The 288,358-nt window shown below is 34.5% G+C and overlaps 5 protein-coding genes across 7 annotated transcripts; 2 read left to right on the forward strand and 3 right to left on the reverse strand.

Moving 5' to 3' along the window:
* The first annotated feature begins 9,926 nt into the window (after nucleotides 1-9,926).
* Nucleotides 9,927-11,249, forward strand: LOC128996271 (uncharacterized protein F54H12.2-like). Its single transcript, XM_054421479.1, has one exon. The coding sequence runs from the start codon at nucleotides 9,927-9,929 to the stop codon at nucleotides 11,247-11,249; it is 1,323 nt and encodes a 440-aa protein (XP_054277454.1).
* A 15,054-nt stretch (nucleotides 11,250-26,303) lies between these two features.
* On the forward strand, nucleotides 26,304-122,588 carry LOC128982792 (protein CNPPD1). Its single transcript, XM_054401799.1, has 6 exons — nucleotides 26,304-26,558; nucleotides 76,851-76,950; nucleotides 83,292-83,497; nucleotides 106,349-106,477; nucleotides 121,497-121,664; nucleotides 121,889-122,588. The coding sequence occupies exons 1-6, from the start codon at nucleotides 26,502-26,504 to the stop codon at nucleotides 122,279-122,281; spliced, it is 1,053 nt and encodes a 350-aa protein (XP_054257774.1). The 5' UTR covers nucleotides 26,304-26,501; the 3' UTR covers nucleotides 122,282-122,588.
* On the reverse strand, nucleotides 58,623-60,338 carry LOC128982793 (uncharacterized). The gene is made up of 2 exons (XM_054401800.1): nucleotides 59,493-60,338; nucleotides 58,623-58,905 (listed from the first exon to the last, which is right to left on the reverse strand). The coding sequence occupies exons 1-2, from the start codon at nucleotides 60,237-60,239 to the stop codon at nucleotides 58,660-58,662; spliced, it is 993 nt and encodes a 330-aa protein (XP_054257775.1). The 5' UTR covers nucleotides 60,240-60,338; the 3' UTR covers nucleotides 58,623-58,659.
* A 38,802-nt stretch (nucleotides 122,589-161,390) lies between the features above and the next one.
* Nucleotides 161,391-265,630, reverse strand: LOC128982799 (uncharacterized). Of its 3 annotated transcripts, none has more exons than XM_054401811.1 (6): nucleotides 265,029-265,630; nucleotides 256,065-256,190; nucleotides 231,414-231,455; nucleotides 228,535-228,602; nucleotides 198,434-198,637; nucleotides 161,391-170,740 (listed from the first exon to the last, which is right to left on the reverse strand). In XM_054401811.1, the coding sequence occupies exons 1-6, from the start codon at nucleotides 265,432-265,434 to the stop codon at nucleotides 170,618-170,620; spliced, it is 969 nt and encodes a 322-aa protein (XP_054257786.1). In that variant the 5' UTR covers nucleotides 265,435-265,630; the 3' UTR covers nucleotides 161,391-170,617. The 3 variants fall into 3 exon arrangements, with proteins under 3 accessions (XP_054257786.1, XP_054257785.1, XP_054257787.1); XM_054401810.1 differs by lacking the exon at nucleotides 198,434-198,637 and adding an exon at nucleotides 198,679-198,882; XM_054401812.1 differs by lacking the exon at nucleotides 198,434-198,637 and adding an exon at nucleotides 198,679-198,882 and having other exon boundaries at nucleotides 265,050-265,625.
* A 14,626-nt stretch (nucleotides 265,631-280,256) lies between these two features.
* On the reverse strand, nucleotides 280,257-280,658 carry LOC128996285 (uncharacterized). The gene has a single exon (XM_054421502.1). The coding sequence runs from the start codon at nucleotides 280,656-280,658 to the stop codon at nucleotides 280,257-280,259; it is 402 nt and encodes a 133-aa protein (XP_054277477.1).
* Between the last annotated feature and the right edge of the window lie 7,700 nt (nucleotides 280,659-288,358).

The following is a 288,358-nucleotide window of genomic DNA, read 5'->3' on the forward strand; positions in this document are numbered from 1 at the left end:
AATGTTACAAGTATTTATACTCTCAATATATTTATAAATTATTTTCTACTTTTTAGTGCGTTTAAAAACGTTTTGTTTTAAAAAAGTTTTTTATTTATAAATTATTTCGTATATATTTTGTGGTTTCACTTATATACTCACCATCACATGAAGTCCTCTTATGCAGTTCAGTTATTAGTAGTCAAAATGGTGGAATCCGAAACTGTTAAGGATTTATTTCTAGGTTATAAATAGCTAGAACTGTACCGCTCTGTTTTAGAATAAGTTCATGACCAATCCTTAGGGTTTTAAATTAAAATGTAAATTCAGGTCTCCGAAAATGTCTAAAATTACATCTCTGTGTTTTTTACTCCCCTTCATTACGAACAACGTGTATCTAATATAATTACAGCAATACCTATCTTTACACAAACGTTCTCTTCCTTCACTTAAAATTGTTGGTAAAAATAATTATGAAGCTCGGTGAAGGTCAATAACAATATACTATATGGAACCCTGATGACTCACTAGCGTCTAGACTGCCAGTGCAACTCCGAGGATCGTGGATCGTGGATCAGAGAAGCGCTGTGGCACCACGGCACCATGTCGTACGCTTCCGAATCATACCGGCGCATCAGCATAGCTTATCTAACTGTTCGCGGAAAATTGTTATCTGTATCACTGTCGCTGTCAAAACGTATAACTTGTAGGTTAAATTTAAATCAAATATAATTAAACTAGCGTAACCTAACCAAACTAACCAAACTTGCTGATAATGATAAACTCGAATGAAGGTTTACTAATCGAAAAAATAGCTCTGTTCTAAAAATCTATACTATTACTAGCTGACCCGGCGAACTTCGTATCGCCTAAGTTATAGGTTTCCCCTAAGACAGACCGATGGAAAGAAAGTACCGTTACGTTTAATTTCCAAGATGATCTCGTTCGCATCGCTCAATCACGTCCTGGTTGAAGTTCGTTCGCTACGCTCACTCACCGTTGGGTTGGAGCTCGTTCGCTACGCTCACTCACCTTTAGGTTGGAGCTCGTTCGCTGCGCTCATTTGCCTTCAGGTTAGCTCGTTCGCTACTTCGCATCGCTCAATCACGTCCTGGTTGAAGTTCGTTCGCTACGCTCACTCACCTTTGGGTTGGAGCTCGTTCGCTACGCTCACTCACCTTTGGGTGGGAGCTCGTTCGCTGCGCTCACTTGCCTTCAGGTTAGCTCGTTCGCTACTTCGCATCGCTCTATCACGTCCTGGTTGAAGTTCGTTCGCTACGCTCACTCACCTTTGGGTTGGAGCTCGTTCGCTACGCTCACTCACCTTTAGGTTGGAGCTCGTTCGCTGCGCTCACTTGCCTTCAGGTTAGCTCGTTCGCTACGCTAACTCGCCTCCAGGTTGAAGTTCGTTCGCTACGCTCACTCACCTTTTGGTTGCAAATTAGCTGTTGTCATAAATGTAAAAGAAATAATAGTGCTGCACCCTAGTAGCTGTTAATAGCCGAGTTCACACATGCCTCCCCTCCGGTAATTAGTAATTACAATGAGTAATTACAATTAGTTTTTTTTTTTTGTAATGAGTTTTTTTTTTTTTTTTTTGTAATGAGTATTTACAAAGTATTTACAATTAGTTTTTTTTTTTTGTAATGAGTATTTACAAAGTATTTACAATTAGTTTTTTTTTATGGGTAATGAGTAATTACAATTAGTTTTTTTTTATGGATAATGAGTATTTACAATTAGTTGTTTTGTTAATGAGTATTTACAATTAGTTTTTTTTTTTTTGTTATAAGTATTTACAATTTGTTCTTTTGTAATGAGTAATTACAATTAGTTTTTTTTTTATTCGACAATGTGTAATTACTAATTAATACACATGTTGTACGTGGCAGAGGGTACTTCTCCCCCTTCCTTAATTTTTTAAGTGTAATTATTCTTTACATCATGAGAAATCATTGTGATGTTGCTTCCCACACACACTAATCCCATGTCTAGACTTCATCAATCTGTTGACACATGGGGGAGGAACTAACTGGGGGAGGATATTCCTCCCCTTCCCTGTGTATGTGTGTGTGTGTGTGTGTGTGTGTGTGTGTGTGTGTGTGTGTGTGTGTGTGTGTGTGTGTGTGTGTGTGTGTGTGTGTGTGTGTGTGTGTGTGTGTGTGCGTGTGTGTGTGTCATAACACTGCCGCTTGGAGCGCTGGTGTAGGGGAGTAGCTACGGCGCTTCCACACTACAAGCATTCACAGACAACATGTTCTCCGACGAAGAACTCATCGCTGCCGCTGATGAAGCAGTGGCAAGACACCACGCCGAATTGGAGACCGCGGCGACTCAGCAGACGCATGGCGAGCGTAATTTATCCATCACGGATGATGAGGTTATCGCGAGTGCTGACGTCATCGAAGCGAGGATTGAATTGGAGGATAATAACGTCGAGCAGGAGGAGGGGGAAGACCAACAGTACGTCATCAATGTGCTGTCGATGGAGGAGTTGCTCCAAATACATTTGGAGGCAACAACCGAACTAAATGAAGGATGGTTAGCTCAACCTAGGGATGACGAGGAGGAGGCTAGGTTGAGTAACCTACTAACCCTTATCCCCATGGTGGAAGAAATAATCGCATCTATACAGCGGAGAGAAGACACGGAGGAGTAGATTTAAGTAGTAATTAAAGTAGAATTAAGTTTTGTAAATTAATAATAATAAAAAAAATATATATATATAAAAAAAACAACAAAAAAAACAACAAAAAACAACAAACAAACTAATAATTAGAACTATTCCATACAGTCTTGGCATAGCTAAGACAGTGATGCAATAGTGGCAGTCACCACAAGGAGAGAAGGGGTGTCCCCATCGTTCCTTCCCACACACACATTAATCACCCTGTCTAGACATCGTTAATCTGTTGAAACAGGTGGTGAGGGAAGGACGATGGGACACCACTTCTCTCCTAGTGAGAGATTATTTCCGCATCACTGTGGATTGTGGACCAACAGTTTATTTTGTATGTTTGTTTGTTTTTGTTTGTTTTTTTTTTATTACTATTTATTTAATATATTTTTTTATTACTATTTATTTAATATTTTATTACAAAATCTTAAACTAACTATCTATTCAACCATCTCAGAAACTCTTCATCTGTCATCTTCATTATCATGCGGTTTTCTTCACGCTCCAGCTTTCTTCTGCGCTCTAGCTCAGCACTCATATATCGAAGATTTTGCTTGATGATCTCCAGTTGCTGAGCTTCACCCTCATCTCTAGGTTGACTCGAAGTGTTTGACCATCGTATGGTCCATTCCAACGACTCGTCATCCAAATGTTTATATTCCTCCGTGGTAAATTTTTCTTCTGCGGCCTTACAAGCAGAAACTAACTGTTCGTCAGATATGTCACTAGGGAAGTGAGACATGTTACTAGCCTGATGACGGAATGTCGAATGACCGTGTCTGTAAGAGCACTATGAGCCCCCCACTCTTTCCAACTGAGAAAGTAGTGGGAGTAGTGCTGCAATATCCCCCCCCTAGTGATATTTTTCACACACACATAATTATGTATGGAAGTGCAAGAGTGGTAATAAATATATCTATGAGTAAATTACAAAAAACTAAACGAATCAATAATGATCTACGTTGGAATCTTTTTATTAAAAGTGCGATAGTACGTGCAAGAGTCACATTCTACGAGGAAAACTTTAATATCAACCAATGACAAAAATAGCGTACATATGACGAAAAATTATAAGAAAAGTGTATTTTTTTCAAGTCCAATAGTTACTATATTTTACTTTGCGGACTATGAAGACAGAAGATGCTACTCACATTTAGATAGTATTCGTTTTAAACTAAGAATAAAACAGATAGAAACATTATTACGTAAACCTATTCTGCTAAGGTTACAACATATAAGAGAGTGTCAAAATTTAAACCACGAGTCATGTTTTGAAAAATTATTAAAATATTCTGTTGGCACACCTGCAGTGGCTTGCTCACCTCAACCCTAACTCATTGCATATCACGTCAGTCACAGTGTAGCAGCCGAACAGTGTGAGTATGAATCCCTCTTGCAGCATTGACGAATACATTCAATCATTTATGCAAGAGATAGACGGTATGACGGACAACGCAGTTCAACAGACTCCAATCACAAACAGTACAAGTAGTACGAAGAAAAGGAAGAGTTCCCCGGCTAAGACCAAGATGGAAAAGTCAGGATGGGTACCCAAGCCGCCAGCGGATTGTCCCATAGTATCATGGATGGATAAAGGTAATATGTACGCAGTGCAAAATCCAGCAAACAAAGGAAGTGTTTTATTGAAAATGGAAGTGTATGAAGGTGTCGACATGAAGTTCATGTGCGGTTTATATTTGGACAAAGACAAAACAGTGCAAGAGAGTGTTAATGAAACAATTGAAAAGATCGAAAACATGTGGGTTGATAAAAAAACTGGTGCTCCAAAACTCACGGGATTAACTCAAACTGTTACACCATGCAAAAGTGACGAGCTAGATGTAAAACCAAAGAAACGTGTGGTACGTAAAAAGCAATAGACATGTTTATAGGAATTAATGAACACATGTGCCCATAAACTATCCACATATGACAACCAACTCTTTTTTCTAGACATTTGTTAGCACGTGTGTTAAAACAGCTGCGTTCATTATTAATCCCCCCCCCACTCTCCCACCAACTAAAATGGCCGCTGATCGGAATAAAAAGCCCCAGTCTGTCTGAGACAAATGCCAGTCTGCTCCAGTTCATCAACACCACACCACTAGCACCAGCACTGTCAGCTTCCACTACACACACACTATGAGCAACATTGCTGAGATGGACAACGTGATGACCACTGAGGCGGCTACACCGATGGACCTGAAGACTGCATTGAACACCTGCAAGAACAACTCGCCTACATACACCAGACTGACCGACTTGATTGATGAGCTTCCATACCTAATAACGATGATGGAGAGAGCGGTTACACCATTCGGCGAGACAATCATCGTCATCCTTGAGGCCCAGACGGGAGATGACTACTACCTGAGAGTCTATCTGCCGAGACGCTTCAATGATGTGGTGAGCAATGCCGACATCGATCGCTACAACAACGGTTTCGGAGATCGCCTTCGCTTGGTGAAACGCTCACCCAGGCCCGGCGCATCATTCACTCCGTTGGAATTTGTGTAAATATTGTAAAGCAAGAAAACATCAAGACGTAAATAAAAAAAAAATGTATGTATATATATTCTTAAAATAACCTATGTAGATTTTGATAGTTTTTGTAAGTAATAAATTTTTGATTTATTTGCAAACATAAACACATGACTAAAATGATTGACTTATACCCGAAGGTAATACTATAGTTAAAGCAATGAGTGATTGGTATCAGTAGTTAGTATGACTTTGAAGTGGTTACACCCATTCTCCGCCATTGTGGCGGGGCCTTCAGGTAGTGGTAAATCAGTGTTTGTCTCAAGGTTTATTGATAATATTTCAGAAATGTGTGACACATTATTCTCTAGCATATACTGGCATTATGGTAGTGGCGGTGGAGGAGGAGTTGGTAATTCATTAAACTCAAAAATAAAATACATTGAAGGTTTACCAAACATGGAAGACTTTGACGGTAATCAACCGATACTTGTGGTAATAGATGATATGATGCGAGAAACAAACAACATAGTGGTTGATTTATTTACAAAAGGTTGTCACCATAGGAATATTAGTGTGTTTTTTATAACTCAAAATATTTTCCACCAAGGACGTGGCCAGAGAGACATATCACTAAATGCGCATTACTTAGTATGTTTTAAGAATCCTAGAGATAGGGTGCAGATCAAGTGTTTAGCTAGACAAATCCATCCAGAAAACTCAAAGTTTATCGAGGATGCGTATACCGATGCAACAAGTAAACCACATGGCTACCTATTGATAGATCTGAAACAATCAACACCTGACGATATGCGAATACAGAGTAATATATTTCCAGATGATGATAATCATTTTGTGTATGTGCCAAAACAAAATAGGAAAACAAAATAATTTAGTTATCATCATGTCGTGCTTGAGGAAGGACAGAGCGCTTCTCAAAGTGTTAATAGATGCTACTCCAAAAGAGCGCAAAGGGCTATTAAAAGTGTGTAACTTGAGTACTATTCGTACAGTTTGTGAATGTATTTACAATGTGTTACGAGGTAACGTTCCTCTATCAGACAAGATAAAACAAAAATTGCGAAGACACAAGACTACTCTTCGTCGAATTGTAAAACGAGGTGAATGCTGGAATAAAAAACGCAAATATTTAGTACAAAAAGGAGGTGGAACTATTATCCCATTATTATTAAGTACTGTGTTGCAAGCAGTTGTACAATCAGCTTTAAATAACTAAAAGTTGTATTAATCAGGTGACTCCTACGTCTACATACATATAAAGATTTGTCATTCTATTCTGAGACACCGTGCGTGAAGTTACACAGAGTTACACGACAATGGAGCATGCACGAAAAATGGTCATTGTTCCACAAGAGTTATTTGATCGTTTAAAATCGCCGGCTAATCAACAGTCACTTTCAACTGAACGTTCATACAAAAGTTTGGATGACGAAATGGAAGAGATAATGAATAATAAAAAACTCAATGATAGTGATAAATGGAAGTTGTACAGTCAAGTGTTACATCGTTTTTTAAACGTAGCGTCAAGTAATCGTGAACCAGTTAGTATCCCCATTGTGAACACCAAACTAGGTGATCAGATTAACGAGGCTGGTGAAAGAGACAGACAGTATGGGCAGCAAGAACATAACAAGCGACGTGTTTACCCTGGACAAATAGAGGAAATTGTTGAAACATTTTCAAAGACTTATAAGGATAGCGCTCGAAACTTATTGCGCTTCATAACACGCGACGACAGTTTGATTAGCTGGAATGATAATTTTGAAGTGATTATACAGGGTAACAAAATACCAGGATCCAATTTAGTCGATGTGACACATGCAATCGTACGAGTTCGAGCGGCACATTCATTACCGCCAGGATGGAATGAAATATTGAGCGCATTGAAACTGATGAATGTGCCTAAAGAATATATACATAACAAACAAGCGTTGGACTATTTAACGTTTGATGAGGCAACAGATGAATCAGTATATGACTCGGTAGAAGAAACAATGGATGAGCCTGATGATGGGACAAGAGGGGGGGCAGCCGCGCTGTCAGTGACAGGGCGAAGGAGATATTTATTACCAGATCGTTTACAGTCTGCATATGTCAGGCGGGTGGGTCACGCTCCGTATCCACAAAGGCAGGTCGCTGATCACCGTGCAGTGAGAAGAGAGGTACTTCAAGATTCGATTGTGCAGTCACTCAACAATTGGGAACCGTACGAACCGTAAACAATGGAACAGTTGTATTATAATCCAAACGATCCTGCCTCGTATGGCGGCGTAGCTCCGTTAGTACGAGGAGCGAGGGAGAAAAATATTTCCAAACGTAAAATAGTTGATTGGTTACAAACACAAGACACTTATACTTTGCATAAACCAGTCCGTAAACGATTTAAACGCAATCCTTATATGGTGTTTCGACCATATGAACTATGGCAGGCGGATTTAAACGATATGCGAGGATTGAGCAAATACAATGATGGTTTTAACTACTTACTGTCAGTGATTGATGTGTTTAGTAAGCGTCTTTATGTTAGGCCGTTAAAGAAGAAGGAAGGTGCTGAGGTGGCTACCGCTTTTGACGATATTTTCAAAGAAGCAAATAAAACACCAACGTGCTTACAAACCGACAAAGGGAGTGAATTCACGGGTAGAAAGACCGTACGATTGTTTAAAAAATATAAAATTAAATATGTAACCACACAAAATCCTGATATCAAAGGCGGCGTGATCGAAAGAGTTAATAAGACCTTGAAGACTCGTATGTGGCGATACTTGACTCATAAAAACACTTATCGTTACATCAATGTGTTGGATGAATTGGTGAATGCGTACAACAATAGTGTGCACAGGAGTTTGGGCAATAGACTACGCCCTGTAGACGTGGACGGTGGTGACAAACATGTCGTCTACAATGTATTAAAACATATGTTTAAAAGGATACCACGACGAGTGAAACCAAAACTAAAAGTAGGTGATACAGTTCGAATAGCCAGGGAGAAAGGGAGATTTAGCAAAGGCTACGAGACAAACTGGAGTAAAGAAGTGTTTTCGATACATCGAGTGAATGTGTTTACGCCACTACCTTTGTACACACTTACCGATCTCAATGGTGAAGAATTGAATGGACAGTTTTATGAAGAGGAAATACAAAAAGTTACATTACCCGACAATCACTTGTTTAAGATTGATAAAATAATAGAGACTAAAGGTCGAGGACACAGTAAGCGATACCTAGTGAAGTGGGAAGGTTACGGAGACGAGTTTAACTCTTGGGTAGCTGCGCACGATATACAGCATGTCTAGTAGTATCAGTCAATTTTTTATGACATTGCCCAGCAATAGTTCTATGAAATATTTCCCACAAAATACAGTGACCAGTTATACCACACACTTGTCCAAACACATCCAATTAGACGGCAAGTGGGAGTTGACTTTGGTGGACATTCACTATCCTTGTTCATTTGTGGTGAATGGAAACAATGTTGATGACGAAACAATACGATTTCAGTATGATAGTTTACTAGCGAGATCGACTATCCGTGATACAGAACAGTTCGCTGTTAAAATTACAGGCGGATACTATAGGAATCTTGATGATCTATTGAATACAATAAACAAACATGAAGACATCCACGATTATATGGAATTTTCATACGACACGAGAATCAACAGAGTTAAACTCAGGATCATGAACGAAAACGTATCGAATGTGAGTCTGAGTGAAAAACTATCACAGCAGTTGGGTTTCGATTATGACGAGAAAAATATATTAAAACCCAATATTACCGAATTGATTGGTTCTAAAGCACCAAACCTCGCATTGGGTATTCCAGCGCACATTTATGTGTATTGCGACTTGATAGAGCCACAATTTATCGGCGACACTACAGCGCCATTATTGAATATAGTCAACATCAATATAGATACGTACAAGTACGGTTCGTACAATTCAGTGTCATTCACAAGTCCGCACTATGTACCCGTTATGAAATCCACATTTGAAACAGTGGAAATCGACTTGAGGGATCACACAGGGAAAAAACTGCCATTCATGTTTGGAACGTCGTACGTGAAACTTCATTTTAGGAGAGTGCAGCAGCAACAGCAGCAATAATGATAATCAATCTGAATGATCCCTATTTGGCATACTACCGACGGCAACAATTACAACAGACTGGCGGTGCTATCGATCGAGTATTTCACGGTGCACCATATCAGCGAGGACATGGAATCGGTAGTTTTCTGGGCGGTATGATTCGCACTATCGCGCCACTGATCAAGTCCGGAGCAAAATCGGTGGGACAAGAAGCGTTAAGATCCAGTGTTGGATTCCTAACCGATCTGGCAGGTGGTAAAATTACAGATCCAAAATCAGCCGCCAACTTACGACTTAGAGAGTTTACTGGATCGTTGAAACGTAAAGCTGACGAACAGATAGAACGTATTATGCTTAATGGCGGCGGAGGCGGCGACATTGGCGCGAGGAAACGACGCGTAACGCGTAAGAATAACGCGAAACGCGCAATGCGTGGCCGTGGCAGAAAGCCTGTTACACCACAGTCGTTGGCTAAACTTCTTAGGGTGCGGACGTCTACATCAAGAAGAAGAAGAAGAGTTGGAGGAGTGAAACACAAGAGACTAGTAGGGAGGATACGACGACGAGGAGGAGTAGAGCCAAGGAAGAAGGTGACTTTGCCGAAGAAACGTACTCGTCGCAGTAAAAATTTGAAGTCTATTGATATTTTTAGTTAGTTAAAGAAGGAGGAAAAAAAAAAATGTCGTTCCTACATCAAAAATCATGTGAGTGTGTCAAAACCGAGCTGGATTTATTCTCCTTACCACCTACGCAGACGAGTATTGAAAGTGGCAAATGGGTCCAGTACAAACCAATATCCACATTGACCGATGATGCGCCAATAGAGTTTGTAGTTCCGGGTAATGGTGATGAATACACTGACCTTTCACAAACAATGATACAATTGACCGCGTCTATTGTTAAATCTAACGGAACTGCGGTCACTACTGACGAAGAGGCGAAAACAGTTGGGCCGGTCAATAACTGGTTACACTCACTATTCAGTCAAGTTGATATGTTTATGAATCAAAAACTTGTTACTCCCCAAAACAACACATACGCATATCGAGCGTATGTTGAAACGTTAATGAACTATGGATACGATGCTAGAAAATCACATCTAACATGCAGTCTTTGGTACACTGACGATGGAATTGACATGAACGATTGCGCGGAAGAAAATGAAGGGCTCAAAGCGAGACGGGAACTAACTAATAAAAGCCGTGAGATTGATATGCTCGGAAATTTGCATGTGGATATTTGCAATCAGAATAAGTTCATGCTAAATGGCGTAGAGTTGAGATTTAAATTTATTCGATCAAAAGATGCATTCTCCATTATGGCCAGTGCTGGTGAATTCAAGGTACATATTGTCGATATCAGTCTCTGGATTCGAAGATGTAAAATAAGTCCCACCGCACTGTTGGCGCACAGTAAAACACTCCAGACTGGTACGGCAAAATATCCAATCACACGAGTGGAGCTGAAAACATTCACACTACCCTCTGGAATACGTAACAAGACTTTGGACAATATGTTTCTCGGCCAAGTGCCGAAACGCATCATAGTGGGAATGGTTACAAACGCCGCATACAATGGAGATTTTAAAAAGAATCCCTACAACTTCGAACATTTTAAAACAAACTTCTTTTGTCTATATGTTGACGGAGAACAAGTTCCATCAAAACCGTTACAGCCCCACTTTGAAAAATCAAAGGATAAATATGTTATGGCATATCATTCGATGTTCTCCGGTTCTGGTGTACATTTTAGCGATGCCGGCACTGTTATCAGTAGGGAAGATTTTGGTCAAGGATACTTTCTGATGGCATTCGACCTAACACCAGATTTATCTGCAAGTGACACTACACATTGGAATCTGGTGCGTAACGGTAGTGTTCGAATGGAACTCGGATTCGACGACGCGCTTACCGAAACTGTCAACTGTTTGGTTTATGCCGAGTTTGACAATGTTATCGAGATTGATCGACAGCGCAATGTAATTGTGGACTTTGGCGGTTAATCGATCAGTCTTCAATAAACATTCGTTTGAGATGGACCGTTTACGCAGAGCATTCAAGAAATTGAATATATCATCACCCATCATTGTGGACATTCAATGTTTCAAGGACAATCAAAATGAATATACACTGAAGGAAGTTTGCGTCTTGGAAGCCGACACCGGCGTACTACTTATGCATCATATTGCTAAACCACCTTACGATCGATCAGAGTTATCAGATGAAAAACTGCGTGAAAGCTACTGGCTCACAAAACACTGCCACGGACTACGATGGGAGTTCGGTGATATTGCGTACTACGAACTTTTTAACAAATTGACTGATTGTATATCAAAAAGACCGACGGTTTATGTCAAGGGATTGGAAAAGAAAGAATATTTAAAGCGTCATCATGTGATGGACTTTGTTACTACCAATGTAATCGATATCGGTGCAATTGGTTGCGAATCAATCACTTCAATCAATAATTTAATGTCAACAAACGTTTTACGATGTCGAAATCACAAGTCTACAAACAGTCGATGTGCGCTCACCAACTGTGTCGCAATACGTGGTTGGCTGCATTTGACAACAAATTTGGACGAATGTGTGGATACCAGCGGAGATGCGAGATCCTACTACTGTTCTTGTTTTAGCACCTCTACCAGTAGAACAAAAACAGCATCTACTGCTACTATTGGTTATGATACTGTAGAATGAACACGCTACAGATTGAAAAATATCTAGCCACACTTCCTGTGCGCAATGTCGGAGTCTACGCTGCTGACAGAATCCCACGACGCATCTCACCACACACTGCAATAATTGTAAACACTGATCCACACAATGAAGGTGGGACTCACTGGGTGGCTTTCTATTTGAATCGAGAAGGGATGCTTGAATATTTTGATAGTTACGGCCAACCGCCATACTTACCACTATATCAAACATTCCTGCGACACAACGCTCATCATTACCTGCACAATCCATACCGACTTCAAGGTGATACGTCTTCAGTCTGCGCCCACTACTGTTTGGTTTTCCTGTATTGCAGCACACACTTCAGTATGAAGATGATGGATTTTGTTCAACTCTTTGATGAACACACTACTGATCGTAATGATAGAATCGTCAAAAGACTCTTTACTCAAATGTATCACAAGACAAACTAATCACTGTACTGTTGTAAATTATATATATTTTTAAATATATATATTTTTTTTTATTACCAATAAACTTTTTCCTTTTGTCAAACAATATTTTCAGTTGTTATACTTTATTACCTGTGTTCATCATCATTATTATCATATTTTTAGTTTAAAGCGCATAGACTCTGATTATTTAAATGTGAAAACAAAATGATTTTTTCCCCTTTATTATTAAAATATTTCTGTTCAGAGTCTATGAATGCTGTTCAAAGTCTAATATTATACTATGAATGATAGGAAAATAATTACAATCAGAATTTGTGAAATAAATATATCTGTTTATTAACTAAAATACTATTTACAAATATATGCATACTTTTGAGGAGTCAGTGACTAGAAATATTTACACATGACTTTAAAGTGGAAAAAATTTAAGAATTTATTCATCCAAACATATTTGAATTGTATTCAAAATCTAATACTAATGAAGACTGTTCAATAAATAACTCTACCTAATATCACACTCATGCGGACCTTGGTCTACTAATCAATAATAATATATCAGTTATGATGGGGACAGAGGTTGTGGCGCAATTGGAGAGTATCGTATCCACTAAAGGGTCAGTGGCAGTAGTTAAGGTCCCTCAAGTATCTGTGGTACCCTTAATGGTGGTATTGCATAGTGTCCCCAAGGTAGCGTGTTGATACCATCTTCTGGCATTACGTATCGTTTGTCGTCAAACGGTGCCATTGAGCGCTTCTTCACCACAACAGTGTATAAAATGTGGTGACGGCTTTGAAAACGTTGATTGTCTGTACTTTTAGTAGTTTTATTGTACAGACAATTCAAATAATCTTCTATGGTGAGATCACGCTTCACTACTGCTCTATTTACCCCTTTTGCTCTCTTCACAGGCGGCGGTATACAGTTGGCACCATCTCCGTTGTCTCCTTCAGGCGCACACGTTAAGATGCTATACGTGAAACAATACAGCTTCGACATCAGACCAATGAACATTTTAATGGCCACACCGGCAGCTTCGTCCTTAAACTTCCCCAGAACTCTAGCGTTTCCTCCGTCGTAACAAATGTGGTTCCGGGGATAGTTACTGGTGTCAAAGTCGTCCAAATGTTCTAACATGTCGCGGTATACGTTCTTAGTACGTATTGAATAATGGCAGCCATCGGTGTCCATGTAAATCATCGATATTCTATCGATTCCATACCTATCTACCATGTCATAGTGGAAACCATACATCCACCTCTTACTGTGGTCCAGAATGCACATCCCCGCGTAGACGGGTTTGCTCAGTACTACCCGCACTTTTGACATATTCAGTATGGCAAGGTTCTCATTTAACCAAATACGGTCATTGAAATTAGCTTTTGCTACATACTTTGTATATGTTTTGCGGGATGATGCAATCTTTAAATCTTGATGTTTGCGCACATTCTGAAGACTCATACCGTAGACAGCGTTTACCATAAGTTTAAACATTTCTACCTCAAATTTATTTGCAGCACGCTGTCTAAGTTCGGTATTCATAGTCACGTACGGTTTCAACCATGCCGACTGTTTAAAACGAATCACTCTGTGGATTCGAGTTACACGTAATCCATTCTCTATAGCTTGTTGTAGGTAGCGATAGTGAATTACATATTCCCTCTTATCCATCAGTGTGGCCATTAGTTTCTTCGATTTTCCTGCTCCACTATTGATAATTTCCTCCAACGAGTATGGGAGTTGGTTAATCGGCGCTTTGCATATCTCGGGACAGAATGGTAAATCCCTGTGTCGATCGTGCAGTGCTGGATCTCTGGGGTATTCTAGATCTACTTCCAGCACATATCCATATTCACCATCTGTTGGAATTCTTCCAATGTCCAAGTCGTCACATTCCTGACGTGATAACCACTCAAACTCGGAATGAGGGAGCAGTTCCGACATTGCCCATCCATAAAGGTTGTTTGCGTCATAATACATTATAAATGTATCGTCATCTCTTTCATCGCAATATTTACTTGATGCTGCTGCGTTCTGACCGTCTCGGTCATTGCCAATTGTTTCCATTCTGGTAAACTTATTGTTGGCAACAACGTGTCTAGTAACGCATTGGGTCAGTCCACCTCGAATACCCTTCTCAAAAAACAGATACATATCAATATCTTGTAGGGTATCAAGGATAACATCTGTCTTGAACATCATTACGTCCCAAGCATATGATGGTAGTGTCAAATAACGCGCTGGGTCCAATCCGTAATGTGTTAGACACATCTCTCGGAATCCCTCGAACACATCTGCTAATAGCAATACGTCAGTCGCCAAATAGATATCAGCATACTGTCCGAGGGTCGTACAGTCAAATTTCTCCCATACTCGCTGCGCATGCTCGTAATCCGCATCACTCACTCCTTCTCCAAATACACACTTTGGTGGAAGGACATCTTCTTCGAGCACCTCCATCGATGAAATGTACTCATACGGAAATACCCCTTTCCTCCTAAGCAGATCAAACTGTTCTTGATTGGGGAAGCGTGATTTTGTAATTTTTAATTTATCGGCCGGCAGGATTGATGCTAATGTCCCTAATGCTTTTGACATTAATCTATAGGAATCCACAAATTGTAGTTTGAGACCACCTTGCCGACCTGCTCCCGGATATTTAAATCGTTTGGAGAATGTGATATACTTTTCCTCCGTATTTGCGAGTACATTTATATTTCCTTTATCAACGGATAGCTCTCTGATGATAAAGTGAGCATCGTAATTGGATAAATTGTGGAGATAAATGTTGATAGTGTCCTGTTCCTTGTGGCGGATATTACAGGAACGGTGAGCTGCTCCTCTGTAAGTATAGGGAGGAGAATGTTGGTGATCTTTCACACGGGGGTCGAGTATTGTGAATTCTCGCTTGCATATGTAGCATACTGTTTGCTCGCGGAAAGAATCCTCTTCCACCTGTGTTAACCGTGGAGGGTCATTCGGCAGACGTTGCCCATACACTATATCACCAATCTTCTGTACGTCATCCCGTATCGATTTGATAAAGTGCTGGGCGGCGTCTTCACCTCTGTACAGACGCAATTTGGAGAACGTCAAAGCTGTATGGTCATTGTCATCAGTGTCACCTTCACTTACATTTCTATTATCATCTCGAATGTAATAGGCGTATGCATATGGTACATGGACATTTCTGGCATTGAGCATTTCACCAGGTCGGTGTCGACGTGCTCCTCTTGCTAATGCGGGATCCCATGCTGGCGGTGGAACAGTTGGCGGAGGATCGATTGTTTGTTCAGGCTCAAGAGGTACGAGTGCGCATTCAAAGTCAGCGTATATGGTGAATCGACTTCGTTGAGTGCGTTCAAAATTTTTAAAATGTATTGTTTTGTCTTCCGCAAGATCAGTTCTTAACGGAGCATTGTTAAAACAATATCGCTGATGCTCCAAAAGACGTTCCTCTCCTCTAAGACCTAACTTCGTTGGCTGGTTATCGAAGTGTGCAAAACAGCGCTTACATATGTAAAGGCGATGTCCTCTTAGAGTCAGCTGGGATGAAACCAATCTCGTAAAGCTCTTGATCCAAACGTAGTGGGTGGTGACATCATTTGTTATAAGGAGTAGGTCAAAGTGATTGACCAACTCACGATCTGCGACACGAAGAGGGTAGACAATGTGTTTGTCCGGGTCCATGAAATGATTCTTTTTCTTCTTATCCAGACCATACACATTAACACTAACACCTGGATTATTGCGCTCAAACGTGCGGATTTGGTTAAGGCTTACAGGGAAAATTAAGTCATTAAAGTTTAAATTTGCTCTTTCTCTAATTTCTGCTGTGAACATGTTAGGTGTTAGTTGATGTTGATGATTATCAAAATATTTGGAAAGTATTGAATATTCAAAACAACGTTCATCCGCATCGTTTAGCACATTAACCGTTGCTTTTTTAATGGTGATATCATGCGGCAGTTGAATGAAAGAACTGCCTTTGAGCGGGCTATAGACATTTACACGGATTTGCATGTCCAAAACCCTGATAAAGCTCCAGCCAGATCCTTTCATTTCACATGTTTCCTTTTCTAGTAATACATTTTGAATAAACTCTTGCACTAATTCGTCAATGTGAGACGATTGAAAAAAAGGTACATTTTTAGTTTTGAAAGCTCGCCTGCATGTATCACCATGAACATTTACAAATTCACATTCTACAAATATATTACACTTAATGGCATGAGTGTGATTTAATATAGTCCGCATGAGTGTGATTACCTTATCTCGAATGTCATTGAGGAACTCCAGCAGTGATACGGTGTTTTCGGCAGGTTCGGATAAACAATAGGTTTTAAGCCGACCTTTGAACGCCGTCTCAATTTCCTCGAACCCTTGTGGAGCCAAATTGTCAGGAATCTCGACCTGGTCATTAGTATCATCCTCGTCACTAGTCGACTGAGGTGATGACAGGTTGATGGATGGTGAGGCGGGTGAGGGCTGATTGAGTGCTGTCTCAGATCTATGAATTCTGCAGCTGAAGCGGGCATGTGTTCGTAAGATATTCTTCCTGGAGAATGTTTTCCCGCAACCGTCACATGTGTAGCCTATATCAAACAAACCAACAAAAAAATTAATCCTAACAATTCGGTGTGAGTAGTTCGTAAACATAAACAAGATCATAGAAGTTTATATCAATTTATTTAATTGCATATAGTATTTTTACGTTATATAGTTGTTGTTATTTCAGCGATTGGATGTCTATTGTTTGTAATAAAATTATTTTCGTAAATTATAAAATATCTATTTTTGGTATTGTTTTGACGATTAAACCCAATTAACCACAACCGAGTATGACTCGGCCCCGCTGACGTTTCTAGTAAGCAGAAAAGAACAAGTACACTAAAACCTAATGAAAAAAATATTTTTACTTTAAACAAAAGAGTGTAATGATAAGGAATATACTATATACTATATACTATATTGTTTTGTTATTGTTCAAGGAAAGTGACAAAAGATAAATATATATTTCATATTTTTACTGTGAAATAGTAAAACGTATTGGTTTTGAAATAAAATGAAATATGATATATTGATTTGTTATAGTATGCCTACAAGGAAAGTGACAAAAGATAAATATATATTTCATATTTTTACTGTGAAATAATTGGTATTGAAATAAAATGAATGAATAAAGCATATAATTACTACTAGTATTTTAACAATAGAGTTCAAAGATAATTCAATACTCTATTGCTATCATACTAAAGGTTATGTATCGAATTATATTTAATTAAAACGATTGTACAGTTTATTGGTGATTATATTATTTAAAACGTACCTATAAGGTGAGGTACAGTGGGTTGTGCTATCATCGGACAGTCTGGGGCAGTCGATGGTCCTGGTCTTGGAATGTAGTCTGGGGCAGTCGATGGTCCAGGTCTTGGGATGAAGTCGGGAGCGCTGGATGATGGTACAAGCCGATTACTTGTGGTAGTAATAGCAATGTTCTGTCTAAATGCGGGGTTCTCCGGTTGTTGTGGCTGTTGGCGATGTGTGCTTAGCATGTGACGTTTTAAGTCATCGTTGCGCCTAAATGTTGTCCCGCAGGTAGAGCAGGCTTCAGTTGTACCACCATGAGTGACTCTAGTATGTCGCATCAAATTGTCCTTCCGCGTAAATGCCTTGTCGCAGAGGGCACAAGTGAAACTACGCCGTACGGTGTTATTATTCATGATCTGAAAACATAAATAAATACTTTTAATATACATACTAAAAACCTTTGATGCAATATTTTAATGTTTTTTTCAACCAAGAGAAATATTTTTAATTTCATACATTTTAGTTAATTGATCTTATTAGTTTTCTACGTTCACTATTTGCTACGATCAGAGCACTTCTGTTTAGTCAATTTCTTTTTGTAATATTGTTGATTTATAGTACTATTACAACTATTTATATTAATTAAAATCTAAACTTATTAATCCAAGTATAATATTAAGTTCACGATAGATTGGATTTATTTTCGTAATATTGTTACTTTATAGTATTACTACCATTATATATATATATATATATATATATATATATATATATATATATATATATATATATATATATATATATATATATATAAATTAAATCCAAACTTTTTAATCCAAGTGTGATATTAAGTTATATATTTATCTCTTTTTCTTCCTAGTAAATTTAATTACCTGGAGTAATTCTAGTCACTTCTTTTTTACATTTGTTTAAATATGAAATACATAACAATAAATATATAGTACTGTATACATAATGATATGTACTTACATTTTATGATTGAGAGGTTAATCCAAAATCTCGATGCTGCTATGCACCTATCGACTGTAGAAGTGGGTTGGTGATTAGTCCGTCCGCACTACACGAGTAATGGAAGCAGAATGATGTTTTAATATAGGGCTGGGATTTGTTATTTGGAAGGAAGGGGATGAGAGGGGGGTTGATGGGGATGAGGGGGAGGGGATGAGAGCGGAGATCTCTCATCTTGGCGTCATTTCTCGTCCTACACTCCAGCAAACATCACGATGTCCTTTGGAAGTGATATTAATGATGAACAGTTAATCGATGCTTCTATTTCGGCGGAGGCTGAAGACAATGTCATCAATGATATTGGTGAGATGACTCTAATCGAAGCCTGCATCGAGGTTGAAGTACGATGGGAGCAATCCTTAATGAAGACAATGAGTATATCACAGTTGATGTCTGCGATGACTGATGTGGCCTTTGAATGGGAATTACGGACATATTGCGACACTCACACGCAGGACACGGTAAGGATAGCGTTGCAGCGATATGTAAACCTGGACGCGGAGATAAGAAGCCGAGGACTCCAATAGCTTTAGTATTAGTAGGATTAAGTTAGATATAATATATTAAATGCTTGACTTCCTGGTTCCTCAATAATGTAAATTAATAAAAAATAAAAAAAAAAATAAAAAAAAAAACAAACAAACAAACAAACTAATAATTAGAACTATTCCATACTGTCTCAGCTTAGCTAAGACAGTGATGTAATAGTGTCTGCGATGAACCCTCTCTGTTGAGTCCAACGCACCCACGTGTCTAGACGTCATAAATCATATTGAAACATGTGGTGAGGGTGGCGAAGGGAGAGCTTGTCGAGGCTCCCTTTCTATCTTTGTGAGAAGATCACAACACTGGAGGGGATGAGTACCCCCCGCCTGGGATTAGTGTGTGGGAAGCAACATCACGATGATTTCTCAAGATGTAAAGAATAATTACACTTAAAAAATCAAGGAAGGGGTAGGAGTACCCTCTGCCACCTACAACATGTGTATTAATTGGTAATTACACATTATCGAAAAAAATAATTTTAATTACACATTATCGAAAAAAATAATTTTAATTACATATAAAAATTTTAATAACTCATAAAAAAAAAACTAATTGTAAATACTCATTACTCATAAAAAAAAACTAATTGTAAATACTCATTACTCATAAAAAAAAAACTAATTGTAAATACTCATTAAAAAAAAAAAAAAACTCATTACAAAAAAAAAAAAACTAATTGTAAATACTCATTACAAAAAAAAAAAAAAAAAAAACTCATTACAAAAAAAAAAAAAACTCATTACAAAAAAAAAAAAACTAATTGTAATTACTAATTGTAATTACTAATTACCGGAGGGGAGGCATGTGTGAACTCGGCTATTAACAGCTACTCACCCTGTTGGTAATCCTTGTAACTTTAATGCTATTGAACATCATACAACAGAACCAACTTGTTTAATTGAAACAGCTGTTAAGATTCATTAATTCCATTTCTCATAAGGTTAACATGGGAAACTCCAGAGCCACTGGGGCGGAGCCCTTTTAAGAATTTCGAAACGGGAAATAGTTTACGTCCGATTCGCATACCTACAGAATTTACACACCAAATTTCATAACGATCGGTGAAGTCGTTCCGGAGGAGTTTGCAGACAAACACTGTGACACGAGAATTTTATATATTAGAGATAAAGAAGAGGTGGTGTCTGTGTGTGTGTGTGCGTGTGTGTGTGTGTGTGTGTTTGTATGAGGTAATCTCAAAAACTACTGAACCGACTGGGCTCAAATTGCACACAAATGAAGCTACAGCTCCGAGGATACATATATAGAACTATTCCCGTTTCGATATTATCCTAGGGCTCTGCCCCGTGGGCTTTCAAAAATTTGAAGTGAGAGATTTAAACGTAAATATTGATTGATGGTATCCATGGTAACAAAGAACAAACCTACAAAGTTTAAAAATGTAAACAAGCAGAACTGTCAAATGAATTTTTTTTTTTTAACAAGTATTTATTTACAATCTATTCAATACTAGAATAATAAGTAAATTCAATAACCATTTTAACATGGGTTAGTTACACTCCATCAAGTGCACTAACATACAAAAACTTTTAAAAAGTTTAACTAACGGCTTACATGGCATTCACACATTTGGAACAAACGACTTCATTTAAATTTAAAAACAAACAAACTAAATTGGCTCATTGGTCGAAATTCAAAATTATCTGTTGAAAATAAATTACTTTTATACAAAATTATATTGAAACCTATTTGGACCTACGGTATCCAACTCTGGGGAACCACTTCCAACTCAAACATAGAAATAGTTCAAAGGTTTCAATCGAAAACACTGAGAAAAATTTTACAAGCACCTTGGTTTGTCACAAATAAAGTAATTCATCAAGATACGAAATTACCCTATGTTAAAGAAGAAATAAAGAAACGAAGTGAAAAATACCAAAGAAAATTAGAAACCCATCCAAATTTCCTGGCTGTTAACCTCCTCGACAATAGTGAAGCTACATATAGGCTCAAAAGAGTTAATCCAATAGACCTTCCAAATGAATTTTGATTTCATAATTCCACACAGCTGGTTCAAAAATATTAAATACTGCACGAATATTAGAACAGAGGGTAAGGATTATAAATTTAAAATAATGATGTCACTAGCCCGAATGTAAACATTATTTAACATTACTTAAATGGAGCTATCAAACCATAATGTTAATGTAATTTGAATTTCTTTAGTATATGATTCTTTCAGTTACTTCATTTGTTTATGTTTATGATCTATTATAGGCCTACTCTGATTCTGTTATAATATTTGTGAAATGCTGTAATAATATTTTACAGGGAAATATTCGTTGTAAAAAAATCGTCCATGGATATAGAAAATAATTAAGATTCTATAATCATTGCCGTATTAACCTAGGCTCTTATCCTGAGTTTTATAAGGTTTGTTTTTTTCATTTATTTTTGTGTAAACAGTAATAACCCCCCTGCCGCAGCAAATCTATAGACTGAGCGAATTTCCATTTGCCTGATTATAATTTCACTAAAATATGTTATAAAATTACCCTTATTTTCCATATTTATTTCTATTTTCCTATTTTTCGGTTTGGAACTATTGTAAAGCTTTTCGTTTACTGTGCAAACCATGAAATACATTCTTTTATTATACCTTAAAATCAATCCTTGGTTTTTTATCGTAGGTAGCATAAATAAGTAATCACAGTATGAGTTAACAAAAACGTGCTATTATCAAGTTAAGTAGAACAGTTAAATTTTGTTTCTAAATTTGGCATTTGGAAAACCATTTGGCATGTTTCTAAGAACCAACATTGTCTCTTTTGCATACTGACCCCGTTGCAAGGCACGGGTATAGCTGCTAGCAATTACGAATAGTAGCGCTGGTTTGCAGTAGCTGTTCAAATGGCGCTACTAATTGCACCAACGGGATTGATTTGTTTAGTATCTAATATGAATTAGAGTTAATCATGTACTACCACAAAGTATTCTTTCTACATAAATTACAATTCCATAATACCCCCACCGCAGCAAACCTGCAGCCAAAGCAAATTTCCATTTGTGTGACTTTATTTTCGATTAAATCTAATTCAATAATATTAGGTTTAACGAGTACCTAGGTTTTTGCTGCCTACAGGGAGGGTTACGAAGTGTGATTTTAAGGAAAATATCATTAGCTTACTATGAAATAAATAAATTTGCCAATTTTGATAAAAATCGATCCATAAACAAGCAATATTACAACAGTTTACTTATCCTACTAATATTATGAGTAAGAAAGTTTGGATGTACGGATGTATGGATGGATGGATGGATGTTTGTGACAAGTAAACGCGAAAAATACTAAACCAACAAGGTTGAAATTTAGTATGATGATAGCTGACATTCCCGATTAACATATAGAAATATTCTTACCTCAAAAATCCTTTCAGGCTCCACCCCAGTGGCTCAGGCTCTGCAGTTTCTCATGTAAACCTTATGAGTATTCATATTTAAAGAAATTAAAGAATTTTATCAGCCGTTTCAACTTCACAAGTTGGTTCTATGATATTAAATAGCATTAAAAAGGTATAAGGCTTACCAACAGGGTGCAACACTATTATGTTTTTGCATTTATGACCACAGCTAAGTTGTGGTACACAATGAGAACTTTACTTTTTTTCATGGTTTAGGTACAGTGGTAGAAAATTAGGGCTATGGTAGATACTGTAGGACATTAAAGGATACCGTATATAAATTAAAAGACCAAATTTTCCTAAACCGTGTCCTCTCCCATAACTACAATAAGCATTTATACTTATATGCCAACCCCGTACGAAGGACGGATACTCTGCTAGTAAAATTATAAATGTCTTAAATTCAATTTTATAATTTTTTTAGTTATAAAATTAAACTGTCATAACCTAACCAAACCAACCAAACTTGCTGATATGAAAAAAATTCTGCTCCGAATCCGAACCGAAGTCCGAAGTCACTCCTAGTGATGGGATAACCGAATAGTTTCCATGACCGAATAATCAATCAGTTATTTTTTGCGTCAATCAGTTATTGAGCGGAGCGAGCGAAGCTCTTATACGTCGACTCTTATGCATTTCGTAATACGCAAACTCCTCCTAGACGGCTGAATCAATCGTTTTCAAATTTTGCATAGTGATAAAGACCATATCGGTGAGTGCCAACATCTATATTGCGTTAAAAAAGTCTCTCAGGAATCCGCCCCACTGGGTCTCACAAAGTTTCAATGTAATCCTTATGGACGCAGTATTTGACACATAAACAAAAACAAAGACATATGATCAGCTGTTGACTTTTGAATGCAGTAGATAAAGAAATATCGGATAGCATTATTCCACAGATATTAGAACAGAAACGGTATGGATCATAAATATAATCAAATGACGACACTAGCTTGAGGTCCGTGACGTAGGAAGAGGTGAAGGAAGTAGTAAAGGTGAGCAGTCTGGAGTGTGGAAACTGTTTATGACCATTAGATTCAGGTATCTGCAATCCTAAAATGCTATGGGAAGGGAGGGAAACAGGTCCGTGACGTAGGAAGTGGCGAAAGAAGTAGTAAAGGCGAGTTGATAGGAGTGTGGGATCTGTTTATGACCAATAGATTAAGGTATTTGAAATCCAATAATGCTAAGGGGAAGGAGGAAAACGGGTCTGTGACGTAGGAAGTGGTGAAGGTAGTCAAGGCGAGCTGTTCGGAGTGTGGAAACTGTACATGACGATTAGATTAAGGTATCTGCAATCCTAAAATGATATTCGAAGGAAAGGAAACAGGTCCACGACGTAGGAAGTGGTGAAGGAAGTAGTAAAGGCGAGCTATTCGGGGTGTGAGATCTGTTTATGACCATTAGATTAAGGTATTTGCAATCCTATGAATCATAAAGCATCATCCAAAGCATCATAGTATGATGCTATGGGAAAGAAGGAAAACAGGTCCATGACGTAGGAAGTGGTGATGAAAATAGTACAGGCAAGCAGTCTGGACTGTGGAAACTGTTTATGACGATTAGATTAAGTTATCTGCAATCCTTAAATGCTTTGGAAGGGAGGAAAACAGGTCCGCGACGTAGGAAGTGGTGAAGGAAGTAGTCAAGGCGAGCTGTTCGGAGCGTGGAAAGCTTTTATGACGATTAGATTAAGGTAGGTATCTGCAATCCTAAAATGCAATGGGAAGGGAGGAAAACAGGTCTGCGATGTAGGAAGTGGTGAAGGAAATAGTCAAGGCAAGTTGTTCGGAGTGTAGGATCTGTTTATGACCAATAGATTAAGGTATTTGCAATCCAATATTGCCAAGGGAAGGGAGGGAACAGGTCCGAGACGTAGGAAGTGGTGAAGGAAGTAGGAAATGCGAGCAGTCCGGAGTGTAGGAACTGTTCATGATTATTAGATTAAGGGATCTGCAATCCTTATATGTTATGGGAAGGGAGGAAAACAGGTCTTAGACGTGGGGAGTGGTGAAGGAATTAAGTAGTAAAGGCGAGCAGGCCGCAGTGTGGGAAATGTTTATGACGATTAGATTAAATTATCTGCAATCCTAAAATGCTATGGGAATGGAGGAAAACAGGTCCGAGTCGTAGGAAGTGGTGAAGGAAGTAGTCAAGGCGAGCTGTCCGGAGTGTGGGAACTGTTTATGACGATTAGATTAAGGTATCTACAATCTTAAAATGCTATGGGAAGAGAGGGAAACAGGTCCGCGATGTAGGCAGAGGTGAGGGGAGTAGTAAGGCGAGCAGTGTGTGGAGTATGGGAACTGGAAACTGTTTGTAGCATTTAGATTAATGTATCTGCAATGCTGAAATGCTATTAGAAGGGATGGAAGCATGCCCACGACAAAGGAAATGGTGAAAGAAGTATTAAATGCTAGCAGTGCGGAGTGTGGGGAATGTTTGTGGCAATTCGATTAACGTATCTAAAATACTAAATTGCTATGGTAAGTTATGAATACAGGTCCACGACGTAGGAAGTGGCTTAGGAAGTAGTATGAGCATAGCGTGAGAACCGTCTGTGGCAGTTAGATTAATGTATATTTTCAATCCTAAAAGGCTTTGAGAAGGGAAGGAAACAGGCATCACGACGTAGGAAGGGGTGAAGGAAGTAGTAAAGGCTGACACTGCAGTTTGGTGGCACCGTTTGGGCAGTTAGATAAATGTATCTGTAATACTTAAATGCTATGAGAAGGGAAGGAAACAGGTCTGTGACGTAGGAAATGGCGGAGAAAGTAGTAAGGCTAGCAGTGTAGAAAGTGGGAACTGTCTTTGGCAATTACATTAATGTATCTGCAATCCTAAAATGCTATGGGAAGAGAGGGGAACAGGTCCACGACGTAGGGGGTGGTGAAGGAAGTAGTAAAGGTGAGCAGTGTTGAGTGTGGGAATGGATTAATGTATCTGCAATGCTAAAATGCTACGGGAAGAGACTGTAGACTGTAGGTTAAAATGATTACGAAGCACGAATCAATACATATTTTCGATACATGCAATCGTTTACAATCAAAATTTACAACTGAGTTGACAACAGCTGATTTTTACTCGACAGAGGCTAAAAACGATTTTTACTCCCTAAAGAGTAAAAATGCCACTTTACACCCGCAACGCATGCATTAAAAACGAATGTTTTTACTGCAGTATGACAAAAACAATATAATATGAACCCTTGATGACTCCGCTCAATTTTGTGAATGCCTCTGCGAACGCTACCTAGTTTTTAGTTGAATGATTCACCGAATCAATTTTAGTCATTCATTATTCACTGTCACAAAACGCAACTAATTTTTATCTTATGGGAAACGGAATGGCATTTAGTCTTATAGCGTCAATCGGTGATTTTTGTTTTTAGTCAAACGAATCGCCGAATAAATTTTAGTTTCCTGATGATGTGACAAACTAAATCAACTAAATAACTAAATCACCGAATCGCTCGGTAAGACCATAGATAAAACATACATGGTAAGACTTAAGACTAAACCGAGCCAGGATAAAATAACCGAATCAGTCTATTCAGCATCAATAACCGATTGATTCGGTTATTTTCATTTGGTGATTCCCTCCCACCACCGCGCACTCCACTCTCCCTCCACTCACTCCGACTTTCCGACACCTCACCTTCACCTTCACCTAACTAAACTTAACTAATCAGTATTCAGTAATCAGTTAAGTTTCTCTTGAATCTCTTCTAAATTAGTGTAACTTATCATTGTAAAGTCTTTTACAAAATAATAATATTATTTTGATATAATAACAGAAGAAGAAAAACATTGATTTAATATGACGGTTTGTTCTTCATCACAACGTAGGAGGAGAAAAATGACTACTAAATTGCAGGTTAGTAGGCTACATTTTACATTTTAGTAACACCATTCTTTTAAAACATCCTACATTGTTATTTAGGGGCATATTAGGGGTTTTATATTTCATTTCATATTATTTACGCCTATAAACTTTATTAAGTTACTAGATTTGAAAATATGTTCGTAACCAGATTTCAACACTTTTTCCAGGCTCGATATGTGGCTAACTTAGTTCACAATTAAATACGCTAGGCCTAGCCTAACTTACTGAGAAATAAACTAGATTCATCTCCATCCCCCAAATTAACATAGGGGGTAGAGTTTCTTAACTGGGTCATGCTAATATCGATTGAAACTATCGATTCGATTAGTAAGTTAAGCCTTCATTCTGTTTTTTCTCTCCTACCCCTACCAGCTAAATTAGGCTAGGTTATGACAATTATCATTTTATAGTTTTATACCTACCTAATTGATAGGCCCGTAAACTTAGTCAGTTTAAAATATTGGTAATTAAGTTATTGCGATTATGTTGACCAAGAGTAACTGGCTGCACTTTACTTTAGGTCTTACACTCATTCAAATGAAAATATCGATCGATATATCGATTAATCGATTGTTTCATTCGATATATCGTATGGTTAGTTAGGTAAGGTTAACCTAACCTAACTAACCAAACGATATATCGAATGAAACAATCGAATAATCAATATTTTCATTTGAATGAGTGTAGGACCTAAAGTAAAGTGCAGCCGAGTAACTTACCAGTACCCCGGCCGCCTTTGACTCCAGGCCGCGGCATTCGAAGTGGCAACGTCGCAAGTGGTGTTGTGACTTAACAGTTGTTTAGTTTGGCAGCAGCCAATGGTATTTGTGTAACTTATTTACGAAAGCTTGGTTACTGGACTTCTCGCTGCTATGTAGCCTAAGCCTTTCAGTATTATTTGCTAAATTGTTATTTGCTAAATTTTAGTACAAATTGTAATAGTATTTTTGCCATAGAGTAGGCTCTCCCAGTTAATAAGTTGGGCTAAGTTAACTGTTCTGTAAAAAGTTCCATTTTGTTATAGGTCTCACAATAAAATTAGGGCGAGTTGCTTTTTTCTTGTCGACTACACTGGGAAAGAGCAATGTATTTGCAAGAGTAATGTAAGAATGACATGATAATCCGGTAAAAGGAAGTTTAACAGCATTCACCGAAAGCAAACACTGTTTTAGGTACATGCCGTTACCATAAGTTATTGTCCAGGCAAGCAGGTCCTCGAGTAGGTTCCCAGACCGTGCATCGACAACTGACTAATTGAAGCGCATTATGTAGAAGTGAACAATTACGATCGTCCATCTATGTTAAATCTATGGTGAGGTCACCACACCATGGCTTCAATCTTAGGAGGAAATTTGACAAACACATTCCATAATCCCGCTCAAGTTTTCATAAAAACCTTCCTCAGTCCACCTGGGTCAGGAATCTTTAGTTTTACTAAATAATTATACAAAAACATGGTGTTTTCATTTTTCAATTGTAAACAACATGTAGGTACCTCCAGAAGTTTGGATTCATATTTACCTATAACTTTTAGTTTTAAATAGTTTTTATGTTTTAATTAGTTTTAGTGACTTTTGCCTTGTACATTATGTATTTTTTGGCAATAGCCTAAAGCAATTCTGGTTCTAATTTTATCACCAGAAACTAGAATCAATTTTATTTGAAAATAACAGTAAACAAATTTCTCTGCGCTCACAAATATTATCGGAACTATGCCCGTTAAGTTTTGCTTACTTTTAGCGAATTTCCCATAAGGGAATAAGCTATTACCGTAGTACTCATGGTATGACCTGGACCCGGGACCGATTTACTTTTTCGTTTTGAGGTCCTTAGAGGCCAAAAACACCATCCGTTCAAATTCATATATATATATATATTTATATATATTTATATATGTGTCCGTTAGCGCGATAACTCAAGCAAAAATCATCCGATTTTGATGAAATTTGGTACAAACGTGTAAACGTACGTTTATTCGAACGAGTTCGCGAACCAGCATGATCAGACTATGGGAACAGGGGTTTATGGGGGGTTTTATGGGGTAAAAATGGGTTTTTCCCATTTTTGAATCTAAAAACTTAAAATTTAGCAATTTCTTTTCAAACCATTTTGTAGAGCTTAAAAAAAACAAATAATTTAGTATATTGAAGCGTTATTATGCACCTAATGGTTACGGAGAAAATTCCAAAAATCGGTCAATTTAAAATTCCCATGTTATTCTTATGGAGAATAAGTCAACTGTTGCTGTTTGCTTGTTTATGAACATATTTTGATCAAATTTGGAAAATACATTAATTTCTTACTAAACCACAGTACCTTTTAATATTTTACATTAAAAAAAACTTTTTTACCCCCCCCCCCCCCCCTGTTGTAGCAAACCTAAGTGCTCATTAAACTAATTCTGTTTAAATTGGGAATAAATGTGATATTTTTAAGGAGACATTTTAGTTTAAATCCAATCAGGCAAATGGAAATTCGCTAAGTCTGCAGGTTTGCTGCGGCGGGGGTATTGTAAATCTAATGAATATTTGATAAAATACATTGTTTCATCACTAAAAATTCGATATAGGCCTACATGGTTATAAATTTTCTGTTGGTTCCAAATTATTTAATGTAAATAAGCAAAATAAGCATTTTTGAAATAGGTAGTACGGTAATTTTGTTGTGTTTAGAGTTCTTGGAGCATAGACATTCTAACTCTTTAAAGAATTAAAAAAACTACGGTACAAATAAAATTTATAATCTTAAAATGCACTACATATTTAAATTACAATCACTTTCGTATTTGAAAAAAATATTTTGAGATGGTAAATAACTCAGCTTTTGTGGCTGTATGAAATTAACAAAAGTTACTTTGCTGTTATGGCGGTGTTATGGCTGTTTGTAAAACCAAGATAAAAACTGTAAACTACAAAGACAATTTCTAATTTCACAGTGTCCCATAAATTTAAACTAGCTGTGTGCCCGTTCTACGGACAGGGATCTTGTAGTCAGTTGAAACATTCTTATATTCAGTTCAGCGGTTGGATTGAGTATTTTGTGCATTTTTCCAGACGTGCAGGCAAAACTACTAGAAGAATATTCACAACCTTCGTAAACACCATATCTGACAGTTTCAAGCCAAACCAATATGCTTTGCAATTAAATGTCACCCGGACATTAATCTTTTTTGTTCTATTAAATAGTTTAATCATTGGATATACCCATCAAATTTTGATGGGTATCCAATGATTAAACTAAAAAATAACAGCTTTATATATCTACCAGATATAGCCCAAAGGTATACACTGTAGGCCTAATTGAAAAGCTACTTTCCACACTGGTTAAAAGTAGTTAGGTAAATACTACCTCACCATTACACACTTTATTCTGGTTGACATTTTTATAAACATGGGATCTTTTCTGTGAAACACTGAGAAATAAGGGCACTACACTAATGCTTCAAAACATACATAGGCCTATACACAAAAATACCGTACAGAATAAAAGAGAGAATTAATTTAATTAGGACATTTACTATGCTATAACCTCTTGCTTTGATTTTACAGATAAAACTAGTACCGTAAAACGGGGTGACTTTTGGCCTGTGACTTGAAACCATAAACTAAAAAAAGTTTTAAACTTTTTTAATTTTGTAACTAGGCCTATTAATAAATTACTTGTACACTTAAACTTTTTTTGAAGCCTAATACCTTAGCTTCTATATGGTTTAATAATATCTTCAATTGAAACAAAATTGAATGTAAAAGAAAATAAAATTTAAAAGCAAAAAAGTTTCCCGAAAATTTTAACCCGAATAATATTATACTTTTTTTCAAAACAATAACTCTGAGAAACTTGGGCATTTTTTTCTCTTTTTCAACTTGCCAAATTACATTATCAGCATAGTTTTATCTCTTATCTATTACTAGCTGTACCCGCGGGCTTTGCCCCGTTTAACTATATAAGTGAGCTCGTTCGCATGGCTCAATCACGTCCTGGTTGAAGTTCGTTCGCTACGCTCACTCACTTTTAGGTTGGAGCTCGTTCGCTGCGCTCACTTGCCTTCAGGTTAGCTCGTTTGCTACGCTAACTCGCCTCCAGGTTGAAGTTCGTTCGCTACGCTCACTCACCTTTTGGTTGCAAATTAGCTGTTGTCATAAATGTAAAAGAAATAATAGTGCTGCACCCTGTTGGTAATCCTTGTAACTTTAATGCTATTGAACATCATAGAACAGAACCAACTTGTTTAATTGAAACAGCTGTTAAGATGTCATTAATTCCATTTAAATATTAGTACTCATAAGGTTAACATGGGAAACTCCAGAGCCACTGGGGCGGAGCCCGAGAGTCCGATCAGAATAAAAACAGCTTTGTTTTCCTATTTAATGCCTAAAGAATCAGTGTACCAAATTTCAGCCTCCTAGGTAAATGGGAAGTAAGAGTGTAATGTCTTGGATTACTCTTTGTAAATTTTATTTATCAGCTGACTTTAAAATAAGTGTGTTTACTCTTTTTGTTTTGTATTGTTTTTATGATGCTGAGCTAAATACAATGGTTTTTTATTGTTCCTGAGTTTTTATATTTTACTAGCTGTAGGCCTAACCCGCGGGCTTTGCCCCGTTTAACTTCTTAATTTTCAAGATGATCTCGTTCGCATGGCTCAATCACGTCCTGGTTGAAGTTCGTTCGCTACGCTCACTCACCTTTAGGTGGGAGCTCGTTCGCTACGCTCACTCACCTTAAGGTTGGAGCTCGTTCGCTGCGCTCACTTGCCTTCAGGTTAGCTCGTTCGCTACGCTAACTCGCCTCCAGGTTGAAGTTCGTTCGCTACGCTCACTCACCTTTTGGTTGCAAATTAGCTGTTGTCATAAATGTAAAAGAAATAATAGTGCTGCACCCTGTTGGTAATCCTTGTAACTTTAATGCTATTGAACATCATACAACAGAACCAACTTGTTTAATTGAAACAGCTGTTAAGATTCATTAATTCCATTTCTCATAAGGTTAACATGGGGAACTCCAGAGCCACTGGGGTGGAGCCGATTGGACGGATCACGAAATTGATGGTGTATAAACCTATTCCATGAAATTCTACACGTATGTAGGCCTACCAAGTTTTGTGGCAATCGGTTCAGCGGTGTCTGAGTTTATCACTGCCAAACAAATATATATATATACATATATACAAACATCCTCTTTTATACTTATAGATTAGTGATTTTACATTGTGGCGCTGAGGACATGCCACGAAAAAGGACATCCTCTTTTATACTTATAGATTAGTGATTTTACATTGTGGCGCTGAGGACATGCCACGAAAAAGGCAAAGTGACAATTTTGAATCTATAGACAATACAGAAAGTAGTTGCAATGCTGTACAAAGATTTAATTTCAACAACTTTAATCATGACGAGGAAGAATGGGAGTACTACTTCCAAAGATTTGAGATTGAGCTGTCATTACAGAACATCACGGCCAAAGAGTTGTGCAAAAACCTATTGCTATTAAAAATTGGAGCAAAACCTTTTAAAATGCTAGCAGACCATTTTAGACCTGAACTAGTTAACACCCAAACATATGAGGAGATTACACAGGTCCTGTTTTTTTACTACAGCGAAGCATATTGTACACTTGGTGAGCGAGTTGCATTTGGAAGGCGTTACAGGTAAGAAGATGAGACAGTAAGCCAATATGTGACGGCACTAAGGCACTTGCAGGTCGATGTCAATTTGGGATATCACTAGACGAACGTCTGCGTGACCAACTTCTATTAGGAATCAATGACAAGGACTGGCAGAAAGAACTCCTTAGACAGCACACTGACGTTAAATGCACGTTAAAAGAAGTCGAAACCTCAGCACTTGTTCTTGAAAGAGCTGACAAAACTCAGAAAAGTATAGCAACGACCCGTGCTCATGAGCACATATTACATGTAAAACAGAGACACCCTTCAGATGGAAGACAACAAACTTTTGATGGTTATAGACGACAAAACCAGTCTGTAATGAGGTTAGTCAGAGGACTACATTGTTTCCGATGTGGTGGAAATCAACACAAACCTGAAGAAAGATGCCCGGCTGATGGAAAATCATGTCATTTATGTAAAGGAAATAACCACATTTCTAAAGTCTGCTTTAAGTTTGGTAGAGCGAAAATTGAATACCGTCGCCGCACGAACAATGTGAGATCAGGAAATACTGGAGATGCAAGATCTATTTCATCAGGGAGTAACTACAGTGAGCCAGTGTCTGTAAGAGCTATGAACAGTGGAAACAAGGTAATGTTAGATGTAATGATCAATGGCATTGCAGTGGATATGTTATATGATCCTGGTGCAGCCGAATCGGTTATTTGCAAAGAAGTTTGGCAACAAATTGGAACCCTTGAGAGCACTTCAAACTTGGTAGCCTACACCGGAGTACATATAGAAACGTTGGGTAAGGCCATTGTTAATGTGAAAGCGTTTGGTCGAAGACTATCACTGCCGACCATAGTAGGCTAGTTGATTACGATGATGTTCCACTTTTTGGTCTAAGCTGGGTTCTGTCTTTCGATTTAGCTCTACCACCAGGTGCTCGGGTGTGCACAGTAACAACTGAGTCAAAGGGACAAAAAGACACAACGGCTGTTAAAAAGCTGCTAGGTAAATATCCAGAGATTTTCTCAGATAAACTAGGAATCTTTGCAGGGGAAAAAGCTGTAATTACTTTGGCTCCTGAGGCTATCCCAAAGGCTTTTAAACCAAGACCCATACCTTATGCTTTACGTCCTGCTGTAAAAGAAGAAATAGATAGGCTTATGCAAGAGGGTGTACTTGAAAAAATTGATCCGGCAGTGAAGAATATTTCTTGGGCCTCTCCCATCGTTGTAGTGATAAAACCCAATGGGAAAGTCAGAATCTGTGGGGACTTCAAATGTACTATAAACCCATTCATTAGTTCTGTGCAACATCCCCTTCCACGTTTTGAAGATATCATGATGAAATTACAAGATGGAAATGAGTTCACTGTACTGGACCTGAAGGACGCATATCTACAGTTAGAGGTGGCTGAGTCTTCTAGAGATTTTTTGGTTATAGCTACTCCATTCGGCTACTTTAGATACACTCGTTTACCCTTTGGGGTTAAATCCGCTCCAGGATTGTTTCAAAGTAAGATTGAACAGGTTTTGACTGGTTTAAATGGCGTTGCTGTATATTTAGACGATTGCATAATTACAGGTCGTAACCGGGTAGAGCATTTACAAAATCTTGATCGAGTCATGCAACGTTTCCAGACACTTGGAATTCACATCCAAGAGTCTAAATGCAAGTTTTTGAAAAGTTCTGTTACGTACTTGGGGCATGTGATCGACTCGACTGGCATTTATCCAACTGATAAACATCTGAAAGCAATAAAACGTATGCCAGCTCCATCAGATGTTCGGGATTTAAGAGCTTTTTTGGGAGCAATTAATTATTACCAAAGGTTTATCCCGAAATTGCAATGCATAGCTTCACCCCTCCATCGCCTGTTGAAAAAGGGTGAGACATGGAATTGGACTACTGCTGACAATGACATCTACGAGCAGCTTAAAGGAATTTTGACATCCTCGGATACCCTAGTACATTTTGATCCGAATTTACCCATCATTGTTGACTCTGATGCCAGTGACAAAGGTTTAGGCGCGGTCCTAAGTCATCAGTTTCCAGATGGATCCATTTGTCCAGTTTGTTTTGCATCACGCGTGTTACAGCCAGCGGAGAGGAAATATTCAGTAATAGACAAAGAGGCTCTGGGTACCATTTTTGCTGTTAGCAAGTTTTACAACTATATCTATGCTCGACATTTTGTTCTTCGAACAGATCATAATCCTCTTATACATATCCTGGGAGAAAAGTCAGAGCTTCCCAGAATAACCAGTGACAGATTAACAAGGTGGGCAGTGATACTGGGTGCTTTTGACTATGAAATAAAACACAATGAAGGTAGAAACATGCTCCAGCCGATGTTCTTTCAAGAATACCTGTCAAGGCTAAAGAAATCCAAGCTAGAAATGAAGAGTTTGGAAACCAAGTCCTCCAACTACGTCTTGAAGGTCTTGATATATCTGCCAAATTTTTGCGAGAGCGAACTGCAGCTGATCTTGAAATCCAGAACATATTAAAGCAAATGAAAAATGGATGGCCTGAGAAGAAAAATTTGACAACTGAGGAACACCCCTACTATGACAAGAGAGAGGAATTACACTTTGAAGAAGGACTGATGCTCTGGAAAGGTCGAATTGTCATTCCCAGAAAATTACGTCACGTGGTTCTAAAAATATTACATGAAGGACATCCAGGAATTGTAAGTATGCGTTCATATGCTAGTTTCCATGTATGGTCGCCCAGAATGGACTCTGAAATTATTGAACAATTCGTCCACAGTTGCAGAGATTGTCAAAAACGTAAAAACAAAGAACCAGAACTTCTGTTGTTTTCTTGGACCGTGCCACAAAACCCATGGTCTCGAATACACATAGACTATGCTGGACCTTATGATGGACACTATTGGTTGGTTGTTGTGGATGCTACCACAAAGTGGCTGGAGGTTTGTCCGACAGCAAAAATGACATCGGATAAAACTATTGCAATTTTAGAAGATATATTTTCAAGACTGGGTTTACCAAAGATGATTGTAAGCGACAACGGTCCTCAGTTCACGGCCTCGACATTCAAACAGTTTTGCTCACATAACAACATTCGACACATAACTACAGCTCCGTACCACCCAAGATCAAACGGATTAGCTGAAAGATATGTTCAGACATTCAAAAGACGTTTTGGAGCATCAAAAGCAGATGGACTCACTTTATCCAAGCGACTTCAAACTTTCCTTTTTAAATACCGAACCACACCACACCAAACTACTGCCAAAACACCAGCTGAAATGTTGTATGGTAGACAACTGAGGTGCAAACTCAGTACTCTTAAAGCAGATATGATGGCAAACATCGATGAAGCTTTGGTAAAACAGAAAAAGAACCACGACTTACATGCAAAATGGAGAGAGTTTCAACCAGGCGATCCAGTGTGGGTAAAACAACAAAACAATCCGTGTGAAGAAGGAGTAATTTTGAAAAGGACTGGTCCCGTGTCATATATTGTAATTCAAGAAGGAAGGAAATACCGGCGGCACGCCGATCAACTGAGAAGCAGACATAACTAAGAAACAGACGTATTTTTAGGAAAGAAGAGCATGTGATTTTTTTTAAAGGGGAAGATGTGTAATGTCTTGGATTACTCTTTGTAAATTTTATTTATCAGCTGACTTTAAAATAAGTGTGTTTACTATTTTTGTTTTGTATTGTTTTTATGATGCTGACCTAAATACAATGGTTTTTTAATGTTCCTGAGTTTTTATATTTTATTAGTGATTTTACAAAGATATTTAATGATGAGTGAGTGAGTCAGTCAGTGAGGTCTTTGCCTTTTATATATATAGATAGGATTGTCATAAACCTCGTCTTATCAAAACTCAACATAATTTTCATGTCGTCGGGTGACTTGATATCACATTGGCTGTACATGATAGATGCCCTTCTTACAATAATTTTAGTTTCTGGGGAGGACTACAAAATAACTTCAATGTCAATGAGTGGCCCAAACCATTTTAAATGGACTACCAATCCAGATGTATGCTGGTATAACAAATGTGATATGAAAGAACTATTACACCTCCATTACCCATTAACGCGAGGGGAATGTTCGCAGTCCCCGGAGATGAAGAAATTGAGGCTGAAGGACAAAATCAATGAATAAATGTGTTTAAAAAGCCCTGTAAATAGTGTATATAATGGACAATTTAATTAAGTTACTTTAAACTTGACAGTTCTTGAGTTTTTGAGAGAAAAATTTTTAAATTTAAACCACTTTTTCAAGAAGTTTAACTGCGGCGACGTGTAAAATTGCAACATTTCACTAAGAAGGAAAAAATTTAAAATAAGTAATTAAAATTTTGGTTATTATTTTGTTTGAACACACCACTCTTCTAGTTTATGTTAAGGTAAGTAATACTGTGTTTTGGTCTAATATTATTTTCTACAGATTTTTTTTATATTTTACCAACAAACCCCGCGTTTTGGTTTATAACTTTATTCATAACTTCAGTAATAATTATGCTAAAAATATATGTAAAAAATATCAAAAGATTCAGAACAAAAAGATGGACTCAAATCACCCCTTAAATAAGCCTAATATTGTATTACATTGAAATCATATGCAATCATATAGGCTGGTATCAAGTGACCCCACTTACAGGGGTGACTTGAACCGGCAATATTTATTTTTTTTTCTTTTACTTGTAACCATGGTAAAAATATATTACTTTGTAAATAGTTAGGATAAGCTAAGACTCTAATAAGTATATAAAAATATTAGTTCTAATGTGCTTAGTTACAAACATACAATGGTGTAAACTTCAAAAGTGGTATCAAGTCACCCCGTTTTACGGTATTTGACATCTTTCTTAGCGTCATCAAATTGTATTAGGCCTATATCGTGCTTTAACACTTATCAAGCAGTGTGTATGCCGTTTATTATCATAATTTATACTTACTTAATTCCAAATATGACCCAAAATGGTGTTAAAATGACTGCATACTTTATAAAATTAAGTAGGCCTACTAATGGCGATTTCAATAACAATTTGAGATAATTTGCAATACACAGGCTACGAACTATTGATAGGTAGGTAAATAACGTAAAGCGTAAACAATTATTCATGATGGTTTGTTCAAAAATGTTTCACTAAAATGTGGTAAAATTTTCATAGCATAAACTAACATTTAACCCAGACAGAAAACACGAATCTTACTAAGATATCAATTAAATTTAATATGACTTTGAGAAAGGTGTAACATCCAACGATAAATAAGTTGTAAATAGTGATGTGTTGATACCTAAAAATGATTCTCGCTATCACCGGTTCTAGGAAAAATATTGATACGTACTTGTCCAAGACATTCTTTCTCTAGGTGACTTATGAGAATAAACTTTTAAATTAATGAGAAACAAATATATTAAAGAAAGGAATCAACACTTTTATTTAGATCACACAAACATAAATACTAACACAGCTTAATATAAAAAGAAAAAAAAAAATTATATTGAAACAATGTGCATTCAAACAGTTCAGAGGCAAAATTGTCAATATTCCAATACTCCCTTCACAATTTTGAAACTAAATATCACAAAGTCCAATGTTTACTTTAAGCTGTGTAAACCTTACTCGATTGAGAGGTTTAGTAAGTATGTCGGCAAGTTGATATGTTGTAGGGCCTATGTATACTTGTTCAACATCAACAAGTCCTTCCAAGAATTTTTCTCTGAGGAAGTAATACTTAACTTCGATATGCTTTGTTCTGCGATGAAACTTTCTTGATCTGCAATCCTAAATAACTGTCAAGTTCACCAGATTTGATTTTAAAAACTTTAGATAAACTTTTCCAGTTATCAATAATGCTATTGTCGGTCCCAGCTACTAATCCATCATCTACATAAATAAGTACAAGTAGCTTCTTCCCTTGATCTGTTTTATAAAAGAGACAGGGATCCGATTTACTTCTCTTAAGACCTTGAGATTCAAGAAACTTTGTAAGTTTCAAGCTCCAACAACGAGGAGATTGTTTCAGACCATATAATGACTTTTGTAGGTTACACACACGTCCAGTTCCATCAGAATAACCTTCAGGTTGCTCCATGTAAACTTCCTCTAAAAGATCACCATATAAAAAAGGCAGTCTTCATGTCAAACTGACGCAATTCCAGATTTTCAACGGAAGCAGTACTTAGCACAGGTCTAATGGTGTCATAACGTGCCACAGGACTAAACAGTTCACTATAGTCAATATCTTCACGTTGTGCATATCCCTTGGCTACTAGTCGAGCTTTGTATTTTTCATGAGAACCATCAGAATTAGGTTTGGTTCGAAGTACCCAACGACATCCCAGGACACGAGCTCCTTCTGGTTTATCCACCAAAATCCAAGTTTTATTTTCATGAATAGATTTTATTTCATCGTCCATAGCAGCCTTCCAGTCAGATGCATCATCCAACACCATTGCTTCCTTGTAAGACCTTGGAAACATCTGTGTTTCTGGTTGAACCAGCATCAGATAAAAATTTCCACTGCTCATCCAACTTGGTACATTTTTCACTTGTTTTCCTTGTCGCAACAAGTCTTTTGTGGTTTCATTTTTATACAATACCACACACTCGTCTTGCTCACCTCCCTCCAAAACAATAGGAGGTGCCGCTTTGTCAGTTTCCACTTCTGTTGTTTTTGAAGTGATGTCAAAATGAACTTCATCGCTCGAAGATGGCTCATTATCAGGAACAGTACTTCCTTGGGATATCTCAGGTTGGAATATAACATCATGGCTTATAACAGTTTGCCGTTTGCTTGGTACATACACTCTGTATCCATCTCTCAAACCATGATACCCAACAAAGATTCCGTCAATGCCTTTAGCATCCCACTTTTTCCGCTTTTGCTTCGGATGATGTACAAAAGATTTGTGAATATTGATGTGTTGGAGGAATCAAAAAATAAAAAATTGTTGTTTAATGTTTTAAACTCTAACCATATAAAAGCATTGGTGAATTTCCCAACTAGAATTTGCAAAACAAAGAAGAGTGCAATTGATAATGTTTTTACTAATATAGCCAAGAGCAAAATAAAAGTTTCAGGAATAATTACTGAATTGTCTGACCATGATGCTCAGCTGTGTGTAATTACTGATAACAGTATAGAAATTTCAAAAATCCAAAAAACAATTGTAACATACCGTAGGAAATTTACTGATGATAGCATTGCTCAGTTTTGTAAACTATTAGAAAGTGAAAACTGGATTAATGTGTTTAATGCACCTGTTAATAATAAGTTTGACGTTTTCTTTGATATAATTAAGTATGATTTTGATGTTTCTGTTTGTTTTCCTAAGGTTAAAAGTAGATTAACCAGAGGAAATAGTAATTGGATTACAGATGAAATTATAAATAAAAGAATAGATATTTTAGATTTGAGTAATACTGCTAGGAATGTTAAAGATAAATCATTTCAAAATATTCTGATAAAAAAAAAGAAAGAACTAAAAAAAGAAGTCATTGAAACTAAATGTAATTATTATCATAGCTTATTGGAAAAATCACGAAATGTTAGTAAAACTACATGGGATATTGTAAATAGGGAAGTTGGAGCAAATCAAAAATCAAGGCATGGTGAAAGTTTAAGTTTACCATATATTAAAGCCAATAACTGCACGGACGTTGAAGAAGTCTGTCATCTCTTTAATGATTACTATACAATGATGGTTGAAAATGACATATTGCCCAAACTAATATCTTCTACTGGTTCGAAAAATATTATTTCACCCTCCCAAAAATTGATATCAAAATTCAGTCTTTCACCAATTACTTATGAAGAGCTGGATAACATTATAACTTCTTTTGATAATAAATTTTCCACTGGCTGGGATGAAATACCAATGCCAATAATTAAACAGGCTCGTCTATATATATTATTACCATTACTACATGTTATAAACTCTTCTTTTATCTCTGGAATTTTCCCCGAAAAATTAAAAAAATTAAAAATTAAACCTTGTTATAAAAATGGTAACCCAGAAGAAGTGTGTAATTACAGGCCTATCTCATTGTTATGCTCATTTTCAAAAATTTTTGAGCGAGTTGTGCATATACAACTTTTAAAATACTTAGAGGAAAATAATTTATTAGATAAGGACCAATATGGTTTTAGAGAAGGAAGGTCCGTGATTGACGCAGGAGTCGATTTCTGTGAATCTATAATTAATTCAATTGATTCAAAGGAAAAAGTAGTGGGAATATTCTTAGACTTAACAAAAGCCTTTGATAGTGTCTCACATGATTTACTTCTTGAAAAACTTAAATATAACGGTGTAAAAGGGAGAGCTTGGCGTTGGTTTGAATCTTATCTTACAGGCAGGCAGCAGTATGTCACAATTGATCACATAAATAGCCATAATCAATTGATTACTTACACTTCCTCAACGAAAATTGTTAAGTATGGTGTCCCTCAAGGATCAATATTGGGACCCTTATTATTCTTAATTTACTTAAGTGACTTCCCCTCATTGATAGAATCTCCCAATCGTGTTTGTTTATTTGCTGATGACATCAATATAAAAATATCCGGAAATTCAAATGCTGATGTGGAAGTCTCTTCTTTTGTTGAGCTTACCAAATGTAACCAATATTTAAATGAAATCAATTTATTACCGAATACAATAAAAACTAATTATATAAATTTTTCTTCAACGAGCAAAAATTCACCTGAGTTTAATATTTTTATGGATACAATTTTACTAAATGAAGTTAAAACAATAAAATTTCTTGGATTGCATATAGATGATAAATTCAACTGGGACAGTCATGTTGAAAACGTTTGTAATAAAGTCAACTCAGGCATACATGCATTAAGACAGATGTCAAAATTTAGTAGTTTAAAAACCTTAAAAATAGTATATCATTCCTTAATTGAATCACATATTTCTTTTGGGTTGTGTCTTTATGGGGGCACATCAAATTTTAACCTAAATAGCATTCTAGAACTTCAAAAAAAAGCAATTCGCATTATGTTAAAACTAAAGTCAAAAACATCCGCAAAAGAGCAGTTTAAAGAAATAGGAATTATGACTGTTTTTAGCTTATACATTTATCAAATAGCCCTTTATATTAAATCAAACCATGAAAGATTGCCAAAATTGAACTCTTTTCATACATATTCTACCAGAAAAGGTAATGAATTGGCGTTCAACAGACATAATTTATCGGTTTATGAAAAAATTCCATCTTATAGTGGTGTTAAATATTTCAATAGCTTACCTGACAATATAAAAAATATAAGTAATTTTAATTCATTTAAAAAACTTTTGAAATTATTTCTCACCAACAGACCCTTGTATAAATTAGAAGATTTTTTCCAACTTCCTGAAATTAGATTTTTTTTATAATAACAATGTTCTTTGTAAGTAGTCTTAAGTTTAATATTGTGTTTTTATAACTGACTCCATTCTGTACAAAATGTGCAATATGAATAAAGTTATTTTGATTGATTGATTGATTGATTGACAAAGCAGTTACTTCCAAATACTCTGAGGTATTGCAGACCTGGAACACTCTTACCCGACCACAATTCCAGTGGTGATCTGCCTTCTACGAACTTGGTCCTGTAAGATTAATTGGAGGTAAACTGCAGTATTACAAGCCTCAGCCCAAAGAAACTTCGGCAAGACTTTCCTCTGAAGCATAGAGCGAGCAGACTCCACAATCGTTTGATTGTCCCTCTTAATAGAACCATTCTGTTCAGGGCAGTAGGGAGAAGTTGTACGTATCTTAATACCATACTCCTGAATGATTTTCGTAGTTTCCTTTGATAGGAATTCAGACCCGTTATCAAACAACATTTCTTTTATGATCTTTCCACCTTGTTTTGCTTCTGTGAGAAAGATGCGCATACAATCAGCTACTTCACTTTTATTCTTTATGAAAAATACTTGGCGATATTTACTGTAGTAGTCTTTAAACAATACAAAACAGCGGTTACCTCCAAGAGAAGTGACCTCCATAGGTCCGCAGACATCTGTACTGATCAGTTCACCAACCACCTCAGGACAAGTTGGACGAGAATGAAATGGACCACAATGAGATTTACCAAGAACACATCCATTACACAGACCCATGTGTCCAGTCACATTAATTCCATTCATCTTCAAAACTTGTTTAACTTGTTGATGCTGATGACCTGGCCGTTCGTGCCATAGCTGTAAAGAATCTTTCTTAGATGCAAGTTCAGTGGGTTGTATAGGACAAATAGCATGCATGTTAAGAAAATATAAATCCCCATGCAAATGTCCAGTCAATGTAACAATACCATTGAGGGTAAATTTACATCCAAGATTGTCAGCAGAAAAAACATGGTTCTTCTTCGCTGCCTTGCTGACTGACAACAGATGAGCTCTAGAATTAGGTACATACAAACCGTTTTCTACAGTTGTTTGCATTAGCTCCTTACCAACTTTAGTTTCAACAACAATGATCCCAGATCCCTCGGCATAACACTTTTTATCAGAAGCATTATCACTGAAGCCAGACATAACTTGTGGTTCTGAAAATTGTGAATACTCTGTAAAATAATCGTTACACCAGATTACATGATGAGTAGCACCACAATCCGCAATCCAAACGTCCCGATTTGCAAAAGTTAACTCATTCCCGCTCATAAAACTATGTTTTGTAGACACCCTTCTTGTTATCAAATGTAGATACCGTAGACTTCTTTTTAAGTGGACAATCAGGAACCTTATTCCCTTTTTGTTAACACTTAAAACAAAATATCTTAGTAACCAGCTTTTGATTCTGATTACTCCAGCCCTTGTTTTTCTGTTTTAACCCTTGTACCCGCGGGTTTTGAAACATATAAAGCAGTTTTAAGCAACTCCACGTTATCACGCTGATCTGTAGTGTGAAGCTTTTCAACTAGTGTTTTAATTGTTCTATCCTTAGATGGCATAGCTTCCCATACATTTCTGAATTCACGAAAGCTTGGCCCCAAAGTAGATAAAATTCTTGCAATTAAAACTCTATCACTAAGCTTTGATTCCTTTTGTTTCTCAAGTGCATCATTTAATTCGGCAAAATGTTTTTGTAGCTTTGCAACATGGGTAGCTATGTCCTCATTAGGATCCCGATCCCACCTAAAGAACTCTTCTAGCAAACAATCTTGTTGGTATTGCTATAACCAGCTGATCTCTAGTTGTTGATTTTTATGTTATGTTATGAATTTGGATAATAAACACCATCTTGTTTAGAAATGATTATTTAATTAAAATAGTTTAATTAATAGATAAAAGAACATGGTGTCAGTAGTACCGAATCCACTGGACTTAAGTGACCCAACGCGAGTAAGAGAAAACTGGGAAGTGTTCAAGAAACAATGGAAGAACTATTTGATCTTAGCTGAAGCAGGAGCATTAGGTGGTACAAGGTTAAGTACACCTAAACTGAAGATGGCCATGTTTTCAACTGTAATTGGCCGCGATGGACTATGTTTGATTGAAAAAATACTTGGCTCCAATGAATCAACCCTGGTTCAGGTAATTGAAGCTTTGGAAAAGTATTTTTTAGGGACAAACAATCCTTTGTATGAGAGATTAATTTTTAATGGAATCGTTCAAAAGACTGATGAAACAATTAAAGACTTTATAGGTCGTTTAAAAGAGCAAATACGATTGTGTGATATTGATTCTTTAGCAAATCTGGGCAAGATAGGCCTTGAAGATACTCTAATTTGTGACCAACTTGTAGGCATAACCAATACTGAATTAAAAAGGACGCTTTTGCGTAGAAAAGACCTAAAACTTGATGAAGCTATAGAAATATGTATGCATCATGAAACAACTGAAAGGTTTGTTACAAAAATGACAGTAAAATCAGAAGAGGCGGCATTTCAAACAAAGAGTAGACACTTAAATAACAAATGGACCTGTTGTTTTTTGTGGTAAAAACCATATCAAGGGAGCAAAAAACTGCCCTGCGTTTGGTAAAGTTTGCAGCAATTGTAGAAGGAAGAACCATTTCAGCAGCGTGTGCCGAAGTTCCGGTAAAGTTAATTTGGTCCAAGATAATGACAGTGAAGCTAATCAAGATAGCCAAAGTGAAGAGGAAGTAATGGAACTCAACGATATCCAGTACAAAAAACGACTTTTTGTAAAAATGATGGTCAACAAAAAGCTCAGAAAGTTCCAGCTTGACTCAGGTGCAACTTGTAACGTTATGGGGCTACGAGATCTAAAAACTATTCTAGACGATGAAAATCCTAAACTTAACAGTAGTTCCACTACTTTGTGTTTCTATGGCGGGTCATCCCAAAACTCACTAGGCAGCATTGTGCTTAAAACAAAATTCAAAAAGAATATTTTTGATTTAAAATTTGAAATTCTGAATTCTGAGAGAAATCCTCTTATAGGAGCAGCAGATTGTCTTCGACTAACCTTGATTTCAACAGATGAAGAGGTTTTCCAGGCTCTCACAGCATCTAACCAAACGGCCACACATCAACATACGATATTTGATAAATTTCCTACTGTATTTGAAGGATTAGGTAGTTTTGAAGGTCTTTGCAGCATAAGAACTGACCCGTCAGTACCACCTTCAATAGCAGCACCCAGGCGACCACCTCTAGCATTGAAAAAAGAAATATGTGCTGAATTAGATAGACTTGAACAGCTCGGAGTCATCGTCAAGGTAACAGAGCCTACTGATTGGGTTAGTAGTTTAGTAGTAGTGAAGAAACCTAACAAGATACGGCTTTGTATAGATCCTTTTCACCTTAATAAAGCCATTAAAAGGTCTCATTATCAAGCACCAACTATCGAGGAAATCTCTGTAAAGCTAAACGAGGAATCTAGCAGGCTAACCACGTTTTGGACCCCCAAAGGCAGATTTCGTTGGACTAGACTACCTTTTGGTGTTGCTAATGCTCCTGAAGAGTTTCAACGAAGAGTTCACGAAAACCTTGAAGGTCTTGAAGGGGTTGTGGCAATAGCTGATGATGTTATGGTATTTGGAAAAGGAAACACCGTTGAAGAAGCTAAAATTGACCATGACAAGAAGCTGAATGCCCTTCTGCAACAAGCTCAGCTTAAAGGGTTAAAGTTCAACAAGAATAAGTGCAAAATAGGTGTACAAAAAAATTCCATACATGGGACATCTTATTACAGCAGACGGGTTGTGTCCTGATCCTAGCAAAGTAGAAGCTATAAGCAAACTTTCAGCTCCTACTTCAAAAGAAGAAGTCAAGAGATTCTTAGGATAGTTGTGTACCTATCAAAGTTTCTACCAAGACTATCAGAAGTAGCAACACCGATTAGAAATTTGCTGAAAGATGATAGTGAGTGGGTATGGGACAGCCCACAGAAAGATGCTTTTCAAAAGTTACTCAAGATGGTTCAAGAAGCTCCAACATTAAAGTACTTTGACCAGACACAGAGTTGTGTTGTGCAATGTGACGCTAGTCAATATGGCCTAGGGGCTTGTCTCATGCAGCAAGGTAAGCCCGTTGCCTATGCTTCAAGAACATTAACTAAGACTGAAGTTGCCTACGCACAAATTGAAAAAGAGTGTCTAGCTATTGTGTTTGGACTTGAACGCTTTGAACAGTATTTGATGGGACATAGAGATGTTATAGTTGAATCCGATCACAAGCCCTTGGAGGCAATATTCAAGAAGCCCTTGATCTCAGCTCCTAAGAGACTGCAAAGGATGCTTTTACGACTTCAAAAATACAGCTTTTGTTTACAATACAAGCTCAATGCATGTCGCAGATTTTCTGTCCAGATCGCCTCTTAAAGTAGCCGGAAGAGAAACAGTTGACGACTTAATCTTCCAAGCAGAGTTAGAGAACATTAACGATTTAGACAACATTAATATTACCGATGAGAGGATCAAGGAGATAAAAGAAGAGTCAAGCAGATGCCCTGTTATGAATAATCTTGTGGACACAATTAAAAAAGGGTGGCCTGATAAACGTACTCATGTTCCTCAAGACCTACAGGAATACTGGAGTGTTAGAGATGAACTATCAGCGATAGATGGAATCGTAATAAGAGGACCGTATAGTAGTTCCACGTTCTTTGAGACCTGCCATGCTTAAAATTTTACATTCTTCTCACCAAGGAGTTGAGTCTTGTTTAAGAAGAGCAAGAGAGGTGTTATTTTGGCCGGGAATGGCTGTAGATGTTCAAAGAACTGTTGAAATATGTTGGCCTTGCCAAAAGTATGCTCCAGCTCAGAAATCCGAACCCTTACAGCCTCATAATACTCCAACTAGAGCATGGCAAAGAGTTGGAATTGACTTCTTCCAGCTGGGCAGTGACCACTTTCTTATAATGACAGATTTTTTTTCATCATTTTTTGAACTAAAGAAAGTGAATTCACTGAAAACAGAAGGCCTGATTCAGTTTTGTAAAGAACAGTTTGCTCGCTACGGAATACCAGACGTTGTTGTTTCTGACAGTAGTACCCAACTTGTTAGCCATAACTTCAAGCTTTTTGCCCAGACTTGGATGTTCAAAATTGTTGTTTCTTCACCTCATAATCACCAATCCAATGGTAAGGCAGAATCAGCGGTTAAAATTGCTAAGAGAATGTTAAAGAAAGTAAAAGAAAGTAAAGAAGACTTTCAAGCAGCTCTATTAGAGTGGAGAAATACACCACTGGCTGATTTGGGTGCAAGTCCTGTGCAGTTATTAATGTCTAGATCGACAAAGACTCGTTTGCCAGTAACAGAGATGAAACTAAATCCAAAGATACACATAGGAGTCACAGACAAGTTGAAGGAAAAACAAGAAAAATACAAGAAGCACTATGATAAAGGCACTCATGCATTGGACCCACTTAAAGTTGGGCAAAAGGTATTAATACAGAAGAGACCAGACATGAAAGCAGAACCGTGGACGCCTGGCGTAATAGTAACTGTGGATGGGTTGAGAACTTACATTGTAGCAATTGAAGGAAGACTATTTAGGCGCAATAGAAGATTCATTTGTCCATTTAAAAGTTAAAGAGGGAGATGTTGGTATTGCTATAACCAGCTGATCTCTAGTTGTTGATTTTTATATTATGTTATGAATTTGGATAATAAACACTATCTTGTTTAGGAATGATTATTAATTAAAATAGTTTAATTAATAGATAAAAGAACAGATCTAGCCTTTGTTCACTTTGATTCACTTGGTTTCACCTGTTAAATAGTGTTTTGTTATAATATTTTATTGTAAGCTGAATGCATATTTAGTATGCATTGGAACAATGATATTCAGTCTAATCTATTATATTATTAAAGTGGTACAATCAAATTTTATGTAAACGGTTAAGGTCATTTACCAAATAAAAATATAGGCATATGGCACATCAAAATGAAGCTTAGAGTGTGTAGATATGCCGAAAAGTATTGATATGGACGAATTTCTTAAGGGCTCTGCCCCACAGGCTGATTTCCAAAGGGCTACGCCTGGCATGCTTCCAATGTTTAAATGATTTAATTTAATTTTGTTAATGAAACAGCTGGTCAGTACAATGAACTGGTGTTTGTTTATTTACTCAAATAAGATGTTTGTTTTGCTTTATGTAGATTGAGGAGGGTTATGTTTGGTTTTAAAGTGAGGTTGTATATGTTTTGTAAAGTATTGCTCAAAGTTTCATTTTTTAATTGATATATTAAAGTACATGTGAAGAGGCTGGACTAAAATTAAAGAAAATGGTAAAACATGTCATTCATGAAGCATCTATATGAAGCAATAATTGATGCTATTACAACACTGAGGTATGTTGTCATATTCTTTGTGATCTATTAACATCAAAAGTAGGGGTTTGAAAGTAAGTAGGTTTACGCTTTTTAAATCAGTTTTATTTTCAAACTAAATCATAGAGTTGCTGTATTTTAAAACACACATCAGCACCACTTTAATAGCTCTCTAGGTCACATTTTCTTCCCGTTGCAAAGCACGGGTATAGCAGCTTGTTTATTATTAATATTGGTCAGCTGGTTTATTGGTGTTATAAATAAATGTTATAAAGATAGCAGTAATCATTCATTCATCAGATTTCATTAAAATTACCCAACATTTTGGTGCCAAAAACCCGTTGAATCATGTCAATTAAAGAACCATTATCTCGTATGACTACAAGATCCTGTACAAAAAGAGAAGAGAAAAAGGACAGTGCAGAAGTTGAAAAAGTTGGCCTTCATGTCTCTGCAAAAAGTGCACTATCCTTTCCTTCTTCTGATAGAAGATCCAATAAAAGTAAAAGTAGCAGCAGGAGGAACAGAGAAGTCGCTGATTTTATTAATGAGATAATTAGGATTCAGGAAGAGGAAACCGCTATCAAAATAGCATGTGCAGAAGCTAATGCAGAGGCAAAAAGAGAAGAAGCTAGAGTAAAGGAAGAAGCTAAAAGAAAGGAGTTAGAATTGAAAAAAAAGACTGATGGAAGAAAGACTATCACTAATCAATTCTAGATTGTCCTCAAGAGGTAGTAGCACTTCTAGGCGTTCTCTCGTGTCAATTGATCAACATATACCAACGAAAGAAGCTGTTACTTTTTGGATGCAAGGTATTGAAAATGAAATGATTCCTGATGATCAAGCACAGAGGTACAACACTGTGAGGGTAAGGGATAAGCCGGCTGATGACCACCTAGATGATCAGCCAAAGCCTAGGGTCAACAAGTCGGTGAGTACATCCAAAATACCTAATACGAACGCTCAAGATGAACAGTTTAGGCCTTGGGCAAATCAACCAGGAAGTTTGGGGATAAAGGATGAGCCGGCTAATGACCATCTAGATGATCAGCCAAAGCCTAGGGTCAACAAGTTGGTGAGTACATCCAAAATACCTAATATGAACGCCCAAGATGAACAGTTTAGGCCTTGGGCAAATCAACCAGCAAGTTTGGGGATAAAGGATTAGCCGGCTAATGACCATCTAGATGATCAGTCAAAGCCTAGGGTCAACAAGTCGGTGAGTACATTCAAAATTCAAAATAGTAACGCCCAAGATGAACAGTTTACACCTTGGGAAAATCAACCAGCAAGTAATCCCAAAATAAAACTGTTTCAAAACCCCTTTCCAGACTTATTTGAGCGGTTTGGTGTAAGGCCTCGAGATGTTAGATATGAAGAGCTTCGAGATGAAAATACCTTAACAAATCAGCTCAATACGGATGAGAAAGAGACGAATTCTAGGGTTTTGTGTGTTCTCCCAGATTTCAGTGGAGATCTTAGTCAATTGTCAGCTTGGATTGCTGAGTTTAAACGCTCTACTGATATTAACCTCTTCACTGATCTTGAAAATCTTCAAAAGATACAAAGAACATTGAATGGTAAGGCAAAAGAAATTGTTTCAGTACTTTTGATTTACTCAGGAAACGTGCCTGAGATCATAAGTTTGTTAGAGCATCGCTTTGGAAGCCAAGAGGTTGTAACTAAGAGCCTAACTGAAGAAATGTTTTTGAGATTTGAAGTAAGGCACGAAGATCAATTTGCTTTAAGATTTCTGTGGTGGGGAAAAGAAAGTGGAAGAGTAGAAGAGTGGTGCTTGGCATTATTGAATTTCGGAGCTGTCTGCTCATCAACTTGTTCAATTTATGTCCATCTAACCAATTCTGAGAAGAAAAAGAAGAAACTGGAGAATAGTACAGGGTGAGGCAGTGAAACGGCACGATTTTGAAAAATCACAAATAATTCATTTTGAAAAGAAGGATAGTTGTATTAACATAAATCCTAAGTAAATGAGTGGAAATTAATGTTTCACCTTAAAAATAATTACATTTTTTAATACAGTGTCAGTAAAATGGCGTATTTGATTTTGCACACATTGTTGAATTATGAATTGAAATCAGCCCATGACGTTCTTTAGCGTTTGCATAACGTCTACAATCATTTTTTAGCGTTTTGTCGTGCTAGCAGTGGCTTCAAAGTTATTCACCCAATGGAGGATAGCTTTCCTTGATGGCACGGGAGCCTGGGACGATTGACTGAACTCGCAACGGAAAGTGCGCTAACACAAACCATAATATCCTTATTTTTGTAATATGCTTTTACAGCAAACGTGAGCTGTGCACTCATGCAATGCTCCATGGCTACTGAAATTTCCACTTGTCTAGATGCCTATGGTCATTTCCCCTGTACTCTAATAGCCCCCAATTCCTTGTCAGCTGGTATCGGAATCGTGCCGGTTCACTGCCTCACCCTGTATAAGGGAGGTTTACGATACAGCTCAGAGCCTGGTTGGTACAGGCAAGTGCTGCACTGCGCTAAGGGTGTGTTTATGTCGGAGCTGCGACTAGCGATAAGAGCAGCGATGCAAGCTGTGATTATTTCTCTGCTCTCATACTGTGTTTATGTTGGAGCTGAGATAGTAGCGTTGTGTCAAGTGGTTGAAGATGAGTGACTCTGAAGAAGAAAATTTAGTTTTTTCTTCTTTTTCCATATAGGCCCTACTTTGTATAGAGGGAGAAAGTAATAGACCTTAGACGTTATTGGCTTTTACAATTCAAGGATTAACCAATCATTTTTGTTATAATTTTTCAAAAACCACATTTTATAATGGGTTTTGAATATTGATATGGTCTTATTTGTTAAGTTCTTTCATCTAATATTTTTTCTTTAGCCTTTTTAGAATTAATTGGAACAGCTGATGATTTTAAAATGATTCATATTGTACAAATAAAACATTCCTTTCTGTTCTTCTTGTAAACATGGTTTACTATTTTTTTCTCTCTAGGTGAAAAAAACGAACCTCTATCACAACGAACCTGTTGTGATGGTTTTTGTACGATTTCGTAAATATTTCCGCCACTAAACTTTCAATATCCATCTTTGCACGACCAACGACACTAGCTGAGAAAAAGGACTGAAGCATTGTCACAGCTACTATCGCTGGTCGGGACCCAAGAGAGATTTAAAGCGCAGCTCCAAAGTAAACAGACCCATTGAAATACACGCACCAATTGTCTAGGCTCTAATGGCATCGCTGCTCTTATCGCTAGTCGCAGCTCCGACATAAACGCACCCTAAGTCAGCCAGTGATAAAGTGGATCTTTGGTCAAGTGTCTGTGTGTGACCAGATGTCTACTGCCACCAAGATTACATACCACAACTGTATCAGGGAGAAATGTATCACTTTGGACAGAGACCTCGCTGAACCTGGCGGAATGTTATCTGAAGATGCACCTAAAAGAGGAGGATCAGTGTTTATGAAAATTGTATAGTTCACAGAGAGTCAGAAGGCTTTGTCCCAGCTTGAGACAGAATATGGAAACATCGACCAGAAGATCTGGACAATTCATAAGGACGCTGACAAGCACTACTCCCTGAAGCAAAGGCTTGAGATCAGACAAGCAGACTTAGAAATGGTGAAGACCAGGATACAATTGTTCATGAGAGTCAGTGAGTGCAAGAAAAAAGAAAGGGAGTTTTAAAAAAAAATTAAGCAGCTGGAAACTAAAGTAAAAGATGCAAAAAACCCAAGAGAAAAAGAATTAAAATCTGCAGAACAAGAAAATAAACGATTACAGAAAAAGGCAGAGGAAAGCAGAAATAAGTGGAAGGAAAGAGAGCAGGAGTTTGTAACGTCAAGGTCAGAAATTGAAGAATTGATAAAGAGCATTGAAAATGAACAGCAAAAAATCGAAAAATGTGTAGCTACTAATGAACAACTGAATAATAAAGAGCTTGAAGAACATACCGGGCAAGCAAATCAAGCTCATACAGATGATAAGACGCTCCATAAGCAAGTAATGGATCAGAAAGATATTTTGTCAAAAGTGAACAATGAGATTACAGTAACACAGAAATACAAAGCAGCATTAGAGAAGGAAAATGAAATGCAGCGGAAAATGATAGAGTTGCAGCACAAGATCACTAAACTGAAGTCAGACTCTGACAGTGCTAAGAATACGCTGAACGACTTCTTGAAAGCTTACAAATGGATTGAGACGGACAGCCAGTTCTTTGATCAGCTGGGCGGAAAGTACGATTTCAAGACTAGTGACCTTCACCAAGTTCAGAAGCAACTGTCTATACTCAAGGAGACGAGGAACAAAGATTCAAGAGGCATGTTGTCAAAAGGTGTTTATAGAAGCTACCTATCCTGGCAAAGGTGGAAAAGTCAAGGTTGTCGACGTCTAAACTAAATACGGGAATTTCAGAAGACCTACCAGCAAATATGTAAAACTTAATGTTTAAAATGTTGTGGCCTGGAGAAATGTTAAATAGTGTTTTGTTATAATACGTTATTGTAAGCTGAATGCATATTTAGTATGCATTGGAACAATGATATTCAGTCTAATTTATTATTAATATTGGTCAGCTGGTTTATTGGTGTTAAAAATAAATGTTATAAAGATAACAGTAATAATTCATTGATCAGATTTCATTAAAGTTACCTTACATCACCTTTGTTCATACACAGATATTAAACAATCCCAAACTTCTTTAGAAGTCGAGCAAGTCAAAACCAGTGTAGATGGTTCATTACCTAGAGATGACATCAGGTATAACATAGCAGAAGCATCTTTTCTGTCCCAATCTGCAATAGCATTTTACTCAGATCCAGAGATGTTAGTAATAGCATAGATAAAAGGAGTAGACACAGATACCCCACACAATGCTAATATGTGTTAACAATTTTTGGCCGAAAAACCGACTAGATCCTAGGCGGCGCTAGTCTCGAAACCGACTAAGCGCGGTTGCGATGTCGTGCAACTCAGTCGGTCGACCGGCCAACTCAGCCGGCTGGGAGAGATTCCTTCGCCTCGCACCCGCAACGTACATACAGTGCACGAGCACTCCACTCTCATCTGCTGCTCTGTCCAGTGTTGGGCTTCAATGAAATACGTTTTCTTCTGAAAATTTTAAAGACTTTGTGTGATAAACATAACAATAATTGGTTGAAAATTGTTGTACGTTTACCATAAACTAAAAAGTTGTATATACTTATTTTAAAATGTAATATAGATTTGTTTTCAATGTAAAAAATTAACTTTAAGACTGAGAACACATATATTCAAATTATTGTTTTTTTAGTTTTTATATGCAGGAGTCTAAGCAATATGTAACCTATGCATTAAAACGTGGAGGGTATTTATTTTTATTTTAAACATTTCAAACAGAGAATAAGTGCTATTCAGGGTGTCTTGTACACATATGAACAAACTTTTTCACCTTATTCAGCTGTTAAAAGAAACAAAAAATGTAATACATTCCTAACTCACCGTTTGAGCTACAGCGTTGAAATTCTGTAATTTTGGTTATCTTATTGACTTCAATCTTAATACATGCGCAAAGTATGAATAAAAACTCTTGAACTATATTTAAAACCAAGGATAACGTTATCTATAATTGAGACGGTATATATGTATAAAACAACAACCAAAGCCAATAGAGATACGTTTTATACAAAGATAAAATGGTGTACAAAGATATCCATCTTGAAAATAAAAAAATGTAATTCTTAGTTTTCTTTTAGATATTACAATAAGTTGTTTTACATTTTGAGCTTTTAAGGGACATATGTCCCTACTAGTTATTCATTAAACTAGTTAAAACATAAATAAATATCCACTATACCCATGATTTTCAATGGGGAGGGGATACAAAATTTAAAAATACCCCCTAAATCAATGTAAAAATAATATAAAAATAATATACAAATAATTTTAACACAGTTTGAGAAAATAAACCTACTACATGGCTGTGGGCTGTACACAGCCATGAGGTAAGCCAAATAAATAATTAAGCAAATCAGAGTTTAGATATGGTTTACAAACTCAAAGCATACAATTATTAGGTATCAATTGTCTTTGTCCTACATGTTCTTTTTGATGCCTTCTGTATATTGTTTCATATCTTGATGATAAAGTTTGGAAAGCTATTTCACAAAATGAGAGTATTAGTTTTTGGCTTTTTAAAGGTAGTTCAATATTTTTGTTTTTTGAATATTAATTAAAATTGTCCGTAAACAAGTGTGAGTATATGTAATAAGAGATTTATCTACTTTCAATTAAGATAGTATAGTTTGTATATTGGCAATTAATGTTCTTTTCATTACTCTACAGACGAAAGTACACTTTTTTAAAACGTAAAATGAGCTAAGAAAATAGGTTTTTCGCTACACTACTGTAAAATGACATGTTTTTCGTTGTATGTTTATCACCTGCAAAAATCTTTTATTACATTGTTTACTACGACAATAGTATATTTTGTACCTAGGGCCAAAAATGAGGTTTTGCCGGCTCGGGGTTTTTAAGTTCTTGACTTCGTCTCGAACTTAAAACGACCGAGAGCTGTAAAACCATTTTTGGTCCATGGTACAAATACTATTTTTCACCACACTACTACTACTTACAAACTCAACTTTAAGGTTATGTGAAGAAGTAATTTAAGGAATCAGCAAAAATAATAATAAACCGTTGCTAGGCATCGGCGAAAATAAGACAATTCTATTGCAATGCTATGGATACTGTTTGTGTATTTGATATGCAAGCGGGCAGCTAATTTTGCGGCCCTAGGGATGTAAAAACCTGCTCGGTCCCCAAATGACGATGACAGCTGGCATGGTCAGCAAAACGTAACTTTCAGCCTTTAATTAACGTATGTAAAACAGATAGCCTAATAACATCATAGTGTGGTGAAAAAGATTTTTTACTATGCGAAAGTATATTTACTATTTTTTTTTTTTTTTGCCGATGTAAACAAACAATAATATTTGTTATTGTTTATCAACTGTTTCAAATTTCAACAACTAAAAGTTAACTTTAAATTAACTTTAAACTTAAAATTAACTTTAAATTGAAGGCATAACCTAAAAAAATCTATGAGTTTTGTAGTGAAGATATACAGGATGAGGCAGTGAGAGCACCCCAATTTTCTTTTGTTGTCACACTATAAGTAAAGCCACAATTAATGAACAGCTGTGCTTATAATATCAATTAAACTATGCCATTTTAGTAAACATTATGCTTGAGGCTATTAAGACTGAGATTTTGATGTGGAAACCCATTATTAAAATAGGGATTCTTGTGCAAAAACCCAGGGATTGTTTGGACCACATTCCATCCTTGGTCAATATGGTGCTGTTCCAAATAGGAAAACAACGGTGAATTGGGTAAAATTATTTAGTATAACAGCTTAAAACAAAAAAATAATCGGCTGGTGCCACGAAACCCTTTGTACACCAGCAAATTTTGTAAGAGTGTGAGCCACAGTAACTCGAAGTCCGAAGAGATTTGCCAGGAAGCTTTTGTTGTTGAAAGCTTTACGTTGGCTCTTTTTTTTGGGGGGGGGGTTATTCTGATAAGCTACTTCAGTTCGAGGTTTTTCTAAAAAGTCGCCCCACAGATTTGCTTAAACCGAAGCTAAGAATTGTCCAAAACTAAAGTGATTCCTGAAGAAATGCTGGAGGAGTATTTGATGGAGTTTTTAAGTGACTAAAAATGAATGTCAAGTAGGACAAGGACTTACTATCAAGATTTCTATTTCAAGGAATTCTATCTTGCAGGATTTTGTTTTCAAGAAATGAAAAATGACTTTGTTAAGATCAATTGGCAAAATATAAGCTTTGTTTTTATGTGCTATTTATATCTATTGGGTGAATATGTTGAATTTATAATATAATGGAGTTAGTACAATTTATAAATTGGGCCCCTTTCATTGCCTCACCCTGTAGTATTTTTGGAGTAGAAATTGGGTCTACATATTCTCGACCATTTAAAGTGCTCGATAAATCTCACACTTCAAACGTGATCTAAAATATGCAATTTTTTGCAGACTTGCTACTCTTGTTTTGAAATATACTAATTGACCGATCAGCTGTTGCATTCGACACAAGCACGGAAATTGTTGTAAATTTAACGTGGACAGTAAATCTAATATTCAAAATTGTAATTGTAATGTGTACAGTTCATAAAATGTAAATTGTACTTAAAATTACATACAAAACTAGACCAAACCACGCACGATTTATGTTCGTTGAAATATACAGAGTGTTTGATATAACTGTGCCAGCTATTCTATTCAAAAGTTTTAAGAGATATGACAAAACTTTTAATCGTAACTACCTTGGATTTGTTATGAAAAAAATAGTTCAAGTTGAAAAAATAATTTTAGCCACCATTTTCCAATATGGTTGCCAACTTTGATTTTTCTTTTGGAAGACCCATATTTTATGATTGTTTTAGAAAGTGAGTGCAATTTAAAAACGTTTTCATTCCTGGCATTTTTTCTCTAAAGCTATTCATTTAGGAGTTACAGCGTGTTACAACTAAGAAAATGACTTGCGAGGAGTTGCGGTGTACATTTTGCATCATGTAGCGCCTAAACAAAAACGTTTGGAGCGAAAATGCAAAGAGTAAATAGTCTTAGAATTAATTGCATCTGTATTCTAAAAAGACTATAACATACACCGTTTTCCTGTTTTCAAATTTCCCTGCCATTTTTGAAACTGGATTCAATATTTGTTATGCATGTTATGGTATTTTTAGAATCTAGATGCAATTTTAAGAATTGTTTACTTCTTGCATTTTTGCTCTAAACGTAGTCGTTTAGGAGATACATGATGCAGAATGAACACCGCAAGTCATTTTTTCTTAGTTGTAGCACGTTGTAACTCCTAAACGAGTAAGTAGCTTTAGAGAAAAAATGCCAAGAATAAAAACATTTTATAATTGCATTTACTTACCAAACCAATCCTAAAATATAGGGTCTTCCATAAGAAAAATCAAAGTTGGCGGTCATATTGGAAACATGGCGGCTAAAATTATTTTTTCAACTTGACCATAAAAAAAATAAATCCTAGACATTTACAGTTTAACATTTTGTTATATCCCTTATAACTTTCGAATAAAATAGCTGGCACACTTATATCAATCACCCTGTATATAAAAAAGGGCTTAGAGTATTCCCGAAAATATGACCTCATTTAAGCATAGATAAAAGGAGTATGTCTACTCCTTTTTAGCGAATTTCCCCTATAGGGAATAAGCTATTACCGTAGTACTCATGGTAAGACTTAAACTCGGGCCGATTTACTTTTTCGTTTTGAGGTCCCTAGAGACCAAAAACACCATCCGTTCAAATTCATATACTGTATATATATGTGTCCGTTAGCGCGATAACTCGAGCAAAAATCATCCGATTTTGATGAAATTTGGTACAAACGTGTAAACCTACATTTATTCGAACGAGTTCACGAACCAGCATGATCGGACTATGGAAACAGGGGTTTATGGGGGGTTTTTTGGAGTAAAAATAGGGTTTTCCCATTTTTGACCCTAAAAACTTAAAATTTAGCATTTTCTTTCTAAATCATTTTGTAGAGCTTAAAAAAACAAATAATTTAGTATATTGAAGCAATATTATGCGCTTAATGGTTACGAAGAAAATTCAAAAAACTTTAAATTAAAAATTCCCATGTTATTCTTATGGAGAATAAGTAAACTGTTGTAGTTTGTTTGTTTATGTTCATATTTTGATCACATTTGGAAAATGCATTCATTTCATACCAAACTATTACATTTAAAAAAAAAACAAACACCTTTTTACCCTCCCTGTTTCAGCAAACCTAAGTACTCGTTAAACTAATGTTATTTAAGGCTAAACATCCCTGAAAAAGTTGTGTTTCTGGCCCGATAGATAGCAGCACCTCTGCGGAAAATTTGTGCCACTTGTAATTTCCGTATTTATTATCCGATTTTTGTTTTGTAAACGGTTTTGTAAATGATACGAATAAGACATTCACGCTATTTTGCAAATTCTTTTTTACATTTATTAACAAAAAAGTTTAATTAAGAATTTTTTTTGCTATGATTATTTTTAGAAATCGCAGGTAGTCATTTTGTAAAGAAAATTTTTTTAAGAATTTTTCCGTTTTCAGATATTAATTCGGTCAAATGGTCGTTTCGGAATCGTTTTTTAAAGAAATTATTATTATTTCTCTCGCGCTCCGGTCCCCTCCCCCCCTCCCCCACGGAGCGCAGCCGCTCTGCCCGGCCCTCCAACGCGACTGTAGCTTCGTCATCTCACACACACCTTGCATTCATACTCTGACCGGACATACTTACTAGACTGGACTACTGATTTCGACAGATGCTAGTTGATGATTTTAAAACAAGTATTTTCTGGTCAGTTGGAAAGATACATCTACAACAAATATATAAAAATATAAAGTAGTTCAAATTAAAGGATGTATAAAAGTAGGCACATACAGGTTTATTAGGCCATACATTATTCAATAACACCAGAGTATGAATAATATAACCCTATACTAACCTGTAACGTTAAATTATTACATAGTTAGTTATTTGTTTGAAATAAAACTTATAGTTACATGAAAACGAGAAAAAAATATACAGTGGTGGAAAAATACATTGATACAAGTGGCAGTCATAAAATGGGCAGCTTCATCAATATACAATACGTACAATATACGACAATATACAATTTTTTCAAGGATATACACGGTGCATATTTTGATCTACTATTTGGCCATTTAATGTTCATCAAGTTTGAATTCAGGAAGAGAAATGTTCGGTTCTCGTATCGGCATACTCCGGCAGGTTCTGGGGTCGACTATTTCTGGAAGAAGAGCGCATTTGTAGAAGAAACATAAAGGCTTCTCCATTTTTTCCTTCCAAAACTTATCGTCCCGCTCAATTGCTTCTATGTGGATGTCCTTTTTAGTCCAAACAACAAAGTAGCACCTTCTTTTATTGGAAATATGCAATTGCCCTTGAACCTAAAAACAAAAAAGGTGAAAATAAAAAAAATATGGTTATAATATTTAATATTTTTTTTCAGTAAGCTGTTGACCTTGAACCTAAAGAATTATAACGATTGTCATTTGTACTATCGTGATATTGTATTATCGTTACAATATACTGAGCATTACCTTACTATCTATTATATCGTGATATTGTATATAAACGTAACTGAGAATTATCCGACTCATACAGTTATGATTATGGGTTGATAAAGGATTAGGATACTTTAAATTTGTTAGTACAACAGTTACAATCTGCTTAGTCCTTTTATGTTACTCAATTTTAAATTACAACCAGGTAAAGTTTTAGTGTTACTGTACTGGTAATCACGGGTGGTTCCTAAAAACATTCATGGGTCGAATTGTGGTTAGTTAGTAGTTTTTATTGTTTTAATCACCCTTAATAAACATATTATTTTATGTACGAATTATATGTTAGTTATGTGTGTTTTTATCCAAACAATTAACTTTTAGTGTTCGAGTCTACCTTGGTCCAAATTACCGTGCTTATTTTTTATTATTACTATTATTATTAGTCCGGACTTTGTAAGGAAGTCATTTACCTGATAATAGTAATTGTGGTTTCTTTTCAATTTAATATCATTAGACGATTTACAAGGTGCCAAACAAAAGCTCTTGATTTGCTTTACTGCTTCAGGTATGGTCAACAGTTCCGCAGACTTAGGGCACTTAACTTCAACGATGTCTTCTTCTCCCACCACACCATCTGGAGAAGCTGCTAGGAAGTCGATCGCTTTATCAACAAATAAACCGCAAGGAAGTACTTTTGTGTTGAGTTTGTCTTCAAAGCACTGTATAGCAGCAGATTCATTGAGTTCTCCATACATCATAGCATCTGTTGAAATTTTATTGTAGAGCAATTGTTTTACAACAGGTGCCCACAATGATTTAGATCTTCGCTTGCAGATTAACCCGAAATTTGAAGCAGTCAGTCGAACTTTCCTCTCTTCTAGCCAACGACTATTTTCTCGTTGTCCACGGGTCGCAACTTCAACCAAAGCTTTTTCCTCGTCGTTTAAGGCTAAAGATTTCAAGAGATCTGATTTTTCTGCCTCAAACTCATCATCATCTAAGTCAAGTCTTTGGCAGAAGCTTCCATAATCTTTGGCACCTGACATTTCCTTCTCATCTTTTCGTGATACTGTGCTTTTGTGTCTAACCTCCTTCCTTTTCCTCATCAATGCCCTCCTACATGTGATCAGCCGTTTCGTTCGCCTCAATCCAATTTTCTTCACCAGAAGCGCGGGACTCCTTTTTAAATGTGATTTCATGCTTCTGTAATGCCACATTGGACCGTACTGGAAATCTAATGCGGCAGCCCTCGCTCTGAAAGTAAAAGAGCCCCTCTTGCATCGATTAACTTGCTTCCCACCAGTAAACTTTGCCACTAATGACATATAGTTTTCAGCTAGGTTGCTAGTCTGGTTCTCCCATAGCAAGTTAGCCCTTAGAAGTACAGGCGTTAGGGCTTCCAACACCTTATTAGCCACCAGAAGGCTAGTACCTTCAAGTTCTTTCCCAGTACCAACAGCCTTACAAAAATAAGGCTTGCATCTAACATGGTTTCCTAGGACATGGAAAGGGCTGTTCCTGAGGTCTGCTTTCAACTCTTCGATATTTTTTTCGCTGGAGTGGTGAATAATCGCCCCTCGTGCTGCTGCCTTCAGTCGCTTTATAATGTTAACACTCAGGATTCTTTTCTCTGTGTTGCCATTCTCTCGCAGTTTGTATAGCCTCTTTGTGTAGTTCTTGATTATGTGGTTTGTACATTCAACTTTTTCTACGAAACGACCGTAGGGCACCATCTCTCTAACTTTCTGGTGCACACTAGAATTGCCATCTCCTATCATTTTTCTGTACTGAACACCATGGATCTTTTGACTGGAATTAAAAGCCTCCACTAACATGTCTGACTCCATTGAAGCGCTAGGTCCACTCCAGTTTTTAAAACATTTTTCATGTTCAGTAGTGGCTCCTTTCTTTTCTAAGTGTGCACACATTGAGCAGTACTTGTTTCTCACATCTATGTGAAGTAACTTCTTGGTGCGGAGTCCAATGACACAAGCGACTCCAGAATTAGCTGAGTATCTGTGACCATGGCTACGATGAGACCATCCTCCATCCACTATTACCGTTATGAACGGAATATTATTCTTCGTCACATCACCGTTCTCTATAGCCAATTTCTTTTCCTCAATGCCAGCTTCAATCATTGAATCGTACAAGACATCTTGCCATACCTTTAAAAAAAAAATATTACTGTAAAATCAACTTATAGAATTCATTAAAAAAAATACATTAAAATAAGTAAATAGTTTGACTGCTAAGATTGCCGGGAGTTTATATTTATCAAACTTTTGCCCGCCAAACCCACTTTCGACCTGACCTCGGCCTACTAGGAGGGGATTTGGCATACGAAAGTATGTATCATCTGGTGTCGTTTGATTCATAACGAAACGACAAAAGTCCTCCAAGTAAAAAAAAAATCATACTGGCTCATATCATGAACTGTTAGGCCTACTAAGTGATAAATGTTTCGTACAATGTATCGTGTTTTGTGTATTTATTTAAATGTTTTTTGACGAGTCTACAATAGACGAAACGTTCTTGAAGGACCACTTGACAATGCCTATGTATAGGCGAAACATGTGGGTTTAACCATACATCTATGAACTGTGTACGGGAAGGTATGTACCTTAAATTTTAGTCTAATCAACAGTTCAGGGGCTACACAATGAATTTTAATTCATGAACTGGCTCTTTCAGTTCATCAGCCCGGCACTCTATCCACTATACCACCGAGGCCGATGGCATCATGCCGTAGCGTTGCGGTAATGGTGTTCCCTCAGCCAATCAGAAGCCTCCAAATTACAACTGGCGAGCTGGGCTGGAGGGAGGGTAGAAGTTTAGCTCCCGAGCTGATTTGGTGGGCAGGGACTAGCCGCTAGTGCCACAGCGCGCTGTGGCCTCCGGATAATACCTAAGTACCCAGTACCCTTTTCGTAACTAAATTCATTAAAAACAACTAAAATAACCCCCATAATATAATTTAAAGAACCATACCTGTCCTAGGCGTTCTTCTGCTGTTCTAAAGGCCTTTTCACTGATTGGTGAAATGTCAATCGAAGATAAAACTTCTTCCATGTTTCTGTGCCCAGAACCGATTGATGAAAATCCCCATACTATTTGGTCTACAAGAGGCAATTTTGATAGTGATTCTGGCAGGGAACTGTTACTGTCACTCGATGCAATTAGTTGCTTTGGTTCACTGTTAATTATCCTTTCTTTAAGGCAATAAGGACACCGAAACTTAAGACTCCATTCCAGTAATTTACTACTGGATGCAACTAATGCCATGTATCCGTTACAGTTTTTTTCACATTCAAACCTATGGTAATCCAGTGACCTTATTTCTTTGATAAAGTGTCTGCCATCAACAATATATCGTCCAGAAATCATTTCCACATCATCCCTCGGAGGCCTTTGATCAGGTTCTACGACCAACTCGTCAAATTGTCTGCAATAAATGTCAACACGATAAATATTGTCCACACCTATGTTTGGTTTATAACACTTGTTAAACATTAAACTTAAACACGATACATTTAATAATATGCGAAAATTACACCACATAACAATACAAGTAAATAAAATTACCTTTCAGAAATTTCCCCCAAAATCTCGCTTTGTACATCCGGAATTTGTTCCACATCGGGGGTTTTGGCACAAACGGTAAAAGTATCCGGATCGCTGGAGATAGACGTAATGCTACTTGTAATGGAACTTATTGCCAATTCATTTGCATTATTTCCCATCCGTTTCCTGTAAAGTTGTAATACACATTAGTAATGGTAATTAATTAATGTATACTGTATTCAAATACTGGAACACTTGTTAAACATTTAACTTGATCACTGTACATTTAATAATATGCAAAAATTACATCATATAACAATACAAGTTTATGTAATTACCTTTCTGACTTTCCCTCCATAATTTCGCTTTGTACATCCGGAATTTGTTCTACATCGGGGGTTTTGGCACAAACAGTAAAAGTGTCAGGATTGTTGGAGATAGGCGTAATGCTACTTGTAATTGAACTTACTGCCAATTCATTTGCAGTAGTTTCCATCCGTTTCCTGTAAAGTAGTAATAAACATTACTAATGGTAATTAATTAATCTAAATTAAAATACTGGTATTCTCTCAAAACGTATTGGGTAACTCACAAAAACCAATTCAATAACTTGATGCCTAAACAGACAGTTGTATCAAATATTTCTATTATTGCGGCCGTTGCCATATTCATTTCCTGTTAGACCGCTTGAAAACTTACAACAACCAGGATCACGGTTAGCTCAGAGGTAGGGTACAGTTGTCGCAGCGAGTCTGGGCGCGCGGACCCTTGTGTACTAACCGTCCTCCACGCCAAAGCCATGAAGACAGCAGTGAGGCGCTGAACAACCCCAGAGAGCCGTGTGGGCCAGATGTTTTTGGAAATGAGCAATAAACACTCCCCTCTACACCCCGCACCCTAGCGCGGCCGCGCGCCCAGACTACCTGCGACAACTGTACCCTACCTCTGAGCTAACCGTGATCCTGGAACATGCGACTACTGTACGAGATTCGTAATGCAAAGGTATGGGGTTCGAGACCCATCTGGGGAGAATATTTTTTAACCATTTTTCCCCCAAAAAATAGTTTTATGAACTAGACCTACCTATTTCAACGACATACTCAACTCATAATAATATATTAATGAATTAATAAAATATGTTATTAAATATAATAATAATTTATGAAATAATGGCTTGTTTTGCGCAAGTAAATGTTTTATAAGACTGTTACTTGTATTTTATTTTTCTAAAAAGTTCATGGGTACTTTAGGGTTTTATAAATGGATAGGCCTAACTGTTTTAAAGAGTGTTTATGTAGTTAGCTCTTCCAGTTATTCAACAGTTACTTTTGCAACAGCACTTACTTTTTAGCAAGCCTCCACTTCATCAGTTGTAAAGGAACCCTTCTCCTTTTCCTATAACTTCTTTTCTTCCCTTCTTTATTAGGGGTGGAGGTCATTCTGAAAAAAAAATCAAAATGTCTAATTGTGAATATTTCCTAAAGTATTTTTTTAAAGCTGTATTTTTCAAGCCTATGGCAGCAAATCTATACTACGTTCTCTGTTACTCTCCAAAAATATTTTTATGTTTACTAAAACCTTTGACTTGTAGAAATTAAACAAATGAAACTAATATTTTACATAATTTTTAAGCAAATGAAACTCTATTCTTAACATAAGTTATTTACACTACAAAAAAAACTTACTGAGGAATGAATTCATTGGAAGATGTAGCTGTAGTAACTGCCACGACCTCAGAGGATGTTGGATTTATCTGAACCACTGGTTCTGTTCGTGTAGATGTTGTCAGTTCTTCACTGAAAGAAGTAAATGCGGAAGGATTAGGATTCGTCATAATTCTCATACATAAAGTAACAGTTGTTATCATGTTAAACGTAATTTGTCTTAATATTCCTTCCCGTATAAAAATATACCTTACTTATTAAGACTCAAATTACTGTTCAATATTTATATACAAAACTGTACTTTTTTGTAATCAGTTATCACGAATGCAGTAACTATTTTTTTCATCTCATATAATAAATTTATTACTGTCATTGGAATTAACTAAATTAGACACAATGTATTAAATATAAATGTATAAGGAGATCAAATCGGATGTATAACTGTTTGTTTGTTTGTATGTATATTTCACCTACCCACTTAGTAGTAGCTAGCCTACATTGCTTGTTATCACTGAAATTATTATATAAATTAAAACTACTTTACCCCAAATCGTGTTGAAGGTAAATCAGGAACAATAATTAATTATTTTCTTATATTCGCTAACATTTGTTAAAAGTTATTATATTACATCTATACGGAGCGATTATCCAAGTTATGTATGAATAACCAAATTATGTTTTTTTTTATATAGTTTAGCTAATACGGAGTATGTTTTATCTGTGCTAATACTAACCTTCGAGATTTTATAGCAGTGAGCAGAGCTAGAGGCAGTCTGCGCTTTTTCCTCTTCGTTGAGAGCCTAAGCTGCTTTTTAGATTTCGTTGTTCCTCGGCGATCCATTGAGAAAACAAATGTCACACGAAAAAACGTTCTCAATAACACCAATTACAAGGCGACGCAATGGTACAATAAAGAAGATTCGCTGCAGAGCACGTGGATGGAAGCGCGGGAAACCACCATCCACCTGTGTACCGTAGTGTAGTGGGGTCTTGTGTGTACACCCATGCCGTCTTGTGGTGGGGAGGGGTAGCGAATGTGAGTGTGACCTTGGAATGAGTCACAGCGGCCGTGCCCTGCACCGCTTCATGTCTCTCTCTCGCGTTTGTTATAATTACTGCAAATATTTAAACAACGATACCGACTGAACCAGCCAAGCGATTTTAAAGATTTAAAAAGTAAAATTAACTAAAAATTATTGTCTTCAAAATGACTACCTGCAATTTTCATTTTTCATTTTGTAACACAATTATTTTACTATAATTTTTTTAACCAGCAACTTAATTCAAATTTATCTTTAATGGCGTGAATTGTTATCTTATCCCGTTCACAAATCAGTTTTCAAAATGAAAATCGGATGAAAATTCCACCAATAAACACCAACACAAAATGACTCCATTTTGGTGCTGCGACGTGGTGGCAGAATTTTGAACTAAACCTGGGATGTTTAGCCTTAAATAGGGAATAGGCCAAAATGTGATATTTTTAAGGAGACATTTTAGTGCAAATCCAATCAGGCAAATGGAAATTCGCTTAGTTTGCAGGTTTTCTGCGGCGGGGGTATATCTATGCTTGAAGGTTTTCAAGACACAGGACGTTTAAATCGTGGGCCAGAAATAGCAAAACAGGCAGCTGTTTTTATGGTTCGAGGACTATACTATCAATGGAAATTACCCATAGTGCAGTTTCCAATTAATTTAATATTTATTTTCTTTGTTGTCAATAACTATTAACGAATATCCTGTAAATAAGTTTTTTACAAATTAGTAAGCTGTTTCATTGCGTGTACAGATTCTAATCTATATTTTAAAGTAAAATTCATAGTTAATTTGAAAGGACCCGTTGTTAAGACTGAAACAACTACTCGTATGTTTAATTTTTTATTGTTTACTTTATATTGTATTTGTATATAAATTGTTACAAAGGTTTGGTTTTAGCGAATTTCCCATATTAGGGAATAAGCTATTACCGTAGTACTCATGGTAAGACTTGGACCCAGGACCGATTTATTTTTTTGTTTTGAGGTCCCTAGAGGCCAAAAACACCATCCGTTCAAATTCATATATATATATATATATGTGTCCGTTAGCACGATAACTCAAGCAAAAATCATCCGATTTTGATGAAATTTGGTACAAACGTGTAAACCTACATTTATTCTAACGAGTTCGCGAACCAGCATGATCGGACTATGGGAACGGGGGTTTATGGGGGGTTATATGGGGTAAAAATAGGATTTTCCCATTTTTGACCCTAAAAACACAAAATTTTACAATTTCTTTTCACACCATTTTGTAGAGCATAAAAAAAACAAATAATTTAGTATATTGAAGCGTTATTGCGCGCCTAATGGTTACGGAGAAAATTCCAAAAAACTGTAAATTTAAAATCCCCATGTTATTCTTATGGAGAAAAAGTCAACTGTTGTAGTTTGCTTGTTTATGAACATATTTTGACCGAATTTGGAAAATACATTAATTTCTTACTAACCTACTAACATAAAAAACCACCTTTTTACCCTCCCTGTTGCAGCAAACCTAAGTAGGCCTACTCGTTTAACTAATTCTATTTAAATAGTAAGGGAATAAATATGATATTTTTAAGGAGACATTTTAGTGTAAATCCTATCAGGCTAATGGAAATTCACTTAGTCTGCAGGTTTGCTGCAGCGGGGGTATTTAATTATTTGTTTGTTGTTTGTCTGTCTATTCTTGTAGTTTGACGTGATTTTTTTCTTAAATACTCCTCTTTTATTGTTCATCATAAATATTCTGTAAATAAGTAGGCCTAGTAACTTATACAGTCGTTCCAATAGTGGTAGCCTACAGTTTAAAGTTTGATTGAACATAAATTGAAAACTTTGTATTTCGTTTGTTGTCTATAACAAATTGTTTTGATATTGCAAGTAAAATTACAAATATTCATGATTTAGCCCTGGTTTTTAATGCCCAAATTCTCAAATGGTTGAAATTTTATAAACATTTTTTATGTTTCATAAAATCATGATACAGTTTGATTTACGAATATAAAAATAGTTAGTTGTTAAAAACGTGAGTTTCCTTTATATTGCTTTTACAATCTAAATCGAGACATATTTCTCGTATGCAGGTTGAAATATAAATTAAACAATGGACTTAATCTATTTCATATTTATATTCAGAGTGAGTAGCTCAAATGCTATGGGCACAAGCCGTATCAGGTGTAGTGTCAACTGTAGAGAGGGCCGCTACGATGCATACTACTGCTACCGCTACTCGCCACTGCCATTCATTCTATCTCTCTCACTCCGAGGGAAACTGGGAATTTCCGTCCCTGCGCTGCACGACTTGGCAACGCTGCGGGCCTAAAACGCCAAAACAGCGACTGTACTTGCTCAAATACGGCGTTTGCGACTTCCCTATCTCGTGGGGTATCTGTGTCTATACTCCTTTTATCTATGGTAATAGGTCTTACTTCAGATCCCATTATGAAATTTAACAAGCCTTGTTGTCTTAACAACTGGATAAGCATCTTCCATTTAGTCCAATTACTTGCACCCAAAAGTTTCTCTATACATATCTTTTCATTAGCATTTGCCATAATGTCTAACCAATTTTATACTTCCTCCAAGAAAAAAAATCAACAGTTACAATGGCAAAACAATGAAGAAAATATTATACAGCTTTTTTTAAAGTAATTAAAAAAAAACCTTGTTTATATAATAGCCCATAACTTATTGATACGTACTTGTCCAAGGCATTCTTTCTCTAGGTGACTTATGAGAATAAACTTTTAAATTAATGAGAAACAAATATATTGAAGAAAGGAATCCAGATCACACAAACATAAATACGATCACAGCTTAATATAAAAAGTAAAACATATGATATTGAAGAAGAAAGAAAGAAAAGAAAGAAAGAAAAAAGTGCTTTATTCTTCACAACTTATTTACATCTTTTACAATAAAAAACAAAACACACAAAACAATGGTTTATTTAAACCGTCTGTTTGGTTGGCCCCTTGCTGTAAAATAACATATTTTAAAACTTTAACATGTAAGTAACTATTTAACTAGGTATACTTATATAAAAAAGTACATTTATAATTATTTTTAAATTTATGTAATACAGCTCGTAAAAACATAAAATAAAAGCAACATTAATTCGTTTAAAAATATGGTTCCAAGAGTCTCATGATTTTTAATTATAATTGAAGAGAAATAAATAAAGAAAGAAATTTTAGCTATAAATTGAACTCATTAATTATGTCCCACCTATATTTCCATGCCTTACTTAAATACTGGGCTAAAGCTCGCCAATTCCACCCATTTAAAAAACACTCATATTCTGTTTCGTTTAAAGTATTTTTTCCAAGCCAAAGACGTCTGATATGTTTTAAAATAGGGCAAATTGCAATAAAATGATATGCAGTTTCATTTTGTTGAAGATTACAGAGAGTGCAAAGATAATTTTGTTCAGACCACGGCTTGTAGTTTAGATTTATCAGTTCTGCTCTAGCTTTAATAGCCCAAGAAGCGATATGCGTATTGTTGAGCATTATTGGGCTCCTATCGCCAAGTTCAAGGTCGAGCGTCAGTAATTGCCTGTGGTGGACAGAGGTCCGCGCTCGGCCTACACACTCCTCCCTCCACCTGCCACGCAACACTTCCGCCACCGTCCTCAGCTGGAGGCCCAACCCCTCTGGATCGAGATCTTGGAAACTAAACTCAATATTGCATTTTTGTCCCAAATACTCCCATTCTCTACACCAAGATGTTTTTTTCTCGATTATTTGTTTTGCTAAAAAGTTTGGCAATCTTTTTGGTGGCAAAGTTAAACATCTCAAAATATAGTTAATATTTAAATTCATAGTGTAAAAATAAAGTTTATCGAAGTATGTTTCAAGGTACAATACATATTTTGGCGTATTATAAGGCAGTGCAAATATTCTTTTTAGAAAAAAAGTTTGTACTGATTCTATTATTTCACTTTCTATGAAACCCCAGGTCTGTGCTCCATAACAGATTGTCGATCGCACAACAGCCTCGAAACACGATATTTTGGAAATCATTGGCACTTTATTGTTTTTAAATAAAGAATTCCATACAGAATTGATAACAAATTTTCCTACTCTGGCTTTTTCCTTAAAATGGCTGTTCCATGACAGGTTGCTTGTAAATGTAACCCCTAAATACTTATACTGATTTACCACCTCGATAACGTTTCCTTTATACCTCCACTTATCACCTGCCTTTAGTCTTCCACCCTTTCTGAACACCATTATCTTAGATTTATTTAGATTGACAGTTAGATTCCAAGTGTCACAATAGTTTTCTAATTTTTTAATCATATGCTGCAGCCCAGTGCTCGTTGGGGAAAGGAGAATAATATCGTCTGCATAAAGTAGCACATTTATTTTAACCCCATTGATGTTACACCCCCCTTCCACCACTTCTGGCAGATCATTTATAAATAGGCTGAATAAAGTCGGTGACAGATTACATCCTTGTCTTAAACCTGTATTAGTTTGAAAATAACTAGTTATTCCGCCTCCACACCACACACTAGAACTTGTTTCACTGTAATAACTCTTTAAAACATTCCGCATTCGCGTGGAGACACCTAAATTTGCCAATTTGAAAATCAATGCTCTCCGATCAATTGTGTCGAAAGCCGAGCTAAAATCTACAAAGAATGCATAAAGCTTTTGTCCCTTTTGTAATAGACGTAAATTAATTATACATGTCAGATTAAATATGTTATCGATGGTGGCGTATCCTCTTCTGAAACCTGCCTGAAATTCTGTTAGTACTTCATTCTCGCACATCCACGTTTGTAATCTAATATTTATAAGGCTCGTGAATATTTTCGTAATGCTATTAATAAAAGACAAACCTCGGTAGTTATCAGCTAAATTAACATCGCCTTTTTTGTGTAAAGGAAAAATAATCGATTCTTTAAATGTTTTTGGTACTGTTTCACTAATAAAAATGTTATTGTATACCGTTAGTAACATATTTAAAAATTCATCTGAGGCATTTTTGAAAAATTCATAAGGTATTCTGTCTGGTCCAGGTGCTTTATCGGATTTCACTGATTTCAAAACATTCCTCAATTCACCGAAAGTGAAAGGATTATCCAGCTGGTCGTTATCTATTAGCGGTTCTGCATAACTTATCGACCCTGTCAGAAGTGGTGGATTCAATAAATTCTTAAAATGATTTAACCAATTAGTTGCAGATATATCTCCCACAATATTGTCATTTTTCCTTTTGAAGGTGTTAATGGCCCGCCAGAATGACTTGCTATCACTTTTGCTATCATTTAGATCTGATATAATTTTATCGTAGTAAGATTTCTTTTTACAAGTACACAGTTTTTTATAGTTATTGAATTGTGTGAGATAGCTTTTCTTTACTTCCTCTGAATTGGTTTTCCTGTATAAATTTAAAAGCCTAAACATTTTTTTTCCTTTCAGCTAAACATTGAAAGTCAAACCAAGGATTTCTGTTTATTATTTTATTACCTTTAGCAACACTGTTTGGTTTCTGTTCAGCAGATTCGTAAACACACTTAATTACCTGATTAATATTTTCTTGGTTATCATCAGAAATTGTAACTAACTCTAAATTTAAATTAGTACGTTTATGATAGTTTAAAGTGTCACTGGCGGTCCATTTTAGCTTAGGAAGTAAAGGTAAGATTTTACCACACTCCCCTCCAGCGACCCTAGGACTTGCAACATTTAACCTAATTTCACATGGAAGATGATCTGAGCCTGGGTACGGCAATACTTTGAAATCATTGATTAGATGTAAAGAATTTACTGACAACGCCGCGTAATCAATGACTGATGAACCCAATGACCCTATAAAAGTAAATTCCCCTTCCTTATCGCTCTCAGATCTCCCATTCAAAATAATAAGACCTGTGTTGTCAAAACACTCTAAAATTTTGCGCCCTCTACTGTTAATGATTTTGTCTTTTGATTTCCGAAAATCGCTGAGTTTTTTTGTTATATTGCTAACTTCTCCGTCTAAAAATCCCTGTTCATCCCCTGTCCTACAATTTAAATCCCCTAATAAAACCCAATTTTCTTTCTCACTGCTATTAAGTAATGTAACTAGATTTTCGAAGTCTTGTTCCCAGTTGTTACAATTTAAATAAAGAGGCAAAAAATAAAGAAAGCTTTGTGTATTCATGAAACTCACTTTTACAATGTTAAAATTATGTTCTTCGACACAAGTCAAGCTGTCAATAAAAGGAGATGATTTATTAATTGCTATAATCTCTCCACCACTATACCTCCCTACATTTCCGGTCCTGACGGCTAACTTAAAAAACAAATTGAAATTCTTCAGCTGAGCTGAAATAAAAACTACATCACTCTCTGATATAAAGGTTTCCAAAAAAAATATACAATCATAACTTTTTAAAACATTTAAAAAATTGGTATCACTAACCTTGCTTTTGAGCCCACAAACATTATAAACCAAAGCCCTAAAAAGTCCCTGATAAAGATCAATTTCTTGCCTTTGGTCTTGTGGAGGATTGGCGTAGCCCTCTCACACCTCGGCCTGAGGTGGGGGTTTGATGATGTCGTCTGCTTGGGATGGACCCGAGGAAGCTGAGGAAGATTTCTTGTTCTCTGCCATCCGCGAAGGCTCCTTGGAAGCTGCCCCTGCGTAGGTCTGAGATGGCGTCGGTGTCTGTCTCACAGTTGAAGTTTCATTGCGCCTGTTTGCCTTCTCGCTCGGTAGTTTGGCAATAAAGTCGGAAAAATCGTGTCGAAAAAGCTCTTTAAGGATGTTTGCGCCATTGGTTGGACCAGATCTTAGACAGCCCTCTTCCCACGTAAACTTGTGTCCCTTCACATACAGATGATCATGAACTAGCTGCATCTTCACCTTGTCGTCACCCACCACTCGTTGTATTTCAGCCCGCACTGATACAAGGTAAGACCGTTTGTCCCTAATCTCACGAGGAAAGTCCCTATGTATAATGTACCCAGTTCCACTCAGTCTCCTAGTCTGGCTAATGATGTATGTAATGTCGGAATCTTCAGGAATATGTGCTATGAGTGCCTTGCTATCTTTTCCCAGAGGGTGGGCCCTGTTGACCCACACCCTATCTATCCCCAAAACATCTTTACAAAAATCTCTGATTATCTCCCGAAAGTCCGGATTTTTGCCTCTCCACTGCAATCCCTTGAATATAAGGTTATTTCGCCTTGATCGTGCTTCAAGGTCTGTAAGCTTGTCATTTGCAATTTTTCCCTGGCGCTTTAGGTTAGCTACTTCTTCCCTCAAATTTTCATTTTCATAAACTAATTCCTGAACTTTATTGTTAATACCGGCAATGTCCTCTTTAGTTGCTAACCATTTAAGCTTCTCGTCCAACTTACATTCTAGAAGATTACTCATACCTTCCATAAGCTGTGTAAGGCTCATGTTTCCCACTTTTTCCTCGTCCATGGCTTGGTTACCTTCGTTTCCCGGGCTCTCTGGAGAGATGTGTAAACGATTCCGTTTACTACTCCTTGACTGCACCGGCGTGAAATAGTCTCCTATCCTTGTATTTGGCATCAAACAGCGATGACACAGTCACTTTAATTACACTGTTCTTCACAAACCACGGCACTAGTACGACGACTGGGACACATACACGTGTCTATACTCGACCGTACGGACCACGTTGAGCGGACGAGGTAACTCACGATACTGACGTAAACCGGTATGGTTACTGATAAAATGGAGTTAATATTTACCGTCCTTAAACTTAGTCCTGAGTCCTTATCACCACTAAGATAACCACCATTCGCTAGAAAACTCGCGAAATTTAATTAAATCTCGGAGCTGATGCAAACCCCTACTGTCTGCAACCGTACCAGTGGTGCCAACCATGATATTGAAACAATGTACATTTAAACAGTTCAGAAGCAAAATTGTCAATGTTCCAATATAAAAGTACCGGTACCGAGAACCAACGCCAAACTGTGGTTACGGACAATTGGGTAGCCTTGAGTACCGTTAGGAGTTGGGCCATAGGCCTATTGGTGGTACGGTCCAGCGATGGCAGCCCAAAAGCGGTGGTGATCTGAAACAAAAGTGACACAATGGAAAAGCGAGTTTGGCAGCATCCTTTGTTACGATTACAACAAAATCGCAAAGATCTTCCGAGATCGCAGCAACATCCGTGATAGCCCACTGTAGTAGTGATTTTTTACTTGACCCAACAGCCTTTGAAACGCTGTTAATGAGTGGAAACCTTGATTGTAGGCTATTAGCGATGATAAAAAAAGTAAGGTTTCCCACTCCTGTACAACACAGATTCCTAAGGTTTTCCAACCATATCGACAAAATTCTCCTGTTATCAAGGCAGACGCATCCTTCTGACATCTTATTACGGTCATGTTTACCCTTTTCTTACATATTGTGTGCCCGTTTGGGCTAACGACAAACTTCAAACTAAGAAAATATTCAAACTGCAAAAAAGAGCACTTAAAATATAGAGTCTTGTAGATCCATTTTTGTAGAAATTATATGCTGACCTTCCCAATTTTAATTTTTCATTTTCATTTTCATTTTCATTTCTGTATTCTTGTCCTTCATAAGCAGGAATTTAACAATGTTTCTTATCACGAGTCATCTCACCACAGCTTCAATCTTAGAAGGAACAACTAAGAAACCTACCTATTCCAATATCTCGTACCACTTTTCATAAAAAAACAGTCATTCTCTATGTGTATCCGTCTTTACAAAACTCTTACCAATGCAATCAAGGGCAAAATGATAAAAAAAAATTAAGCATGGTTTGAGGGAATATTTAGTTGATAAGGAATTTTCCAGTGTTTCTTCGTTTTTAAAATGTAAATAGTATGTACCTCTTGAAGTTTATATCTTTATTGTTATGGGTCTGATTTTATCTGTTTAGTTTTAGTGACTTTTGCCCTGTACAATTTTGTATTATTATGGCAATAAAAAATTCTGATTCTGATTATAGTAGAACCCCACTCAACCGAAATAAAGGGGGAATATCCGTTTCGGATAACTAATCTTTTGTTTAACCTGTCATATGGTAAAAATAGCCTATGTACGAGGGTCGTCTCAAAAGTAAGTTACACATTTGTTTTAAATCAAAGCGTCGAGCGCTAGAAAGCGGGGAGTCGCGGGGAATTTTCGTCTGGATGTAGTGGCAACACTGTAAACGTCGCGGCCGCCTACGGCACTCGCCCTTCCAGTTCCAGTATCGCTCCGGCCATCATGGAGACACCACTTGTTCCCACCGCCGATTGTGAAATCTGTGCAGTAATTAGATTTTTGACTGCAAAGAATAAAAATGCAAGTGAAATTCATCGAGAATTGTGCAGTGTTTATGGTGAAAATGTGATGTCTAGGCCAATGGTTTCACGCTGGCGTCAATCGTTTATTGATGGGCGAAATCGTTACACGATGAACAACGAAGTGGCCGCCCGTCCACTTCCCGCGCTTTGACTGTTGTTGAAGATGTCCGCAAGGTCATTGACACCGACCGGCGCTTGACATTGGATGAAATCATTACACAGCTTCCTCCAAATGTTTAAATTAGTCGTGCGTCGCTTCACAGAATCATTTCGGACGATCTCAGTTTGTCAAAAGTCTGTGCAAGATGGGTGCCACGCCTTCTTTCAGAAAGGCATAAGGAGCAGAGGGTTGATGCTGCTCTCCAGTTCCAAAAAATTTTTGATGATGAGGGAGATGGCCTATTCAACAGGATAGTAACCGGGGACGAGACTTGGGTGCACATTTGGACGCCCCAAAGCAAGCGGCAGAGCATGGTGTGGAAGGGAAAGGACGAGCCTACTCCAAAAAAGGCAAAAGTCGTCGAATCAGCTGGCAAGGTCATGGCAATGATCTTTTGGGACTCTAAGGGAGTATTGTTGATTGATTACCTGCCAAGGGGGGAAACAATTACAGCTGAACGTTATTGTGAAGTGCTACGTAAGCTGAGAAGGGCGATACAGAACAAAAGGAGGGGAAAGTTGACCAAAACAGTGGTTTTGTTTCACGACAATGCTCGCCCACACACCGCCCGTCAAACACAAGACCTTCTGGAATCCTTCCGATGGGATGTTTTCGGCCATCCACCTTACTCTCCTGACTTGGCGACGAGTGATTTTCATCTCTTCCCGGAGTTGAAGCGGCATTTAGGCGGGAAGCGCGCTTCGAAAACGAAGACGAACTGAAACGGGAGGTGGAACAATGGCTAACCAAAATGGCGGCATAGTGGTATGATGCTGGACCAAAAAAAGTGTTGCCACGTTATCAAAAATGCCTTGAAAAAGATGGCGACTATGTAGAAAAATAGTCTATGTATGTATCTTTTAAAATATACCCTTTTCAAATCAAATTTGTAACTTACTTTTGAGACGACCCTCGTATTACCACGGTGTGTAGGAAAAATGAATTTAAAACAATGTCTATATTAATACAGTATTTTATTTCAGCTACAGAAATGTTACACTGGGTTGTAAAATACTTTAAACTAAACAACTGAAGTTACTAAAGCATTTTACATTACGTATTACTTATATTTTAGCCCTGTATTATTTTATTGAACCGTTTCAGTTAACCTGGGTTTCGGTTAACCCAAATTCGTTTAACCGGGACTCAACTGTATAATCACTTGGGTGTTTGAAAAAACATTTTTGGTTGTTAGCATAATTAACTCTTTAGCAGCGGTTTGAAATTATCCAAGATGGCCACTAGCCTCCAAGGACTCTTAAGCCTTTTAAACTTATGTGTAGGCCTAATTTAAATTATGAACTCGGTTCTCTATAACCTACACTTTACCTTGCTAACCTAACCTAACCTAACTTCAAAACACATATTACAGCTAGGAATCCTCATAAAGCCCGATTTGCCTTCCACACATGCCTAGCTTAAATAAAATCTGATAGACTATTAAGTTTTTTCTGAAAATATTCATTGTGTTTTAGTTTTTAGTATTTTTGTAACCCAACTCATGTAGGCCTACTTTGAATGCATTTTCATTAACTTAGCCTATTTATTATATTCCTTCTCTTCTCCTCATCAGTTTACGTATTATCATTTCGGTTTTAGTTTGCCGTAATGGTGCAAGCACACCAGAATGTAAGCAAAAGAATTCGATAAATCAAAACTTCAACTATCGTGGTTCAGATAATATTCTTGCCCTTGGAAAAGTTTTGCACCGTTGTTTTCAGATAAATAGTGAGTCTGCTATTTACTTTAAATCACTTGTAATTAACATAAATTTGATCAATCTTAACAAATAGGCTACGATAGTAAATTTACAAAAGTAAATTAATCTTACACGGCTGTAGTTCCGTTAATATTCGTGAGCATGGAAAAATTGTTGCACCGCTATTTCCAGCTAGGCTAAATATTTAGTTGCTGATGATAAATTAATTTATAGGCCTATAGGTTTCCATGGTCACTTAATCACAATAAATACCGTTCATTAAGTCAGTATACTTAAATGTAATTTGGTAATCCTTGCTTTGTATTGTGGATTTCTAGATGTTAAACCAATATTATAGCAGGGTTTTCTTATTATTAGTAATACAACATTGTTTTAATAATATAGCCTAGGATTTCATTACAGGGAATTGGCGACCACGATAAATTCTTGTCTCGAATAACAAAAACTCTCTACTGTGGAAGAAAAAACCCATACCCTGATCATTTCAGTCTTCCAGTTACAGGTTTGTCTATCCTTAGGCCTAAATATTATTTTTATTTTCTCAAGTATGTCTACAGACTGACCACCTAATTCAATGCAAGCCTAATTCAAAACCATAGGGTCTAGGCATAACATTCTTCTTTTCTGTTTGGTCTGTTCTGGGCTGAAATAAACTAGCCTTACTGAATTTATACATAGGCCTTTGTGCAACAGTTTTGAGGTACAGCTGTCTTTTTCAGTAAGAGATCTTGACCTCGCAAATTATTAGGTACGGTAGCAGGGTTTTAGTCTAATATTATTTAGTATCCAAGTAAGTGGCATTAACACAAGCACTTTAAAGAAGCTGTCCAAACATTTTTGTTGATATATCAGGGTTTGAACCTGCTCCTATCTATAATCCAATATGCTATCCTCTGGGCTAGCAACATACATATTTTAGGTTTTATTACAGCCATTTGTTACACAAAAACCCTCTTGCAAAATCCATGAACGTTTAATAAATAGGTAATTATAAAAAATATGGGCTCTTTTTGCATTGAGTAACATCTTTTGTTTGGCTTCACCTCCAGTTGTTCCAAGCTTATTGTATTAGCAGTACACATTACCAAGCAAGAAAGCAGAGAATGTGCTAAGATAAGGTCAGTGTTGTGTTATAAAGCTATACAGTTATTTTAAGCACGGAATTATATAGCTGGCATAACTTAGTCAATTTGAATTTTATATGAATTTTGGGCAAATGTTCCATATACTTTCTACAGATTAAACATTTTACTTGTATGTTTTATTTTTTTCACACTGAATGCAAAAATACAATCAGTTTTTGTAGTAAAGACTCCTAAGTGTCTGTAAAACTAAATTTAAAATTACATATTCAACTCCATGCGCAATGGAATCGATTTATTCAGACTTAAAGAGTTCTTATTTAGGCATGTGGGGAAGAAAGGTTGAATTTATGCGGAAAACAGTCTGGAGGTAACATTGTAATAATCTATGCCTGCCTTCTTTCGTATGTTAAAACTACCTTCTTTGAACTAACATATGTTTTATTTTATTATTATGATTTTTGTAAACATTATCCAATTTAAATACACATCTTTTGTCAAGTCCTATTAATTTTTGTCTTGTCTGTCTTTAATATTTTTAACATTGGTGCCGAAACCCGACTTATAAATTATGTCAAGAAATATGTCAATCCGAAAGTCAGGGAGAGAGAAACACCCTCCAAATAGATATTTCCCAGAAAATGTAAATGACAAGAATGAGGAACCCATAGAAAGAGATGGTCAACCTCCAAAACCCCCTTCTAAGTCAAAAACCACATCTTCAACTTCCAGCAAGCGCCAGTTAGTTCAACTGCAACTAGAAGAAATAGAAGAAATGAACAAGCTTGAGAAAATACACGAAGAAAGGGAGTTGCAACGACTGAAAGAATTTGAAGAAAAGGAGATGGCGCAACAGAGACAAGAGATGGAGCGTCAAATGCAGGAACAACAGAGGCGAAGAGAGGAGAGGGAAATGGAACGACAACGTCAAGCTGAAGCAAGAGAACTAGAACGCCAGAAGCGTCTGCTGAGAGTAAGGACCGAACTTGAGTCTTCTTTGGTCTTGGGCAGTCGTCATTTGGAAGCTAATGAAGACCCTGACAAGGTAAGCTTCAATATTGCTACAGTTGAGGAGGACTCTAATGTCAAAGTCAAGAGGTGGCTGAATGAGGAACCATCAGTTCCTTTGACATCGTCAGCCATCGTGTCCACGGCTATTGATAAACTAGCAGACTCCTTTTCAAAAGCTATAAATTCATCCAACCCCAACCAACCTGTCTCATGCCGACAGCGTCTTCCATCCTTCAGCGGGAAACCAGACGAATGGCCCATGTTCTATTCCTGTTACAATAAGACTAAACACCTTTTTAATGACGATGAAAACCTTGACAGAATAAGAAATTGTCTGGAGGGAGATGCCTTTAAAATGGTAAAACCTCTATTTATATCAGGTAAAAATTTGAGTACAGTAATGAAAACTTTACAAATGCGTTTTGGACGTCCAGAGTTTATAGTTGAGTCAATGTTGAAGAAGGCGCGCATGCTCCAACCAGTCAAGGAGGATGACGCTGTCAGCCTTATTGAGTTTTCAACAACTCTTTTAAACCTGACCTCTACCGCAGAGTCGTTGGATTTGGAAATGTACTTAATAAATCCTCTCTTGCTGAATGAACTTTTAAGTAAGCTCCCCTATACTCTGAAGTACAGGTGGGCTGAACATGTAAATAGCATGCATTTGGAAAAACCTATTGACCTGAAAGTATTCTGTAACTGGCTTGAAAATCAGTGTTCCATTATGAGTATTTATTTTCGTCCACCTGAGGAGACAGCGCGGAAGAGAAGTGACCCTAAACCAGTTTTGACTAATTCACCCAATGAAAACGTTTGCATGTTTTGCTCGGAGAGTCATGAAACCGATAAATGTAAGCTTTTCAGAAAAGCAGAAGTCGCGCAGCGGTGGAAGATGATAATTGAGAAAGAACTGTGTTTCTTTTGCTTCCGTCGTCACCACATCAAATTTTGCAATTTAAAGAAACCTTGTGGAATCAATGGGTGCAAACTATCCCACCATCGCCTTCTGCATACTGGCAGTGCCACTAAAAATGCCCAAGAGATCAGCTGGGACAGAGTACAGAACACTTTCAGCCAGGAAGGTAAATCAAAAGAAGAAATTATAAGCAATCACTCGGTAAATAACCATGTTTTACTAAGAGTATGTCCAGTTACATTGTATGGTCCAAGCTGTCAGATCGACACATATGCACTTTTAGATGACGGTTCAACCATATCTCTACTAGATTCAACTACAGCCGATAAATTAGGCATCAGTGGTAGCATTGAACCCCTTACCACTTGTTGGTCAAATGCAACTAAAAATTTTGACCCAACGTCCAGACGAGTTGAACTTAAAATAAAAGGGCTCTACGAAGACGAAGTTTTCACATTGACTAATGTAAGAACTCAATTTCCCCTAGATTAACCCCAACAGTCGGATCGATTCAGTAAAGCTTCGTGAGACATGGTCTCATTTAAATTCAATTGACCAACCTCTACCAACATCTCATGCCAAACCTACCATCTTGATTGGTCAAGATAATTGCAACCTAATATTGACAAGGAAAGTTGTGGAAGGGCCTCCTAACTCGCCAGTTTTACCCTGGAGTTACTTAGGCTGGTCGTTGCATGGAAAATGTTCAGAATACAGTGGTGGACGTATCAATGACAACTTTGCTCTGACATGTTTTAAATATGATAAATTGTACAAAACAGCAAAGGAATCATTTGAGATTGACAAATACGGTGCAGAAAACATCTCACAAGAAGAAAGGACTCGAAACAAAGATATGAAAATCAAAACAGCACATTTAGACAGGGATCCAATAAAAGAAAAAGCGTTAGAGAAGGAATGCCAACCCTTGGAGGCTAAGGATATGGTTCAAGACTCTGAGAAACATTCTGATATTCTCACCAGTGTCCAGACAGTACGAGTGGTTGGAGAGCATACGGAAGAGCCTGATAAAGAAAATGAGATAGGTCTGGTTGACAATGAGCCGATAGAAAATTCAAAAATACTTGAAGTCTTGAAGGAAGCCATGCTGGAATCTAGTGTCAAAATCAAGAACAAGATCTTTGCGATAACTGACAAAAGGAAGAAAGTGAAAACAAAAGAAAAACAAATTAAAGCCAAACCTCTATGGAATGTGAAGAAAACGGAGAACGACTCAGAGTTGATAATTTGTAACGGATGTGACATACAGTTTGACAATAACCCATTCTACAGACACAAGAAGAAATATGTGTACTGGAAAGAACACAAGAATAACAATGACAAGCAAACAAACAAGTGTGCTCAGTGTGGCTGTGTGTTCCCATGCCTGATGGCCTTGTTTGAACACAACTGTTGTTGCTTAGAGGAACCTGCAATGCCACAATTGTGTCTTGAGAAGCCGGTGGCGGAGCCGCTAGGAGACTTAAAAGGAGACTTAGATCACCTGTGGAAATCTCCAGAGACGAGACTGTGAGGAGAATTAACGATGGCAAGCAAACAAACAAGTGTGCTCAGTGTGTTTGCGTGTTCCCATGCCTGATGTCCTTTGTTTAAACACAACTGTAGTTGCTTAGAGGAACCTGCAATGCCACAATTGTGTCTTGAGAAGCTGGTGGCGGAGCCGCTAGGAGACAGCGTGAAGGACATACCCAAATTGTCACCTGTGGAAATCTCCAGAGACGAGACTGTGAGGAGAATTAACGATGGCAAGCAAACAAACAAGTGTGCTCAGTGTGTTTGCGTGTTCCCATGCCTGATGGCCTTGTTTAAACACAACTGTAGTTGCTTAGAGGAACCTGCAATGCCACAATTGTGTCTTGAGAAGCTGGTGGCGGAGCCGCTAGGAGACAGAGTGAAGGACATACCCAACTTGTCACCTGTGGAAATCTCCAGAGACGAGACTGTGAGGAGAATTAACGATGGCAAGCAAACAAACAAGTGTGCTCAGTGTGTTTGCGTGTTCCCATGCCTGATGTCCTTTGTTTAAACACAACTGTAGTTGCTTAGAGGAACCTGCAATGCCACAATTGTGTCTTGAGAAGCTGGTGGCGGAGCCGCTAGGAGACAGCGTGAAGGACATACCCAAATTGTCACCTGTGGAAATCTCCAGAGACGAGACTGTGAGGAGAATTAACGATGGCAAGCAAACAAACAAGTGTGCTCAGTGTGTTTGCGTGTTCCCATGCCTGATGGCCTTGTTTAAACACAACCGTAGTTGCTTAGAGGAACCTGCAATGCCACAATTGTGTCTTGAGAAGCTGGTGGCGGAGCCGCTAGGAGACAGCGTGAAGGACATACCCAACTTGTGACCTGTGGAAATCTCCAGAGACGAGACTGTGAGGAGAATTAACGATGGCAAGCAAACAAACAAGTGTGCTCAGTGTGTTTTCGTGTTCCCATGCCTGATGTCCTTTGTTTAAACACAACTGTAGTAGCGCAGAGGAACCTACGACGCCACCATGGTGTCTTGAAGAGCCGATGGCGGAGGTGCTAGGAGACAGCGTGGAGGACATACCCATCTTGTCACCTGTGGAAATCTCCAGAGACGACACTGTGAGAAGAATGTCACAAGTGGACGGTTCAATTAACCTGGTCAGTGACGAGAGCTTTGACATCTCACAGTACCACAACAAGTCCAGCAGTGATAACCAGAGGAATAAGAAGTATTCTGAAATATTCAAAGAAATCAAACAACAAAGAAGTAAACGTATGCTCAAAGTGAAAATCACTAAAGAACTGGTGAGTGCCAAAGTTAGCCTTCGCAAGCCTCGGCTAAAAATTACTATTGCTCCAAAGAAAAAACTAATGAAAAGGAAAAAGAAACTAATTTTCGAATGGTTAGTTCTTGGGGGGGAGAGAATGTAATAATCTATGCCTGCCTTCTTTCTTATGTTAAAACCTTCTTTGAACTAACATATGTTTTATTTTATTATTATGATTTTTGTAAACATTATCCAATTTAAATATACATCTTTTGTCAAGTCCGATTAATTTTTGTCTTGTCTGTCTTTAATATTTTTAACAAACATCAATTTATAAGTCGTTTCATTATAACCTAAATTTGAACTTCAAAGGACTTAAGTAATACAGTCATGAATCCACAGAAAGTCTGATCTTTTTTCCACACATGTCTTTTCTGACATCAAACAGGATTTTGAAATGTTCCAGAAGTTTGGTGTGGTTAAGTTTGGTTGGAATAGTTTCACTTTATACTTATTCTTTTTAACTATATATGCTTTATTTGTAAATCAGTACTAGGAAAGTTTTGTTTACATCTCGTCATCTTGCAGTTGTGTGCGATTCTCATAGAACACCAACAGCTGTTTCCACTCCACAAACCTTCCTCCCCTTTCAAGTGTTAGTCGCCACTTTAACTAGGCCCATACCACCATCCGAATTACTCAATGAAACCATAATTTGTTTTGTGATATTTAACTTTACGGTCACATAGGAATCTTTCCGACAAAAACTGATTGCATTTTTGGATTTAGCATGCAAAAAGCTCTAAGTAGACATAATCTAAACAACAAATTTAATCTGTAGAAGTATACAGAACATTTACCGAATTTAGAAAAAAAAAATTTTTTGAGGCCTACAAAGTGCAAGTTATTATGATGGTAATTTTAACACTATGTTGTTTACTTATTTTGAGAAGTCATAGGAATACAGATAAAAACACATAAACTCATAGCCCATTTTGAGTTTTTCTAGCCTAGTGTAGTTCTTCTAAAAGTCTATGAATTTTCCTATTATTATTATTATTGCGTTTGCCAGAGCTGACAGCTGAGCTATTCTCGGAAGTGAAGCACGGCTGTTCTCTTGACCGTCTGCATGTAGACCAAGCCACAGAGATTTCCCGCAACACTTGCGCCTCCCCTGCATCTCTTGTATTAGCATTACTTTACCTCGAGCGACTCAAGACTTGCAACTCTGAATATATTGAAAAAGTGCCCCCCTCTGAACTCTTCCTGGTCTCAATGGTGAGTTTATGTTTCCTTTTAAAACGAAGATTTGGTATATTGAGATTAGTTGTATATACTTTAAAACATAAAAAAAACATTAGAACATAGGCTAATTAAAAAAATTCTGGAACAAATAATATGTATTAACAAGAATATGGAATCTAGAGAATGAACTAGAGAATGTCAGCTGATACAGTAAGCACCCTCTTAACATGTTCGCTGCGGCCCACCAAATGGCAGGCGTAGCCCTGGTGCGGTGCAGCGTCGAGAGATGACATAGTTTGCTGAACACTTACAGATAGCAGCACTGTCTGGAACCAGCCTGTCCCATTGTATTGCCAATAGGAGGGAGAAAAAAGTGGACGAGTTGATTTCCAAGCTTGCCAGAAGGGGATTTCACGGGGAAATTTACTACCAACCTACACCATAATAAAGCACCTATTCTTAACTAAGGCCCCTTTTATTCACCCCGCCGCGGGCGACCGCTGCACCAATGTGTCACCTGCGATCGACCGCTGTCACGTGGATAGTGTAACAGTACTGCCAACCCAACCAACCAGTGCTGCCGAATAACTAGACCACGAGTAGTAAGTGACACTGGTGACTTGGGTTGGCAGCAATGCTAGAGCGACGGCGGGCTCCTGCGTTGAATAAACGATCCCATATAACACAATGCATATACGAACCGCTACCCGCCGGCGGTTTCTAAGTGCAAGCGGGTGAATTTACAAACCGCCGCGATACCCGCAACTTCTGAGACCGCTCCTATTTCAATAAAAGCACCCATTTACGGCAATGCATTTATAAAACCGCAGCGGGCGCCCGCTGGTGGGCAACCGCGGTGAATAAAAGGGGCCTAAACTCAGACAAAAAAATACCCATTCTTCCTGGTGTCTCCTGTGAAGGAATTGAGACATAGGAATTGGCTAACTCAGGAACTTGCTAACTCGGTCGTGTGTCGGAACTGGCCAACTCTGGAACTGGCTAACCGTCTAAGTCAGGAATTGGCTAACTCCGGAACCCGCTAACTCGATTTTGTCTCGCGGCGGAATTCGCTAACTCTGGAAGTCGCTAACCCGGCTGCGCCCACTGCACGGAGCGTTGCCAACCTTGTATGACGAAATAATCGTACACTGCCGTATTTCAAAATGTCAGTGTCAATGAAGATACAGTAAATGTTATTGTTATTTGTTATCAATTCTACTTTTAACAGATAACTAGCCCAAAGTAATTAAAAAACAATAAAGAAAATCAACAAAAAGTGATTTTTTAAATTTAACATTACAATGGCCAATTAAATGTTTATGATTTCGATCTTAAATATAGATGCCATCAATATAAAAGAAAATAATAGAATATGAAAAATATTAAAAATTCAGTTAATAGGTACTAAATAATTAAACCTCTACGAAATTAAGCTAAAATACACGCAAGTTCTCAAACACGGAAAGCAAATTTAATCGTAATGTGGTAATAAACCAAAACTATTAATTAATATAGTCATCAACCATCGTAACTTTCATAACTAATTCATAGATTTAAAATTAAATGTTCGTCGTTGAATCGTCCAACGTGTACAAATATGACATAGACCAAGTTCATATCAATTTATAGAATAGCTGTAGAGGCCTAAATCTATTCCTAATATTTTAAACCAAAGCATTGTACGCCTGCTAGTAAATAGTTGCCTAATTCTAAAATGTTTTGAATTTTTTAGTAATAATGTTGCATGTTTTAAAACAGTTTTTAGATTGTACACCTAAGCATCACTAGTAAATAATAGAAGATATAATATTCATATACTAAAACGTGACAGGCTTATTTTAATTCACGATTCTTAATCAACGACTTGACGGATTTTCCTGAATTGAGTGTTGGATTTTCTTTATATTGCTTTCACAATCGAAATAAACTATACCAAGCCATTGCTCAATTCCCCGTTCCCCGGTACTGAGCTACTCAATAGACAATAGCTTTGTTTTTGGATAAGATCAAGTAATTTTAGCTATGGCCACCATTCATAAAAATGATAACAAACAAGAACGACTGGGTCCATTTAGAACCATAAAAACTCCAGACTTTTAAAAAGTAGGCCTACTGAAAGACGTAAAATTAATATTAATTAAACAAAATTAAGAGGATGACCCGAGTTCTAACTAATAGCCTACGATTTCAGAAATTTACAAGTTGTATTTATGCATAGACAAATTTGTAATGTAATCCATGAATACATCAGGCCTACCACTTTATAATGTATTGATCAATATTTATTAAAATTCAATAGCTCTATTTTTGAAAAAAAACATTACCACTCCATTGTATTTCTGTAATAACGTTTAACGTGTAAATTTTATCATGATTTATGATTCAAGGTTACAAGCCCAGTATATAAAATACGAACTTAATAATTTTATTTGCAGAAGTTCACATAATGGTATTTATTTGAATAAAAGAAACAAATGGCGGGCTACGAAAATAGCTATTTCATTACATGTAAAAGATCCAAATTAAATGTACAATATTATCTTTTTGCATCCCATGCAACTATTTAAGTAAGAAACCCCCTTATATTAAAAGTACATTTTTCATCCTTATGGATCAGCTGAAGTCAGTTTTATTGTTAGATCTGTCCGGTGCACTGTCTTTAGAGGTCGTGTTTTGTTTACAATTGTTTATTGTTTCAGTCATTTAAAACCTCGTTTAACCAAATAAAACGTTCTAATCACAACTAATAACACGTCCCCTAGTTATATAACCAAACAGTAAAGAACAAATCATAAAGTTAACTATAAAATAATAGAAACACAATTTCGTCAACACTAGTGATCGGTGTGACCGGACATGAACTAGACACGAACAACGAGCCTCAAAGCATGCTCAAAGTTAAAATGAGATGTAAAGTTTACTTGTGTTGGTTAGTCTATGGTAAGACTATAATGCATTTTCTACCCTAATAATCATAAGAATCATATTAAACATACTTCTGAATATATATTTATTTTATCGACTACGTCGCTCTTAATCCTAATTATTCGTAGGATTCGACATTATGGTACTGATATAGGTACTACACTTTCGGCAACACTGGCTAAAAATCTTCGTGCTTGGCTCCCTTTTTTTTTTTTTTTTTATAGAGGTTGGCGGCCTCTTTTAACCTTGCATTTGCCCGTCCACATAGACTACAGATCTGTGCGTGGAACGTATCCAGCAAAGCAAGGGGTGAGCCGGTACAGTACAAAGGTGAACTGTACTGATAAAAGTTAGTGGCAGTGACCAGGATCCGAACCCACGACACTACTGCCTTGGGCCCGAAGTCCGAGACGCTACCGACTGAGCCACCGACTCACCAAATGTCATTGGACGGCCCGCAAGGCTTCTGATTGGGAGTTAGCGAGTTCCGCCGAGGGACCGAGTTAGCGACTTCCGTACGAGGACGGAATTCGCTAACCCGGCTTTAGATCGGGTTAGCGGGTTCCGGAGTTAGCCAATTCCGAAACCGAACAAGTTAGTGAGTTCCTCTCATCGACCAAATTTGAAGATAGGGCGTTTAACATGGGGTTAGCGAGTCCAGAGTCCAAGCTATGACAATGCTCTGAAAAGATAAATCTATCTATATCTATAAAAGAGGAACTATGTATGTATGTGTGTGTGTGTGTGTATATACGTTATGGACTCTGAAACTGCTTGACAGATTGTAATGAAACTTTCAGGCATTATTTAACATCTTTCAAGGATGGTTCGAGTGAAGTTTGGTGCAGATCCGTCAAAAGGGCTCTGCCCCAGAGGGTTTTAAGTGGGCCAATGTCAGACTTTTTGATCTACAATGTTTACAAATAAAATATAATTTAAAAGCAGATGTTTACTTTCACCAACTGTTTTGTGGTATTTACTCAGGGGAGGTATAGAAGAGGCTACGATGACAGCTGTGGACTTCTTATTAGCTGAAGGAACGCCATTACCGTAACAATACGGTCAGTGGCCATCGGCCTCGTTGGTCTAGTGGTCAGCGTGCTGGGCTGATATGCTGAAGGTCCCGGGTTCGAATCCCGCTGGTAGCACTAACTTTTTGTCCAAGATTTTTTCATTATCAGCAAGTTTGGTTGGTTTGGTTCGGTTATGACAGTTTAATTTTATTATAAGTTATAAGTCATTATAAAATTTTAATTTAGCAATTTCTAGTTTTATTTAATAAACAGAATTATTTTTTCATTACTAAACATTTTTTAGCCTACTGTATATTATTTCATTATCAGCAAGTTTGGTTAGTTCGGTTAGGTTATGATAGTTTAATTTTATATTTAAAAAATTATAAAATTGAATTTGAGGCATTTATAATTTTATTTTATGAACAGAACTATTTTTGCGATTAGTATTAGTAAACCTTCATTGCCAAAGTGCTCTCTACTACAGCGCTGTTCATGGAGGAATTTTGAACTAATGCCTCATTTGTACCTCCCCTAAGTCAGACCCCTGTTTTGTAGGTTTGAATAATCACAACATTCTGTATTAATTGAAATAGTGCCACAGTGTTTCTACAGAGTACAGCACAGGAAACTATTTTACTTTTGAATAAGTCCAATTGTATTAAACCCCAATCGCAGCACACCTGTGCACTCAACAACGTTTAAAATCTCCAATGTTAAATATTAAAAACATAAAAACCTTTCTCAAAGTAGGCCTATTATAAACAATAAAAGGGATGACAATGTCTTAATATTTTTATCTTTCGTTCTATACCCACACAATATAACATAAATTATTAAGTGAATAATAATCGTGCGTGCTATCTCGGATATTCAAATGCCTCTCAATTTTTAATTAATCCACCACATTACTGTCATTAAAAGAAGGAACTCCAATAAAACTAATGCGAAACTTAAATCCACCGAAGCAGTGCGACGTTACCAGACTAACGATTAAAAAAATGACGTCAAAATTGATTGAAGCAAAAATTATCATTGGTAGGTTTAAGGGAGAAATAGTCTTAATCCCAAGAATACTGATGATATCATCCGAATTACCCTCTGAATTTAATCAACTACAATTTCCTTAGTGTCTTATTTTTGCAATCACCATTATAAGGCACTAGGGCAATCCCTGACTATCAACTGATTAGATGTAGAAAAAAAACATGCTTTTCACATAGACAGATGTATTTTGTTAGCGCAGCAACGCGCGCCGGGTAACTGCTAGTACTCATGAAAAGAAAATGGAAAATGATCTGGAATTTAAAGAGGCTTATACAACCAAGATTGACAAATATATGGAAAAAGTATATATTATAAAATTCAGCCCTGAAAAAGCTGCTATCATAACAGGTCGAACATTCTATCTATCCCACTTTGGAGTATCGAACCCGATCAAACCTAACAAAATAAGATTGGTTTTTGATGCTGCTGCTAAATCTCACGGAGTCTCGTTCAATGATGCACTACTCAGTGGCCCTGACTATTTGAATCCATTTCCATCTGTGCTGTTGAAATTCCGGTTAGGAAAATTTGCTATCGTGAGGGATATAAAGGAGATGTTTCACCAGGTGAATAAGAGATGAAGACGTTGACTCGCAAAGATTTCTGTGGCGAAAAGACAAAACTAAATCCCCAGATACCTACATCATGAAAGCAATGAACCTTTGGAGCAACATGTTCACCAAGCTCTGCACTGTTTGTTGTAAACCACAATGCAAGACAGTTTCAATCTTTGTATCCTGATGCTAGTAATTCTATACTGACTAAAGAATATATGGACGACCTGCTAGATTCGACCGACACAGAAGAGGAAGCTAAACGACTTGTTCAAGAAATAATTGAGATAGATAGAGCTGGAGGGTTCCAAATTTGTAACTGGATGTCTAATTCAAAACAAGTATTTCGAAAATTCCTGAAAACCAGAAAACCAGCCAAGCCAAACACTTGATGCCCGATACTCGACTTCCTATAAAACGAGTACTTGGATTATGGTGAATCTATACTTGAATTTCTCGAATCTGAGTATCCGACAAAACGAGAGATTCTTAAAGCAGCTATGTCAATCTTCGATCAGACCACCGAGAAAAGTAACACCATCGATGTATACAAGTCAAGGCTCTGTACACGAGTCTTAAAAAAAGGATATGCAAATTATTATACTGCTAAACTTTTTTAGGAAAGGGTAGGAAAATCCATTTTTTACACGTTTTAATTCATCTTGGTTTGTTTACAATCATTTTTTTTGAATGATTAAACTTTGTTTGAATAGGCCCGGAAATATTGATGTCATAAAGAAGGAGATCAAGAATCCTCAGGAATACAATTTTAAATTACCACCACAACTCAGACGGGTTTTATCCAAAGATATACAGATATGAATGACATAGATTGAGCACAACGTCATCATTGACCTAGAAAATTAGACTAACCATCCTTTTATGAAATCTAAAAAGTTGTTTGGCGTGTGTTTAGTTGTGGTTATGTTTGGAGGCGCTGAATATTTTATAGTTTAAATAAATGAATATGGGGAATTACGGTGTATATTAATTCAATGAGGGTGGTTTAATTATTAAGGATATTAGACAAATAACGGAATGGATAATAAACATAGACAATTAATTACGTCACTAGCTTTACTAGCGTGTTTTACGTTTTAAATTCCTTCAACATGTGACCAGTTCTTTTGTTTAAATTAATATTATTTTATTTTTGACTCAGCTGTTTACCAAAACAAACTATATGTTGTTGTTCTTACTTTTCTTTGTTTACACTTATTTATTTAGCAATTGATGCAGTGAAATTGATATAAAGGATATGTGTAGACGATTCGTTTAATGATGTCAGGACACCAACGTTATAATTATGTGTACTGTGAATTTTATTGGATGTTTTTGTTTTATTTTAGGGAGTTTCTATTCAGACCTACTGGAAATTGTGTATATGTAGTATGAGTAATTGTATTGTGGTGATATTGATTATGGAAGAGGCAGGTATGCGATGGAATTGGAAGGTGATATCGTTGACTAGGCCTATACACATCTCAATTGATAATTACTCTTTCTACTGTAGGCTGCTATAAAATAAATACATTTGCTAAGTTTGATCAAATTATATTCATAAACAAGCGAACTATAACATTACTAGCTGTTGTACCCGTACTTTTCAACGGGAAGAGGACACAAAATATAAACATTTTGATCTTTTTATAATTTTACATCTGTTGTATAAAGTATTTACACACCAGCCAACGCTTGTAGAAACAAAATTCAACATTTATGGCCTTTAAAGACACGTTTGGTCTGGTAAGTAGTGGAAACCGCCATTTTGATTAATTTTAAATCTTGTGTAGGCTGAATGGGAAAAAATTAGTACACATTTCCACATACATTATTTACCTTATTTACTTATCTTTTAGCGAATTTCCCTATAGGGAAGTAGCTATTACCGTAGGTGGCATGGTAAGACCTAGGCCCGGGACCGATTTACTTTTCCATTTTGATATCCCCAGAGGCCAAAAACACCATTCGTTCAAATTTATATATAAATATAATGTATGTGTGTGTGTGTGTCCAACAACGCGATATCTTGAGTAATTTTTGTCCAATTTTGATGAAATTTGGTTCAAAGGTATAAGGTAGGATAAACTGGAATGAGTTCGCGAACCAGCATGATCGGACCATGGGAACTTGGTTTTACGGGGGGTTTTATGGTTTAAAAATTGGTTTTTCTCATTTATAACCCTCATACACAAAATTTCCCAATTTCTCTCTAGACCTTTTTAACCCTTTGAGTGCTATGCGACGATATATAGGCGTTTAGTAAAATCTTTATGGGATATAGAGAGGAAGGTCATTTTAACAAAAAGTGGCAAAACGGCCATTGGTGACCTTCATGTGCATAGGATACACAACAACCACTTAGCTAAAAGATTCGTCCAATCCGATGAGTCGAGGTGTTTGTCTAAACTAAACCAAGGATTATGAACACCTTACTATAGGTGGTTGTAGTATATCGCTAAAAACACACAGGTCACCAATTATTTGCCACCCAGGACGGGAATCGAACCCCAGCAGACAAATACCACTGGCCAAGTGACACACGCCCTAGCCTTCCCGGCTATCTGTGCTTGGAGACAGGTGTCAAAACCTGGTATTTAAGCTGACGCCAACAATTGCGAACAGATAGCGCTATAGCAGGTTGTTCAATGCGTTAAAGGTAGCAGCTCTAGTTAGTAACAGACTTTGGATGATATTTTTCAGTTAAACCACAACAGTGATCATAAATTGTGTTACTGAGGCTTTGCTGTAAAACATTTTTCTTCCTAAAATGGCTATATTATAATAACCTTATCAAACTACACATCAAGGTTAAATTCAATATTACATTGTAAACTAGATGTCTTTAGATTTTATGAGATTTTGGTTTCTAATAATGCTATCAGAACATTACAATTTATAAGAAAACTTGAAAATTTACAACAAAAACAAAATTTTATTTAATGTTTACTACAAAAACCCGGACTATTCTGTGTTATATTTGTTATTTTCTTATTATTCAAAATTAGTCTAATTAATAAAATAGTGACAACCATACAGTTAAAATTCAACAAAAGGTAATGGAATTAAAAGGCAAACAAAAAAGTCTTACGAAATACGGATTAACGGCCTAGCACAGAAAGGGTTACAGAGCTTAAAAAAACAAACAATTTAGTATATCAAAGTGTTTTTGTACGGTTATTATTGGTAACGGAGAAAATTCAAAAAATTTTAAATTTAAAATTCCCATGCTATTCTTATGGAGAATATTCTAAAATGTTGTCGTTTCTTGTTTATGGATATATTTTGATCAAACTTGGCAAATTTCTTTATTTTATACTAAGCTATTGATATTTTACTAAAAACACACTTTTTTAGTTTCCTTGTAGCAGCAAACCTAGGTACTCGTTAAACCTAATGTTATTTAAATAGATTTAATTGAAAATCAGTCTGACAAATGGAAATTCGCTTAGTCAGCAGGTTTGCTGCGGTGGGGGTATTTTCTTTATTTTGGAAATTTTAAATTTCAATCAAGAAGTTTCAAAAGTACTAATTATTAAATTTAAATGAACAATTTTTTAAAGCCAATCTTCTTTAAATTAAATCATAAATCCTTCTATCTTCACTCAGAATTTTAGCAACACTCACATTAGCTGTTATAAACTTTAGAAATATTGTTGTGCCTTGTTGTCCTACTATAAAACATAAATTATTAATTTAGCTCGTAGAGGTAGTAATGCCAATAAGGATTTATTTTTAATAAAATAATAAATAAAACTTTATTTTTATATATTGAGCATTAAAGTGGGTAGACAAAACTAATATGATTATTAAATCACCAAGGATTAAAAAATGTAACGGTAAATACAGTTTATGTTTGAAATTGGTGTAAATACCTGCTTCGTAGTAATTCTAATTGTTGCAAGTGTCGCAACTACTGTCGGGGAAAAAAGTTTAGACACTCGAGTTTGGAGCTCTACAGAAAAGTAACCAACTAACTTAGAAAACACGTAGTATATATAAATTTTCGTTGTTTTATTCTACGTATTTCTGTGAAAACAAAAAATTTTTAGCTCTTTTAGGAAATTTTTTATGACAGTCGGAAGGTAAAAACTGCCTGTTTTTAGAGTACCAAAAACCATCTTATGACTTTGAAAATTTGCACAATGTAAACTAAACGGCAGAACTTTATCAAACTTTAATACAATATGGACACATATATAATGAATAAATTTGTGTAGTTTCAGAATTTTTATTCTTCCCAAAAAGTTTTTGTTGTAACTTTTGTAAATCAACTTTTTCTCAAAAACGGCAAACGCTAGAAAAAAAATTAAAAGCTTGTTTTGGAGGTGATTGGTTTTGTATTTGAAATATTGATACTGCTCAACCAAACTGTTACGCATCTTATTTATATAAATTAACAAAAAACTGGATGATCTCGCGCCTGCAAGGGGTGCAGATGCCATCACCCGCTCAGGAATCCAGTGCAGTGTTGCCACGATGGACCTTGACCGAGCGTAAGGTGATTCACGCAGTGTGTGTCACTGAGTGACTCACATGAAATATCATGTTTTACATTCTTCCAAAGGGTCGAAAGTATTACCACCCCAAATATAGGTGCTAAATCTAAATTGTAAGATTCGGAATATGCAATGATTGTCAGTGCTATATGTTTTTTTTTTAGAAGTGTGGGAGTGACGATGGAGGTTCAAAGCCCTTATTAGAAAAGGTGGTGGGAAATGGTTAATAATTAATAACTGCTGTTCAGTTTTGACCCAACAGTTCGCAGCCCATCGCTGCTCAGTGTCCAGGTGTTCAATTTGGCAACACTGTACGGAGTATGCGCCCAGTCAGAGCCGGTGACGGTCTGGAAGTGCCGTATTCGGCCTCTGCACTATCGAAATTAAATGTTAACTTATTAAAATAATATGCGTAACAATTTGGTTGAGCAGTATCAATATTTCTAATACAAAACCAATCACCTCCAAAACAAGCTTTTAAATTTGTTTCTAGCGTTTTCCGTTTTTGAGAAAAAGTAAATTTACAAAAGTTACAACAAAAACTTTTTGGGTAGAGTAAAAATTTTGAAACTACACAAATTTATTCATTATATATGTGCCCATATTGTATTAAAGTTTGATAAAGTTCTGCCGTTTAGTTTACATTGTGCGAATTTTCAAAGTCATAAGATGGTTTTTGGTACTCTAAAAACAGGCAGTTTTTACCTTCCGACTGTCATAAAAAATTTCTTAAAAGAGCTAAAAAATTTTTGTTTTCACAGGAATGCGTAGAATAAAACAACGAAAATTTATATATACTACGTGTTTTTCTAAGTTAGTTGGTTACTTTTCTGTAGAGCTCCAAACTCGAGTGTCTAAACTTTTTTCCCCGACAGTAGTTTCGACTTTCTACAAAGTCACCTTCAGGCGTCAAGGATGTCAAAAGGGTGGTCACTTAATATGATGATCGTCATTGCACGCAAAGTACATACATAACACGAACACGGACATTTAAATGGTAAAAACGGCACATTTAACACATTTTATAAAACTTTCTAGGTATTATTCTTGGACAATGAGGTTATGTTAGTGGAAGCCTATTGTGTCGGCGAACAGTTAGTCTCAGATAATCATATAACTATACAAATATTGACAACAACATGACAGTACTGCATCTATCTAATACAGTAGTATCTCACTAATCCGACCTCGGATGGTCCGGCTCCTCGCTTGGTACGACCGTGCCGCCGACACAATAGGCTTCCACTAACATAACCTCATTGTCCAAGAAAAATACCTAGAAAGTTTTATTAAATGTGTTTTTTTTTTAGTCTAATGACTTGAAATTTGTTGTATATTTAACTATGTCTGCCCATTATTTATATGCTGTAGGCTCCCACATTATTGTTTTTGAAAAATCACAGTTCATTTGACAAAAATAAAATGTAAGCAAAACAAAGAAATGTTGAACAAAGCTTCAAGGTCAAGCTATCCTTTTGTACTGACAATCGTCTGCTTCTTAGACCTACACATCTGTCTGCTGTGCGCTTGTTTTGTCACAACATTTTGTGATTGGTTATTTGGTAACTATGACAACTTTAGTAGTCTGTAATTGGGTGATTAGTAACCATGGCAACTTGTTGAATGGGTGGATGAAGAGAAACTCAAGAAAGAATAGAAGAACAAAGAGAACAAAAGAGCGATGTTTTTATGTCATTGTTATCTTTATCGGTGTATTTTACGACTGAAACAGCGTAGCAGTAGCCTACACAGCAGAATTATCATGATTGCGCAATAGCCTACTAATTGTATTTTGATGATGTAGTATGCAAATTATCACATTTAAGTCCATTTATACAATATTAAGCATTGTTTATGAGTTCGAAATGTCAGGTGGAGTACGGGTATTGGTTTCGGAGATAATTCAAAGAATTGTAAATTTAAAGTTGCCATGTTATTCTTACGGAGAATACATAAAGTGTTTTAGTTTGCTTGTTTGGAGATATATTTTAATTTGTTTGTTCACTATTAAAATCATAAAACTATTATACAATATGGTATTTTATTGTAGGTAATATTATGGCGAAGAATTTAAGACTAACTACACTTTTGTAGATGGAATGGTTTGGCAACAATAAGTTTTTAAGTGGAACCTTGCAGTGTTCTATAGATTGTCCGCCATTTTCCAAGATGGCGGATTTTGCTACAGTGGGAAAAGTTGGGAATTTTCACAAAATGTTAAGGGATGGATGCCTAACACATTCCAGTTGGTTTTGCTTTGTTATTAATTTTGCCCAGGTAAAAGTCTAAGAGGCCTAGCCGCGTGATATAACTTTAAAACAAACAAACAAGCCAACAAACAAACACACATACTTTCACATTTATAATATTAGTAAGATTAGTGAGATATTTGGCCTCTGGAGACATCAAAACAAATCAGTAAGCCGGTCCTGGGTTTTATTATCCAAGATTTTGGTTATCCACAATCACTAAGCCACTTTTATGTAGCATTTTGTATGACTCGTTTGTAGAGAAATCCGACCAGGTGATCAATAGGAATGTGTACTTTGGATAGTCATCGATATCACAACACCTGTCCTATCCACAAAGTGCTCACGCTGGGAGAGCCTCAGTACCTCAGTGAGAGGCTTAAGTACAGGGGGGGAGATCTGCCTGCGTGGTACTCGTTCCGACCGCAGGCTTCACTTTCCTAAAGTGAGGCTTGAGGTTGGAAGAAGGTCATTTTCTTATTTTGGCCCGCAGTTGTATAATGGCCTCCCTCAGGTCATAAAGAGCTCCAAATCGTATGGCTCATTCAGGGCCGCAATGCAGAAAAACAAATGCAAATTGTAAATGTTTTTTCTTTGTAGTTATTTTGTATATTATATTTCTGTATATATTAGGTTAGTTTAGTTTTAGTTTGACTTGAGTAAGTTTGAAAATCATTTATATGAAACTCGCTTGTAAATAAAGGCCTTTTTATTTATTTATTTATTTATTATCACAATGGTTGTTTTTTAAATCTACACTGCACTTTTTTTTTTTAATTCTCAGCTGTTTTGTAGACATATTTGACATATTTATATATACAAATATTATTTACTCTTTGTGATGTTCAAAAGTTGCTTCAAAAATATGGTCTGATTATTTTGAGAAATATTGATTGTGAATTGTAAAGAAAAAAACTCAGACTTTGACTCTCATATATTTAAATATTATATTTAAATATATTTACTCCTTGCAATGCTCTTTAATGAATTCTTTACAAATGTTGGTTGCCCCTAGGTTGGAAGAACTCTAGAAAATAAAAATATCAGACAGAGCTTTTTGGCAGTGGAAGCTTGATGTTAATGAAAAATATGAGTGGACCCTGCAAAATATAGATATTCCCCAAAGGTCCTTAGGGGACGCCCCTGGCACTGTTTGTAGTTCTTCCAATAAAGTAATACCTTTAATGAGATCAATTTACCAGTCTTAATTCTACACTGAATTTACTTGCTCACTACTACACTAGTGACTAGTGTTGCACTTAAAAGGTGAATTTTTTGTAGTGGCTTATGATTTACTGAATTACCTTTTGTTTATCAATTAAATACTATTTCATATACTAGAATACCAAGGTTATTGAGAACTAAAAGTGAGTAACAAGTGGAGTTTATTGCACAGAATTTAATAATACACTTATTTCAGTTTACAGTCGTTGTTGTGTTCTTTCAAGTAAAAATGACCTTGAGATACACAATCAGTTGGAAATTTATTGAAACTGTTGAATGGATTTATCAAAGGGGAGGTACGGTGCGGTTTCACACCGATCTCGAAAGTATCAATGGAAGAGTGGTATTTAATCTAATGGTTGAGATGACCTGTACCAAGCAAATCCTTTCGTTGGCCAACGATTAAAAACGAAGGTCGTCTCGCAGTCCAACTGATTGAACAATATTGTATTCAATCGTAGTAATGTTTATCAGAATGTTGCTTTATTATTTTATAGCTAATTTGGCACTTTGGTGGTTCATCTATGTTCAAACTGGCACAACTTCCAACAACACTTCCGTATCAATCGAACCAGCTACCTGCTCCCTTCTCTGATAATAATTTATTTCCCCCAAAAGATACTGACTGTGACACTCTTTAAAATAATTGTACCATTTGCTCAACAATGAAAATTAACAATGACTCTGTGTAAAAATTCCAACACTATAAAAATCTTATTAAATAACTCTGAATTGCCCTATAAAAACATTTTTACCTATTTATTCTTAATACTATAGGGTTGTTACAGTCTAATTAATAAAGCGGATTGCTACAATATGAATGGATATGAAAATCAGTGATTTGAATTCGAACCTGTGAACATGTGCTTATTCTACATGAAATGACAAAACAAGACAGGAAAAATTTACAAAAGTGCGACTCACTGAAATCTTAAATTAACAAATAAATAACACAAATTACTTACAGTTTGGACGTCCACAAATATAACACAAATAAAGGGGAAGGGATTGGGAAATGTAACTAGCCGGTATTCTACAAGACGCGATCAATTGAACTCGTGAAACGAACGTGTAATTTTCAAATGGCGGAACTGCGTTGGCCGGTAACGAACTTTTTCACTTTCTGACAATGACACTGATACTAATTTCCAATCGCGGGGCAATTATATCCCTTAGGGATATAGGCTGTACGATTTTAAGGAAAAATAAGATTGCCCGACCAAACGCCGCGAAATGAATTTAATTTCCACGAACGAAAAACAATTTTACCGAACTAGCTACGATGAGATTTGGATAGGAACTGGGCCTGCTGGAAGCAAGTGACCATCCGGCTAGACCTTATTCCCCCTCCTACTTTAGTGCGTGGTGCATTCTGGTCTATACTGATCTATTGTTTAAACCAGCTGACTGTTCTTCGCGTTACCCTGTATTGATTTGTTGCCTTTTTACAACAAAATCGGTACAAAATGCCCCCTAGCAGAAAAAAATGATCCGTGATCGGCCTAGGACAGTCCAACCTATCGTACTACCTCGGAGCATTTTGGTCTAGCCGGTGGACCACGACGATACACATGAACACAATTACAATTTACAATCAACAATAACGACAACAATTCAAATTATGGTAACGATAACACTAAACTATAACAATGATCTATTTTGTAACAAGGACACCAACTGATCATTTCCCTCATTGAACACACAAAGGCATCCCGCGCACAGAATAACATTTTGGTGTATCACCAAGGTGACCACCCGCAGAGTGTGTTGTCAGAAGTGGTGAACAGCTGGGCTCGTACATTGTTGTTGGTCGGCAGCGTAGTAGTCCATTGTAGTGGTGAGTCAGCGGCGCAGCGGGGAGGGGTGGGCCAGCGCTCAACAATGGTCCGATAGCAGTGTTGTCAGTGATGCGATAAGCAGGCGATAACCTTCTCGTGACAGGTGAACAATGTCCCTTTTTCCATTAGGATATCTACGTTTATAATATTTCTTCGTCCGTGTACTATTTAAAGGGTGGAATAGCTTGTGGGATTGTAAAATTCTTACTCTGGGCGGATTGTGTAAGGATTGAATGAAAATATTGATTTCTTTGATTTGAGTTTGATGTTGAGGATTATTGTTGAGGGTGGGGGGGAGGGTTGAAATGATGATATTTCTGCTGCTGGCTTTAATGAGTTTTGTGATGGTTTTGATATTTGATTTGATATGATTTGGGGGGACTCGTTTAAATATGTCGTTGATAGAAATGATTAGAAAGCATGTTTTACGGAGATGTGGCATTATGGATTTTAGGGATGATAATAGGTTTGTAGTTGTCCATCCGCCTCGAGTCCCACTGGTGTCGATGTTGACACTGGGGTCGTCCATAGTCCATGTTTCGCACATCCGTCTGGCCTGCGAGTCACCCAGCACACTTACACCGTTGCACATCATTGATTTTTCACTGTCAGGGAAATCACTCACTATTACCATTTCACAACAATATTTTTTTTTTTTTTTTTTTTACAATTACAATTTTTTTTTTACGTTACCACATTTAAACATTTAAACACATACAAAACAATACGATACGATTCGCCTACCGCTGGTAATATTTTTTCAATTGGCATACATGAACTACTCGATTTATACTGGGATCCTCGACTAATTCAATTCTGACATTTACTGGACTTAACACATTGGTTACGACGTATGGACCTTTCCATGTTTGAGTCAATTTGTGCGATACTTCGTTGGCTTTATTACTTGGTATGTACCTTTTATATAATACCAAATCGTTTTCTTTGAACGGCGATGGATTCCTATTTTTATTATATCTGACGCTACTTTTGCGATGGGCTGATTTAATATTATCGACGATTTTCGCGATACAATCCTCTGTGACTTCGGTATCGTTTTCCTGATCGATATCCCACTGCAATTGTAATGGATGTTTGATTTCTCGTCCTAAGAAAATTCGCGCAGGCGTCGCTTTGGTTGTTTCGTGGACGGCTGAATTTAAACCCATATTTAAATATGCGATATTTTCATCCCAGCGTTTTTGTGTTTGTGAATGGAATATTTTTAACGCTATTTTCAGGTTTCGATTTACTCTTTCTGACTGATTTGAGTTTGGCCTAGCTACAGAAGTATTGATGTGTTTTATTCCTAAGCCGAATAGAAAACTTTTAAACATTTCAGACTTAAAAATGGATGCGTTGTCAGATACAATTATTTCTGGGAAGCCATGTTGGGTGAAAATTTTTTCTTTTAGCGCAGCAATGATTGTTTTGGAATTCGCCTTTTTTAATGGAATAATCCAACTGAACTTCGAAAATGTATCAACACACACTAATGCATACATATTTCCATTTGCGGTTCGTATTAATGGTCCAAAGGTATCGATGTGCAGCCTCTCAAAGCATCTTTCGGGAGGTTTAGAATTCATCAGGCCAATATTTAGCGCTTGAGCTGGTTTAGACAGCTGACAAAGGCTACATGACCTGACAAATTGCTTAACCTCGTCGAAGATTTTCTCCCAAGTGAATTCGCGTGTGATTCGCCCGATAGTCTTTTTTATTCCCAAGTGAGCGGATATTGAAATGTCGTGAAAATATTTCATTAGCATTTTCCTCATTTGAGTCGGAACGACGATTTTAGACGGATTTCTGGGGTTTTTTTGATAACGTAGTATACCCTTTTTTATGAAATAATTTGGTACGTCGATTCCATCTTCGATGTTATTTATAATATTGAGGAGCTGTGGATCTTCGCGTTGTTTCGAACTCAGTGACTCAAAAGTTTCAGGGAAGTGTTGTAGAAAGAAAACTTGTTCGGGGACAACATCATTTTGTGATGTGGGAGTTTTAGTCTGCTTTTGTTTGTTGACTTTGACTCGTTCGGGGCCAACGTCGCTTTGTGGCGCTGGGGTTTTAGTCTGTTGTGGTTCATTGACTTCAAACATCCGGCTTAGAGCGTCGCTTACTATGTTTTGTGTGCCCCTACAATGCTCGATTTTTTCGCATGGAAATTGTGAAAATCGTAGCTTCCAACGCGCTAACATACCAGTAGTCTTGTCCGAACCCATAACATATGTTACAGCCATACAATCTGTTTTGAGGATGAATGGGTTATCAGTAAGGTAATCTTTGAATTTTTCTAGGCCGTACAATACAGCGGCAAATTCCTTCAAATACATGCTGTATTTCAATTGAGCACCTGAGAACGTTTTGCTGGCAAAAGCAATTGGAACATTATTGCCGTTAATTTCCTGTTCCAAGACAATTCCTACGGCGTTTTCACTTGCGTCACACGACACAATAAATTTTTTCGACCAGTCTGGCAAATGAAGTACGACGGGCGAGGACAATGTTTGCTTTATTTTGTCGAAACTAGATTGTTGATCGGGACCCCACCTGAATCTTACGCCTTTCTTTTTCAAGTAGTTCAATGGTCTACTGATTTCGGAGAAATTAGGTATGAACTTGGCATAAAAAGCAGCCATGCCGATAAATCGTTGTACACCCTTTAAATTGCGTGGTCGAGGAAAATTACTAATAACCTCAGCTTTAGTATCGTCCACATACAGTTTACCATCCTTTACTATGTGTGACAGGAAACGCATGCCCCTCTTTGCCAAGGTGACCTTGCTAGGTTTGATCGTAAGTCCGGCGGCTCTTAGACGTTCCAAAACCATTTTCAAGTCATTGTAATGGTCCTGTGGGTTTGCGCTATAAATGCAGAGGTCGTCGACAAAGTTTATTACACATTTAAATTTTAAGTCTCCTAGCATTTCGTCGACTATGCGTCCTAACACCTGGCTGCCGATTTTTATTCCTTGGGGACAAGTACGAGGCTGATATAAGGCATATCCTACATTGAAAGCGGCGTATTTCCTACTATCAGGGTGTAAGAGGCATTGGTAATAGCTATTGTTCAAATCAAGTGTAGTGAAATAACGAGCATCTTTAAAATAAGGAAAAACTTTATCTACTTCTGGTTGTGGGAAACTGTCCATTTCAATAAACTTATTTAATTCTTTATAATTGACTACCAATCTAAATTTCCCGGGTTCCTTTTTTGGTCTTAGGAAGGCGCTAGAACTGAACTCTGAAACACTTTTTTCTATTACCCCTTCATCTAGTAATTGTTGCACAGTATTTCTCATTATTACCATCTTATCTGGCTGGACGTGGTAAGGTCTTTGTCGGAATGGCACAATATCCTTACTAAAACGAATTTTGTAAGGCTCAGTCTTAGCTAAGCCGATTTTGTCTGTGACAACGTCGCTAAACTGTCGAAGCAGGTTTTCGAAGCTATTTCGTTCGACTTCCGTGAGCGGTGAGTCACCCAGATCGGGTTTATCACACGTTGGGATCTCTCCTTCTCCTATCAAACAATATGATTTAATACTCTCCCTAAACTTAAACTCCGCTGTTGAATCACCTAAATTCACGGACATTCGCGCAAACTTCATAAAATTGTACCCCAATATTAACTGTAACGGAAGTTGATTAACTACCCAGAAATTGTAGTCCCATGACAGATTATCTATCTTAAAATGAACTTTGACTTCCGTCCGTACAGTTATCTTCTGACGGTTCGCGACTTCTACTGATTGATTAATTTTACTTGACTGTTTGATCAAATTCGCACTTTTCAACTTATTAAAAAGTGTTTTACTAATCAATGACCTACTACTGCCAGTGTCTATCAGCGATAGGCAATCTATATTGTTTCCAAACAATACCTTAATCAGCGGCAGTTTCGCGGATACATCTGTTGCTTGCATGCTTTTGTTGGGCGATAACTTTACAGTTCGACGTTGTGTGCCCTTGACAACGTCGGAATCTAGTTTAAAGAAACCCTACAGTTCCTAGCGATATGACCTTCACCTTGACAACGATAACATTTTACGATCCTTTCCCTGGGTCTATTACGTAGATCGTTTGACGACGTAGTTGGATTATGACGAGTTTGGTTTACAACCCTAGGCGACGAATTAATCAAAGGGCGTCGATTTGCATTACCAAAATATCTCTCTTCGGCACGCATTGAACTAGTGATTCTATTTGCGAATGATTTTAGCTCAAATAAGCTTTGCGGCATTTGACCGAACGAAAAATGACTTCGAACAGTTGGATTACATTTTGTCAAAGCAATCTCAATCACCTCGCCTTCTGACATTGACGATTTTAAAGCGAATGCGATAGATATGATGTGATCGACGTATTCTGAAAAAGTTTCATTCGGTTGTTGTGGTCGATCTAACTCAAACGATGCAATCTCTCGTCGCCTAATTGACGGAATAAATCGGTGTAATATCTCGTCGTGTAAGACATTCCAGCGTGCGTTACTTGATACTGCTTCTAAGAACAATTGGAACATTTGACCTTTGACCTTAGGGATAATAAGTTTAATGATCTCTGTATGACAATTCGGAGAAATATCAAATATTGGTTTGATGTTTTTGAGAAATGAAATTAATTCAAGTTCATCTGTGCCGTCGACTATGTTCAATTTATTAATTAATTCAATTACCACGATTTGATCAGTTTTGGAAAGTGATTGACTGACATTGTATGCGTGAGCGTGTACGTGTGTGTCATGGTGAGTGTATGTGAGAGGTCGAGTGTGTGGGTGTGGGTGTTGGGTATGGTCAGTGAGGGTGTGTTGCGACTGTACAGTGGCACTGGCCGGGGCAACAGTAGTCAGAGAACCAGTCGCTACAGGAAATGACGCGCGTTGTTGTGCATTCGCTATCTCTCTCTCTCTCACACACTCGTTCGAAGGTTGAATATCCACATACGATGAGCTATTGGCATGACTGTTGTTTTGATTTATATTCGACGTACTTGATAGTATTTCAGTCAATTCGTGGTTGTTTAGGTCCATTAAACAACTATTAGAATTTTGTCTAATTGGCGATGGTTGGTCATCGTTTACGATCGGTAAACGACAATCGGAATTTTGTCTACTTGGCGACGGTTCGTCATCGTTCACGATCGGTAAACGACAATCGGAATTTTGTCTACCTAAATTAGCTCCATTGTCATTTGGTGGAACTATTTCATTGTTATGGTTGATCGTTGCATTTAAATCGATTAATTCCCCTAAATTTCTCCTTAACATACGGTCACGTCGGTCATTCGCAGTTGTATTATACCCAGGCCCAAATTGTTGGTGCATTTTTTTTCGCTAGGAAAATAATTCGATTTACGGTGATATATCTGACTTTAACAAAATGAATATTCCACGATGACAAAAACTAATTGACAATTAATTACAGCACAATACACAATGACGATGGCAATAACAATAGAATTTCTTATAATCTAAACAATTTCAGTGAATCGCACAGACACAAACAGTACCAAGAGATCACGCGATGATATCATTTATTTGTAAAGAAAAAAACTCAGACTTTGACTCTCATATATTTAAATATTATATTTAAATATATTTACTCCTTGCAATGCTCTTTAATGAATTCTTTACAAATGTTGGTTGCCCCTAGGTTGGAAGAACTCTAGAAAATAAAAATATCAGACAGAGCTTTTTGGCAGTGGAAGCTTGATGTTAATGAAAAATATGAGTGGACCCTGCAAAATATAGATATTCCCCAAAGGTCCTTAGGGGACGCCCCTGGCACTGTTTGTAGTTCTTCCAATAAAGTAATACCTTTAATGAGATCAATTTACCAGTCTTAATTCTACACTGAATTTACTTGCTCACTACTACACTAGTGACTAGTGTTGCACTTAAAAGGTGAATTTTTTGTAGTGGCTTATGATTTACTGAATTACCTTTTGTTTATCAATTAAATACTATTTCATATACTAGAATACCAAGGTTATTGAGAACTAAAAGTGAGTAACAAGTGGAGTTTATTGCACAGAATTTAATAATACACTTATTTCAGTTTACAGTCGTTGTTGTGTTCTTTCAAGTAAAAATGACCTTGAGATACACAATCAGTTGGAAATTTATTGAAACTGTTGAATGGATTTATCAAAGGGGAGGTACGGTGCGGTTTCACACCGATCTCGAAAGTATCAATGGAAGAGTGGTATTTAATCTAATGGTTGAGATGACCTGTACCAAGCAAATCCTTTCGTTGGCCAACGATTAAAAACGAAGGTCGTCTCGCAGTCCAACTGATTGAACAATATTGTATTCAATCGTAGTAATGTTTATCAGAATGTTGCTTTATTATTTTATAGCTAATTTGGCACTTTGGTGGTTCATCTATGTTCAAACTGGCACAACTTCCAACAACACTTCCGTATCAATCGAACCAGCTACCTGCTCCCTTCTCTGATAATAATTTATTTCCCCCAAAAGATACTGACTGTGACACTCTTTAAAATAATTGTACCATTTGCTCAACAATGAAAATTAACAATGACTCTGTGTAAAAATTCCAACACTATAAAAATCTTATTAAATAACTCTGAATTGCCCTATAAAAACATTTTTACCTATTTATTCTTAATACTATAGGGTTGTTACAGTCTAATTAATAAAGCGGATTGCTACAATATGAATGGATATGAAAATCAGTGATTTGAATTCGAACCTGTGAACATGTGCTTATTCTACATGAAATGACAAAACAAGACAGGAAAAATTTACAAAAGTGCGACTCACTGAAATCTTAAATTAACAAATAAATAACACAAATTACTTACAGTTTGGACGTCCACAAATATAACACAAATAAAGGGGAAGGGATTGGGAAATGTAACTAGCCGGTATTCTACAAGACGCGATCAATTGAACTCGTGAAACGAACGTGTAATTTTCAAATGGCGGAACTGCGTTGGCCGGTAACGAACTTTTTCACTTTCTGACAATGACACTGATACTAATTTCCAATCGCGGGGCAATTATATCCCTTAGGGATATAGGCTGTACGATTTTAAGGAAAAATAAGATTGCCCGACCAAACGCCGCGAAATGAATTTAATTTCCACGAACGAAAAACAATTTTACCGAACTAGCTACGATGAGATTTGGATAGGAACTGGCCTGCTGGAAGCAAGTGACCATCCGGCTAGACCTTATTCCCCCTCCTACTTTAGTGCGTGGTGCATTCTGGTCTATACTGATCTATTGTTTAAACCAGCTGACTGTTCTTCGCGTTACCCTGTATTGATTTGTTGCCTTTTTACAACAAAATCGGTACAGAATTAACAATAACCATATGAGGATTTTTAAACCAATCAAACACGAGCTTTTGTAAAAAAAATTTTGATGTTTAAAATCTTGAAAACAAGTATGCTGTTAAAATTTCTGTCAAGTGTCATGAGTTGTATTTCTCCTAATTCATAGTATTGTATTATTTACGTTTTGGGCATTAATAGTTCTAAACATCATTGTTGAATGCTCCCAGATGGTTGCAAGCAAATTTCTTCATGACGACGGAGAAGAAGATGAAGTTTTCAATGCTGAATGGGCGTACTCAGGAGGTCTCAAATTGAAGGAAATGAACCAATTAGAAAGAGAATTCCTTAATGCAATTGTGAGTAACTTAGTCTAGTGGCTTTAATAAAAAAAAACTTGTTTGAAAAATGAGACATTTCTGTGTAGTTTTCTATAGAATTATAAACTTCATAACAGTATATCTAAAAGTGGAGTTTAAATTAATGTTTAAACATAATTGGAGGTACGCATTGTTTACTATAATTTGCATATAAGATAATTTTCACTACCACTCAGCGTATTCACTGATAAAGAAACTTCTTTTGCTGTAGTTAGGGAGTAGGCCTGGTCATCCGTTCGGTAATAGAATGATTCAGTTATAACTCTTAGGCAGTGAAGGGTTATTTTGGGATTGCTAGAATATTATCCCCTGGGCAAAGTTGACGTCACTATGATGTAGTAACCTGAGCGCTCTGAAGTTTGTTTGTGGGCGGAGTTTTACCCCCGCGGATTTGGGAGTCTAATAATAAATTAGATTAGGTAGCATTACAAACCGGAATTTTACCCACTGTCCGTATAGCTAGCGTTTAGGCAACTGTAGATGTACGACCCAGATTTTTACCCTTAGATTTTTACCCCCCGGGATTTTACTCCCGGAATTTTACCCTCTGTGCAGATATAAAAATTAGTGAGGTTAATTAATTTTATGATTTCAGTTTTGATTGAATAGTAAATATTTTATTATTAATTAAAGTAGCTTATCTTAATTTTAGGGGTGTGCGAATATTCAAAAGTTTGAATAGTTGAACGAATACTTTAGTATTCGAGCCCGACTCGATCTTAATGAGTATATTCGAACATTTGAATAGTAGGCCTAAACAAACCTAGAAATAATCTCTAATTTCAACCAAATAAACCATGGTATTGTGTTGTTGCCCTGGAAAAAGAAAACTGCACAGGTCTACCTGAAGATAAAGCAGAAACCGCAGCAAGAAAAAAGGACTATGACCTTGTAACGAGCCAATTTTTTCAAAACACTTTTTTCCTTCCTCCTTAAACCTTACGACTCCTTTCCGCCGTCCCCAGTCAACTTCCGCCGCGCCACACCACCTTCCGCCACCCCATATATCCTTTCGCCACGACCTCCGCCCATTTCCTTACCTTACATCTCCTTTCCGCCGCCCCTAGTTGACTTCCGCCACCCCACATCGTCTTCCGCTGCCCTACCTATCCTTCCGCCACGACCTCCGCCCATCTCCCTACCTTACGTCTCCTCTCCGCCACCCCACATCTTCTTCCGCTGCCCTACCTATCCTTCCGCCATGACCTCCGCCCATCTCCTTACCTTACGTCTCCTTTCCTCCGCCCCTAGTCGACTTCCACCGCCTCACATCGTCTTCCGCTGCCCTACCTATCCTTCCGCCACGATCTCTGCCCATCTCCCTACCTCACGTCTCCTTTCCGCCGCCCCCAGTCAACGTCCGCCACCCCACATCGCCTTCCGCTGTCCTACCGATCCTTCCGCCACGACTTCCGCCAATCTCCCTACCTCAAGTCTCCTTTCCGCCGCCCCTAGTCGACTTCCGCCGCCTCCCATTGCCTTCCGCTGCCCTACCGATCCTTCCGCCACGACTTCCGCCCATCTCCCTACCTTACGTCTCCTTTCCGCCGCCCCCAGTCAACTTCCGCCACCTCACATCGCCTTCTGCTGCCCTACACCGATCCTTCCGCTGCCCTACCGATCCTTCCGCCACGACTTCCGCCCATCTCCCTACCTTACATCTCCTTTCCGCCGCCCCCAGTCAACGTCCGCCACCCCACATCGTCCTTCCGTCCCTATTGCTGGAGCAATCCAAGCAATCCGTTCCTGTTGCTAGAGAAATCCGAGCAATCCGTCCCTATTGCTAGAGAAATCCAAGCAATCCGTTCCTATTGCTAGAGAAATCCGAGCGATCCGTCCCTATTGCTAGAGAAATCCGAGGAATCCGTCCCTATTGCTAGAGCAATCCCAGCAATCCGTTCCTATTGCTAGAGCAATCCGAGCAATCCGTCCCTATTGCTAGAGAAATCCAAGCAATCCATTCCTATTGCTAGAGCAATCCGAGCAATCCGTCCCTATTGCTAGGGAAATCCAAGCAATTTCATTTCATTTCATTTCATTTCATATAACTTTATTCATTAAAGTACAATACATAGATACAGGAATGGCGTCAAGAGTAATTTAATAAAACTAACTAACTAAAATACTCATCATTATCATGCATGGCATAATAACATACCATCAATATTAATAGCTTTTCAGATCAAATAAATTAAAACAAGCAGTGCAATATGAAAGTTTATACATGAAAATATCAAAATTAAAAATATAGATAAAATTATTTTAAAACCAAAAGTTTCAATTGATATTAAACAGAGCAATTAATAACTTAAAGAACTAAAACTCTTCAAAGGAGTACATAGCCTTGTTGATAAGAAACTTTTTCAATTTTGATTTAAATTTATTTTTGGAAGTTTCTAATTTGATTTCTTTAGGAAGTTTATTATAAAATTTGGAACCGGAATATTTAGGTGTCTTCGTAAAAAGTTGCAGAGTATGTGAGCTTGTGGCCAGGTTTTCTCGATTTCTAGTGAAGTAATTGTGATAGTCTCCAATAAGTTGTAATTCATTAAATCTGTCCTTTACTGATAATACTGTTTCATAGACATACATTCCATAAACAGTCATAATATTCTCAGTTTTAAAATATTCTTTGACTGAAGTTCTGCGTTTTAAATTGCACAAAATTCTAATAGCTTTCTTTTGCTTTTTTAGAATTGATTTTAATTTTTTCTTTTTTGCTGCACCATAAAGTGAAACTCCAAATGATATGATTGAATGTATGTACGAAAAATATATAATTTTTAAAGTTTCCTTTTCACATAGGGGTTTTAATCTTGTTAGCGCATAAAGGCCAGATGAAATTTTAGAAAGTAACTGATCAATATGATGATTCCACTTCAAATTTTCATCAATTTCTAATCCCAAGAATTTAATGTGGTCTTTATTTTGAATTATGTTGTTATTAACTACAATTTTTGGCAGATTTTGCGGTTTAGTTTTTCCTGCTTGGAAACACATAAAATTAGTTTTATGTGTTTTATGTGTTAGCAATCAATCCTTATTGCTAGAGAAATCCAAGCAATCCGTCCGTATTGCTAGAGAAATCCAAGCAATCCGTCCTTATTGCTAGAGCAATCCAAGCAATCCGTTCCTATTGCTAGAGCAATCCGAGCGTTCCGTGACTAATATTGACTAATATTGACTAATATTGACCAATACTAATATTGACTAATATTGACCCTAGCCATTTTAGAGTAACGGGTATAGTAACTCATATATCTGATCATGATGGCCAAATCATGGAGTTTAAGAATATTAAAGCAATAAAAAATAATTTGATCAGAAAAAAATTAAGAAAGTTTGATTGTAATAATATACATTCTTTTTGTAAAAGTTTAAGTTCTGAGTCTTGGTCTGCTGTTTTCCAATCTACTGTCTTTACTAAGTATTATAGTTTTTATAATATTTTTAAATACCATTTTGATGTTCACTTTCCAAAGCAATATGTTACTGAAAAACAATATAAAGCTAATAAATGGATTGATGAAGTGTTGAGAACAAAGCAATCTGAAATTGTTAAGCTAGAAGCACAGTTAAGAACACATAAAGATATAATCTTAGTAATCAAAAAATAAGAAAAACAAAAAGGATCTCAAACATCTGATTATAAACAATAAAAAGAGATATTTTGAGAGAAAAGTCATGAGCTCAAAAAATAAAATTAAAACTACTTGAAATCTGTTAAATGCAGAAACATGCAAACCTTCTAAGATAAATAAAAACCTTAAAATATTTTATCAAAATAAATATATTACAGAACCAGTTATGATTTGTGAAACATTTAATAACTTCTTTGTGAATGCTGTTAAAGAATTAATTATAACCAACATAAAATCAAATCACTTAACAACCACCTGCAATCCGACCAATGTGTTTTCCAAAATCACATTTAAATTTAAAACAGTAACAGAAAATGATGCAGGAAAAATATTATCACCACTGCAAAATAAGCTTTCCACCGGGAATGATGATATTCATTCACAATAGTTAAGGCATCATGGCAATTCATATCCATTCCTTTGACTCATATTATTAATCACTCATTAATGTCAGGTATTTTTCCAGACCAGTTTAAAGTGGCAAAAGTGATCCCCATTTTTAAAAAGGGAGATCCCGAGGAGTCAGATGCTATAGGCCTGTATCATTGCTTCCTGTATTTTCAAAAATTTTAGAAAAAATTGTGTACAACCAACTTTTAGATCACCTTGAAATAAATTTCCTCTTAGATGAGCAGCAGCATGGTTTCAGACGAAAGAAGTCCACCATAACAGCAGGTGTGGAATTTGTTGAGTCAATCATAAATTCAATTGATAAAGGTGAAAAAGTCATTGGTATCTTTTTGGACCTGTCTAGAGCCTTTGACACTGTAGACCACAGTACTCTCATAAATACACTAAGCTCTCTTGGAGTTAAAGGTACAGAATTGGCATGGTTTAAATCTTACATTTCAGATAGGAAACAGTTTGTAGAAATAAGTCATTATTTTAATAATTCAAACCCTATATATAAGGAGACATATAGTTCGAGCTTGCTAAACATACAATATGAAGTCCCCCAGGGATCAATTCTAGGTCCCTTGTTATTCCTCTGTTACCTGAAGGGTCTACCAGGGGTGATATGGGACAAGAACAGTAAAATTTGTCTCTATGCCGATGACACTAACATGATTGTAACTGCCAATAGTAAAGAAAACCTAGAAATTGCATCTCATATTAACTTATCAATGATTAAAGACTTTTTTGATAGTAAAAACCTTCTGCTGAATTCACAAAAATCTAATTTTGTAACATTTATAACCAAACAGACTAAGCAAAAATTAAATCCCACAATATTCATTGAAGAAAACTTAATATATCAATTAGAGAAAACAACTTTTTTGGGCTTAGTTATTGATGAAAACCTAACGTGGAACGACCATGTAAATCTTGTAGTTAAAAAAACAACAAGTGGTTTGTATGCTCTTCGGAAAATGGCAACCTCTTGCAATATTGAAACTTTAAAAACAATATATTTTGCCTTAATCCATTCACATGTGTCTGTCTTATGGTATCTGCATCTATGGGTCAACCTCTAAATTAAACATGGATATAATATTACTCCAACAGAAAAAGGCATTAAAGGTAATTTTGAATCTAAAAAAAAATCTGATGTAGTTAAAAATTTTTTTTCCAAATTGAAAATATTTACAGTTTACAGCCTCTTTATTTTTGAAACAATAAAATTTGTAGTATATAACAATAAACTAACATTTGGTAATACTGTCTATAGCTATAATACAAGACCCCATCGATTGGTTGAACATCATAAATTAGAGCTTTAAAAAAAAAAAATCACCTATAAAGGAAACAAATATTTTGATCTTTTGCCACAAAATGTGAAAAAAGAAATAAATAATACAAACAGATTTTTAAATTTGTCAAAAGCATTTCTAATCCAATCAGCTTTCTTTTCTGGGTCGCCGGAAGACTGCCCCCCGGAAAACTACCCCCCCCCCAAACAGGTCCCTACGTCATATCCTAACCTAACCAACCAAACTTGCTGTAACATTTCTAAATTCTGTTTTATATTCACCACATGACTTTTCTATTATTATCCAATGGAATTACTCAAATTCAAATTAAAATTAAATAGCATGATTTGTCTAGGGGGGGTAGTATTCCAGTCGCGGACACGGCTTCCATATTGGTTAGTTGGCAGATTTTGTGACGTCACGTTTCACCTGGGGGGGGGTAGTTTTCCGGGGCATAGTATTCCGCATCCCCTCTTTTCTATCAGGGAGTTTTGTTCTTGACTCTTTTGATTTTGACTCTTTCCCTTAATAGTTTAGAATGCAATTTAACCTTATGTATTTTTTGAATAACCAACTCACTTAGTTTTAGTTCCCATGACTCTATTTCATGTAACTATATGTTTGCATATTATGAAATAAAGATATTTTGATTGATTTATTGATTGAACCCACTAACAGCACTCATAAATAAGTATCTCAAACAAGGGGTCTTACCAACACAGCTGAAAACTGCCAAGGTATACCCTAAATAGTCCAGGACCTGACTAGGGTTCTGTGTGCATGTCGTGTATAGAGAATTTTGCTTTTGCATTTCAATATAGGTGTCTTAGGAAGTGTTTTCCACTCGGGTGTCAAGTTCGCACCTGGTACGTTTTCGAGCTATGACGTCATCAAAATGGCGGCCATTGATTTTTTTAAATCGTATATTTCGCAAACTATTTGTCGGATCCGAATGAATTATTTTTTGTTTGAAAGATAATTTTAAATGCTACCTGTTTTACATTTACACATTTGTTGTATGATTAGTACATTCTTCGTAATTTTGCAAAAACCTGTATTTTTAAATATTTTTGAGTTATTTTTGTTTGTAACGTTTTATTGATACAATTTATCAAAAGTCACCAATGAAAAAAGTTGTAGAACGTTTAAAAATCTTTACAAAAATACCAAATTCGATATGTTTTACTCAAAAGATTACGTCAAGAAACTAGATAAATCTCATAAAAACACAAATTTTGGCGCAAAAACGCCTATTAGTCCGGCATCTAGGGCAGTTCGCAAGTCTTATAAAGACAGCTTCGCCATTCAATGTTGATGTATGTGTCTAAATGAGTGTTTTCAACTCGGGTGTCACGTCTGCACCCACTGCAGTTTCCGGTTATGACGTCATTAAAATGGCGGAAAGGGCTATATTAAAAATAACGATATTTTACATACCATGTATCAGATCGGAATAAACTTTTTTTTGTTTGAAAGATAAGTTTACATGCAATCTTTCTTACATTTGCACTTTTGTTTTATGTTTAGTACATTTTTTGTAATTTTGCAAAAACCTATATTTTAAAACATTTTTGTGTTATTTTTGTCGATAACGTTTTATTGATACAATATATCAGAAATAACTTAAAGACAAAGTTGTAGCACGTTAAAAGAGCTTTACAAAAATACCAAATTCGATATGCTTTACTCAAAAGATCACGTCAAGAAACTAGAAAATCGTACAAAACAACCTAATTTTGCGCAAAAACGCATATAAATCCGACATCGATGGCTGTGTACGAGTCATATATAGACAGTTTTACCATTCAATGTTGATGTATGTGTCTAAAGAAGTGTTTTTAACTCGGGTGTCACGTCTGGACCCACTGCAGTTTCCGGTTATGATGTCTTTAAAATTGCTACATGTTAAGATTTCACCAGCTTTTTTACTTAAAATAAGACCATTACCCTCTTTTATGCAAATAAAAGCACAACAAATCAATGTAATTAGTCCATAGGAATGTTTCCACTATATAAATACCCCCGGTGCAGCAATCCTGTCGACTAAGCGAATTTCCATTTGCCTGGATTGATTTTCAATTAATCTATTAAATTAACATTGTTTGAGTTGTTAATCTATAATATTAAAACGAAAGTGTGTTTTTTTATTTCACGATTCTGAATCAACCACTCGACGGATTTTCATGATTTTTGTGTTGAAAGAAAGATAATTTTGAGAACTAGGGAATGTCGAAGCCATAATTTTAGTTTAGGGTCCCAGTTTTTTAGAAATTGTGTTTTAATTTTTAAAAAGTCTAGCAGCCGACGCTAAGATTTTAAACTAGCTTTTGGCATAAAATAATTTGTTTAACATAACAGCTGTAAACATTCAGCTTTTGTGTCACAATTTCGGCATTTGGATAAAAATGTAAAGACATACTTAGGGTTGACTTATTTATACTATGTGTAATGCTAATCATTGATACGTTTAATTCTTCTGTAAGAGGATAACAGATTAATTAAATATACATAGTAGGATGTTCGAATTATTTTTAAAGCAATCTTTGTAATCTTCGATTTGTTTTAGAGCAATATAATTTGTTTTAACTAACAGCTGATTAAATTATAAACTATGGAACTATGAGGTAATTTTATTTACTCTTATTTTGTCATTGATTATAGTAAATAAGTAAGATTAGTAAAGATAATTAGACCACAGTTTAAAATAGTTTACACCAAAATTAATTAAACCACAGTACACATCGAGGCTTACACGAGTCTTAAATAAAAAAGGATAAATGCAAATTATTTTACTGCTCCACTTTTCAAGGAAAGATTAGAAAAATAACAATGTTTACATGTTTTAATTCTTCATGGTAGTTTTTTGTTTACAATTATGTTTGTCTGCTTAACATTGTTTGGATTAGGCCCGCAAATATTGATGTCACAAAAAGAAGATCAAGAATAATCAGGAATCACGATTTTAAATTACCACCTCAACCTTAGCCGGGTTTTATACAAAGATAAACAGATGGATGACATAGATTGAACACAACGTCAACATTGACCTAGGATACTGCAATTAGACAAACCATCCTTTTATGAAATCGTGAAATCGTTCAGTTGTGGTTACGTTTGGGGGTGCCTATATCAGCGCCCCCAAACGTGAAAATATCGCTTTTATTTTAACTATGATTATATTGTAGTTTAAATTAACTAATATGGGAAAGTACGATGTACATTTATTCAATGAGGGTGGGTAATTATCAATGATAGAACTGATATGGATAATAAACATTGACAATTACATCATTAGCTTTACTAGCGTGTTTACTTTTTATATTACAGATACATGTGACCAGTTTTTATTCAAATGAATGTTATTTGAACCAAACAGCTGTCCAAAACAAACTGTTATTGTTTTTACTTTTATTTGTTTACACTTATTTATTTAGCAATTAATGCAGTGAAATTGAGGATAGGTGTGACGATTAGTTTTGATGTTAGGACACCAAAGTTAAATTATGTGTACTGTGAATTTTATTGGATATTATCGTTTTATTTTAGGTCGTTTATATTCAGACCTACTGGAAATTGTGTATAGTAGTTGTATTGTGGTGATAATAATTAATGAAGAGGCAGGTATGCTATGGAAGGTAGTATGGTAGTATCGTTGACTAGGTCTATAGACTTCTCAATTGACTATTACCATAGATCAAACATATTACCCTATTACTCTCTCTACTGTAGCACAGAAAACATACTACTATTCTGTGACTAGACTAGGCTACTTATAATCAGTGTGCGTTTGTGCGAATCGGCTGCCTCACTTAAATGCTTTTCACATCGTAAAAATTGCAGAATTGCTGTTTTATTGTAAAATTATCGGATTTAAAATGTATATCGTATAGGCCGTATCAGGTATATATTGTGATGGAATAAAAACATATTTGGTCACACAACATTTGTTTACAAGATGATTTTTCACATTAAAACTGCAAGAAACTTTGTCTTTATGTGTAAACTAGCTGATCTGAATTGTACACGGTTTTAACTGACTACTGAATTCCCGTACGTAGGACGGGCTAACACCTCGTTTAATGTTAATTTAATAGATTAATTGAAAATCAATCCAGGCAAATGGAAATTCGCTTAGTCGACAGGATTGCTGCACCGGGGGTATTTATATAGTGGAAACATTCCTATGGACTAATTACATTGATTTGTTGTGCTTTTATTTGCATAAAAGAGGGTAATGGTCTTATTTTAAGTAAAAAAGCTGGTGAAATCTTAACATGTAGCAATTTTAAAGACATCATAACCGGAAACTGCAGTGGGTCCAGACGTGACACCCGAGTTAAAAACACTTCTTTAGACACATACATCAACATTGAATGGTAAAACTGTCTATATATGACTCGTACACAGCCATCGATGTCGGATTTATATGCGTTTTTGCGCAAAATTAGGTTGTTTTGTACGATTTTCTAGTTTCTTGACGTGATCTTTTGAGTAAAGCATATCGAATTTGGTATTTTTGTAAAGCTCTTTTAACGTGCTACAACTTTGTCTTTAAGTTATTTCTGATATATTGTATCAATAAAACGTTATCGACAAAAATAACACAAAAATGTTTAAAAATATAGGTTTTTGCAAAATTACAAAAAATGTACTAAACATAAAACAAAAGTGCAAATGTAAGAAAGATTGCATGTAAACTTATCTTTCAAACAAAAAAAAGTTTATTCCGATCCGATACATGGTATGTAAAATATCATTATTTTTAATATAGCCCTTTCCGCCATTTTAATGACGTCATAACCGGAAACTGCAGTGGGTGCAGACGTGACACCCGAGTTGAAAACACTTATTTAGACACATACATCAACATTGAATGGCGAAACTGTCTTTATAAGACTTGCGAACTGCCCTAGATGCCGGACTAATAGGCGTTTTTGCGCCAAAATTGGTGTTTTTATGAGATTTATCTAGTTTCTTGACGTAATCTTTTGAGTAAAACATATCGAATTTGGTATTTTTGTAAAGATTTTTAAACGTTCTACAACTTTTTTCATTGGTGACTTTTGATAAATTGTATCAATAAAACGTTACAAACAAAAATAACTCAAAAATATTTAAAAATACAGGTTTTTGCAAAATTACGAAGAATGTACTTATCATACAACAAATGTGTAAATGTAAAACAGGTAGCATTTAAAATTATCTTTCAAACAAAAAAAAATTCATTCGGATCCGACAAATAGTTTGCGAAATATACGATTTAAAAAAATCAATGGCCGCCATTTTGATGACGTCATAGCTCGAAAACGTACCAGGTTCGAACTTGACACCCGAGTGGAAAACACTTCCTAAGACACCTATATTGAAATGCAAAAGCAAAATTCTCTATACACGACATGCACACAGAACCCTCGTCAGGTCCTGGACTAAAATATAAAAGTGGACCAAACACAGATGCTAAAAGTTACAGACCAATTTAACTTATACCGACCTTCTCTAAAATCTTTGAAAAAATCGTCCTTAACAGACTAATATCATCTAGACCAAAATCTGCTCCTCACCAGCCAGCAACATGGCTTCCTTAAAGGAAGATCCACTTCCACTGCCTTGATACAGCTCACCAAGCACATAATAGAACAACTAGAAGACGGCTCCTCAGTCACAAGTCTGTTTCTGGACTTTAGCAAGACCTTTGACTGCCTTAACCACAAGACACTTCTTAGAAAATTGGGAGCTCTCGGTATTGAGGGAAAGTCTAAACAATGGTTCCACAGCTATCTTAATGGCAGACAGCAACTAGTTGAGATTCAGCATGTAGAAATAAACACTTGCCATAAAATAATTGTTGTTAGAAAACCATAAATGTAGGAAATTAATCATTTTTTATAGTAATATCAATTACATTAAATTATAAAAATACTGGAAGCCCTGTGCCTACCTATTTTGTACCAAGAACAAATAAAATAGGTAAGGGCAAAAATCAATTATTTTAAAATTTTGCATTGGTTAAAATCTGAATTATTAACCTTAGTAGAGTTCCAAAGCTGTGATTTGAAAACTCTTTGGAGTCTATAATAATAACATAAATATTCGCTCGGTAATATTCGATATTCGAAAATATTATGAAGTATTAGATTCGATTCGAACCCAGAAATCACTATTCGCACACCCCTACTTAATTTATTTGTAACCTCAACTAAGTAAACAGGTTTTGCTGTTTAATTTTGATATTCGAGTTTCGGGTTTCGACTTTTGGGGCCAACTGTTAGTTAATATGAGTTAATATGTGTTTAAACAAACTGAGTAGCCCATTTAGATGATAATTGGATGAACATTTCTAAAAGGTTTTATCATACAACCGTGGAAAAACAATTTATTTTGTTCTGTTGAACAATAACACAATAATATGCCTATTAGTTTCTTCAGGCACAGACCATGGGTTTCCTTACAGTAGTCAACACAACAATTGGTCGAATACCTGATGCCTACAACTTCATTTTACAATAGGTCTTTCGATGACCTTTTTTAGTACCAACTATCAATAGCTCATGGTTTGTGCCTGAAGAAACAATAAGGCATATTTTGTTATTGTTACAATACAAACGAGGGAAATTATATTTCCACGACCGTATGGTAAATCGTTAAACAAATGTTTGAATATGAGCTACTCTGTTTGATCTCATACAGTTTAACCAACAGTTGTCCCCAAAAATTGAATCCCGAAGCTCGAATCTCAAAATTAAAATGCAAACCCTGTTTTATTAGTTGAGGTTACAAATCAATAAAGATAGGCTACTTAATAATAACATGTTTACTATAAAATTAAAACTCAAAGAAGTAAACTATTTACAGTAGACTCTCAGTAATCCGGCAGATATAGGGTTGTGATACTGCCGGATTAGTGTAAATGCCGGATTACTTGAATGTTATCAATATACACTGCAACAAGTGCATTTTAGCACTTAAAACACAACTCCGAGGATCGCATGAACGGAAACCACAATTGCCGCGATCGTGCAAAACGACAATGACGTTTCCGTGACCGCGGGAGTGGATGATGATGCCTACTCGGCTGTGGGACATAGTCAGAATTTCGCATTGATCGCGGAAGACCCCACCCGTCAAAAGACGCCGGATTACTGGAGTGCCGAAGTGCCGTATTAGAGAGGGTCTACTGTATTCTCTTAATTTCTATATCTGGCCAGGGGGTAAAAATCTGGGCCTTACATTTTGCGCTGACCTCATGAAGGGGGTAAAAGTCGGGGGGTAAAATTCCGGTCCGTACACTCAAGTTTTTATAATTTGATGTGTTCTGATTAAATTAATTCACAACCGTGAAAATATAAGTTTAATTCCACCTTTAATTTATTGTGTATTAATTTATTTAATTTGTTGTGCAACTCAAAAGTTCGCAGCCGGAATTTTACCCCCTGGTTTGTGAGAGGCAGTTTTGCTCAGGGGATAAAATTCCGCTACCCCTTATTTTGTACTTCTATTTAGTTGACATAGTCAGTTTTGAATTATTGTTTGAGATAAACAGTAAGTAGATAAACATTGCTTGTGTTTACTCCTATAAGTCGACTTAGAAGACTGAGTTGTTGAATAAAAGCTAACAAAGACAATACAGTGAAGAAAAGTCAAGTTTAAATATTACAAGATGTCTTTTACGATATTCTATGTTAAAAAGCTATCTTAAAGTGATTCATAATGAGATCTGCTTGTTAAAAATAATGATATTCTAATGTGTCAGTTCTTAATAGGAAACAACTTAAATCTGTACTAACTTTACTTAAAACTTAAATCTGCTGATTTCTAAGGTCCACAACTATCTCCTGGTTCTGTTTCCACAAAGTCATCTGTCGTTACACTCCTCCCCGGAGTAATATTTACTTTCTTCCTCCTTTTCTTATCATTTACACCCTCTCCATACCTAGTGCTTTGCAGTAAGTGAAGTACAGAGTCGCTTAGCATAACAGATACATCAGCATCCACAATTAGCTCTTCCACTGTGTTCTGTTGGTTATCTTGCTAAAACCTATTTTCTGTCAAGAGGATATTTATGCCTGCTTTCCAAAACCCATATTGATGTTTTCTGTCTGTGGTTGTTTTGTGTGTGTCTAAGTGCCACTTAAGCAATTTAAGCAATTCAGTTTTTGGCACCGTTAAGCAGTTTGCTAGTAATTTAAAATCTAAATGAATCTTACGCCAACATCATTTCATAGGTCTGTGTTATCAAGGTCGATTGATTGAGTGAGATGGCTGGAGTTTGGGGGAAGACCCGGAAGATAGATATAAACTTGATGCTATTTGCTCGGCACTCTTTGATAATGTCTTAATTAAGTGGCTTGATAAATTGTCCCCCATTAAAACCTCTGTATTCTCTATTTTTTTTTAGTTCTTGGTAATACCAAAGTACATAACCAATCATCAAATGAGCTTCCATCGAACCACCCTGACAAGGTTCTTTTGTACCTGCATCCCGGGGCTTTCCAATAATCCATGTGTTCTGTAGCTCTTTAGATTAATATAGACTACATGGAGGTAGTAGGTAGTAGGTAGCCAGCAGCAATAGACACAGATGACTTGGAGGAATTAAAAAACCTTTCTTGGGTACTTTACGTCCCTCTGTGTGATGCCTTTCTTCTGGCTGGGGTCATCAGATTTGGAAGGAATCCCATGTTTATTAAGATGTGCTTTTACAAGACACTTGTTATCTAAACCATCAAGGAGAACACCAAAAGAAGAACAAGTCTTAACATACTCATCAAGTTCGTTTTCTGTTACTGCGTTCCTTTTCTGTCATCCTGACGACTTGGAATGTAGTCCTTTTAATTTTCTGGCTAGAGTTTCACGAGGTATGTGATATTGTTCAGCAACTTTCCTTTGGGTCAGTTTGCCATTATGTATGTAATGTCGTACAGTAATGCTTTATTCATTGTCTCTTCGGAATAGCATAGGAACAAGCACCAGATATTCTTACATATCCGTGGCATTTTAACACTATGTCTTTCTATGCTTCAACACACAAATGACTGAAACATACACCAGTAACAGATAAATTTATATGTACCAGGCCAAGATGCACATACACGAAAAAAGAGAAAAATAATTTAAAAAAGAACATCCATCTCGTACAGCTACTGTGGTATCAAGTCACACCAAAGCAGGACTATGCTGATAATGTAATTTAAGAAGTAGAAAGAGAGGAAAAAATGCCACACGTTTCACAAGGTCATTGTTCTGCAAAAAAGTAGAACATTATTCAAGTTTAATGCGCAATTCTTTTGCTTTAAATTTTTATATTATCAAAGTTTACGTTTTTGTCCAATTTGTTTGCCTTTTTTTAATTCAATTTTGTCTCAATTGAAGATATTATTGAAGTAAAGGTATTGGGGTGGGCTTCAAAAAAGGTAAAGTAGACTAGTAATTTATTAGCAGTTAAACATTTGAAAAGTTTAAAACATTAAAAAGCTTTTGTTGTTCAAAGGTTTATTGCGGACATTTTCCATCACTATGGTAAAAAACAATACACAATGTTTCACCACAACATTAACTCACCATCACCAACAATGAACTTTAAACAAAGAAAAGGCTTTTGGGTTTAAGTCACCCCACAGGCCTCAAGTCAACCTGTTTTAGGGTACTTAAATTTTTCCTCCTTTACAGAATTGGGAAGTGTATGTGAGCGAGTCAATGTTCTGGGAAAGGCTGCGATCGTTGGAATCAATGTTGGCTGTAAGAGAGGGCCGCAGCAGGGGATGGTTCTCTTACACAGAGTTGGCAACGTTAATACATGCTTCGGAACTGGTGAACCTTGCTCATACCCTCATCACAGTAAGTCAATTAACAATGTACATAATTATGTAACTATTTATTTTTAATGAGTCTTTGTAAACATTTTAGGAACATCACATGTGATCCCTTTTTTGCAATAACAATTACTCCTTAGTGTAGTAACATGAAAAAAACTAATTTATCATGTCCAAAAATAATAAATTTGTTAAAACAAATAAATTGAATTTAGGTGTTTAACTTGAGTGGTTATGTTGTGTACATAGGTATCAGCAGTCTGCTTGACCAGTTACACAGCAAGTGTGTTAGTGATGGTTGGATCAACCATTGCTACCAACCAGATGTCTTGTATTGCCACCAGTCTGATGTCAGCTTCCACCACTACTTCCCACACCACCTATCATCTACCGAGCCTCACAGACTTCAACTGTGCGCCTGCGCCTACCACTCTGACAAACCAATCAGTGGACCTTCCTACAAATCTAGACCTTGAAAATCTAACGCTTCCCCAAGAAACTGTGTATGCCCGTAATCCTGAGAGCCACTTTGTAAGAAATAGAAATGTATGGACCGAACAGAAGGACTGGCTCACGGCTATTTCTAACATCATAGCTTCTCATCCGAGTACCATAATACCGGTAGAGATCGTCTCTTACTGATGATTGATTAAAGCGAAGAAAGTACTAATCACTTCCATTGACTAAAGGCTGTTAACATTTTTAAAGGTCAGCTTATTTTTGTAATCAAGAATAATTTGTGTTTTTACCCAGGGTATATTGTAGTTTTGTATATATATTGGCAAGAATTACACTATGTATACTAAAAGTATATTTTACTCAACAGAATTTATAAACATAGCAAATTTATATTATTATTTATCTTTTTAACTATTTTTTTGCAAGTATTAAATGTATCATCATGTTTGCACAGATGCTATTTTGAATAATATATTTTTTTAAGTAATGATTGAAGTGGTTATTATTTTGTTCTCACCTTTAAAATATGTTTTTAACAGGGTTAAAATTAAATGAGAAGTCAATAGACATGATTTAGCCCCTGAGCTGAATTGATGACTATAATATAATTGTACAGTTACCTTGTCACAGCTCTTTAGTTTCCGTATATATTACGGCTGTTTCAATATCAAAATGCCATCCATCCTCAGATACATACATCCACCGGATTTGGCGTCGTCAAACTTGTTACACACACGTAACTTGATAACAAACACTTAAAACATATAAAACGAGAGACAGGCCTGTCGCGCATATTTAATTTACTCATCATGTGCGGGACAGGCCTGTCTCTCGTTTTATACTTTTGAATTATGCAGCAAATTTATGGGAATTTAAGCTTTTGAATCAAACTTTTAACGGGCAATTTTGCTTTTAAAAGTGCCAAATAATAGAAAAAACTAATTATAGGTGGATTTTATAAATAATTCACAATTGCATTCAGTAATGAAATGTACAATATATACCATTTGACTTTCGTGCACTTTTTCATAAAGTCAAACTCTCAATAAAATTTACTGAATTAGTGTAATGAAAGTAAAACCCCAGATTAAATGCAAACAGAATAAAGGGTTTCAATTAGGGGTCTGTGGGTACCCGACCCGGACTCAAAAATCGGGTAATTTTGCACTACCCGAAGTGTCAGGCGGGTAGAAGAAATACCCGAATTTATTTCAAGCAGGTAATCTGGTAACCTATTATTAAAAATTGTAGTGTTTAATTATAAAATTTTCAGCTTTATATAAAGATATTTTAATAATGAAATAAGTAAAACCTAAATTGTGTGCTACAAATGTTCCTAACCCTATATTTAAACACTATCAAATGACTGCCAACTACTGACTAAATCAGTCAAATAAATGATTTTCCATTCGTAATTTTTGGCTACATCAATATCGTCGGCGTCTGCTTGCTGGCACACCGTCTGCATTACGTACTATAGCATAATTAATTATTATAGTATATAAAACTCAACTGGACAGTCACTGTCAAGAATGTTGGTATGGGACAAGAATATCTTTTTATATTAGGCCTATTCCTGGTGTTGGAAAGTTAAGTTTAAATATTTTATATTCTATATTTCTTGATTTTTTTTAATGAGTCAGAATAAATTGTCAAATATGTTATCAAATGAATAAATACATTATAAAGTATTAAGTCACTATTTTAACTTAGCAAGAAATGCATCATCTGTGTGTGAATAATTACAAAAATTAATAATATCTCTCTTGTCAGAGCAGACACTACAATAAGTATTATCACAACTGTGAGGCTGCATGGTTGACAAGCAAGACTAACTTTTAAAAGATTTATACTTCAGAATTGGCGTTAGGGCTCAGGGTCCCTGTCAGATTTGGGCTTTGGGAGTTACAGAGTAGTTTTATCTGTCCGTGACAAATTAATTATGGGCTAGAGTTACCTGTAAGGGAATTAGTACACTATTTGCAAAAAGTCTCTGAAGTGCTTAGTCTATATTGGGGATACATATAATAGAGGGTGGTTGACAGTCTAAAGATGCAACAATATCAAATTTAAGTAGGCCTAGCCTAACTTAGACTAAGGACACAGAGGTTTTATTTTGCCTCTATGTAAAGTAGTAAAGTAAAGTAAAGTAAGGGTCTACTAACTTGCAATAGGCTATGTCAAAATATTATGTTTGTGTTTAATCTTGTGTTGAAATGTTTAATCTTTATATTATTGATACTGGTAAATATTATATTTCTAAGATCAGGCATGAAACATTAATTTGTTTGCTGAAATATCAATAAAAACCCGAAAAATACTCTGAAATTTAATTTTGGTCATTTTGAGCTCGACCCGAAAATTACCCGGACTACCGCCACTCTTGCAGTGATGTATGAATGTTCTAAAAGCCTTACATTTACAATGCAATACCCAAGAATTTGAGAGCTAAGTGAAGTGGATGCCATTGAAACTCTACCAGAACAAGGCAAAGTCTAATATTATGTTTAGAAACAAATGCATCACTTAAAAAAGATTCTGAACTTCCTGTATCTATTAATGCATCGGCTTGAAGATTATCTACAGTGACTGGCACCACAGCTCGTTTTAAACAAGAAGGTGAAGCTGCTGTCACAGTAGCAACGACATTTGGATCAGTCGTAACGGCGTTAGAAGCTTTATTGTTACTCTTTTTGAGATTAGACCTACAGACTTTTGAATAATAATAATGGCCTGTTTTAGAGTAGTTCTTGCAGACTGCATCTTTAGCTGGACATGATGCACTTGGATGTCTACCGTATCCACAGAAGTAGCATTTAGAGGTTTTTGCTGAAAGCTGCGACACATCATTTTCAGAAACAGAATTTACAGATGAAGTAGCATTTACAACAGGATCGACATTAGAATAGTAGATTGATAATGAGCAGCTTCCAAAGCTAGAGCTTGATTAGAAGCTTGTTCCAGAGATAGAGTATTATTTTCTAAAAGTCTTTGTCGTATTGAGGAAGATAAAATTCCACTAAGAAACACATCTCGAATAAAGTTGTTTTTATGTTCTTCAGCAGTGACTGCCAAAATTTACATTCCTTACTTAGAACGTTTAGGGATAGTAGGTATTCACTGATAGTCTCACCTGATTTTTGCTTACGTGATGCTAACTGGTACCTTGCGAAGATTTCACTTGTTGGTTTTATAAATATACTGTTCAGAATCTTGATGGCTTCATCATAGGTATTACATTCAGTTATGAATTCAAAGATAGGTTGGGGAACATGATTAATTAAAAGGTTTAGTTTGTCATCTGAAGTTACTCTTTCTTCATTTGTTCCAATTTTGTTTACAAAACTTTCAAATGTTTTTATAATGTTTGTGTCGTTTATTTCTGGTTTGTTTGTTTACCTTTTCAAAAGGTATGTTTTGTCTTACTTTCAATTTAAATGTCAATATTTTATTTACTCTGTTTATATTTAATACTTAATTTCATTAAGCTACAGATCTTGTGGGCTGTTCTACAAATAAAATAAACGTTCACTTGTTTATAACAAATTAATTTATTAATACAAAAAGGAAAAGTTCAATTGGTTAGAGAGTATTAAACATTCATTTGGGCGAATCTTAAATCTTCAAGATAGTTCTTTAGATCAACTAGCCTAACTTATAATAAGTTATGTAATATGGCCTAATTAATTTTTAAATCTTATCTGATGTAGTAGTGTAGTAATGAGATGAACGTAGCCGGACGAGGTCTATTCCTGGATTCGGTTGTCAGCACTCCTGCGACTGCGTAGGTTAGGTTTAGCCACGGCGTCGTCTCCGTTCGTTGACAAGGATCTGCCATCGCCATTTTCCCACCATGATGCGAAGACCGGCATTTTGCTATTCACAGTCACCCGCTTCACCAACTTGACTTTAAGTCTGTTTCGTTCTGATAAGTTAACGGTTATAGATATCCGGGTCACTTCACTTTAACATTAAGGAAGTTATGACACGGTGGTAGGAACAAATGATGTCTTTATGTTTTAAGAAATATGGACTAAAACCAAAACACATCCTTCCGCTACGGTATCTCCTCGCTGAAACTCTCTAGCCTCGTACCCGGAGCCCGGAGCATCTGCTTTCTGATTGGTTCCGAAGTCAAGCGCGCACGCGTATTGATTTTCCGAATACTGACGGATTCACACGAAGTTGTCCTACCATTGAATCCATTCTATAATGTTTAGCTTTAATATACAAATTTTAATTATTTATTTACTAACCGATATAATCGACCCGTCACAGATACCCCCTAGATTTTTTGTCTACGAATATTTAAAAAAAAAATCCACTTCCTCCAAAGGCTGTTCATCTCATTTTTACAATTTTTTTATTATTTTTTTTTATCACTACCTATCTTAAAAATGTATCAAACTCTAACATATATTTCAATTACCATTTCAAAATAAACTTACAACTCATTTCATTCATTACGAAGAGCTTTCAATTACCTTAAACAATTACCATATTAACATTATCAAAACAAAGAAAACTTCTTACCTATATTGGCAAAACAACACAACATATTTATCAAACCTGAAATTATTCAATACAATACACACAATAATTGCAATTTATTAAATGCAATGAACACAAAGTCTGAATTTTATGAGTTAAATTGCAATTTACTTAATGAAATTGTTCCATTTTTCTAAATAAATTGTGATTGGCATTTGATTCGATTATAATGTCCAATTACTCTAATTTAAAACACCCTCTAAATATATGATTAAACACCACTCAATATTATCATGCTAGTGTCCATTGGAGTCCTTTCTCACTTTCACTTTGATAACAGCAGTGCATCATATTTAATGTCCTATGTTCTATTGCACCTTATGAGTCACAAACATATCCTAAATACGATAGAGGCCCTAGGATTCGTGTGGTATACTCCTACCTATTACTAAATATTATTCAAAACCTTTTTGCTATTATGGTTTAACAAAACCAAAACAATTTTAACACACCAACAATGAATTAACATACAAAATCCTAAGATTATGTGACCAAGTGGTAAAACATTTTTTTTTTTTTTTTTTTTTTTTATAAGACATATAATTACCAAATCTGTCAAAAAATGAAATTCATCATCAAGTACCATTGCTCAGTTCCTAAACCATTACTTCTGTTATTTTGACTCAAATCTCCCATTTCTACTACTAAATTATTCCTCCCAAGATACTCCAATCCGCAATGTCCCACTATTATCCATTCTATTAAACTGTCCACGCATGTTTAATTTATTCTCAGATAAATACTTCAAACTTTTACTGGGAATCCTGTCTTATAATTTTCCTATATCACTCATCACTGGATAGACAAATATGATATCTTCCTGACAACTAATGCGGCTTTAACTTGCCTACTATTTTTCAATAAATCTTAAAATCGCATTACATTATAAGTACCAATAATTTGTTGGATAGGAAATCTCTCAGTATCTTACAATCTTAAAATAAAAAAAATCTTCAAAACAGAATAGTATCATCACATCACCTATACAATTTTCATATTTTGCTGAAATACACTACTTAAAACTAACATCAATTACCATAAATGAAATCATCATTCGTGAAAACAATACTTAATATTATCGTTTAAATAGCAATATGGATTAACTACTTTATATCAACAAATTCCTAAATCTCAGCTTGTTGTCAAAGACCCATGAGTTGACTTAGTAATGATAACCGTTGCTTATTCCATACCACTATTGTAATCTAATGAATCATCCATATGGTCAGTCTACTCCCATAGGCTCGTGCACCTTGTTCCGTTTTGTTTAAGGGTACAAACAGACAGTAACTCACAAACAAAAACCCATTTTGATCTAATTACACTTAACTTCACTCCATGAACTTCTTTAATTGCCTTATATTATATGTTCCCTTAATTTGATTTGATTCAATATCTTTCAAAACATATGCATTTTCAAATTTTATTTGAACAACCTCATATGGGCCTTCATATAATTGAAAGAACTTTTTAATCTTTTTCCCCAACTTATCAGATAAACAATGTGTTTTAATCAATACCTTTTGCCCAATTTCATATTTCATTCCTACTACTTTTTTATCAAACTTAACTTTTCGTTGCAGTAACTTTTTCTTTGTTTTATCTCTGACTATCCTTACCAGCTTTTCATAATTTAGCTGACTATTAGGGAAATTCACTAATCGCTTGAACATGTTTTCAGGCCTTACTCCATACATTAGTGTATAAGGAGTTTGCTCGGTTATGCTACTAACTGACACGTTTAGACAATCTTCAACATATTGTAAATACTCAGTCCATTTTGTATGTTTTTCATAACAATAGGCCCTACACATCCGATTTATTTCTTTATTGTATCTTTCTACTGGGTTACTTTGTGGATTATAAACAGATGAATGAATGTATTTTATTTTCAATTTATCTAGGCCCTCATACCATTTGTTTGATGTAAATTGACTACCGTTATCACTCAATATACATTCAATTTTTCCTACTGTGTTACTAAAATGTTCAACCTTTTTAATTATGGTTACTGCATTAGCTGACCTTATTGCATAAAGCTTTACAAATTTACTAAAAATATCAACCATTGACAAAATGTATTTTGCCCCGAACTTCCCAGCCGGTAATTCGCCTATTAAATCAACGCTTACTAGTTGAAGTAATCGATCAACCGATATTGACTGTATACTACCTTCATTGTGTCTATTGCTGTGTTTTGTCTTTTGGCACAAAACACATTTTTTCAACTGTTCTTTGATTACTTTTTCCATATTATTAAACACACAAAACTCTCTTTGTTTGTTTTGTTGTGAACTGATATTCTTGAAATGATTATTTGATAGAAAAAATGTAGATTAAATTAAAAACACTGTGATGTGAACAAAAGAATGTGTATTATTATTGAAAACTGTTTACAAAAATTAATAATGATTAATAACATGTGTTAATAACAAAAGTACAAGAGAAAAATGTGTATACAGACCAAGGGATAAAATTAAATGATTTTAACATAACTCCCTCGCAAAAAAGTGATTTAGTGGGAACTTTTTAACAACTTGTTGATTGGTCCAACAAAACTTGTTCCATTGTCATCTAAAAATAGATTTAAACTTGAAAGTTTACTGTTGGGTTTCACACATTTCTTCTTCTGCAAACATAATATTTCTTCAGCAAAATGAATTTTTTGAATTTGTTTGACAATACATAGAAGAGCATTGACTAATTCATTTGGGGTAATTGGTCCATTTTGTAAAGGCTGTTTGAGATTGTTTATACATCTTTGGCAATAAGCAGTAACTCTGATGGCTTTGGTGTATGAACTAAATTTTAAATACCACTCATCAGAACTCTCTTCCATAAGTAAAGCACATTTGACGGATCTTCTTTCAGGTACATATGGATTTTCATTATGAATAGGTTCACTCATTTTCATGTTCTTATCCAACAGACATGAAGGTCCAAACCACCACAAATCCTGATTGATAAAATTGTTTCCTAAGACACCTGTAGATGCTAGGTCAGCAGGATTATCTTCTGAACAAATGTGATTCCAATCTGATGTGTTGGTGAGGGATTGAATTTGTGACACTCTGCTGCTTACAAATGTTTTCCATGTGTTTGGGGGTTTTGAAATCCATGCCAGCACAACTGTAGAGTCAGTAAATAAATGTTTGAGGTAGGTAAAATTGGTTTTACTTTGTCAACTAGTTGAGCTAATAGCACTGCGCCACATAACTCCAGCCTGGGGATTGAAACTTTCTTAAGTGGACATACTCTTGACTTAGCACAGATCAATTGAACTTGTACATTTGATGTTGAAACACTTCTGAGGTATAAGACTGCAGCGTATGCCTTTTCTGAAGCATCGCAAAAACCAAATAATTCATAGATAACTTCAGACCCAAATAAAACTAATGGTCTGGGTGTCTGAAGATTCTTGAGGTGTGACAAATTGTTACAATATTGAACAAATTCATTAGATAATTCATCAGAAACTGTCTCATCCCAACCATTATTGCATAACCAGGTTTTTTGCATGATGAGTTTTGCTTTGGTTATTACTGGACACAAAAGACCTAATGGATCGAATAGACGGGCAATTTCAGATAAAATTTTACGTTTAGTTATTTTGCTTGGTAAGTCAGGTAAATTAATTGAATACTGATAAGTATCACTTTCGGGATTCCACAGAAGTCCTAATAGTTGGACTGAAGAGTCTTCTGATTGAAATTGAAAAATGGTTTGACTTGGTGTTATTTCATCTAGAACTTCTTTGGCGTTAGATGACCACTTGCGCAATGGAAACCCTGCTTGATTTAGTGTTCGAACTAGTTCATTTTTTATGGATAAAGCTTGATCTACAGTATTGGCTCCACTTACAAGATCGTCAACATAAAAGTCTTCTTTCAATATCCTAGCCACTTCGGGAGAATAATCCTTAATGTGGTCAGATAGTTGATGTAAACAACGTATGGATAAGAATGGTGCGCATGATGTTCCATAAGTACCTGTGTTAAGGTCATAAGACTTAATCGGTTCTTCTGGTGATGATCTCCAAAGTATTCTTTGATAGCATTGATCAGATTTGCTCACTAAAATTTGCCTGTAAAACTTCTCAATGTCTGCCGTAAATACAATTTTATGCAATCGAAATCTAATTAGCAAATTCATTAGGTCAGTTTGAAGTTTAGGACCAGTATACAGATGATCATTCAATGATGTACCTGATGTTGTTTTGCATGATGCATCAAAAACAACTCTGGTTTTAGTTGTTGAACTCGAATCTCTATATACTGCATGATGAGGTAGATAGTAGTGTTTGTTACTGTCAATGGACGATAATTCTGTGGGTGTTTGATGCATGTGACCTAAATCACTGTATTCTTTCATGAAAGACTGATAACTTTCATGTTTGTCAGAAGTGAGTGTCGATTCTAGTCTTTTAAATCTGCTTAATGCTGTTGAATAAGAATCACCAAGCTCAGTAATTGATGGTTTAAAAGGAAGACAAACACAAAATCTTCCGGATTCATCTCGAGAATGTGTGGTCAGAAAATGATTTTCACAATTGTCATTATCTTGCAATTGAGAAGTAGGTTCATGATTGACCTCTTCTATCTTCCAAAAACGCTCTACTGCAGTGTTTATGTCATTGCTTTGAATAGATAATCTGAATGAATGAATACCTTCAGATGATGGATCTGATAATCTTCCTGACAACAAGTAACCTAGTTTGGAATTGATAGCTGATGGAGTGTTTTCTGGACCTCTAACTATACCATCTATCAATAGATCTACGTAAATATCAGCTCCTAGAATGATATCTATTTGACCTGATTGGTAGAAGTATGGATCAGCAAGTTCAAGGTTTTGAATGTGAAACCAATGATCAATGGATGTGTTGAGTGAGGAAACGTTAGTTAGCTTGTTCAAGATGTATGCTGTAACTTGAATGTCTGTATCTTGCTTGGTTTGAATGAAAAGTGATGTTAATCCTCGTGTATAACCAGCATGGCTGTTACCTACTCCGTGGACTGAAACGTTGAATGGTTGTCGTGATAATCCTAACTTTTGAAAACAGGTTTGAGAAATGAAACTTCCCTCACTCCCGGGATCTATCAAAGCCCTACAGTATTGATACTCACCCCAGCAGTTCTTTACCTTGATCCTGGCTGTGGACAGCATCACTCTTGTAGGAGAACCAATGCCTGCTGATAATAGTTTTGTACTATTACTACATTTTGGATTATTCTTTTCTTCTGATTTGCTGGAACCACTGTTGTGTGAGCTAACTTCAGGTTTGGGCTTAGCTTGAAATCCTGTGTCAAGTTTATGCTTAGAACTAACTTTAGGGTCTAATTCTGGCATACACTCTTTAGAGATATGTAATAAGGTATTGTGAGCTCTGGAGCAGACCTTGCATTTGGATGCTTTGCAAGTGTCAACCATGTGAGTAGCTGATAAGCAATTGAAACATCTATGAAGCTGTTTGACCTTTTGAATTCTATCATAGGGTTTGAGACTTAAAAACTCTGTACATTTAAACAAGGGATGATCTTGTACACATAAAGGACAACTCTGTGTAGTACCTTTAGATATTTCAGTTGAATTTGTCCTAATGTGTCTAAATACATTAGTACCTTTGCTGGTATCTTGACTTGTTTCTAAAGCTTGAATATACTGATTAAGAAATTGTTCCAATTGTGTGAAAGTGCCTACTTCTTTGGTTGTATTACTCAATTCCCATTTGGTTCTTAAATTTTGATCTAATTTTGATGTTAGCAAATGAACTAGTAATACATCCCACTCCTCAGTCTTGTACCCAAGGTTGTTCAATGCCCTCACATTTACATTGGTGATGTCTAATAAAGATTTCAAATCTGATAGTGAGTTTACATTGGGCAGTGAAAACAAAGCTTTAAGGTGAGTGTTAACAATTATTTTCTTGTTGCAATACCTCTCTTTTAAGAGTTCAATCGCAACTAAGTAGTTGGACTGAGTCAGGGGCAAAGTTGAAAGGAGATTTAAAGGTTCCCCTTTCAAACATGACTTGAGGTAGAAAAACCTTTGCACATCTGATAAACATTGATTTGCATGAATCGTTGATTGGAATAGGTCGTAAAATGAAACCCAATTTTCATATTTTCCATCAAATGGTTGTAAATTGAATTTAGGAAGTTTTAAAAAATTGGATTCTTGTGACACATTGCCAATTGAACTACCAGAACTTGAATGATTCAAATCAGGCCTTGAAAGATTCTTATTTGTATTCAAAATTTCCTTGAAAGCTACTTTTACCATGTAGTAATTTTCTTCGAATTCATCAAAACTGTTGTCAGTTTCATCTAAAGTGATTGCAACTATTTTGCTGTGAATGTCTGTGAATTCACTGTACAACTGTTCTAACTTTTCATTTCTAATTTCAATATCTAATAAATTACCTGTATTGATGTCAAAATTGTTCACAAAGGTCTTCATTTTTGAGAGAGAGCCTTTGATTGAAGCTCTCTTGTTTTGTAGAAGCCTAAGTTCTGCCATGATTGTTTGAAATAAAAATTAAAACTTACTGTGATGATTCAATGAACTGTAGAAAAATAAATCCGTTGGCTCGAAGGACCATGTTTGTTTTGTTGTGAACTGATATTCTTGAAATGATTATTTGATAGAAAAAATGTAGATTAAATTAAAAACACTGTGATGTGAACAAAAGAATGTGTATTATTATTGAAAACTGTTTACAAAAATTAATAATGATTAATAACATGTGTTAATAACAAAAGTACAAGAGAAAAATGTGTATACAGACCAAGGGATAAAATTAAATGATTTTAACACTCTTAATGTTAAATAAATCTTATGACCACCGAAATGACCGTACTTTCTATGAGCAAAATCGATTATGCTATTTACCTTACTTTGCGGAATGCAAATTCTCCATAGTTCATCGTCATCCTTAGAGTTTTTGAACAATAAACCATTGTAAAGTTTGAATACCCTATTCAACTTATCTTTCTCTATTTCGTCGTTATCAGATTCTAGTATTTCAATGATTTTACCATATTTGTCATCACTCATTTGACTTTCCTTCAGATTACATATGATTTTCTTTACTTCACTCTCTTTAAAACCCAAGTTTAATTTACCTTTTAGTATCTTTACCACATTCTTATCTTTGTCTTCTAAACCATCTTCTTTTACTCGAGAGAGAATATCACACACTACATTTTCCTTACCGGGTATGTATTGAATTTCTAAATTGAATTCTTGCAATACTAATACCCATCGTAACAGCCTACCATGAGTTAATTTACAGTTGGACAAAAATGTTAAGGCCTTATGATCAGTTCTTACGACAATTCTATAATGTCCTATTAGATATGCCCTAAACTTGTTGCACGCAAAAATTAAAGCTAACAATTCCTTCTCGGTGATCGAATAAGCCTTTTCAGTTTCCAATAATTTCCGACTTGCAAACATTATTACTTTATCATTACCCTGATCATCCTGCTGGTATAATACACATGCAATCGCACTGTCAGATGCATCCGTCCCTATGAAATATTCTTTCTGAAAATCTGGGTGATTTAACATAACTGACTTAAGAAATTCTTTTTTCAAAACATCAAAGTTTTCAGACTCTACTTTACCCCATTTCCACCTATTTTTTCCGTTCAGCAAATGACTAAATTTGTTGGTTAACTCAGAATATTTATAATGAAAGCACCTGTAATAATTCATAAGTCCTAGTACTGACTGTAATTCTTTTACATTCCGAGGATCTTTTAATTCCAAAATTTTACTTATTTTCTCCGGATCCATAGTTATACCTTCTGATGAAATGATGTATCCTAGAAAGTTGATTTCAGACTGAAAAAACTTACATTTATTTAACTTTACTGTGGCTCCGAATTCTGCTAATCTACCAAGGACGAATTTAATGTGTTCTATGTGTTCGTCTAGTATTTTGGAAAAAATCAATATATCATCAACGTATGTAGTCATAAAAGAAACAAAATCACCTTTAAATATGTGCGACATTGCTTTGATAAAAGTAGCAGACGAGGTTTTCAAACCAAAAGGTAAGCGCTGATAACAGTAATTAGCCCCATTAAAGGTAAATGCCACATATTTTCTAGATTCTTTATTTAAAGCCACCTGCAAAAATCCCTGTGTCAAATCAATTGAGCTTAAGTATTTAGTTCCCGAAAATCTTTGTAAAATGGTCTCAATTTTCTCAGTTCTTTCACAGTCATTAATTATGTACTTATTTATTCTACGGCTGTCTAAACAAACTCGAGTCGAACCATCTTTCTTTGTTACTGCAACCAAACTATTGCTATAGGGACTATTTGTTCTTTCAATTATTTGATTTTCTAGTAAACTCTCTATTTCCTTTTGTACATCTTGTCTTTTATGATATGGAATCGGATATGACTTCCCTACAAACGGATTATCTTGTGTTAAATTAATCTTAGCTTCAAATCCTTTAATTAAACCCGGCTTATCTGAAAATACTTTACTATTATTATTCAAAACCTCAGCCAACTTTCTTATACTCTCACTAGACATTTGAGGATTGCTCATCTGTACATCAGTAATAATTTCACTGATTCCATTATTGGTATCGACGCCTACTTTTAGTATTTTCGTTTCATTATCGAGATTCTTACTGTTATTTTGAGAATCAATTACTCTATTCATTGCCAGTTCGATTTGTTCATTGCTATTTACTGTATTCAAGAAATTTGAATATATCACTTTAATCCCACAAATACATCCATTCTCTTTACCCCTACTTAACTTTACTTTTGTTTTTTCATTGCCATTATTTAAAATCATACAGTTACTTTCAAAATCAATGATCGCCTTGAACTTTTCAAAAAAATCACAGCCCATAATTAATATGGTAGGTATGCCCCTGACAATAAAGCATGGAATGTCAAAGACTGAGTCATTTAATCTACAGGGTAAGTATATTTGTTTATTTACTTTCTTTGATTTAACTCCCGTTATCCCTTGTACGGAAACATTTGTCACTGGTAACTCCGGTATTTCTATATGACTATTTGTTTTTAACATGTCATACATATCTTCTGACATAATAGTTGCTTGTGAACCAGAATCCACTATACTTTTTACCCTAACCTCGCCTATCATTATTTCTAGTTCCAGCAAGGCTGTGCCAACCTGATTTGATACAGGGTTATTATAACTGTTTTCATCTAAGTGTACACCCTATGTATGAACCAATTGGTCTACAGAATAAAATAATTTATAATATTATAGCTTTGTAGTAAGGTCTTTTAATTTGAGAGTCATGTGGTCATAGGAAATAATTAAATACTCCCAAATCAATATAGATGTAGCTTTATAATCAGAATATAACAAAATCACAGTTTCCCAACAAAATAAAAATCCTTCTAAAATATAATAAATAAATGGGTAGATCTTACTTTAATGCGGTAGTCTACTTGGGGCTGAATTGGCACAGCTAAATAAGGTTAGGTTTCCTTCAACAACTGGAACTCGTCTGAAAAATTTACCAAAAGGATATAATTCTAAGCTAACAATACTAAACTAAGATTTTATATGATTTAGGCTACAGTTGGAACATACAAATTAATAGTCAAATGAATACATATTGATCGAGATTCTTGAAAACTACATATTTCTGAAGTGAAAACAAATAATTTAAGTTCACAAATTATATTTAATTAAATCTACTTACATTATCACGAGTTATAAAATTGTCAATGTGCCAACCCCTTTCCTGACTGATACAGATTCAATGCAGTACCACAATTTTCCGGCTAGAACATCTACAATCAATGATACCACTACAACCAAAACAAAGTACTTCCATCTTAACTATAGGTATATATATAAAACATATATATTTTTTTTACAAACAAAATAATCGGTACAAATTCTCCCGCTACTTCCGGTAAAAAAAATATATATTTTCATTTAAAAGTTACACTACAATTCAAGGAACCAAACAATTTATTGTCTTTAAATATGATATTTATAGTTGTTATTTTAATTGATTTCATTTTCATATTTACAGTGAATTAAATCAATTTCATGTACTACAAAATATTTCTAGGAAAGGAACCGTTTCATGTTTGCAAATCCAGTTTGTTATCTACAAAACGAGTTTTAAGCCGCTTATCAAAGAATGGCCCGGAAATTCCTGCATACCTTACTAGCCTCCGTGAAACACCTGTCTCGGATATATTCAGTTGTAATATTCAGTTGTAGTTTGTACACGTAATGAGTCAGTCAAGTCAGTGTGTGTGTCATGTGTCCAGTGTTTCGTGTCAACGTTGTCGTCTAAGTGTGAGTGTGTTGTGTCAAATTGGCGTTTTAAGTGTCTAGTGAAGTGTCAAGTGTAAAAAAAGGAATAACTCTTTCACACATTCGTATACACATTTTCTCAATCATACTACTATCATTTGGGCCCATAAATCCACAGATTCATACACAATCACTCAATCACATACAATCATTTTCTTTCGCTAATATATTTGAGACATATAATAATCACTAAATCTAAAAACAAATTCTTAATTACAAAAAGTTTATTTAACTCTAAATTTCGTACTCGTTTTGTTGATAAGAAACTCAACCGATCTTTTAATAATATTTACAACTAATATTCCAATAAACATTTCAAATGACGTTACTACAACCTACAACAAACAAATAATTCCTTAAACTTTTGTGAAATAAACAAAAATTTTATCTTGACTTTTTACATAAAATAATTAATGTTTACATCTCAATATCCCAACTTTACTGTTTGTACAGTTTTAGATCAATAATATGAACCTTTTTAATGTCTGAAGGATTATGTACATGTTGGATAAGGACACTGACGTCTGTAATGAACCATATAATCTTGTATGGACCAAAATATTTTCTTGCTAGTTTCTTGGAAAATTTCTTCGCCTTGTCGCTCAAGTAATGCGTCTTCCAAAACACTAGTGAGTTTATCTTGAAAGGATGTTGACGTCTCGTAGCTGAATACCTATCACGTTCCCGGTTTTTTGCAACACTTCTCTTTATGTTCTTCACAGCTCGTTCAAGTTGTTCTTGTTTTTCTTCCTTGCTCAAATCATACGATAGTAAGTCATGTAGGTTCCAAGTATTTGACAAAGCATTATTTGCATGGTGATTAAACATAAGTTGAAATGCTGTGTATCCCGTTGAACTGTTCTTCGCTGTATTCAAAGACATCTGTACAGCATCTAAGTCCTGGTCCCAGTTTGTCTGCTTATCATGGTAGAAACATCTTAATAGAGTGGAGACATCTCTTATCATTCTTTCACTTCTGTTTCCAGCGGCGCGATAGATAGAAATTTTTTGACCTTGAATACAATTTTTGAATAAATATGCTTTGAATTCATTTGAAGTGAAGCATTTTGCGTTGTCCGATACTAGGATCCTAGGAATAGAGAAATTTGAAAAGGTCAACTTCAATTTATTTATTATTTGTTTTGAGGTCGCTTCTCTCAGGGCGTGTAACCATACAAACCTACTGAATCCATCTACCATGACCAATATATATTTGTTGCCGGTTTTTGAGGTGGGCAATGGTCCAAGTATGTCAATAAATACTGTGTTCAAATTTGTTTCTATTGGTAAAGATATTAATTTTCCTTCATATTTTCTTTGCGCTGTTTTAGACATGGCGCAAATATGGCAATCCTTAATTTTTTGTTTAATTTTATTTTCCAAGTCCGGGTGATAGAAATGCTCGTTTATTTTTGCTAAGGTGCGAGCAATGCCTGGATGACCACCTATTAAACTGTTGTGATAAAATGCAAATACAACATTTGTTAGATGAGACGGCAAATAAACTCTTGGTTTACCGTGATGGGTTTGATAGAGTAGAATGTCGTTTTTTAGGGTAAAACATTCTTGATTTGTTTTGTTTACTATGCTGTTCACAATATCGATACATTCTTTATCTTGTTTTTGTTGATATTTGATATCATCAATACCTAATGGAATGTCTAGCATGATATTAAAACTATTTTGTTCCTCGTTTGCATTTACTGTACAATTATTTACATTTGTTTTCCTAGATCTGTCTTGGCGTTTCATTAGATTAATCCTAGTCTCGCCTAATTGTTTATTTAGATTGGTAATTTCCATATCTTCCTTTTCTTTTGGTCTTTCAACATCAAAAAGCCTAGATAATGTGTCAGCTACTAAGTTTTCGCTGCCTTTTTTATGGATTACAGTGAATGGTAAATTTAGTAGCCTTTCTACCCATCTGGTAAGACGTCCTAGTTTTCGTTTGGAATTTAAAACATAGCTGAGGGCCTGGTTATCCGTTACAAGCGTAAATGGTTGAACCTCTAAAAACTGATGCCACTTTTCAATTGCTAAAATTGCACTGTACGCCTCCTTTTCATAAATACTATATTTTAGTTCAGCATCCGTAAATTTCTTTGAGTAGAATGCGATCGGCAGTAAATCACCTCTCTCGTTTTCCTGGAGTAAGGTTGCCCCACATCCGTATTCAGAGGCGTCAGTTTGCACAACAAAAGGTTTTTTGAAATTAGCAAGCTGGAGGACTGGAGGATTAGCTATTTTAGCCTTAAGTGTATCGAAAGCAGCCTGACATTCGGGAGTCCATTTAAACTTAGCACCTTTTTTCTTGAGAGCGTGAAGGGGTCTACAAATGTCAGCGTAGTTAGATATATATTTGGACCAGTAACCACACATTCCAGTGAACTGTCTAACTTGCTTTACAGTTCTGGGTTCAGGGAATTTCATCACACTCGCAGTTCTCTCGGGATCTATTGTAATGCAGTTTTTCTTTATTAGGTGGCCTAAAAAACTTATTTCTCTACAGAAAAACTTAGCTTTTTGTACATTGACAGTTAATTTCTTCTGGGCTAGTCGATTTATAACTTCTTTCAGATGTTGTAAGTGGGATTTCTTGTCAGGGCTGTAGATGACAATATCGTCACAGAAGTTAATCACATACTTGAATTTTATGTCGTGAAAAATATTGTCCAAATAGCTAGACAATACAGAACTGCCAACTTGTAGTCCGAAGCAAACCCTCTTCATACGGTATTTCCCAAATATCGTGCTGAAGGATGTAATGTCTCTTGATTCGGGCGCTAATTTGCATTGTAAAAAGGCTTTATTCAGATCGATGACAGAATAATAGGAGGCTCCTTGTAGATGCTGGTGCATATTTTGTAGATCGCCGATAGGGTAGTCCATTTTCACCAGTTTCTTGTTTAGCTCGGAGTAATTGACGACTAGACGATCTTTGGCTATCAAAAATGCTGGACTCGAATAAGGGCTAGTAGATGGCTCAATAATATCCTGTTCTAACCACTCGTCTATGATCTTCTTCATTTTGGTCACGCTAGGAGGACTTAGATAGTATGGTCGAATGCAAACTGGAGTATGGTCGTTTAACTCCAACTTCACTTCTAAATCAATTGCTTCACCTATTTTATCGGTAAATACCTCAGAATATTGATTAACTAGTTTGTTGATCTCTTCTGTCATATCTGGGCTATCAGTTTGGATCTCACTCATTGATAACAGATTGTAGCTATCATTTTCCAATAGTTTTATGGTTTTATTTGGACAAAATTTAAAATAACATGTTTTACTTCCGAAGTCGATAGTTAAACTCTTGTTGTGTAGAAATGGTATTCCTAGTATCATATCAAAAGCTCTCTCTTTTATGACTAGAAATTTTTCGGTCCATGAAAAGGTATCTATTTTTATAGGCACTTTGCATTCACAGAATATCTTTATCTCGCCTTCATTTGCTGCCTTAATTATGCCTTCCCATTTATTTGCCCCTTTAATCATTTTAAGTTTCTTTAGTTTTCTGTACAAATGTAAGCTTATGAAATTTTGAGACGCCCCTGTGTCAATCAAAGATTCTACGAATATATCATCACGTAGTTTGACTTTTAGGCAGGGTAAGGTTCGCTGAGTTTTGGCCTTTATTTTCATCAGATTTGGTTTGTTTAATTTATTCCATTGTCTTGTAATTTTTCTAAATTCTTTTTTGAAGTGTGAACTATGATTTTTACCAAATTTGTCTTTGTTTCGGGTTTGGTTAGGTTTAGCTAAAGTCATTATTTTATCGGGAGTATGAGAATGGGATTTTTCGGGCCTCATTACTCCCGAGCTTCCTAGTTTTTTGGTTTCCTATAACATTTGCTTGCTAAATGTCCTACTCGGTTGCAGTTATAGCAGCGTTTTTCATAATAACTGTTCTCCCTGTGTGCCGTGTGATTTTGTGTATTTGAACCATGGGTTAGGTTAGGTCTGTTCGTTGATCCAGGTCCTGAATACATAGTTGATCTTAGGTAGTCATTGTAGCAAACATTATTTACACTTATACACAGTTGTTCTAGATCTTGGAAAGTCGAAGGATTTTGTTCGAAGATGAGCTTGTTGCGAACTTCGGGACTTATGCCGTTTTTAATAAAGGCTACCAGTTCCTTTTCACTTAAATTAGTTTGTAAAATCTCGTGGTGTAGTCGAATTTCATTTAAATAAATAGATAAAGGCTCATGTGGTTTTTGTGGTCTGTATACTAGGTCTTGCTTTAGCTTTTCACGCAGGGTGATTGGAACAAATGTTGTGAGAATCTCTGTGTGTAACTCTTGTAAACTTCTTGAAGCAGTCTTGAATTCTAAAATCTTGTTGAGAAGTGGAGGTGTGGTGTAGTTTGGCAAAATGTCATAAAGGTCTGCAGTGCTTAAGTTAGTTTCGGTTTTTATTCTTATTAAGTTCTTCAGAAATCTCAGTAGCAAATTTATTTCCAGACCATTGCAGATTGTGAATTGCTCAAGATATTTCTCCAGCGGATTGTTTAGTTTGTTAAAAATACTAATTGTGGTAGGTACAGATACAGGTAATCGTGATGCAGCTTCTAATTGAGGAGATATCCTCTCTTGCTCTTGTTGCTTGTCTTCATTTTGTTCTTGAGTTCTGTTTACTTGTTCCCTGAATGGAGTTGAGGTAGCTACTACTTGTACATTTTTAAGCCTAGTTTCAGTTCTTACATTCTCCTCTTCTTCTTCAATTAACGTGTCGTTTAGTTTTGACTCAAATTCTTCAAGATCTTCGTTCCTGATTTTAGCTTTTACAGTGTCAAATTCGGTTTTTAACTTTGTAAAATGTTCAGTTATCCCCACTAAAATTTTCTTATTTGTTTCGTTCATTTTGCATTCACTAAGCATATCAATTCTCAATTTAATATGAGTAAGCTTTGCTCTAATCTTGGCAAACAGTAAGTTGTTTGTAGACTCTTTACTCTCTTCAATTCTTAATTGAAGTAAGTCTAGTTTTTGCTTCAAGGTCTCAAATTCGGTATGAAACTTTACCTGGCCTATTAAGTTTGTCACTTCAGGACTAGCTAGGTAGCATACTCTCAATTTCTTTCTCAAAGCATCAACATTGTCATTTGCAATTGTTTGACCTCTACATTTTAATTCGTAAATTAACTCATCTTTTACTAAATAATTGATATTAAAATTTGCCATATTTGTGAATGGTAGGACTTTAGTATGCTTAGGTTTTGTCACCTACAGAACAAACTAAGTTTAAAGAACAAACTAAGTTAAAGTTCTTATTCCTTTAAATAATAATTATATCTGGCTTTACTGTGATATTCCAGGGCTTATCTATACATGACCACATGATATTGTTGTACTAGGCTAACTGATAACATTAAACTGTTATCATACATCTGGCCTAGATTTGACTCATTTGTCCTTTGCTAAAAGCTATTAGCAGAGTCGCGCAAATATCTGTACACCCTATGTATGAACCAATTGGTCTACAGAATAAAATAATTTATAATATTATAGCTTTGTAGTAAGGTCTTTTAATTTGAGAGTCATGTGGTCATAGGAAATAATTAAATACTCCCAAATCAATATAGATGTAGCTTTATAATCAGAATATAACAAAATCACAGTTTCCCAACAAAATAAAAATCCTTCTAAAATATAATAAATAAATGGGTAGATCTTACTTTAATGCGGTAGTCTACTTGGGGCTGAATTGGCACAGCTAAATAAGGTTAGGTTTCCTTCAACAACTGGAACTCGTCTGAAAAATTTACCAAAAGGATATAATTCTAAGCTAACAATACTAAACTAAGATTTTATATGATTTAGGCTACAGTTGGAACATACAAATTGTTTCATGTTGAAACGAAAGTAGTTAGGTACACATATTTAAGTTCAAACAGTTTACATAGTCAAATGAATACATATTGATCGAGATTCTTGAAAACTACATATTTCTGAAGTGAAAACCAATAATTTAAGTTCACAAATTATATTTAATTAAATCTACTTACATTATCACGAGTTATAAAATTGTCAATGTGCCAACCCCTTTCCTGACTGATACAGATTCAATGCAGTACCACAATTTTCCGGCTAGAACATCTACAATCAATGATACCACTACAACCAAAACAAAGTACTTCCATCTTAACTATAGGTATATATATAAAACATATATATTTTTTTTACAAACAAAATAATCGGTACATAAGAGCTCTTCTCTTAGCTCAGGACCCCCCACTAATTGATTTTGTTCACTAGGCTTTTTTATTTGACATGTAAAAGAACTACTAGCCATTATTTTCCTCTGTGTTTCAATAAATTTTGTACAACGGTCATATATTAGTTTTAAGCCCTTTTCATTTAAGTGAACCATATCAGGGTATATTTTATTCTTAATTTTAATTTCCTTCTAATATAAATCCATGCATATCTCATTATTTGTCATAAGTAGGTCATTAATTGGAAGGAATTTTGTCTTCATTTTTCTATCAAAAGATTTTAAGTGTTCATTAATCTCATTAACCTGACGGATATGATCCCTACCTTGATTTATAAGCCTAGGCACAACTGGTACTTCTATAACTAACACATTTTTCTTTAGTTCATATAGCTTACCCAATAATACGTCATATAATGAACAAATGGTCTTAACATCATCCCCATTTAATAAATTATTCACACCTATCCAGGTGATTACATTGCTGTTAAGTTCATTAGGATTTTCTTCAATTAGCTTAATGAGGTCTTGTATTTTATTCCCCCCAACACAAAAATTAATACAATTCTTATCATTATGCGAGCGCATAACACGGTTATTTAAGATTTGGTGACCTAACCTAACCCCATAACTATCTGATAATAATTGAAATCCTATAACATTTGGATCAAAACTGTTATTCCCTGATTTTACTATACCAGTGTTAACTTTTCTCGTGTTTAACTTTTCTCGTGTTATCCAAAGCGCTCGCCTTAAATTGTCATTGGTTATTTTGTGGGCCTAACCTCCTAGAATTATCATTGGGGTATCTGTTATGTTGTTCGCGTCGATCCTGGAATTTGTGCCCATATTTTTCTGTAGGTCCTACTTCGCTACGCCTACTGTTACTGTCTGCTGGTCTATTGTCATTTCCCTTCGACCTATTTTCCACCCCTTGCCTGAATGTTTCACTGTTATGATCTACCTGTCTATTACTACCATTGTTGTTATTAGGCCTATAGTACGGCTTATCGTATTGTCTACGCGGCGTATCTGCGCATTCATATTGCATACTTACTGGGATTTCTGAAATTCGTTTCAAGTATGCCATCAATTCATCCCTTGATGTGATATCCCTGGCCGCTAATAAAATTCTACCTATGTCCCTAGGCAGATGGTGTGATATTTTCACAATGAAATTATCCATCGTCAATGGCCTATCCAAATACTGATTTTTGTCAAAATACTTTCCTACGTAGGTTATCAAATCAGTTTTACCATACACAAAATTACCTCGACCATGCAACTCGTCTTCAAACTTATATTGAATGTTTTCTGACCAGTACCTAGCTTTGAACGCATTTTCAAACCCCTCGAATGTACTAACATCCGCAACAATTTCCCTAAACCAAATATTGGCTTCGCTTTTCAGATACTTCAATAAGGTAAGCTTGTTTATTTCCCATCCGCTATCCGATAGGTCACAGAATTTCTTTGCAAAATTCAAAAAATAAATTGGGTGAGTTAATTTGTCATTTTCACCATGAAATTCAATCAGATATAGCTCAGCTTGACTAATTGTCGCTTTTTCCCTTTGTTTGTTTGTTGAATATCTATTTCTCCCGACTTAGCGCTAGTCGCTTTATGTAGGCCTACCGGTACCTTATTATTATTGTTAACACTTAAGCCTACCTCAGCTTTATTGCCTCTTAATAACTGTATTTCCTTATTTAACTCTTCTCTAACCTCGTATATTTTAACACTTAAATTATCCTGACATTGAGAGATTTCCTCCGTTAACTTTGAACTTCAGCTTGAAATTCACCCTGCCACTTTATATAATCCGAGGTGAATGTATCATATTTCCCTTTCAGTGTATTGAGTGATTCACTTTGCCTTGAAGTTACACCGTTTACTACCTCAAATTTATTGGACACATCTGTAGACAAGTTACTCATCGCATTCATTATTTCAATTTTATTTACCTCACAGGCGTTAGCATTTTCATTACACCTATTATCTATTTCTACTACTGATTTTTGTACTTGACTAACTTCTCCCGCTACTAATATAACCTTATTATTCAAACCCTCTACTACTACCCTCATTTCCGCTTTGTGTGTATCAAACATTTCCCTAATTGTACGGAATTCAGTTCTAATTTCGTCTTTGAACCCTTGACTTTCAGACTTAAGGTCAACAAACATTTTCGTAATCAACTTAACTAAATCATCTTTATCATCATCTCTACTCTCTACCGGTTTGTTCAATATTGCAACTCCACCCCCTCCTCCAAAATTACTGTTCAATGGTACTGATTTTGATTGTTCTGGTTCACACTTAAAATCAGTTTCATGGTCTTTATTTACCTTTAACAAGTTATCCATATTCTCTAAACTTACATCATCACAATGTTCTATGTTTGCAATATTTACCTCTTGGCTTACATTAAAGGAATCCAAACTTTCTTTACTATTGTCAATCATATTTTCATTAGATATAGGTCTAGTCAATAGGCCTATTTGACTCAAAGGAACACCATCCTCTGATTCCGAACTACTCATTTTTTACCACAGAATCCTTAACAAATAGCCTAACCTAATTAACTTATTTTAAAACTATATTTTACAATTAAAGTTAGGCCTAAAAATGACATAGCCTATCCCAGGTTGTAAGTTCTTTTTATTAATTTAATCAATTAAATTAACAGCCCCACGTTGGGCGCCATTTTGTGTCGTTTATTTCTGGTTTGTTTGTTTACCTTTTCAAAAGGTATGTTTTGTCTTACTTTCAATTTAAATGTCAATATTTTATTTACTCTGTTTATATTTAATACTTAATTTCATTAAGCTACAGATCTTGTGGGCTGTTCTACAAATAAAATAAACGTTCACTTGTTTATAACAAATTAATTTATTAATACAAAAAGGAAAAGTTCAATTGGTTAGAGAGTATTAAACATTCATTTGGGCGAATCTTAAATCTTCAAGATAGTTCTTTAGATCAACTAGCCTAACTTATAATAAGTTATGTAATATGGCCTAATTAATTTTTAAATCTTATCTGATGTAGTAGTGTAGTAATGAGATGAACGTAGCCGGACGAGGTCTATTCCTGGATTCGGTTGTCAGCACTCCTGCGACTGCGTAGGTTAGGTTTAGCCACGGCGTCGTCTCCGTTCGTTGACAAGGATCTGCCATCGCCATTTTCCCACCATGATGCGAAGACCGGCATTTTGCTATTCACAGTCACCCGCTTCACCAACTTGACTTTAAGTCTGTTTCGTTCTGATAAGTTAACGGTTATAGATATCCGGGTCACTTCACTTTAACATTAAGGAAGTTATGACACGGTGGTAGGAACAAATGATGTCTTTATGTTTTAAGAAATATGGACTAAAACCAAAACACATCCTTCCGCTACGGTATCTCCTCGCTGAAACTCTCTAGCCTCGTACCCGGAGCCCGGAGCATCTGCTTTCTGATTGGTTCCGAAGTCAAGCGCGCACGCGTATTGATTTTCCGAATACTGACGGATTCACACGAAGTTGTCCTACCATTGAATCCATTCTACAGGGTGTCCCGTAACTCTCTGGACATATGTATATAGCGTTATTCCTTAGGTCAAGACAAACACATTTCACCATAGGAACATGGGTCTGTGGGGTCTAGTTTACCGACTGTCGGTATTTATGTGTTTTTTACAAAAAAACTAATAACTCCTAAACGGTTTGAGATACAGCTTTGATACTTTACAAAAATGTTTATCTTATTAAGACCTTTTATCGTTAGAAATTATACTAAAAAATCATTAACCGTTTCAAAATGGCGGCCATTTAAAATATTTGATGCCAAATTTCACGAAAACCGTTAACTTTACAAAAAAAGTGCAAGAGACAAAAAAGTTTGTAAATTTTATGTAGTTTTCAATGATACCTTATTTGTTAAGATTGGATAAATAATAACAGAGAAATGTCTTCTTTTCCAAATGCCTGACCACTTTTCTCCATTTAAACAATGCTAATACTCCTTTAACGTTGTTTAGCATTGTTTAAACGGAAAAAGGTGGTCATACATTACGAAAACAACTAGTTTCTCTGTTATTATTTATCCAATCTTATTAAATAAGGTATCATTGAAAACTACATAAAATTTACAAACTTTTTTGTCTCTTGCACTTTTTTGTAAAGTTAACGGTTTTCGTGAAATTTGGCATCAAATATTTTAAATGGCCGCCATTTTGAAACGGTTAATGATTTTTTAGTATAATTTCTAACGATAAAAGGTCTTAATAAGATAAACATTTTTGTAAAATATCAAAGCTGTATCTCAAACCGTTTAGGAGTTATTAGTTTTTTTGTAAAAAACACATAAATACCGACAGTCGGTGAACTAGACCCCACAGACCCATGTTCCTATGGTGAAATGTGTTTGTCTTGACCTAAGGAATAACGCTATATACATATGTCCAGAGAGTTACGGGACACCCTGTATAATGTTTAGCTTTAATATACAAATTTTAATTATTTATTTATTAACCGATATAATCGACCCGTCACATGTTTCCAAAGTTTAGCACAGTTGGGAGAACTTGGATCAGTGTCAAACCTATCTGGTTTAAGAAATCTTTCCATAGTAGCCTACAAGTTTGAGGTAAGGAAAAAACAATTATAAATAGTCTAACATTTGAATAGATAAGATGAATGAATTGTATGGAAGTAAAACCCCAGATTAATTGCAAACAGAATAAAGGGTTTTTTATTCATCTTAAAACTGAACTATGAACAAGGAATTGCATTATCTTATCTTACTAATAAATATTATAAATTTGAAAGTTTGTGTTTGTTTGAAGTTCAATCACGTATTAACTACTGGACGGATTGGGCTGAAATTTGGCATGATGATAGCTTATATTCCTGATTAACATATTGGCATATTCTTATCTCAAAATTCCTTTCGGGCTCCGCCCCAGTGGCTCTGTAGTTCCCCATGATAACCTTATGAGTATTCATATTTTAAAGGGAATTGAAGAATTTTGGTCAGCTGTTTCAACTGAAAAAGTTGGTTCTATGATTTGCAAAACCATTAAAAAGTTATAAGATTTACCAACAGGGTGCAGCACTATTATTTGTTTTCATTTATGAAAACAGCTAATGAACTAAACAGCAACAAAAACTGTGATACCCAATGAGAACTGTCAAAGTAGGATTGTTTACAGTTAAGTTATTTTTATGTTTTTAATTTCTTGAATAATTTATGATATTTTTTCGAATTTTTATAATTTATTTTTCTCTATTGTTTAGGTGAAGTGGTAGAACATTGTGGCTATGGTAGATGTGTAATTCTATATTAAACCGTAAATTTAAAGGAACAAGTTTTATCAAACTGTGTCCTCCCCCATTGCAAATGCAAAGCTTGAGTATAACGGCAATAAGCATTTTATACTTATATGCCAACCCCGTACGAAGGACAAGTACTCTGCTAGTAATGGAATATAAACAAAGCTGAGTATTTACTAATAATATATGACAATTAACATTAAACAATTAAGTCATCTTAGGTAAGTTTAGTTATATTTTATTCACTACCATGAGGAATCCTTTAATTATCTAAAACATGTTATTAAAGGCTAAAAGTAGCCTAGTCAATAAAGGGATTGTATCGGAAGTAATTAGATTAGAGTTTAGAGTGTCCAATCGAAATCGATGTTTTTAAATATATGTTTTAAGTGTGATAAGACGTTTCTTTTATTTACTTTCCGTTTATTATAATAAACTTTGCCTATTAGATACAGTAACAATAAACTTAAATTTATGATATAAATAATAAGTAACTTAGATGGATTAATAATGTTGTCCATATAAATTATTTTGAATGATTTTACATGATCCTTTTAACACTTTTATGACCATTTCATTTCTTAATTTTGATGGAAGATCATGTTTTTTTTCAATTTAATTGAATGGAGCTCATGAACATTTCAAAACATACGTCAACATAACAGTTTATTGCCTTTTGCTTCTGTTCAACTAAGAAAGTAACTTATATAGGCTTACCTCCGTCAGTAGTCCAAAATTGTGTCTTTTTCAACTAATGTTGTTCAAAGCTTACATGTTTCGTTGCACTGCAACATCGTCAGAGCTTTTTGTCAAATACATCAAATAATTTACACATAGAACAAAACACGAACACGAAACATTTAAACACGTAATAACACGATAGCGCTATCGACACGGCACGGCAGCGGTTGTAGGTAGACTGGACACGGGTTAAGTAACTTCGTCCCGTCCTTCTCTGTTATCAGCTCGGTGGTCAGCTGTTCCAGATGAGATAATCTGCGTTTGCTCAACATCTTGTAGATTGTAATCACTCAATGAGTGATATTAAGAACGGCTTGGAAGTTCTACATTTTTGCGGGAAAGGTAACAAGTTGGACACACTTGAGGAGTATGAGATATATAAAATGAACATAAACGAAGAACACAAGGAATACATCCTCAATGATAAACTACAATTCAAGTCCCACTCCCTCTTCAACACCGTTATCTCATCTGGAACAGCTGACCACCGAGCTGATAACAGAGAAGGACGGGACGAAGTTACTTAACCCGTGTCCAGTCTACCTACAACCGCTGCCGTGCCGTGTCGATAGCGCTATCGTGTTATTACGTGTTTAAATGTTTCGTGTTCCGTGTTTTGTTCTATGTGTAAATTATTTGATGTTTTTGACAAAAAGCTCTGACGATGTTGCAGTGCAACGAAACATGTAAGCTTTGAACAACATTAGTTGAAAAAGACACAATTTTGGACTACTGACCTAGGTAAGCCTATATAAGTCATTATTCGTAGTCCAGGGGCTATCAGAATGAATAATATAAGAAAGTAACTCAGAAAATGGACTCTATTGTTTTGAAACTCAAGGGAAATCAACCGATTTTACTTAAGATTAAATCAGGCATTCTGGTAGTTTTAATTTTGGGATAGGTACCTGTATTAAATCTTCGTTCAAACTTATGGTATTTGACATGACAAAGTTAATGGAACTAGTCTCGCAACTATATGAGATGAGTGGTTTTTCAGGAAACGAGTGAAGAACTCAAAATAAGTAAACTTTGAGTAAACTAATTTTTAAGACGTTTTGTCTGCAATACCTTGGGATTTTTAACCAATAAACAATAATTATCAATGTGTTTTTTTTTAGCAAAATTTCTTATGGGAAAGTAGTACTACCTTAGGTGACACGGTAAGACCTAGACCCGGGTCCGATTTGCTTCTAAATTTGATGTCCTCAGAGATAAAAAATACGATTTCGTAAAATGAAATATAAAAACACACACACACTCATAGTAATACTTGTTTTATATACATCCACATATACAGGGTGATTGACAAGTGTGCCAGCTGTTTTACAGGAAAAATATAAGAGATATACACAAATGTTGTAGCCTATTGTAACTGCCTTGGATTTTACAAAATATTGGTTAAGTTGAAAAAATCATTTTAGGCGCATTTTTCCAATATGACCACCAACTTTGATTTTTCTTATTGAAAACCCTGTATTTTATGATTGTTTTAGAAAGTAAATAAAATTTTAAAATCTAGATGATAAGCTTCCACGGTCACTGCAGATTGTCAAATCTTTGTCTTCGGGTGTTGACCGCGTCGTTGAATTAGTTAAACTAGAGACGATGACGTTTCCGTGACCGCGGGAGACGACGATGACGTTTCCGTGACCACGGGAGACAACGATGATATTTCCGTGACCGCGGGAAACGACAATGACGTTTTCGTGACTTCGGGAGATGACGATGACGTTTCCGTGATCGTGCATGCGGACGAAGACGTTTCCGTGACCGCGTGAAACGATGATGATGTCCAACTGCCGCGGGATATGTTAGTGATTTTGTCGCGATCGCGCATGCGGACGATGACGTTTCCGTGACCGCGGGAGACGACGATGACGTTTCTGTGACAGCGGGAGACCATGTCGACGTTACCGTGACCGCGAAAGACGACGATGACATTTCCGTGACCACGGGAGACGACGATGGCGTTTCCGTGACCACAGGAGACAACGATGGCGTTTCCGTGACCACAGGAGACAACGATGAAATCTCTGTGACCGCGGGAGACGACGATGACGTTTTCGTGACCGCGGGAGACGACGATGATGTCCAAAAATATTGCTTGAAATAATGACTGTGGGAAATTATTTGAATTAAGCTACGATTGAGGAAGATTATGATAACTTTACTGTGATCGCGGGAGACAGTTATAATGTTTCTGTTACCACTGAACAATATCAGGATTTTTTCACGACCACAGAAACAGTGGTGATGTTTCTGTTACTGAGTGAGATATTCAGGATTTTTCAGTTATCGCAGAAAACAATGATGGTGTCTACGACTGTGTTAGATGATTACAATATAACCTCGAGTTTGGCTTGACCAAACATTTCAAAATGGCACTCTTCTAGAAAGATTTTTTATATTTTTTTTGTAATATCTTCATTTACTTTTAACGTGGGATTTATTGAATGGAAATGTGTTTAGAACATAAATGGGCTACGTGCAATTTTTGTAATTTCTGCATTATTATTTCTCTAGGCCACTTGGAAAACAACCCATTACTCCAAAATTATACAATATGAAAGTACATAAAGCCAGGGGTTGGTGTAGTAATCCTGAAGAAAATTTGGTAAAATTGAAATTATCAGTATTAAGAATCTATTTTTCAGGTGTCTGTACAGAGATTCGATAAATTTTGGTATTGACATATCACTATTTTTAGGAAGTTATTAATAAATTGCAGGTTTAAGGATTAGTTTTTAATTATTGGATTATTTAATCGGTAATATATAAAAATTGAATACTTGTGTCAGGCAATATTACAGCAATCATATTTTTTCCCCCTTAACTGAGAATGCTCTTTTCGATAACTAAAATAGCGAGCTGTGTTAGAGCGCTAAAACAGCATTGCGGGAGTTGGCGCAAAACACATTGGAAATTTTAGTATGAAAAGTACGACCTGAACTACCTGGAGTTTTTTTTTACTCATGAATTATTTCTGGTTGGCCTGGTGGACAAACTAGGCGACAATATAAACTAGGACGACACACACGACCTTCTTCAGTTGAATAGTAGTTGCCCCGAAGATGGATAGCTGCTACGCATCCGAAATTTAACTAATTCAACGACGCGGTCAACACCCGCGAGATTTTAAAATGTTCTTATTCTTGACATTTTTTCTGTTAAGCTTTTTGTTTAGATGTTAGAGCGTGTTAAAACTAAATAATGACTTGTCGTATACATTTTGCTTGACGTAGCTCCAAAATGAGTAAGTTTAGTGTCAACATAAAAAAGTTATTGTTGATTTTCTCTCTATTTTGACCCATAAAACCATTTCCCGGAGCTTGCAGTGTGGACTTACGGAACACCTTGTTAATTACTAGCACTTATGCAAATATTATTGACTGACAGATGAACACCATTACAGTAGCTCACAAAATATACGACCTATAGTTATTAAATTTAACAATCAATTCTGGTTAGTAGCTGTTCGTGTTCCGGGTTTCTCTAAAGTGGGCGTGTTCCTTATTAGCTTTCTTAGACTAGCTGCTCTGCCAGTGCTTCGCAACGGCATGAAGATGCAGAGGATATGAAGATGCAGAGGATAATAATGTGGCTCTTCAAATCTGTAAAACCCTATACACAAAGATGTTAAGGAGACAAATCCCAATTGTACAGTCAGCCTCAGTCCAGTGGGGTTTCGGCTCCCTGGACTGAAACATAACAAAACTAACTAACCACAAAATCGCCACGCTCGCTCTGCTCAATAAAAAAAAAATTAACAACTGACGCAAATTCAATATTTTTAAATGCAATTAAATACCATCCTAGACTAACCAACAGGTATGTTATATCGATGGTACCACTGAGCTAGAGATAAAACTGGAGGTAGCAATGAATTAGAGAATTGTAATACGTTGGCCGGACTCTGGTTTGAGCTTACAATATGTAAATATCTCTGAGATGAATTATCTGTTATTTTAAAACAAAAATAAGATTGAAGCTAGTTTAGTTAAATGCATACTAAGTAATAACAATAAAACATTCTTTAATCAAAATATTTTTTATAACTTCAATACGGAAAAAGGTGTTTTCAAGAAGCTCCCCATATTGAAATTTACCATTTAATAAAAGAAACACTTAACTAAAAGAAGAAGAAGAGTTTCTGAAATTTCTAGGTTTATTTTTATAGTTTTCATGTAGTTCCAAAATTTAACTTTTAAAATTTTTTATTTTACTGTTAATTTTAAACACTTGCGCTAAAACATAATTTTCATAATGAACAAATTCATTCATTAGTCGAGGCGCTGAGGGGGTTTGAGCATGCATAAAAGTGTAACAAAATTTGACTTTTGATTGTTGTAGATGAAGAACCCCACCTAGTAGATGAAGAAAATCGATGTTGTCCCATTTCTAGGTGGTTAATAACATGGGGGTGAGGGGGTGAAGTTGGGGGGGCCGTCGTGCACAAAATAGGTTCTATCTTGAGAACCAAAAGTCATATGAATACGTTGGACATCTCAAACTGTGCAGAAAAATGCATTCTACAAAGAGATTATGTAGTTGTTTCACGGAAATTGACAAGAAGTTACTAAAAATTAAATTTTTTAAATTTACAATAAGTCTAATCTATTCTATACATAATTCAGTTTTAAAAATCGTTGTACAACTAAATCTAGAATTCTGCTGGACCGATTTTATTAATTAATGGTTCATTGGAAAGCTTAATTCGTCTAGATTTGCAAATAATTATGAAAGTTTGTTTTTCTTATGATTTATGAAAAAAAAAAAAAAAAAATCTTTTCCATAAGAAATACGTTAAAAACGGTGTTTTTTACACTTTTTATTTGGGTGCGACTTTTGGCTGCTTATTTTGAGTATTTCCAAAAGGTGCATGGTATCAATTTGGAGGAAATTTTATTCTTTTTCAGAATATCACCTTCCACTTTGGTTGATTTCCTCACCATTTAAAAGTTATTTGCAAAAAAGCTAAGCAACCTCTGAATTTATAGTAATGAGAAAATACTGAGTTAGGGATATTTTAGCTAAACTTTGTACAACTAAATCTAGACTTCTACTGGACCAATTTTTTTAATTACCGTAATGGGTAATTTGAAAGCCCAACTCACGTAGATGTGTAAATAATTATGGAAGTGTGATTTTATTAAGTACTTGTTGTTAAAAACGTAAAAATAACAAAAATACATTAAAAACTGCTTTTTCAAGTATCTGTTTTCAAGTTTCTATTTGTAACCAGCTTTTGGTTGCCTTTAATAAGTATTTTCAAAAAATTCATATTAGTTATTTGCAGTAAGTTTTATTCTCTTTCAGAATATCACATCCACTTTGATCGATTTTCCCTCCATTTAAAAGTTATTGGCAATAAGCTAAGTTTAATTAATTAAATAAATTTAATTAATCAATTAAATTGTTATTTAATTGATTTTCTTTGATTAAATGGTATTTTTAACATTTTGCATTTGTGTAAAGTGTGTTCCTGTAAAGTGTGTTCCTTATGTTAAGTGTGTGATTCTAATGTTATGTGCTTAATCTGTACCAATAATATTAGTGAGTAAAGTGGTGTATGGATTTCATAATCATTATTTTACTAGAGATAGTTGTATTTGACCACACCGGGCTCTGTTGCTAGTCAGGAATATAATGATTTTTGTTGTTGTTTAGAACCACTGACTTTTTAATTGACAATTTTGGAGAGTAGTACACAATAGGTAAATAGTATTTCTGTATAATGAAACTATTTCGGTAAATAATTTAACAGCTATACAATCCTCAGATCCAATAAACATAAAAAAAGCAAAGGCGTTACACGCGCGGTCATTGTTCCTGCTGACAGTAACTATTAATGGCGAAGACCAGTTCAAGCTGAAGACAATTAGTGCAACAGCTGTTTCGGCGATCAACAATTAATTGTGTAGAATACTAATACATTTTCTGAAAATACAATAAATTCACTACAATTTATATATCTCCGAATCTGAGGTTGATTAAAGTAATTTTATGTAGTTTTGAAAAGGTCATAAAGTTTTCGTAAAAAAAATGTAAACATTTTTTATTCTAAAGTAAATACTCAGAAAATTTCGAATTCAACTATATTTAACTATATATTTTTAGAAGGAACTTTTATAGTATCATATTTATTTACTGTTGATGCAATAAATGTATTTCTTATATATAAAATAAAATTTGGTAATTAAAATAATAAGTTTGTAGATTTGTCATTATTTTATTTTTATGGGTATTTAAAAAAACAATGATATTTCTACGTAGGGAACCATATTTTACACAACCTTAACATTTGGATAATATGGGTAAAAACATTATTAGGATTTCTTGTGGGTTGATTTTGAAATTTCTAATTCGCTTAGTCTGAAAATTTGCAAACTTTTTGCTAATACTACGCATTGCTGAAAAAATATTTTTATATTCTACATTTTTTATATAGCGTGTTACACCTTTGCTTTTATTATGTTTATTGGATCTGAGGATTGTATACCTGTTAAATTATTTACGGAAATAGTTTCATTATACAGAAATACTATTTAGGCTACCTATTGTGTACTACTTTCCAAAGATGTCAATTAAAAAGTCAGTGGTTTTAAACAACAACAACAATCATTATATTCCTGATTAGACTAATCGTAAATTAAAAAAATGTAATTTTTAGTAACTTCTGGTCAATTTCCGTGAAAATACTACATAATCTCTTTGTAGAATGCATTTTTCTGCACAGTTTGACATGTCTAGCGTATTCATATGACTTTTGGTTCTCAAGATATAAGCTATTTTGTGCGCTGCGGCCCCCCAACTTCACCCCCTCAGCCTCATGTTATTAACCACCTAGAAATGCGACAACATCGATTTTCTTCATCTACTAGGTACCCATAGCAACAATCAAAAGTCAAATTTCGTTCGACTTTTACGCATGCTCAAACCCCCTCAGCGCCTGGACTACATGAAAAATATAGACTGGTAATACCAAAACATGTTTTATAAATAATATGAATGTACTGGTGATGGTATATTCATACTTTTCTTGTCCTTAGAACTGTAAAGATCAATCCATATGGCCGGTGTGTCATACAATATAGTTTCTTTCCATGAAATGAAATATTACTTTATCATCACAAAACATTTCACAGTGATATTGTCAGAAATCTTAAACACTACATAATAAAACTAAAATCCACATAGCTTAAACTAAAATACATTTGCTTATCATTTAAATAATCGGAAATCTTATAATAATTTTTCTGTAAGGTATTGATTGAAATCATTTTTAAATACTGATAATTTCTTTGAAATTAGTGGGTAGGCTGTTGTAAAGCCTTAATCCCATATAATAAGGAGCTCTTTCATATAAACACAGGTGATATGTCTTGTATATTGAAAATCTTTTGAGCGTGTAGGATACGGATGACTGATTTGTTTATCATTGTACATTTGATAATTAATTTTAAAATTCACCATCATTTTAAATAAAGTGAAGGCAAAGTTATCTCATATTTAGCAAATAAAGCTCTGCATGAGGTTCTTTTAGGCATAAATGATAAAATCCTTATGTCTTCTGAATTTTGACATCTGCTTTGGAATAAGAAGTTGCTCCCCATAATTCAATCCCGTATTGCAAAACAGAAAAGAACATTGCTTAGTATGTGGTGAGTTTAGTTTTTAAATCTATTACATTTCTCAAAACATGCATTTGAAAGCAAGCCGTATTTAATTTACCAAACTACCATTTTTATGTGTGTTTTCCATTTTCTTATCGATATCTAAGCCCAAAAAAATTGCATTTTCAGTAAAGGATATAATATTATTATGAGACGTAGGAATTGGCTAACTCAGGAACTCGCTAACTCGGTCGTGTGTCGGAACTGGCTAACTCTGGAACTGGCTAACCGTCTCAGTCAGGAATTGGCTAACTCCAGAACCCGCTAACTCGATTTTGTCTCGCGGCGGAATTCGCTAACTCTGGAAGTCGCTAACCCGGCCGCGCCCACTGCACGGAGCGTTGCCAACCTTGTACGACAAAATAATCGTACACTGCCGTATTTCAAAATGTCAGTGTCAATGAAGATACAGTAAATGTTATTGTTTTTTGTTATCAATTCCACTTTTAACAGATAACTAGCCCAAAGTAATTCAAATACAATAAAAAATCAAGAAAAAGTGTTTTTCTTTATTTAACTGTACAATGGCCAGTTAAATGTTTATGATTTCGATCTTAAATATAAATGCCATCAAGAAAATAATAGAATATGAAAAATATTGAAAATTCAGTTTAATTGGTACTCAATAATTAAACCTCTACGAAATTAAGCTAAAATACACGCAAGTTCTCAAACACGGAAAACAGCTTTAATCGTAATGGCGTAATAAACCAAAACCATTAATTAATACAGTCATCAACCATCGTAACTTTCATAACTAATTCATAGATTTAAAATTAAATGTTCGTCGTTGAACCGTCCAACTTACGTGTACAAATATGATGACATAGACTAAGTTTTTATCCAGGCCTAATAGTTTCAACCAAAGCATTGTTTGCCTACTAGTAAATAGTTGCCTAGTTCTAAAATGTGTTGAATTTTTTTAGCAATAATGTTACATGTTTCAACCCCGTTTTTAGATTGTACACCTAAGCACCACTAGTAAAAAATAGGAGAAGATATAATATTTATATAATAAAACGTGACAGGGTTATTTTAATTCACGATTCTTAATAAACGAATTGACGGATTTTCCAGATTTGAGTGTTGGGTTTCCTTTATATTGCTTTCACAATCGATATAAACTACAGTATACCAAGCCATTGCTCGGTTCACCGTTCCCCGGTACTAAGCCTCACAATAGACAATAGCTTTGTTTTGGATAAGATCAAATATTTTAACTATAGCCACCATTCATAAGAATTGTAACAAACAAGAACGCCTGGGTCCATTTAGAACCATCCTGGAGAAAAACTCCAGACTTTAAAAAAGTAGGCCTACTGAAAGACGTAAAATTAATATTAATTCAAAACAATTAAGAGGATGACCCGGGTTCTACACTAATAGCCTACGATAAAAGAAATTTACAAGTTGTATTTATGCATGGACTAATTTTTAATGCAATCCATGAATACATTAGGCCTACTACTTTATAATGTATCGATACATTTTATTTAAATTCAATAGCTCTATTTAAAAATACATTACCACTACAATGTAATTCTGTTATGACGTTTAGCGTGTAAATTGTATTATGATTTATGATTCAAGGTTACAAGCCCAGTATATAAAATACGAACTCAATAATTTTATTTGCAGAAGTTCACAAAATGGTATTTATTCGAATAAAAGAAACAAATGGCGGACTACGAAAATAGACATTTCATAACATGTAATAGATCCATATTAAATGTGCATTTTTATCTTTTTGCATACCAATAAGCTACAATCATGTTTTATCTATGCTACAATTTAAGTAAGAAACCCACGTATAAAACATACTCCCTTATATTAGTACATTTTTCATCCTTATGGATCAGCTGAAGACAGTTTTATTGTTAGTTCTGTCCGGTGCACTGTCTTTAGAGGTCGTGTTTTGTTTACAATTGTTTCTTGTTTTCAGTAATTTAAAACCTCGTTTAGCCAAATAAAACGTTCTAATCACAACTAATAACACGTCCCCTAGTTATATAACCAAACAGTAAAGAACAAATCATGAAGTTAACTATAAAATAAATGAAACACAATTTTGTTGACACTAGCGATCAGTGTCACCGGACATGAACTAGACACGAAAAACGAGCTTCAAAGTTTACAATGGGATGTAAAGTTTACTTGTGTTGGTTAGTCTATGGTAAGACTATAATGCATTTTCCACCCTAATAATCATAAGAACAATGTTAAACATACTTATAAATATATTGATTTTATTGTGTACGTTGCTCTTACTCCTAATTAATCGTAGGATACGACATTATAGTACCGATACGATATAGGTACTACACTTTCGGCAACACTGGCCAAAAATATTCGTGCTTGGCTCCCATTGGACGGCCCGCGAGGCTTCTGATTGGGAGTTAGCGAGTTCCGCCTAGGGACCGAGTTAGCGACTTCCGTACGAGGACGGAATTCGCTAACCCGGCTCTAGAGCGGGTTAGCGGTTTCCGGAGTTAGCCAATTCCGAAACCGAACAAGTTAGCGAGTTCCTCTCATCGACCAAATTTGAAGATAGGGCGTTTAACATGGGGTTAGCGAGTTCCAGAGTTAGCCAATTCCGCGGACCCATTATTATCATAAGATAGTTCAACAGTGGAGTTTTGCCTGTTTTGAATTGTTTGAAATAACATCACCTGTGTTTTAGAATTATTAAGTTTTAGCCCATTGGCTGTAAACCAATTGGATAAATTAAGAATAGAAAGACTGATTTGTTTTTTTAAGTCAGCATATAAGATATGGTTAGATGATACATTTCGAGGTGTCATTAATAAATATTAAAAATAGCAAGGGGCCTAGTATTGACCCTTGCGGAACCCCACATTTAGTGTTAAGCCACTGTGAAATACATTTTTTACGATTATTGTTCTTTGACGTCTGTTAGTCAAATATGTATGCATCCAAGACAGAGCCATATCAGAAAATTCATAATATTTAAGTTTACTCATTAATATATTGTAATCTGCACAATCGAATGCCTTGGTTCGATCACAGAACACCGCAGCTGTGCTCTGAGACCCATCCAAGCCATCAGAAACCTGATTTATGAAATCTGAGACAGCAGACATAGTGACCCAGATCTAAAATCATATTGTTTATTGGTAAATAAATCATTATTCTCAAAATATGAATAGATTAGGTTGTAAGCAATTTTTTCAAAGATTTTAGACAAAGATGGGAGTATTGAAATAGGACGATAGTTAACTGGGTCCAACCATACATTGCAAAATGCTTAATTTCCCTTCATCTTCAACCCAAGTTATGTACTGAACCACTGATTCTAAACATAGAAAATATATATATATATATATATATACTAGCTGTTCCCGCGGGCTTTGCCCCGTTTAACTTCATAAGTATTCGCATAGCTCAATCACGTCCTGATTGAAGTTCGTTCGCTACGCTCACTCACCTTTAGGTTAAAGCTCGTTCGCTGCGCTCACTTGCTTTCAGGTTAGCTCGTTCGCTACCCTAACTCACCTCCAGGTTGAAGTTCGTTCACTACGCTCACTCACCTTTTGGTTGCAAATTAGCTGTTATCATAAATACAAAAAAATAATAGTGCTGCACCTTGTTGGTAATCCCTGTAACTTTAATGCTGTTGAACATCATAGAACAGAACCAACTTGTTTAATTGAAACAGATGTTAAGATTCATTAATTCCTTTTAAATATGAAAAATCATAAGGTTAACATGGGAAACTCCAGAGCCACTGGGGCGGAGCCCGAAAGCCCGATCAGAATAAAAACTACTTAGTTTTCCTATTTAATGCCCAAAGAATCGGTGTACCGAATTTCAGACTCCTAGGTAAATGGGAAGTGGGAGAATTAGTGATGAGTGAGTGAGGGCTTTGCCTTTTATGTATATAGATTTTACACATCTAACTATTGGCTACAACTTTGCCACAGACAAAACCTCTCTAACAAAAAAAAATCCTCGAATGCTAACTTTTGCATGTTACAAATCACGATTTAAAACTATTTCACCATACATACAACATACAGTTTTACATACAACTTTTATTACGACTTAAAGGTCGATAATTAGATTTAAATTCCAACCAAACAGTCATAAAGTAGTACTAACCAAGAAGCTCTGTGCCAATTTTCAAAACTTTAGCACAACTTAAAGTACGCCAAAACACAAAGTTATTGAAGTCATGCGTCAAGAGGACTATTGTTGTTTTGAACAGAATTTGAACCTAGCGGTATTGTTGACTCATTGAAACAGCGAAATAGATCGTTTGATCAAATATTCGTCATCGTAGGAGCTGTTCACTAGGTCAAAATCTCATTAGGTCAAACTCATGTATACTAAGGCTACAGCAAAATATATTGTTTTTTATCTAATGGTACAAGAATAAATTATTTGACCTTCCGACGCTGTTGACTTTCTGCAACACATCCATTAAAAACAGGGATTATTAATGAAAACAGTGTTGATTACATTTATTGATTGATGTAAGCTAGTTTGAAACAAAGGTAAAATTCATAGTCATAAAGTATATATTAAGTACATAAAAAATCCTGTTTAAAAGCTTTATAACAATTTCTAAGACTAATTAACAAAGAACAAATATAACATCACAATCAATAACACTATTACACATCTAAAAAAAAAACAAAAAAACAAAGTAATCAGCATCGTTATGTGCAATTTGACTTTCCCTTCAAGAAGCACCATAAAAACGGCACCATTCTTGGAAAACATTACAAGATATTAAGAAAATACATGAAGAATGTATTTGCTCTATTAGTACTAAGAATGGCTATAAATCTATAATACAGGGTGTTTTTCAAACACGACCAAATTAAAAGTACTGTAGGACACTAGGACGTTACAAGCTCATATGTTGGTATCCCTGTTTTCATTAGGTACTTTATTGCCAATCAGCTGTGTATTATTACATAGTAGTGTTATTGGTAATTCATTGTTTATGTTAATAAGACACTGGTGGGAGTTTCACAAGCTCAAAGAGTATGTTTGAAATTAACTTTCCAGTACGTCAGATATCAACTTTTATAGAATTACTAGCTGTAACCCGCGGGCTTTGCCCCGTTTAACTTCTTAATTTTCAAGATTATCTCGTTCGCATGGCTCAATCACGTCCTGGTTGAAGTTTGTTCGCTACGCTCACTCACCTTTTGGTTGCAAATTAGCTGTTGTCATAAATGTAAAAGAAATAATAGTGCTGCACCCTGTTGGTAATCCTTGTAACTTTAATGCTATTGAACATCATAGAACAGAACCAACTTGTTTAATTGAAACAGCTGTTAAGATTCAATAATTCCATTTCTCATAAGGTTAACATGGTAAACTCCAGAGCCACTGGGGCGGAGCCCGAAAGGATTTTTGAAATAAGAATATGCCTATATGTTAATCGGGAATGTGAGCTATCATCATGCCAAATTTCAGCCCAATCCGACCAGTATTTTTCGAGTTTACTTTTCCCATACACACATACAGCAACCACCTCTTTTTTATAATAGTATAGATAGATAAAAAATTAAAGGAAATCTGATCTTTAGAAAACCAAAACAGCCCCGCTGCAGCAAACTTGAAGTCTAAGAGAATTTCCATTTGCCTGATTATGTTTTCAATAAATTATCTCCTCAAATGGGAAGGTAATAAATAGTGTTTTTTTAGTGAAATGTTAATAAATGAATATGAAATGAACAAATTTTCTGTATTTGATCAACATAATGTTCATAAACAAGCAAACTACAACAGTTTACTTATATAGGCTACCATAAGAATAACATTGGAATTATAAGTTAACAAATTTTTTCCATAACCATTAAGCGCATAAGAACGCTACTAAATTATTTGACTTTTAAGCTCTACAAAAATGGTTTGGAAATAAATTACAAAATTATTTGTTTTTAGAGTAAAAAAATTGAAAAACCAAATAATTTTTACCCCATAAAACCCTATATTTAAATCCCTGTTCCCATAGTCCGATCATGTTGGTTCGCAAAATCGTTTGAATTAACGTAGGTTTACTTGTTAGTACAAAATTTCATAAAAATGTTATCATTTTTATTAAAGGACACACTAATGTATGAATATTGAATAGGGTGTCCCACGTAAGGTGTCTCAAATTGATTACGGAAGAACGGCTTAATGTACAAGGATGGAATAAAAATTTCCCACTAAATCAACCCCAGGGAATAACGTAAAAATATTTTAACTTTTCCCGATAGAGGGTGTTCCAAAAATTGTTCCAATGCACTTAGGCCTTCTCCGGTTGAACTTTCTTACTTGTTATGAAATTAGCTTTACTTTGATATGCTACAAGTAACGTTTTTTTTAATTTATAAAAATTCCCCAAAAAAATGATTTTTGAACATTTGTAAATTCTCATTGTTCAAAATTTTCAACCGGAGAAGGGCTAAGTGCATTGGTATAGGAAACACTGAATATTAAAAACATAATGATTTTTTCAAAATAAACTACCGCCATTTCAAAATGGAAAAAGATAATTCATTTCTGTTTTCGCCAAAATATTTGCCTATTAAATACCTTTAAAATGATTCATAACATGACATATGTTGACATTTGAAAATTCAAACTAGTGACCCTCAGTTTTTGGAACACCCTGTATCGGGGAAAAAATATTTTTACGTTATTCCTTGGGGTTGATTTAGCGGGAAATAGTTTTATTTCATCCTTGTACGCTAAGCCGTTCTTCCGTAATCAATTTGAGACACCTTCCATGGGAGTTAATATACTCAGTTAATACATATTCAGTTAAATATACTGAGCGTGTTAACTTCGCTAGTAGGTTCTTCTCACTAAAAGGAACCAAAAAGTTCCTGTAAACCCATGTCTAATTTTTTTCCGATTGGCTGTAATACGGAGGTTTGTGTTTTTCTTATTTTATTAGACTTTGCCCCACAATTTATACAATAAAAGAAAAACCAATTACTTTAGAGAGTTATAGTTAAAACAATTGGAAAGAATATTAAATTATTAATCAAAGGTTTCATGTACAATTATACCATTAAATAGTCCGCTTCTTATCCAAAATAAAGTAAAAATTATATTAAATTAGTTAACTACGTAAACTTTTATGATCCCACTTTAATACATAAACCTACATCCATGCAATGTTCAAATGCATGAAAAACTTGGCCATTTAATAATCTTTCAAATTATATGCTATTCAATACTATTATTGATAGAAACCACTGAGAAATTACTAACGAACTGCAATAAAACACGGTCCAAAGATTTTTTTTTCAGAGTTTTTACTGTTAATAATATTTACTGTATACTCCATATTGTATTTCATTGACCAATCTGATACAATTTGTACATTATTTGAATAAAAAAAATATTATGATTAATTAAATTCATAAAATGTATAAACTCAAGTTATGTTGCATTTATAAAGACTAGTGTACCTGTTGCTCGAATTCGAGCAATTGCAAAGCATTACAGGTGACTCAAAGATTATGGAAATACTCACGATCTACACAACAGTTAGATATAATCAAAATCTTTTGTAAATATCTTATCTTTTTTCAAAAAGCTGATCTAGTTTTTTCTAGTGATTTTAGTGTAAAAAACATTATTTCTATTTCTTCTACTTGGTTGTGTTCTATGACTTTTTCTATGTTTCCATTGTTTGCAAATCGGTTATTTCAATGATTGCTCAAAAAATGTATCACAGTGTTAATTCAGTTTTATTTTTAGCCTATATCAAATTGTCCAGGATTTCTCGCTCTTTTCCATTGTAATAATTACACCAACCCAAGTTTTGTCTACAGATGCAATATGCCAAAGAATATCACCTACGTACAATCTCCAAGAAGTGGTAAAAACGGCAGAAACCAACCAATACAATAGATATAAGTTAACTCCATAAGAAATAATTTCAAAAGTTACTGTGATATTCCACTGATTTGGTAATAGAACATTATATTGCAAAACATGACACGATGCAGAAGAAAATCAATTTTAAAATAAAAATCCATTGCAAATACTGTACTTCATTTTGACAAATTCAATAAATCACAACTTAAATATTAACAGTTGTTGCATTAGAAAGTAGTGTAGAATTATACATATGGTCGTAATGTAAACAAATCTGAAGAGGCAACTTTAAAGGCTTCTGGGGCAGAGCCCCAAGGGTATTTACCTCTTTCCTCTTTTGATGGCTCATCTACAGACCAAGACCTTTCTTTAGAGACCCCTACCAAGTTTCTACGCTCAACCGTTCTTTCAAATTAGCTGTGACAAAAACCCCGTTTTCCTCCATAAGAATAACATGGGATGGGAATTTAAAGGCCACGGGGGCAGAGCCCCAAGGGTATTCACCATGTTTCTCTTTTGATGGCTCATCTACAGACCAAGACCTTTCTTTAGACACCCCTACCGAGTTTCTACGCCCAGCCGTTCTCTCAAAATTGCTGTGACAAAGAAAAACAGTTTCAAATTAATATATAGATGTAGTTTGTTTGATTCATAAATGCTGTTTAATTATATTTCCTTTTACTTGTTTTAAGTCAGCAGTTATTGATTTGTCATTTACCAGCTAAATAACTCAGCTGTTTGAACATACATTGTTGAGTAATTTGTTTTCATTTTGTGTTTCCAAGTCAATTAGGAGTTTTTAAACATTGATTATAATATGGAACCTTTTACCAATCAAGAGTACGCTGATATACACTTTGTATATGGTTACTGTTCCGGCAATGTGGCGGAAAGCCGTTGTGAGCATAGTAGACGGTTTCCTAACAGACGATTACCCAATGCAAGTACTTTTATCGTGTTCATCGATGTTTGACCGAAAAGGGAATCTTTCCTAGCAAATTTATATTGACTGTTAATAAAACAATAGATATAAAACATGCTAGTTTCATACATTTTTAAGGTATTTACATTTTTTTATCTTTCTTTTTTAAATTCTATATTTAAATTTTTTAATAACAACACTGTACCTAGTACATATTTTGATTTTAAATACTGTTATTTTAGGAGTATTAAATTAGGGTATAGGAGTTTTGTTAGGGTTTTATTAACCTTACATCAATCGAGACTAGTTTTATTATAGATAATGGCCTACGGTATTGAAATATTTTATGTATTGCTTTTATTTATTTTCATTACAACATGGAATTTAAACTATTCAATTACAACAAATAATTTATGAATAATTAGATTAATTGCAAATAAGTTTAACAAAAATTAATTTAAACTACTTTTATTGTTATGGAATTCATATAAGCTATTTTAGAAAATATGACATCTGTAAATTCTTTAGTAAGAACGCTGCCAAAGCTAAATATGTAGACCGTGTTTTATTGCAGTCTACTAGTAATTTCTCATTGGTTACTACTATCAATAATAGTATTGAATAGCATATCATTTGAAAGGATTATTAAATGGCCCAAGTTTTTTATGCATTTAAACATTGCATAGATGTAGGTTTATGTATTAAAGTGGGGTCATATAAATTTACATAATTAATTAATTTAGTGTAATTTTACTTTATTTTGGATACAAAGCGGACTATGTAATGGTATAATTGTTGCATGAAACCTTTGATTTATAGCAAATTTAAAATTCTTTCCAATGGTTTTAACTATAACTCTCTTAAGTATTTTGTTTTGTTTTTATTGCATAAATTGTGGAGCAAAGTCTAATGAAATAAGAAAAACACAAAACTCCCTATTACGAGCCAAACGGAAAAAAATCTGACATGGGTTTATAGGAACTTTTTTGTTCCTTTTAGTGAGTAGAACCTACTAGCGAAGTAAACACGCTCAGTAGAAACTCACCCTATGACATATGAATCATATGAATCATATCATGTCACATATGTGACATATGAATTTGAATGGGTCTGTTTTTGGCCCCTGGGGACCTCAAAAACAAAAAAGTAAATTGGTCCAGAGTCTAAGTCTTACCAATATGAGACCTACGGTAATAGCTTATTCCCTATATGGGAAATTTGCTAAATTGAGATAGTGTGTGTGTCTGCTACTCAATAACACAAGAACCACCGATCCGATTTAAATAAAACTTTGTATGAAGGTATCTTATATACCTGGTTAACATATAGGCCTATTCCTGTTCTTATATTGGCTACTTCCAAAGTAAAAACAATAATGTGGGAGCCTACTGCATATAAATAATGGGCAGAAATAGTTAAATATAAAACAAAATTTCAACACATTAGACTAATACCCCCGCAGCAGCAAACCTGCAGACTAAGCGAATTTCCATTTGCCTGATTGGATTTACACTAAAATGTCTACTTAAAAATATAACATTTATTCCCTATTTGAATAGAATTAGTTTAACAAGTACTTAGGTTTGCAGCATCAGGGAGGGTAAAACTGTTTTTTTTTTGTAAAATGTTAATAGTTAAGTACCTAATAAAAACATTTTGCAAATTGATCAAAATATGTTCACTTCAAACAAGCAAACTACAACAGTTTACTTATCTTAATAATATTATAAATGTGAAAGTTTGTGTGTTTGTTTGTTTGAAGTTCTATCACGCATTAACTACTGGGCGGATTTGGCTGAAATTTGGCATGATAATAGCTCACATTACCGATTAACATATAGGTATATTCTTATCACAAAAATCCTTTCAGGCTCCGCCCCAGTGGCTCTGTAGTTCCCCATGTTAACCTTATGAGTATTCATATTTAAAGGTAATTAAAGGATTTGTCAGCTGTTTCAACTAAAAAAGTTGGTTCTATGATCTGCAAAAACATTAATAAGTTATAAGATTTACCAACAGGGTGCAGCACTATTATTTTTTTCATTTATGAAAACAGCTAATTTGATCTTAAGAGTACCAAAAAACTGTGAGATGCAATGAGAACTGTAAAAGTAGGATTTTTGGTACTTTCCTGTTATCTGGTACCTGCGAAAAAATTCTTTAACTTTAACCACAAGTACAACTTCGTCGATCCAGAGTCCGGAGCACATACTACCGTTTAGGTTAGGTTAGGTTTGTTTACTTACAATACTCATGTTATTGATAAACTAACCTAACCAAAGTACAACCAGGTACCAGATAACAGGCAAGAATTTTTTCGCAGGTACCAGATAACAGGAAAGTACCGTACAGTTATGTTTATATTTTTAATTTCATGAATCATTTGTGATATTTTGCAAATTTTTAATAATTAATAAAAATAAATTTATTTTTCTCCATTGTTTAGGTGATTGTTTAGGTTTGTTAAATTAAGTTACGGCTATGGTAGATGTGTAATACTATAGTATACAGTAAATTTAAAGAATACAATTTTATCAAACTGTGTCCTCCCTTATTGCAAACGCAAAGCTTGAGTACAACTGCAATAAGTATTTTATACTTATATACCAACCCCGTACGAAGGACGGGTACTCTGCTAGTTCTTCATAAGAATAACATGGGAATTTTAATGGTCCCCCCCTTAAAGTTTTGTGCGTAGCATCTGGTCGACGTGTCGCCTCCAAGTTTGACCATCATCCATTCTAACGTAATAATGAAGATTACCATCTTTAATTTCAACTGTTCCCAAGGCCCACTTGTCTCTTCCTGAATAATTTCTGACTTGTACATTTACAATTTTTTGGTATTTTCTCCGCAACCATTAGCACAGAAAACATACTACTATAACCCAGGATGCCAACCGCATAGTAAAAAGCGTACTTTGAGAGAGCTTTGCCTGTCAATTCGTAGGCAGCGCCACTAGCGTTGCTATGCTGAGTGCATAGTTCATATGAGTATATATATGAATTTGAACGGATGGTGTTTTTGGCCTCTAGGGACCTCAAAATGAAAAAAAAAAAAAATCGGTCCCGCGTCCAGGTCTTACCATGAGTACTACGGTAATAGCTTATTCCCTATATAGAAAATTCGCTAAAAAAAACACAATTTATAATTTTTTTTAGGTATTTTTCTTGCACAATGAAGTTATGTTAGCGGAAGCCTATTGTGTAGGCGGCACGGTCGGACTAAGCGTGGAGTCGGACCATCGGAGATCGGATTATCAAGGTTCTACTGTAGCTTATTTCCTATATGGGAATTTTGCATAAAGGTACATATACTCTATTTGAGCTTGTGAAAATATCACATTGAGTCTTATTTACAATAAATTACCAATAACACTAAACGTCATAGATATCTGTGCAATAATGCAGATCGGCATTGAAGTAACGTAAACAGGAATACAAACATATAATCTGGTTTTTTGGTTAAAATGTGTCTCAAAACAGTAACTATTTGAGTTGTATAAAAAAAAAACACCCTGTACAGTATAAAGCATGATAACATTTTATATTATTACAATATAATTACATTGCTCATACCTAATTGACCCAGTCATAGCCAAATTATACAAGTTTTAGAGCTGAAATAAAATATGTAGTGGGCTTAAAATAAAAGAACAGATTTATATGGCATTGGATAGAGATAGAGCAAAGCATGAAGTTTCATTAACGTATCGGCTGATTGCCTGTTATTATTTTCAAAATTTGATATGTTTACTGTAATGAAATGTAATTAACACTAATTTATTTTTCATAACACCAACAGTATTGTCTTGAATTGCTAGTTTGATAAATTGAGTGTCTAAAACTAATTACAATAATGTACAAAGAAAAAAACACAATTTATAAATACAATTTACAGAAAAACACTTTTACAGCAAATAACAAGAAGAGGCAATAAGAGAAAACATGACTAGCCAACTTGGAGAACTGTAATATTGGTGTTTGTATCATGAGTTCAAAAATTTGATGCATACAACTCTTCACCTACACTTTGTTATGGTAGAAGTACAAACCACTTCCTTACTTGAGTAGTATTTTTAATACCAAAATTACAAATAAAACAGACCTAACTCATTTGGAAGACAGACAACAGTACATAATTAATATTGTGATTCAGAGTTGTCCTCCAAAAATCTTGAAAAAAAAAACAATACATATTTTCAATTTTATTAAATATTTTTAATAAAGATTAAGCTTGTAAGTTGGCATCCAGTTGTCACTAAAACAAGTCTATTAAATTAAATAAACTATTGCCACAACGATAAGTTGCTGCAACTTACATAAACAGTAAGTAAATAATAAAAAACAAAGTTTACTTGACTTAATCTAGAGTTTCAGTACAAACTTTTCAATTGAATTAAGTCTCACTCAAATGTAAATGTGATGTATCTATGTTAAAGATTGGTCCTGTTTTATAACTATGCAATTTAAAACAATATCTCCAAACATTAAATTTAACTAAAAATCTATTTGACAGTTAATTTCTTTAAGAAATCACAACACTGATTTATGTATATGATATTCAGTTTCATCCCGTCTGTACCGTGGTAAATATCATTATCGCCTACTACGGTATATCAAAAGTGAACTCATAATTATTGTGCTAACTCTAACTGCTGTTTGGAAATTTCAATAAAGCACTTTCAGCTATAAGTCTTCTATTCTACATCGCATATTTTAAACTTCAAAGGCAATACCAACACAGCAGGCAGTACATGGACAGACTGTTAAATGTTGTATAATAATATGGAACTAATGTGCATAGAATAATGACACCTAAATACTGTACTGCATGTTTGTAAACAATATGGCGAGACTTAAATAACATTAAATAAATATTGAAACAAGTATTTTGTACAATTTGATTTACTCTTCTGTGTTAGGAGTTTCTTTATCCTTATTTTTTTTATCTTTGTCGTCTTTGTTGTTCATAAATAGCAAAGGTATCATCCCTAACAAACATCCAATTGTCACTCCAATTCCGCGTCCCTGTAAAAAGAAAAAAATATCATGAACATATTTGCAAATGGAATTGTTGACTCAACTCATAAAAGAGAGATAACAGATAACCTCATTTGGAATATGAGTAGCTTAGCCATCAACAATGGATTTGGGAGGAATAATGCGGAAAACAATTTAAAATCTCGTGTCATTGTTGATAGCTTAGAGTAGTTTTAGTGGGCACAACTCCCACACAATTTGGTAAACAGCGCAATGAAATCGTAACTATCTCCTATGATCATCATCGCTTGATGTAATAGTGTGACATCTCGCACGATCACGGCGAAAGTGTAAACATCTACCATGGTCATGTAGACATCCCCATTGATTCCTGTGTTTGCAGAACCATCTCCCACAATCAAGGAGATGTCATCTTTGTTTCGCACAACGGGTTATCTAGTCAACATTAATGTGCTTAAATTGGACTGTGGCACTTCTCGTCTACATGATGCACTTTAAGTGGCTGGCTGTCGCTGTACAGTTTGTACAGGTTTAGCTTGCCTGATCTAGCCAACAACATGTTCAATGAAGATGTGCTTAGATTACCCCTATCAGATCATGATGTGACAATTAAATATCTTTGGCGGTGGTGAAACTAATCTTAAAAAATCTGATTAGACTAATTTAATTGTAAGACCAATAACCTACAGTAAAATGGTACTTTTTAAAGAACAGTTAGTCCTTGTAAATTGGGAACAACATCTACTGGGTAAGTAAGCTAGCTACATGCCATATATATTTTTTAACATCATACTAAACTAGTGTACCTGTTGCTCGAATTCGAGCAATTGCATTAGAGGCGACTCAAAGATTATGGAAATACTCACAATCTACACAACAGTTAGATATAATCAAAATCTTTTGTAAATATATTTTTTTTCAAAAAGCTGATCTTGTTTTTTTTAGTGGTTTCTACAAATTTTTCCCTCTCATAGCCGCTTTAGGTTGTCTATGATAACGATTATAAATTAAAAGAAAACTTTATTTCTATTTCTTCTACTTGGTTGTGTTCTATGACTTTTTCTATGTTTCCATTGTTTGCAAATCGGTTATTTCAATGATTGCTCAAGAAATGTAGAACAGTCTTAATTCAGTTTTATGCCTATATCAAATTGTCCAGGATTTCTCACTCTTTTCCATTCCATACACCAACCCAAGTTTCGTCTACAGATGCAATATGCCAACGAATTATCACCTATGTACAATTTCCAAGAAGTGGTAAAAAAGGCAGAAACCAACCCATACAATAGATATAAGTTAACTCCATAAAAGAAAAGAGTTACTGTGATAATAGGATTTTCCACTGATTTGGTAATAGAAAATTATAATGCAAAACATGACACGATGCAGAAGAAAGTCCATTTTAAAATCAGAAAAACCCATTGAAAATACTGTACTTCATTTTGACAAATTCAATAAATCATAATTTAAATATTAACAGCTGTCTCATTAAAAAGTAGAATTATGCATATGGTCGTAATGTAAACAAATCTGAAGAGGCAACTTTAAAGGCTTCTGGGGCAGAGTCCCAAGGGAATTGACCTAGTTCCTCTTTTAATGGCTCATCTACAGACCTAGACCTTTCTTTAGAGACCCCTACCAAGTTTCTATGCCCAGCCGTTCTCTCAAATTAGCTGTGACAAAAACCCCGTTTTCCTCCATAAGAATAACATGGGATGGGAATTCAAAGGCCACTGGGGCAGAGCCCCAAGGGAATTCACCATGTTTCTCTTTTGATGGCTTATCTACAGACCAAGACCTTTCTTTAGACACCTCTACCGAGTTTCTACGCCTAGCCGTTCTCTCAAAATAGCTGTGACAAAGAAAAACAGTTTCAAATTAATATATAGATATTAATCACACCAAAACCCCTTTAAGACAAACTAGCCTATGGTACTGCAAGAAATAAATACAAGCAAGCTATCCTGGATGCAAGTTGTCTCAATTTAAAATAATAAAATATGTTAAAATGCACGTCTTCTTGAAGTAGCCTATCTTATTTTCCTTGGCTAAGCTAATATAAGTAACCTTAATCAATAGCAATGCAGTTTTTTTATTATATAAAGATTAAATAAAAATAACATGCTCCTTTATTTATAAGGATAGCGATAAGCACACATAAGTTATATGTGTTATTAAATGAATTTTTAACAGGTATCAGTGTCGAGTGCGGAATCGAGAATCAAAACCAAAGTGGTAGAATCGGAATCGGTATCAGAATCGACCAATTCAGGAATCAGCTCATCACTACTTTTAACACTTGCTCGCTCTCATTTCCACCTAATTTGGACATGCCAAATCCAATAAAATTATTTTCAATTTTGAAAAATGCACCAAAAGGGCCCAATTTGGGGGGTTGGGGTGTTTTTTGAGAAATTTTCAAATGTAAACATGGGTTGTGTGATACATCAAATTATAGGTCTAATAACCCCTATCATTCTGGTGCAAAAATTAATTATCTTTAATCGTATTTACTGAGTGGGTCAAAACGTTTTAAAAAAGGACTTTGAAGTTAGTTAACGCATTACCCTAACTACTGAACGGAACAGCGCCAAATTTTTTTTCAACCTTATTCTTGAGCTACTCTTTAAAATAACTTGTAGTAAGGGCATTTTCCGTGTTATTTACCAATTTAAAAAAAATCTCAAATTTGAAGAATAAAAGAAAGCTGAAAACTCAAAATTCTTAAATAGCAAGGTATAACAAATTTCATATAATTTGAAAGGTCCTTTTTAAACAAACATTTTATGTGTTAAAGTTTTCTTTCTATCTCTTACTGTTTAAACATTGCAGTAGAAAAACACAGTTTTCTATGTTAAAATAATAACAAGTTAAAAAAAAAAAAAAAAACAGCCAAAAACTTGTCTCTATACACATTTGCTGGTGCTTTAAAGGAAGGGAATAATTCATAATTATTGATACACAGATAGACAAACAAGTTATCACGTTTTACTTTGTGAAAAGAAAGTCTTATAGCTGATGAGAAAACCCCAAACGTGGGCTGCGTTCTGTAGTACCATTGACTAGTCAATGGTAGTACTAATTTCAAAATCACTACTTTCTGTAGTACCTAATCGAATATGGTGTAAGCTAAAAAAATAGACTTTATTTTTATTCATAGGGCACAGCATAAGTGTTCCAGGATAACTGCAAATGTGTTTAACAATGAATATCCAGGTAAGAACTTAAGTCATACGGCTGTAAATCAGGGGTGCCCACAAGGGAAGGCTGTGACGCAGACTGTGTCATTGAAATTCTTGGGGGGGGGGGGGGGGGGGATGCAAAAAATTCAGGATGGCTTAAGTTGTCGCAACAGTGTTTGTTGGTGAAATTAAAGTTAATGAAAGAATAAATTGTTATAAACTCTTTTATTTTCTTACAAACACAACACAACACTGAATTATATTTTACATATGCAGTTCTTTACTAAATATAATTCAGTGTTGTGTTGTGTTTGTAAGGAAATAAAAGAGTGTATAACAATTTATTCTTTCATTAACTTTAATTTCACCAACAATGATTTAAAAATAAAAGTAATTGAGGAGAGTGAAGCTAGGTCAAAAGACACTTGAACGAATAATGAAGATACATTGTATTGCAAAACAAAGCAGTTCAACTCCAAGAAAGGTATTCACAACACTTATAGTCATAAGAAACAAGATGAGAACAACACTACAAAAGTAGGTTTCAAAGTTAAATGTTTTAGATGTGGAAAAATAGGACACAAAGCCAACAACTGTAGATCCAAACAAATGGGAAATAGTTTTAAAGCTGAGGCTGAATGTTTCTATTCAAATTTGAACATTTTAGGTTCTACTTCATCTGATTGGTGTATTGATAGTGGATGTACATCGCACATGTGTAGAGAGAAATCACAGTTCAGAGATATAAAAAATTCAAACGGAATTTTGAAACTTGCTTCTAAAGGAAAGACATCTGATGTTTCTGGAACAGGAACGGTTTCGCTGGAATTAAAAAATTCTGAAATCATACATTTGAATAACACTCTGTTTGTACCAGACTTGGCAACAAATCTAATGAGTGTCAGTAAAATAACAGATAAAGGATTTTAAGTGATTTTTGAAAAAGAGAAAGCTGTCGTCCAAAACAAAAGAGGAAATGTAATTGTGGCAGCAGAACGTCAGGGTGGTCTTTATTATGTCAAAAGTACAAAATCTATAATGGTAAATGAAATATCAAACTATACAAAAGAACCTGAGATCATAGATTGGCATAAGAAGTTAGGTCATCTAAACGAGGTTGACTTAAAAACAGCTTTAAAAAATGAATCTTTGAATGGATTAACCTTCAACATGAAAGACAAAATTGGAGAATGTGAAACGTGTATTATTAAAGGAAAATTGACACAAACACCATTTCAATCAAGAAAGATTGCAAATAATGTACGCTTGTTAGAAGTCATACATTCTGACATTGTAGGTCCTATGAAAGTAACTACACCTGGACGAAATAAGTATTTTGGAACATTCATTGATGAACATTCAAGATACTGCTATGTATATTTTTTGAAAAGTAATGACAAAATTTTTGAACGTTTCAAAGAATATAATAAATATGAGGTGGAAAATCAAACATGAAATAAAATCAAGTTTCTGCAAACAGATAACGGCAAAGAATATTGTAATGGTGAATTTGACAAGTTCTTGAAAGAAAGTGGTATAAGGCGAAGACTAACAGTTCCATACACGCCGCAACAAAATGGTTTGGCTGAAAGAAAAAATAGAACATTATTGGATATGGCAAGATGTTTATTGATAGAATCAAATCTACCAGGATGTATGTGGGCTGTTAAAGCTATTAACACATCTAACCAGGGGTGCCCATCCCCCCAAAGCTCACGTCGCAGAATCCCCCCCAAATTCGTTGTTTAACCCATGCCGGAAGGTCTGGGGAGTGGGGGCTAACCCATAGTTATGTTTATAATGCGGGGAGGGAAGGGGTGCCCCCGACACTTCTTTAAATTTATGGGAATTTAAGCGTTTGAATCAAACTTTTAACCCAATTTAAATGGACAATTTTGCTTTAAAACTCTAGTAGCAAACTATTTGTTTGTTTAGTTTTAATTTAAATGAGTTGGATTTTTAACATGCACACAATTTGAATCAAAATTGGCCGTGTAGTTTTTTTTTAAATCCGATTTTTCATGAATTAATAGGTTTTAAAAGGGAAAATCACAAAAGTTGCAATAACTTTTGAACCATAATTTTTACGGCATAGAGGGCAATTTTTGTCATAGTCAAAGAGTATAACATGTTAATTTTTAATCAAAATCGTTCGGGCCAATTCTGAGAAAATTTTATTCATCCATTATTTTACAGGGTTTTATGGAATAATCACTATTAAAAATCCAAAATGAAAAAAAATATCTGGAGAGACCATGGATTGGTACCTAAAATATCAAATTTCATCAAAATCGGACTCGGACCACAGGCGTGGTCTGTAGCTCTGTACCATACATACACATATACACACATACAGACAGACAAACACATCACTTCGAAAACCACTTTTTTGGGATCAGGGTTTTTACATAAACAATTCTTTTACCATATTAAATTGTAGGGGAGAAAGTACTTTAAGTTATGTCAAAAAGTTTGAGATATTTTCTAAATTGCCCTTTAATCCACTTCTGAGTTTGGTCCTTTTTAAATAAGTGTAAAATTTTCAGTCTCAAAAATATTACTAGGCCTAAACTTAATAGTATATTTCGTGCCTAGGGCCAAAAATGAGGTTTTGCTGGTTCGAGATAGTTTTTAAGTTCGATACGAAGTCGAGGACTTAAAACGATCGAGAACTGCAAAACCATTTCAGTCCGTGGTACAAACGCTATTATTCACCACACTATACCCTATTACCACTAATTCACCTCAATGATAATGCACTGCACACTGATATAGTCAACACAACTACAACTTTAAGGTCATGTGGATAAATTACTTGAGGAATCAGCAAAAATAATAATAAATAGTTGCTAGGCAGCGGTGACAATAAAACAACTCTATTGCAATGTTATGGATACTGATTGTGTATTTAATATGCATTAATGTTTTAAGAAAGTAAGCGGTCAGCTGATTTTGCGGCCCTAGGGATGTAAAAACCTGCTCGATCCCCGAATGACGATGACAGCTGGCATGGCCTGAAAAACGTAACTTTCAGCCACCAATTAATGTACCTATATGTAAAACAGTTAAAACATCATAATGTGGTAAAATAGTATATTACGTTAATAGTCCTAAATCCCGTGCGAGACGAAGTCGAGTAGTGGTTTTTTTATACGAGTCCGGCCAACACATTTTGGACGAGTGACATACGATAGTTTACGCCATACTACTAAATCCGTTCCAATCCCTATATATTACCACCAACTAAAGGACTAAAAATCACTAGTCATAACCTCTAAGAGAGGTTATGTTTTTGTTATAACCACTCATTGCCACCCAAATACGGTATAATCAGCTGATTGGTGTCCGGCAAAACTCATTACAGTACAGTAGTAGGCCTACTGTATGAAACCCCATTTGATTACGCTGGCGACAAACAGCTGTTTTCTGGACTAAATCCTTGCATGTGAAGTTCGTCAAAATAGTGTAGTGTGGCGTAAAAAATAATTATATATCTATTTCTATATTCAAGAAAAGACAATAACAAATACAATTTAATTAATCCAGAATCATGTGTTTCAATTCTTGAGGTTAACGTAAACACATAGCCTATCAAAAACCTTAATTAAATTGTCACAGTACTGTATGTCAATTTCTTCCAATGAATAAATGACCCAGGCATAATTATTTGGGAGAGCCAAATATTATCACAAGCTTTCATGTTGTTGTTCATGTTGTAAAAATAGCAAAATGATTATCATTATCATAATACTGGTTTTTTATGAATCAAGTATATATTATAATAAAAAAACCTAAAAAACCATCAATAGGTCCTCAAGGCAATGAGACTATTTGAGAATGAGGTTATAATAAATGGTAAAAACAAACTCAAATTGCAGATACAATTTAATAAGCCAACCATAATACTTTGACAGCAGTTGGCATGGAGTTGTTCTCACTGTCAAACATGATACGAGTCAGAAAGTGGAAATTCACATAAAAGTATCTATATATTTTATAGCAATTATAAAATGATTTATTAATCAAGATAAAATGTTAAACGGGATTTTGATTGCATATAATTACCCCAGTAATAAATTAAGGAGGTCGTAAAAATTATCTGATTAATCTTTTAACCAACCACTGGCTTGAATCCCCCCCCCCCCAAAATCATAAAATCCCCCCCCAAATAAATTTCTGATGTCGCATTTTGCGACATCAAACCTCCCTGTGGACACCCCTGCTTCTAACTATATAAGAAATTGATGCCCTTCAAAAGCTACTGAACACTTAACGCCATATGAAAAATGGACTGGAAGAAAGCCTTCAGTAAGACACTTGAAAGTATTTGGATCAAAAGTATTTGTATTAAACAAAGCTTCAAGAAAAGGAAAATTTTATCCAAAAGCGGAGCAAGGAATATTTGTGGGGTATGCAAGCAATTCAAAAGCATACAGAATTTGGATGCCACAACAAAAGCAGGTTAAAATTGCAAGAGATGTAAAAGTTCTTTCAAAAATGTACTATGAAAGAAATGAAGATGTAAATGATTACAATCTTCTTGAGCAAAATAAAATAAAAGATAATGATAAAAAAGATCAAGATTTTTGAATTATTCCGATCAAACAGAGCGAAAATAATGATGACCAGTCTGATTTTGACACTATATTTGAAGAAGAAAATGACAGTGAAATGGAAAATGATATTATTTTCGAAGATGATATTGAAAATCAACCTGATGATTCACCAAGCTCAAATGATATTGAAAATCAACCTGATGACTCACTAAGCTCAAATGAACATTTAGACACTGATGAAATAAGGGTATCACAGAAAAGGCAAAGAAAACCTCCTCTGTCAACAAAAGATTATCAAATGTCAGCTACCTGCAATGAAGATTCAACTTTAGAATCTTCAGAGGAATGGAATGAAGCAATAAAAGAGGAAATAAAAGCTCATTTAACCCTAGCAGTGGCCAACCGTCGTCTGGTTACGGTATGACGTTGATGCTTAGAATGGCCAAAGTCGTCTGGTTACGGTATGGGCCGAAATTTTTTTAACGGTAAACAAAACACTTACAATCAACTCAGATTAGAATAATATATATACCATTCGAAAGATCACATTCTGAACTTTCATTTGATTACATAAACAAACCCTGTAGCAGGTATATAACAATGTCACGACGATTAGAAATCAAATGAAATTTTGGCGCGGTACGACTTTTGCAGCCGACACTTGGGAACTGGCAAAACACGTCTTGTTTGGCATTACCCTGCTCGGGTAATTTTCGTCTTGGGATGTTGCGGGTGATACCACTGGATAGCCATTGATTTTATCTTCATTGTGGTAGTGATATTTATAACTAAATATTGATTGCACAATCGGTACGATTTTATGAAAACAGCTGTTTTCGAAATTTCTAACAAATGGCCAACAGTCGTCTGGTGACAGTATGGAAAATACGAATTATATACAGTGAAAGTTATTATTACTAGTCATATAGTATATCATTTTGAAGAGGAAGAAATTTAGATTCAGAGAGTGGCAGCCCTGCACTCAGGGTTATTTCTGTATGTTCGCATGTAGACAGTGATGTAGACGACGGAAGTGAGTCATTACTGCCACAGTCTGTCAGCTGTCTTGTATTGCCATTGTTTGTTTGTGTTGTTGCCGTAATAGTTTTATCCGCGATTTATTACTAAATATGTTATTAGTTCGTAGTGTTAGTGTAAGTGAAGTGTTGTGTGTGTGTATAACAGTTATCTTCATGCATAAATATTACTGAATTGTGTGGAATAGTGTTCATAAAAGGTTGTGTTTTGTTAGCATCATGTCCTAAAATGACGATTCTGACATTCAGAGATTGTTGTACCTATATAATGATATACCCAAGGTGTTATACATTTTTATAAAGGTAAATGAATACACTACAACATGTTTATAATGGTTCGGGGGTAAACAATTTTGTAAAAAAGTTATAGCCTATACTAAATAGGCCTACTACTGTAGGCTATTTTGTTAGCATCATGTCCAAAAATGACGATTCTGACATTCAGAGGGGTTATAATGATTTACCCAAGGTGTTATACATTTTTATAAAGGTAAATGAATACACTACAACATGTTTATATTGGTTTGGGTGTAAAAAATTTGGTAAAAAATTATATAGGCTACTAAATACTGTACACTCCATTTTCTCGAAATGCGCAAAAAATTCAAAACGTTCTCAAATTGATAGGCCTACATAATCATAGGTGAAAATAACTTTTTACCATCATACTTATGACTTTTTTGGGTTCCTTACTTCATTGGCTTTACAAATATGTAGGCTACATATCATCAGCCTACATAATGTTTCACAACACAAGCAAACACTGTAGGCTATAGTTTACACTTATTTGCGGTTTTGCGGTTCTTGTATTATTATGTCCCTATTACGTACCTACAAAAAAAATATTTCTAACATGTTATACATTTTTATGTTGGTAATTGAATACACTACAAGATTATTATGTTGGTTTGAAGTAAAAAAATTTGGTACAAAAGTTGTATACTAAGTACTGTGAATTTTGTTTTTCGAGAAATCGCTAAAATATATAAACATTATTTTATATACGTATGTTTTTAGGTAAAAAATTATTTTTACCATAAACTTTATGACTTTTTTTGATTCCTTACTTCATTAGCTTTACAAACATGTATATATCATTATTAGTATACACATGTGTTATAGAACTTTTTACAACATAAACTAACACTGTACGGTTCTCAATTTTTTCGGTTCTCCGTTTGTCATTATATTTCGCCCCATAAACTTATAAAAAAAAAATATTTTCCTAACATGTTATATATTTCTATGTAGGGAATTAGATTTTCTACAAAATGTATATAATGAATTTCCCATAAAGAAATCCGTAGAAAAAAAATACCAAGGCCGCTTTTGAAATTTCAAAAAAAAAAATTCAAATTTTTTTATTTTTTTCACTTTATCGATAAAATACACTGTCTAAATCATTATGATATTACTATTTCTAGATTCTCCTGTTCTTTCCGAACAAAATGAATATGAGGTTGGCTAGGTTTACTTGTACGGTTGAATTTTTACGAATTTTCAAAAAAAGGTCTGCAAAATCGCCAAAATGGGTTGGCCATTCCCCACTTCTAACATTGGCCACTGCTAGGGTTAAAAAATGAAACTTGGGTGCTCGAGAATAGAAACAAAGAAATTAATGTAATTGGTTGTAAAATGGTATTAAAGAAGAAACTAAAACCAAATGGAGAGCTAGAAAGAAGAAAACGCGATTGGTAGCAAAAGGATTTGCACAAAAACCAGGCATTGACTACGATGAAACTTTTGCTCCGGTAGCAAAGCTAAGTTCAATAAGACTAATGCTTGGACTTGCTGTTGAAGATGATCTAAGTATTGATCAAATGGACGTTTCAACTGCTTTTCTAAATGGAGAAATAAAAGAAAAAGTTTACATGGAACTTCCTAACAACTTTGAGAGATACCTCCAAGAAATAATGGTGGATGAGAGTGAAAATGAAGATAAAAAACTATTCAACAAAACAAAGAAAATGATTACTGACTTAAAAAATTTTTAAAACAAAAAGGTTTGTCTACTAAAAAAGGCAGTTTATGGTTTAAAACAATCAGGAAGACAGTGGTATATGAAGCTTGATGAAAAACTAAAGGAACTGAAATTCACACCATCTCAAGCTGATCCTTGTATATACATTTCAACAGTAGGTAGATGCAAATCAATAATCTCTGTATATGTAGATGACATTTTAATTACTACAAAGAACCAAAAATAGCGCAATTACATCAAAGCCCAGCTCATGAAAACTTTTGAAATGAGAGATTTAGGTGAACTAAGCTATTGTCTGGGGGTAGAGTTTACAAGAAAGAATGGAAGGAAATCAATGTCACAAACGAAATACATAAATGAAGTCATGAAAAAATTCAATATGACTGACTGCAAACCAGCTGTAACTCCACTAACACCAGGTCTAAAATTGGTTAAAGGACATGAAAAAGATTGTAACTACCCATACCAAAATTTAATCGGTTCATTGATATATTTGTCAATAGCCACAAGACCTGACATAACACATGCTGTGAGTTACCTGAGCCAATATAACTCTTGTTTTGGAAAAGAACACTGGATTGCTGCAAAGAGGGTTCTCAGATATTTGCAAGGCTCAAAGAACTTGTGTCTTGAATTTTTCAAAACAGCAGCAGATGCAGATTGGGCCTGCAGTGAAGACAGGAGATCATACACCGGCTACTGTTTTAAATTTGGCGGTGCTGTAATCTCCTGGGAATCAAAAAAGCAGAGGACTGTAGCTCTGTCTACGGGTGAAGCGGAATACATGTCATTGACTGAAGCAGTAAAAGAAGCCATTCATTTAAAACAATTGATTAATGATATGGGAAGACCTCAAGAAGTCATTGAAATATTTTGTGATAACCAATCAGCTATTACAATGGCTAAAAACTCCATTATAGGAAGTAAATCTAAGCATATCAGTATCAGAGAACATTTTATACGGGAAAAAGTACAAAATGGAGAAATAAAATTGAACTACAAACCCACAGAATACATGGTTGCTGATATTTTTACTAAAGGACTAAGCGAACCAAAACATCACAAATTCCAAAAGTGCCTAGGACTTTTACCTAGCTAAGTTGGGTGAGGGGGGATGTTGAATATTGCAACCCAACTCATCAAGTCTGGATTAGTGATGGACCATCATATGTTTTTACATTTTACATATGCAGTTGTTTACTAAATATAATTCAGTGTTGTGTTGTGTTTGTAAGAAAATAAAATAGTTTATAACAATTTATTCTTTCTGGTTAGACTTTACCATAATTTCTTTATTTAAGTCATATGTTTTCTAATTATTAAAATGTTAGTGTTTACTTTCAAAAATGTAAATAAATATTGAGTTGAGTGAGTAAATGAATGAGAAAACCATGTCCACTTTTCTGAGTAAATATCTATAATTTCTTTATGGTCCTTCTATGCCACGCGATATGAGCCAGCAAAGAGTAACAACATTATTAAAACAGAGGAGTACAGTGAAATCATCCCTTACCAGAATCAATACCTACCTAGAAAATGTGAGTATTACCAGTACAGATAGGGCAAACCTGATTGTAAGGCAAGAAAAGCTTGATAAACTATTTGATCAGTATCTTCAAATTCATGAAGAAATTAGCAGTATAGATGAGGAACAAGCTAATGATGACATTTTAGGAGCTTTCGAAAATGATTATTTTGCAACTAAAGCTAAATTATTAAATTTACTAAGTGAATATCAAACTAATGTCCCTAATCTAGTTCCTGTTCCTTCGGTTAATTCTATTCAACAAAGTGTTTCAGTTGACCCTATTTCTCAAGTCAAATTACCTAATTTACATCTACCATCATTTAATGGGAATATTGAGGAATGGCCTTCATTCAGCGAGTTATTTATATCTATTGTCCATGACAACCAGTCGCTTCCAAACATCCAAAAGCTATTTTATCTAAAATCTTGTCTAAAAGGGGAGGCACACCAACTATTGCAGTCACTTCCGTCTACAGATCAAAACTATTTTGAGGCCTGGGACATTCTAAAGCTCAGGTATGACAACAAAAGGCTGATTGTAAATTCTCACCTAAAAGGATTATTCAGTCAAGTACCTTTACAAAATGAGTCTTCACAAGGACTTAGAAAATTAGTTGATGAATCTGAAACCCATATTAGGGCTCTAAAGTCGTTAGGTGAAAATGTAGGTGAATGGAATAGCATACTTGTGTACATTCTAACTAGCAAATTAGATAGTGAGACTAGAAAACAATGGGAAATGTCCTTAACTACACAGGATAGTCCTAATTTTGAGCAGCTAAAATCGTTTCTTATCCAAAGAACTAATGCCTTGGCATCCTCAAGCATATCTAAGACATCTGCATCTAACATTAGTCATTCTAATAATAGAGGTATTCAAAGTAAAGGGTCGTTTAACCAAGCAAGGGGAAAGTCTTCTTTTACTCATGTTTGAGTAATCTGTGAAAAACCTAATCATGCAATTTATCAGTGTGACGAATTTAGTAGCATGAGTGTATCTGACAGAATAGATCTTGTCAAAAAGCGTAAATTATGTTTTAATTGTTTAAAACCCAATCATTCTGCTACTGATTGCAATGGTTCTACTTGCAAACTGTGTAACCGAAACCATCACACAATGATTCATATTGAATTGAAAAAGGAAAACGGCAAAGCATGTGACAAGAATAAAGTAACATCTAACTCTGCTAGTCATAATGCGTCTGAACAAGGGTTTGCATCTAAATCTGTTGATCTAAGTAATGCAGAGGAACCAATGTCATCATCACAAGTTTTACTGTCGACTGCTATAGTCCTAATCGAGAATAATAAAGGAGAACATGTAAGAGTGCGTGCACTACTTGATTCAGGTGCACAATCTAACTTTATAACTAAGTCATGCGCTGATCGACTTGGCTTAAAACTATTAAACTCTTCAATAACTATTAATGGTATAGGGCAATCGAAAACAAGAGCATCAAAACGAGTATCATTAAATCTTTTTTCAAGAGTTAGCGAGTATTTTACCAACATTTCAGCAGTAGTTTTGCCAACCATCTCCACTAAACTACCTGCTGAGACTATTAACCACACCAACTGGTCTCATCACATCTCTACACTTGTCCTGGCAGACCCGGAGTTCTACAACCCAAGTGAAGTCGATATGCTATTGGGAGCAGAAGTTTACTTCGACCTTATCATTGAAGGAAAGATATCAGGTACCAAACAAACACCTACTCTTCACAATAGTGTTTTGGGCTGGATTGTTGCTGGTAGGTGTGGGCAGTGCCCAAATGAGACTGAGTCAACTTGCAATTTGACTATTGAGAGTCAACTTAAGCGATTCTGGGAAATCGAGCAAGTTGTTACTGATCCTGTTCTCACTAAAGAGGAACAATATTGTGAGCAACATTTCAAGGAAAATGTCAAACGAGATGAATCTGGACGCTTTGTTGTAAAACTACCATTCAATGAACGTCTAAATGAGTTAGGAAAATCACAACACATAGCTTTGGGTAGTTTCAAAAAAGTTGAACAAAGATTGTCATTAAATTCCGAGAGAAAACAGCAGTATAATAGTTTCTTACAGGAGTATCTGAAACTAGGACACATGGAACTAACAGGGAAGCTAAATTTCAGTGAATCAGTAACCACCACAGGTAACGTAACAATTTGTTTCTTACCTCATCACGAAGTAATAAAGGAGTCAAGCTCTTCAACCAAACTGAGAGTGGTTTTTAATGCATCCTGTCCTACAAGCACAAGGGTATCTTTGAATGATACACTTATGGTAGGTCCAAACGTCCAGCAGGACTTGTTTTCCATCCTAACACGTTTCCGACTACATGAAATAGTTATGGTTGCTGACTGTGAGAAAATGTATCGCCAGGTGTTAGTTGATGAAAATGATTGTAAGTTTCAACAAATATTGTGGAGGACAAACAGTTATGAGCCTGTCAAAATATATAAACTGAAAACAGTAACATATGGCACCTCTAGTGCTCCCTTCTTAGCTACTAGGTGTTTGAAACAGTTATCAGAAGACGAGAAGACACGATTCCCTACAGCTTGCGCTGCTGCAGGAACGGATTTCTATGTGGACGACTTACTAACCGGGTGTCATGATGAGAAGACTGCTCTACAGTTACAGGTAGAACTTGATCAACTTTTACGTTCAGGAGGTTTCAAACTACGTAAGTGGTGTTCCAATAGTTCTGCTGTACTAGACAGGATACCAAAAGAGGACAAAGAGGTTGGTGCTATGAACTTAGATTTAGAAGAGAGTAAACCTATTAAAACTTTAGGAGTTGCGTGGGAACCCAAATCAGACATGTTTCAAATAAACATCAATGTCACAACTCAAAATAAATCTAGTTTAAACAAACGAGAAATTCTGAGGGCTATTTCAAGTGTATTTGATCCACTGGGACTAATAAGTCCTTTAGTAATAGTTTCAAAAATCATGCTACAACAACTGTGGTTAACTGGACTAACTTGGGATGAGCCGGTGAGTAAAGACATAGCAAAACAATGGGATCAAATCAAAGGTGAGCTGTTAACTATCAATAAATTGTGCATTCCAAGACAAGTCACAACTCACAATTACTTACGTGAAATTATTGAAATTATTGGATTTTGTGATGCATCCGAGAAAGCTTATGCTAGCTGCGTGTATGTGCGATCTATTTCAACCAATCGTGAAGTAAATGTTAATTTGCTTTGTTCCAAAACAAGAGTTGCCCCAACCAAACAAATTTCCTTACCACGATTAGAACTTTGTGGTGCCATGCTTCTTTCTCAATTATTAAGTAAGGTAGCATTTTCTCTGAATATTGATGTAAATAAGTGTTGTGCTTGGACTGATTCCACAATTGTTTTGTGTTGGTTGTCTCAGTTGCCAAATAAATGGAAGACGTTTGTTGCTAACAGGGTGTCAGAAATACAAGACACTATTCCGCCTTCAAATTGGAATCATGTTAGTTCGTTTGAAAACCCAGCTGATTTGGCTACTAGAGGCATTTCTGGTTCTCATCTGAAACAATCTAGTCTTTGGTGGCATGGGCCGGAATGGCTAAAGGAAGAGAAATCAAGTTGGCCTCGAAATAACATGAATGTTAACTTAAAAGAAATCCCAGAGTTACGAAAAACATCCACTCAAATTTTGTTTTCCCAAGAAAAGTCAACTTTGCTTAAGAAATTGATGAACTTCTCAAGCTATTTTAAGATCATATGTATTGTTGCTTATATCTTGAGATTTACAAATAACACAAGAAAACCTGAAGAAGAAAGAGAAAAGGAGTCTTTAAACAGCAGTGAAATTGAGAAGTCTACAAAAACAATTGTCAAACTTATCCAGGAAGAATGTTTTCAGGATGAAATAAAGCAACTGAAAAAACATGGACATGTCAAAAACAAGAGTAAACTGAAAAATCGATTCCCATTTTTGGACGAGGAGGGTCTCTTGCGAGTTGGAGGCAGATTGGCAAATGCAAATATACCGTTTGACATGAAACATCAATTGTTATTGCCAGGAAAGCATCATTTTTCAAAACTTCTGATTAGAAATGAACATATAAGACATCTACATGCTGGCACTCAATTGGTTCAGAATGTAATACGACAAAAATATTGGATTATTAACATCAAGAATGAAATAAAGTCAGTTATTCGGAGTTGTACAACATGTATCAGGTACAAATCGTCAACAGCTTCCAATATAATGGGTAATTTACCAATCTCCAGAGTCAATGTTGGAAGAGCCTTTAGTAAAACAGGAATAGACTTTGCCGGTCCTATTACTACAAAAAGGATGGGAGGAAGAGTAAAAGTATTCTTAAAGAGTTATGTTGCACTATTTGTTTGTTTGATTACCAAAGCTGTCCACATTGAATTAGTTTCCGATTTAACTTCAGATGCCTTTTTGAGCGCTTTCAAAAGATTTGTTGGTCAAAGAGGATTTCCTAACGACATGTATTCTGACAACGCAACCAATTTTAAAGGTGCCTATAACCAACTACACCGTGAAATTGTCAAGTCCGATTCAATTTCGAGATTTTCTCAAGAACGAAGTATCAACTGGCACTTCATTCCTCCATCATCACCACACTTTGGTGGATTGTGGGAGTCAGCAATTAAATCTATGAAGATTCACCTAACTCGAGTAATGGGCGATCAAGTGTTAAACTTCGAAGAACTCTCCACTTTACTGGTTGAAATCGAAGCTTGCCTTAATTCAAGACCATTATCCCCTATGTCTAATGACCCAAGAGACTTAAATGTTATTACACCTGGGCATTTTCTTATTTTTGCTCCTTTAACTTCAGTTCCTAACCGAGATTTGACTGGTGATAAAATTAATCACGTAAAAAGATGGACACTTGTAACACAAATGAATCAACATTTCTGGAAGAGGTGGTCTCTAGAATATTTAAATAACTTACAACAAAGAAGCAAATGGACGGAGGTAACAAAGAATTTAAAGGTCGGAGATCTAGTCATCATCAAGGAAGAAAATATTCCTCTATGTAAGTGGCACACTGCCAGAGTAGAAGAAGTACATCCAGGAACTGATGGAATAGTACGTGTGGTCACCTTAAAAACGACAAGTGGAATAATCAAACGATCCATCTCAAAACTGATTGTCATTCCAACGGACTGATCTTGAGATACAGGGTATCTCAAGGGGCGGAGAATGGTTAGACTTTACCATAATTTCTTTATTTAAGTCATATGTTTTCTAATTATTAAAATGTTAGTGTTTACTTTCAAAAATGTAAATAAATATTGAGTTGAGTGAGTAAATGAATGAGAAAACCATGTCCACTTTTCTGAGTAAATATCTATAATTTCTTTACTTTCATTAACTTTAATTTCACCAACAGTGTTCAACATGACGACAATCAAAAATATATAACGAAGTCACAAGATAGAAATTTGTTTAATTAATGACAATATATTATTGAATTTCAATTGGATAAAATAGCTATGTTTAGGATTCGTGTAGGAAGTTATTATTCAAGATTAGCAAGACGTGAGATCTAAGAGGGAGGGCACGGAATGGCTCAACTACTGAGATAGATAAAGATCGGACACTGTTGGACCGATTGCTGCACTATTATTTTTTTTAAATTTATGACAACAGCTAATTTGCAACCAAAATGTGAGTGAGCGTAGCGAACGAACTTTAAACCCGGAGGTGAGTTAGCGTAGCGAACGAGCTAAACTTGATGGCAAGTGAGCGTAGCGAAAAAGCTCCGACCTAAAGGTGAGTAAGCATAGCAAACGAACTTCAACCAGGATGTGACTGAGCGATGCAAACGAGTTTTGACGTAAAACCACATTAGGACAGGACGACGTCTGTCGGGCCAGCTAATATAGTATAAAAACAGACCACAAACCCATTAAAACGCTGTAAACAACCATTAACGTCACAATTTGCATTTTTATCAACAAAATTATATATTGCACAATCATTAAAAATTATTGTGCAATAATGACATTTCAAATCATTTATCTTGGTTCAGTTGTACAAACTGCAACGTTTAAAATTATAGCTCACTCAAACTCAACCAATAACCAGCCAAACACTGCATTGCTATAAATAAAACATTAGAAAGTTGTGTAAGCTGCTGCTCATCATAGACAGATAGGCTAGGTATGCTGTAAAAAAAACAAAAAAACATAGGAATTGTTAGATAAGTCATAAAAAAGTGTAAAATTATATTTAGAGATAGTAAAAACACTCTTAAAAAGAATGTAACAAGAAAAATCTTGTTATTTTTTTCTTTGTTCTTCTGTTCTTTCTTAGGTTTCTCTTCAATTCATACACAAATTCAACAAGTATCCATATTTACTTATTGCCCAATCACAGCCTACTAAAGTTACCATGGTTACTAATCACTCTATCACAGTTTACTAAGCATTATCGTCATCATTCCCCAGGTGTTGTATCTGGAATCTGTTGTAACATAGCGCACAGCAGACAGAAGTGTAAAACGGAGCAGACGATTGTTGGTGCAAGCATTGAAGTCATTTTTCCATTTCATTTTCACCAAAGGAGCTGTGATGTTTCCAAAACGATTATGTGGGAGAGGGGGTCGTTATATCAAGAGAAAGACGCTGACAATTCGTTAAGCAGAGGCTAGGCTACGAATGCTATGTAGATATTCTGGCAATACAAGTTTCCTTAAATTGAGGTGACTTATAAAACTCTAATTTCATTTATACAGAAAGATAAGTTTCCCTGTCCTGTACAACACTGATTCACGGTCTTTTCCCTGGTAATCAAAACTCAAGTACAACTTTTAAAACTATTTAATTTAATTTACAGTTACATATTAGTATCTGTGATAAATCAAACCCGTTATGTAAGCCACACGGTTATTAATCTCACTTGGTTTTGGATTTGCTTACAAACGTGATCGGAAATGGTTAGAGCCTACAAAGCATTTGTAAACAAAATTTATGTAAATATATCAGTGACAGCTAGAAAAAGGGAATATTTTTATGGTAACTTTGAAGAATACCATTAGTTGTATCACGTAACGTTACTATATCTGATTTCCCTACACTACCAGATATTATAATGTTTTCTCCATTGCATTCCACAAGCTTTATCTTCATGTAGGCCAACTTACAATCATAAGCACAGCTCTGTCCACCCTGAAGATATTCTCAACAATGCAAACAGCTGTTATCTCATATATGACGTATTCTCTTAACAGATGATTAGTATTTCATGAATGACGTATGTAGTAAACACGGAGAAAAAAAACATGAAAAAATTGCACAAAATAGGGTTTTTGATTGCCCGTTGTTTTATTTCCAAAATAGTGAGGCCATATTTTAATGGCTAAGGACACTCTCGCTAATCCTGTCAATACAATTAAACTATTAGGGGCGGTTCACGAGCTCGGGACTATCGTAGTCCGAGCCCAGAATCCGGAAATAACCGGTATTTGGGCCGCGACTTTAAAAATCGGGTTCACGAGCTCGAGACTATATAAGCCGTGGACCAAACTGATAGGCTGCACACAATTAGTGCAGGGATAAAACCCGGTTTTAAAAGTTGGGTTCACGAGTCCAATTGCAGATAGTCCCGGCTCTGATCATTAGTCTCGGTGGGTTCACGAGTCAAGTCCGAGCTCAGATGAGAGAGTTCGGGCCCAAAAGAACAATGGTGTTTGGTCTCCAACTCAGACCTGGTAGGAGGCAGGTTTAAGGTGACATCATGCGGGTTTTATCTAATTAGCTCCTTTATTTTTATTAATTTTTAAAAACTGATGTTTAAATATGGTTCCTCATTAAATTCCGAACAATTTCATTACCCACAACGCCATATTAAAAAAATATGTAAAAATGGTAAAAAGGCTCATAAAACATGAAAAAAATCATAATACATAAAACGACGGATAAATTATGCACGGAACAAAGTATTATCATAACAGAGATATTTTTACTGATAAACCCCATGTTATTACGATTTTAACGATACTGTACAATTATGCGTAGAATATAAATATAACTAATCAGCCACATTTAAACCACCGTCATCTAACATAATTAGAAATAGTTTTTTTGCCGTGGGCAACATCAAGCAAACCGTCAGTCGTTGAGTACGATTCGCGATGATATCACCGTCTTGTGTTTGTGTTGTACCGCCGTGTGTATTGAATATGACTATGAAATATCTATACTGTATTACGTTAACAATTATGTACCATCACTCCACTACCTCGCATAGGACCAGCTCGTTATCATGACTAAAACCCTTTTATGACTTGATCAATTTAAAGATAGATTTAGATTGTCCAAAGATGCAGTCAATGAGCCATTTGAGGCGTTAACTCCAAGGCACGGATTTCCCGACAGCAAAATCATTACAATATTCTAAATTGAAAAAAAAAATAGTAGCACTAATATTTTTGGCTGATGGCACTTTTCATCGAGAAACTGGTGATTTATTGGATGTTAGTAAAGCTTGGGTGGTAGCTATTTGTTTGGTAATGAAAGCAGATCAAATCAAATTTTCAGTTCGAAACTATGCTGAAAGAAAAAAATACAATGTTTTCTTAAATATTAACTCATTGTAATACCTATGAAACTGATATAAAAATCACAACACAAAATGTAAATAAAAAACCATAGCTGTTTACATAAATAATATTACGAGCGAACCACAGAATATTATTTCAACATTTTACAGCTAGATTATTAAAGAGTGTAAGAATAACGGAAAGAATATTCTTAGATTACAACCACGATTAAAGACCAGCACACACATACGATTTTTATATCTAAATAGTCAGTACCTCTAAATACATTTTAGTTTCAATAATTGTACAATTTAAAAGAGTTTAGTTAAAATTAGCCTATCCAAAAATCTCCATCCTAAATGATCGGGCATTTATGCAAAATAGGCATTCATCCGGTTATAAATACCCGGTTATTTTATGCCATGCATCTTAATTGAATTACTGTACAATAATGTACACAGAAAAATATATTTCGCTAAAGACTTCCATTATCTGATTTCGTACAAATGTGGCTTGTTGTGTTTATAAATCAATAAACTTTGATATATTATTATAGGCGAGCTTTGAGACAATAAAATACGTGAAAAAACAGTTTTGGACGTTTTGGTTCAGCCTTTTGTCACGATCATCTTATTGTACGGAAGAATGAAAGTGCGTTGTCAGCAGCAGTGGCTTGACAAGTGTTTCCAGGCTGTTTTACCAACGTCTCAACAAAAATTCCCTGTGAATCCCTGTCATTAGGCTCCGCTACGGATTTGGTCTCGACCTACACTGGGCCCGGCTTTCACATCATTAGGCTCTGACTCGTGAACCCATTTTTTGGTCGTCGCTTATATAGTCCGGGACCAACGTCTGGTCGCGGACTATGAAGTCCCGAGCTCGTGAACCGCCCCTTAGAATCATAATCGGTGCTCTACTTTTCTTTAGAATAGGCTGTGTAAAATGCCTTCTGGGCTGTGATAGACGGACAGAAATTGAGATAAGACAGGTTTCAACTTCTTTAATGTATAAAACGTAAAAATAACCAAAAATATTAATAGTTCTGAGCAATGTATACAGACAAAACTCTTATTTTATTTTAGGTTTTAATTTTCAAAATCTTAAAAAATCTATAAATCTATAAGAATCTTCTTTTAGTTTTACAAATAATGGTGGGCGGGGGAATAATGTTTCATATTTGTTGTGGGGGGCTGGTGCTCAATTGGGGGGGGGGGAGCTTCATGAGTCTAGGGGGGATGGGCACACATGTGTAAATGATTTAGTTAGGAGTTTTCTGAAACTGGGTCAGTTACCAATAAGAAAATAACAGGATGAAGGGTCTAAGATGAACTGACACAAGTAAATGTAATTGATCAATTTCTAATGAATCTTACTACTGTAGGCGAGAGTTAAGAAGTCCTCTGAGCCAGAGCGAATGCAGCAATGTTGGAATGTTGCCGCACAGTATTTGCAGGTGCACCACCCTCTCTGAGCACGGGAGAGTGACATTTCACAGAGTGAATCATGTTGAATACTTGTCACATCGACAACAGATGAGAAATACAGTGACAATCCCTTCCATTGCTTCAGGCACCAAAAGTATTCTTACAGTGCGGGTATTATGCAGTTTACTACTGTATTATGGAAGACGTTAGGAAACGTGGGGCAACAATTCACAGTGTGCGGAGAGAAACTTAATTCGTAGAGTGGTTGAAGTTTGTGATTGGTTTTAACGCTGTGGATGTGAGCCCTGACTGACTGCCGCGTGGAACATGAGCATGCGTCGAGCCATCGAGTAGCAAGCGCCTGCATTTTTAGAATAGGCCAGGGCTCAGGGGACTTCTTAACTCTCGCCTACAGAACATCGTTGATTGAAAAGTATGTGTTTTATTAGAAAACTAGTTATAATTTTACCATAGAAAATTATGTTTTTTTACTGTAATTTTTAAACGGTAAGAGGTAGAAATAAAACTTAAAACATAAAATGTTTGTTTAAAAAAGACCTTCCACGTGATATGAAATTTGTTATACCTTGCTATTTAAGAATTTAGAGTTTTCAGCTTTCTTTTATTCTTAAATTTGAGAAAATTGGAAAACAACACGGAAAATGCCCTTACTACAAGTTATTTTAAAGAGTAGCTCAAGAATAAGCTTGAAAAAAAAAATTGGCGCTGTTCCGTTCAGTAGTTAAGGTAATATGGTACTTAACTTCAAAGTCCTTTTTTAAAACGTTTTGACCCACCCTGTAAATACGGTTAAAGATAATAAAATGATTTTGCATCAAAACGATTGGGGTGAGTAGAACTTTAAATTGATGTATCACACAACCCATGTTTACATTTGAAAATTTCTCAAAAACAAAAAGTACCCCTTGTTTGGTTAAAAGTATTCCTTTATCTGTGTATAATCATATGTCATATTATGTTATTATTGTTATTGTTTACATTTGAAGTTGTACACAGATTGAGTTCAGTAATAAAGATACTTTTGTCTATTAAACATGGCGCAGTCAAGAATAATAAAGTAAATAAGGGAATTCAAAAAGAAAAGAAAGATCAAAATGGATTTTAATAAACCTGAAGAGTTGAATGTTGTTAATGGTAATATTGCCACCAATTATAAGAAGTTTAAAGAAGAAATATTAATATACTTTGAAGCAACTGAAACAGACAAAAAGTCAAACAAAGTACAAGTTGCAAGATTGAAGAACCTTTTAGGGGCTGAAGCTTTAAAGCTTTACAACACACTGAAGAGAGATGCAGAAAATGAGGATGAAACAGTCTTAAGTATCTTAAACACTTTGGAAAAACACTGTATTCCTAAAAAGAATGAGACTATGGCAATACATCGTTTCTTAACTCGTAAACAGAGAGATGGGGAAAGTTTTGATAAATATTTGATTGATTTAAAGTCACTTGTAAGCCCTTGCGAATTTAAGGATCAAGAAGATAAACTCCTACGGTCCCAAATCATATTTGGAATTTCCTCTGCAAGCGTTAAAGAACGCCTTCTAAGAGACAATGTTCCTCTAGAAAAAGTAATTGATTACTGCAGATGCGTAGAAACAACAGAAGAAAACTTGAAGCAATTGATGAAAAATGATCAGCCAACCTATATTGATGACGTTACTAACAAGACTCAAAAACCACAGACGAATAAGCAAAATTACAGCCAAGCTACAAATGGTTATTCCTCAATGATCAGGCCTAGAGCTTATGATAATGAGGGTGCAAGATGTTCAAGATGTGGATATTTTCACAAAGGCCAACCTTGCCCTGCACAAAATAAAGTATGCTTAAAATGTCTAAAACCCAATCACTTTGCTAAAGTATGCAAGACAAAAATTTTCAATGGCCATGAATTAGAATCAACTGCTCGAATTGATGAAACACAGTCAAAGTGGAAGCTTAACGATGAAGTGGGGGCTATAGTCAATGTTAACAGGATCAAAGCAAGTCACTGGACAGTAACATTAATTGTAAATGCAAAGAAGATCGTATTTAAGATTGACACTGGTGCAGATGTTAATATTCTTTCCACCAAAGATCTTGATAGCTTATCTCTACCTAAGTGCTTTGAGGTTCAACAACCAAGCTTAAGGCTTTTTGTGGGTTCAAGATAATCACAGTGGGGGAAGTAACACTGCCAGTTACAGTGGCTTCTAAATTGTACAACATCACATTTATTGTGGTTGATTCTGAAAAGGCGACACCAATAATAGGACTTAATTCATCTATTGCAATGGGCCTCATCAAGAGAATATCTATTGATGCAGTAAGCAAAATACCCGACGTACAAACGCTGGTTGAAGAGAATAAAGATGTATTTGTAAACCAAGGTTGTTTTCCTGAAGTACTGAAACTGAAACTTAAGGAAGGGGCTGTTCCAAGAAGTTCACCTGCCCGTAGAATACCTAACAAATTAATGGATCGTCTTAAGCAGAAGCTGGATTCTTTGGTATCAAGAAACATAATTACAATGGATCAGTACATAAAATCTACAAATGAAGACGAATCCTTATACAAAGTTATGCAGTTTTATCAAGAAGGATGGCCCAGCAAAGTTTTGCCGAATAACCATGAACTAATGCATTATTTTAGAATACGAAATGACCTAACAGTTCAAGATGGACTAGTGTATTTTAACGAAAGGTTGATAGTGCCACCATCTATGCGAAGATATACTTTACAGACACTCCATGAAACTCACTTGGGATTCAACAAGTTAAAGAAGAAAGCTCAAGAACTTGTTTACTGGCCTGGATTAGTTTCAGATTTGAAAAATCTTATTGACAGCTGTGCTACTTGCGCTAAGTTTATGCGAGCAAAATTGAAAGAGTCACTTCAACCTCATGAAGTTTTTGACATGCCTTTTTACAAGGTAGCTGCAGACATAGCCGATTTCGACGATCAAAGTTATTTAGTGTTAATAGATTATTACTCAAGATGGATTGAAGTTGAGCGTATTCGAGATAAAAAAGCAACTACTGTCATTACTGCATTGAAGCCAATTATTGCTCGTTTTGGAATACCAAGTATTTTTGTAAGTGACAATGTCCCATTTAACTCTCAAGAATTCATTGACTTCAGTAAATTGTGGAAGTTTGAAGTAAAGTTTACTAGTCCCCATTATCCTCGCAGTAATGGACTCGCGGAAAAAGCAGTAGGCATAGTTAAGTCAATGTTGCAAAAGTCAAAGCATGAGAAAACAGACTTCAGTTTATATCTTCTAAATTATCGGTCATCTCCAGTTGCGAATCTGAGGTATTCTCCTTCGCAACTACTTCAAAGTAGAGTTCTGAACACTAAGCTACCTGTAATACCATCAAAACTTAAACCACGGATTATTGATGATAAAGAAGTGACAAGCAAACTTGGCCAGGGTATGCAGTATAATAAAACAGCACTAAATAAAGCCAGTGTTTTCATGAAGGGACAAAAAATATTAATCAGGAATGTTTCCAACCTTCAGTGGGAAGAAGGTATAATAGTTGATGTGCTGGGAAACAGATCATACATTGTTGAAGTAAATGGGAGAAAGTTGCGTCGTAATTCGTGGTATATTCGACCCTTCATTGAACGTACCAGAACCAGGATAGTCAAAGCTCCAAAAAAATTAGATTTGTGAAAAGGGGCATGTTTGGTTAAAAGTATTCCTTTATCTGTGTATAATCATATGTCATATTATGTTATTATTGTTATTGTTTACATTTGAAGTTGTACACAGATTGAGTTCAGTAATAAAGATAGGCTACTTTTGTCTATTAAACACCCCTACCCTCCAAATTGGGACATTTTTCAAAATTGAAAATAATTTTATTGGATTCGGCTTGTCCAAATTAGGGGGAAATGAGAACGAATAAGTGTTAAAAGCCTTATCTTTGTACACAACAGATATGGAAAGTTTTCAAATGAACACCCTGTATATAAATATATATAAATATAAATATATATAAATATATATATATATATATATATGTGTATATATATATATATATAAAAGGCAAAGCCCTCACTGACTCACTGACTGACTCACTCACTCATCACTAATTCTCCCACTTCCTATTTACCTAGGAGGCTGAAATTCGGTACACTGATTCTTTGGGCATTAAATAGGAAAACTAAGTAGTTTTTATTCTGATCGGACTCTCGGGCTCCGCTTCAGTGGCTCTGGAGTTTCTCATGTTAACCTTATGATTTTTCATATTTAAAAGGAATTAATGAATCTTAACAGCTGTTTCAATTAAACAAGTTGGTTCTGTTCTATGATGTTCAATAGCTTTAAAGTTACAAGGATTACAAACAGGGTGCAGCACTATATATTTTTTTAAAATTTATAACAACAGCTAATTTGCAAACAAAAGGTGAGTGAGCGTAGCGAACAAACTTTAATCTGAAGGCAAGTGAGCGCAGCGAACGAGCTCCAACCGAAAGGTGAGTGAGCGTAGCGAACGAACTTCAACCAGGACGTGATTGAGGCATGCAAATACGAATATGATGTTAAACGGGGCAAAGCCCGCGGGTACAGCTAGTATATATATAAAATTATAGTAGTAAATAAAGTACAACTGAGCACCCTGAATACTATATATATATATTTTTATATATTCAGGGTGCTTATAATTTAATATATCAGTAGCCCTATTACGTGAACACCTAAATTAAAATATATATATACCATATATGAATTTGAACGGAGGGAATTTTTGGCCTCTAGGGACCTCAAAACGAAATATAAATCGGCTGGGGTCTAGGTCTTACCATACCTGTAATATGTAATAACTTATTCCCTAAATGGGAAATTCACTAAAAGTTAGAGTTAAAAAATAATCCTAGATTTATTTGAGAAATTGAGGAATTATGGGCTTTTGGTACAACGATTTTAGAAAAGCAGAACTTTCTAATTCACCCCTGTATGCTCTAGTCTATTATATATAACATCTATTCTACAGTTATATTCTTGTTATTTTAAGTTACAGTGAAACAACATTTATGAATAAAACATATTGATAAACACTAATGAAGTTTCCTACTTTCCAGCTATAAAATTGTAAGTGTTTTAAAACAAGTTCATGCAAATGTCCAACATAAATGTTTTGGCACCTTCAAGTGATTCTTCAGATGACTAGTCCAATGAAATGGTGTTAAATCAATATAAGGAACATACATAAAGGAATGAGAATCCTGAACAGTCCAAAAATAGGTGAGAGGGCTTTATTAATGTTTTTGGAGAGAAATCGATCACTAAACATCTAGGGTTATGAGGGGAGCGAAGGGGATCTAGCACTAATCTATTGCTAATACATGTATTTGCATGGGTAGCAAAAGGTTTAACAGTGCAAAACTTAACTAAACTACTCAACAATCTACTCGGTCCCGCAAAGCACATCAACAGACACTAGACAGCACTTGAGAAAGCATTAACAGCATTAGTTTCCAACTTACAACATTAGATACTAGCCGAGAAGATTTCATATTCAGCTGGATAGGGGAAAGTTGTGGAGCTTTGACACCAATTTTGGTAGCAAGTGACTCGACTGTTCCAGCACAACATAGGCCTAAAACATCCCCCATGGTGTTACCTAGTGCCGCAGCAGCCATGGTAGAAATGACCATGAACGATCCGAGCATCAGTTCGATGTAGTCCCCCTGAGTAAAACATCCAAACATTACAATACATCTTTACTTACAATATTGGCACAATACCGGGAAGACTTCATGTCCAGCTGAATGGGATTAAGGGAAGGTGCTTGAACTCCTATTTTAGCTGCCACAGCCTCAACATAACTGGCACAACCGAGGCCCAACACATCAGAGAAGGTGTTTCCCAGAGCAGCTGCAGCCATCGTGGACAAAGTCATTATTGAACCCAGAGTCAGCTCAATGTAATCTCCCTGCAATCATCAGGTTACAATCATCACAACAATTAATGATTCTCCATCATTGATGAAAGAATAAAGAAACTTAAAAAAATATTATTTATAAAATCATTGGACTCTCAAGTAAATTAGACAATATCTATTCTCTAACCTTATCTTTTATTGAAATAAATATGTTACGCCGGATGATCTCCTATTTTTCAATATTTGTGCTGGTAATAAAATATTTGTTGTTTGTAGGTAATACTGTGGTTCAATAGTTTTTACTTAAAATATTAATGTTTGTTTAAGGTGATTTCATTGTACTAATATTAAGAAGTCCATTTTCCTTCCTAATGCTGTTTTCAAAAGTGCTTGGCACAAACCGCCATAAAAGTAATCAGTATATATATATATATATATATATATATATATATACGAGAGTAGATATATTCATGTCACTTCTGGGCCAAAAAAGGAGCCACTCAAAAATTAAATGAATTTTCCTATTTTTTATACAATATGCTATATTTTTTACCCTTTTAGGTCAATTTCTAACATATTCATATTTTTCTAGAAAAAGTATATAATTTTGATGAAATTTTCATGAATATGTCTATATTTTACATAAAATTGACTACAAAACAAAATGTTTTTAAAAACAAGTAAAATTTTAAAAATTTTTATTCAAATATTCTAAATATTTTATTTAAATTATTGTTTTTTGTAAATAATATTTTTCCTATTTGAGTTAGTTAAAATCTATCAAAAGTATTGAATTTCTCTGAAAATTCTAATGATATTTGATGTATTACAAGTCCATATTTTATTTTAAATAATTTTAAACTTAAAAGAAATGTTATCAAAAATGATAATCTTAAGATAAAAAGATAAGTATTGATTTAAATTGAAAATAAATATCACCAATGAAAAGCTTGTTAAAAATTAATGCTATTTCATATATTATACATTTCTGTACGATTAAAGATAATGTAAAAATCAACAAAAACAAATTGCGTTGTAAATATAATGTTATTGAAGGAATATTAGTCTATGGCCTAATTTGTTTGGTTGATCTTTTTATGAAAATAAGTGATTGAATAAAATAATAACCAGTTGAATGTTAGTAAATTGCAGTGTGGATTAAAATAATTATTTTGATTTATCTAAACTAATCGAAAAGTATTTTATAATTAATGCTTAAAATGTATAATCAATGGTTAAATAGTTAGCTAATGAAACTAGCCGATTGAACCAAAAAAAGTGTCAAGTTAGCAAAAATCTCGTCATTAGCTATCATAATGGGTGTGGCTCTGTCGACTGGCTGATTTTCTATGTATATTCTCATTTTGTTTTATGAAGAAATATTTAAAATAAGAGTTTATTGATGGTAAAAGTTTATTATTTATTGATTGAAGATGAAGTATAAAGAAGATTAACTATGAAAATTGTGAAACTATCGTGTTGTGAAGTGAAATGTGTTTGAAGTGTTCATCACCATATTTGGATTGTTCAAGTGTTTTTAACTAATATTTTAATAAGTAAAAGTGATTTATTGAACTATTTATAGACTATTTTTATTGTTTGTAATCATAACTTGTTTATAAAACAATCAGAATTTTCAAGGTCAAGTGATTGCTGCTTTGTTTGATAGTTTTTTGCCAAACCATATGATATTCAAGGACAGTGTGCTTCTAAAGCACGCTTTGATAAATCTGAATTGTACAGTAAATATTTTGTGTAGAAAAATTTAAGTGACTGTGCTGTTTTATTTGGTAGTTTTTTTTTTGCCAAACCAAATGATGTTCAACGAAAGCGTGCATTGAATGCACGCTTTGATAAATCTGAAATGTTCAGTAAATATTATTTGTTTATGTTTGTGTGAGTTATTTTTGAATTCCTATTCAGTAATTTAACTGCTAATATCGAATGTTTCAACTTATTATTCGATTGTTAGTATCGAATGAAATTATTTGAAATATATTGTATGTTATAACTTGAGTGTTTTTAAACCAATCTTAACCAAATTTGAAACATACACTCATTGAATATTAAAGAATGTTTTTGACTTATGTTAAGGGTAGTTTCATCCCTTATTTTGTATTTTATTTATAAAAATGTAAAAAATTATTGAATAATTCTAAGACTTAAAAATTATGAAAAATTATGTTTAAAATCAATGTTTTTACTAAAATTTTCCAATTTAGGGTGAACTACCCTTAAACTAAAAACCTTAATAACTTCTTTGTTTTTAAAGATATTTTCATGAAATTTGGTATGATATATCTATAAGGTAAGTACAAATTTATTAAATAATAAAATTTAAAATATTTATTTCTTGTGACCTTGAAAATCAAAAATTTTTATTTATTAATATTTTTTTATGAAACAAATTTTAAATTAACAATAGTAGTCTCATTATTCATAAAATATAATAATATTTTGAAAAATATGTCAAAAAGTAGTAAATAAATGATGATTCTATAATAATTTTATTTTATTTCAGTAATATCATTTTTAATCACATTATACTCTAATAGTTTTTCAGATACAACAACTACATAGCAATTAGTTTTACTAGCAACAGTTATATCATAATCAAAATCCATATTTATTATTATATCATTTTTCGATCCTGAAATATTTACAGTAGTTTTTGTAGTATCAATCACATACAATGGTCTATTTTCAATGAATTCTGTTGGATCATAATACATTTCACTATTGTTATAATAAACCTTTTTATAATCTTGATACATTTGATATACAATTCTAAATTTTCCATTATTTATATCTAGATTTATTAATTCATCAGGATAATAGTGACCATTTAATTTTACTCTAATATTTTTAATATACATACTATCAAATTTTGAAGTGTCATATAATTGATCATTAGTTCTACCTTTTTGAAAACCAATTATTATAAATTTTGGATTATAGATGTTTCGATAAATATTTGTTATATCAAAACCTAACTGTTTTTCCAGTTATTGTCTTTTGTTCAATACATTGCCAATGATTAAAGTGAAATAGTATTTTTTCTTTTTTAGTTATTTCATTAATATATTGAATTTTACTTGTAGTTTTATACTCAATTATTGGAACTCTAATAAAAAAGTCATCAATAATTACTTTTCCAGCACCTGGTAATGTAGTATCATCAAAAGTTCCATCAACTTTTTTAGTTTTCCATCTAAAAATAGCATCATTATCTTCAGATCTAACAAAACATATATTGAATCCTCCTTTGTATATTGGAACATTAACATTTTCAAAGAAACCTAATCCAAAATGTGATAGATTACCCACAGCTTCAAATGTTTTTTTGAAATCTGATTGAAATCCATTACAAATGTTGGATACTGCTTCTGTTTTTGAATAAGTAACAGTACCTTTTATTGTACTCAATTGTCCAGGATATTCAATTTCCCCAATTAATTTATTATGTTTTCTAATTTCAATTTTTGAAAATAAGAATGGTATAAAATTATTAATCAACTTTACATTATCTGTAGCACTATAGTCTTTATCATCAGATTTTTTTAATGATCCTGAAATATAAAATTGAAACTTAGATGAACAAAATCCATCACCAAAATCAATATTAAATTCAGTTTTTTTGTTTGGTTCATTCAAATGTAGTTTAGATAAAGGATAAAAATTTTTATATTCAGCTCTTTCAATTTCATAAGTATTAGCCATTTATTAAGGAAAAATTTATGAAAAAATATGGAAAGAAAAAGGTTTTTTAAAACAAGTAAAATTTTATTAATTTTGAATTTTAATCAACTGAAATCTATTTAATCAACTGAAAAATGTTTAATCAACAGTATCATAATCATTTTTATCTTTAAAATATTGAATTTCTTTAACATTATCAACAATAAATTTAGCAGATAAGTTTTGGTTTTCAATAAGTAATTCCCAATCCAACATATATTTGTATTCTTCAATAAAGTTTTGAGATAATGTTTGGTATTTACAAATCAAATCAATATGATCTTTTAACTGATAATTTATGTATTCAGTAATAATCTTTTCATTCAAAATTTGATATTTAGCAATTTTTTCCCAATTCAATTTATTTTGAAACAATCTAATCATCTCATCATTCAATTCATATTTTTCTGAAATAATATTCCAATCTTCATTGGTTAATAGAAATTGGTTTCTGATAATGAAATAATCAAATGAATTATATAGAGCCATTTATTAGGAGGAAATTTTTGTAAAACTACTTTTCTTTGAATTACATATACAACATTTTGCTTTAACCATATTTTTATTTTTTAATTTTATTGTTTGAATGTCTTTAGAATTGGTTTTTTGTTTACATTTAAGACAGTAAATAAACTCCATTTATATAGTAAAAATTATTGATCTTCTTGGTTTTCTGTATTAAGTTTATCTTCTAATATTTGTGCTAATCCAGCAGTTACTAATCTTATTTTTCAGCAAGTTTATCTTCAAGTTGTTTTTCTAAATCTTCAACATACATTTTTAGATTAAATAATGAATTAACCAATTCATTTAAATCCTGTTTAGTTTTTGAATGATCATTACCAACCTTAATAATAGAATTTAAAACTTCATTTAACTCAGATTTTATGACAACATCATAGTCGTTAATGCTTGGTTTTACATTAACAATCCTTCTAGAATTAATACTTAAATAATTTTTGGATAGACTAATAGCATTAACCAAATTATTAGTTTTCTTAATATGGTTTTTTAAATCCTTATTAATATCATTAAAAATGGAATTTAATTTTGAATTAATATAATCATTTTTTACTTCAATTAAATCTTTTTTCTGTCTACCAAATAGATCAAATATATTTAATGAATCCATATTTATTAAGAATTAATTTATTGATTATGTTATCAAATCTTATATTTTTATTCAACTCATTTAATACAAAAACACACAAATGACCACATATAGGTGGATCATTATAATTTTGAATTTGTGAATCATTAAAAAATATATTGTCTTTTCCTAAATATTTAACAATTTCCTTAAAAGGTTTATTAACAATTTTTCCATAAGAATCAAAGTAATATTTAATTTTATCTTTTTTATAATAACATATCCAATGAGTTCCATTACCAGAAAAAGAATCTAAATTGACTACACCACATTCAAATTTATTAACAGTTTTTGGAAGCATATCTCTCATAAAAACACCTCTAAAATTCTTAATATTTTGACATAATTTTTCTAAATCAGCTAAAGTCAATGGGTTGAAATTTCTTTCTTAACATATTTTAATGTTTTTTCATCTAATCCAGATCCTTTTACATTAGCTAATTCTTGATCTAACCAATTTCTCTAAATTTTGGAATAACATTGTCTTTTACTACTTTAGCTCCTCTTCTAACTTTTGGTGTTAAACTATTTATGCCAGGAATATAATCACCAACATTTAATATTTCATTTAATAAACCACCATCTTTTATTTGTTTAAGTTGATTATAAGAAAATTCAAGTCTTAATCCAGTATTTAATTTTTTATGTTTTTCTAATTTATTCAATTGTCTTTTAGTTAATAATAATACATCCATTTTTAAATTGATCTATTTCAAATTGTATAGTCAAATTTTTATTTTTCTTAAAAGCAGATTTAATTTTAGATTTTTGATAATCAGTTAAATTTACCTTAACTTTCTCCATTTATATAGGGTAAAATTTTAATCCTATTTCTAATCCCATTCCAAATTTTCTTTTTAACCACATAGCACCTGATGTTGGTAAAGCAACTAATCTTTCACCTATATCATGATCACTAGATGTTGCTATATCCCATGCTTTATCTTGTAATATTTTATCAGCAATATCATTTCTAGATTCTGTATCTTTATGATCTCTATAAAATATATCATGTTCTTTAGCAGCTTTATCTAAATCATTTATTCCAGGATCACCTCTTTTTAATCTTTTTTGTAGCTTAGTTCCAGGTCCTAGATATTGAAAACCAGGTACATGCAATTCAAATGGTAAATTATTTATAAAATCATTTAATAATCCTGAAACTATAATTGGTGATGTTATAGTTGGTAATATTCTTTTTAAATATTTTATACCATCAGGTTTTTCAATTAATTCATCTAATTTGTTTGAAATAAAATCTTTAATAGCCCTTTTTTCATTGATAAAGTTATTATTTCCAGCTTTTTCTTGAGCATATATATAATTGATTATACTTTCTAATTTGTTTAAATCATCAATATATCTGTATTCAATTTTATTTTCTGAATATTTTCTTATACCAGATCCTTCAATATTTCCTTTAGAATCCCAAATAAATTTAATCAAATTCATATATTTATTACCTTTACTTGATTTTGGTTTTCTAGTACTTGGATCATTATTTTTATAAATTGAATCTGTTTCCCATAAAATTTTTGAGTAATTATTTAAATCATCTTGACTATATAAATTATCATCTGGTTTGTCTTTATATGTCAATAATCTCCATAAACCTTGAGTGCCAGTATATGTTTTACCATTAACAAGTAAATCATCATTATCAATTACTGTTATTTTATCACCAATCATAAATGATTTTTTATGTTTATCCCAATACAAACCAAATTTATCATCTTTTGCTCTAGGTAAATATTTTTGTGCAATTGGACCAATGATTTTATTTAATATTTGAGGTGAAACAATATTTGGATCTATAAATGTTGATTCTTCTTCAATAATTTGTTCTCTTATTGGTCTAAATGGAGTACTTGAAGGTAACATAAATTCTTCTTCAGATTGTGGTATTGACATATTAGCAAATTGATTAACAATAGGTACTAAATCCATTAAATTTTTATTTTCATTTAAAACATCACCAATTTTATTTTCTACTTTACCAATTGCAGATGTTATTGGTTCATATGCTTTTTGTTTAATTTGTTCATAATTTTCATCAATTTTAATTTGATTTTTAAATTCTTTTATTAATTTTTTTTCAATTTCATCTAACTTCTTAGCCTTGTCGACAGTTATGTTATCCATTTATTAAAAGAAAAAATATGTTAACATAAACATAAAATATGTTAACATAAACATAAATGATGTTAACATAAACATAAACCATGTTAACATAAACATAAACTATGTCGATTAAGCACAATCAACACTACACTAATGATTAATATAAATAAAACAATAATAATAAGTAAATCTAAAATTAAACACAAACACATCATTTTTTATTTTCTGTAAATTTAATAAGAAAAATAAACACTAAAGATAAGGCAAATATTATTATAACAAATACTTTATCAACAATTAAATCAAGCATACACCACATTTATTTAGAAGAAAATTTTATATTAGAAAACTTATTCATATATTTTCCTTCATTTGTTTTTAATATCAAATTCATAGTTAAAAATCCATAATTTTCTTTCCAACAATCATTACAAATATCCTTAAATTCATTAAATGACATATCAGAACCTACAAAATGATCAAAAATTTGTTTTACATAATGATTATTTTGCTTAAAAATACATAACATATTTAAATTATTCCTTATTAATTTAATGTCAACTTTTGAATAACATTGTGAAAGATAAATACATGATATGTTTTTATGTCTACCCATTACAAAATACTCTTTTATTTTATCTTGATTTTCTAAAATACAATCATCAAAAACAATTAATGAATTTGGTTTACAATCATTTAATGAAATTATATCTTCACATGAACCAAAGAAATTTGCAACTTTTTTGTTAATGTTCATTTCAATATTTTTAAATCTATGTTGTAGTTTTATATATGCAGGCTGCTCTAATGATTTACTAAAAATATATAAATTTGTGTATGGTATCAATCTTTTATAGATAAAATTTAATAGTAATGTTGTTTTACCAGAACCACTTGATCCTATTATTAACAATCTAATTGGTTGATTATTCTTGATTTTTTCATCATATGTATCAAATTTTATCTTATTTTTTTCCTTTAAAAATTTTTCCATTTAAATAAGATGAAATTATTTAAAATTATAGGCAATTCTTCAAAGATTGAACTAAGATTAGAACATCCAATTCATTTAGATGGAAATTATAGTATTGGTCTTTGTGGATTTTATTCAGATAATTTTATATTAAATGTACCAAATGATTATAAAAATATATATGGTTTTAGTATTATTGATCAAAACAAAACAATTGATCAATATTTTAATATAAAGAAAGGATATTACACCTTAGAAGACATAAAAAAATTATTTACAAAAAGTTTAACAGAATTTAAAAATAAATATGATAAATTTAATGAAAATAAATTTTTATTAGAAAACAATGGTCCTTTTATTGTAATAAAATCACCTGTTAAAATTATAGTCACAGCTTTCATAATTGATCTATTAGGGTTAAAAGATGAAATGATTGAACCAAATGTATTAATAAAAGGAATAAAATTACCAAAATTAAGACCTTTTGATGTTATTGAAATCCATTGTAATTTAGTTGAACCTAGCATTGAAAATCATAAAGATCATTTACATTTACATAGAGAATCTGAAATTTTATATTCTTTCTTTCCAAATATTGAATATGGTTTAAAGATTAGTGAAAAGCCAAATGAAATTAATTATGTTCCTTTAAAAAATATAAATAAAATTCAAAATATTAAAATTACTATTCAAGATAATGAAGGAAATTTATTGAATAATGAAAATGTAAGATCGATTGTGTATTTAAAATTAAAAAAAGAATCTTCTATATAAAATTAGATTTAAATGATTAAAAATATAAGTTTATAAAGGTTTAATTATCAAATAAACTATTGAATTTATGGAATTTATTAAGATGTAAGTCACTAAAATTGCAACCAGTTTAATTGATTAAAAAAACAAGTTTGTAAAGGTTTATTTAAGGTTTAATTATCAAATAAATTATTAAATTTATGGAATTTATTAAATATTTGACGCGTCGCAAAAATCGCGACGCGTTAATAAATGATTAAAAATGAGTTTATAAAGGTTTAATTATTAAATAAACTATTAAAAAATATGAAATTTATCAAAATTATTAAAGTTTTTTATATCATAAAAATCTTGAAGTAGATTAATTGATTAAAAACACAAGTTTGTAAAGGTTTATTTAAGGTTTAATTATTAAATAAACTAATAGATTTTATAGAATTTATTAAGAAATAATCAAGTCACTAATATTGTGACTTGTTTAAATAATTAAAAATATAAGTTTATACAAGTTTTAAAACTAAATAATATAGAGTTTGAAGAAATAAATTATAAAAATGATAAATGTAAATTATATAGTTCTATTAAAAATGATATAAAACAACTTAATAAAAGAGAAAGAATTTAATAAATTGGAAAAAAGTAATATACCTATAAATTGTAATAATTCAACTATAAATATTACATATTAATTATATTTTGATCATTTTCTTTAAAACTATCTTTAACATATTTTAAAACTATATGTAAAAATGGCATAATACAAAAATTAAATGTTAAGTGATAAACATAATATTGGTTGTACTTAAAAAGATAAACTAAATGTTTATTTGATATTTTTGTTTTATATAAATATAATTTTTGATCATTTTTACTATTTATTAATTCTTTTGGTATAATTATTATTTCCATTTATTAAAAATATTTTTTAATAAATTCTTTAATTTTAGTTCTATATGGTTTTAAATTTTTATCTTCTTTATTCTGATATATATTATAATTTTTATATCTAAATAAAAATATTTTACCATAAGTCATATTTGGATATAAATATATTATTTGGTTATCATTTATATTTAAAACTTCTTTTGGTATAATTAATGCATGTGGTTGATCGCTCATTTAGTAATATTTTTATGTCCCCAAGGTAATGTATCTACTCTATTTTCACATACAAATCTTTTATTATCTTTATTACTTAAAGCTAATTTGTTAATTCTCACTGTGTATAATTCATGTTTAAAACTTCTAATACATGTCATCTCTCTATATTGTTCCACATCATCAAACAAACATTTCTTAAAATCATTCATATTAATTGACTTATTTACAACACTTTTCTTGATTCCTTTACATTTAACTGGATTTTTCTTATCAAACTCATAACTGTATAGCTTTGATCTTAATCCACAATATTCTTCTAAAATTTCACCATTTATTTCATCTTTAAATTTTCCAATTACTTTTTTATTCTTTTCATTAAAACATTCATGATCTTTCTTATAATCACTTGTATCGAAATCATTTATATTTTCTTTAATAATTTTATAAGGATCTTTCTTTAATTCCACAAAGTAACTATCAGTGTCCATATATAATAGTTTTATATTTGGATCAAATTTCTTCAATTTTTCATAATAAAATTCATACATCAATAGCTTTGATAATTCTAAAACTGAAAATCCTATATAAATTGGTTTATCAAATTTTACTTTTTCTTTAATCATGTGAGAAGCAATACAATCGGTATCAAATATCTTAAATGTTTTAAAGTTTGGTTTTTTAGCTAGTTTTAATGAATATTCTTCATTACCTAATTTTATATCACATCTATTTCTAACATTTTCCATTGTCTTACCAAATACGGAATTATTCATTAATTTGAAGAAGTCTTTTTCAAAATCTGACTTTGATTGAGCTCTTAATTTTGTATTCAATTGAATATATTTTTTCATATAATTGTCTTGATCAAATGCAATCACTCTATTGACTCTTTTTAATTTTAATCCTTTTTTTAAGTAATATTTTAAGTTACTTGAATGAACCACATAGTCTTTTTTATTAAATAATGTAGTACAAAGCTTATTATTATAATGTTCAGGAGCTAATGGTAAATCCTTGTGATTATCATGTAATTCCTTTGGATATTCTAAATCAACATCTAAAATATAACCATAATCAGCATTTTCATCTAATTCTAATATAGTTTCTTTCCATTCATCAGTTGTATATACATTTGGATTCATCCATTCAGGGCCGGATTTAGCATTTTGGCGCCCCTAGGCCCAAATAATTTTTCCGCCCCCTGTTCTGGTCACAGTTTCTTTCCTACAAACCTTTATTAAAAACTATATCATGCCTAAAGGCCTATGTTAATTGCTTGAACACCACTCCTCGTCGGAATTTTATCATTGCAAGTTTTTTTTAAGAATTATCTTGTTTAGCCTCAACAAAATGCCGTCTTAAACACTTTTGGCAATTTTATGCTTTTAGCAAATGCTCGCTCACGCTTGTGGGACTGAAACAAAACAATCCAACCCACAGAGCATTTCTGCAAAAAAAGCATGTCCACTAATTCCAATTTCAGGCCCCAAAACATGAACTCCATAACAGTACGTGATACCATAGATTAAACATAGGCCTTTAGTAGATTTGTCATCCTTAGGGATTAGCTGAAAACAATTCTTTTTATATAAGTTATATGTTATTTAAACCTAGTTTGTCCAAAATAAAACGATCTAATCATAAACAATAGGTCGTCCCCTGGTTATATTACAAGAAACTAAACCCCTCGCAACGACAACATAGAATAATAGAAACAAAATTACGTCAAAACTAACTTCCAGTGTGACCAACATATATAAACTAGACATAAAAACCAAATTTAGGATTGACAATATGATAACAAGTCGACTTGAGTTTATGGTTAATCTATGGTGGTACTGCATTCTGATTATATTTGCAAAGCAATAGTCCGGCCAACCATAATTATTCTCAGATCTGAGCTGAGAAGGAAATTACATCAAATGGTGCTTTGGAGGGGATTTAATTTTTCTAAAACCTGTTGCAAACTCAGATATTTTTTTCGTTATTCAATTTTAATGATAAACTTGTCGTATTTTTAATATTCAAAACGCATTATATATTTTAACTCGACCCTGCAGTGCAGGTTGCTGTAAACTGATCAAAAGATTAGTTAATACATTTTCTTTTTGTTAATTAAGGGTGGTAACGGTGTCTAACACGCATACGCCCCCAATCACTCAGATCAGTGGCGCCGAGCCAGCAAATAGTGGCAGTGCAAAGAGTACAGTGGCAACTGGCAATACGATGCGGGATGCGTACCGCTCGGGCGCTCGACAACATCCCTACAGCCTACTCCCGTATAACCAATGTTCGTTATCAATGTTGTAAAAAAATTGATGTACAGTATAATGTTGAAAAACTGTTTATATTTTCTAACGGTTATTTCTTTTAATTAATTTAAAAATTATAATGCTTTATTGGCAAGAGTTTTTTTTTTTTTACTCACAAAATATGTTAAGCTATGGCTATTTATTTTACTTTTAGACATTTAAAAAATATTTTTCCTCTCGGCCGTGCGCCCTCTGGGAGCTTGCGCCCATAGGCCCGGGCCTACCGGGCCTATTGGGAAATCCGGCCCTGCATCCATTTAATATCTTTATATGGTAGTTTTTGACTTAAGGCCCATCCATATAAATTGTTTGCATCTACATATAACATGTAATTTTCAGGTTTATTAGGATCATAATTTTTGGTATATTTGTTATTTGCTTTACAATACCTTGTAACACATTGAGAAATTCCACCTCTTATACCTTTTTCAATCATCAAATACATATCATAATCACTTATTAATTCTAATTCTATTTTTGTTAATTTTAACATAGAGTCCCATGCTAATGATGGTGATGTTAAATAATGTGCAGGATCTAATTGATAGTTCTTTAAACAAACTGATCTAAAATTTTCAAATATATCAGCTAATAGCATCACATCTTGAATATTGTATAAATCAGAATAATTTCCTAATGTTTTAACTTTTAATTTATTCCAAACTTTTAGCTAGTATTTATAATCATCATCACTAATATTTTCATCAGTTAAAGAACTATAAAACTGTGCTTTATCTAATATTTTATCATAATTTAATTTTTTAATATCATCTATAAACTCATAAGGAAATATACCTTTAGAAGATAATATTTCAAATGTTTCATCATCTTTTTCAATTATATCAATGTTTTTTATAAATTTAGTCAAGTGTTTAAATTCTTTCAGATTTTTAGCTAACTTATCAATTGATGAGGTCATAAATCTAAACGTATCTACAAATGAGAATTTTACAAATTTTCTAGGTTTATCATCTTCAAATTCATAACCATATCCTGAATTTACTGAATAATTTATATATTTTTCATCAGTATTTGCTATTAAATCAATTTTACCATATTTTTTAGCTAATTCTTTGATAAACAAATGTGTATCATAGTTTGAACTATTATGACAAAACACAGGTATATTTTGTGGAAATTTTAGATTTAAATTACAACTTGAATGTGCTGCACCTCTAAATTTTCCTGTTAAATGACAGTGATCTCTTACCTTTCGTCTTGTGTCATTATCAAAACCACTAGTTTCACAAATATGACAAACACTTGCTTTATGATATTCAATTTCTTCATTTTTAGTTAAACTCATAGGCTTTTTGTTTTTCGAATTAAATTTTTTAGCTATATACTTTGAAATCTCATCTAAGTATTCAAATAATTTATTTGGTACATTTTTCATTTCTTCATCTGTTTTTGCTCTATAACGAATTGGTTTATATATTTTATTAGTCACTCTAGAAACTAAATAAATTGTGAATCCATAAGGTATATGTTTCTGAATTGTATTTGTATATGAGTTGTTTGGATTATTTTCACAAGTATTAATCTTTTTCAGAATGCTTTCAAAATCCATATAAATTACAAAAGGATGTTCAAGTTTTTTATAATAATTTTCAAATTTAACAGTTTCACCAGAAAATGGCATAATTGGTCGACAAGGTTCAAGAGATTTACAAATTATTAAATGTTCACTTAAATCTTTGTTTTTGTAAAAATGTGTTAAACATCTTCTACAAATGAATTTCTTATGTCTATTACTTTTTGTTAATTGAGTAGAAACAAATTTACTTAAATCTGTTATCAAAACATAATGTGAATTATTATCATTTTTTATATACAATAGATCAATATCTAATCTCGCATTGTAATTTTCAGATATTTGTAATGGAACAATCTTTTTATCTTCATCAAATCTGTATACATTAATTGACATGGATGGATAATTATATTTAGAATCAAATGATCTTTTTTCAAATAATTTTATATCTTTTAAACTCATTGGATAATCAAATTCTTTAAAAATTTCATCATTCAAGTAATTTTTATATTGTTTTACTCTATGTGGACGATCAAACTTTTTATCTTCATATTTATCAATAGCACATCTAATTGCATAAATAAAACAATATTCATCTTTATTTTTGAAATTTATACAACACTTTTTATTTTTTATTTCAATTGGTAATTCAACATATGAACCACCATTTAATGAATTATGTTTACTTAGTTTTAAATTTAAATCTAAACATCTTTTCAATGACCAACCAGATCCTTTTGATGGTTGATTTAAATTTTCTCTTAATATTAATTTATTGAATTGATCATCAATAAATTCATCAGTGTTTAATATATCTGAACTTCTTAAAGGATAATACATTTGGGTTTTTTGACTATCACCATTTACTAATTGTCTTTCATATTCACAAGATAATGATAACTGACCTCTTTTATTTTTAAATTCTTGTTTTTCAATCAATTTTTTAATTTCATTTCTTTGTGATTCTAAATATTCAGATATATCTAAATCATCATTTGAATTTGTTAAATAATACTCTTGAAAATAACCTTTTAATGATGACACTTCCTGAATATTTATTACATTTTCCTTTGGAATAGGTTTATTTTTTAAATGATCAGTTAATAATCCAATCAATTCTTTTCTAGTTTTATCTTTTATTTTAATACCATTTTTAATTGATAGATTTTGAATAAATTGTAATGATCTATATTTTAGATCATTAGGATTTTGTTTGATATTATTTAATCTTTTAATTAGTTCATCTCTATTTAAATTGTCAACATTTCTAACAGATAATTTGTAAGCAATTTCTTTTAATTTTTCACTGTTAAATAGTGAATAATTTGTTGGATCATATGACTTCTTTAATTCTTTTAATTGATCTAAATTTTCGTTTTGATAATCAACTATTTTATTTTGTTTACACCAAAGTTTTAAGTTATTAACTTCAGTTTCATATTTAGTTTTATTTTCAAAATGTTTCTTTGAATTATAATGTCTATTATAATTTTTAGATAATATATTCTTATTACAATAAGGGCATAATATATTTTTATTTGTACGCTCCATTTATTAGGAGAAAAATTTGCACGATTTATTAAGAATAATTTTATTTGAAAATAATTATTGTTGTAAAATATGAATATTAAAATAAATATTTATGTGTTAATTCAAAAATTATAAAGTATTTTAAATAAAACTTAAACTTATTTAAACCAGTAATTTTTTTAAATAATACTTTCAAAAATTAATATTATTTTTATAAATTTTCTAATTTATTTATGTTTTTATTATGAATTTTAGTTTGTAAATGTTTTTGAAGATAACTAAGCCATTTTAAATCTCTACCACATTCACAATGGGTTGTGACTCTCATCATTTTTCTAACACGTTCAATACAAATTGCAAATTTTTTATCTTTACTATAATAATGTTTATGAAAATTTTCCATATCTTTTGTTTCCTTACAATTCAAACATACTTTTTCACTTTTTTCTTCTACTATAATATTATCATATAACTTTTTTCTATAAATTAAATCACATTCTTTACAATATGAAAGTAATCCATCTTTATATTTTTTATTTTTATAAAAATTATTAATATTTTTTAATTGTTTACACTTTGAACATTCCTTCTCCATTTATATAGTATAAAATTTTACAAATTAGTTTTCTTCAATTCGTAATCATAAAAACTACCAAGTATATCTTCATCATTCAAGTCTTTAATACTATATGTAACAGGATTTGTATTATTAATTCTGGAAACAACAAATATTTCTCTTGACCAATTGTTTTTATATTTATTTGAAAAAGTTGATTTTTTGTTTCCTATTCTAACTCTATCATTTATTTTAAATTTAGATTTTGTAATTATTTTTGGTGGGATATATTTAAAAACTGTATTTAATAAATCATTTTCATTTTCTTTATTTACCTCAATTGGTTTCATTTTAATTGTTGAATGATATGAATTATTATATTCTTTAACTATTTCTTTAAGAATATCAATCCATCTAAAATTTTTATTAATTTCAAATAAAACTTTCATTTTTTCATTTTGAGTCCTATTATATCTTTCAATAATACTTGATTTTTCTTCATTTTCTGTATGATACATTTTAATATTATATTTCTTTAAAATTCCATTAAATTCTTTATTTACAAATTCTAATCCTTTGTCTGTATGTAATAAGTTTGGTGGTTTATGGCCAATTTTTATTGCATCTTTAATTATTTGTTCAAATGCTATAGATACATGTTTTCCATCTTTTTTCTTTAAAGGTTTTGACCAAACATATTTAGAAAATGTATCAATAACATTCAACATGTATTTATAACCATCATTTTCTTTTTCATAATTTTTCATAATGATTAAATCAGCTGCCCATAAATCATCAATACCTAATGTAACTATCTTTCTTTTTGGAAATTTTTTTCTTATTAGAGCATGAATTTCTTTAGCTTCAATTATTTGATCTTTTTTATTTAATTCCTTTTTTATTATTGGTTTAATTTCCTTTTTAATTATTTTACTTTTATTTGTTTTACAAATTGAACATTTAGTAGCAATTCTAAACAAACCATTCTTCATTTCAACAATTTCTGGATTAATATTTTTAGTTTTCTTCTTACATTTATGACACTGAATAAGTTCTTCCATTTAGATATAAACATTTTATATATAAATGGATATATGTTATAAATGTCGTAATTTTAATAACTTTACAATTACTAAAAATTATATAGGATGTAATATATGTAAAAAAATTATTTTTGAAAAAAAGATTAATAAACGAAAAAATAAAAACAAACATCTTATAAATATTTTAAGAGAATTTAATCATTTTCAACCATATCGCACACAACAATTAATCAATGAAATCTATACGTTATGTATTTTAGACAATAGTTTTGAAATAACACCTAAAAATATAAAATTATTCTTAAAACAAAGAAATTATACAAACTGGATATTTTACTATCAATTCTTAAACAAAATATTCAATATTGATTTTGAATTAAATTTTGAAGATAAAAGAAATATTACAGTAATTTTTAATGCATATTTCAGTTTTACAAAAAGAAATATATCATTTAAAAAACTATTACCAATGATTTTTAAACTTTTAGAATTAAATTTTTATATAAAACCAGAATTTGATGATATTTTTTTAAAATTCTTAAAACATCTATCAACTTTAAATGATCCATGCATAATAAATTAACATAATGGTTTTTCTGATAACATAAGTGATACATCAGATATTATTTAAAAAAATAGAATTTTAAATATCACACAACAGTTCTAACAAACTGTTGTGTGATATTTAAAATTCTTTTCATATATTTCAATTATTAACTGTTTAAAATTTCTATAATTATTTTTTGTAATAAATGGATCTATTAGAAGAGATTAATAATATTGGAGAATGTAAATTCAAAGAATATAAACCAATAAAAAGTTTAGAATTGAATACAAAATATAAAATAGAAAAATTTGAAAAAGTTAAAGATAAATATGGACCAACAATTATTGTTGAATTAGAAAAATGTAAAGTTCATTTACCTCATAGATTTATTAATATATTTGATGAAAAAACAATTAAAGAATTAAATAAAAAAGATTTAAACTTAATTATTACTGAAATTAAAACATTCAAAGATAAAGAAACTGTTTTAGTTAAATTTGTATAAAAACTACTCATTAAATTTTAAAATTTTACTTGTTTTTAAAAACATTTCAGTTTGTAGTCAATTTTATGTAAAATATAGACATATTCATGAAAATTTCATCAAAATTATATACTTTTTCTAGAAAAATATGAATATGTTAGAAATTGACCTAAAAGGGTAAAAAATATAGCATATTGTATAAAAAAATAGGAAAATTCATTTAATTTTTGAGTGGCTCCTTTTTTGGCCCAGAAGTGACATGAATATATCTACTTACGAGTATATATATACAAATATGTACTTATAAAAGTGAAATTATTTCTCTAATTTTCTTAAGTAGGGTATCAATTAGACCTCATCCAAAAATTTCTAAACTTTGCCAGTGAGGCAAAGTCACTGATGTACTATGAATGAATATATTTGAACTTGTATTTCATTCAATTGACTTTTATGCTAATGAGTTTTTAGTTATTATATTTGTTTCTCCTCTTGGCTTAATACCACACTAATTTCAGTAAATGTTGCCTTAAAAAAATAAAAGGACATGATATTTATGTTTAACTCAATTACTTCCTTTATAAGGCTTGTATGTAGGCCTACTTATACAGGGTGGGGCAATGAAAGCACCCCAACTTAGAAGTAGTACACACTCAATAATATTCACCCTATGGATAAAAATAGCACATCAAAACACAGCTTATCTTTTGCCATTTTAACTTAACAAAGTCATTTTTCCATTTCTTGTAAACAAAATCCTGCAATTGATGTTCTTGTCCTACTCCTACTTGACTTTCCTTTTTGGTCACTCGAAAACTCCATCAAATACTCCTCCAGTATTTCTTCAGGAATCACTTTAGTTTTTGGACAATTCTTAGCTTCGGTTCAAGCAAATCTGTGGGGTGACTTTGAAAAGCCTCGAACTTCAAGTAGCTTATTACAATAACCCCCTCCCCCCCCCAAAAAAAAAGGAGCCAACATCAAGATTTCAACAACAAAAGCGTCCTGGCAAATCTCTTTGGACTTTGAGTTACTGCGACTCGCACTCTTTTGCTGGTGTACAAAGAGTTTTGCGGTACCCACCAATTATTTTTAAGGTTTAATTGTTTATCCAAAATAATTTTATCCAGTTCACCATTGTTTTCCAATCTGGAACAGCGCCATGTTGCCCAAGGATGGAATGTGGTCCAAACAATCTCTGGGTTTTTGCACAAGAATCAGTATTTCAAAAATAGGTTTCTACATCAAAATCTCTGTAATAATAGCCTCAGGCATAATATTTACTAAAATGGCATAGTTTAATTGATGTTATAAGCACAGCTGTTCATTCATTGTTGTATTACTTATAGTGTGACAACGAAAGAAAATTGGGGTGCTCTCCCTGCCTCACCCTGTACAATTATAATAATATTTAACTCTGCATCATCACATTAACCCTTTGCGGTCAAATAGCCAGTAGGTCGACGTACACCATTTTCCCGAACCATCAAAAATGGCGACCTATACTAAAAAAAAATCTACCTTTACAGTCAAAAGGAGAGTATGTCGCCGCACGCTATTTTCCTGAATGCTCAACTAACAACCTATACTCGCAGAAAAAAAATCGACCTCAAAGGGTTACTTAAAATGCATTTTGATTTGATGAAAACAACTTTAGACACATTATTCGACTTATTATTCTTGACAGTTCTTTTACAGAGGCCTATTTCGACATTTGCCCATTTTCTCTCACTTCCCACTTTTTTTAAAACACTGCACTTCAACTGTGATAATATTTTGCTTGGTTTTCTTTCCTAGCTACAGCTGCTGACTTGATAAAAAGTTTAAGCTTCTTGAAATCAGATCACTTTATACGGGATTTAGATTAACCATAACGAGGCATCTAAACCTCACTACATACATAACATTCTGAAATACAACAGTGCCATCACCTCTCATCTCATTTGCAAAGTTTGTTGCCAACAAAGCCGGACTGGGCTTTGAATGTGATCCCTAACTATTCAAGATTAGTGGTAAAATTCACTACAATTAATTATGATCCAACAATGGACCCTCGCATGTCAGTAAATTTTAAGTTTGACTGCAACCTCATGGCACGATTTCACAAAATTATGTCAGAAGTCAATCAATTAGCGAGTGTAGGAGCGCTGGCAACCCGGCTTATCGAACTCGTAAATTAAGGGGTCATTAGAGTGTCGAGGCGAGTGGAGAAGACTACCTGACATAAGCCTATTCTCCCCAACAGTACTATACCGGGTATTTCGCTGGGAGAAAGGGGTGGTCGAGTAAAGAGGGGTGGAAGAAGGAGAGAGAGGGTGAATGTGAGCTGTGGCGAGAGGAGAACAACACGAGAGCGTGGCCGTGTGTTGTATGCACTACAAGTAGATGCAAAGTAGTTTCTAAACAGAAAACAGAGCTTCCAAGAAAGTATCAATTGATTGGCGTTTGAAAGTTAATACTAATGCTAAAATTATAGATATTTTTTTGTTATATAATTTTAAAAATATATGTGTAGCCTATGAAGCGTATATATACAAAAATATTCTTACCTACAGTTGGATTTTTTAGCTAGAAGCAGTTAAGGTGTGGTGGAATATCTTTGAAGATGAACCTATTTAGCTGTAGTACGATAATATGTGTTTATATGTGTCAAATTTTGAGGTTAAATCAAAACAAACAAACTGGCATGTTGGCAATTAATAATTAAGCATTTAGAGGCCGTTTTGTATTACTTACGAAAGAATTGCCATTTAAGATCAAATGAAATTATTTAGTATATTTCATTGTTTAATTTATGCTTGCTTCCTTGGCCTATTGTATAATGTTATCCTGTTTGTATGAGGTGAACTTATTTGATTAGTGATTGCATTAATGAATTATCAGCAATACAATTAGCTGTTAATTATAATTTAAATGGGTCAAAACGTGAGTCTATAAAGGTTCATCTCGTCATCTCTAGAGTATTTAATTCTGATCTCTAGCATGAAACCCAAAAGGCGAGTCTATGTTTAGATGTTAAGATATTTCAAAACTAGACGTAAATCATCATTACTGTATGTCCCAACGGTTATTTTATGTGTATCCCAGTCACAGCAACCATATTATTCTATTAAGGGGACTGTGACTGCCTATCTTATATAATGTTATCTATATGTTACATATCTAGAGAACTATGACAGGTAGAGCCTTAATTTTTTTTTTATTTTAAAGGCCATATGTTTATCTAGTTCCTCCTAGAAGATTTAAAAAATATATTTACACCAAGTGTTTTTTTTTTAATTTTCAAAAAATTACAATTTTTTTCCTAGAAATTTAGTACAAAAATTTTTTTTTTACGACTCGTGGGTGTAATAAATCAAAATCCTTCTGGGAGGAACTAGTATATTAAGTATAAAATATGTGGTAAAAATTTGGATACTCTAGTCCTACAGATAGCTGAGAAAAGTGACATCAAAGTTATAAAAAGCTAACTTACGGGAATCGCAGAAAACGTAGGCCCATGTGTAAGATAACTCAACAATGTTTTGTTGCTATGAGACCGGGTAAAAACATTTTCTTTTATTTTTTTTTCTAACTTCCAGTCAAGCTAGGAAAAAAATAATTATACCGTTGTAATCAGAAGATTTTAATTAATAATAAAAGACCAAAAAATAAAAATGTCAATTGTTGATAAATTTTACGGTCACAGTCCCCTTAATATAATGATCGAAATTAATAAACTTATGCAAGAAGATTCAATATTTTAATACTAACTCATATAATTAACTATTATCAAAGCAACCATCACCTATAATTTGGCGGAAATAATTAAGTATCAACTTATTCATTAGCTGATTTGGAATTAGGAATCACGTCTCTATTTCACAGTAGGCCTTAATATTCTATACTGTATATTGCCAAGTAGTTATATAAAAGTAGGCTAGAGTAAGTTTAAAGTATATTTAACTATTGTCAATTCCAAGAATTATTGTGTCAGTTTGTTTGTTTTTATTTAACCTCAAAATTTGACAGGTCTGAACACATGATCACACTACTGCCAAATAGGTTCATCTTCAAAGATATTCCACCACACCTTAACTGCTTCTAGCTAAAAAAATCCAACTGTACTTGTTATAGGACTTTATTAAAGAACCTGGGCAGCATTAGTAAATTGGCAATCGAAACATCATTATATACCGTACTGATATTATAAAGCTGTAAGTGTGTGTGTTCGTTATTTGTTTAGGACTCAATCAAGAAATGACTCGAATTGGGTTTGAAATTTCGCATGATGATAGATCATTTTATAGGCTTATTATTATTCCTATTTGTGTAACTAGTGGGCGAAGTGGCGCATTGTTGCACACGAGAGAAATGTTTACGCGTGTTCCGTGGGCGAGTGTTGAAAGTTTATCGAGTGCGGCAGAGGTAGTTTGCACTCGTGTTACACATTATATTTTCCCTACAAATCATATAAATAGTTAGTCCTTTAAACATTTTTTTAGGTTAAGTTAAATCCAAACATCGAACGAAATGGGAAACACTGCACCTTCTGATCGTAGTCGTAAGGCTGTGGTTTCCTAGACGCGTAATAGATGTGCCGCAGGGCTTTTGTCCAGGTCCCAAAACGCAGACGTCGTGAGTGGTTTCCTAGACTGCGTACAATACACATGGTCGGTGCGTAAAATAAGTTCACGGGAGAGATAACTAGTGGCTACTATGATGTTATACGATGATTTAGATAATGAAATGTATACTTTGGTCAGTTTCGAAGAAGCGTAAGCAGTGAAAAGTACATGATTAGGAAATGTACGTGGCCCTCGCGGAAGTTTAAACCGTAATATTAAAGCAAACATGTCAATTTAAAATGTAAAAAATAAATTATAATTTAACCTCTCCAACTTTGCTTTAACTGTTATTATATTTAGGCCTACCTATTCGGAATTTACCGAATTTACGAAATACTGTAGTATATTATTTACGAGTATAACTGCAATAAGCATTTCATACCTACGCCAGCCCCGTAAGAAGGACGGGTACTCTGCTAGTAATTAATATACTGTAGGATTATTACTAAGATGTTCAGGGGTTCTTAAAATAATTATGGGGGCTCTTATATTTGGGAGTTGGTGTTGTGCTGGCTTGAAAAGAATATTTGTCAACATTAGGTTTATTTACAAATTACAAATATGTGAGGACAAATTAAGTGTAGGGAACATTTAATAAGGGAATTAAATATTAAAATTACACATAATGGGGAAATTAACACTACCTAACGAATGATAAGAATGTAATACTATAAAAATTTTAATTGTATGAACAACGTACTTCCATAATATGTCATTTCAACAGACAAATTCAATCTTATAATAAAATAACGTACTCCCGCCGCAGTAAACCTGCAGACTATAAGCTAAATAAGCTAATTTTCGCTTACCTAGCAAGATTTACACAAAAATATTCCCTTAAAACTGTCTAATGATAGTGATTTAATGATTACCTAAGTTTGCTGCTAAAGTGATAGTAAAGAGGTGTGTTTGCTGTTTAAAATGTCGATAGCTTGGTATGAAATAAACAAATTTCCCCGATTAGTATCCGTCAATAAACAAGCAAACTACAACAGTTGATTAAAAAAAAAAAAATAACAAAGAGTAATATTTACTTTACCATTTTTATTGAATTTTATCTCCCCGTTAGGCGTACAACCAACGCTTTGTGGTACTAAATGATTTTTTTTATAAGCCCTACAAAATGGTTTAGAAAGAAATAGAAAAACTGTATGTTTTAGGGTCAAAAATGGGAAATGCCTATTTTATTATTTAACGAAAGTTTACACGTTTATACCACATTTCATCAACATCAGATTATATATGCTTGAGTTATCGTGCTGACGGACATATATCTAAAAATGTGGACGGGTGGTGTTTTTGGCTGTTATGACCCTTCAAAACGAAAAAGTAAATCGGTCCTGGGAGTCTTACAACGAGATCTCCAGTAATAGCTAATAGCCTATACCTTTGAATAGAAAATTCGCTTAACAAACTGATCAATCTGTACGGAAACAATAGAAACAAATCAATAGGCATCATTAAACTATTCATCCAAACCCGCGTGATCTTCCAGAGACCGCTCATATATAACTAATTTTTGTTTCAAGGCAAAGCACAAGAAAATTCACAACCGAATGTTGTATATGCAACACTAGTTACTAGGCCTGCGTTATTGTTTTAAATTTAATCATCATTATTTAAATACTTTAATTATTAAAGATACTTTTATTGTGAACTCAACAAGGTATATAAAACTATTTATTGTTCTTATGAATTTGATTGACTAAATAGATGATAAATTATATAAAACAATATTCACAATAACAAATATACAATAATAATGAAGTGATAATAAAATTCCCAAAAAAACACAGCTAAGTTTTTGGTTTTTATTGTAAAATAAAACAGTGCACTAAGGGAGTAGAAAATATAAAGGCTAGAAACAACTATGTATTAGAAACTGTTTGGCAATTTCCTGAGCCGTCCATATATTACTCATGCTTAAGTTTGATTTAAGACGGAAATAGCTAGCTCATTTCCTGAATCGTCTTTATGCTATTACTCTAGTGATTCAAAGAATTGGCTGCAATACATTTTGTTTAACTTAATATCTCAACAATAAGAATTCAATTCTAGGAAGGTCACTATCCCATCAGTTGCCCTCTCAGTAACGGAAGTGTTTCCTCCCCAAAGCCATTGCCCTTTGCACCCCTCCCCCCACCGGGGCACCAAAGTCATCCTCTTCTCTTACCCACGGGTTAGGTACTTTTTGGGGAGAGAGGTATTCTTGGGGGGAAAGCTAGTTGGTGTGCGAACTGAAGCCTAATGAAGCGTAAAAGGGTTCGACCCCGGATTAGGGCCAGAGCTCGCCAGGCTTCCGTTTCCCTCAATTAGCAAAGTACAGGATTATTGCCGATGTGGAATGAGAAAGAATACAAAATTCCACAGTGTGAAAGTAGCGTGTAAGTAAGCATAATACTGTTTTCTGTAAAAACTGATATTTTTACCAAGTACAAAAAATAGATTTAATCTGTCTCCAGGGCCCTGTTTCATAAAAATACTAGTCTAGTAATTACTAGTCCCGTATTTACCTGCCCTACTAATTTGTGTTTCATAAACGTTTTTATACCGCTTGTTGGATATTTTAAGTTTCATGATTTTAAAATCAAACAATTTCTTATTTATATTTTTACGTTTAAACAAAACCTAGCCCAAGTAATTTTGCGCTATTCAGCCGCTCTACGCGATAACGAAGGTATGCGGCCTTTGCCCTCAACGCTGATATCCTTCCAAACGACTCAGTCCACTGTCGTCCGCCGCTGAATTATCACCATATTTTCTATCGTATATCCGCATCATCTTTTCAACATCCCGCAATTTTTACCTTTTTACTTTTTAAATTAATCAGTCTGTACAGTTCTAATAGAAGTGACAATAGTTTTGTTTTTATCCTTTATTTTTGCCTTTTGGGTGAGTTTTGCAAATTTTTCTGAAAATTAGGTTAGGTCACATGTTGCACTAGGTTTGGAACCTAGTTGAAGGGTCGTGGAAGTTTTTTGGTAGTTAGTTTCCCTTTTCTCTGTTGTTTGGTAGAATTCAGGGCTTTCCCCGAGATGCTAGGCCTAGAATTTGACTGAGAAATGTTTGTTGGAAGGCCGCTATTTGGGAGAAACTGCCAAGTCAGTTTTTGTCCTTCTGACTGTTTGTGGTATGCCTAGGCCTACAATTTCACTCATTAAATGTAAATGTCTTAGGCTACTACTTCTGGTAGTCTTTTGTTTTGTGTCCCGTAAAATTTTTAGTGTTGTTTTGTCTTGTAAAATGTTCAGTTTGTGTTACCCAGTCAAGTACTGTTAAAGTCTTTTATTTTGCTTTGTTCTTGCCAAACTAGTTAAATTAAGTTGATTTAACTGCTCTTTAAGCTCCCCAGAAAGTTTGAGTCATTTTAATCAAGTTTTAAGAAAGATACAGTAGTTTTTAGTTTGGCAATTCTCCATTCAGGTCTTAACTGGGTAACCTGGAAGGCCACTGGTTTCAGCCTTTGAGTTATGGTTTGCAATGGTCTGGAAAGTTGCTGGAACATTTCCCCCAGCTTTTAAGACCATTCCAAACAAATTCGGACCACAACTTTTGGATAAATTAACAAGAATACATGAGTTGTAGCGTTAGGCCTAAATTAATTATTATTTTTTCTGTGTTTTAGTGTCATTGTTTATGGTTAACTTGTTCTTCTGGCCACTTTGGACCAGGCAATTTACATTTTTCCTCTCTATTGGTGAAATTTATCAATGCCACATACCCATCTGGCCTGCTGGCATTTTTACCGCAATTATTTAATGTTACCGATCTTGTACTGTTTTACCTGTTAGTTGTTTTGTTTAAATTATTGTTACTGTTTAAAATGTTTTATATTTCTAAAGAGCTGTTAAAGAGAGACAAACCTTGAAAATTTATTATCTTTTGAAAAATGTTATGATAGGCCTAATTAGTGAAACTTTTGGAACTCAGTGAAAAGCGGTTTAAGTGTGGCAGTGAAAAGTGTAGGAACTTTGGATTGGAACTGTTACTATTGTGTTTTCTGGGTTTTGTTACTCAGGGCCCGTGAGGAGGAAAATGATTGACCAACTTCAGCCTTGGCGGAGAGGAATGTTTCGACTAGGCTGGCGCTGGGTAATGGCCCCCTCTCCGCCCTGCTTCTTCTCCCCTCCGGTGCTGTCCGCCCAGCTTCATGGCCCTCCGGTGTCACACACTTGAGGACTGTTACCGCAAGTTACCGCCTATTTGTTATTTATTATTGCTGTTGCCTAATGGACTTGGAGATTGTAATATTTGTTGACTATTTATAAGCACAGCATTCTATTTGTTATTTGTTTAAAATTTTATTCAACAGTTTTTGCCTAATCATCCAATTTTTAAAATTTTTTTCTACAGTATTTATTTTTGGGGCCCCTAGATAATTGTTAACTATTCAGATGTTTATTAAAAGAGTCATTATATATATTATTGTTGTAATTTGTTAATTCTTTTTTAATTTCTTGAAAGGTAAAGGATAGTAATTGTCTTATTTTAAAGTTAGCATATTTTGATGATTAAAAGAAATAACTGTAAGTTGGTAGGCCAGACTGGTAGCTAAATTTATTTTAAAGTTTAATTGAGAGTTTCATGTATTGTTGTTAATTATTGTTGTTGTGTTTTTAAATGGTTTATTACAGCTCGTTTCTCTCAAATGGCGTGTTGTTCTTGAGCCTCCATCCATGGTTCTCATTTTGTTAAGTAAAGTTTTGTGAGCCGCTCCTCGGGCCTGCGCATGGATCACGCTTCCATTTCGTTAGTCTGGGTGCAGGCACGAGGGCATGGTTCACAGTTAATAAGTAAACAAATAATATAATTGATATTATTTTCAATTATTTAATGTGCACTGGATATTAATATGAGAAATATGTGAATATTTTTCTGATGATAGATTATTACGACAAGTAAGTTATACTGCACATATACTTGGAAATATTTCTTAAACTATTTAAGCCACAAAATAGTTTGGATTATTGGTATAAATAGTTAACCTATTTTGCTAAGAAAGCATCTCTTATTAATAATGCATTTGATTGCACACCATTAAGTTATACTACCTATGCAGTGTTGCTTTTGTCTGTGCTACCCATAGCCTAAGCATAGACTATAGGCCTAACTTGTGCATTTGAGAATTTGATTAAATTGAGGAAAGTAAAATAATATTTTATTGTCTTATCATTACTGCAGATTTGTTTAATGCTGAATATTTCTTATGTTTAATTTTCTTTCAACATGAGGTTTTCTTCCTTCACCAAACAGAGTGAGCTTATTCAAGCTAGCCTTGAATCAATAAATAAACAAATCAATGCATTGAAAGAAATTCAGGATGTGACTGCTTTAAACGAGCAGCAGATTGCTAAACTTAAACTCTTGTCTCAAAGTGCAATAAACAAGCACTCAGAATTTGAGAGAATAGTAAACATCTCGTCAGCTTCACTAAGGTCTGTGACAGTAATTCAACATTGTTTAGCACTTTAAAAATTAGCCCAATTAAGACTGATTAATTTCATTCTAAGTACATATATTCTTCTTATTATACCAAACACCGCTAGTAAATACTAGTGAATTTTACTAGTCACATGACCGAAACTACTAGTCACGTGACCAACTTTACAAGGTGAACTCTCAAAACAAATTTCTAACCTCAATCACGGGTTTTCTGACGCTTCATAAAGCGTTTTAATTTTGTTTTAATTTGATACAAAAAGTAAATAGTTGTAGAAACGCAGTGTTTTGTTTTAATTAATAACTATATAGACACATAAGTAAAACAATCACATATTATTTATCAAAACGCTATTATTTATGTTCATCAATGAGCCCGCCGACGCGCCGACGCGGCGTCACCGCAAACAATCACGGTCATTGTAGTAGTAGCCGGTTGTAGGCCTTGTTGAGGCGCTCAACAGTAACAGTTGGGTGGAAATTGATCTGTTGCTGCCGCATTCGCTGTGATTTGTATAGTTTTTGTTTTATTCTGACATATAAAATTAAGCTTGCTATGAGTAAAGAAAAGAAGGCTCAAATTTTGAATGTAATTAAATCGTCTAAGGACATTTTGTTTGGAACGTTTTCAAGTACCGTACCCTAACCTATGATTTCAAATATTCGAATGCATAAGAAACCATTCGGTGATATTTTTATTTTGAGTCTACAAACCATGAATAATAAGCCTAAACGTTTATTGATGTAACAAAAAATTGAAACGCCATTACAAGCAATGGAGAAGTAGGTTTTCAAGTATAGTAAAACATGGCATTGGCGCTATGGCTGGGCGTAGTTCAAAGGGAGAGTTTTCGCTTCTCATGTGGCGGGTCCCTGGTTCAAATCCGCACCACTCACTATACTTTTTATTCCATTAATTAAACTTTTACATGTTTTTACATTAAAATAACAGCTCTAATCAACATGAAACGAGTAATCTATATATATAAAATCCAATGTATGTTTGTTTGTATGTTTGTCCTTTATGGACTCCGAAACCGCTCGACAGATTGTAATGAAACTTTTAGGCATTATTAAGCATTATTCAAGGATGGTTTGTGTGAAGTTTGATGCAGATCCGTCAATAGGGCTCTGCCCCAGTGGCTCTTGAGTTTCCCATGTAAACCTTATGAGTACTCATATTTAAATGGAATTAAAGAATCTTAACAGCTGGTGCAGCTAAACAATTTGATTCTGTGATGTTCAATAGCATTAAAAAGTTAATAGGTTTACCAACAGGGTGCAGCACTATATTTTTTTTTAATTTATGAGAACAGCTAATTTGCAACCAAAAGGTGAGTGAGCGTAGCGAACGAACTTCAACCTGGAGGCGAGTTAGCGTAGCGAACGAGCTAACCTGAAGGCAAGTGAGCGCAGCGAACGAAAAAAATGAATAAAATGTCTACAAGGCTGCGGTGTTTGTGTGTGGCAACATCACAACGTCATGCCTATTGCCATGGTAATAACAGAAATAACAAAAGTGTAAACATACATATTTCCTATACTGTCCATTATAAATTATTGCAACAGATGTTTCGGTTTGACTGGACAGCGGTGAAGCCAGTTTTGTCTCGCTGCGGCCTTGTATTAGATGGCGGCTATGATTCTACTTACACTACATTAAACAAAATAGGATATAATTAAATACTTAGGTAATGGATAAGAAAAATGTTAAAGTTTAAAACACTTCTTTAATTACTTATTTACTTAAAATGCTTCCAACCACAATTTAAGTAAATCCCTATGGAAGTAAACAAAAGTTAATTAAAAACAACTCACACAAATGATCATCAGGAAGTTGTCCAAAAATCCAAACCCAATGAAAGGAACAGCATTGTGAATAGCAACTAAAACCAACAAATATACGTAATTAGATCAAAAGATTGACAAGTACAATTTGTTCTATGACAGTATAAAGCCAAGGAATATTGGTACTGCATGGTCATAAAAAGTAGGAAAGGTCATTGGCTACATCCTACAGGTCAAACGAAAATCATCAACACTCACCAGTACATCTGGCACAAGTCCAATTAGTTTGGATGAAAAATGTTTTCCTAATTAGGCTAGTGTTAATGTACTAACATCATGATGCTTGATATTTTCTAAATGTGATACAGAATTGAAAGGATCGCTTGGTTAAATTTGTTTGACAAAGATTATATTTATTACTGCATTAAATGTGTCAACATTCTTAACTGTAATAATATTTTATTGTAACTATAATGGTTATAACTTATCCTCCAATTACACAAAAAGACGCTAGGCACGAGACTGGGATTGTTTTTCACATTACTTCAGGCTAGACCTAGGGGTTGCGGAATTATCACTTTAAGCTATGGTTCCACAGAATGCGGTTTTTTCCGCTGCGGAATTAAAACGACACTGGTTTAATGGAGTTCCCATGTGTGCGGTTCCACTGACGTAAGTTTCCGCATCCCGAATTTTCGGTTCCACATGGCAGACAAATCATACTGGTCTGAGAGCAGTGGCAGTGCGAGCCATCAATTAATTATTGTGAACTATCCTATAAGTTATTGTGATAATTTAGTTTCCTAATATTATTTCAATAACCTTATTCTTTTCGGGGCTTGTATTTTTTATTCGTGTATCAATGAAACTACAATTTAAGTTCAAATTGTAATTTTATTAATGTTTACTATCACCATCCTCATAAAAAAATTAATAAGGTGATTTTTAAGAACTTTTTTTTGTCCTAAGGACGCTAGGCACGAGCCTGGGATTGTTTTTCACATTACTTCAAGCTAGACCTAGGGGTTGCGGCATTATCACTTAGATAAAATCCATTGGTGACTTGGCGGGGATCGAACCCGGGAACTCAGGGACTGAAGTCCTGCGCTCTAACCACTACGCCAGCTCGCTCCCCCGATTTTTAAGAACTAGGTCTAACATCAGTTGACAATAAAAGTAACCACAATTAAAAATAATTAAGTCTGAATATTACCTAATATTATTTTATGGTATTTATGGTATTATATTTGTGTTCCATACTCCTCGCTAGTTTGGACAGAACTGAATTTCCGCAACGTTATTTCCGCAGTCAGGGGAACCACCCCTCCAGATTTACGCTACGTAATTTTCCGCAGCGGAAAATTACGCACCGCACAGCGGAAGTTCCGCAGTCTATGGAACCATAGCTTTAGATAAAATCCATTGGTGATTTGGCGGGATTTGAATCAAGGACCTCAGGGCACTCTCTACCACTAGACCAGCCTGCCCCCCCCCCCCCCCAAACATGAGATTGATAAAATCATTTGGTTTTATGATTCATATTCAATAATCTGTGATTTTTAAAATAACAATGTTAGTAAAAATACCCCCGCTGCAGCAAACCTGGAGACTAAGCGAATTTCCATTTGATTTACACTGAAATGTCTACTTAAAAATATAACATTTATTCCCGATTTAAATAGAATTAGTTTAACAAGTACTTAGGTTTGCTGCATCAGGGAGGTAAAACTGTTTTTTTTTTATGTTAATAGTTAGTAAGAAATAAAAACATTTTTCAAATTTGATCAAAATATGTTCATAAACAAGCAAACTACAACAGTTTACTTATTCTCCATAAGAATAACATGGGAATTTTAAATTTACAATTTTTTGGAATTTTCTCCGTAACCATTAGGCGCATAATAACGCTTCAATATACTAAATTATTTGTTTTTTTAAGCTCTACAAAATGGTTTGGAAAGAAATTGTTAAATTTTATGTTTTTTGGGTCAAAAATGTGAAAAACCTATTTTTACCCCATAAAACCCCGTTCCCATGGTCCGATCATGCTGGATCGCGAACTCGTTCGAATAAACGTAGGTTTACACGTTTGTACCGAATTTCATCAAAATCGGATCATTTTTGCTCGAGTTATCGTGCTAACGGATATATATATATATAAATATATAAATATATAAATATATAAATATTAAATATATATATATATATATGAATTTGAACGGATGGTGTTTTTGGTCTCTAGGGACCTCGAAAAAAAAAAAAAAAAATCGGTCCCGCGTCCAGGTCTTACCATGAGTACTACGGTAATAGCTTATTCCCTATATGGGAAATTCGCTAAAAGGGGGGGAAATGATACAATTTCCTCACAGTATTAACGTTAAAAGAGAAACTATATCACAAACCATAAAAGTGTGATCAATCGGCCGATTTGACTATGACTTTGGATAATATTCGTAAGAAATTTGCAACAAACACAAAAATTCTCCAAATTGTAGATAAAGTTATGTTTAATTGCTTTAAAACATACTAGCCTACATTTTTATCTTGTAAAACACAGAAAAGCATAGCAAGAAGTTAGAACCATTAGACCTAAGTTAACAAAAAACTTTGCAAATAGTGTACAATTTGAGTAAAATTAATTAGGTTTTAAAGAAATACCAGTTGCAAATGCAGAATGGAAACTTTTTATACCAAAGCACAGGTACCTTTTACTTTTTACTTGAAACTTTTATGTTGAAGACAACAAAAAATATAATTGGGAATAAGACCTCACAAAACGTGAGATGCCATGTTTAATCATATTGGGAAATGATACAATCTTAAAATGTTTTTTTTTTTATTAGTCCTCATATAAGAATTACATTACAAAATTAAACCAAATGCAGATGTTTTGGCATTCCACTACTCACCAACAACCAACTGAGGTCCTGTAGGCTTTGGCACAGTTTCCGCTGAAAAAGTCAAACAGCACAATGTTTATAACCAGCTTTAGCTATCATCACAAGAGTTACTAATTTGTACATGAAATTAAATATAACAAAACTGCTTTGTCAGTGGATTGCCCAACAGTTAGGTTTTTAGTGCTTGCTTGGTATTTTGACCGTGCACACTCCTCTTCTATACTTTACTTTTATATCTATACTTTTTGTCATTATTGTGGGCGTCCCAATATTTTGCCAAACAATGTTGTGCCGCAAGCTCGTGCAATGGGAAATAAAGTCCTGCTTTCAAGTAAACAAATTAAAGAGAGCCATGCAATTCACTCATTGCTGGTTGAATATGGTAACATTTTAAACTAGGGTACAGTGAACAGTTGATGAATCTTAAATTACAATTATTGCACATTAAAAAGTTAAGAAAATGTTAAACGATATGAAAATGAATCATGAACATCAATGTAAACATAGTTGTAAAAAGTCAACAATGCACTATTTTGTAACATGAGTTTTCAGAAAAAAATACGGTAATGTTTAATGCATGATGGTCTTATTTTTAAAGAAAGAGATTTAAAGAATATTAAGCTTACTATAGTAGAGGCAAATTAAAAAATCTTACGTTTTTGCTCTATGCAGGAAGAGGCAGCATGCAACAAAATGTAATATAAATAAATAGGCTACTGGTAATGATAGGCAAATTTTAATACATTCACTTTAAAAACTACTTCCATTCAAATCTTCCATTATAGCTTTTATGAATCGAGACTCTAAACACATCAAACCGTTTAATAAATGAGTTTAGATTACATAACAGGTATAAACAAATTTTCCTCAAAGATCTCTAGTGTAAGCGTAAACGTTTTTTCAAAGTCTCTTTCTACGTATACGATGTAAAAAAATTGTTGTCGTCATATTATTGAGTTTGAGTTTTTGGTATAAAAATTTCTTTTGTTGCTCCCCAGACCTAAAATAGTTATTTGTGTAACCAGTGAGCAAAGTGGCACTTTGCTGCACACAAGAGCAATGTTTACGAATGAATCTCGAGTGCAGCAAAGGCCTTTTGCACTCGTGTTACACATTATATTTTTCCTACAGTCACTATAAAGCATATAAATAATTAATCATTCAAACGCTATACAACACGTTTTTAGGTTAGGTTAAACCCAAGCCATGAACGGAATGGGAAATACTGCACCAGCTGATTGTAGTCGTAGTATCTTTAAGTGTTACTTATTTTCAAGAGTAGGTACAGGTATAAACAGTAATAATCAGTATAAACACATAATAAACAAGTAGATTGTTCTTTTAAAATATACCAATAAAACATTTTCTGACAGTTTTGTAACTTTCTTACTTACGTGCCAAGAGGAAAACAGTTTGTATGATCGTTCATACTTCATTCTTGATTTTTCAGGTAACAGGTTTAATGAAACATGTTTTCAGTTCCTGCTATTTCTGCTCTACCATTGTATTCACAATCACGTTCACCGAGTTCATTATTTTTAAACATGTTAGGCTCACTTATAATTCATCTTTCAAATACTACACTTCAGGCTATGTTTAAAGCAAGCGTTGAATGAAAATATAATATAAACTATAAACACGAAATGACAGGTTAAATCGTAGTTATAATAGTCATTCAGCTGATCATAGTATTATTATATTCAAGTGTTGCCAACCTAATTACAAGAGTACACAGATTACGTGCATAATAAAACAACACTGTTTTGTGTTGTTTGGTTGTAATCCTGATGTGCGCCAAAGTATAAACCGTATGACAAAGTATAAATATGCAGCAATTAGCAGCTTTCTGACTAGAAACAGTGCAAGGAAGCCTACTTTGTCGAGTGACTGTAGGAAAAATAGTTTGAATGATTTCTGAGTACGTATATGAACATTTACAAGTAGTTTTACCCTCGAGGAGGCACTTAACCAGTAAAACGGGAGCGGGCGCATGCAGAGTTTTTTCCGCAACACTAAATAGCATAAATTAAACTCATTTTACTTGTTGTTATATCGAAATATATGTAAATGTTGAATAACCTAATCAGAAACCTAATTTCTTTGTTAATAACATTATTTGTTTTACTTTATATGAGTAATATTTCAAATAATCATATTGAGCAATTTTCTAGTATAAAGGTATGTTACGAGAGGCGTGCAGAGTTTCGTTCCGCAATAATGCACTTATTGGACAAAACATATACACGCAAACGAAATATATTTGATAATAATAATAGATGAAATAATACATTTAAACATGTTTATAATTTTTTATGTATAAAATATACACACAATTTGACTATAGCGCATGAGGAAATAAACTCTGCGCTAAGGACTTACGTGATAGGGTACACGCGGAGTAAACCTCAAACTGCAGCAAACTGACACCGCGTCACTGAATTGCAGCTGACAGCAAAATGAAGAGGAATTCGGGGGTAAAAATATCTTAGGGGCATTCCCAGGATGAGGTGCGTGAAGTGTAGAGCCGGACACGACTGCCAACCCCCATTTATGTTAACAAAAACTACAAGTGCGGAGAAAAACTCCTCAAGCGCCCGCTTGAGGGTTAATTGAGTTTTAAATACATAATTGATACAAATATAGCAAGGCAGCATTACCATACCTTACAGTATTCAACTAAACAATTATCACATTGTACATCTGCCTGTGTGTGATTTGAGTTTTCTTTGGTTGCTTAAGTGATAAAAGTTCTCTATCAGCTGTTATTTTAAACACCTACCTGCAGACTAAGTGAGTTTTGATTTGCCTGAATTGATTTGAAATCAAATCTATTTAAATAACATTAGGTTTAACGAGTACCTATGTTTGCTGCTACAGGGAGGGTAATAAAGTGTGTTTTTTTAGTAAATTATTAATGGCTTAAGTATAAAGTACCTGGGGACCTAGCTTTGCTCGTGGGAAAATGTTTTGGAGTATTTTTAACTTGTGTAACTTCTTAAAATAATAATATTGTAGTTACTTTGTTTTGTAAGCAAAATTTATATAATTCTCTCTCATGTAAAATGGTAAACAATTGTTTTTTTTTTAACCAACACAATCAAAAACATTAAATAGAAAAAGAAGAAGTGAAAAATGAAGAAAGGTCGCATTTCCTTTATAACTAACACCAAATAAGCAGTTGTAGTAACTTTTAACAGGCACTTTTGTTTTACCTAGTTGCTCAAACATAAATCTTTAACAAACCTAAAAATAATGGGTGTTGATTTTCTTTTTTAAAATTATTCTGAAGTGTTTTTGGTAGACGCCCGCGTTTAATCTTTACCACGCAATATACAGGCCTTAACTCAATTGGTGATTCATTTTTGACAAAGTGTACACAACAATTAATAGAACAAAAAAATTGACATTTAAGTAGGGATAAGCTAATTCAAATGCACAGAAATAGGCTCCTAGGGGGAAAGTCATGCAAAAACTAAATCAATATACGTAGCCTACATAATTTAATTTAAAAATTTGTTTGGAACCTCTAAACTATAAAAAATATCCAGTTTTAAGACTATCTGTTTAGGTTGTAAAAAGTCAGTAGAAAGAAAATCTTCACATCATACCTTCCTTCCCTTGAAATATTAGTGACCGCAAGACAGCAAATTTATTATACAAATTAATTTTTTTTCGACATACTACAAATTTAGACACACAATTAGCAGTATACCACGCTTATTTTTCTTCCATTATGAATTACGGTTTAACGGTATGGGGTTCTTCTAGTCATGCCGAACAAATTTGTATCCTCCAAAAAAGAGCAGTTAGAGTCTTAGCGAAAGTGTCTCGAATTACTCACAGTAAAGAAAGAGTTTTTCATTCAGTTTAAAATTCTTACCTTGTATAGTTCTTATATCTTTAAACTAGCTTTAATGGTTAAAAGTGATTTTGACACATTCATGGAAGAACAACATGCCCATCCCCACAACACTAGATTTTAAAACAATATAAAACCAGTTCAACACAGACTTAGAGGCGGTTCACCAGTCACGGGTTATCCTTAGTTCGAGCGCAAAATCCAGTTATAGCCAATTAAACTTCACCCAATTATGACAGGGATAAACCCGAGCGCAAAAAGTCGGCTTCACGGGTTCAATTAGAGAAAACCCCGGGCCAAATGTCGGGTTCACGAGTCATGGTCTAGCGCAAACTGGATAATCTCGGGCGTAAATAACAATGGTTTTGGACTTCAACTTAACCCTGCTAGGGGGCAGGGTTAAGGTGACATCATGTCGGGATTATCTCATTTGCTCGTTTATTGTTTTTTTGTTAGCAAAAAGAATGTTATATTCGGATTCGCCATTAAATTTCGAACAATTTCATTACCCTCAACATGATATTTATTTTTTTAATTTTTTTACTACTGATTGCCGAAAACACGCAAAACATCGTAAAAAGTAACTGTTGAGACAGTTTAATTAATTATTACTAAGTAAAAATATAACTAATAGCTTAACATATTCATATAAATTAAAATTGCAATCAAATCTTATTGCGTAAATGTTTTATATTTATTTGAGCAATTTTGAATCCTTTTATTTCAGCTGAATAATATCAAAATAAAAATGGTTCCATCAAACACTGTTAGGCTTGTCTAAGAATTTTTATTGTATAAAATTAGTACAATTTTTGTTCCTCCATAAAATTCATATAAAACATAGGTCATTTTATTTAAGTATCCAAATTTTATTTTGTATGTTTTAAATTATATGTTTATATTATTATGTTTATGATTTAACATTTGTTAAAGAAAGACCTTTTCATCTCATAATGTCTTAATATTTGTCATATTGGGATTTACAATAAATTGCTTCAATTTGCTGAGGTAAAAGATAAATTCTATAGTTAAATATACATAACGTTGTATTACAACAAAATATTTGTTTAAATTATAACCTGTTTTCTCATGCTTAGGGCTGCGCTCTACCCGTCTGGCGCGCGCAAATGTTCTTACGGGTTTAGTTCTTAGGCCTGCTGTTTGTAGCCCCAATGGTGAACCGATTTGAAAGATCTTGGTGTCATAAAATATAAATGTTATCGTAGGTTTGCCATTTTATGTTTACGTTTATTACTGTTTACGTATGAAGACATCTCGGCTCCTATAATAGCCAGTTGTTGCTCCAAATTTATTTTTTATACAAATTACTGATACATAAAAGATATTCATAAATCTTTGAAAAAAACAGTCATTTTATTAAACTAGGTGAAACCCGTCGAAATCGAAGGTTACTTTCAAGGCTTACGTTAATTCATCTTACTGCGATAAATTGGGTGAAATATACATATTTTGAGCATTTAGCATTGTTTAAAGAGTAATAAGTGTAAAAAATAACGATATTAATTGCGTTAGTTGCCAAATTTGGTTGATCATTCGATGAATGAAATATTCCCCATACCGTACGTCATCGGAGTTATTATTAGTATGTTATCTGGTATCTCTTCCTTTGGAAGAACCTTTAAATAGTATTAAAATCGTATTGGTGGATCTTTTGTAGTTAAACACTTCCGTGATTTCATCAGTGTAATATTATTTTATTTGAAAAGAAAATATTTTTTGGGAAGACATATTCTAATTTCAAAGGGAGGTATGTCCGTTACAGTAAGTTTGATTTTCCTTCGTCACGTCGCGTCAGTTCATATCGTACTTCAGTGCCAATGAATGAACCCTCTAGCATAGTTTTGAGAAATTGATTGTGGGGTTACTGTTAAGGCTGGAATTCCTTGACATGGGGGATGTTAGTTAGTTGTCTCAGCCTTATCAATAACATAAAGTTGTCAATGGGCAGAGTGAATAAAAACAAGTAAAAGAGTTTACTTGTCTTGAATTTTCATAATTTGAGTATTTACTTGGGCAGAAGTGAATAAACACGAGTATTTACTTGTACTTGTAAGTAAAGCCTTGTAAGTAAGGAAGTATACCCTCAGAAACCTATCAATTTGGTGTGAATAACCACGAGTAAATACTTTTCTAAAGAGTAAATACTTGTTTTTTAACAAGTTATAAGTAACCCATGCTTGTTTGAGTTTACTTGTTGAAAATGCATGTAATACATTCAATACATTTATTTATAGTGATGTATGACTCAAGTGTTTTTGCAAAATAAATACTTGGGGAAAAGTTGTAACCCTTAATGCAAGAGTCCAAAAATATTAATTAAATAAAAAAAGTTTTTTTTTATATTTTAAACTAAATGTACTGTATTGTATTTTTTGCGGTATTCATTCGTTGTTCAAGCAACAAGTTAATGAAAAACCACAAGTCTCAATAAGTCACAAAAAAGCACACTTACAGCTTGTTGAAGGGGCAAGACCTATTTTTGTGAAGGCTCGTCCAGTCCCATATGCACTAACTGAAAAAGTAGAACTCGAGTTGAATCGTCTGGAAGAAGCTGGAATCATTTCCAAAACAGACAAGTCCGATTGGGGTACTCCAATTGTACCTGTAGTAAAGCCTAATGGTAACATACAAATATGCGCTGATTACAAGGTTACAGTAAATAAACAAATCAAAGAAGAACATCATCCAATACCTCGGATCGAAGACATTTTTGCTCAAATGAATGGAGGACAGTTGTTCTGTACTTTGGATTTAAGTAACGCTTATCTCCACTTGGAAATGGATGCTGAGAGTGCAGAAATTCAAACTTTGAGCACTCATAAAGGACAATACATAGTTAACAGACTGATGTTTGGTGTAAAAGTTGCTCCAGGAGTTTGGCAAAAGGTGATGGACGGAATCCTTCAAGACCTTCAAGGTGTGCAGTGCTTCTTCGACGATATAATAATTCAAGGAACGTCATCAAAAGAACTACTAGAAAGACTAAAGCAAGTGTTTGAGCGTTTAAGGAGTCAAAATTTGAAGTTGAACCGTGACAAGTGCAAATTTTTTCAAAAGAAAATTGAATACTTAGGACATGTTATTGACGCCACTGGAATCCACAAAAGTAAGGATAAAATCACAGCAATTACAAATGCACGAAGACCTCAAAACATACAGGAACTCCGATCTTTCCTAGGGCTTGTTAATTACTACAACCGGTTTGTAAAGAATTTGTCCACTGTTTTAAATCCTTTACATAGACTTCTAAAAAAAGGGCAGTCATTCATATGGGACAGTAAGTGTGAAGAAAGTTTCCAAAACATCAAGAAAAGAATAACAAGTGACACAGTTCTTTGTCACTTTAACCCAGACCTGCCATTGATCCTTGCAACTGACGCTTCACCAGTGGGACTTGGAGCAGTGATATCACATCGTTTCCCAGATGGAAGTGAAAAGCCTATAGCTTTTGCTTCAAGATCATTGACCAATGCTGAAAAACATTACAGCCAAATCGATAAAGAAGCCACAGGTATATACTGGGGGTTAAAGAAATTTTTTTCTTATTGCTACGGACGTCATTTCACACTCATCACGGACCATAAACCATTAGTGTCAATCTTCAATCCCAACAAGAGCCTACCGTCAATGTCAGCTACACGACTATTCAACTACTCCCATTTTTTATCAGGATTTAACTACACAATTGAATTCAAGAGAACTGGTGACCATGGGAATGCAGATTTCCTCTCAAGATTTCCTGTGGAAGATTCAAAATTTACAAGTATTGACCAGTTTGGACATTTTCAAACAAACCAATTGAACACCATAACTATCAATCCCAAAGAACTAGCCGAAGAAACTAAGAAGGACGCATATCTAAAACAAATTCTTGAGGCTCTTGAGGAGGGTCAATCATTAGAGCCATTGGGATTTCACGATAATGAAGTTACATTACATGAAGGATGCCTCTTCAAAGGGTGGAAAGTAATCATCCCAAATTCCCTCAAGAAAAGAATTCTCAATGAACTACACTACGGGCACATTGGTATAGTAAAAACCAAAGCTTTGGCAAGAAGTTACTGCTTTTGGAGAGGAATGGATAAAGACATTGAAAACATGATTGCTGTTTGCAAGCCTTGTCGTGAGAAACAAAATTCTCCAACGAAAGAGATCAACCATCCTTGGGAACCAGCAACTCAGCCATGGGAGAGAATACATATAGATTTCATGGGCCCAACAAATGGACAACAATTTTTCATTGTTGTTGATGCCTTCTCCAAATGGGTAGAGGTAATACCCACAAAAACAGCAACTACCGATTGGACTATTAAGGAGTTGAAGAAACTTTTTAGTACTTTTGGTCTTCCAAGCCTCCTAATTTCAGACAATGGACAAAGTTTCACTTCTCTTACTTTTCAAGAGTTTCTTAAGTCATGTGGAACTCAACACAAAACGACTGCTCCGTTCCACCCATCATCTAATGGACAAGCTGAACGCTTTGTACAAACAGTGAAGAAGATGTTGAAGTCGATATTAGATGAACCAGGAACACTTGACAGTAAAATTCACAAGGCGTTAATTCAACTCCGTCAAGTACCAAACTCAACAGGAAACTCGGCATACTATCTCATGTTCAACAGACAAGTAAGAACATACCTCAGTGTTATGATACCTTCTAGAATCGAGGACTCAAAAGACAAACCTAAAGGTATAACACGCATATTTAAGGTGGGAGACCGTGTTCAAGTGAGAAACTACTACAAGGGTCAGACAAAATGGAGTTTCGGAAAAGTTACATCAAGAGATGGAAATCTACATTACAACGTTGAACTGGAGAACGGAGTAACATGCAGACGACATGTAGATCAAATGCTGCGATCAAGACTTTAAAGGGGGAAAATTGATGTGTCTTTTCTAACATACTGTATGTTTAACAAAATACCATATGATATGTTTAATAAGTTAACATTGTTTTTGTTTACAATCATTGTTATTTAGGATTCAATTCAGAATACACCTATTTTATTTTACACATCTTTTATTTAATATGTAACACTATTATATCGGGGTTTATTTCATCAAGAACAATTTGTAAGGACTCTAATTTTGAGGCTAAGCCTTGGATATTTTGATGGAAAATTGTTGTATCCTTGAATTTTAAAGTTTTAGCTATGTGACTTGAGTTATCTTTGGAGAGCAGTTTAAAGAGGGCACGGGTAGACTAATCCCATCATTACTACTTTGGGACTCACTAGAATGACCATTAGCACTTTCACTGGACACTACAGAAGCTGATGTTGGTGAAGCTGATGTAGGACTGCTCCCTCCCTCAATGGTGACTACAGTTGACTGGGTTGGAGTTGCCTGGGGGCTGGACAATTTCTCAGTTGTCGACACCGGGGATGCAGCAGGTGGGGCTCTAACCACTGTGGTTGAGTCAGGTGGCTGTGTTTTTGAAGCAGGTACAAGTTGGTATTGTCAGGGACTCATCACCAATATTTTCTAGTGCCGCTATGCTCACTAGTTGTGTCTTCATGTGCAATAAATTTGTCATTTTGTGGAGAAATTCTGTATGAGACAAGCCGTTTCTCAATTCTCTGTGGGAGTCTTGATGATAGGACACAATAGTAACATCTGCCTCGGTTTCACGTTGAAAGTCGACAATGTTTGAAGTAAATTTTTCCAGTTTAATTTTATCTCGCACACATCCGATTGGTGAGCATATTAGATGGTAAAACCCTCTTCTTTTGAAGTCTTTTTTCAGTTGGTGAAAGGCCGTGTCATAGTCGCAGTTGTTAGGTTTGCCATAATAACGGTTCTTTGTTATAAGGCTGTAGATTGAGGCCCCTTGGGTGTTTTGTAGGGCTAAGTGGTGACTAAGGCATTGGGAGGGACTTGGTTTGCCAAAATAGTCTTTGAAAACAACTGCCACACCAGCAGACATATGGCGGGAATCACAGAAGTCAGCCGAGATGCTATGTGCAAAAGCTACGGTCCGATCACTCCTATACTCTTCTATTATCTTTGACATGTGCCTGTCCGTTACATAGATTCTAGGTTTTTCAAGATGATTTTCTTTATCAATATCAGCCTGACAGTTCATTATTTTTTTAATTTTGTTAGTAATAAGGCGAACCAGTACGTTTTTTCCTGTATTGTTTAAATGGAGGCCATGATTCGTAAAGTGGTATCTCCTGAGGTTATCAAGGTCCACCACATGTACCGATTCCAGTCGAGCTCCTAATTCTCTGATATAGTGGTTAGCCAAAACTATATCATTATGCATCGGATGTGTGTTTGATAGGTCATGTCTGTGGGGTATAGAGGTTATTATAACTGGTTTAGTTAGACTTAATTTTTTTAATCTTTCTTCTAAGGAGGAAAATATTCCGGATAGATCATGCCGTGGGGTGTCATTTGTTCCTCCAATGATGGTAATGATTTCTTCTTTACAATGCAATGCAGTTTCAGCGACTTGTATAAGCCCTGCATTTGGCATTACTGATCCTACCACCCGACATTTTTCAGGGTTACTTTGTTCAATCTTAGGACCAATATTTCTTCCTTGGCTATCCGAATACACAGATATTTTTATTTTACTATTGTCTTGATTTTGATGATTTAGCAATTGAGGTTTTAATTCAGGTGAGTTATTCTGCGCTGTTATGTTGTGATTCGTCTTCTTTTTACTTTCTCCCCCTATACCATAGTATATGGAGAAAGTATTGTTTTCGTCAAAATTTTTGAGTTTGAGTTTTGAGTGGATATATTCGTTTTGGGTCCCCCTGGACCCAAAAAAGTGGTTTTCGAAGTGATGTCTGTGTGTGTGTGTGTGTGTGTCTGTGTGTCTGGATGTGTACAGAGCTAGAGACCACACCTGTGGTCCGATTTCGATGAAATTTGGTATGTAGGTTCTAATCGATGGTATCTCCAGATGATTTTTTCATTTTTTTGAAATTTTGATTTTTAATGGGAATTTTCCCATAAAAACCCATAAAAAACCGGAAAAAACAGATTTTCTCGAAAATGGCCCGAACGATTTTGATAAAAATTTAGTATGTTGTAGCCCTTTAAATTCTGAATAAAATGGTACAAATCCCATATCTGTAAAAATTACGGTTCAAGTTATGGTCAAATATGTTATTTCCTCATAAAATAACAAAAAATAGGATTTTAGAAAAAAATCCGGTTTTGATTTAACATAGTATGTTATAGTCCTTACAGTTTTGATAGTTTTTTTTTAATTTTTTAAAAATTTTTATTTTTAATGGGGATTTTCCCATAAAACCCCATAAAATAACGAAAAAATATGATTTTCCCAAAAATGGCCCGAACGATTTTGATAAAAATTTAGTATGTAATAGTCCTTTATATTCTGAACAAAATGGTACAAATCACATTTCTGTAAAAATTACGGTTCAAAAGTTATTGTAAATTATGTCCTTTTACCATAAAACCCCCTTAAAATAACAGAAAAATCGGATTTTCCCAAAAATTGCCCGAACGATTTTGATAAAAATTTAGCATGTTATAATCCTTTAAATTCTGAACAAAATTGTACAAATCTCATTTGCGTATGTACAGTGTTATTTACTCTCACCACTTACACATGATAAAGGTTTTTGCCAAACTTAAGGGAGAAAGTATGTGTCAGAATGCTGATACCGTTTATTTTTATTGTTATTGAAATTCTTTGTTAGTTGAGCTTTGGGTAGTTTAGTCTTCTTTGAATCCGTATTACCATTATGTGAACTTGATGTACCTATTTTCTTTATTTTTTGTACCTAACCCATCAAACAAAAGATTGAGTAATGTGTTTTTGTTTAGATGCATAAATGAATTATTATGGGTAATTAATGCCAGTTTTGCTCTTTCACATAAAATTTGTGATTCAGAAAATACTTTAGGTAGGGTCTGTTCAAGTACTGTTAGAGATAATGAAGTTGGCTCATTCTGGAGTCTGTTGGCTATGAGCTCCGCAGACAGTAGCATGTGGATTCCACAATCTGCTAAGTTTGATTGCTGCGGCGATGTGACGTTTGTGACCGTTGCGCTCATTGAAGGGTGATAGACTTTCATTATCTTATCAGCTATTGTCATTGCATGTGGAAGGTTAGCATTTTTTAGTGAGTCAAAATAATAGAAAACCTTCTGGAGCACATCCCACAGCAGAAGGCTCCAATGTGTTCCTGATCCTCCTATTGGTTGAATGTTGGATGAGTCATTTACTGCTATAAACATAAATCGCTTCTTATCAAGGTTTTGTGGCTTGAGGATGTCTTCATAATCATTAAGGGTTTTAATGGCCAAAGCTATGACAGGATTAACAAAAAATGTTTCCTTGTGAAATAAATCGTTCAAAATGTCAAAGATAATTCTAATTGTGTCATCCGTAAGCCATTTAGACTCTAGTAGTGACAGAGTTATATTTCCTTTATCTTCGATTTCATTTATTGTATTATTATATTTATTTTGAGGTACTTCTTTTGGAGTCGATGTGATTGTATGTAGGTTGGGTTCTGTGGGACTATTTATGGTACATGATGTGTCGGAAATTTCAAAGGTCGAATGTAACATACTTGTATCACTTTGGTGTGTGTCGTTAGTAGATCTGGACTTTGTATTATTTTTCCTAAGTTTCATGTTTGAATTAAAACTTTGTTCAGCTTCCTTCAAAGCATTATTAAATTTGACGTTTTTTTGCTAAAGAACACCATACTTAGATTTGTTTTCTTGAAACAAACAGATATCAATTTCCTTGATAAAGCCTACTTCGTTACTGCCATAGAAAATAACTTTATATTTCTTGACCTTGTCGTTGGATGCATCAATCCCCTCAATCACAGCAGGCCAATAAGGATGACCTTTTACTTTAGCAAAAACCCTATCACCCTTTTTAAATTTATACTTATTGTCCATAACAGTTAAAATTGAATTTGTTTATGTTTACTAATGTCCACTATTTTTAGGCTTAAAATGAAAGTACTATTATCTTTGACAGACATGTAAAGACAAAATATTTTTTAACTTCTAAAAATGTTTTAACTTCAAATTTGCATAAAAATATTAGTTCCGGCAAAATCACTAAGTAAATAAACCAAACAGATAGGTCAGCAATGCTATGCACAGTTATCTCACTGATAACAGCCCTTTGACCTACACCTAGGTTGAGGCCAAGGTGTGCTGGGCCAATTAGTTGCTGGATAGCCTTTGCAGAGTAGGTACTGGTTTGAGTAGTTTATATTAGTGTTTCAGTGATTTCAAGGCTAATACCTTAAACTGCTGTTAAAATCTACTTCCACCGTTTCAACAAATTATATGGTGTGTATTCTATTGATATAGGCTAGTAATCAATTACATATTCACACAAAGTTTTTGAAATAAATTTTCAACAAAAGTTTTTCAGTAGATATATAAATAAAAATAAACTCACAAATTAAAATAGTTTTCCTTCTGAAACTGTATTTTCACAAAATAAAAATTTTGTCATGGTTTACAAAACCTGAATATAGGTTAACTTGGTCCAGTACTTGTATAAGCTGATTTGAAGATTACTATACTATAAATCTTTAAAACTTACTTTATCAAAATATTTTCCTCTCTTATTTCTTTCATACTTATGATTTTTACAAAATTTAGAGTAGTTAAAACTATTAAAATTCACTTAAACTATTGAGCTTAGAAAACACTGTTACTTATTCTTGTTTGTGCTTGTGCTATTATTGAAAGTGATGTATGTTTTGATATTTTGTAATGCTTGAACATATTAATGTAGACTTAACGCTTCTTTTAACGTATGCTCTTTACTCTTAGGTCCGTTATATTCTCTTTGATCTGGATAATATCCACACTCTTAAACCTTACATAAACTCAAAATGTATTTTAGGATGTTACGATATAAGATAGGTAGTTCGATAAGAAATAATTTAAGAATTGCTGTGATAAATGGATTTTCCACTGATTTCGTAATGGAGCGTTATATTGCAAAACATGAATCAAGAAAAATAAATTTTGCAAATCAATTTTAAAATCAGAAAATAACATAGCAAATACTTATTTGGTAAAATTCAGTAACTGTGTGTTGTTTGAAATACAATTTAAAAATGAACAGCTGTTTCATTAAAAAGTATTATTCACATGGCAAAAATGTAAACAACTCTGTGGAGGGATCTTTAAAGGGTTCTGGGGCAGAGTCCTAAGGGATTTTGCTTAGTTTTTCTTTTGATAACTCATTTACAGACCAAGACCTTTCTTTGGAGACCTCTACCAAGTTTCTACGCCCAGCCGTTCTCTCAAATTAGTGGGGACAAAGTTTCCAATTAAATATTTAGATTTCCCCATGTTAATCTTATGGGAGAAACTCTAACTTTGATGGCCTGTGGGGCAAAGCCCGAGGATTTTTATTGCAGGAATTGGAGAAAGGGGGCGTCTACACAAAAAATACTTTATTTTGACACGTCGTTTGTACAAATCCGTCCATTATTAACGGAGGAGTAGTGTTTTGTAGAAATCGCCTTCACGTATTATATATAAGGATAATTTGAACGTTTGGATAAAACTGCAAACCTGATAAAGTATGTCTTATTTTTGAACATAATTGGTAATCGGATTTTATTGCAAACATTACCAAGATTTGTTTAAACTTTTTTAAAAACATAATTGCATTTTCCCGATTCAATGTATTCAGTAAAAGTGTATTATTCATAATTCAATGATAAATTGAGTAACCTTAAACTTTAGTATAAAATGAATTCAAGTGCAAGTCCACACCCTTTTATACGATATCAGTAAATACCCTGTTTAACTTTAATAATTTATGAACCAATCATTATGACGCAACGTCATCCTATTGTTTTGGGTCTCGTCGAACGCGAGCAGCGGCGCAGCGGCCCGGTAGGTGGCTGTTGCCTACCTCCCAACGAAAATTCCCAGTTAATCCCTGCTCTTGAGCGACGGCCAGCGTTGGTCTCGGCTAAGCTTGATCTCGGCTAACGCTCTATGTCGTGAACCCATTTTTTGACCGTCGGTTAAAATTGGTCGAGATCAACGATAACCGCGGGCCACGAAACCCCGTACTCGTGAACCGCCTCTTAAAGTATTCCATTTATCTCCTCAGTACATGGGCCCGAAAATATATAACAAATTACCTTCTTCAATTAGGGACACTGATTCATTCCCTAAATTCAAAAAGAAGTTAAAAAACTTTCTTTTGGAGAAGGCCTTCTTCTCATTGGAGGAATATATTATGGAAGCTATGTAGATGTTAAGGCTCATCATATGAAATTTATTTTAGTAATAATTTGAGTATAATAGAGACTATAAAATATTGTAACAATGACGAATCACCTGTCTGAATATGATGTTATGTGATTATTGGAAAATAAATAAATAAAGAACTAAGGCTCACTCCGAAACTACAAATGGGACGGTTGTTGGTTTTTTGGTCAATGTTGCATTAAATCTTAGTTTTCCTAACTTTAATACCATTTTACGGAAACTCAGGACTTTTTCCGACAGCAAACTATTGCACTTTAGGTTTTAGCATAAAAAATACAGTAAGCAGACACATTATAGTGCAACTTTTATTAGAGTGGGTTATATTTAACTTTTACAATCAACTATAGATTAGCTACTTTTTACAAAACTTGTTTAATGAAACATTTTCTTATAACCTTTTGGCAAGTTGTAAACAACTCCAACTGTAGGTTGGAGACTCTGGTGTTGATGTGCTCTTCAGTTTTTGCAAAGTTTTAGTGTTTTTTTTTTTTTTACTGTAAAAGTAGTGTTTCATACCAAATTATAGTGTTTTTTTACCTCGCTTAAATGTATACAAGCCACTTGAAAAGTTTTGATTCCCACATTAAAACATAAAGGATTTTAGCAAAAGTATTCCCTGGAATTACAGGTATTTTCAGGTGGACACAGATAAGGGGGGATCAGAGATAAGCAGGTTTGACCTCTGGACTGTAGATAACAAATTGGGATTTGCTCAACCTTATCACTGATGTCAGTGGCACTGGTGTTTACAAACAAACTCCACATTAATTAAGTTGACTAAATAGTCATTATAGGCCAGTCAAATTGGACAATAAAATAAAATTGCAAAGCGTGATGTATTGCTGCATTTTTAATATGTTGTTGGGACCAGTTAGGGTAACTCAAAACCAAGTTTGCAGCTTCGAGATCCCTGTGCTCCCTGTGAAAGGCGAGCACGCTTATCTTCCTTCCAATTCTTATGCCATATTCTGTATTCTTCAGCTCTTTAAGTGCTCCCTCAAGAACTATATTTAAGAGTGAAATAATATCTCCCTGCCTAACTCCTGTTTTTATGCCAAAGGTTGTTGAGTAGTCATTTTCTATTTTAACCTTGCTCTTAGAGCCATTAACACTTAAAGTAGCCAATTTTATTAGTTTACTAGCAGTTACCCGGCGCACTTTGCTGGCGCTAACAAAATACATCTGTCCGTGTGAAAAGCATGTTTTTTCTAAATTTAAACCGACGACAGTCAGGGATTGCCCTAGTGCCTTATAATGGTGATTGCGAAAGCAAGACACTAAGGAAATTGTAGTTGCTTAAATTCAGAGAGTAATTCGGATGATATCATCAGTATTCTTGGGATTAAGACTATTTCTCCCTTAAACCTACCACTGATAATTTTTGCTTTAATCAATTTTGACGTCTTTTTTTTAATCGTTAGGCTGGTAACGTTGCATAGCTTCGGTGGATTTAAGTTTCGTATTAGTATTATTGGAGTTCCTTCTTTTAATGACAGTAATGTGGTGGGTTAATAAAAAATTGAGAGGCATTTGAATATCCGAGATAGCACGCACGATTATTATTCACTTAATAATTTATGTTAGATTGTGTGGGTATAGAACGAAATATAAAAATATTAAGGCATTGTCATCCCTTTTATTGTTTACAATACTTTGATAAAGGTTTTTATGTTTTTAATATTTAACATTGGAGAATTTAAACGGTGTTGAGTGCACAGGTGTGCTGCGATTGGGGTTTAATACATTTGGACTTATTCAAAAGTAAAATAGTTTTCTGTGCTGCACTCTGTAGAAACACTGTGGCACTATTTCAAATCATGACTAATGCTAATACAGTACAGAATGTTGTGATTATTCAAACCTACAAAACAGTTGGTGAAAGTAAACATCTGCTTTTAAATTATACTAGTGAACCTGTGCGGCTCAATGCCCCGCAAAATAACATATTAATTTAGAAAACAAATTCATCCTGTTATTAATATTGACTCGACGTCGAAAATTAAATACAGTAATAATAAAGCCTTAGAAGGGAAGCAGTCCAGTCATTTTCTAGCTGTATGTGTATTATATTTAGTATATTAATAAGTGTTCAAGTTCAAGTGTGTTCCTAGTTATTTGTTAAAGATTTTAAAACACATTTAACAAAACATTTTATCATATCAACCAAAAGGCCTATGAAGCATATTTTGAGGGTCTTACAATGCTGTTTGAAGAATATACTTTTAAAAATAAACACTAAAAAACAATATTTTTATCACAAAAGCACTTCCACGAATACTACGATTTTAGTCTTAAAGTTACCTTCAGGAAGATTACCCTGGTCAGAATTTTCCGTAATGAATATGCGTATCCTATTAAAAGATGTAGCCTTACTTAAAACAACATACAATATAGTTGCTCATGACTGAAATTGATCTGGGTAAGAACAGTGCTGATCTTTAAATAAAGGGTTTGTGCTGCAAATGCCAAAGATAACATAAATTAGCATCTTTCCATTTTAAAAGGTAACTTAAGTTTGTTTCAGACGGGCACATTTTTATCCTCGAAATCAACATATTGACTTCCGGGACTTACTTGTCCCGGTTAAGACTTTACATTCTATTCTGTTAACCATTCTGATCACATGAAGCCTTGTGCCATTAATGAGGCCCTTTTGATGTATTAATATTCCACATCAATAAAACCACTGCCCCCTTTTATTAGTCTAATCTGAGTCTTGGCAATACACTGACCTCTATATTTAAAAACTCAGTTGGATTTTCTGATGGATGTCTCCGCCTTTGTCTGTTTTCGAGGACCCACTCTTCTTCCCCTTGCCATACTGACAGTTAATTACCTAACTTGTCAAGTTCATGTACTAATTCATTAATACTGTTAGTTTATAAAGAAAATTAGATAAAAGTTACTTGGCTCGGTGCTTTCATAACTGCAAACTCAAAATACACCCAGAAGTAAAAAGACTCAAGTTATTGGTAAAAAAAAAAAACTATGTTTGTGTAACAACATTATTCACATGAAGTAGATGATTTGTTTGATTTGTCAATCAGCTGTTTTATTTACATAAAACGATTTAATAATGTCAAAGATTTGTGAGTTTAAATACATAAACTATTATAGTAAAGTTTTCTAAATCATGGTAACTTATTCTCAACTAAATTTTACTATTCCCAACATTAAAATAAAGTAGGGCCTATTAAGATCCATTATGGGTAAACTTTAAGGTACACAATCCTTGATTGAAATGTAGTATACATTAACAGTCATAACACACAGCAATAAATTATTATGTAGTAGACTTTGACTATTTTCAAGTAACAAACATATGTTTCTGTAAATAAAAATCATCTCCCATGTTATCCTTATGGAGAAATGTGAAACTTTAAAGGGCCTCAGGGCCTCACTCTCTAATTATTTCCTTAAAAAGAAAGTTTCCTGCACAACTTCACGTTACGCTCTTTCCAATGACACCAAAAACATGACAATCGGTTCAGTAGTTTCGGAGGAGTAATTGTCACAAAATATCTGCTTGCGTATTAAATAAGTATAGATTTATTTGTAAACATTGTAGATCAAAAAGTCTGACTTTGGCCCACTTAAAACCATCTGGGGCAGAGCCCTTTTGACGGATCTGCACCAAACCACAGAAAACGTACTACTATAACCCAGAATGCCAACCGCATGGTAAAAAGCATTAAGCGGTTTGAGAAAGCTTTGCCTGTCAATCCGTAGGCAGCGCCACCAGCGTTGCCATGCAATATCATAGCAACGCTGGTGGCGCTGCCTACGGATTGACAGGCAAAGCTCTCTCAAACCGCTTAATGCTTTTTACCATGCGGTTGGCATTCTGGGTTATAGTAGTACGTTTTCTGTGACCAAACTGCACTCGAACCATCCCTGAAAGATGCTTAATAATGCCTGAAAGTTTCATTACAATCCGTCAAGCGGTTTCGGAGTCCAAAACTTTCCATTCTATAAAAAATTTTTCCCCTATGAATGCTATCATACGCTTTGCTAAAATCGATAAATAACCCATAGAAAGATTTACCAAAGTCCCAATATTTAGCTATTGCTTCCTTAAGAATGTATATTTGATCTGTATAAATCGTACATAAAAAGAGGCTAAAATCGCAAAGCATGATGTATTGCTGCATTTTTAATATGTTGTTGGGACCAGTTAGGGTAACTCAAAACCAAGTTTGCAGCTTTGAGATCCCTGCGTAGTAAGTAAAATATTACAAAATTAATGTATTTTTTTTAGTTTTTGGTCTATAACTTAACAGTGCATTTTTCTTAATACTACTCAAATGTAATAATTAAAGTACATAAAATTTCCAACAATTTAAGCATAGTTTAATTTTTGTGTGTCAAATAGTTTTTGAGCAATGATTTTTCAAATATTACACATTTTTTTAATTTATTACTATAATTTACATTTTTCCTGGGTTGGACCCACAAAAATTGTGTAATACAAAGGTAGGCCCTAATACCCATATTATGGCAGAATTCTTAAAAACTGCTTTTGTAGTAAATTTTATTGGCTTTCATTTTATCACAAAGCCAAGTCTGTACCTTCAACACTTTTCTGAAAACTATACAAATAATAATTTATAAATATCACGATTTTTTTTATTTAATGAATTGAAATAATGTCCCCCAACCATTAAGTGATAAAAACGAAATAAGTAAAAAACATTTTTAAGGTTGAAAGTTAAATTTAAAGATAAATTATGACAAAACATTCTTATAATTAGTATTTTGGCTTTTTGGACACTGAAGGCAAGGCATTAGAAATGATTCCTGATTCAAACTCATCGGGTAAAGACATATTATCGTCAGGGTCATCTTCATCCTCTCCAATTAATGGTAATGTGACATTTTGGCAGTTCTTAGCAGAGCAAGGAGTACATAATGGTGAACACTTTACCCCGGCCTTCCGACATGTGCAAGCACCTGTGCATCCCTTTTTGCTAGAGGTGTGCGGATATCCAAAAAATCGGGTCGGATTCGGTTCGGTTCGGATATCCTTATCCGAACCGGGCCCAAATTCGATATCCGAAACTATCCGTTATATATCCCACTTTTTCGGATAGACAATATAATTTGACGTTTTGGACAGAAAACTAAATCTCCATAGCCACCATTAGTTTCCCAGGACAAAATTACAGCAATACGTTTCCAACGACCTAACAGCAAACGGCAAAGAAGCCGTATGATGCAATACTGATAACTAGATTAGTTGTTATCGACTGTTTTGCTTTACGATTAGATTCGTCTGGAACGAACTAACATAAAGCAGAAAAGAACTACCATGGTCAAATGAAAGTCAACTCGTGCTTGTCTCGCTCCTGATACTAGGGGCGCTGCGTAATAGTTTTTTTTTACAGTACTGTTTCAAAGTAGAAAAATCTAGCCTACTACTGTGAAGTTACATAAACAATAGATTTAATGTTTCCCGAAAAAAAGTCAGAATAGAAACAATAGAAAGGCAACACAAAAGAAGGGTGGGAGGGGTTGGGCAATGACCTCGAAAGGAGCGCGGGTAGTGAGTCAAGTAGGACCGGAGGGGGAAGGGGTGGGTAAGACCTTGAAGCTATATATAGACTTGCACTACTTCCCTAAACCTAAAGGACTGGCCGGCGAGTGGTATTCCAATCACAGGACAAGATACGTTGTTTTTTTGGGTATTCATTGCCCGGTTTGACTTTGGATTGTCTTACTGTGTAGAAACTTTGAATAATAAAAAATAAAGTTAGAACTAACCACGATTATTTAGCATCGATTGTGTACATATAAAATGATTAAACTATAGGGACCATGGATATATACAAACTTTTGTCATGATTTTAATTTCAACATCAAAATACAATATTGCACAACCGTGATATTTTAGGTCATTGACCTTTATTATGCATCCGGTATTGCTGTTTCAGAAGAGAAGCACGTTAATAAATTATAAATTGATATTCCCGTAGTTAAAAAGAATTATTTTATAAACCTATAAAACAAAATCATAAAATCTTACATAAAGATAACAATAACAGAAATTGTAAAAAGGGTATAAAGATAACAATGTCGTTATTCTTTCTCTTTGTTCTTCTATTTCTTGGGTTTCCCTTCATCACACATTCAACAAGTTGCCATGGTTACTAATCACCCATGTCGTTATCAGCTTTTGTGACATAGCGCACAGCAGGGGGGTAAAACTTGACGAAAATCGGTTATTTTTTACCTATTATTTAATTACCAATGAATGTACTACTTTATTGGTATTTGGTACTGTATTAATAATCAGTCAAAATAGCCGATTTTTGTCAAATTTTACACCAAATTTATTGAAATTTCAAGGTGAATATTAATAAAACAATTATTACCAAATATTTGTATTCATTTAAAAGATTGATTTGTGGTATTGGGTTCCCCACTGAGTGCAGCCGAGCGGCACTAATGAGGGTCGGACCTTCTTGGGGGTGAACAATAGACGGCTTATCAGACCCTCCCCTCCCCCGTGCTCTGGAGAAAGCATGTAAACAAACTATTGCACATGCGTGACTTGACATTGGGCTGCTTCAACTATAATTTTGTCAAATGAACTGTGATGTTTCAAAATCAAAAACAATAATTTGGGACCATACTGCTTAACAATAATGGACTGCAATTATTGTTGAACATACAATCCATTTTTAACAAACTAAGATTATACGATTCAAATACAATTATAAAAATTATCTTGGTATTTTACTTTGGGTAATGAAGTTATGTAGGCTAGTGTAATTCTCGGTTCATCAAGGTTCTACTGAATTATGTTTGGCAGTGAATAAATTATAAGTGTAGAATGCAATTTATAAATTCAGGGATACACACCTTTTACACAGTTATAAAGTCTAATTTAATTGCCCAAGATCAAATCGTGAGCTAGAGCCCAGCTTAGTAGGCCTACGTTAGTGATGTTTTCTAAACTTGGCAAACCCGCAAAATGCCACTTAAATCCAATAATCCGTTCCGAAAACGTAAGGAAATACAATGTGAAAATAAACTTGAGATCAACTCCTTGTCTTGTGAGAACCAGGAAACAACATAAAACATAACCTCAAGTAAACAAGCCCAAACGTTTGACATCAGTCCTGCTGAGCTAAGGTGTTGTGTCAAGATTTCGGCTGCTAGTGTACTTAATTCAAGCAACCAACTTTTGAAAATAAATGTTGTGAATTGTGATTTTCAAGAGAGAGAAAACTGTGGACTTGGCTAATTTGGAATTCTATAGTTCAAAATCGTCATTTAAGTTTATTTACACAGCTTTACATTGTTTTATATGTTAAAAATACATATGCAGCTTATTATTAACCGCGCCGAACTATCCGAATCCGAAAATATCCGAATCCGAACCTCCCAATATCCGATCCGATCCGAACCGAGCCTCAACTATCCGATCCGAATCCGATCCGAAATGAAATTTCACTATCCGCACACCTCTACTTTTTGCACCTACATGAAATTAGTTTCAGAAGGTTAAATGGAGCTGGACTGCATGTTGTTGTCACTGGAACCAATCCTGCTGTGCTATTTGACCAACCCCACTCTCTGGGATCCTTTTCAATCCCTAACCATTTTGTACTTGGTGGTATGCTCGAAATGAGTGGAAGGAAGCTGCATCTTGGGTGGGGGCAAGCGTGATAAGTTTACCTTAGCGCTGGCTGCTGCCTTTACAAACAGGCGGAACCGAAGGTTTTCTAATTCATCGTGGAATGTGTTGCCACCATACAAAGCAATTAGGTACTTTTCTCCAGCTTCCTAGGAGGAATTTTTAGTGTGAGAATGGGGAAACCTATTTTAATCCCATAAAACCCTGTTCCCTTTAGTACGATCATACTGGTTCGCGAACTCGTTCGGACGTAACAATATCATTTGCTTCTAATTTAATCAAAATCACATGAGTTTTACTCTAGTTAATGTTTTGATGGACATACACCCACATTGAAATAAACTTGAACGGAAGGCGTTTTTGACCTCTGGGAATTTGAAGTTGAAAAAGTAAATCAGTCCCGGCTGTGTATAAATAATGATATTTTTTGGATATCTAAATAAACAAAATTATAAGGTTTTAGCAAATTTCCTCTAAAGGGAATGAGCTTTTACCGTAGTTCTTATGGTAAGACCTGAACTCGGGACCGATTTCAATACAGTACAAAATCAATAATATTCACACTATAGAATGATATAAATAGCAGATCAAAACACAGCTTATCTTTTGCCATTTTAACTTATTTTTCCATTTGTTTAAAACGAAATTCTGCAAGTGATGTCATTGTCCTTTTAACCAGTGAACAAGGTTGACACAACAACACGAGGTCGTCTTTCAGGCTCTTGGAAAAGATGGTGCGGGAAAAAGTACATCAGCATTTAGCACAAGTCTTATTGATGTAGAACCTGGACTATTGTAGTTAAAATGCATCATATAAATATTTGAAACAGCAAAAAATGATATACAGTAGTAGTTTACGCAATGATTGTGTTCAAATCAAATCAAATCGTCTTTATTTCGTATTGTACATAAATCAGTGCATGGAATGGCGTCAAAAACTACATCTAAAACTTAACAAAAAGAAAACAAGTCTAATAGAAATAAAACACTAATTTAACACATATTCTTCTCTTTTACTTACTGGTCGGAAGTAGCTATTACCATAGGTGGTACGGTAAGGCTTAGTGCCGAGACCGATATATTTGATAATTTTCTGCGGTGGGGATATTTACTGTAAGTTGTTTTACACAAATTTATATTATATATTTTTTAAATTAGCTATAGCATAGATTTTTTTTATAAAACTCTAAATAACTTACACATGTTGTAAAACCAATTAAACTCGTTAAATGAAAAAATCATGATATTAATAAATTATTATTTGTATATTTTTCAGAAAAGTGTTGGAGGTAGAGACTTAGCTTTGTGATCAAACGAAAGCCAATAAAATTTACTACAAAAGCAGTTTTTAAGAATTCTGCCATAATATGGGGTAGGGTCTATTACACAAATTTTGTGGGTCGAACCCAGGAAAAATGTAAATTATGGTAATTACTTTAAAAAAATACATTGAAAGGGTAGATTATTATAAATATTTGGGTGTTTATTTTGACTACCGAATAAAGTGGACAGAGCATGTAGATTTCTTGAAGGAAAAGATTTGTAAATATTCGTGAAATTTTAGACGAGGATGACGTTAAGCGAGCTTGTCGTCAATGGGTTAATAGATCGGTGTATCAAAAGGTCAATGATCAATTACAGCTGGAACCAGTTTTCCTATCTATCCTAAACAAACCTACGTAGACATCATCTTACATAAAAATCCGACGTTTCATCTATTTATATTCACGATTAAATTTGCTTAGCTGTATCCTTATCGACCCTATCTCAAACAGTGAAATTATTTTACACCTTTAACTGATCTAGAAACACAACTAGGCCTACTGAATTTTAGATGTGTTTGGACAAAAGATTTTTTGGAATCAAACTGATTGAAACATACCATATTTTTTCAGAAGCCAATCTTCAGGTACAGGACAGTAGGACCCAGTAGGATCTACATCTCCTAGCCCAGGAACTTTACTTGGACGTCCCAATTTTGTTCGCCATCGGAAAGCTGCTAGCTGCCCTGCAACAGATGAATTAATGTTCTGAGGAACCATATAGCCTACTAACCATGTTTTCTGATAACACTGAACTTGAACCAACACACCTAAATTTATAAGGAGTGGAGGTAGAGGTAGTTGAGGTAGAGTGTATAATAGCTGTAGTGTTGTCAAAACTGCTCCATAAATACTTACTTACTTTCCGTGTCCGCACTGACTGATTAAATCATCTTCTTCCAAAATCTAGCAGCTTGAATAGCCTTGTCATTGCTCTAAAAATATCGTCCTCCAGATAAATTGTGCCTATGTCTCTGCACAGTAGAAGATGCTTCGGGGTTTGGGTGAGACCACAATCACACTTGTCTTCATCTACATATCCTACTTCTTCAGGTTACTCTTGCACCTTGAGACGCCCGTCTTTAATCTGTTGAGAGCCCGCCCTTCATCATACGGAAGGCAGTGCCCAGGTGCCAGTTCTTCCTTTGCCATAAACTTCGATATTAGGGGGATTTCCTCCTCCCATAAGGAGAGTCACCTGGTTTCTGCATTGGTCTCCAATGGCCTGCATCTTTTTAGGAAGCTCCTTCGAGAACTTAGATGTTGTGGCACTATTACTTGGTTGAACATTGGGTGCCTTGGATCTGTTTCCTGCTTCAGTTTTTCTTTTTCAGATGCCACTTGTCTTCTAATATGGGGAGGTGCTATATCCGCCATTGCATATACTTTGTGAATGGGGGTTGGTTTCAAACAGCCTGTTACAAGTCTGACCGTCTCATTGAGAGAGACGTCAACCTCCTTAGCATGATTCGAAGCTCCCCAAACCGGAGCGCAATACTCACCAGCTGAAAAACATAGGCCCATAGCTGTTGTTCTTAATACCTCAGGACAGGCACCCCATGTTGACCCAGTCAGTTTACGAAGGATGTTAATCCTGGCACCAACCTTACCCTTCAGCTCTTTGCAGTGGTTTCTGAACGTTAGTGTCCTATCCAGTTTGACTCCCAAGTACCTAGGCTGCTCTGAGTGTTCCAAGGTTACGCCACCCCAAACGATCTTTAGCTTCCTCCTTGCTTGTCTACTTTTCAAATGAAAAGCACAAACTTGTGTTTTTTGAGGGTTTGGTCTTAACAGATTTTGCTCATAGTAGGTACTCAGGGCTTCCAGAGATTCAGTGATCTTCTTTTCTACATCTTCAAAACTTTTTCCTTGGGCTGTGATTACTGTGTCATCAGTGTAAATAAAACTTCTAGTCCCATTAGGTTTTGGCTGATCATTTGTATATACATTGTAGAGTAGTGGGGAAAGTACGCTACCTTGTGGTAAACCATTTCCCTGCTCTCTCCACCGACTTTTCCTTCCTTGAAGTGTCACGTAGAACCTTCTGTTCTAAAGAATCATTCTGATTGCGCTTGTCAGGTGGAAGTCTTTTGTAAGGGAGTATAGCTTTGTCAACAGTTTCTGGTGGTTAACTCTAACTGTATCATATGCTGCCGAGAGGTCAATAAACGCTGCTCCAGTTATGAGTTTCTTTTCAAAGCCATTTTCTATATGCTGTGTAAGGTTGAGGACCTAGTTACCGCATGCTTTTCCTGGTCTGAAGCCTGTCTGTTCCGGAATAAGCTTAGAATCGATGATCACACTGATTCTTTCTAGGATCTACGCTCAAAGGCCTTATACAGATGGCAGAGAAGGGAAATCGGGCGGAAGTTTTTGGCTTCAGTTGGTTTTTTTCCTGGTTTTAGGAGTGCGACTACGTGAGACCTCCTCCAGATTTTCGGAACCTTCACTGTTGCCATACATGTGTTCATCATTTTCAATATCCAGTTGAGGGTTTCTGGCCCGAAACGTTTTATTTGCTCTGTTCTTATATCATCCGGTCCTGCAGCTTTATTTTCTTTCATTAGGCTAAGAGCTGTTCTCAGTTCCTCAATAGTAAAAGACCTCTCTAAAGAGCTTTCCGTTTCCTCATTCTTCAATCGCTCCAATTTGTGTTTTTTGACCCTTCGTTTTGGTTTTCCATTTTTGGGGTCACTTGGCTATAGTCTGGTTTTGCTTGTGTTGGGTTGTTACTAAGGTTTTTTATCAACTTCCAGGCTCTCCTACTGTTTAATTTCATATCCAGGTCAGAGAGAAGCCTGGACCACTTCTCCTTCCTTCCCTCGCTCAAGCAGCGCAGAAGTTCTTCACCCTGTTCAATAGTTTCAGCTGAGAAAGCATCTTTATCAAAGTTGTTATTGTAATTTTGAAGGAGATCTTTCGCATGGGGGTTGAGGCCACTGACATACTGGGTTCGGCATCCCCTAGGAATGAATTTTCTTGAGGCATTTTTTACCAGTACAACAAATTTTTCATAGTTTTCAGGACAAGGGTTCAACCGTTTTACATCTGAATCGAGTTCTTGAGAGAAACTTTGCCACTTTGCCTTTTTAAAATTAAATCTTCTCTTGAATTGGACAATCTCTGGTTGAACGACTTTAGTGATGGTGCATATTACAGGTCTGTGCTGTGTCTTAAGTATCGGGGGGCCCACTGATTTAACTGTGTTCTTTGTCACGTTTTCACTTACAAAAATGTTATCTGGGTTGTAGCCTTTTTGCCACCGACCGCTATTGAAAGACGCAGGTAACTTTGGGTCATGAATGAGTGCGAGTCCTTCACTATCCGTCCATCTCCCCAGTAACTCCCCATTTTCGTCAGTTGCATTATATCCCCAATTTGTACTGTGACAGTTAAAGTCTCCAAGTACAACTATCACATTTGTATTTCTGTAGTTACATGGGGGGTCAAAACTATAAGCAGCTCCTGGTGGTTTATACACAAATGATACGGTACATGACGATAGTTCAATGGTTAAAATCTCTATATTCATTCGAATCTGTCAGGTTCATTGACTTGATAGTGATGTCCGGAGAAGCGAAGATAGCGCTTCCGTATTGTGCATGAGGTCTTTCAATGACAAGTTTCATTCCTTCAATACTAGGTCTTTTGTCTGTAATCCCTCGATGGGTCTCTTGCATGACTAAAACATCGCATTTGCTTTTCTTACAAAAGTCAGCAAATAAGATATCTTTATTTTTGCTTAGTCCTTCAATGTTGATCAAAGTCATTACAAATGGCCTTGAAAAGGGCCGTTTTGGATTTCCACCATCTAACTTGACGATTCTTTTATTCAGTCCGGCGGTAGAAGGATTAGCCGCTAAAAGCGTTGCCCAGGGTACGCCCGATCGGTTCTTTCTCAATGAGAATCTTCCTGCTGTCTTTGAACTCGATCTTCGGGGAGGCTCCTTCTGTGTACCCCGCTCTATAAATTTAAACATCACCCACACACACTACAACATAATTTCAGCATTCATCTATGTTTTTTTAATTAATGTATTGTGATATTCTAAAAGGAGTTCTTCAAATTATATTACCGTACCTATTTAATTAGCCTATATCATTTTTTTCCAAATATAGGTTTAACTTAATACAGGGCTGTAAGTTAGGCCTATTTAGCATTAGGGTGCCCATAGGGGGCCCAGTTATTGCTCAGCGATCTTTGTTTACAATGGAAGGACTGGAAAGTAACAGTGCGTAGGATCGGGATGCAATTATAAACTTAGGCTAATTGAACTGTTCTGTGGAAAACGGGCGTTGTGGTCATAGGGTCAATGTGGGTAATTGTGAACACCATTGACGAATTTTACAGATAAACGCAATTTACAAGAAAATAGTAAGCAATTTTAAAAATGTGATTAGTGTTATAGCATTATACATATTTTGGGCTTAATATTTCATATCGCCTAAGCCGATTTCATCCCTTATTTAGTTAAGGAGTTATTCGGCATTCACAATTGCCCAGACTGCATTCACAATTGCCTACTTTGAAATAGTCAGAAAATCAGGTAGGCCTAGATGTAAAAATAATAAATACCCCCGCCGCAGCAAACCTGCAGACTAAGCGAATTTCCATTTGACTGATTGGATTTACACTGAAATGTCTACTTAAAAATATAGCATTTATTCCCGATTTAAATAGAATTAGTTTAACAAGTACTTAGGTTTGCTGCATCAGGGAGGGTAAAACTGTTTTTTTTTGTAAAACGTTCATAGTTAGTAAGAAATAAAAACATTTTCCAAATTTGATCAAAATATGTTCATAAACAAGCAAACTACAACAGTTTACTCATTCTCCATAAGAATAACATGGGAATTTTAAATTTACAATTTTTTGGAATTTTCTCCGTAACCATTAGGCGCATAACAACGCTTCAATATACTAAATTATTTGTTTTTTTAAGCTCTACAAAATGGTTTGGAAATAAATTGCTAAATTTTATGTTTTTTGGGTCAAAAATGGGAAAAACCTATTTTTACCCCATAAAACCCCCCGTAAACACCCGTTCCCATGGTCCGATCATGCTGGATCGCGAACTCGTTCGAATAAACGTAGGTTTACACGTTTGTACCAAATTTCATCAAAATCGGATCATTTTTGCTCGAGTTATCGTGCTGACGGACACACATATATATATATATATAGCCTATATATAAATATATATATATATATATGAATTTGAACGGATGGTGTTTTTGGCCTCTAGGGACCTCAAAACGGAAAAAAAAATCGGTCCCGCGTCCAGGTCTTACCATGAGTACTACGGTAATAGCTTATTCCCTATATGGGAAATTCGCTAAAAATGGTCAGAATAGGCTAATTCAAATTAAGTTTAATGAATTTAGGCCTAAGTTAATGGGTAAAATAGTATTCTTATACAAGAGAAAATAATATAGGGAGTGTTACGGTAGTTATTTGATAGGCCTACAGTAAAGGAAAAATTTAAAGGATATAACAAAATAATCTCACTTTAATCAACAAAAAAGCACAAATTTGTTTCTTAAAATTATTGAAATCCTACGGTAATAACAATCAACCATAAGAAAAGAAAACTAAATTAACTTATTTTGGTTAGATAAAATAATTAAACACTTTCTTTTAGGCTGTACAGAATATTAGTTGTACTAAAAATGGTTTTTTTATCTTGAAAAACCTTATAAACTAGCCTATTTAGAAATCAAATCACTAACAGATGTGCCTACTAACTAACTGTCTTGTCCGCCTACATCTCAAAAACTGGAACACAACCTGGAAAATTTTAAGTAGGCCTAATCTGTGTTTCTTTTACAGGCGGGGGTAAAGTGAACAGCATTCACAATTGCCCCAAGATTAGGTCTTTGTTTACAATGGAAGGACTGGAAAGTGACAGTGCGTAGGATCGGGATGCAATTATAAACTTAGGCTAATTGAACTGTTCTGTGGAAAACGGGCGTTGTGGTCATAGGGTCAATGTGGGTAATTGTGAACACCATTGACGAATTTTACAGATAAACGCAATTTACAAGAAAATAGTAAGCAATTTTAAAAATGTGATTAGTGTTATAGCATTAGGCCTATGCCTTAATTACCTAAATTACCCCCACATAGTGAAATATTGAGGGCAATTGTGAATTTGATGACATAAAAAGAAAAATGCTTAAGTTACATGAAGGGTATGAGGATATGCATTAGGCCTATACATTTGAAATTCTTTCATAACCCTCCGAGTGTCCATAGTTTAGGCCTTAATGTCCGCCTATTTTTGGTGCATTGGCAAGGTTTTATTAAAACGGATCTGAGAAGCTTAAAACAATGTTAATTCTACTGTTCTATATACCATTTTGTTTGGAAAATCATGGGCTTCAATATTATACATAAAACATAAGGAACATTTGTTTCAAAAAAAATTTTTAGGTAAAAAAAAATATTTTGGAAAATTTTCAAAAAAAAAAAAATAAGTTCGCGCTCAATGAAATTGTATAATTATAGACCTATAAATATTTGAAAATAGCCACTTTGTTCTAAATTTTATGAGGATTACAAATATATAATAATATAAGGAAGTAGATTTGCAAATAAATAAGTTATGGGCAAAAAACAGATTTCAGTACATAGCGTTTAGCTAAGAATGCATAGCCTAACCATAGCTAGGAATATGGCTGATAATTTACATCAATATCACTACCTACTTCTTCAGGATCATCAACCAGCCCTTCAAAATCACTTAAATCTTCTTATAATGCACCACGTATATCACTACTTTTGATTTTTAACACTAAAACAATGAAAAACGTAATAAAACACATCAGTCATCGGTCTGAGGGTAACCTAGCGTTTTACAAATACGCACGTCAGCTGTCTGCTACAATTACGATCGGCTCGGAGAACATAAAGCGCTTAGAGACAGACCTCTGGAGAAAGCTTAGAATCTAAGGAAAAGAACGATACCTAACTCGATCCAGTTCAATCCGATTCAGTCAGTCATAGAGCCTTCGCCGTAAACGATGTTCGTGCGTCGAAAAATCGACGCGTGACACTACACAAAGTGTGTCGTGCGTAGATTTTTCGACGAGTGACGCTCGGAGGGTTAATGACTAGTTTTCATGTCAATCTGACTTTTACTTTTTTCACACAAAAAAAAAACAACAAAAATAACAAGGGTCGACGCAACTTGTTTCTCAACGAAAAACGCAACTTTTTTTATTCAACCTAAAAAAAATTTTAAGTAAGCGGCTCCTAACTTTCTAGAATGTTTATCCTGTATAGAAAACAAACCAAATATACATAAAACATTGATTTCTACTCAAATCAACAATACACTAAGAAATTACAGCCCTAATTCAAAATTCCCCCAGTTGACAATTACCCACATTCACCCTACGAAAGTCTTTTTTGAAGCCTCCATCGCCTTATTTCCATTTTAATTATGGATCGTCATCATTAAGGTCCCGTAATAAATCTGCTACACTGTACGTATTTCTCAAAGCAAGAAGCAGTCAAACCTAAAACTTGCTAAAACCTTCGCTTCCGCCTCTGACTTCCTAAGATCATCGTGATAGCTGACACGAACAGTGTCTCTTCGGCGCGACATTTCGATACGGAATGCGAATGAGGTTGAGGTACACAAATCCGTTGGCACAAAGAACCGAATGAGTAATATCGATAGTGATGTGGGCCGGGTAAATACCCAGTGGGTAGGTAAATATAAATTGGGGTTTTACCCGGGTATTTACCACAGGCCCGGGTAAATAGGCTACCCAAAAACTGGGTATTTATAATTTTTATTAAAGAGAAGATTGAGATGTTTTTTTGCAATTATTACCCTGTAAGGATAGTAAAATGATGATAAAATGTGTTTAAAAAAGTTGTATATGGTCACTACTAGCATTTTACTTCTGGGTATAATCGCCATAAATACCCAGGTCTGAGCATAAAGCATAATCGGCATAAATACCCTGGTTGCATGGTTGCACTGGTGCTGACTACTTATGATTTTTCTACTTATGAATTTCTATGATAGATAGATGAATTTATTTTATTGAAAGTGAAGAAAAATAATTTTTAAAGTACCTAATAAATTATTATTATTTAGAAAGACAGGTAAATTTAACCTAGTAGTGACCTATGGGTTTAAACAACTTAAGAAAATAAGGGTACACTTCCATATCTGTTGGCACAAACAACCAAATGAGTAATAATGATTATTCAATTGTTTAAGTCGATATATCGATCGATATTTTCATTCGGTTGTTTGTGCCAACAGATATGGAAGTGTACCCGAAATAATTAAAATTCAATCTGTAGGATGGCAGGATTTAATGATATTTTTGTTCTAGATCTTTTGTTGGTATCAATGGTATCAAAATAAAAAAAATAGGCTAATTTCATAAACTTGTGATACAGTACAAAACGTTTGAATCTATAGCACAATAAATCTTTCAAAATTATATTAAGTTCGACCAAAAAAACAGGAGATAATTTTTTTAGTAGGTTTATCCAAATATATTATTGTTTCCAACCAAGCGGTAACACAGAAAAGTTTAATTACTTTTAGTATTCTGCCATTCTGCCTATGTCAATCAGGCCTTAGGTCTGTCTAGTCTTCCAAGCCATTTAATAAAATAAAAATTTTAACCATCATAATTTAATAACATTTGGATATTTATAAATTAAAATAATTTTGTTCGTGTTATTTAATTGAAAAAAATCATGAAAAATTTAATTTATTGAAAAAATGTATGAAATGATAAAAATTGAAATAGCCACAGCCTTTTTTAATATAGGCTACTATTTTTTAGTAGGCCTAAGTTAAATTTAACTGACGTTACTCGATTTAAGACACGAAACCCCATGCTTTTTAGAAACTTTATGTATTATTTTTTTTAAAGTGCTTCAGTAAATCATTAAATAAAAGGTACTAGCAAAGCTTCAAGTTGCTGTAAAAGGTGTTTTAGACTATCCTAATTTATCATGTACATAATGATAACAATAACATATCTAGGGGTGAATATAGGCCCAAATGAATTTCAATCGATTTCATAAATACCCAAAATACCCGGGTAGGCCTATTTATGGATTTTGGGTATTTACCCGGGAAAATACCCAGGGTATTTACCCCGAGTTTTAAATACCCAGGTACTTTACATCACTAAATATCGATCGAACCTAACTAACCAAACGATAACTTATATCAAATTAAACAATAGAATAATCAATATTACTCATTCGGTTGTTTGTGCCAACAGATATGGAAGTGTACCCTGAGGTTGTGCTAAACTTACATATAGCAAATAGCACGAGCACTGGAATCACTAAAATTGTCTAATGTTTTTGTAAGCCTATAGGCCTAGCAAAAGTTAAAAAGCAATGTTAACTTACTTATATAGCAAAAGTTATATAACATTGTTATATAGCTGGTTTTGCTACATAGTGTAAGCCCAGCTTAATATTAACTTAATTATTAGCCTTAATTACTTAGAATATGGACTATAGGTTTGTACCCTACTTGGTTTGTACTGTAGCCTACCCTTATAATTGGCTTTCAACTGTTCGGATTCAAATTGCTGCAATGTATTCAATAAAGTTGTCCTCTCTTCATCAGTCAATTTCATAACTAAGGAGTTCGCAGTCTCCTTGGTCAATTTGGGAGCCGATGCCTCATTTAGGCCTACTTCTTCACTAGTAGCAGCAGTATTGTAAAATTTAGTTTTACTGGTCAAATATTTACCTCTGACAACACTTTCTCCTAAAACTACCAAACGTTTATTTAAATTTGCACTTGCATTTAAAAATGTTGAAAAGTTCAAAAATAGAGCTGATGAAAGTGCATTACTCATACTACACAAACCTAGACCGCTTAATCTTAATCCACCTAATTTTAATGCAGTAGCTACATTTAGATTGTAGCACATGACTTAATGACGGTAAAATAATAACCAAGCCAAATAAATGAATTCAAAACAAAACTTTAGACATAAAGTTAAGCTCAATTTCTCTTGCAAGGTTATAGGTACACTTAGCCTAGAGCAGAACCAAACCAAAACAACAAAACAGAAAACAAACACTAGGCCTATAATATAAATTATAAAATGAAATTGACATTTCCATTTCAATTCAACCAAAAAATGACAAAAAGAATGCATTCATTACAGCTGGCCAACAGCTGATTTGGAAGATACTCAAATATCCCACCTTGATTATTATTTTGGAAACAAAACCACTGTAAGCAGTTTTCTGATTGCAATATTGAGCGGAGCAAGCATACTAATCCAATACTTTTGTTTTGAGAAAAGTAGCGACAGATTTATTGTTCCCAATGGGCTCAGGCACGGCCGCCCTTAACTACAGGCCGCGGCCTTCGAAGTGGCAACGTCGCAAGTGGTGTTGTAACAGCTGCTTAGTTTGGCAGCAGCTAATGGTATTTTTTGTGTATTTAAGAAAGCTTGGTTTTTAATTTGGACTCTGACAATATTGGTTCCACTTTTTAAAGCAAAAAAAATTGATTTGTCCTACAGTTACCTAACAATGTACATGTTCTCTCACTGATTTGAGAAAGCAATAACATTGTCTCACTCTAATTACTTTGTCTCACTCCTGATTTGCAACGTGAAGGCACGAAATAGTGAGCGCGTAACATGCAGACAAGGTCGTATGCGCGCGAAATACGTTGACAGCACTGGCTGTAAATCAGCTGGTCAGCTGTTGTACTGTTATATCATTAAATGTCATATTAAAAGTTCACTTCTGAGTAAAAATATGTTACGTTTCTTTACAATTTATTTGTTTTATGGTAACTGTAGGAAAAATATAATGTGCAACTCGGATGTAAAGTGCAATTTGCCTCACTCGAGAAACCATTCCTTGAGTAAGTATTTCTCTCGAGTGAATCAATTGCTCACTTTGCTCACTAGTTGCACAAATTACTATTCTGTTTAAATCATAGACTAACCAACACAAGTAGACTTCTCATCCCATTGTAAATTTTGAAGCACGTTTTTCGTGTCTAGTTCATGTACGTGACACAAAGGCGCTAGTGTCGATGAAACTTTGTTTCTATTATTTTAGGGTTAATTTCTTGATTTGTGCTTTACTGTTTGGTTATATAGCTAGGGGACAAGTTATTGTATATGATTAGATCGTATATTATTTGGTTACACGGAAGTTTTAAATGGCTGTAATAACGGGAAACAAATTGTAAACAAAACACGACCTCTACATAAACCGTACAGAACTAACAATAAAATTGTCTTCAGCTGTTCCATAAGGATGAGAAATCTACTAAGGGAGTATGTTTTATCTATGGTTTAAATATTGTTTTTTTTATTTTTTTCCCTTGCCTTAAGGAATTGGACAGGTCAGGGTTAATACAAAGAATAACTCTACTAGATATTTTTTTAAATTCTGATTTGAATTTTGTTAAGCTCTAAATTTCAAGTAATTTTTTTCGGTAGGGCCTGGTACAATTTCATTCCCATGTAATCTGGTTTGTGTTCAAATTTTGTGAGTTTATGTCAGACTGCATGTGTGCCCTTTAATTGTTCGTGTGTTGTAAGTGTGGTTTGTAAAAGTTGGTTTAATGTTCTGTGATTTTATATAGCAAGCTGATTCATAGATATAAAGTGAAGGGACTGTGAAAAAGCCAAGTTCTCTATAGACATTTTTGCAGCTGGTCCGAGGCGGCATGCCCAAGATTGCTCTTACACTGCCATGTTCTGCCAAACAAAGATCTGGTCAATATTCTTCTTCACAGCTCCCCATAGGATGATTGAATACAAAATGTGCTGTTCTATTAGGCCAAAATACACAAGTTTAGAGAGAGTCAGGTTTCCGAAGGTCCTTATTCTTCGAAGTACAAAGACCCCTCGAGCCATTGTTTTTTTTTTTAATTCTTTATGTCTTATTTTCAATCTTTCAATAAATTTATGTTCATAAATTTTAATTTTAATGAATAATACGCGAAATAATGAGCTGGTGTCCCTGTCTGCAAGAGGTAAAGTCTCAGCGAGGAATAATATCATCAGGAAGCTCACCAGCAGATGCTGGGGTGCTAACCCTAATGCCCTCAGAACCTCAGCTTTAGCGCTCAGTGTGTCGGCTGCGGAGTACGCTGCACCAGTATGGAAATGGAATGCATCGTCACATGCAAAAAAGGTTGACATTGCAGTCAATGACATGGCTCGGATTGTAACTGGGTGTTTGAAACCAACCCCAGTACACAGACTCTATCCTATCATAGGGATCGCTCCTCCATCAATCCGACGTTATATCGCTGCCGACGCAGAAAGGGCTAAGCAAGAGACAGACCCTCGTCACCCATTACACGGCCACCAACCTGCAGAGCGACGGCTTCTGTCCAGAAAGAGCTTTTTATCACGGACACGAGTCCTGGATGGATCACTCTCAAGCGATCGGGTGGCAAGGTGGGAGGCCACGTTGACTAACCCTCCAATACCAGCCAGGGAGGAACTGGCTCCTGGTGGAGGCCTTCCATTACACGGTGTGGAAGACCCTAAATCGAATTAGGGTCGAGGTATCAAAATGCAAGACAAACATGCAGAAATGGGGTCTCTTATCAGACGAAGAAAACACCTTGTGCACGTGTGGTACTGTTCAGGATCCTGACCGTCTGATCCTGCCCACGCCTAGACCAGTCTTGCACATTAGATGATATTTTACATGCGAATGACAAAGCCATATCGGTAGCTAATTTTTGGAAAAGCGAAGTCTGATTTCCGGACACTTAAAGTAAGTAAGTACCTGTCTGCCATATTATCTTATGGGACGTCTGGCGCTAGACAACACCACTTGCGACGTTGCCAATTCTACCAGGCCGCGGCCTGTAGTTAAAGGCGGCCGTGGCTCAGGTTGACGGGTTTACTGAAATAGAATGTCTACTTCACGTATCAAGTCAAGTGCCAATGGTATGGTATTATCTGGTTTGCTTGGCAAACCACAGCCAAGAACTTAAGTTATTTATCACTCATCAAAAGATAGATGTATGCCTCATTTCTGAAACCCACTTCACTGATAGAAGTTTCTTCAAAATTCCTGGTTATATGGTCTACTTTACTAACCATCCAAATACAGAGCTCATGGAGGAACTGCTGTACTAGTGCACAACAAACTAAAACACTATTAGCTTCCTAACATGCAAAATGATTTCTTACAAGCCACGAGTATTGTTGTAAAATGTGTCAATAACGCCTATCTTACACTGTCGTCTGTCTACTATCCTTCACCTCATGCAATAACTAGAGATCAATTTAGAGACTTTTTCTCAACACTTGGTCCAAAATGTATTGCGGGTGGGGACTGCTAAACACACACACAGGGGCTCGAGACTATAACTCCAAGAGGTAGAACTCTTTACAGAACTATAACAGAAATGAATTGGGATTGTGTATCTTCAGGTTTACCTACTTACTGGCCAACTGACCGAAATAAAATACCGGACCTACTGGACATTTTTTTGTAGTTTAAGGTACATATACAATTGAACTACACGAATATCGAATCATCCCTTGATCTTTCTTCAGACCAGGGGAATCATAACTTACAGTACTAGTATATGCTTGAAGGAAAAATCCCCGTCGTTGTGGAATAAGAATACGACTGGGACTACTTTAGGACCCTTGTAAATAACAGTATTGATCTTTAAATCCCGTTACGGAATGAACATGATGTGGAAGAATCAATAAATTACTTCAACACTACCATACAGAGTCAGCCTGGGAAGCAACTCCAAAATCTAAAATCTGTGTCTCAAAATCAAATAAATATCCAATTTATATTAAGAGGAAAGTAGCAGAAAAACTTAGACTACGGAGAATTTGGCCAAATTCACGCGACCCTCTTGACAAAACTCGTCTTAATCGTGCAGCTCAGAAAATAAAACGATGTTTAGTGGAACTGAAAAATACATGGTTTGACGATTTTACGAAAAATCTAACCCCAACTGAAGCAACCGAGTATTCTCTTTGGAAGTCTACTAAATATATTAAACGTCCAGTTCAACATGTACCTCCAATTCGGAAACCTGACGGGTTCTGGGCTAAAACCCCTGAAGAAAAAGCGAAGGTTTTTGAAGATTATTTTTCTGATGTATTTAAGCCTATTACTCAGAATTCCCCCAATGACGAAAGTGAAATTTACGAATTTTTGGATGCACCAAATAAGTTGTCTCTGCCTATAAAATCTTGCACTCCTTCAGAGGTTTCAAGAATAATTTTTAAGGAAATTAACCCCGTGAAAAGTCCTGGGTACGATCTCATCACTAGACAAATTTTAAGAGAACTACCCCGTAAAGGCATTATGTTGTTGGCATTTATATTTAATGCTATGTTACGATAGGAATATTTTTCTGTTCAACTGAAAATTGCACAAATAGTTGTTATCCCAAACCAGGCAAACCACCTAAACGCATCTTCTTACAGACCCATAAGCTCGCTTCATATAGTATCAAAGTTGTTTGAAAAGGTAATACTCAAAAGGTTAACCCCCACTGTTGATGAATTAAACTTAATACCAGATCATCAGTTCGGCTTCCGCAAACAACATTCCACCATTCAACAAACTCACCGATTAGTTGATATTATAAAAAACACATTTGAGAAAAAAACAGTACTGTTCTGCTGCATTTTTGATGTCCAACAGGCGTTTGACAAGGTGTGGCATGTCGGACTTCTGTTTAAACTCAAATCGTCTCTCCCTCACTCTTTGTATAACCTTCTAAAATCATATCTGACCAAAATAGATCTTTTCAAATAAAATTCGAAAATTCGTTATCTGATCTAAAGCCGATACAGTCTGGAGTACCTCAGGGGAGTGTCCTTGGTCCCTTGCTATATTTGATATATACATCAGACTTCCCTATGGTCCCCAACGTCACAGTTGCTACATTCGCTGATGACACTGCACTATTGTCAAGTCATGTGGACCCTTAAGCTGCTTCCGTTAATCTGCAAGCTGCCTTGACTGAGTTCCAATGATGGCTAAAAAGTGGAGGATAAAAGTCAACGAAAAGAAGTCCAAACATATTGTTTTTACTCTAAGAACAGAGTACAATCCTCCAGTATAACCATTAATAATGTAGCTTTAACGGAGGCAGACAGTGCAAAATATTTAGGTCTAACTCTTGACAAAAAATTAAATTGGAAATCTCATATCTGGTGCAAGAGACAGCAAGGAATTAAAAATTCGTAAACTCAATTGGCTACTAGGTACGAATTCAAAATTATCATTGGCTAACAAAATTTTACTGTATAAAGTTATGATCAAACCAATTTGGACATACGGAATTCAACTTTGGGGACCTCGAGCAAATCCAACATCGAAATTCTTGAACGATTTCAGGCTAAGACGCTGAGAAGAATTATTGGTGCACCCTGGTTCGTATTCAACACTACAATTAGGAATGACTTCAAAATTAAATCAGTGAAAGAAGAAATTACAAACCTTAGCAAAAAGTATCAAGAAAAATTAGAATATCATCCGAACAGTCTTGCTGTCAATCTGGCTGGACAATAGTCCGTGCATTACCAGATTAAAAAGAATTGTGCATATGCTGGACCTAAGCTACAGATTGTAAATATTTAAATGATTGATCCAATTTTTAGCAAGACTTGTTGATGAACATTTGCTTGGTTCCTGCCATTTTTTATGTTACCTCTTTTACTTATTGCTCTCATATTTGTTTAAACGGATTGTAAAATAAATTCTGATAAAAAAATATATTCCTATATATTTTATGTAAAGGTGAATTTTAATAATGAACATAAACGGTATGTAACTTCCGACGAATACCATTGACTATTGGATTAATAGTCAAAGCTAATACTCTAAAGTTCAATTTATTATTCTGAAAGTTGTGAAATTATAATTGAGCGGAGCGAAGCGAAGCGAGCGAAGCTCTTATACTACACTCCTGCTTTTGTTTTACAAATACTCCTCCTGAACGGTTGAAGCGATCTGCATGAAATTTAGCACAGTCATAGTAACCAACCATGGGAAAGTATAAATCTGAAATGGTACAAATCGTACCACAGGGCTCTTCCCTATGTGAGTTTAGACTTTTAGAAATTTAACATGGGCCTTATGGGTTAATTGGTTGCCATGACAGTATTTGCAAGATAACAATAAAAAGGTAAACAAAAGTTGTAACATGTGTTTACCAATAAATCATCTAAACTAGCACATTGCAAAATAGAGAACAAAAGGGAAGAACAATCGAATTGATACCGTTGAGCATTATTTGCTACAACATGTATAACCAATAAGGATTATGAACCATTTTTCATAATCTTTTGAAGGCTTTTGATGTTACAAGTAAACATTTTTCATTTACGTTAACCAGACGTACAATTTACTTTGAACACTGCACATAGGGATTCCAAATTATGTGAACCAAATATATCATTAACTTTGGATACAGCAATTTACATTACATTAACGTGAACCAGATGCATTATTGACTTTAAGTACTAAAAGTATAGATATCTCATTTACAAGAAACAGAGACATTGACTTTGGATACTTCAAGAAGACATTTAATATATGTAAACCAGATGAACTGTTGACTTTGATACTGCAAGTAGACATCCGATTTACGTGAACCAAATGTATCATAAACTTTGGATAGGTACTGCAAGTAGACATTCCATTAACTTGAACCAGACGTGCCATTGACTTTAGATACTGCAAGTAGACATGTAATTTACGAGAACCAGATGAACCATTGACTTTAGATACTGCAAGTAGACATTTCATTTACGTGAACCAAATGTGCCATTGACATTAGATACTTCAAGTAGACATTTAATTAATGAGAACCGGATGAACCATTGACTTCGGATACTGTAAGAAGACATCCCCTTTACATATAACACATTTGGGTTCTGCAAGTAGACATTCCATTTACTTATTGAACCAAATGTGTCATTTGCATTGGATACATCAATAGACATTTAATTTATAAGAACAGAAAGCCCATTGACTTTAGATACTGCAAGTAGACATCTCATTAACGTGAACCAATTGTACCATTGACTTTGGATAAGTTACTGCAAGTAGACTAGACATCCCGTTTACGTGATATAAATGCACCATTGACATTGGATACTGCAAAGAGACATCTCATTTACGTTAACCAAAAGGAGCATTGACTTTGGATACTGTAAGTATACTTCCCCTTTACGTATAAAAAATGTAGCATTACCTTTGGGTTCTGCAAGTAGACATTCCATTAATTATGTAAACCAAATGTACCATTGAATAAGGATTCGACCAGGAGACGTCTCATTTACGTGAACTAGATTTAGCATTGACTTTGGATAGTAGACATTCCATTTACATAAAACAGACGAAGCATAGCATTGACTAAAAAAAAATTATTAATATACTTGCTCCGCTCAATATTGCAAGCATACAACTGCATTGCACACCTGTGATATATATTCATAGACGCCAAACTGTTTACTTCATGAATGAAGGAGCTTAGAGTAAAAGTCTTTCTCCCTCTCTTAAAGTAGACAGCAAAATTGTTGGTCGCAAAACGTAAACAAATAAAAATAAGAAGAAGGTAGCTTCTAATGTTACTAGTGAACCCGTGCGGCTCAACGCGCCGTAAAAAAAACATATGAATTTAGAAAACAAATTCATCGTGTTATATATTGACTCAGTCGAAATAAAAATACAGTAATGAATGAAGCCTTAGAAAGAAAGCAGACCATCCATTTTCTAGCTGTATATGTCTTATATTTAGCAAATTAATAAGTTATCGAGTATTTTATAGTTATTTTAAGATTTTAAAACACATTTAATAAAACATTTTAATAAAACCAATATATAGCATATTTGAAGAACATAAAAATGGTTCATGAAGAATCCCCTTTTAAAAATATCCCAAAACAATCTATTTTATTTACAAAAGAACTTCCTTGAATAACTTAGTAAGTTTTTATTCGTGAAATCACCTTGAGGAAAATTACCCTGGTCAGAAATTTCCGTGATAAATATGCATTCACCATCAAAATATGTAGCCCTACTTAAAGCAACATATAGTTGCCCGTGACTGAAAACTGGTCTATGTAAGAACAGTGCTAGGGTACTCTTGTGATTGCCCTTGTGCTTTATTGATTGTCATTGAAAATAACGAAGCTTATGGAAATTGGCATCTTCCCATTTTAAATGGCAAGTTTGTTTCCGACGGGCACATTTTTATCATCGGAATCAAAATATATCCCCCTCACTTGTTCCAGTTAGGACTTTACATTCTATTAAATTAATTGTTAACCATTTTGTTCACTTGGAACCTTGTTTTATTAATGAGGCCCTTTATTGGTGTATTGATATTCCTCACCAATAAAACCACTGCCCCCGTTTAAAATCAGTGTCTTGGCAATCCACTGACCTCTTTATTGTTTAAAAACTCTGTTAGGCATTCTAGATGGGCGTTTAAATGATCTGCAAGCAAACTATCAATGATTTTGTACACATTGGGCTCACCTGGCAATTTATCCAAGACTTTGTTGTTGATCAAATCACAGTCACTGTTTTTTTAAGCTAAAATAGCTTTGTCTTTCATTTGACCATTTTGTATACTTTCAACGACGTTTGGGTCGATGGAACCAACAGGGCATCCAACTCTAAACAATCTTGCTGGCAAAATAGAGAATCCATCAGCTTTAGCTTATTTGGACTCTTTCATTTTCTGCTCGTTCACGTATTGCGTCATGAAGGTTCATATAGCTCTGCTCGAAGTTTTGACTGTTCCCTAAACCGAGACGTTCACCTTCAATTCTCGTAAAAATGTCAACTATCCATTGTAACCTTACCAAAACAGCAGAAGCCTAACAGGCCTGTGGGCCGCGAACTGCAGTTGTGTAACAGTGTTCCTGTGTGTAGTTGCTCGATCAATCAGTGAGGGCTATTGGATCAAGACCTGAACGGTGTACAGCCAAATCTTCTGGGGTCCCATTTTAAGAATACACAACAAATATTTAAAAAAAAAATATTTTTGTATAGCAACAAACTTGAAGAGGGGATTTTCTTTTGTTTTGATTTATAAATAAATTGTCTGGTAGATCAGCTGTTTCATGTCAAATATTTGTGATTTTAAATATTACATTACAGTTTTGTAAATCATGGTAACTTATTCTCAACTAAATTTTACTATTCTCAGCATTAAAATAAAGTAGTATGATCCATTATGAGTACACTTTAAGTTACTCAAAACATTATTAAACTTAATATACATTTACAGGCATAATACACACCAATTTTTTATGTAGTAGACTTTGACTATTTTCAACTAAAAACATATGTTTTTAAAAATAAAAATTATCTCCCATGTTATCCTTATGGAGAAAAAACTGACTTTAAAGGCCTCTGACGCCCTTACCAACGACTTTAACGAAAATCTAATACTGTTGGGCACAACTACACGATTTAACCTTTATTTTGAGACCTCAAACGTCAAAATCGGGTAAATATTAACGGAGGAGTTCGATTAACAAAAAACGGCTTAGCCTATTATAGATAATAAAATAGAAATACATTCTTATGGGACAAATTTAAAACTGTATTTTTTGGGTTTTATAATTACTACTGAGCGGAATCGTCTAGAATTTTAATGGCGTCTTCCCACTGGTGTCATAATTATTTGTGCAAAATTTGAACGCTATAAGTGCAACGGTTCTTGAGTTTTTGATGCGAACGCACTACCGGATGCTCACGGACTCACAGAAAAACGGACAACTTTTCTCCGACTCCGCTATACACGATACATAGATTCGTTCACTTCGTTCACTCATTTATTACTTGCAGAAGAATATAATACCGGTAGATCGTGTTTTATGAAAAATGAGTGGTTTGTATATTTTTTCCGAGTAGTGGGTAACAAAAGCTTTAAAATGACATCTCATGTTATGAAAATTTGTGAGAAAGAGGGAAGTTATAGTCCACCGACAAAAACACTTTAGAAATTATAATAAATATATAATATATATAAATATATATGTCCTTATATATAATTCTGCAAGACACAATTTTTACCAGAAAATTGTGGACGTCTGGTAAGTCTCAGAAAAGTGGTAGGGATCTTAAATTAAATGTCTTGTCCCCAGAGACTCGGTAAAAATAGCAGAATTCCAATAAAGTTGCCAGAAAACGAGATATAAAATAAAATGTTCTCCATAAGATTAGCATTAGAGGCCATTTACTGCTGATTGTTGTTTACTTCAATACAGCTGATCGTGATTTATCATCAAGCCAGTACGCAATGTTAAAATTTGGATTACTTATTTGCCAGTCAATTCTGCAATGTGCTATATAAAACCAGGGATAACATTACCTACTAGGATTGCTTTCAGAGCGGTGAAAGCCAGTTGAGCGGAGAAAACTTGTTTTAATATTTGTGTAACTAACTAAATAAAAAAATCTATATATGTACTAATGCTTGTACATTATTGATTAAAATTATAATAATTTACCTCTTGACTACATCTTATTGTGATTCAGATAGGCTACCTCTTGCAAAAGTAGATTAAATCATAACCAACGAGATTTTCTTGTTTATTAAAATCATAGGAATGGTTTAAAAACGTTTAAAAGAAAAGTATAGAAAGTTCAGAAATACCTCATGATTCGCTTGTTTACATTTTCCTTGTAAACAAAAAAACTGTTATAGCTACTTTAGTCCCATAAGCCTAATGTTAAAAAGTTGAAATTTTAAGTTCATTTTAAATTGCATTAGCATTATCTAATTGAAATTTGTTTGTTTACAAACCATCTCATTATTAGTCTAAGTAGGTAGTCTTGAAAAGTTTGGCTGAAATGTGTTCAGCCGTTATTGAGTTATATTGTTTGCATTGAAGTTGATCCCAAAGAGCTTAACCAAAACTATTCCATTCCAAAAGATAAAAATTATATGGTGCAACACAAATAAACAACCCGATCACCTACCTATAACCTACACTTTACCTTCATAATCTAACCTTACTTCAAAACACTTAATGTAGTCACGAATACTAATAAACCCCGACCTACCTCCCCACATGCCTAAATTAGATCAGTGTTCAATCTGCGTTTTATCAATAAGTGTAATAACTTGCTGTACCGTCGATGTAATTCAACATAATATAACCAATAAGGTATTATCGGATTAAATACCGATTTCGATGCGGTTCGATATATCGCTTATTAAATCCTGATTTCTAACATTGGCTGTTTCTAATCAGCTGGCAACACAAATAGGTTCCCATCCCAAGAAAGTAGTCACCGTCCGTATCCCTCCGCTCCTTGTTTATGCTCCGCGCATTGAGAAAGTAGTTCCGTATATTTTCTCGATTTTCAGTGAATTTCGCGCCTTAAAAAATATTTTAACGGCATTTACTCGTTTATTAAAATCATAGGAATAGTTGAAAAACGTTTAAAAGAAAAGTATAAAAAGTTCAGAAATACCTTATGATTCTCTTGTTTACATTTTTCTTGTAAACAAAAAAACTGTCATAGCTACTTTAGTCCCATAAGCCTAATGTTAAAAATTTGAAATTTTAAGTTCGTTTTAAATTGCATTAGCATTATCTAATTGAAATTTGTTTGTTTACAAACCATCTCATTATTAGTCTAAGTAGTCTTGTTAAGTTTGGCTGAAATGTGTTCAGCCGTTGTTGAGTGATGGTGTTTATATTGTTTGCATTGAAGTTGATCCCAAAGAGCTTCGCTCGCTTCGCTCGCTCCGCTCAATAATAATTAAGACTTTTTAGTTATAGGTTATAGAATGTGGAAATTAATTATTTTACTGTGAAACTTTTCAAATTTGTTTATTTATAACGTTTAACATGAAATAACCTCATTAACTAAATAATTAACGATTTTAGATTACATCGAAAACTTCTGCTTTGCTTTTATTTCAAAACATATGTTCTAGATTTATTCTACACTTTCTTTATTTTAAAATTGAGATTTATTGTAGTGTTTAATCAATATTTTGTATGAAGTGGAATAACCTCAACGGCTACACTCTTAGAAAATAACCTGGGAAACAAGATGGAATAGGTACGTACAGGAAATATGTATTTGTTAATTAAGTAAGTACGGTACTATGACAATTTCCAATGGGATGAAAAATAATATTGTTTGGAGATTTTAAATAGGTACTGTCTTTGCTCGCAAAAGAGTTAAGAATCAGCCAATGATTAGGCTTAATTTTATAGAATATGTAACGCTAAACGTACCTTTAAGGCCTGTCCAAACCGAAGCGGGAAAGGGGCGGGAGCAGGAATGTGGCGGGACGAATTCCCGCGCGGGATTTTAAAGCACATGGTGTTAGATGTTAGCACCCACACTAGAGCGGTACCGCTCCCGCCGTCCCGCAGCGTTGTTCGATCGTCCCGCCGGTTTGAAACATGTTGGATTTTCCCGCTCGTACCGCCACGGGAACACATGTGTACATGGCTCATTTGGTGTAGACGGGGCCAACAGGAAGCATCTGGAGGTCATCCAATCAAAAGCGCTCAGATGCATTACCCGCCAACCATGGTTTGTCGGGTCGCCGGAATTTTATCCCCCTGGAATTTTACCCCCTGGGCAAAGTTGACGTCACTATGACGTAGTAACCTGAGGGGCCAAAAGTTTGTTCGCGGCCGGAATTTTACCCCCGCGGATTTGGAAGGCTAATAAAAATAGCCAGAGCGTGATTAATTAGATTAGCGATAAAAACCGGAATTCTACCCCCTGTCCATATAACTAGTGTTTAGACAACTTAAGATGTACGGGCCGGATTTTTACCCCCCGGAATTTTACCCCCTGGCCGATTTTAGAAATTGAACGATTGATTTTCTTATTTATGTTTTTAATTAATTGTAAACATTTCATAATTTAGTAGCCTATCTTTATTTATTTGTTTTGTAATCTCAACTAAGTAAACAGAATTCGCTGTTTAATTTTGATGTTCGGGATTTGCGTTTGGGGTGAACTGTTGGTTAATAAGTATGCAAAATATACTGAGTAACTCATTTAAATGATAATTGGGTGGACATTACTTAAACGAATTGATTGTACCACCGTGAAAAACAATGTATTTAGTTTCTGTTGTACAATAACACAAGATATGCCTTTTTGTTTTTTCAGGCACAAACCATGTGTAATTTATGGTTTGTAATGAGAAAGGTCGTCGAAATACACGTTGTGAAATGTAGCTGTAGGCATCCGGTACAATGTATTCGACCAATTGTTGTGTTGACTAATACTAGAATACTAATACTAGAATCTCAAAATTAAAATTAAAAACCTGTCCGATTAGTTAATGTTACAAATAAATTAATATAGGCTACTTAATAATAAAATGTTTACTATTATATTAAAACAGAATGAAGATAATTAATCATTCTCACTAATTTATATATTTGGCCAGAGGGTAAAATCCGGGCCGTACACTCTAGGTTGTTATAATTTGATGTGTTCTGATTAAATTCACAACCATGAAAATATATGTTTAATTCCGCGTTTAATCCATCGAGCTGATGTCACGAAACTCAAATGTTCGAGGCCGGAATTTTACCCCCTGGCTTGTGTCGACACGTTGCCCAAGTGTAAAATTCCAGGGGGATAAATATCCGCTATCCCGGTTTGTCAACAACGCTACCATCAGGAACTCTTTAGGAATCCCAAGTCTGGAGGAGTTCACGGTCCGGAAGGCAAGCCGCTTATTCCGGAAAGCGGCGCATTCGGAGCACGATTTTAACCTTCTGACCTTTGCAAGCATTATGACATAGCCGAGGACTGGAGACCCCGGCCTGCAGCCGTCCTGGATGATCCACCGTAACAGAGTCACCACGCCTCGACACAAACCGGGTACGTCGAGCCCAGCTCCGGCCCATTGCATACCAGGTTAAGCTAGTTTTAAAATCCATTAGAAGTATTTACGCTCAGCAAGTCAGTCAGACATTCAGTAGACCTATGTCAGTTATTCAACAAACACGGCTAAGTCTTGTTTCAGATAATCCAAGATTCATTCCGGCAGCAGAGACGTGTCATCTCGCTGTGATCGCCCTCCCACATAACTGAGTGGGGGGGGGAGGTGCTTTTAGTGGGTATACCAGAACTGGTGAGTCCCACACTACCCTCAAGGACCGAGGGTGTGCCTAATGCATTTACACCTCCCTAACAAAAAAAGTGTCATGATGTTAGCCTCCGAATCACTTTAGTTAATTAAAAATAGTTTAAATACCTTAACTGTCAGGTGATCCTTGGAGTAGTAATTACACTTCTGCAGTTTCAGCCCTCAGGGGGCTTTCTTCAGGTGTCAAAGGAGGTCAAAAGTTGTCATTCATACGAATGACAAAAAACGAAATGTGACGAATTCGTATGAATTACAACTTTTGACCTCCTTTGACACTTGAAGAAAGCCCCCTGAGCGCTGAAACTGCAGTAGTGTAATTATTACTACTCCAAGGATCACCTGACAGTTAAGGTATTTAAACCATTTTTAATTAAAAAAAAGTAAAAAGGGAATATAACTGAGGACGATTCTAGTGCGTTGTTCATTAAACAGTTGGTGGAATATGTTTATTTGTATCCAGTTAGGTGTTAAGGTGAAAAGTAACTTACACATTTTAGCTTAGTTCTGTTATATATTGTGAATTGTACATATTTCACAGATTTTAGAACACTCAAAATACCCATTAAATGAAGGAAACAGTACATAAGACAATTACTTAACACAACCACTCTGTAACTAATGAGTAAGATGAAAATGAACTGAGGAGTCGTCCCGCTTCCCGCTGCCTGCAGCTTCGGTGTGGGCTACCTCTTTCCCGCCACGTATCGCTGCCGCTGATTCCCGCCACGTATCGCTGCCGCTGATTCCCGCCACGTATCGCTGCCGGTGGTTCCCGCCACGTATCGCTGCCGCTGATTCCCGCCACGTATCGCTGCCGCTGATTCCCGCCACGTATCGCTGCCGCTGATTCCCGCCACGTATCGCTGCCGCTGATTCCCGCCACGTATCGCTGCCGCTGATTCCCGCCACGTATCGCTGCCGCTGATTCCCGCCACGTATCGCTGCCGGTGGTTCCCGCCACGTATCGCTGCCGGTGGTTCCCGCCACGTATCGCTGCCGCTGGTTCTCGCCGGTCATTCGCCCCCTTCCCGCTCCCGCCGCTTTCCCGCTTCGGTTTGGACGAGCCTTTAAGAGGAATACCACCACATAAACTTACACTAATTGTAGTTTTTTATGTTGATCACAAAAAATCTACGGTTAGGTTTGGTCAATGGGATGCCTTTACTTTTTTACACTAATGATATCAAAACCTTAACAAAAGGAGCATAAACTTAAAAATAATGGGTCGCCGGAATTTTACCCCCCTGGAATTTTACCCCCTGGGCAAAGCTGACGACACTATGACGTAGTAACCTGAGTGGCCAAAAGTTTGTTTGCGGCCGGAATTTTACCCCCGCGGATTTCGAAGCCTAATGAAAATAGTCAGAGCGTGATTAATTCAATTAGCGATAAAAACCGGAATTTTACCCACTGTCCATATAACTAGTGTTTAGACAACTGAAATGTACGGGCCGGATTTTTACCCCCCGGAATTTTACCCCCGGAATTTTACCCCCCGGTATTTTACCCCCGGAATTTTACCCCCGGATTTTTACCCCCTGGAATTTTACCCCCTGGCCGATTTTAGAAATTGAATGATTGGTTTTCTTATTTCTGTTTTTAATTAAATTGTAAACATTTCATTATTTAGTGGCCTATCTTTATTTATTTATTTTGTAATCTCAACTAGGTAAGTCAAACGAATTCGCTGTTTAATTTTGATGTTCGGGATTTGCCTTTGGGGCAAACTGTTGGTTAATAAGTATGTAAATAGGTAATAGGCCATGTTAATAAGTATGAAAAACAATGTATTTAGTTTCAGTTGTACAACAACCTTCTTGTTTCTTCAGGCACAAACCATGTGCTATTTATAGTTTGTAATGATAAAGGTGATCGAAATACATGTTGTGAAATGTAGTTGTAGGCATCCGGTATGCCTACAATGTATTCGATCAATTGTTGTGTTGACTACTGCAAGGAATCTCATCAACAGTACTTGGAAAGGTTGAATGAATCATTATGAGTGAACAGTGCTCAGTAAGTTATGTTAATCCCCTCGCGCGTTACTGCGAAATCCCAATGCCCTTTAGAATCTCTTTTCACAACAGGTCATTCCAGTCATGTAGAGTCTTTTGAGAAACATTCATTTTGTACATAATATGTATATTGTATATTATCACTACGTATGTATATATTATATATGTATATTCTGAATAATTTTTATATCTAGCCAGGGGGTAAAATTCCGGGGGTAAAAATCCGGGGGGTAAAATTCCGGGGGTAAAATCGGGTAAAATTCCGGGGGTAAAATTCCGGGGGGTAAAATTCCGGGGGGTAAAATTTCGGGGGTAAAATTCCGGGGGGTAAAAATCCGGGCCGTACACTCTAGGTTTTTATAATTTGATGTGTTCTGATTAAATTCACAACCGTGAAAATATATGTTTAATTCCGCGTTTAATCCATCGAGCTGATGTCGCGAAACTCAAAAGTTCGCGGCCGGAATTTTACCCCCTGGTTTGTGACGTCACGTTTGCCCAGGGGGTAAAATTCCAGGGGGATAAAAATCCGCTACCCCAAAATAATAACTGGGTCGGAGTGCTAATTTAGCGATTTTGACCTAGAACTAAGCTTACCTCAACTTTATATGCCTTTTCATATTTGACGAAGACAATTTCCAAAATTCCAATCAGGGAAGTCTTTTTTATTACCATTACCCACAAGACCAAAGCTACCTTAATAAACCAGTATTTATTCACAAACAATTATATTTTTGCTACCTTTATCAGGGTTAAACTTGTGTAGTGATTCGAATGATTTATTGAAAATAACATCAACAAAAGCAAACAAAGACAAACAACAAACTGTTTTTGACACAAAAGATATGGCGTACAGGGATATCTACAGGGCCTGATTAAGGCTCTAGTCGCCAGTAGGCTGACGTTTTTTCGTGCCCCCCCCTCCCCCTACAAATAGCCCTCCTCTCTGCCAGGGCCGGGGATAGTAGCTAGTACCATAGACTAACCAACACAAGTAGACTTCTCATCCCATTGTAAATTTTGAAGCATGTTTTTCGTGTCTAGTTCATTTACGTGACACATGGGCGCTAGTGTCAATGAAACTTTGTTTCTATTATTTTAGGGTTAATTTCTTGATTTGTGCTTTACTGTTTGGTTATATAACTAGGGGACGAGTTATTGTTTATGATTAGATTGTATTACTTGGTTAAACGAGGTTTTAAATGGACTAGTGAACCTGTGCGGCTCAATGCCCCGCAAAAACATATGAATTTAGAAAACAAATTCATCGTGTTATAGCCTATATTGACTCGTTGAAAATTAAATACAGTAATAATAAAGCATTAGAAGGGAAGCAATCCAGCCATTTTCTAGCTGTATGCGTATTATATTTAGTAAATTAATAAGTGTTCAAGTTCAAGTATGTTACAGGGTAGTTATTTTTTTAAGACTTAAAAACACATTTAACAAAACATTTTATCATATCAAACCAATAGGCAGTGAAGGTAGCATATATATGTAGCATATTTTGAGGGGTCATAAAATGCTGCTTGAAGAAAACACTTTTAAAAATAAACACTAAAAAACAATATTTTTTTTCACAAAAGAACTTCCATATGACTGAAATTGGTCTGGCTAAGAACAGTGCTGCTCTTTCATTAAAGTGCTTGTGCTTCAAATGCCAAATAACAGAAATTAGCATCTTTCCATTTTAAAAGGTAACTTTGTTTCAGACGGGCAAATTTGTTATCCTCGAAATCAAAATATGTCCTTACTCACTTGTTCCATGTTAGGACTTTAGATTCTACTTTACATTGTTGTTAACCGTTCTGATCACATGAAGCCTTGTGCCATTAATGAGGCCCTTTTTGATGTAATAATATCAATAAAACCACTGCCTCCTTTTATTTGTATAATCTGTGTCTTGGCAATCCACTGACCTCTATATTTAAAAACTCAGTTGGATTTTCTAGATGGGTGCCTTTGCCTTCGACTGACAATTAATTACCTAACTTGTAAAGTTCATGTAGTAATTCATTAATACTGTTAGTTTATAAAGAAAATTAGATAAAAGGTACTTGGCTTGGTGCTTTCATAACTGCGAACTCAAATTACACCCACAAGTAAAAGATAATCATGTTATTGGTTAAAAAAAAAAACTATGTTTGTGTAAAAACATTATTCACATGAAGTAGATGATTTGTTTGATTTCTCGATCAGCTGTTTCGTTTAGAATGAATTAATAATGTCAAAGATTTGTGATTTTAAATACATCAATTAATTATTATAGTAAAATTTTCTAAATATGGTAACTTATTCTAAAACTAAATTTTACTATTCCCAGCATGAAAATAAAGTAGTGAGATCCATTATGAGTAAAGTTTAAGGCACACAATCCTTGATTGAAATGTAGTATACATTAACAGTCATAATACACAGCAATTATTATGTAGTAGACTTTGACTATTTTCAAGTAACAAACATATGTTTCTGTAAATAAAAATTATCTCCCTTGTTATCCTTATGCAGAAATACAAAACTTTAAAGGGCCCCAGGGCCTCACTCTCTAATTATTTCCTTAAAAAGAAGGTTTCCTGCACAACTTCACGTTACGCTCTTTCCAATGACACCAAAAACATATCAATCGGTTTAGTAGTTTCGGAGGAGTAATTGTCACAAAAATCGTGCTTGCGTATTAAATAAGTACGAGAGGTCGTCCAGTGGTCGAAACTCGACCAAAAATATGTAATGTACAGATTTCTCTATTTTCACCCCACACTGTAAATAAAACATGTGATTGGAGTTTCTTCCATTTGTTTTGATTTTCTGTTTATATTTCGTTGTTATTTCGTCACCAGCATGGCAACCCATATGATCCATGTTAATTTTTTCAAATTTTTAAACTCATTTTTTGTGCTTATTTTTGAGCCTCTTAATTTATAAAGGGATTCTGCACACCTACAGGAAAATAGCTTTCTAACGGTATGCGTAGATTTTCCCTACGATGCACACGAGCTGAGAAAAAAGGTTTTAAAGAAACATGCTTGCCTATTAATATATAGATAATAGATGTAATAACGGGAAACAAATTGTAAACAAAACACGACCTCTACATAAACCGGTTTACAGAACTAACGATAAAATTGTCTTCAGCTGTTCCATAAGGATGGGAAATCTACTAAGAGAGTATTTTTTATCTATGCTAGTACTAGCTACTATCCCTGGCCCTGCTCTCTGCCACCACTTTCAAAATTTCAAAGTATGAATACTAATTCTGAATTCAAAAATTAAAAATTACCAAAGGCATTATACTACTATTCAGTTTATTTAAAAACAAAAGAAATTAATGCATGGTTTGATTAAGAACTTTTAAAACTGCAAATCTTTCGACTTTTAGATAATATTTTTAATTCAAGAGCTAAACAATATGACATAGTCCTAGGCACTATTAATTCTGGTTGAGTATAGATACAGAAGGTACAATGTCAGGAGGAAGGAACAATGTCTGTTAAATAAAGACATTGTTTAAACTAAGTTCACGGTACGGACAACCTGCAATTTTTCGCCTTATGCTCAATGTTAAACAAATGCCATGATGGCCGCCCATTCGTGTCGTGCTGCATTAGTGCGAATGAGGCTTAAAATAGTAACAAATCGGTTATTCAAGAAATGTAAAACTTTTTGATTTAAAATAATGTATTTATGTTACAGTTTATTAAACACATGATTTTATTAAATCAAAAGTAGACCTAAAATATCAAAAAACCAAACAATAATATACGTACTTTCAAAATTAACTGTTATTCACCTAGGCCTAAAACAATTTTATTAGGGCCTTTACGCCCCCAGTCCCAGCTTTAAGTCTTAGCTGTCTGGCGCCCCCCCTAAAACACTTGGCTGACTGGCGCCCTAGGCTCCAGCCTAATTAGCCTAATGGGTAAAATCAGGCCCTGGATATCTATTCTGACAAATAGACAATATATACCGGTATATCTTAGTTTGTTTCAATATAATAATAGTTCGTTTTATATTATTGATCTTTTTAGGGACTTATGTTCCTACAAGCCACTAGTATTTAATAATTAGTCTTTCAAACACTGTACAACACGTTTTTAGGTTATGTTAAATCCAAGCTTAGGTTAAATACAAACATTGAACGAACGAAATGGAAACGTTGCACCAGCTAATCGAGCCGTAATATCTTTAAGTGTTGCCAACTTATTTTCAAACGTACACATGTATTACGTGCCTAATAAAAGCACGCTGTTTTCTGTTGTTTGGTTGGAATAATTGGAGTGCGGCAAAAGTAAGTAAATGCAGTACTGTAATTAGCAACTTTCTGTGCTATAATCGGTGCAAGGAAGGCCACTTTGTCAGGTGACTGTAGGAAAATTATAGTACTAAATGTTAAAATGTAACCTTTATAAGTTATAATGTATCATGCATTATGTATATTTTTGGCAGCAGATTAATAACTAATACTGTAGACAATTGACAACGTTATTCCTGTATCCTTTTTTATAGTCTTAGAGTATAGTAGGCTAAAATTGTCAGATTTGTGGTTTGCTAAGTCATTTCAAACATCATTAAATTCAAAAGTTCAATAAAGCTGACTCCCTGGTCCTATTTTGAACTACATAATGCTGATTACCTTTGTTATATCAAAGTGCATTAAAATAATATCAATTATTTGAAATGAGCTATCAAATAAGCTAAACATTTTAGGTTATGAATATAAATCACAAAATTGCCATAAATTAAAGAGCTTCTGTAAATCTCAGCCCACATTTATACTACTTCATATTAGGACTTGTTTTTATTTGTTTACTTTACAATCTGTTCTATAAATAAGTTGAACAATAAGTAAATGCCATGCAGTATAACAATGTAACTTTTGAGCATTAAAAATAGCTGTTAAGCACTGTCAACAACAAATTCTTCGATAGAACGCTTCACAAAAATCTGAAGGGCAGGTCCAGAATTTATAAATTGTATCCGTGTTGTTAGTAAGTTCAACGCTAAATGATTTTAATGACATTCTAATGAAATATATCTTTCACTTAAGGTAATGATTTCATCCTTAAGGGATCTTAAGGTCTTCATGTGGGAAAATATTAGGAAAATGAGATAAAAATAATGTGTTTTACAAATACCACATTTTATGACAGAATACACATACTAAGCTTTATATTAGAGTTTGGTGTACCTTATAGTTTATGAAAGTCTATTATTTTGTTGGAATAAATCAACCGTAGTAAAACTATAACCATTACTTTTAAGGCAAAAAGAATCAAAAATGTGTTTTAGTAAAACACATTTTTGATTCTTTTTGCCTTAAAAGTAATGGTTATAGTTACATACAGGAGGGCGTTCATCTCCATTGCTCATCGGCTTCGTTTGTTCTCGGATAAACTCGACCACCCTCCCATCATCGTACAATTCACCTCGAGAACAGCGAAGGACGCCTGGCTGTCAGCGGCGAGGCGCAAGAAGACCATCGAGACCAGGGAGATCGCCGCAAACCTTCGTCCAGGGAAGGTGTACGTCAATGAGCATCTGACACCTCTCAACAAAACCATCCTGGGACGGGCCAGACGACTGAAAAAGGCAGGGAAGCTGCACTACGCGGGATTCGTCAATGGCAAGATCCTCGTCAAGCTGTCCGAGGAAGCAGCCGCCATCCGGATCCAGCAGAAGGCAGACTTGGATAAATACGATGATGTTAACAGTAATTAGGTAAAACTACCATTTTTTTCATAATTTATTTTAGGCATGCATAAAATATACTACAAATCTACTACAAAATAAAAATTTATAATATTTTAATTTTATGATAAACTTATATGTTGTATTCAGTTATGTTTCTTTCTATGGTTAAAGCTAAAGTAGTTTCATTTTTATCAAAATATTTATTGATCTCAGTTCAGTTAGCTTTGCTCTTTGAATTTAAATTTAGAATCACTATTTTAATGTTTCATTTAATCAAGGTCGTTGTTAATGTTATGTTTATGTCTTTCACATTTTTTTTTAAGCATGATTATTGCAACATAAATATGTTTCATTATTCATTAACTTTTATTTATTATTTGCAAGTGTTGACTTATTTTCTTTTACCAGCCTTTATCACTACTATTGAGAGAAAAACTAATTATCTAGTACTCTAAAGATCATGTGTTGAACAATTGCATGGAGTTTAAGAAGTGAAATATTTCATTAAATTATTTGTTACCTCAGTTCAATCTTTGTAATAGCATGTTTCTTTGCATGTAAAATAAGTAGAATTATTTATTCAGTATTTAATTGAGATGCAAGGGATGCAAGAAAAGTCCATTAGTTATTTTATAATATTTATTACACCAAAATACCATTAATTTAATTTAAGCTATTCAATAACAATTTTATTTATTTAGTTCCAAAAGAAATTTATGTATTTAAGTGTTCTGAGGTAAAGCAATCCTAATAGTAAACTTTTCGTGTATTAACTCATATTATATCTAATTCAAGTAATTTTCGATGATTAGATTTGTATGGTTTCATTAATAATTGCATAATTTCATTTGATGTATGTAAATATTAATTTATTATTTAAGTTATCAGGATAGGCACGGGCAGGGGGGCCTATGCGGGACGATGATTGGCAACATAGATGAAAATACACCTTTTGAATACGATTCTTGCTTGGAGCTGGATAATGTTTTTGAAAGCGAAATTTTTTTTAATGAA

Source organism: Macrosteles quadrilineatus, unplaced genomic scaffold (assembly GCF_028750875.1).
Source record: "Macrosteles quadrilineatus isolate MER2022 unplaced genomic scaffold, UCM_ALF_1.0 Scaffold_1__1_contigs__length_201487025, whole genome shotgun sequence".
Classification (NCBI taxonomy): Eukaryota; Metazoa; Arthropoda; class Insecta; order Hemiptera; family Cicadellidae; genus Macrosteles; species Macrosteles quadrilineatus.

Bases quoted from the DNA above. Each gene is read 5' to 3' on its own strand.
- LOC128982793 (XM_054401800.1), bottom strand. From the start codon at position 60,239: ATGTGGCATTACAGAAGCATGAAATCACATTTAAAAAGGAGTCCCGCG. The intron at 58,906-59,492 runs GTAAATGACTTC...TTTTGTTTTTAG, and splicing joins ACCACAATTACTATTATCAG to GTTCAAGGGCAATTGCATAT.
- LOC128982792 (XM_054401799.1), top strand. From the start codon at position 26,502: ATGACGGTTTGTTCTTCATCACAACGTAGGAGGAGAAAAATGACTACT. The intron at 76,951-83,291 runs GTTTGTCTATCC...TGCGTTTGCCAG, and splicing joins TTTCAGTCTTCCAGTTACAG to AGCTGACAGCTGAGCTATTC. The intron at 83,498-106,348 runs GTGAGTTTATGT...GAATGCTCCCAG, and splicing joins AACTCTTCCTGGTCTCAATG to ATGGTTGCAAGCAAATTTCT.
- LOC128982799 (XM_054401811.1), bottom strand. From the start codon at position 265,434: ATGTGCTACAATCTAAATGTAGCTACTGCATTAAAATTAGGTGGATTA. The intron at 256,191-265,028 runs GTAGGGTACAAA...CATCTGTTGCAG, and splicing joins TAGGCTACAGTACAAACCAA to GGCAGCTAGCAGCTTTCCGA. The intron at 228,603-231,413 runs GTGAGTAGTGGA...TGTTGGTTTTAG, and splicing joins AGGACCTCAGTTGGTTGTTG to TTGCTATTCACAATGCTGTT.
- LOC128996285 (XM_054421502.1), bottom strand. From the start codon at position 280,658: ATGACCGGCGAGAACCAGCGGCAGCGATACGTGGCGGGAACCACCGGC.
- LOC128996271 (XM_054421479.1), top strand. From the start codon at position 9,927: ATGTCGTTCCTACATCAAAAATCATGTGAGTGTGTCAAAACCGAGCTG.